The sequence below is a fragment of the Panthera pardus genome, unplaced genomic scaffold (assembly GCF_024362965.1).
Source record: "Panthera pardus isolate Hobbes unplaced genomic scaffold, ASM2436296v1 HiC_scaffold_3, whole genome shotgun sequence".
Lineage (NCBI taxonomy): Eukaryota > Metazoa > Chordata > Mammalia > Carnivora > Felidae > Panthera > Panthera pardus.
The window spans coordinates 24,424,995-24,639,708 of record NW_026526876.1 but is presented as its reverse complement, the minus strand read 5'-3'; the positions used below and the strand labels follow the sequence as shown (position 1 = coordinate 24,639,708).

At 48.9% G+C, this 214,714-nt stretch overlaps 5 protein-coding genes and 1 long non-coding RNA gene across 22 annotated transcripts; 4 read left to right on the top strand and 2 right to left on the bottom strand.

Moving 5' to 3' along the window:
- Nucleotides 1-1,082: 1,082 nt before the first annotated feature.
- AMZ2 (archaelysin family metallopeptidase 2) lies at nt 1,083-12,015 on the top strand. 5 transcript variants are annotated; one of them, XM_053892552.1, is made up of 9 exons: nt 1,083-1,168; nt 1,661-1,754; nt 2,283-2,372; nt 2,910-3,192; nt 3,982-4,155; nt 4,269-4,397; nt 7,783-7,946; nt 9,312-9,488; nt 10,435-12,015. In XM_053892552.1, the coding sequence occupies exons 4-9, from the start codon at nt 2,910-2,912 to the stop codon at nt 10,585-10,587; spliced, it is 1,080 nt and encodes a 359-aa protein (XP_053748527.1). In that variant the 5' UTR covers nt 1,083-1,168; nt 1,661-1,754; nt 2,283-2,372; the 3' UTR covers nt 10,588-12,015. The 5 variants fall into 5 exon arrangements, with proteins under 5 accessions (XP_053748527.1, XP_053748526.1, XP_053748529.1 ...); XM_053892551.1 differs by having other exon boundaries at nt 1,117-1,228; XM_053892554.1 differs by lacking the exon at nt 1,083-1,168 and adding an exon at nt 1,232-1,254.
- A 1,876-nt stretch (nt 12,016-13,891) lies between these two features.
- On the top strand, nt 13,892-121,600 carry ARSG (arylsulfatase G). Of its 4 annotated transcripts, none has more exons than XM_019466437.2 (12): nt 13,892-14,004; nt 53,225-53,967; nt 75,473-75,660; nt 78,772-78,819; nt 80,677-80,794; nt 83,087-83,224; nt 91,838-92,034; nt 92,826-92,906; nt 104,960-105,068; nt 112,449-112,569; nt 117,212-117,302; nt 120,637-121,600. In XM_019466437.2, the coding sequence occupies exons 2-12, from the start codon at nt 53,750-53,752 to the stop codon at nt 120,909-120,911; spliced, it is 1,584 nt and encodes a 527-aa protein (XP_019321982.2). In that variant the 5' UTR covers nt 13,892-14,004; nt 53,225-53,749; the 3' UTR covers nt 120,912-121,600. The 4 variants fall into 4 exon arrangements, with proteins under 4 accessions (XP_019321982.2, XP_019321981.2, XP_019321985.2 ...); XM_019466436.2 differs by having other exon boundaries at nt 83,051-83,224; XM_019466440.2 differs by lacking the exon at nt 120,637-121,600 and adding an exon at nt 120,101-120,623 and having other exon boundaries at nt 83,051-83,224.
- Nucleotides 18,745-37,513, bottom strand: SLC16A6 (solute carrier family 16 member 6). 4 transcript variants are annotated; one of them, XM_053893068.1, is made up of 6 exons: nt 37,391-37,510; nt 30,042-30,280; nt 27,147-27,290; nt 24,970-25,098; nt 21,975-22,784; nt 18,745-21,099 (listed from the first exon to the last, which is right to left on the bottom strand). In XM_053893068.1, exons 1-6 carry the CDS (start codon nt 37,438-37,440, stop codon nt 20,849-20,851), a joined length of 1,623 nt encoding a protein of 540 aa, XP_053749043.1. In that variant the 5' UTR covers nt 37,441-37,510; the 3' UTR covers nt 18,745-20,848. The 4 variants fall into 4 exon arrangements, with proteins under 4 accessions (XP_053749043.1, XP_019321987.1, XP_019321988.1 ...); XM_019466442.2 differs by lacking the exon at nt 37,391-37,510 and adding an exon at nt 37,060-37,294; XM_019466443.2 differs by lacking the exon at nt 37,391-37,510 and adding an exon at nt 29,495-29,571 and having other exon boundaries at nt 30,042-30,186.
- On the bottom strand, nt 121,513-153,266 carry WIPI1 (WD repeat domain, phosphoinositide interacting 1). Of its 3 annotated transcripts, XM_019466434.2 has the most exons (14): nt 153,088-153,266; nt 147,381-147,463; nt 145,847-146,016; nt 140,945-141,041; nt 131,538-131,635; nt 130,840-130,932; nt 130,072-130,142; nt 129,141-129,248; nt 127,749-127,913; nt 126,881-126,988; nt 125,837-125,955; nt 124,941-125,041; nt 124,451-124,566; nt 121,513-122,032 (listed from the first exon to the last, which is right to left on the bottom strand). In XM_019466434.2, the coding sequence occupies exons 1-14, from the start codon at nt 153,165-153,167 to the stop codon at nt 122,029-122,031; spliced, it is 1,413 nt and encodes a 470-aa protein (XP_019321979.1). In that variant the 5' UTR covers nt 153,168-153,266; the 3' UTR covers nt 121,513-122,028. The 3 variants fall into 3 exon arrangements, with proteins under 3 accessions (XP_019321979.1, XP_019321980.1, XP_019321977.1); XM_019466435.2 differs by lacking the exon at nt 124,451-124,566 and having other exon boundaries at nt 153,088-153,264; XM_019466432.2 differs by lacking the exon at nt 147,381-147,463 and having other exon boundaries at nt 153,088-153,262.
- Nucleotides 153,267-153,381: 115 nt separating this feature from the next.
- On the top strand, nt 153,382-163,701 carry LOC109277046 (uncharacterized). 3 transcript variants are annotated; one of them, XR_002084970.2, is made up of 3 exons: nt 153,382-153,737; nt 160,181-160,324; nt 162,026-163,701. It is a non-coding gene; the product is annotated as an uncharacterized LOC109277046 (long non-coding RNA). The 3 variants fall into 3 exon arrangements; XR_002084971.2 differs by having other exon boundaries at nt 160,181-160,392; XR_002084972.2 differs by lacking the exon at nt 160,181-160,324.
- Nucleotides 163,702-189,634: 25,933 nt separating this feature from the next.
- Nucleotides 189,635-209,259, top strand: PRKAR1A (protein kinase cAMP-dependent type I regulatory subunit alpha). 3 transcript variants are annotated; one of them, XM_019466430.2, is made up of 12 exons: nt 189,641-189,763; nt 190,041-190,175; nt 193,508-193,687; nt 198,879-199,049; nt 199,844-199,935; nt 200,137-200,198; nt 204,299-204,345; nt 205,005-205,163; nt 206,214-206,274; nt 207,399-207,520; nt 208,488-208,569; nt 208,894-209,259. In XM_019466430.2, the coding sequence occupies exons 3-12, from the start codon at nt 193,514-193,516 to the stop codon at nt 209,064-209,066; spliced, it is 1,143 nt and encodes a 380-aa protein (XP_019321975.1). In that variant the 5' UTR covers nt 189,641-189,763; nt 190,041-190,175; nt 193,508-193,513; the 3' UTR covers nt 209,067-209,259. The 3 variants fall into 3 exon arrangements, with proteins under 3 accessions (XP_019321976.1, XP_019321975.1, XP_053748286.1); XM_019466431.2 differs by lacking the exon at nt 190,041-190,175 and having other exon boundaries at nt 189,635-189,763; XM_053892311.1 differs by lacking the exon at nt 189,641-189,763 and having other exon boundaries at nt 190,025-190,175.
- The last annotated feature ends 5,455 nt before the right edge of the window (nt 209,260-214,714 follow it).

Sequence of the window (214,714 nt, the reverse complement as noted above, 5' to 3'; positions counted from 1 at the left end):
GGGTTCCTTGCAGGAAGCTGGTGTGTATATGGAGTGGAGAGCGTGGGGCGAACCTGGGGAAGAATCAACTGAGTTGGATCCGGAGGTGGGTGGGCTTGCTTGGACGCGCACACCCTTGAAGGGAGAGGGGATGGGGATTAGGTTGGCTTTTGTCCTTGGCAGCCCTAGGGGGCACTAGCCGGCCTGACCACCGACACCGGGACACAAAGGGGCTGTAGAGGGGTGGGCCAGGGGATCCTCTGCGTTCACATGCAACTTCCCAGGGCTGAAGGGGCTTCAGGGATCAGAGCTCCCTCCCGCCACCTTCCCGCAGGAGACCCCCTGAGGCCCAGAGAGGTCAGCCGGCCTACCCAAGACCACACAGCTAATTCAGTCCCAGCGCCCGCCCGCGCCTTTTTTCTACTTGTCTCCGGCACACGCCTTTGGGCCTTTTCAGCACCAGCGAAGCACCAAGCGAGGCATCCCTGGGTGGACAGAAACCCTGCCGGGGTCGCCCGGCCCCCGCCTCCGCGCCGCCCGCCACCTGCGATTCGCGGTCGCGGCCCGCGCGGAGGCCGTTGCCGGCGCCTCGGCCAAAGAAGGGAAAGTCCAGAGGGTGACGGCACCGGGGCGCGCGCCCAGGCTGTGCGTCAACCTGCGGCCACGGCTGACTTATTTTGGACCCGGTCGGTTACATCGGTCACGCCGAGGACGCTCCTCAAACCCGAGGTCCCCGGCACGCGCCACGCGGGCAACCGCGGCCGCGTGACACGATGTCCAGCGGGGCCCCCCCGCCCCAGCTGCCCCGGGGGCGGCCCTTGAGGGGCCATCGGGGGGCCGGGGGACAGAAGGCGACCGTGGGGACTGACTTCGACGCCTCGTGACCCCTCGCCGACCGCCCCCACTCGCAGAGAGGGGGACCGCGACCCCTCATCGGACGTGGGCTCCGCGTCTGCGAGACAGCCTCACGCTACGGGGCGTGGCGTGCGACGTGGGGGCGTGGCAGGGCGTGGCAGGGCGTGGAGCACGCGCGAAGGGGCGTGGCGCGGCGGAGCGGTGCGTGGTGCGATGGGCGGGGCGTGGCGCCGGGTTGGTTGGGGGGGGGCGGAAGGCGTGGCACGGCGAAGGGCGCGTCGTGCTGGCGCGCCGTAGCGGCCGAGGGAGGCGGTCGGTGTCTAGGCCCGGCCGGGTGAGGGTCGTGCGGTGGAAACGTCAGATCCGGGCCGTGGCCTCACGGGCTGGGATCCTGGTTGGAGGGGACGGGGGACGGTCGCGGTGGGTGGGAAGGGATGAGGCTGTGGGCGAGGCCGCCGCGGCGGAAGCAGGGGAAGACAGCGGGGGCGGGGGCGTCTCCTGGGAGCCAGGCCTGGCCTCTGCGGAGGCTTCCTCCGGGGCTGGCGGAAAGTCGAAGCGAGAGTCCCCGGGGGATCCCCCCACCCCACCCCGGCCAGCGACCTGGTTGCGGTCGCTTTGGGGCCCAGCCCAAGGTGCGGGTTGCTATAGCAACCAGCTGGGGTAACCAACTTGTCCAGGTTTGCGCAGGATGTGCTGGTTTTGGCACTCAGCACTGCAGGCCTCCAGCCCGCTGAAGCGATCCTATTCGGCCTCCCGCGGCTCCGGCCAGAGGAGACCTGGGAGGCCGGCGGAAGGCCGACCTTTCACACTGCCTTTTCAATATTAGGGTGAAGGCGCCCGGCACAGCACTTTCTCGGCCAGGCCCAAGCATGCCAGTCCTTGTAAGACAAAGACTTCAATGGGAGCCTTCCTCCTTAAAGGTAGGTAGAATACAGAAGGGCACATTTTGTTTGGTATCTTGGAACTTCAGCCCAGGTGTGGAGCAGCGAGGACGAGCGTCTGCACATATCGGAGCTTTGACGAGAGTGACCTCTGTTTGAGAATTTCTTCCACACTCTGGAACCCCAGGATTCTGGTGTCCAGCCAGAACGGACGTTAGCTGAAAATTTCCCATCAATTGTCAATCATTAAACTGTAAACATCCAGATAATTAGAAAATAATGGGGGCGCCTGGGTGGCTCAGTCGGTTAAGCATCCAACTTCGGTTCAGGGCATGATCTCACTCTCTGTGCGTTTGAGCCCGGCCTGGGGCTCTGTGCTGACAGCTCAGAGCCTGGAGTCTGCTTCAGATTCTGTGTCTCCCTCTCTCTGCCCGTCCCCTGTTCTCTCTCTCTCTCTCTCTCTCTCTCAAAAATAAAGATTTTTAAAAATTTTTTAAAAATAAAAGCAACTATGATAGGTTCCAGACAGCGAAGTTTAATTCTTTTTTCCTTTTCTAACTCAAAAAGCCTTGTGGTGAAGCAGCTGTTTGACACACTCAGAAGGAAGGATGACAGCTATACAGAGGAACACGATGTGAATGGAAGAGACCTGTCATTGTGAGTCTGGCTTTTGATTAGTCACCTGGTGTCTTCCCCAGGGTGACATGACTTTGAGGCAGTAAACTTCAGTGACTGCGATCTATTAGGAGCCTGCAGTTAAATTACAGAAATGGGCAGGATTTACATCAGTTCTCTTTTTTGTGTGGTCTGGAACATCTCTGACTCACCTTGGAAAGGCTGAGTATTTTTCATGTGGCCCTGATGACTCAGTTTGTAATATTGTTACCCAAATGACAGAAGGAAGTAGGCAATCAGGTCATTCTCTTATGGTTTTTATAACGGGAGCAGGTTCTTTAAGAGAAGAAGGGATGAATTTCATGATTTTTCTTTTCACTTTTTCAGATCCTCTTCCCAGGAAATTGATTGGAAATGGGAGGGCGGGGGGGGGAACCCGTTGTTTGGTATGAATTAAAAAAAAAGCAATCCGTTTTTCCATTCTAGGGAGAGATTATACATGCAGGTGGAGGGTAGGTAGATTAAAGTCACCTGTATGGATATGCATTGTATATTTGATTCCTTGTGTTTTTCTGGTAGATGGAAACAGTACGGCACTCTGAACATACGCTAAAAACAGCTCTCATCTCGGAGAACCCAAGGCTTGTGTCACAGTATGAGAAGTTAGATGCCGGGGAAAGGCGTTTGCTGAACGAAGCCTTCAAGCCAGACCATGATCTCTTCGGACCCATTACCTTGCATTCGCAATCGGATTGGATCATCTCCCATCCTGAGGCTCCCCAAGACTTTGAACAGTTTTTCAGTGATCCTTACAGAAAGGCACCGTCTCCCGACAAACGCAGTATTTATATACAGTGCATTGGTGTGCATTGGTAACAGGCTGGATTTGTTTGGTTTGCGATGGGGCTGTCGCCAGGGAGAGCCTGGGTTGCTAATATCATTTAAGTGGGCAGCTTTTATGATCTTTTTAAAAAAAAAAACTTTTTTTTAATGTTTATTTACTTTTTGAGAGAGAGAGGGGGGCAGAGGCAGAGAGAGAGGGAGACACAGAATCCGAAGGAGGCTCCAGGCTCTGAGCTGTCAGCACAGAGCCCAACGCGGGACCCGAACTCACGAACTGCAAGATCATGACCTGAGCCGAAGTCGGATGCTCAACCGACTGAGCCACCCAGGCGCCCCATGATCATTTCTGACATTCATCACAGTGGTGGAAGTGTTGTACCCAAATTGCCTTGAAAGAGGACATTTTGTTTCTTTCTAATTCATATTCACATCAATGAGTGATAGAGGTTTATTAAAGATTTAGAGTCCCATTTGCTTCTAATTTCAGATTTCTAATTAGAGACTGAGGTAAAGACTGAATGTTTTGGGGTGCCTGGGTGGCTCAGTCGGTTGAGCGTCCGACTTCGGCTCAGGTCGTGATCTCAGGGTCTGTGAGTTCGAGCCCTGTGTCGGGCTCTGTGCCGACAGCTCAGAGCCTGGAGCCCGTTTCGGATTCTGTGTCTCCCTCTCTCTCTGACCCTCCCGCATTCATGCTCTGTCTCTCTCTGTCTCAAAAAAATAAATAAAGGTTAAAAAAAAATTAAAAAAAAAAAGACTGAATGTTTTAATCATCTTCGAGTCTGACTTTACATGTTCTTCCACCTTACAGGCTCTCTAGGCAACACCAGAATTATCAGTGAAGAATATATTAAATGGCTCAAGGGTTACTGTGAAGCATTTTTCTACGGCTTAACAGTGAAACTCCTGGAACCAGTTCCTGTCTCTGCCACGAGGTGTTCCTTTAGAGTCAATGATAACACACAAAACCTACAAATTCACGCAGGTAAATTAAACAGTTTTACAATTTGAACTGAGTACAGGAGATCTATACATAGGTGTATATGGAGAGACATGTATGGATGTACGTATCTCACACACGCATCCCTTTTTAAATAGGGCACATCCTGAAGTTCTTAAAAAAGAAGAAACCTGAAGACGCCTTCTGTATTGTGGGAATAACGATGATTGATCTCTACCCAAGAGACTCCTGGAATTTTGTCTTTGGACAGGCCTCTCTGACAGATGGTACTCCTTTTTGACATTATTGGTAGAAATATCCTCAACTTGAGATTACTGGAAGATGTTGATAGAGGGAAAAAGTTCCAGCCAGTTATAATTTTGGTACTAAAGGCTGTATGGTATTTCTGGAGCATCATGCTGGTGTGGGAAATGTGCTGTGGATAGATTCTGATGACCTGGGTCCCTGCCCCGCTCAGCCATTCACTACCTATGTGACCTTGAGGCCAATAATACCGATTTTTTTTTAAGTTTATGTATTTATTTTGTGGGGGAAGGAGCAGAGGGAGAGAGAGAATCCGCAGTAGACCCCACACTGTCAGCATAGGGCCTGATGTGGGGCTTGAACTCAGGAACCGTGAGATCGTGACCTGAGCCAAAGTCGAGAGCCGGAGGCTTAACTGACTAAGCCACCCAGGCGCCCCTAACAATACCTATTTCGGAGAGCCCTTTTGCGATGGGTTACCTAACAGTGCTGATACATAAACAGTGTGGATACGTAAACTGTGTATATATGCCTGGCATATACATAAGGCGTTCAGCACAGCAGACAGTAGGTGTCCGAAACTGGGTAGCAAGGTGAATGAAGTCCAGTAAGGATGTTTGAACTGTCGTTAACGTAAGAGAAAGTCTTGCTGGTTGCTTTTCAATTCTTAGTTCTCTCATATAGACAGGAAACTATAGGCTGATGTACAGGTGTGTGCTTCTTGTCCTGTGTCTCATGACGTCTTGTTATTTTATTTTTGTAAAAAAGTCGACTCCAGGTTTTGATTTAAGATGTAGTCCCCTTGACTCATCAGGGCTTCTGCATGGTGATACTGGGGGTAGGAAAGGATCTGGAAGCAAATCCTATTTTTGCCTAATTTTTTTCTTCTTCCCGTCTGTCCACTTCTTTCCTCCGCACCCCTCCCTTTTTGCTGTCATCTCTCTACCTTCGTCCCCTAGGATCTGACAAGTTGGAGGGGGACAGTCCAATGCACTAAGGGGAGTGGTTGTCTGTTAGCAACGTGGCGGTGGGGAATAGGTACCTGGGACTGTCCCTATTCTGAGTTCCAGTTTGTGGACTGTCTAGGTGTTCTCGGTCTTTCACAAATGTTTCTTTGTTAGGTGTCTCCATCTCTGACACATTGATTGGGTCGGGGAGGGGGGGGACCCAGGGCACCACAGAACCTGTTCATCCCCCTTACTCCTTCATGGGGGTTTCTCCATTTACATTCCTATGGCGCCCTCTCCCCAGTCGGCATACTCTCCTGGAGACTCTGGTCACTGCTGTCTTTCTGACTTTTGTATGAGCTGTCTTTCTGTCAGAAGTAAATTTTTACGAGCTAAACTTTTATGTCCCCTTTTATTATTTACCTGACAGAGACAGAAACTTTAAAAATGTAAAACAATTTATCTGGACATTGCCAGCTGATGCATCTTATGCATTTCAAGAAGGCAGGAGGCATTTTCCCAAAATGTTTCTACTTTAACTACCCCCCCCCCGCCCTCCCTTTAAAAAAATTTTTTTTTAGTGTTTATTTATTGAGAGAAACAGAGCGCACGCGTGTGTATGAGTGGGGGAGGGGGCAGAGAGAGAGAGAGAGACACAACCCGGTAGGCTCCAGGCTCCAGGCTCCCAGCTGTCAGCACCAGAGCCTGACACAGGGCTCGAACTCACCAACAGGAGCCAGGAGCCGCCTGAACCACCCGGGCAGCCCACCCCCCACCCCCTTTTTAAGTAAGTTTCTTAACTGCTGCATGGCCTCAGAGAAGATACAGGGTTGCAGGACTGATGGGCCAGGCAGTGAGACAGTATCTTGCTACAAGTGACTGTTCTCTCCAAGTTTACGAAGATGGGGATTTTAAAACGGAGAAATATTTAATTACTAAAGAAAATAACCTTCCATTTGTAGGATTATCAGGAGGAATGTTCTCACTAGAGGTATTATAATGAAATATGCTCACACTTCCTTGGCAAGAGGACAGAGGAGGTCAGCCGTGACATGAATAGATTCAGTGTTTTCTTAACTTTCAGAATGTGCTCTTTCTCTCTCTCTCTCTCTCTCTCTCTCTCTCTCAATATCAAATACGAGGCGACATTTTCCAAGGGTGGGGTGAGGAGCATTCTCTTTGGATCAGGTTGGATTGGACAGACTTACTGTGAATTCATTTCTTTGACAAAAAAAAAAAAAAAAAAAAAATCCTTATTACTTTCAAGTAACACCTGAAAGAGACAAATAAAAGTGATCATGTCAACAAGTGCCGTCATAAAGCCATGCCCTTTAGAACGAGCTGTGCAGCAAAGCCTGTTCTCCACCTGTGCAGAGGTGGTTGCTACGAGCCTCAGGGTAACAGGAAGTCAGTTACAAGGGTGTTTATTCTGGTCACCCGACGGCAGCCACATAGTACAGTTGTGTTGTGAGCGAGGAAGGGCAGGAGGGAAGAGGGTCTGTCTGTAGGCGTGGTCTCAGGCATGGTCTCCAAGCATCAGGGCAGTCGCACGGCGGTTTTCCTCAGCCTGGTACCAGGGACATCCAGGAACTCTCCCCGACACACAGGACCTAGAGATCTGTTTATTGTGTTTTTTTTTTTTTTGTAAGTTTATTTATTTATTTATTTTGAGACAGAGACAGAGAGAGCACGAGCTGATAAGGGGCAGAGAGAGAAGGAGAGAGGATTCCAAGCAGGTTCCATGCTGTGAGCGCAGAGCCCGATGGGGGGCTCGATCCCACAAACCGTGAGATCGTGACCTGAGCCGAAACCAAGAGTCACACGGTTAACCGGCTGAGCCACCCAAGTGCCCACGTTTGTCGTGTTCTTAAAGAGTAAAGTTGGGGCGCCTGGGTGGCGCAGTCACTTAAGCGTCCGACCCTTGGTTTCGGCTCAGGTCGTGATGTCACAGCCTGTGAGATCGAGCCCCGCCTTGGGCTCTGTGCTGATGGCGTGGAGCCTGCTTGGGATTCCGTCTCTCCTCCTCTGCCTGCCCCTCCTCCGCGTGCTCTGTCTCTGTTGCTCTAAAAATAAATAAATTAACTTAAAAAAAAAATAAGAGTGAGGTCATGGGTGTGTGTTGTCCATTTTTCAACGTTCCTCTTGGAGTACTTGGTTTGGACTATTCTGGGGAAAAAAAAGACTTCTTCCGTGGGGAACAAAAACCTCTGGAACTCCCGATTTCTCGAGAATTTGGACCTCGAGCCCTTTGTGTTTTACAGGGCAGGGCAAATTGGACAGCAGCGGCAGACTTGGGTAGGGAAACCCGGGGCCAACGGCCACCTCTGTCTTGGCAAACCTCAAGCACATGAGACCGTGGGAACATGGGAGCGCAGACAAGACGCCCGGGCGGGCTCTCCTTGTTGGTTTGTCCTTCAGGAATCTTGCTCCCGTTCTCTTGCTGCTTGTCCTCCTTTTGTAGGTGTGGGGATATTCAGCTTTGCCAGGTATGGCAGTGATTTTTACAGCTCCCGCTACGAAGGCAGAGTGAGCAAGCTGCAGAAAGGATCCTCGAGTGACTATGCAGTTTTCGATAACTATTACACTCCTCAAGTGACCAGTGTTCTGCTGCTTCGTTCCTGTAAGGTGAGTTGTTGGAAAAAAAAAAAAAAAAAATCCAACAGGAGTATTTTTTAAAGAGCTCTTCCCCCCCCCATGTTTATTTATTTGTTTTTGAGAGAGAGACAGAGAGGCAGAGAGAGAGACAGAATCCCAGGCAGGCTCCACGCTGCCAGCACAGAGCCCGATGAGAGGCTCGAACTCACGAAACTGTTGAGATCGTGACTTGAGCCGAGATCAGGTCGGACGCTTAACCAACTGAGCCACGCAGGCGCCCCAAAGAGCTCTTAATTCCCTAAATTGTATGTCAGCAGTCCTTAAGGTAATATGATAAATGAATTTGTATCATTCGTATGCTTTTGATGGACATCGTGTTTGCCTGAAATTACCAATAAAAACAATTTAAATGGATACCTTGACAGTGACATTTACAGTATCTGTGCTGGAATTATGCCCTGTTAGTTATGTACAGCCTCAGTTATGTACAGCCCCACATCCTCACCACTAGTTCAATTCCAGAAGTCTGGTATGAGTAAGTAACTGACTCTTTGAAGTTGTGGTCATCAAGTAAAGCCGCTCTTGGAGGGCCTCTGCTGGCAGGTGTCTTGACAATGGCTTCCTCTTGGGCCCCAGGCTACCTTCTACTGAGGTTAGCTCCACTGACAGCTCCTGATTAATCTCCCCAACTCGTGCTCTTTGGAGAGCCTGTTTCCTGATTTTTCCCCCTTTCCTTAGCCAGAGACATAGGCATTTTCTGCAGCTGGGAAGTTCTGCCTTCATTCCTAGCCACCTCTTCAGGTTTGAGAGCTACACTGCCTGGAACAGTGTTTTCCGAGTGTGTACCCTGCATCAGCATCCGCTGGTGTGCTCGTTAATGTGGAGACGGGAGCCCCCTTCCTTCCAAACCTACGGACTCAGCGTCCCTGGGAGAAAGGACCCAGAATCTGAATCGTAACAAGTGTCCCACTTGCCTGGAGCATGGCTCTCAGGCTGGGATGATCTTGCCCCCCCGGGGACTTTTTGGCAAGGTCTAGAGACGTTTCTGGTTGGCCCAGTTGAGTAGAGGCTGTGGATGGTGCTAAGTGTCCTACAGCGCCCAGGACTGCTGTTCTCCCCACCCCCCCACACACACAAAGAATGATCCTACCCAATACATCAGGGGTCTCAAGGCTGGGCAACCCAGCTGCAGGTATACTTAAGAAATTAAGTCTAGGAAGGAAGGCAGTGTGAGTAGGGAAATGAAGGATTAAGTTTGGGGGCAGGTTGAAGTTTTGGTGATGATGGTAAGGGAGTTGCCTCCCCTACACTTGTTTCTTGGAAAAACAAAAAGAAGGAAGGGCTAACCCACTGATGACGGTGGCGCCATAAAGCTTTGATGTGAATGTCTTGCAGACTTTAACCCACGAGATCGGACACATATTTGGACTCCGACACTGCCAGTGGCTCGCATGCCTAATGCAGGGCTCCAACCACTTGGAAGAAGCCGACCGGCGCCCCCTCAACCTTTGCCCCATCTGTTTACGCAAGTTGCAGTGTGCCATTGGCTTCAACATAATAGAAAGATACAAAGTAAATGAGGGGAAGAACAAAAGGGGGAAGTGGTTATATAAGTAGCAAACTACCATTTTCTATTAGGCCCTTCTCTGGAACTATAATTTATCAGAGGAAATTAGTGCAAAGATAAGCAGGAAGCTGTGGTTACAAAAAAAGAAAACCCTGCAAAGAAATCTCATTAAAAACTGCCTGGCCCCGGAGAGCCTTACACTTGTCGTTGAGTGAGAAATGGTGAAGGAGGTAATCTGTACTTCCCATTCCCTAAGGCCAGGAGAGCTTGACTTGTTGCAGAACAGTAAACGTTGATGCGTGCGGCCGGGTTCGTTTCTGACAGCTACGGAAAATGCATAGAGATAGTTTCTCTTTCCAAATGTGGGACAGGGGTATGCAATTCACTGGGAGGAGAGGATGGGTTTCTTTACGAAGGAAGAGGGGAGGTACCGAATCTCAGGATGCGTGTGCGCATACGTGTGTCCACACGTGCCCACGAACGTGTCAGTGGCCATCGCGGGACTCCTGGTGGGTGGGACCCCGCGTGCAGGTGGCTTTACATACGTGCGTCCACCTGCGCCTCTGTGCACACTTGCAGACGTGCCCGCTTCCGCATCGGGTTAAAAGCACGCGCCCGGTGCCCCGTGGGACATCTGGCGAGCCGAGGAAAGCCTACCCCTGCCGCCCAGCAAAAACCCGTGAGGGGTGTCTTTCTCTCTGGTCTTCCCGCTCCCCCCCCCCCGGCACACTCTGACCATCACTCGTATTCCTAGCGTGTGCGTTGGAGGTAAACGCTCTTTCACCCAGTGTTGTTTCATGTGCACAAACATCTTTATCAAACGGAACATCTCCCTGGGGCAACTGAAGTCACTGATTGCGATAACGTGATTTTGAAGGCCGTGTTTTTCTCTAGCCTAAAACTGTCTTGCTCCGATTTGTTAAAATGTGCGTCTGGCTTGTGTTTTTCAAGGCGCTGGTGAGGTGGATCGAGGACGAGTCGGACAGCCCCGGAGTCAGTACGAAGCGCGGTCGTGAGGGAACCGTGGATTTACCGAAACCCGTGGACGCCTTTAAGGAATGGAAAGAGTGGATAATAAAATGCCTTGCTGTTGTCCAAAAATAAGGACCTTCACTTCACATAGGAGTAATTAAAATAAACATTTGCAGCCTCTGCTTTCATTTGGACGGAGTACTTCGTTAGAATACACTGTTTACCGATTCTGCCCGGTGTCAGGTAACAGGATGGAACCTTCTTGAAAGCACCTGAACTTTGAAATGAGGCTTATTTTTTTTAATGTTTATTTATTTTGAGAGAGAGAGAGACACTGTGTGCGAGTGGGGGAAAGGCAAGAAGAGAGAGAATCCCAAGCAGGCTGCATGCGGTCAGCGTAGAGCCCGACACGGGACTCGAAGTCACAAACCGTGAGATCATGAGGCAGACCTGAGCTGAGATCGAGAGCCGGACGCTGAAATGACTGAGCCACCCAGGCACCCCATTTTAGCATTGTGAATGATAGGAACTATAAACTCCTCTGTCTTGATAGCCTGGCCTGTGGTAGGGAGCACATCGTTTCCATTCTTCAAATATGCTTAGGTCTCGAGAGAGCCGGGACCAGCAGATAAGTAAGTAAATATTCCAAAAACTGCTGCCTGTGTCCTGAGAACGGATTTCCAAGGCACGTCATTTCCGGGGGCTGACACTTGGTTCGTTTCCTGGAGGAGGGACTCCCTCCTTTGCACCCAGGCCGGTCATCTGCTCTACTCGATCCCTTACCTGTGGCCTCTCCTTCCCAGACGGGGGCTGCCTGCTCTCCTTTTATTCTTTGCTGGTTGTCGGCTCGAGCCTCAAGGACGCAATGGCACACTTGGGTTTTCGGCAGCTTATCAAAGGTGACCTCCTGGGGCACCTGGCTGGCTCAGTTAGGCGGCTTGGTTTGGGCTCATGATCTCAACGTCTGTGGGCTGCAGCCCTGTGTCGGGCTCCTCGCTGACCGTGCAGAGCCTGCTTGGGATAGTCTCTCTCTCTGACCCTCCCCTGCTCGAATTCTCTCCCGCGCAAAATAAACATAAAATAGAATGTGACTTCTCACTAGTTACAAGTGAAGATAGTGGAACTTGTACTACAACAGACATAGGATTTGTGAGGGGTCTTGCGCATGATTTGCTACAACGGCCCTTAGGTTTGTGAGTGTTGCACTTTGCCTGTAGGCTCAGAGCAGGTGTCGGGTTGATTCCCACAATAGTGTCTCCCTCCCTTCTCTGCACTGGGAAGTGTTTACTTGAGTAGGGGGAGGCCGTGATGCGGTTACCTGTTGGCCCATGATGGCCTGCAGGGCTGGGGACGTCAGCTGGATTTCCTCAGTGGGGAACAGGTTGAAAACCACAGACTTGACACGTCTCCTCTGAGAGATCAATGTATCCTGGAAACCTAGAAATTACGGCAGATCATTTAACTGAATGCTGGTGAGGAGACTGCATTTCTCATGTTCCCATCTTAACCTCAAGGGTAAAACTTCTGGGTAATTAAACATTTTGATCTTTCGACCCTAAATTTTTTCGCTGTTATTCATTATAGTGTGATTTAAAGCACATTTTATAACTGCATCAATGGTTTTCCTGGCTACAATTCATTTTCTTTTTTTTTTTTTTTTTAATTTATTTTTGGGACAGAGAGAGACAGAGCATGAACGGGGGAGGGGCAGAGAGAGAGGGAGACACAGAATCAGAAACAGGCTCCAGGCTCCGAGCCATCAGCCCAGAGCCTGATGCGGGGCTCGAACTCACGGACGGCGAGATCGTGACCTGGCTGAAGTCGGACGCTCAACCGACTGCGCCACCCAGGCGCCCCCCTACAATTCATTTTCTTACGTGATTAAAGCTCATAAGGTCATTTAGAAAATGGTGATTTATGTTGAAACTAATTGGAGAGTGGGGCGCCTGGGTGGCTCAGTTGGTTAAGCACCGGACTTTGGCTCAAGTCATGATCTCATGGTTTGTGGCTTCGAGCCCCACTTCGGGCTCTGTGCTGACAGCTTGGAGCCTGGAGCCTGCTTCGGGTTCTGTCTCCCTCTCTCTGCCCCTCCCCTGCTCATGCTCTGCCTCTCTCTCTCTCTCTCTCTCTCTCTCTCTCAAGAATAAGACATTAAAAAAATTTTAAACTAATTGGAGAGAGAACGCTTGGTCATTCTAATATGAAAAGACAGTTAAAGGGAGTGTGGACTTTTACCGGTTGTTACAGGTTTTATTTCCTCCTTGAAAAATGTCCTATTGTCCGGTCTGTTCAGTTTTCCTCCGTTTACCTACAAGGTCGGGACGGGTTTAGTGCTGTAGGTCAGCAAGGATTACAAACCTACAAATTCAGATTTGGCTAGGTGTGTCAGTTAGGGGTTGCAGTTATTTGGAGAAGATATAAAATCCATTTGTACCTACCTTGCACTGACCAGGAAAAAAGGCTTCTAGTAAAGAATCCAATCATTCAGTCCTTTACAAGTTGGACAAATTTCATGTGACAGGGACTTATTCAGCGATCATCAATTAAGTGTATAGTATCACATTGTACTTAAAAAAAATTTTTTTTTAACGTTTGTTTATTTTTGAGACAGAGAGAGACAGAGCATGAACAGGGGAGGGGCAGAGAGAGAGGGAGACGCAGAATCGGAAACCGGCTCCAGGCTCTGAGCTGTCAGCACAGAGCCCGACGCGGGGCTCGAACTCACGGACCGCGAGAGATCGTGACCTGAGCCGAAGTCGGACGCCTAACCGACCAAGCCACCCAGGCGCTCCCGCATTGTACTTTTAGACGGTTTCCTAGCGTTAAATTAAAAAATAGAATTTGTTGACTGCAAGGAAATTGTACGTACTACGAATAAATCTTGTTTTGCGAAATGATTTTGCACTCAGTAACACAGAAATCCAGAGAGTTTGCTTTGCCAATCCCGAACGAACAAGGTAAGAGTAAAGAGAATGGATTTGTTCGCCGTCTAAACACAGTGCTAGAAATCAGTGCATCCGAAAAGCTGTTCACGTTGTCGCCTGAGTGACTAGCAGTCTCTCTGGTCAAGAGAAGGATTAAGTGTCGACAGGTTAGTCCGGAAAGCCTTGTAACGGTGACGGCTGGACAGAAGAACGTGGCCTCGTCCGGCCGGTCCTCTGGAGCCCGCGGGCCCCCGGGCTCGACCCGTGTCTCCTTTCCGCACCCCGGGGTGCCGCGCCAGGTGGCTGGGGGGCACAGGTGGTGGCCGCGGGCCGCGACGGCGCTGCACCCCCCGCCCCTCCCCCGAGGCGGCGCTGTCCCGTCCGCAACCCGAACGGCGGCGCCGTTCCACCCCGTAACCCCCCGGCGGCGCTGTCCGGTTCCCCGACCCGCGCGGCGCCCCGCCCCGCCCCGCCCCGCCGCCGCCGCGAGCTCGCGCGGCGCGTCCCCAACCCGCGCCCCCGGCCGTCCCCGCGCGCCCCCGGCCCGCAGCGAGGCCTCCTGGGAGTGGGGGCGCAGCAGCCGCGGGAAGGCCGGCGGATCGGCGCGGCGGGCGGCGGCGGAGCCGTGAGTGCGAGCGAGCGAGCGAGCGAGCGGGCTCGGGGGCGCGTGTGCGCGGCGGCGCCCGGAGGCCGCGTGGGCGCCCCTCGCGCGGTTCTGGGGACCAGCGAGAGCGGCACCGTCCAGTGCGCGTAGAGCGCGGGCCCCGGGTGTCACCTTGCCGTGCCTGGGAGGCACGTGAGCACGTGCACAAGGGGGCACGTGGACTGAGGTTGGAGCGCACAGTTTAGCCCAGTTGCAACCCGTCCTCGGTCTGAAAAAGAACATTCTCTTCTCGTCCTGGGTGGCCGCATCTCCGGCCCGGAGGCCACGCTGCACGTGCTCCCCGGCTCCGCGCGGCTCGGGGCTCGTGGCTGTAGATTCGGGCGGGTTTCTGCGCCAAGACGCACCTGCGAGGCGGCACCAGGAGGCACGAACGGGAAAGGCTGTTTCGGGGGAAGCGTCGCGCGGGTCTTCCGGGGTGTGAACACTGCTAAGGGCCTTCGCGTTCGGTGTTGACTGGCCCGCAGGTCTGGCTGTTCCCTTCCGTGGCATTGGTTTGGGTTTTGGTTGTTCACCCCCTCCCGTTACCAAGGGCCTGGTATGGCCTTTAAATGTGCTTTTATGCTTGGAATGCGGAATCGTCAAGTGTTAGTAATAACGTGCATGCTGCTCAGTTCACACGTGATGAAACAAGGCCGCGGTAGCTAAGTAAACTTGTGCACGGTAGCACCCGTGGCAAAGACAAAACGGGTCCAGATCTCCCTCATTTCGAATTGTGCTTTGTTTTGCCTCTGCCGCATGACCTCCTAAGAAGTAAAATACCACAAGCCAGAAACCTAACCGATTTTTTCCCCCAGATTGTTTATAGAAGGGGTTGTAAAAGATTAAACTTTCTTTCAACCCCTTTTCTATTTGAGTGGGGCCATCTGGGGTTGCTCAAAGTCAGAGAAATCAGTCCGAGCACTTTGTCTTAGCACCAAAAAAAAAAAGAGATTCGGTATCCAGAAAAGCCCTTGCTCCCGAGGAGGCATTTAAAAACAAAAACAAAAACAAAAAAAGTCATCATAAAAAAAAAAAAAGTCTACTGGAAAATAGGTTAAGTTAAAACAAAATCTGCTCCAGCAGTATTGTGAAAACTCAGGCTTCCATCGGCCTACCTGCCCTCCTGGTAATTTCTTCCCACTGTTTAGTCTCCGTTGGACCTACGTTTTTGCCCTTAAGCTGATTCACCCATGTAGAGCTCCCCCTGCTGGACCATTGGAGACTTAGCTCTTGGGCCACTAGGTTTGGATCCCAGGGCTTTCAGCGTCCCAGGGCCACCCAGCTTCTTTGCAGCGACACCAGACTGTCTTGAGCTGTAATTGTCAATAGGTGGCTTTTTTTTTCCCCCTTGAAAAAGCCAGTGGGGGAAAATGAAAGAAAGAAAAAGCCGATGCAAAAGGAAGAACTCATTTGTTCGCTCAACAGTATTTTGGGAGCCCCACCTACCACATGCCAAGCCCTACTCAACGCCTTGGGAATCGAGCAGTGCACAAAACACCTGCTACCGTCACGTACCAAGGGAGGAGACATAGTGAATGAGGGAAAACAAATACTTTTATAACTTTTTTTTCAGGGTAAAGAGTAGAAACAAGGACTGTGTTGGGTAGGATGGTCAGGAATGCCTCCGCAGGAAGACTTGGAAGAAACCAAACTGACGGGTGTGCCAGGGAAAGGGAACAATTGATGCTAAGGTAAGAGGCTGGTGTTTTCAAGGAACAGTTCGAAGGCCAGTTCTAGAGTGGCAGGAGCAAGGGAGGAAACAGTAGCAGCAGGCAGTGCATGAAGAACCCATTGTTAAGGATTTTAGGTTTTTATTTTTTATTTTATTTATTTTTAAAAAAATTTTTTAAATGTTTATTTTTGAGAGAGCATGAGAGAGAGAGAGACAGAGCGTGAGCAGGGGAGGGGCAGAGAGAGAGGGAGACACAGAATCTGAAACAGGCTCCAGGCTCCGAGCTGTCAGCACAGAGCCCGACGTGGGGCTTGAACTCACAAACCGTGAGATCGTGACCTGAGCCGAAGTCGGATGCTCAACCGACTGAGCCACCCAGGCGCCCAGGATTTTAGGTTTTTAAATGTGATCGTGTCTGATTTGTGCCTTGAAAGGATTATTGTGGGGCGCCTGGGTGACTCAGTCGGTGTGAGCGTCAGACTCTTGATTTTGGCTCAGGTCATGATCCCAGGGTCGTGGGATTGAGCCCCACATTGAGCTCAGTGCTGAGTGTGGGGCCTGCTTGGGATTCTATTTCTCTCTCTCTCTCTCTCTCCCCTGCTCTCCGTCCCTCCCCTGCCCCCTCCCTCCCTCCTTTCCTCTGCCCCACCCCCCACTCCCATGCACTCTCAAAAAAAAAAAAAAAAGTATCGTAAGGCTTCTATATGGAAATTTAAAGCAGGAAAATTAAAGCAAAAGTGGAATTGGGCAAACCAGCTAGATGATTATTGCAGTAATCCAGCTAAGATGCTGTTGGCTTAGATCAGGGGTCCTGGTAGAGTTGGCGAAAGCAGGTTCTGGCTATATTTAGAAAGTAAAGCCAATAGGATTTGGGGAGGAGCAGGTTTGGGGAGGAGGGTCGGGGGTTCCACTGAGGACATGTGAAGGTGCAAATGCCTGGTTGGTGTCAGGTGCTGTCACACAGGCGTGCGTGAGTCTGGACCTCAGCTGCAAAGGCAGATCTTAGAACAGGAGTTGTCGGTGTTGGGAAGGAACTTACGGCTTTGGTTGAATTCTAGGGGTGACGTTGCTAGGATAGTTGCCGGGCTTTTCTTGAGTTGCTGGAAAGGTCTATAAAGAATATAAATACGTGGCCACAACGTGTATCTTCTCTGCATAATATTCGCTGAACTCTATTTAAAAAGCCTTTACAGATAAAGTGTTCTGGGATATCACTTTTGCTCTCCAGTTTTCCCTCTAGGAAATCCGTAGTCACTGAAGTAATTTTGGTTCGGACGTGAGAGTTTCTCTTCCAGGAAAAGCCAAGTTGTCGGTTCTTGAACTCGTCACTTTTCTGGTTTTGCACCCTCAGGGAGTCCTTACAAAAGCCGAACACCAGGGGGAGCTAGTGTCCTTACTTATACAAAGGCTGGCCCACCTGTCGGGAGATTGTAGCCCTCATTTATTTGATTTATTTGATTAACATGTGCATGTATAACATGTACACCGAAAACGAGGACAGCTTCTCTTTTCTCCATGCAACTGCTGCTTATAGGATTGACCTTTTAGCACAGAACATGTCGGAATTGTCTTTAAATTGGTCGTTTCAAGCAATGCTCATAACCAAAGGCAATAGTATCTGAACTTTGAATCCCTATTAGTGAGTCTGATATCTGGGAGCTTTTTACAATAAGCATTCGTGATTATATCTGATTTAGGATATTTGAGAAAGAGTACAAAAATCTAAATGTAATGTAAATACCTCTGGGTGATTTGAATGGATAGCAGGCCATGGGAGCCCGGACTTAGGATCTATATTTTCCCTTCTGTTTCCGTATCACCAGGCATTAAGCCAGAGGAAAGGCAAATAAATGCACAAAGGCTACATGACACATTATGGAAGTACAAAACTGACACCTTTGTTTAAAGGTTTGGAGCCACTGTATCCATTAAGGATACATTCGTAAGGATACATCAGGGATGCATTTGTCTGAAAAGAGACGTGATCTTCATTCATTTTTACCTCTGAAATAATTTTACTTTTGGCGAGGGAAGTAGTCTTCATTTATACCGGACCGTTATTAAGTCGACAAGGTTAAAGCAGAATCTCCTTAATCCCAGGGAATGGAAACCTGTAATTAGCATGCTATCAGCTGTTTGATCTTTCCTGTCTTTGGCACCCGTGATCCAAAAGCCACTTTGACCACAGTGATCCTTTCCTGTCAGTCCCGACGTTCCTCTTCGCTGACCATTCCAGTGTTGCGGATGCGAATGGGGCAGGGGGTCAGAGACCACAGTCCACGGGGCCGAAATGCAGCCAGTCCACTGCCTGTTTTTCTTTCCAGATCACAGGCTAATAGGGTTGGTTTTTATGTTTTACACTTCTATGTGGTTGAGGAAAAAAATCGGAATAATACCTCATGATGTGTGAAAGTTTTATGAGATTCCAATTTCAGGATCCATGCATGAGTTTTTATTGAAGCAGGCACGCCCATTCTCGTACATAGTGTCTGTGCTGCTTTCACAGTACAAGCGCGGGGCTAAGTAGTTGTGACAGAACCCACCTGGCCCACACGGCCTTAAATATTTACTATCTGGCCCTTTGCAGAAAAAGTTTGCTGATCCCTGGCACGGACAGTATGCTGTTTACTTAGGATAGCTCTTAGGACTGTTCCGTAACTGGATATAGATAGTCTCAACTATTTATTACTTTCGATAGGCTTTGCTCCTACTCTGTGGTGACCGAGATATCATCTCATTTATATATTTTTCATTAAGAAGTAATCAAGTCCCACAAACACTTCTTGGAAATGTTTAAACGTCTCTAGCAGAGTTAAAAGATTCTGCAGAGGGGAGCCTGGGTGGCTCAGTGGGTTAAGCGGCCGACTTCGGCTCAGGTCACGATCTCGCGGTCCGCGAGTTCGAGCCCCGCGTCGGGCTCTGGGCTGACCGCTCGGAGCCTGGAGCCTGTTTCAGATTCTGTGTCTCCCTCTCTCTAACCCTCCCCCGTTCATGCTCTGTCTCAAAAATAAATAAACGTTAAAAAAAAAGAATTTAAAAGATTCCGCAGCAAAGTGAAAAAAATTATTTATTTGGAGTGAATCTTCCTTGAGTTTTTATGACTTTAATTGGATCACACAATGAATGCTGATGAGTCCATTAAAAAAGGAATCCGTCTCTTTAAATAAAAAAAAAAGCCATACATTTATTGCATATCTAGTAGAAGTACCAGAATGTCACAAATACAGAACAGATCAGCAATCCTGCTTTAATTTTCTCCAAAACATTTAAAACCTTGATTATTGACATACTGAAATTGGCATACATTGTTTTTCATGCAGTTAACAGAATGGCAGATTGCTCAGAAATCAGTTATAAATATTAAATTGTATTGAACATTCATAGTAAAAAATGTTGTAAAGTGCTAAAGTCATGTAAGCCCGCAAAACTGCCACAAAGCTCAAAGTCCTTCTCAAGCAGTGACAGAGATTTGCTTACATCCACCATTCCAGGTGCGTCTGTTTTCGACACTTTGTCATTTTTTTCCCCCACCCCCCCAAAGTTTTACAGATTGTCCTATTTCTATGGCTGATAAAATGCTATACAAAATGTAGCAGGTGGTGATGAACTACGCCACTTTCATTTCAGTGCAGAGAAATATTCAAGCTTGTGTGTACCTGTAACCAAACTAGGCTTGTTATATTTTTTCCCCCTGAGTTGTCATAAATTAACAGTAAAGATGAATCAAAGAGCAGTGAGGGACCATCACCTGCAGAGTGAGATTCATTACATGTAAGTAAGTAGCCCCCCTGTGACCCTCACACCTGCCCTCTTTACGGAAAAATGGTAACATGAGAAATTCTATACATGTAGTGTGATTCCAAAAACAAACAAACAGACAAACAAAAAAAAACCAAACCAACAATGACCAGTTGACCTGATAACTCTGGCAACTTAGAGCAATCAAGGTTTATATAAGATGTAAATGGCAACTTGTAACATACGATGGTAAAATACGATGTCTCTGCTACCCCATGTGAAATACCGAAATGCTTCAACAGTTAGCTGTTTAAAGGAAGAAAAAAAAATCAGAAATGCTTCCACAATTCAATGAAATAGAATTCCAATCAAAGGAGATCCTCAAGTATTCTTAGGTGATAAAACAAATTATTTTAAGAAGCTAAGGCGATTTGCTATTCATTATTTTTTTTCCCCTTTAACTAGCACATGTGGCCTTTAATCAAATTGAAGAATCATTATAACCTGGCCCTTTTATGAGAGTAACTTTCCAAGAGGTCTGAGGCATTTCAAGGATTTGCCAAAAGGAGGTAAAAATGATGCTTAGGTCTCAGATTTTACTTCTTTTGATTATTTTAATCATCCTAGAATAACTTAATAATAAATAGTGGATTAAATTAAAGATACTACAGTCACATATTTCGGAATACTTAAAAGCAACAGGAAACATATTTTTGAATGCCATTCTGTATATTCTGTGTTGAAATACTTCTGGTAATGACTGGCCATAGAAAGAAGTGGTAATCTTCACATTTATGAAGTTCAAGTTATATATCTATATTTTTTAGAATTTGTTAGCCGAACGTTTGGTCTTAAACTATACTTCATTCCCATGGAATAGTTGAAAAACTGAGAAACCATGATTTGTTAATGGAGACCTCCGTGTTTTCCAAGGGGTTTTAAACAGTGTGTTCCTATTTCTGAAAATGAGAAATTTGAAACGTGATTTAAGATTTTTTTTTTTTTTTTGGTGGCCAATTTCATTTCAGTGATCTGGGCTGATGGCATTTTATAAGATAGTTGTTTATCACATGTGAGAGCTCTTAAAACCACTCTGGCGATTCACGTCACTGTTTTAAACTTGGAATGTGAGCCAAAGGGTCCTTCTTTGTATCTCTTATTGCTACTGAAGACAACCAGATTGATGTGTGGAAATTGCTGGGTTGTTTTTGTTTTGGCTTAAGAAACAAGCAAAAAGGAAAACTTACAAGGGAAAAAAAGAAAAGGATGTTGGTCGTGTTCACATACACATTCCCTTTAAGATGTCGTTTGGAAAGTGCACAGAGCCGACAGCCCCCGTACCTCCCCGGGTCCCCCCCCGCCCACCGTCCGCCCACGTCCCGGCCAACAGGGTGGCTGGCGTTACTGCAAAGCATGTCATACTGGCTCCATGGTCACGTGAACTTTATGCTCATTTTTCCCAAGGTCCATTTCAAGAAAGTCTTCGGGTATGTCCTGTAAAGCTTTCCCACGAGGATTCTCGGCCTGGGCCTCGCCTGCAGGACGACGCTGGCATGGTCCCTTTTTACAAGGTCTCACAAGCGCGAGGCACCCAGCAGCCACAGACGTGCCGGCTGCACACGAGTAGAAAGCTCTACTGTAAATCTTACTCTGGTCCACCAGCAGACCTGAGAGAAAGCATTCGTATCTGTTAGCAACATGGCCACAAACCCTGTCTCACCCAGAAGCTTCTCAGTGGCTTAGCCTTCTGTGTTCTAGCTGGGTTTTCGAAAGAAAAAAGGGTGTTGAAGGTATGAGTCTTCCCTAGACTGGGGAGAAGGGAGAAGTCAGACAAACGCACAGCTGAGACGACTGGGTTGCTAGCATGTTCTTCACGGGCTAATCTGTCCTCATGGAGCATAAAACGCGGGACAGTTAGATGCATGCTTCTTGGAAAAGGAAACAGTGAGAAGAAAGAACTCTATTATTTTCACTTGAGTTCACTTTAGGGCTCTTTTAAGATGAGGCAAGATTTCTGTCCTAATAACTTTTGAGGACCTATTTCCGGGGCTAAGGTATGAAACACACCCAAGTCCTTCCGCCGGGAAATACCGTGTAGTGATCAATTAAGTATTTGCAGAGTGAGTTCTGTGCTCAGTTTCCTCACACCCTTCCTAAGAAGGGCAGGTGACTTACAGAAGTCCTTTTGTGCTGTGGTTCCAAAAGTCAGAGGGTAATGAATGAGGTTATACCGCGATGGGTACCCCTTTAGCATTTACAAGGCAAGATGGCAGCCAAAGGTTGGGGCAGCCTGGACTGCAGACGGAGCTTCTAATCCTGACTTGGTCACTCATTTACCATACGATTGTTGGCTTACATGCTTGGACCTTCAGTTTCCTCCTATTTAAGTCAAGAGAGCTGGCTCAGGTAACCTCTAATCCTGTCAGCTCTGAAATTCTATGGACCATATAAAAACCAGTAGGTTTTAAGACTCTCACAAGAAGCCAGCACAACCGATAAGGGGAGAGTAGACAAGGGTTCGGATTTCGTGTATGTAAATTACCTGCAAGAGGTGGTCCCGCCAGTCCTGATATGCTCTGAATGAAGACATAGGCTCCCGCCGCAGAAGACATCTTCTCGATCCCCACGACGTCGTCTTCGGCAAGCAGTGGAATGTGGGTACCCCCTACCGTTCCAACCATGAACCCAAAAAATATGCTGCATGACATCAGACCCCAGAATTCAGTAGCGAAAGTAAAGGCAAACAGAGACACAGTCAACAAGATGACGCAGATGAGCTCAATGTAGATCTTCCGGATGGGCTCTCTGTTGAAGATGCAGCCGGCCCCGATCCTTCCAAAAACTTCAGCAATCGCCATGGTGGACAGTAAGAAGGCAGCGCGGTCCTGTTCGATGCCTAGACTAATGGCCAAGGGAATGATGTACAAGGAAGGTGCGAAGAATCCCAGGGTTGCAAAAAGACCGAACAACGCATAACAGATGAAACTTGTGTCTTTCAAGATGGAGAAGTCCAGTAGAGGGGCTTTCTTATCGCTCCGCTTGGAGCTGGCCTTCACCAGCTGCGTATTGGCCTTCGGCCCCAGTTCTATGTTGGCGTGACTAGGCACATTTTTTGGTGAGGTAGTTAATTCTACTCCTGAGTCAATGGAATCTATTGAGGTGCGTGTTTTCTCATTTTCGAGCATACATTGCACTTCCTTCCGGTGTTCGTGTGCGGTTGCTTTCGGGGACCCCGGTCCTTTGATGATAATCGGTCTCAGCAACGCCCCGCAGACGACAATGTTCAGCTGCAGCAAGCCCACGAAGAGGAGACTGTATCTCCAGCCAATGTTGTCCTTCAGAGCCGTGATTGCTTGAGGAGGCGGGGGGCGAAGAAGAAAGAAAAATCGAAGGTCAGAAAACAGAGTCGAGGCCCAGGAGAAACTACCGAGCAGAAATAAGGGTTCCGGTCGAGTACTAACTTTGGTAAAAGTTAGGACTTGGCAGTTAGTACTTGGCAGGGTGAATGCGGTCCGCCTGTACCGTATCCTTCATTCTAGGCTTTGATGCTGTTCTGAACCAATCAGGGGGAGAAGTGCACAGGGATTATCAGATTCAAACCCAAACCTGTCAGCCTAGGTCCCCAGAAGAGCTTTGGAGGGTGTGTTTTGCCCGGTGGAGGCACGAGAAATGAAGTAAGCCGGTGACCTACTTCCAGGTTTTGGCGAACAGCAGCCTGCAGGCCAAGTCCAGCCTACTGCCTGTGTCTTTGATACTAAAGCCTGTCTGGAATGTGGCCCCGCTCATTGGCCGATGTGGTATATGGCTGCCTTTGTGCTGTAACCCACAAAGTGTGAGGGGTTCTGACAGATACTGCTAGTCTGCGAAAACCTTAAGTATTTACCGTCTGGCCTTTAAAAGACAGAATTTCCTACGTCTGAGCTACATCACTATGCATTCACTCATGCAGTCTTTGGTAGTCATGGATTAAGCAGAAAGATAAACGAAGCATCTAAGCTCACGGTGATCCCAGAATTTCACGATGACAGAGTTCTACAGTTTCTATTCTGCAGACTGTCGTTTACTGCGTGAATCCTGCTCCTTCCCGCCAGAAAAGCTGGGTCCCGGGCTGCTGACCAGGGGCAGGCTGCACACTGGAATGGGAGGTTGGGGGAGACGGCCGCAGGGGAGCCCCACAGCAACAACTGAATAATGCAGGCCCCCGCGACCTTAAAGTATCTTCGTAATCATCCCAGAAAGGCTAAATGATATTCATTAGAATTTCATGATATTCTAATTCTTTGAGAGCAGACAGGTACGAAGACATGGGAAGCTGGTTATCCAGAAGATAGGCTGAGCAAGGCAGCCCCACATTCCGTGGGGGGGGGGGGGGGTCCAGTTACTTTTATAGCCTGTTTTCACACCTCTCGTTCCTCCCATTAATGTGGGAAACTTCAAACTGCAAGATATTTTAGGCTTGGGTATTTTGAGAAGCTTTATGCTCATCTGGCGAAAGTGGGTGCAATATTCCTCCCTCCATTTACCTTTTTTTTTTTTAATATAAATGTTTATTTATTTTGAGAGAGAGAGAGAATATCTGAAGCGGGCTCTATGCCAATAGCACAGAGCCCGATGCGGGGCTCGAACTCACGAGCCATGATCTCATGACCTGAGCTAAAGTTGGATGCTTAACCGACTGAGCCACCCAGGCGCCCTTCCGTTTGACATTTCTTGGGTGCCTACCAGGTAGCAGGGATTTTCTAGGGAACAAAGCCAACCCAGATGCAGTTTCTACCCTCAGGTCATTCACAGACCACTGAGTCTCCCCACAACATTAAGTGGACAGAAAAGCAGAAAGAATGGCACCAGGGTGTGTGACTGCCCGCCCTTTGCTTAAATTCAACAATTGACATTTTCCCTGTCTCTCTGCCTTCCTATAGACCTATATGCACACACACATTTCATTTTTCTCAACCATGTGAAAAGCTTCAGTCACTAGGACATGTTACCCCTAAACACTCCTACATTAACTCCTTCGATCAAAGTATAATCACAGACACATTCTTCAAGGAAACGGCAGAGTAAGAAACGAATCTGGGTCTTCGAGGTTAACTGTCTGTTGCTGGTTAGAGTGAAATTTACCTGTGGACACTGAGACAGCAAGTAAACTAGGGAGAAAAATTTTGCCGCGAGATTACCTACACACAGATAATAAAGCTAACTTTATCAGCACATTTTAAATCCACACTGAATTTGGTTCTTTTGACAAAGGAAAGATAGTAGTATGACCAGTCTCAAATTATTAAATTAGTTATTTTGGAATGGATGTTTCCAGCCTTCCCACTGAATGGGCGTCTTAACACCTGTTGACCTATTTAGGTCAACTCGGATTAGTATTAGAGTGGAGGGATTCCTAAAACGGGATGAGGGAGGACAGATCCTCAAACTGCGCTGCAGGAAAGAAGGCAAATACGGGTAGAGTCAGCCGACTGTTGGCCAGAAGAGCAGAGGGGCTTCCCCAACCCGCATCCGTACATGGACCAAGAGGGTCTGCCTACCTGGGGCGAAAGCGAACATAGCGAAACATTCTCCCGTGGAAGCAATTGCAGTGACCATGGAGCGCCTTTTGTCAAAGTACTGGGATAGAATGGTGACAGTTGGTAGAAAGCTAAAGCAGAATCCCAAACCTGAAAGAGAGCCAGAAAGAAGAGTGAGCATCACATACGATTGATTACAGAAGGGTGCAAAGATCTGGGATTATTGTGTTTTTTAAATTTTTTTATTTTTTATGGAAAAAAAAATTTTTTTTTTAAATGTTTACTTACTATTGAGAGACAGAGAGACAGAGCATGAGCAGGGAAGGGGCAGAGAGAGGGGGAGTCACAGAATCCGAAGCAGGCTCCAGGCTCTGAGCTGTCAGTACAGAGCCCGACGCGGGGCTAGAACTCACAAACTCCGAGATCATGACCTGAGCCGAAGTTGGATGCTTAACCGACTGAGACACCCAGGTGCCCCTGTTTTTAATATTTAATTTAATGTATGTATGTACATACGTATTTTTAGGAATTACTTAGGTTTTTTTTTAATATTATGTGCCATGTCAAATAGACATTTTTGGTTTCCCCAAAGATTTTTGTGCCAGCAAATACTTTGGTCACGATGCATGACAATCTGAAAATAATACCAAAACAGTTAACCACCAGACAATCGAACCTCTTGGAAATCCAAACAATACATGTCCTAAATGATTACTGGGTAAATGAGGAAATAGAAGCTGCCATTATGAACTATTTGGTGAGGGAGGGGTGTTTATTGTATAAATCATAAGTTCTGGAAGCCAGTGAATTTCATTCTGGAAAAAGGTGCTGTAGTAAAAACTAAAGTAAGATAAAATAAAAGGTTTCAGGGGTGCCTGAGTGGCTCAGCCAGTTAAGCATACCATTCCTGGTTTCGGCTCAGGTCATGATCTCAGTAGTTCATGAGATAAAGCCCCAAGTCGGGCTCTGTGCTGGCAGTGCAGAGCCTACTTGGGATATTCTCTTTCTCTCTCTCAAAATAAACTTTAAAAAAAAAAAAAAAAAGGATTTCATTAGAGGTCTAGAAAAGTTGTAACAGTTCGGAGATGCCAGGAGTATAAAAACTGTTTCCTGTGTTTTTTTTCCCCCCTATTTTTCGGCATTAAAAGAATTTATATAATTCACAATGCACAGACCACTATTGAATATAGTTCTTATATAAGACTTGTATTTAAAAGAAATAAATGGGGGCGCCTGGGTGGCTCAGTCGGTTAAGCGTCCGACTTCAGCTCAGGTCATGATCTCGCGGTCCGTGAGTTCGAGCCTCGAGTCGGGCTCTGGGCTCATGGCTCAGAGCCTGGAGCCTGCTTCCGATTCTGTGTCTCCCTCTCTCTCTCCCCCTCCCCCGTTCATGCTCTGTCTCTGTCTCAAAAATAAATAAACGTTAACAAAAAAAATTAAAAGAAAGAAAGAAAGAAATGAGCTTTGATAGGTGCAGAAATATATGAAAAGTTGTGCAAATCTTAACTAAATACATATATCATCTGTTAAGCAATGTAGGGACTGCTTTTAATGTCTATTTTTGAGAGACAGAAGGAAAGACAGAGTGTGATCGGGGAGGGGGAGAGAGATGGGGAGACACAGAATCCGAAGCAGGCTCCAGGCTCTGAGCTGTCAGCACAGAGCCCGACGTGGGGCTCGAACTCGTGAACCGCGAGATCATGACCTGAGCTGAAGTCGGATGCTTAACCGACTGAACCCTCCCAGGCGCCCCTGTAGGCACTCCTTTGAGAGGGAAAAACGTTTCCTCAGACCCCAAGACAAAGTCGACCATGCTTGCTTCCTCCCCTACAGCCCAGAAGTCTCAGACTCCCACTTTGGAAATACCCGCTAAGGAAATTCCCATCTTACTTTGTGAAAATGATGTCTTTGGGCTGCAAACTAATGCAAAAGAGAAGTTGTCTTTCTCATTGGTAAATATTAAAAAAGAAAAAAAAAAACAAACAGTCAAAAACTCTTGGGCACTGAGAAGAGATTCCCGTATCCCCTGGAGTCTATCCAGCCCAGTTTAAAACCACCGATCTGGGGCACTATTAATTTTAAAGGAAAAAAAGAGAAAGAGAAAAAAAGATACATGTTGGGTTGGACCCCCTCCTTCCCCTTCCTTGTTTTTCAAACGGAGCATTTGGAGGACTCTGGAGCCCAGGAGCAGCACTTACCGGATATGATGCCGATTGAAATGTACATGTGGTACAGCTTCCTGGAAAAGGAGGCGGTCACCATTCCCGTGCTGACAAGCAGGCCCCCTGCCACCACCACGAGACGGTGCCCAAAACGAGTGCTCAGGACAGCAGAGAGGGGAGCTGCAGCGAAAGACCATAATGCGACATTTTAATTCCCAGAGGCGTGAACATTAGCCTTCTTAAGATTCCTTCTCAAGTCTTGAACGTGGAGAGATGATGTGCGATATATAATACACTTTACACGATGGTTATATTTGTTCAAACGGGACAGTACATTCTTTGGGCTTCTTAGCGAGAAAGAGTAATAGGATAAAACATATGGTTCTATTTTTAGATGAAAGCGACACAGGCTCTCCATGAGCACCTATAAAGTTAGGTATGCATGTCATGTGTGCTATTCTGTGACAAAAATGGGCTTTCCTATGATGGCTTGAATCGTCTTCGTTTTCTATATAGTCACTGCTTTGGATTCTTTTTTAGAAAGCTCCCTTTGGGGTCAGTTTCTAGCTCAGTTTCATTTGACTTTTCTGAAAATGATGTGAAAGTACAGTGAAGGCTCAGTTGAACACCCCATGAGGAGGCTAGCTAGGGGCTAGCGAATTCAGAGTGGCTGATGATCATTCACTCATTTGCTTAGGGTCTGTACTCCATATCCTGCAGAACAGTTCGGTCTGGCACATCAGTTTCCTAGTGGTATGTTATTTAGGCCAACACTGATACTCACTTGAATATACCAAGATAAGGGAACCATTGACAATTGGGTAAAAGAGTAATACAGAACATGCTGGATAGAGAAGCAAAAAACAAAACAAAAAGGACTAAATTTATTCCATTGGGGTGAGTCCATATATAACTCTTCTGTTAGTGGACTATAAACCAGTATTGAATAGAGCTCATAACGAAACCACTCTCATCGCTTTTAGGTGGCACATTGGTGCAAAGCATTAACTCGTATCGTAATAGCATTTAGAAGAATGATCTTCTGGTATAAGAGTATTAATGGGAAATTTCTTGTTGACTGTAGCATTGTTTTTGATTATAAAAGAGCTGAAAGTGAAGCTCTGACATCTTTTTATTTAGAATGCCAAAGCTAAAACTTTAGTTCGAATGCACTTACATTGTCTTGCTGAGTAAACTTTCCCAATTAAAAAAGTAAATGTCTTGGGGCACCTGAGTGGCTCAGTCAATTAAGCGTCCGACTTCGGCTCAGGTCGTGATCTCGCGGTTTGAGCCCCGCGGCGGGCTCTGTGCTGATAGCTCGGAGCCTGGAGCCTGCTTCAGATTCTGTGTCTCCCTCTCTCTGCCCTTTCCCCACTCGTGCTCAGTCTCTCTCTGTCTCTCAAAAATGAATAAAAAAACAATTTTTTTTTTTAAAGTAAATGTCTTCATACTCAGTTCAACTGGAACTGGAGAGCTCCTCTGTGACGCTCCCAGGACACTGTACGAGGAGTAGTAAGAAATTCTTTACTCGATAGGAAAGAACCATGGAGCTGCCTCTTTAAGACATTATGCGGCTGAAAACTAACTACATTTAAAGACAGAACAATTCAGAGATAATAGTTCCATTGTTAGGATATTAGGGTCAGGGAAGTGTAAGGTCAGCCCCATTAACTTTCTGAGGTGAGTTCAGTGGCCGTGTTTTCTTGGAAGCCCTTGCCGTGGCCCCTGATAGACGGACGGACCGTCCTGAGAATCAGGCCTGTAAGGGACCCAGAGACAAGTAGCACATTGAAAATTATACTCAAACATGGGAGTGCAAGCTGGTGCAGCCACTCTGGAAAACCGTATGGACCCAGCAATTGCACTGCTAGGCATTTATCCAAGGGATACAGGGGTGCTGTTTCGAAGGGACACATGCACCCCCATGTTTCTAGCAGCACTGTTGACAATAGCCAAAGGATGGAAAGAGCCCAAATGTCCATCAATGGATGAATGAATAAGATGTGGTATATATATACAATGGAGTATTACTCGACAGTCAAAAAGAATGAAATCTTGCATTTGGATGGAACTGGAGGGTATTATGCTAAGTGAAATTAGTCAGAGAAAGACAAAAATCATGACTTCACTCATATGAGGACTTTAAGATGAACATAAGGGAAGGGAAACAAAAATAATATAAAACAGGGAGGGGGACAAAACATAAGAGATTCTTATGTATGGAGAACAAACAGAGGGTTACTGGAGGGGTTGTGGGAGGGGGGATGGGCTAAATGGGTAACGGCCACTAAGGATTCTACTCCTGAAATCATTGTTGCACTAGATGCTAACTAATTTGGATGTAAACTTTAAAAAATAAAAAAATAAGAAAAGTATACTCAAACCCCATTTTCTCAGAGGCACTCTGGTTAGCCAGTGAAATCCTTTAGGGAAGCGGCTGTCTGCATTCAGAGTGTCCCTCCTGGATAAGATTTGTAATTTTACATTATTTCCTGATTGACATCCTCCTGCTCTTCACGCATCCACATTTACACGTCCCGACCTCTTTCCTAAGCATGCGTTTATGAGACCAGGGCTAGTATGGCAAGTCCTTTTGCTGTTGCTTCTTCAGAAAATGACTACATAGGACGGGGCTTTACTGCGGGCCTCAAAGTAATCTCTCGTATCCTAAGACTATGCATACAGTAGGTGCCTAGTGCATGTGTGTATAAACTGAAGGCCATCAGGGCAGGCAAACGGGGCTCTCTCCTTCAGTGCCTCTTGTTACTCGCCATCCCCAAGCCTCTGAAAACCCTATTACTGAACTGAGGCTAGAAAGGGCCCATGGGCCATCTGAGGAACGCGTTGCCAATATGGTGAGTGCATCATGTAGTTAAGCCAATGAAGAGCGGCACATGCTTCCATATCATTTAAACAGAAAGAGGTACCAACCTGTGAATGTTAAGACAAATACACATATTGATATGACCCACGAAATCCTGCTATTAGATTCATTAAAACTGTCCATTAAGTCATTGAAGAAGACGCCAAATGACTTGATGATGCCGTATGTGAAGACTTCAACGAAGAAAAAAGACACAGCCACCACCCAGCCCCATCCTCCGTCAGGCACTTGAGTATAAACATTGGCTCTGGAACAAAGCTGTGATGTCTTTTGGGTCATTCTTAATCTGAAATAAAAAGTAAAAAAAAAAAAAGAAGAACATCAGACCAGCCAATAGCATGAGGGTTGATGATTCTGCTACTCTTTAGCAAACATAACAGATAAGGACTACTTACCACATGTCTTAGGGTGATGAATATTTGAACAATGTGCGGTTACTATAAAGTCTCTGGATAACAATTACACACTTATTTAATTGTCACAGCTGGGAAGTCTTCCTTCCAGATTCTTTGGGAGCTCCGAAGACTTGTATTGTATACAGAGCCCCCAAAGAATCTGGAAGGAAGACTTCCCAGCTGTGATAATTAAATGGGGAAAAAACAAACAAAAGGGATCAGAACAGCGTAGTTAGAGGCACCCTGAAGGATACAGAATGGCCACCAGACCGAGTATTGATGCTGACCTTGAACTTGAAGACAAGTTAGGTGTAAAGGAAGCGTGGGTTGATCATAATGTTGATCAGAAATGAAGCCTAGGAAAAGGGAGGCTAAGAGGCAAACACTGTCAGTCCATCTAGCATCTTCCATAGGATAAATGTTTGTGGCATCCTATGTGTCTCTGGCTGATGCCCCCAGCCATTCAGATCGTCAGCTGCCTCTCCTTCTGATTATGATCTGGCATTTTCCATGCGGATGTACCTACACGAACAGAATGTAACCATCGTGAGTAAGTTCCTCAGAGTTAACCACTACTTGATGTATTAGCAATTGACATATACTCAGTAACCGAATAGAGCACTGAAAATTTGCAAGGCCTGGGCAGCCAGTGAACCTAGCCAAGTTACCCTGACCTCAATATGCTTTTGCAGGTGAACTGCCACAAACGTCAGAACAAACAGACCTGTGCCTGTAACGCCACCAGTAAGGGGAAACACTATACTTAACATTGGAGGGAGGGGAGTTGAACTTGCGTCTTCCCCTCTGGGAAGTGTGCTTTCAGAGCCTCTGCAGTTACGCGCGCTTTGAGACGGTGATGTGTTTCTAGCCCAACCCAGAATTACTATCTGTAATAATGAGTCCGTGGCCTTAGAGCTCTTGAATTTAAGAATTCTCTACAATCATACAGTTGTGTACAGGTTGAATTTTTAGAGGATGCACGGTGTCCTTCTCCTGGCCATTAGGTTGTCGTGTTCAAGTACTAAGGCAGGTTTTATTGATGTTGGAGGGCAGCTGAAAAATAACGGGACACAACCTCATCTCTCCGGCGGACTTGCCAATTTTTGGTATTGGGATCTAACCACATTCTGTTAACTCTCTAAATCATAAAAAGCAGCAAATCTGACCCAACTTAGTGTCCTTCATCCTATCGATGGTGCCATTCGCACTGTAGACTGAGACTCTAAAAGGACAGTATACTCACTCTTTGTCCTTCACTGTTAAATATTTGATTGAACAAAATAGGGCATAAGATGCTTAAAAAAGCTTATGCCCTCTGCAGCAAAGGCCTCTGCGTTTTGCTGTGTGTCAGTGCATCCTTTCTGAGAGCACATACAAAGGTGGGAAGGCCAGTTAAATGGATCAAGATGTAGGCTGGGCAGCGACAGAACAGCTTGGCATCAGCCTTCCCCAACAAGGAAAGCAGCTGATTGAAGACACAAGCCGGGAGCCCTCCCGCAAATGAGGTTTTCACAACACCCCTCCTTCATCAGACTTTCAAAATTCACTCCCAAGGTGAGGCAGCTGGGGCAGGGGTGTGAAAACACTACTAGACTGAAGGTCTAGAACCCCCCTCCCCCCCAAAAAAACCCCACAAAAAGTACTTCCCAGTAATAGGGTCCATCTAGTATTTGGTGTTTATCCCTAGAGAGAGGTGTTGGGGGAGAGGGAGAGGGAAGTGGTGGGAGCTCACAGCTTAGGTCCTCAGCTTCACCCCTTCCATTTCATCCCCCTACCAGGCTGTTAGTTTGGACTTTTCCTTGCGGAGCCCAAGACGCCTTTACTAGCCTAACTGGCTCCGTGTGTCCAGTACGATTAATCTCTTTGAAATGCTGCACTGTCATGACATTTTTCTGCTCAGCCTTTTTCAGTGGCTTTCCTCTTTCTGAGGGATAAAACCCATGGATTAGCCTGGCTTTCCATGCCTTCATCGTTGGACCCCACCCTATCTTTGTAGCCTTCTTGCTTCCCGTTCTAGGACTTGACTCAGGCTGTGGTCCAAATGGACTCCTCCCTGCCCGCTAGTCTCTAACCACCTTGCCCATGGCCAGGCCCTCTCCCCCGGCTCCGGGACTGGTTGCCCCCCACTTTTACAGATGGCACCTGTCAGACCCTGCTCCGTCAAATCTTCTCTCTTCCATAATGCGTCCTCTGACCAACTCAACCTAGGGGGTTCTCTTCTTGTGACAGGTATCACTTAGCAATGGGGTGTTGTTTGTGTTTACCTTATTTGCTCATGGAAATAATAGGCTCATGGAAAACAAACCCTGGGGCCTTTCTCTCTTTGTACCTCCTTCTGCCTTCCTGCCCCCAGACCTTTCACACAGCTTGTATTTATTTTTTTCAACAAAGTACCTAGGAGGGGCCAGACCCTATGCTAGGCATCAGGGATACTACGGTGAAAGACAGAGGGATGGTCTCTGTCTCCATGGACTTAAGTCCTTGTTGACGGTAATGATAGGAACCCTATGACTGAAATGCATAGTAAAACCACTTGGCCATGTCCTTCCAGAGTTCAGCACATTTCTGACAAGCAGTTAGACTAAGTGGCAATGAAGTCCAAGGACCTCTGGCATGACTGTTCTAACCCAGAAGGGTGCTCCTAAGATCTTAGGGCTCAGGACCAACCTGAATAAAAAGACTGGCATAAAATTGATAAAGGCAAAAAAAAAAAAAATTGATAAAGGCCCCCAAGACTGAATTTCTTTCTAGCCTAAAGCCTCCACAGGGTCAAGAGACAGTCTTTCTGTTGGACTGTATGTAGGACAAGATTGTAGTTTTGGTATGAAGATAAGATTACCTATCCATCGTCAGAAGACTCTGGTGATAGGTATCTATCTCACTCGTTCTTTGCATGTTATGATCTGTGGTTTGAACGTGCAAAATGGGTGCAATTTCCACCAACCGGTAGCCCGGAGTGGTGTTAGAATTATAGAATGTTAGGGAATTTAGAGCTCATTTGTCCGTCTCCTTGTAAAATCTTACTCATTTTTCTTTACAAAAGGTGGAATCTAGACCTAAGAGAAGGCACTTGACCGAAACTGTTCAGAATCAAATCTCCTGTCTCCCAGCGTCGTCCCGCCCTATCAGCCTAAGGGACAGCATTTTAAAGGCCTGGAAGGGGCTGTTTTAGGCAGAGATTGGGAAGAATTTCTTTCAATGATAAGAGCTCTCTTGACCTCCCTATGTAAAGTTCCATAAGCTGTGTCACCACTTAACTGTGTGACCTTGAGAAAGTCAAGTGCACCTCTCTGGGCCTGAGTTCCTCATTAGTCAAATGACAAGGTTGGACTGGAGAATCTTTAAGGTTCCATTCAGCTTTACCAGTTTATACTGTGGTACTCAGCACCGAGTTCTATGAATCACCTGATTCCCCCTGGGCAAACCTGGTGGTCCAGGGAAAGCCGGGAGCTAGGAGGAAGGTGCAAATGCTAGATGGTTCTTGCAGATGTGGGCGAAATGTAGTTGGACACCGCTCAGATCTGATCTTTGGCAGCTGGTTGGAAGACAGCAGACTTGACTCTATGTCTATGTTCAATTCCTTTGGTTTTTTTTTTTAAACTTTGCTTTATATCTTTGCTACTCTCCTGAAGCTAGATCCAAATAGAAGTTTCACCCGCACTGTTAGGGTTTTGGAGGACAGACGCTTTCTTAGTATTATTACTGGGGACATCATAAAGCAAAGATGACACCCCCAAACCCACTTCCTCCAAAGTGTATGCCTTTATCCTCCTAAAGCATCCCACGTCCTGTTATATTTATCGTTGGAGAGAAGACCACAATATAGAATAATCATAGAATAACCTGGTTTCTAGAACACACTGGATGAGAACTTCTGTGTTCTGCATGTAGGATCACATAGGGCAGGCACCTACAAGGGCAGCCAGCAGCTCTTTCCAGACCCAGTGCCCGGCAGCGCGTCTGGCACCTAGTATGTGCTCAATAAAAGCTCCTTCGACAAAGTAGGAGTCTTGCCCTACTGCCGAAGCGGTGCCCTGCTCTATCCCTATGAGACCCAAGTGAGGACGTCCCTGCTTGCAGAATAAATCCCTTCCTGGCCTCCTCTCCTTATGTCCATTCATTCCGCAGGCCAACCGGCTTAAAAGTGTCCACCTCCACAAGGCTAGAAACAAAGGCCTGAATTTTGAACTCAGTTACTTAGAATCCTCTATCAATTCCAGGATACCAAATACTGCCTCGGTCTTATGGCGATGCGAACTGATCTTACGGGAAGGGACGCTGGTTTACTGTGTGGGGGTCTAACAGGTGAGGCAAGCTGAGTGGGTGAATCACTCTGCTCCTTGATTTGTGTTGTCAGCAGGTAAACAGAGTGTTGTCCCGATCTTTCCCTGCCCTAAGAAGCTACGGTTCTAGGACAGCCTTTGAGCCGGACTTACTCTGAGTTAGACTTTCATCCTCCACTCTGGAGTCCTCTGGGGCCAAAGCCCACGCGTTTGTTGTCTGGAGGCCCTTGGGCATTATTTGTTGAACGTCTGTCTACCATTAACTGGCTGCACAATCTTGGGGAAATCACTTAATCCCCAAATTTCATCATCTGTAAAGTAGGGACTAGCCACAGCAGACTTGAGGGTCCCAACTGTAAAGTTCTATAATGAACGGGGCTTCCTGGCAGCTGAGCTGCCTGCTCCCTGATGTTTTCCCAAAGGAAGTACAATGACAAAACACGCTGGGCAGTTTGAAATATTTCCTATGAGCATTTGGTTGTCTTCACCTTAAATAAATGAGGATTCTGCCAAGGTGTGGAAGTCTGCTATACCTGGGAATTTCACTGTGATTTGATCTGTTGAGTAAAGGTTTGGTTTGGGGCCATCAAGAATGCAAAATACTGGATTATTATAGACCGTCAGAGCATCAGTCCAGGGTCAGTTTAGAGCAAAGTTCAAAATGCAGGCTTTGGATGGAACGGTGATGGCTGCTGGTTAAAGCCAAGCCTCCGCAAAAGCAGGGCTAGACTCTGTTCTTAAAGGCGTAGCCTGGAGAACAGCTTTTGACAAGCCGTTTCCCCCTTGCCGCCCCCCCCCCCCCCCCCCCCGGGGTCAAAACCAGTCTGCATTCAGGTAAAGTTCATCTGAATTCTCTACTAAAAAAGTCCCAAACCTAACCTGGAGGTCTGCCTCGGCAGCTTTGAATCACTGGATAAAACCAATTCACCCATTTTACAAGATCATGATGTTGAAATGTGAACCCCTAGTTTAAGTGTCCTCCTCAGGGGTTCCACTGAGAAAAAGTCCAGTTTTTGGAAACCACAGAAGGAAAACTCACAGTTAGTGGTACTCATTAAGGCAGAAGGCGCTTTTCCACTTGGCTGCATTGTTTATTTATGAACTGGAACTCTCTATCTTGGCTACCCTTCCCTTAATTATGAGAAGAGGTATTTCTTTATCCCTGGGGCAGGATGTATCGTTGACCCCCCCAAAATGCCGCATAATGGTGCTTGGGACATGGGAAGAAGCGTCACTCAGAAATCTCAGCAGAAACACATGGTATTTTTTTTGCAGAGAAGACACTCATGTTCATAGGATTTGCAAAACAGATTAACTGAGAAATCTCATTCTCGGGGTAGAAACCATCTCCTTCAAGAAGGAGCCCGCACGGAGTGTCTAACTGTGCAAACAAAACCAGCTTCCAGGTTGTCAAGTTGTAATGCTCCTTCCCCAGTTGGCTCCGGGGAGCTTAGTCTCTTAAGGCTAATGCCCCCCGCGTCTGGTGACATTTTACATGCCACCGAACAAACTTCTATCACCTGTCTGCTGGGGGGCACGGTGGGGATTTAATTTAAAAAAAAAAAAAAAAAAAAGAGTAAAAAAAGAAAAGGCAAAAAAAAAAAACAACAACCCCAGAAGGAAATAACCCATTTCCTCTGCAAAATCATCCTCCGCCACTACGGAACTGCTCAGCCACACGGGCGCTTTCCCGCGGCTGGCAGCCGCAACCGGGAACCTTGGAAGTTGAGCGGGACCAGCCGTCAGGCGCTGACAGCTCGGACGGTCAAGGTGTAGGACCCGCGCGCTCTGCCTTCCCAATGCGGGGTCACGTTGGCTGCCCCGGCAGTGTGTGTCGGCTTGGGGGGGGGGTGCGGGGGGGACAGGGATTCCCATTTGCCCTGGCGCTGCCTCAGTGGCCGGCCTGCGCGCGCGCGCGCGAGCCTGGGGAAGCTACCTCTGACATTTCGCTCCTGTGACGCGCGGGCAACTTCATGCGGAAAATCCACGCAGGGGTGAGCGGGCGCCCCCGACTCGCTCGATGGCCTGAAGCCCCCAATCCGGGACGGGGCGGGCACTCAAAACCAAGCCTGCCTCTAGCTGTTTTCCAGACCCCAACTGCCAGCCAGGGCCACGGACAGTCAACTCTCAGCTGCCCACACTGGCTTAGAGCGCGTCATCCTGGTGGCCCCGGGCATTCCCAACTGTCAGAGAATATTTTTCAGAATAACCTCTCCAAAATGTTAAGATGTTAAGTGGTCTCCTCCCGCCGTCCTGCCCACCCCACACACCACCAGCCCCCCCCCCCAAAAAAAAAAAAAGCTCCCAACACAGATTAAAAAAAAAACAAAAAACAACCCACCCCACAATCAAACTTTTAAACATGTAAAATAATAAAACCAACTCACCAAGTTAGAAGGGAAGAGAATAAACCCCAAAAGGCTCCCAATAAGGCGGAGGCTTGGCCTCCCCCTCCTTATAAGCCGCTCGGTAACATGAGAAAGGTTTAACCCTTTAGGGCGTGGGCCCGAGCCTACCGCAAACTGGCTCCGGCGGGTGAGCACCGGGCGCCCGGCCCGCAGCGCCCCGGCCCCGGCCCCGGCCCCCCACCCACGGCCGCGCCTCGGGCACCCCGGCCACACCCTCCCCCCGCCCCCCACCCCGGCCGCCTGCGCCCGGGCCCTGCGTGCGGCTGCCCGCGCCCCGGCCCCGCGTCGCTGCCTATCCCTTATCCTATACCGGCTGCAGCCGGTCTCCGCCGGCCTCGGGGGCGCGCCGCCGCCGACCATGTGCTGCGAGCGCCGAGCGCCGCCAAGGAGGGGGCCGGACTGGCGCGCGCGCGCCGGCCCACGTGGACCGGGGCCGCGCCGGGCGCGCGCCCGCCCCGGGCCCGGGCTGGGGGTCACGGAAGGTAACGGCGTCGCCGGCTGGTGCCAACGGCGGGGTCCCGCGGGGCCACCCCCGCCCCTGCCGCCGGGGTCCTTGGCACGCCGCCCCGCTCCCCCCACCCGACCCGGGCGCGGCCGTGCGCGCCTGCCCGACCGGACCCCGGCGCTTTGCTGCACCGCAAGCGGGGAGCGCGGGCGTGCTCGGGGCGCCTGCACCTCTCCTCCGGCACCCCCGGCCGGGCGCGCGCGCGCGGGGCCCCAGGGCCGCTTCCCTTCCCTCCGAGCGCCCCCCACCCCCCGAGCGCCCACCGCCGAGTACCCCCGGAGGATTTGGGGATTGGCTGGGGGCGATTGGGGGTGCGGGGGCTAAACCCGCGCGGCGCTCGCGGCTGCGGCGGCTCCGCGCCAGCCCCGAGCAGAACAGGTTCCTTCCAGTTTGGGTGTGAGCTGCGCGCGCGGCGCCGCGCACCCCGAGTTCCTCCTCCAGCGCCCACTTCCCCCAATTTCGTCAACTCGCGCACGGTTCTCCGGGGGGGGCGGGGGGGGGGGAGGGAGGGAGGGAGTGCCGCAGTGGGCCCCAGAGAGCTAGCGGCCCGGCTGCTACGAGTGCCTAGCTTTCCCCCTTTTGCAGCAGTAGCGGCGGCGGCGGCAGCAGCAGCAACAGCGCCAACAGCATCCGCGTTGCGCGAAAGGGATGTGAGCAGCCGGGCTGAGTCAGCATCCCCGGGTCGGGGCGCGCGCGCATCCTCCCGGCCAGGCGGCTGGCGACGTGCACACAGGTGCATGGCCGCCTAATCCGCTGGGAGCCCCCGGTACGGCAGGGACCCGGGCGTTTAGGGAGTACGTGCCCCTCATCCCGAAGTCCCCAACCCCAAGGTCACTGCGAACTCAGCAGATGATGCCCGGGAAACCAGTTATGGGGACAAAGCAGTGTGTCGTATCCCAGGCATTTCGGAGTGCGCGGGGGCGCCGACTTGGCTTCCTGGTCTCCACCTCACTTACCAGGGCTGATTGGAGACCTGCTCGGAAGCAAAGGCCTTATTCTCTGCATTTCCCTGCCGACTTTGGTACGGGCTGCTTCCTCCTTTGGGGTTCGAGAATGTGGTTCTGATGTCAGAAACTCAAGAGAGCCTACTTTGGGGGCGCGTGCACGCGGGGTCGCCACCGGGAGGAGTCAGAGATTTGAGTTTTCATAAAAATCCGTTTGCAGTGGGTGCCTCATTTCGCTCCTGGTTTGGGGATAGGGTCGACTGCGTTAAATGCCATTCTGTACTGGTACAAGGTCTGGCGTGGGGTAGGTGGGGAGCAGGTGTGTTCCTGTGAAGCGCCCTGTTTCGGCCAGTAATGCACAGCCAGGGGCAACTGATTCGCTTCGCAACCTTGTGGGAAAGTAACTTAACTTCTAGGGGCGTCAATTTCTCGAATCTATAAAATGGGGTCGGTAGTGGTATTCCCAGAATTGAAGGGTTTAATTTATGATTCCTGTGAAGTGTGGATCAAAGTGACTGACATACGGTGAGCCCTCAGCACCCGTTATTATTATTGTTATTATTTATGGCTTACCAAGTCTGATGGCTGACTCCACTATACCAAGCCATCTGTTTGTCGAGTTGTTTGAAGAATCCACACGTGATGATGTTCAAAACTGATTTTAATCACTAAAACGAACATTGTAATCACTAAAATGTAATGTCCTTACAGTGTATTAGGACCTGTCACTGTTTTTAGTATGGAATTGTCATATTCACTATGGCACAGCATCTACTGTATTGGGTCTTGGGAACCTATGGAGGTAGCCCATTATTTATTACCGAGTGGTTCTAATCAAGTCCAGAAAGTTCCCGGTGCTTCAGTTTCTTGATTTAAAACATTAGGCAATGGGATTCTCTCTCTCTCTCTCTGTCCATCCCCCACTCGCTTTGAGAGAGAGAGGGAGAGAGAGCATAAGTGAGGGAGGGACAGAGAGAGACATAGAGACGTAGGCTCGAACTCATGAGCCATGAGATCATGAGCTGAGCCAAAGTCAGACTCTTAACCAACTGGGCCACGCAGGTGCCCCTCAAAATAAATAAAATTTTAAAAATAGGTTAAAATATTAGGCAAATCATACCAAAAGCTCTAGTTATGAATGAATGACTGAGAAACTCACATCTGAGTATTTGACCAGAGTGAACGCACTGGCTGTTGGAGAGGCGTAACTACAATGATAACAATCACAACAACAATAATACATTACTATTATTTTACTAATATTAGTTAGACCTGTTGTTAATTTTTTCGTATGTTTGCTTTGTTCCCAGCACTGTATTAAGTGCCACACATGTGATCTAACTTTAACCCATCAGTAACATTCTGCAGTTGATCCTTACCATCCCCATTTTACAGATGAGGAAAGTTGAGGCACACAGCCCTGGAGGGATTCACCCGAGGTTTCACAATATAGGCACACACTGGCCCTTTTCTGCAACTAAAGCTCACCGAAGACGATATTTGCCACCTGCATTTGGGTAACAGAGAAGGGGAGCTGGAAACCCAATCTCTGCCCAGTCTTGCCAGCCACAAACCAATGACTTCTGCATGCCCTGGTTAGAGGCTGGCTTCACCTTGTTCCCTTTCCTAGTGAGACCAAGCGTGAAAACCCTTGCTTTTTTTTTCCCCCCTCACTCTTCCAGGGATAGCGAAGAGAGGGAAAGCACAGCATTGCCATGCTAATCAAACCCCCCCAAACAAAACTAACTCTGTTTGGTTCTAAATACAAACAAAAGAACCCTTGGAGTCTGGAGTACAGAACCAGAAAAATCAGGATATTAAGTTAAGGGTTCAGCTCCCCTTTTAGCCTCTTCTGTTGTGTCTGCCGTAAGCCAAGGAGCAGCAGAGCCCCCCCGGTCCTTCATTTACAGTGGGCAAGGCTGTGATGATACCCTTTAAAAAGTCCCTCAACATCTTCTGGGGGAAATAAATTGGCTCCTGAGCCTATCCTCTGTGCTCTCTCTTGCTAGCCATCTTGCTCCGGGTCATTTGCATGAGAACAGATTCCTTTGTGCAAAGTTGGCCAGCCTGTTCTCCGTCTACGTTCGTAGCCCTTCTACTCTTCACGTTGGGTTGCTAGGCAGATATGACCCTGGCTTGCAAATAAGCTCACTGCATTTACCAGCCCGTGAGAACTTAAACTTGGGTAAGGAGATTGAAAGGAATCTTGTCTGGAGCTCAGAGAGGATTCGAGGGGGCTTCTGTGGGAGGTCTTGGTCCCCCGTCCATGCACTGTCCTTCTTCCTGTCTCTGCACCACCACCCCATTATCTCACCCGAGGGCCTGTGCTGGCTTGGGGGGCGGGAACCCCCTGTGTAATCTGACTGAAGCAAATTCTTACTTTAAAACTTGACTGCTCCTCCAGACGGCAGAGAACCCCACGAACTTCCTTGGAGGAACTCCAGCTAGATGTGTTGGGTTCATCTGGTGGTTTGTGGGGCCTCCCCCCACCTCACATCTAATGGTTTGAAGGCGAGGCAGGGCCCTGCTAATGGGAATGTGGGCTCCTGAGGGGGTTTGAAGATCTGCCAAGGGGCCTGAGGCACGGACGGTTTTCCTGCAATCAGCTTCAGAACATGAGCTCTTTCCTAAAGCCCATTTGTGTGAGAACCCACTGTGGGGCAGGCCTGGTGCTCCGTTAGCCTTGCACGGCTGACTTCTCCTTCGTAACCAGAGCCAGGATCCCACTAGGGTGCACTTTTCCAGCTGAAAACGGCTCTGCGGTGAATATTGAAATACTGTGTCAGGGAGGCCTCTTTCGTCAAGTCAATATGTCCCATCCCCCAGTCCATCTCATAAAGATGCTTTTGCAGTAGTAATAACTTGTCCAAATGCACAATGTTTTTTCTTTGATTATAAATGATCACTTATAGGAGTAATTGTGATCATCATTCGACCCAAAAGGGATTTTTTTTTTTTTACACTTGAGGCATAAAACACAAAATTTCAATTTATACCCAAAGTCTGTGTTCAGAGACATAGGATAAGGTAATTAAGTACTTTTGAATCTATAAGTATATTGTGTTGATGTAGAATGAAAATACAGTTTTGAAAAAAAAAGGAAAAAAGAAATGATAGAAAGTTTCTGACCTCATGAGAAATGTTCTCATGTATTTTTTGTAATTTTTAAAGAAGTTTATTTATTTGGAGAGAGAGAGAGAAAGAGAGAGAATTCCAAGCAGGTCCATGCAGAGCCCGACGTGGGGCTCGAACTCGCGAAACTGTGAGATCACGACCTGAACCAAAATCAAGAGTCAGACACTTAACCCAGGCACCGAGGTGCCTCATCAACTCATGTAATTTTTAAATGAATGGTGATGGTTTTCAGATGACTCTGACGTTTATATTACACCGGATACAGTTAAAAAGAGTGGTTTAAAATAGTTTTACTGTAAAAGTCAACATTTACAGATACAACTGAAACAATATCTTTTGCAGCTACGATGAAACATTGGACGGAACTTAAAAACTGCACGAGGGTGGTGTGGACTGAAAGTGTGTGGGCCCCCTATGCCCCCCGCCCCCGCTAAATTCATAGATTGAAGCCCTAACTTCCAATGCGATAGTTTTTAGAGATGGGCCTTTGGGAAGAATTAGGTTTAGACGGGGACTTGACGGTGGGGCCTTCAAAGAGGGAGAGAGAAAGGCCTTGGGAGGACACGGAGAGAAGGCAGCTGTCTGCAAACCAGGAAGAGAGCCCTAACCCCACCTTGTTGGCGTCTTGATCCCAGACTTCCAGCCCCTAGAACTAGGAGAAAATGAATTTCTACGGTTTAAGCCACGCAGTCTGTGGTATTTTGTTATGGCGGCCCAAGCTGACTGATACGGAGGGGATTTATTGTTTTCTAAATTCTCTTAGAGGTTACCCAAGCAAAAGAATTTGCAGGCCCCTGAGTTATGATCTATGTTCGTAGGAGCACAGGGAGGATGTGGTCCCTGCCCTCATGGGTAAGTTCTCCCCGAAGAGACAGAACAAACCCGAGAGTCACCACAGCGAGCCCTGGGAGGCCAGGTAGGGGCTGTATAATTGAGAAGTACAAATGTAAAAATGCACGTGGGTGTGGGCTCTGGAGCCTGACCTTGAACCCCAGCTCTGTTCTCACTAGTGGTGTCACCTTGCTGGGGCAAATTACTTAACCCCAGTCTACTTCAGACTGCTTATCTGTGAAGGGGGATAACAGTACTCACTGCATAGGGCAGTCACGTTGCGGGGCTTAGTGCTGTGGAGCTAGGTTCACTGAGTTAACATGTGTAAGGGGCTTATTAGCAGCTTAGTGCTGTGCTTGGCTCACGACGGGTGTCCCTGACTCTTGGTGGGAGACCAGAGAGGCCTAGACCCAGGAAAGACCTTAGGAGGACTGGCAAGGGGGGAGGGAGGAGGAAGGATAAACAGCAGGAGGTACTGGGTTTGGGGATGGGAAGGTCACCTCCCCACCTTTGCCTCTGGTGATCTGGCCTCTATCAAGGCATTTAGTGCCTCGTTGATGATGTATCCCTGGGTGCGTCTCTTTAGCTCTGGAGTGAATTTTACTTGATTTCAACACTGATATTCATCCCTGGACTTCTCAGTCTTGATAGTTTACGGCTCCTATAGTTTTGTCATCCTCCCAAAACTCTCTCAAGCCTGTTGCAAGAGGTACTGAACCCAAAACAAAAAATCAGAATTGCCAGAGCAAAGTGATTTTCATCCCATTGCTTTCAGGAATAAATCTATGTCCTGTCAAAAGTTGAAGACACAGATGTGGGTCACGAAATCTAATCGGCCATGCTGGAAAGCGTGTAGGACCACTGGGTTTGGCCCCGATTAAATCAGGCTTTCTGTGCACATTTCTTTAGGGTGCCCCACCCATCATGTCGCTCAAGGCCAAGGAATAAAAACCTGCTTCTCCTGCTATGTTTCTGGCCTAAAGGGAGATGCTGGCTCTCCCCCCTTCTTGTCTAAACATGCTCAGCCTGTCCTGCTGCTCTCTGGAACAATACGCAGTGTTAAGCTTTGATTTTAACCCTTTCGGAGCAGTGCATCTGGTCATTTCCAGATGGCTAGGGGGTCGGGGACGGTGCATGGAAGCCGGAAGGCTGGTCTAGGCTGTGTTATGAACAGGGGGCCAGGAGGGGACCCTGGCCGTGGTTGTGGTCGGTGGAGGGTTCTGGCCCTCCTTAGGGGAGCCCACATGCTTAGCCGGGGTCCATGGTGGGACTGGGGACGGGGAGCGTCCATCCCACCTTCCCCCGGCCGCTGGCTCTCCATCCAGGCAGCCTCTGCTCATTACAGCCTACGCACGAGCCCTGATGAATGCAGTTGTTTCCTGGGCCACAGAACCACACCCCAGAGAATGTGGTCCCTCCTCTCCGAGTGTTTACTGTCTAGTTCAGAAGACAGGACACGTGTGATTGTTACCTAAAGCAGGATTTCAACAAGTGCGCTTTTATGAGGGAGGACCTCAGAGGAAGGGGAACTCAGAAAGGCCATGTGAGGTTAGGGAAGTGAAGAGACAGGGCTGAGGTCTGCGGGCGGGACAGAGCAGGCTTGGCCACAGTTGGATCCTGTGAGGTGCATTCATCCGGCCAGTATTGATCGAACTCCCTCCAGGAGTCCAGTACCAGGATCATGCGGTGCGTAAAATACATAGATATTCCTAGGGGCGCCTGGGTGGCGCAGTCGGTTAAGCGTCCGACTTCAGCCAGGTCACGATCTCGCGGTCCGTGAGTTCGAGCCCCGCGTCAGGCTCTGGGCTGATGGCTCGGAGCCTGGAGCCTGTTTCCGATTCTGTGTCTCCCTCTCTCTCTGACCCTCCCCCGTTCATGCTCTGTCTCTCTCTGTCCCAAAAATAAAAAAAAAACAAAAAAAACAAAACATAGATATTCCTGCCCTTGTGTGCCTTACAGTCTAGACCTATGCACAGACTTACGGCTTTTCTTGCTGGAGCCCCAAGCCGAGGGTCTGGGGCAAGTCATTCTTGTGGACGTTTCTGATTTTAACACGTAACTCGCACTTGCCAACCTGCAGTTGGCATCCAAGGGGAGATTTCCCTCGCATCCACTCTGCATCTCAGCTTGGCCTCATACTGTGTAAACTGTCTAAAACCAGATTGGCTGCTAGGTAGGGTGTTCCACAGACCGTGACGACGGTCACCAGAGTCTGCCCAGGCAGAGGGACCTAACTCATAGCCGAAGTGGCACAGACAACCAGCCGTGCAACTGTGTGACAAGGAACTGGAGTTTGGAGCTTTGAGTTCACAAACCAGACGGACTCTTCGCTTTTCCCTTTGGCGTGGCTTGTGACCGTGGTGTTTGTGGCTCCAGGATCTACCACCAGAGAATGCTGGCAAGTGGTTATGACAAAGACAGCCAATAGCTGCAGGGAGTCCGGATCTCACCATCGACACTCAGAATAGTTTTGCTTAATATTAATTTTAATAACGCTTTGGGCGTGTATAGTACTTTTTCAACATGTTCTCATATTTGTTACCTCTTTATCCTCAACACAACAGACAGAATAACGATAGCCAGTGTTTCTGAGCTGAGAGCAGGCACTTGTGTTTGATTGTTTCATCCCCCCATCATGTCTGAGGTGAAGAAAGTTTACTGTAGCTCTCTTTTTCAGGTAAGTGGGTAAACTGAGGCAAGGGGCAATTTTTTTTTTTTTTTTTTTTTTTTTATACTTATCCAAGATCACACAGCTAGGAAATGACAATTCTGAATCCTGGACACACGTTCTTCCGGAAACAGGTCACCACATGCCCCAAATCAATTTCCCAAAAGGCAAATTTGCCGAGTGACCGCTTCACTGGATTGAGCATTATCCCCCCCCCCCCCCCCCGGGTTTTGGCTTTTCCCTCTCCTTCCTGTGCCTCTTCCTTAGCCTCAGAGGTTCTCGGTTGGAGCTTAGCTGGAATCTGTATCAGTTGGCTTGGGCTGCATAATAAAACACCGCAGACTGGGAGTCTTAAACAGCAGAACTTTCTTTGTCACAGTTCTGGAGGCTGGGAAGTCTTTGATCAAGGTGCTGACCAATTGGATGCCTGGAGAGGGCTCTCTTCCTGGCTTGTAGAAGGCCACCTTCTTGCTGTGTCTTCACCTGTCAGAGAGAAAGACCAAGCTCTCTCTCTGGTCTCTTCTTAGTAGGACACTGGCCCCATCAGGAGGGCCCCACCCTCATGACCTCATCCAACCCTTATCACACTGGGGGGGGGGGTGTCAGGGCTTCAACATACCAGTTCTGGGAGGACACATTCCATCCATTACAGAATCTCACGTATTTCATCGTACAGGCAGAGCAAACCCAGGGAAAAGATAAATCTGCGGAAACACGAAAGCTGGCACATCCAAGTTGGTAGAAAATTCCCCATTCCCATGCAAAAGTGACACAGGGACACGTGAAAATTTGACAGGTGAAACCACTGGTCAGTTTTCGCGTGACAGGGAGAAAGCTGAGACGTAGGGGGTGGGCCTGCCCAAAAAAAGTCAAACCTGAATCAGATTTCGCCGTTGGGTCTAGAAGTCAGTTAACAGGGGCTTGGGGGACATTTTAAATCACGCCGGGGGGTGCAATCAGCCACGTCCAAAATTGAGAAAGTTTACAGGGCAAACAACTGAATTTTGTTTATAAATATATGGCAGGGAAGACAAAGGAGGAACTTATACATGAAAAGAGAAGAGACATGTGAACCAAATGCAATGTGTGATGGAGTTTGTTTGGATATTAGATTAGAATTAAAAAAAAATTATAAGTGTTTATATATATATATATATATATTTTATAAATAAAACATTGGTGAGACAGTGGATGACATTTAAACATTAATTGGAGTTCTGAGGATCCTAACAAATCATTGTTAATTTTAAAAAGTGGCTACTCATAGAATTGTGGTTCTATTTAAAAAGAATTCTTATCTTTTAGAGAAGCACATAGAAACAATATTGGAGGTGCCTGGGTGGCTCAGTCAGTTAAGCGTCCGACTCTTGGTTTCGGCTCGGGTCATGATCTCACGGTTCATGGGTTTGAGTCCCACATCAGGCTCTGCACTGGCAGCACAGAGCCTGTTTGGGATTCTCTCTCTCTCCCTCTATCTCTGCCCTACTCCCCCCACCCCCTCATGCTTTCTCTCTCTCTCTCTCAAAATAAATAAACTTCAAAAAAAGAAACCATGTTGGATGGAGTTACATGATATCTGACGTTTGTTTCAAAATAGTCTAGTGTATGTGAAGAACGAGAGAAAGGGAAATAGTAGGGGTGGGGTGGGGGGAACAGATGAGAACAGGCTGGCCGAGTGCTGATAACTGTCAAATCTAGATGCTGGGTAGGTGTGCACGAGTTTCTCAACTTTTGTATGTTTGACAACTTCCGTAAGGAAACGTTTAATAAATAATAAGTAAACGCTGCTTTGTGGAAAGCCCTTAAACGTTTAGCAAACAGGGAGTGCATTGAGGGAGTGGATTTCAGGTACTCGACCTTGGATCCTTTCTGTCTGACCGCATTTCTTGTGATATCAAGTGGAGGATAGAATTTTAGAGAAAGGATGTTATTCAGAGGCCCATCTACTTTCTCCGTTCTTCTGACATGTGTTCAAGGACCCAGATATAATTTCTGCAGGGCTACTGAGCTTTTAGAGGCATGGCATGAGGCCACCTCTGCTCTCCCAAATTGGCTCCTGCCACATGGCTTCCCTCTGTGACACTTCCAACAGGTGGTTCTAGCTAACGCTAGGCAGGATGTCATATGCCCCGTGCGGATGAGTGTCCTGGCGTTGTTGGGTCTGCAGAAGTAATACTCCCAACAGTAGGGTCTGACTTACTCCAGTTATAAGATTAAATAAGTATTGGGGATATAATGTACAGCTCGAGGACTACAGTTAACCCTGCTGTCTGGTATATTTGAAAGTTGCTGAGAAAATAGATCCTGAAGATTCTTATCATGAGGAAAAAAACATTTCTCTCTCTCTCTCTCTCTCTCTCTTTTCCTGTATCCGTATGAAATGATGGGTGTTAACTAAACTTGCTGTGGCAATCATTTCATAATTTAGAAGCCACATCATCGTGTGCCTACCTGAAACTTATGCAGTGCTGTATGTCAATTACATGTCGATAGAACTGAAAGAAAAAGAAACAGAAAAAAATTCCCTTTGCTTCTTCTGTTGAGCTAAGACAGAGACCCCCAGATACACTCTAAGAAAGCAATCTTTCTGATGTGGGGCAGCCCCGAACTGACACGTTAGGGCCTCAGGGCAAAGGAAGGGCCCCACGAGGGTGTTTAAAACCAATTTCTTTTTTTAATGTTTATTTATTTTTGAGAGTGAGACAGAGCGTGAGCAGGAGAAGGGCAGAGAGAGAGAGGGAGACACAGAATCCGAAGCAGGCTCCAGGCCCTGAGCTGTCAGCACAGAGCCCTACATAGGGCTCAAACTCATGGAACCATGAGATCACGACCTGAGCTGAAGTCAGACGCTTAACCGACCGAGCTGCTTAAGGTGCCCCTCCATGAGGATGTTTATTACACACAAACATTAAATAACCTGAATGACTGTTACCGAGGTAACTGGATTTTCCTGTCCACTTGGGCCTGGTTTTGGGGGAGGCAGAATTTAAGGAGGTGCTCAGTGTTAGAGTCCCATGGGCACAGGTGGGCCCCGAGATGTTGCTCCCCAGGCTCCGAGCCTGCCTTGCCTGAGCACTGTCTCTTACCTGGGCTCCCCTGGTCCAGCGGACTTCTGACTTCTCAGCTTCTTTTCTTACCTGCCACCCTGCAGCACGGTGGCTTCTTCTCAGCAGAGCAGGGGAGGAGTTCTGGTGTCCGTAAGTCAGAACTTAACGCTTCCCCCCGCTACTGTTTTTGCCGTGACTTCTTGGCTGCTGCTCACACGTGGCGGTCCTTGGCCTTCCTGGTTTCTCTGCCTGGCATTCCTTTCCGACACAACTTCCGAGAGCCGCACGGCTTCCTCCTCTACCTCCTGCAGAGAGAGCCTCACAGAAGGGTCACCTTCTCCACGAGGTTGTACCTGACCTCTTTAGCTTTGCGCCTGCTCTCGCCACACTCAGGAGCTGTGTCCTGCCTCGATGCTCTAGCCAGCACTTAGATTTTACTCGTTTCATTTCTTCCCCCTACAAGACAGTAAGTGGCATGAGGGCAGGGTTTGTTTTCGTGTGTGATCCTTTCTCTGCTGTACGCACAGTGCTGGGACTGAGACCCGTCACTCGGTCCATGTTTGCTGGATGGATGGCGAGGCATGGGGGAATCATTTCAGACTCCACGGGGGCAGCTGGTGCCCCAGGCCCCTCCTGGCCATCCCCCTGGGACTCTCGGCCCCAGCCAGCGCATGACCATGCTCTGATTTGGCAGGTAAAATAACAGTGCTCTACCGCCAGAGATCACACTGCCCCCACCCCCCCGCCCCCCCACCCCCCCACCCCCGGCGCCTTTGTCTTTTTTGGCCTCAGCTCATCAGAAGCTTTGTCTCTGGAAAACCAACAGAGCCCTCTGCCAGAAAGGTCTGCCCGACCTTCTTGTTATTTCAGCTGTTTTCAAGGCCCTCCAGCAGGCTGCTTGGCCACAGGGAGGCCCTCAGGGAGCCAGGTCAGGTGACGGACTTCCAGCCCTGACATTCAGACACCGCTACACCGCAAAGCCCATCTTCAGGTTGCCTCATTCCGTTCCATTCTCAGCCCTTCTGGCCGGCAGCTTGCCTGTGGTCATTTCACTGCTCACGAGCCCTGCTCGCTTTCCCCCAAGCGAGCCCGGAACTTGAAGGGAGGCCAGACTTTGCAGACCCAGAAGCCTTGCTTTACGGTGGGGGTCGTGGAGGAAAACACAAGTCCCTGCAAAGCCCATTGGCAACTCAAGTTCACTCTGTCGCTGCCTGAGGAACATTGAGGCGCGGGCAGTACTCATGCTTGTGCTCAGCAGGGGTCTATCCCAGTTTGTTCTGCTTGGATGGAGCAGGGGGGCCTTCCCTGTGGGGTCTGTTGAGGAAGGTGGTCAAGTTCCTTCCAGCCCAGTGGAAGAAGGACGGGATGCTCTATTTGCCGAAGACTCCCCTTTGCTTCCTTAGCCCATAGACATGCTCCTTGCCTGTGTCCACTCTCCCTTCGGAGAGGGGGGAGGGTGATGCATAAAGCAAGCTGGGGAAACAACCTCAGATCAGCTCGGAGCCCAAGGATGCTTCCCCCAAGTTCATCGAGGTATAACAGACAAATAAACCTTGTTCGGGTTTACCGTATACAGTGTGATGTTTTGATGTGCGGATACAGTCTGAAATGATTTCCAAAATCTAATAAACACATGCCTCACCTCACGCGGTTACGTACGTTTTAAATTTCTTGTGGTGAGACATTTAGGATCGACCCTCTTAGCGAATTTCAAGTATGCAACAGAGTATCATTACTCGTCATCGCTATGCTATGCACTGGATCCCCCAAAGCTGTTCACCTTGCGTCACTGAAAGTTTGTCCTCTTTGACCAGTATCGTCCTATTTATCCCTCTACCCCCATCCCAGCCCCTGGCAACCACCATTCTACCCTTTGCTTCTATGTGTTTGACTTTTCTACATTTCGAATAGAAGCGAGACCACGCGGTGTTTCTTTCGCAGTGTTTGTCTCGCTGCTGCCTGGCTTATCTCACTCCGCATAATGTCTCCCAGGTTTAGAAGTTGTTGCTTCTTTTCCACAAGACTTCTTTTTAAAGGCTGAATAATATTCCATTGCGTGTATATTACATATGCAGTACATTTTCTTTTGTCATCCACCCACAGACACTTAAGATTGTTTCCATATCTCGGCTGCTGTGAATAACGTTGCAGTAAACACAGGGTGCCTCTCTCCCTTCATGATAGTGATTTCATTTCTCTGGATATATACCCCAGAAGTGGGATTGCTGGGTCATACGGTCATTCTATTTTTAATTTTTTGAGGAAATGCCATCCTGTTTTCCATAATGTCAGCTTGGGTCTTTTTTTTTTTTTTTTGTAATGTTTTTATTTATTTTTGAGACAGAGACAGAGCATGAGCAGGGGAGGGGCAGAGAGAGAGAGACACAGAATCGGAAGCAGGCTCCAGGCTCTGAGCTGTCAGCACAGAGCCCGGCGTGGGCTCGAACTCACGAACTGTGAGATCATGACCTGAGCCGAAGTTGGACGCTTAACCGACTGAGCCACCCAGGCGCCCCTGTCGGCTTGGGTCTTAATCAAAGTCCATGGCCTCAGGTCCATTCTTTGAATCTCTGGTTTGCCTTTTCACTATAGTTTAAATAAATAAATAAATAAATGGGGAAAAGATTAAATATCTCCCTGGAGGTATGGGTGTGAAGGATAATGCAATGGTGTACTGGCTAAATTAGCTTATTTCCATTCAGTGAAATTTTTAACTACGAATGATTCTCTTTGGAAATCCTCAAAGGAATGTTTTATCATGGAACTGTTAAGAAAAACAATCTGTTTATTTATGTTCCCACCTTAATTTTAGCTTTTTTCTTAAGTGAATTTTTTTCCCCTGAAGTCCTTCGTGTTGGGTCATTCCAAAATGGATTACTGACGAAGAATGAGGCCACTCTAGAGTTCCAAGCTAAGTAGCTTTAAGAAGAAAAGCCTTCTATGATTGTTGCTCATGGTCAGAAGCCAGTAGAATGAGGCTGGGAATCAAGCAGCAGGTCAATAAGTGTTTGTTGGGCACCCTCCTTGTGCAAGAGCTCTTTCTTCTTCTAGAAAGGGAGAAGTCTTTGGGGCCTCAAGATCAACAAATATTGGTTGAATCTAATTGAGTTTGAAAGAATAACTCTCCTTTTGGAAAACAGAAGAATTCGCATTTCTGAACAATTGATTCATTGGCCTCCAGATGACCATGACTGTTTACTTACACTTTCCCTTTTATTTTGGTTAAGTATGTATCTTCCCAGCCTTTTGAGTTTATCTGGGTCTTCCAGAACTTACATATCTCCCACCCCGCCCCTCCCCGATCCACTTGGGTTGGCAGTTGGGGTGGCTGGCTGGCTCTGTACATTCTTTCCGCAAGGGCAGGGACACATAAGTGCGGATCACATCCACCATAACCTCAGCCCCGGTAGCATCTTTATGTTATTACAAATTGGTTCTCTAGCTCTAACACTCCCAGTGGCTTGGGTGTCCAACATGCTTTCATTCGGTCCAGAATTTCAAGTCCGTGCCTCCTTAGTAGCCTCATAAATTTAGGGCTTTCAAGTGAAAGAGGGGTGATACGGTTTTTATTCTATGGTTCCCATTTGCAAGTGGCAGTTGAAAATACAACCTTCAGTTCCTGTTTTTTCAAAGTTCAACCTGATATTTTGCTTTTGTGCTTGTCCGCTGAAGCCGAATTCTCTCCAGTAGGTTAAGCATCTCCAGTGAGGTTAGTTTTCTTCTTGGACAAGAATCATGATGGTTTTTGTTTTGTTTTGTTTTAGTTTTTTAACTTTACTTATTTATTTTGAGAGAGAGAAAGCACAAACAGAAGAGGGGCAGAGAGAAGGACAGACAGAATCCCAAGCAGGGCAGAGCCCGATGTGGGGCTCGAACTCATGAACCATGAAATCATGACCTGAGCCAAGATCAAGAGTTGGATGCTTAACTGACTGAGCCACCCAGGCACCCCAGGATGTTTTTATTTCTGAGCATCTTGTTACTCAAGGTGTGATTTAAGGGCTCGGAACACAGGCGTCCCCTGGGAGCTGTATTTGATAAGTTCTATAGCTGATTTGTGTGTACATCTAAGTGTGAGAAACCCTGATTGAGCATGTCTTTAGAGTTTCTTATTAAAAATTACACTGTCGAGATATAAAGGGACAATTTCCATTAAATTTGTTTCAAATGTTTTCCTGACATTTTATGGTGAAAGATTTCCACTAGCAAAATCGAAAGTTCTACTGTTAAGTACCCATATATTCTCCACCTAGATAACACCATTAATATCTTTATGTTTCTTTTTTTCTCAAATTAATTTCCATCAAGAATTATAAAATTCAGGGGCGCCTGGGTGGCTCAGTCGGTTAAGTGTCTGACTTTGGCTCAGGTCAGGATCTCCCCGTTCCTGAGTTCGAGCCCCGCATCAGGCTCTGAGCTGTCAGCACAGAGCCTGGAGCCTGTTTCAGATTCTGTGTCTCCCTCTCTGTCTCTGCCCCTCCCCTGCTCATGCACGAGTGCTCTCTCTCTCTCTCAAAAATAAATAAACATTAAAAAAAAAATTAAAAAAAAGAATTTTATAGAGCTATATTCGTTGACAGCATGACTCTTAGAAAGAATCATGTCTTGGAAACGAAGGTTTCACTCTTCTAGAATTTTCAGTGGGTTTGATAAGGTCATAATTAGTTTGGGAATTTCTTGGGAATCAGAGAAGCATGGTGGGGTGAGAGTGGGGGAGAAACTGGGCTTTGGCAGAGTTGGGTGCTAGTCTTTGCCCGTCCCAGGGCAGTGGACCTCAGTGTTCCCATCCATACGATGAATGGGTTGAGTGACACCAACCTTGTGATTATAGGTCCATTGCAAATATTATCATCATGATTTCTCAGGTGGAGAAACTGATGAACCAGTCGCATATTCGAATCAGAAGGAAAACATCTGTTGGCATGGAAAAGAGATTATTTCCTAAGCTACTGAGTAAAACACAGCTGCACTGGCAGTTTTAACGCTGTTTTCTTGTCAATTTTTGTTCTTTCAGGAAACCTGACAGAAACATGAAGCCCTCCACCATCTGGAACTGAGAAACCCATTCAAGGCTGACTGCGGCTTCTAGAACGTCCAGGTGTTCTGCAGATGTGAGAATTTATCCTGCTCTCACCAGCTGGAGTCTCGAACAGATGCAAAGCTTGTGCTGTGGCCCTCACGCCCCTGAGCACAGAGGGGTCGTTTTTTAAGTGGCCAAAGAGCCATCACCGACACGGGTATCTGATTGCCGCACGCGGCTGGTCGGCTGGTCGTCTCTCGGAGCTGCAGGGGGCAAACCAAATTCGAGGTTGCAAATTTCCTGACTGTCTTGGATTAGGATGCCCCGTGGGGGCCTCATTTCCTCAGCCCCAGCGTCCTTCTAGGCACCCCACCAACACGACCCCCACAACCAGTATCTCCTTGCAGACTCCACCACTGCTTCTCCAGAGACTCCCTGCACTTTAAGTGAGCAGAAGGAAGCTCTTGGAAAAATCCTTAGCTGTGGCCCACAGACAGTCATTGCCCTCCCCTGCCCACCATGGGCTGGCTTTTTCTAAAGGTTCTGTTCGTGGGGGTGACTTTCCTGGGATGTCTTTATCCTCTCGTGGATTTTTGCTGCAGCGGGGACACAAGAGGCCAGAAGCCGAATTTTGTGATCATTTTGGCAGATGACATGGGGTGGGGTGACCTGGGAGCAAACTGGGCAGAAACGAAGGACACTGCCAACCTTGATGAGATGGCCGCAGAAGGAATGAGGTGAGTCTTGAGCATGGCTGGCTCTTGCCGCGGGAGGGGGCAGCATAAAGCACTTGAGCAATCGATGGCTCCGTGTGGACTTAGCGAATTGATTGATTCATTTGGTTTGAAGCCAGTACGGCATCTGGAAGAAATCCATCCATTCATCTCTCTGATAACACTCAGGGTGTGTGGGGGGGAGGGGCAGGGGGCTGGGAGTACAGAGGTAAACAAGATACTTCTGGAGCCTGTATCTGGGGGAGGAGACAAGTTAAAAGGAGAGTAGGCATTGCGGTCTAGAACCTGAGCCTGCTTCAGGCAGTTTTGGAGTCTTCAGGGAGGGTGTGGAACCTAGCCTGGGGTCTCCAGAGAGAAGGTGACCTTTGAAGAGTGAGGAGTCGAGCACACGAAGTTAAGAGGACTTATCTGTGAGCAGATGGGACTTACTGGTACACATCTCAGAGAAACTTAACTCCAAGGGACCATAAAAGAGACGGGCATGTGCATCTTAGTGGGTTGGGATGTTCATAAGCTCCTTGCCTGCTTGGAAAGAGAACATGTATTTGAGCGTTCAGAGTTTTATTTTATTAAAAAATTTTTAATGTTTATTTTTGAGAGAGAGAGAGCACGAGAGAGACAGAGTGTGAGCAGGGGAGGGGCAGAGAGAGAGGGAGACACAGAAGCCAAAGCAGGCTCCAGGCTCTGAGCTGTCAGCACAGAGCCTGATGTGGGTCTGAACCCACAGACCTCGAGATCATGACCTGAGCCCAAAGTCGGATCTCGACAGACTGAGCCAACCAGGTGCCCAGGGCATTCCGACTGCGTGTTCATCTTGGGCTGACAACCATCGGACCGTCCAGCTCAGATCCCGCTTGTGCTACGTTAAACCCCTCTGTTCAGTTCAGTGGGAATCATTCCAGCTGACTGGTTAGAACAATGTGTGGGGCATCTGCACAGAATTTGAGCCACTTGCATCCTCGGGCCTGGAGCTTCCCCAGAGACACGGACCCTTGGGGTCCCTGCACCTGGTCTCACCCACTGCAGTCCATCCACCTCACCTCAGCCAAAGGGAAATTTCTAGAAACACTCCTCTGTTTCCAGTCCTTGGTAGGCATTTTGTGGCCCTAGGGATACAATCCAAGCTCTGGACAGCAGCTTCTAAGACCAGCCCGTCTTCCACACTGGCTTTCTGCGCGGCCCCTCTGTGCACCTGTTGCCTCCTTCTGTCTGGACCTTACCTGTGTGATTCCATCTTCCTGGTTTACTTTCCGCTTCCTCTGCTTAGTTAGTTTCGGCTCACCATCTGGATCCCCAGTGCCTCATGAGGTCCTGGAGAAAGCTTTCTTGGAGGCTGCATGGGTCCTCCGCCAGCTCCCTTGCTGCTCTCAGCGGTGATCGCCTACCTGTCTCACCCCCTGTGTTGGGTTGAATAACATGCTCCCCCCAATTCATGTTCACCTGGAACCTCAGCACAGGACCTCATTTGGAAACAGGGACTTGGCAGATGTAATTTATTGTGGGCCTTAATGACACCACCCTCCACTGAGGGTGGGTCCCAAATCCAATGACTTGTGTCCTTACAAGAAGAGGAGAGGACGCAGAGAGACACCCAGAAGAGGTGATGGGAAGACACGGGCAGGGGACAGCGTTGGGTCTGCAAGCCGAGAACTCCCGGGGCCACCGGCCACCACGAGAAGCCAGGTGGGGGCTCAGGACAGCTTCTCTTTGTGAGCCTCCATCTTGGTTTCAGACTTCCAGCCTCTTGAACCGTCACAGAACACATTCCCGTCATTTTCAGCCTCCGGTTTCTGGTAATTTGTGGCGGCCACAGGAAATTCAAACACGCCCCCCCCCCCACCGCCCCCCACTTCTAGCTCTGGCCTTCGGGAAGAAAAATGCCTTTTCTCTTCCTCCTCTCTGGTATTCCTAGCACAGAGCACAGTGCCCGGTACATCGTAGACAGTTTAGAAATAATTGTTCATCAATGAATGGGCTTTAGAAGTTCAAGCTACCAGGGCACCTGGGTGGCTCAATTGGTTAAGCATCTGACTTCGGCTCAGGTCATGATCTCAGGGTTCGTGGGTTCGAGCCCTGTGTTGGGCTTTGGGCTGACAGCTCAGAGCCTGGAGCCTGCTTTGGATTCTGTTTCCCTCTCTCTCTCTGCCCCTCCCCTGCTTGCTCTCTGTCTCTGTCTCTCTCCAAAAAAAAAAAAATTAAAAAAAAAAGTTCAGGGCACCTGGGTGGCTCAGTCAGTCAAGGATCCGACTTTGGCTCAGGTCATGATCTTGCGGTTCGTGGGTTCGAGCCCCTCATCAGGCTCTGTGCTGACATCTCGGAGCCTGGAGCCTGCTTCCGATTCTGTGTCTCCCTCCCTCTGCCCCTCCCCCACTTGTGTTCAATCTCTCTCTCAAAAAGTAAATAAACATTTATAAACTTAACAAAAAAAAGAAGTTCAAGATATCTTGAAACGTCACCCCAAATTTTGCGTGTTGGAATTTTTTTTTTTTCCTGGAGAGATTTAATCCATAGCATTTACCAGATTTCAAAGGGAACCAGATTGCCAAATCCTTAAGAGCTTCTGCTTTTAGTGGGTTTGTGGGGAAATATCTGGCCCCTTATTTACATCGAGATTTCTGAGGCCTCGGCATTCTCCTTATGAGCTGTCACTACAGGCGTGCTGTCCTCCTGAGCAGAAACCAGATGCAAACACAGCTCGGCGGGCTCTCCTATCTTTTTCCTCCCTTTATGAAAATACCCTCCCCACTTGAGCCTTGTGACAGGGGCCGAGCGGACGGCCCTCTGGCCCGACGTGGGCAGCTTTTCTCTCTGTGCCTTGTTGACAGGAAAGCAGGCTTCCTGTGAGGCCGCGGATTGATTCATCACTGGCTTCTCCCCCTGCCTACTCACGGCCAGTGGGGAACCATGACTTTCAGACAAGAAGCCCTATTGCCAAACAGCGTCTATGGGTGACTAGAGAAAGTCTCTTTTTTCCTTGGGGTATTGTTTCCTAGGACTCCCACAACAAATCACTATCAACTGTGTGGCTTAAAGCCACTCACATCTACTCTCTCACAGTTCAGAAGGCTAGAAGTCCTGAATCAAGGTGACGGCAGGGCTGGTTCCTTCTGGAAGCTCTGGGGGAGCATGGGTTCCATGCCTCCCTTCTCGCTTCTGGTGGCCGCAGGCGATCCTTGGCCACCTCGGTTTGTGGTTGCGTCACTCCTTTCCCTGCCTCCACTGTTCCGCGGCACTCTCCCCACGTGCCTGTCTATATCCCCCTCCTCTCATGAGGCCACCAGCCACTGGCTCTCAGGCCCATCCTAATCCAGTATGACCTCATCTCAACTTGATGACATCGGCAAAGGCCCTCTTTCCACATAAGGTCATATTCCCAAGTTCTAGATTGACATGAAATTTGTGTGTGTGGGGGGGGATGCTTTTCCACCCAGAGCAGTGAGCTCAACTGCTTATATTTTTATCTCTGCTCCTAACATAGCCTGTAATGTAGCAGGTTTTCGATAAAAGATTGTTGCTTTGAAGATTGAACATCCTGCTTAAGAAGTCGGGCTCTGGGGGCGCCTGGGTGGCTCAGCTGAGTGGGCGTCCAACTCTTGATTTTGGCTGCAGTCATGATCTCGCTGTTATAGGATCAGGATGGAACCCCGTGTTGGGCTCTGCACTGGGTGTGGAGACTGCTTGGGATTCTCTGACTCTCTCTGCCTCTCTCCCCTGCCTGTGCTCTCTCTCTCTCAAAAAAAAAAAAAAAAAAAAAAGGAAAGGAGAGGGGAGGGGAAGGGAAGGGAAGGGGTTAGCCTCTGGAGCCAGATGGCTTGGGTTCAAATCCCAACTCTACTGCTTTCTGTCTGCAGGACTCTGGACCCTCAGAGCTTTGCTTTCCTCTTCTGTTCATGGGGTGGCCACACCCGCCTCATAGGATGGTGTAGGGATTAAATTAAGTCATCCAGGTAGGCAATTAGCACTGAGCTTGGCATGCAATAGACATAGATAGATGTTAACTATGCTTATTTTTGGTATTGGGATTAGAAATAATATGCATTTGAATTGTCGATGTGAATTGGCTACCCTGCCTAGTGAACGGTCTAAATGATAAATCGTGGAAGGAGGAGTGGGTTCCAGAGACAAATAAGTCCCTGTTCATCTCGGTGTGGAACCGTATACACTGAGCCGACGTCTGTATTTGACTCAAACACAGCAGCTGTAGTAACAGCCAATGCAAGGCGCCAGGCTCTGCGCTTCACCCCATCTCATTCTGGCCACCACCTGATGTTTCTCTTCTTTCACAGGTGAGGAAGTCAAGGTCAAGCCACTTGCCCCCACTTGGCTGTCCTCTGGGGATCTGCTTGATTCTGTTCATTCCTAGACCACGTCCCCCAGGCAACACTTCAATGTCTCCGTAACATTTCCCTTCCAGCACACGCCAGTAGTGGGTTGTTGTGTTTTTTTTTTTTTTTCTTCCCACTTGGTTATGGTAGATGCGATTTGCCAAATTTGTGGACAGATGGGGTACCATTCACAACATAACTATGATGTCATCATTGCTACAGAATGGCAGGGTTCCCTGGTCGCAGAAAGGCAGAACTGGTAGTGCCTCAACTTTGCTTCCTTTGCAGATTTCCTAACTTCCATTTACGTAGAGGAAGATGAGGGACTGTGGCCTGAAACCCACCGTCGTAAGGTTTATAGAGGAACCATCTCGTTTATGGCAGCTCAGGTCAAAGAGCATCCTTGCCGCGTTATCGCATAGGGGGAAACTGAGGCCCGGAGAGAAGTGATGCGTGTTTTACTATTTTAGCCGCTTTCTAACATGTGGGCGGTGATTTGCTAGTTTGCAGACCCACCATGTTAAAAACAATGATAAATAATTTATTTGTGGGAAAGAAAAAGAAAAAGACCCAAAAATCAAAAAACGAAAGTCGTTTGCAACGAAAGCAGCAAACGTCTCTTTATCAGAGGACATTGCCGACTAGTGTTGAGTGACGGCCCATGTGTGCCCTGTGAGGCAGCTGGGCCCCCTGCACCTGTCAGTAGGTTCAGCAGACAATACCTTTTGCCCTTGACCTGGTGAGCTGGGCATTTCGTCACCGTCCCGTGCAAATCTGAGCCGAGCAGTACTGTTGAACGTTTGAAAGTCTAACGAGGATAAGATAACCCAAGGAAAATGTTGGAATTCAAGGAAATGTTGGAATTCAAATGAAAAGGCCAGGGACTTAGTAACCAGCTAAAATGTAAACCTTGCAAACAGCTAGACAAAGGGAGCCCGAGGCAACTTGCATTGCCTTGTGGGCTAGAGGAAGGAATCACTCACACTTTAAAAAGGAGATAAAAAAAAACGTATTTCATCGGCCTCTCCTCCAGCTTTTCTGGCAGAGAGTTAACTCTGAAAATAAGCTGAAGCGTTTAAATCAGTATGAGAACCCAGTGAATAACCTTGACCATGCAACACTAGCATGGTTCTCGCCTCACCGCAGGCCCGGGGAAGGCCAGCGCTGGCTTCACCTTGTGATGAGCCAGCAACTATTTCTTGATAATCCTGAGAGTGAGCGGTAACTCGCCTCCGTCTCCTGGCTGGTGACTTGATTCCAGCCCTGCCTTCGGGTGTCCAGACCCGGGTATGAGCACCTGCGCAGTCGTGACCTGTGCGTCTCTTGGGGGAAGTGGGCCCAGCCAGCAGAGCCCAGATAGTGGCCGCTCACTTGGCCGGTCTCCCGGGCTGGCTCAGAAGCGGGGTTGACAGAGCACGTACATACACTTATGCAAATCGACCTGCGGTCCGTTACTTTTGCGCCTTGATCTTTCCCCCGCCCGCTTCAGTCCATCTCTGCCCCCTGTCTCACCTGAGTCGAGTCATTGCTGCTGCTGAGTAAAGACAGTGGCTTAGCTAGGAGTCAAAGATCAATATTCACCACTGGAAGGTCAGGGGCTCCCAGGGGCTTCGGTCTGTTTCTAGAAAGGGCCTGGGTGAGGGATGAATTGATGTGTCAATTCAGTCAAAGGCCTCGTGTCATTTCTGTTCTCACACTGGCTTTTTGCAGACATTCATCATCCACGCTGTTATGTTTTGGGTCTTTCCCCGCCCCCCCCCCCCCCACTCCTCCCCGCCAACTATCCTGCTGCCTTTGGGGTTTTGCAGCAATCCCAGGGAAGCCGAGAGCCAGGCTGGCACTCACAGCTGCAGGGGATGGTAATGAGGTCTTCATGAGAGCTAGGGTAGAAAGAACATTCTGAGTGAGACTTCTATTAATAAGAGAAAGATTCCAACCCCACCGTGTAATCCCTTCCAGCTTTATCTCCACCCCCAAAACAGTCATTCAGACCCTGGGTTGAGGAAGAAAACCTCTTGTCCTATGACCTTCACCACGAACTTCGAGAAATTTGCTCAGCGACACGAGACAGACAATTTTATATCTTTGTCCTTGGGTAAGTAGGTCCAGTGGACGTAAAGTCGGGCAATGCCCACCTACCAACTGGGCCACGGTGAAGCCTACAGGAAAGGTCCTGCAGCGTTGGGCCCCGTGGCTTTAATAGATGGGGACACGTAGGAGCACCATCATCTAGGTAGCACTCAATCTTAGAGCAAACCAACTGAAATATTAACCAGTGTGGCCCTGGTGCCAACTGCGAGTTCAAAATTGCCTGTCCAGGGGCTGTTACCTTTTAAGTCTCCCGCCTACTTCGTTTGACAAGGACTCTCTGGTCAGAGCAGGTCATAGGACAAATGCTGCGCCCTAAGAGTCTTCCAGCCGGGGAGCGGGGGTAAGACAAGAAAAGCAGCCTTTAGAATGCAGAAGGTGACCGGGGGGTGAGGGGAGAAGGGGCACCTGGGTGGCTCAGTCAGTTAAGTGTCCAACACTTGGTTTCGGCTCAGGTCATGGTCTCCAGGTTCGTGAGTTCGAGCCCTGCATGGGGCTCTGTGCTGACAGTGCAGAGCCTGCTTAGGATTTTCTCTCTCCCTCTCCGTCTCTCTACCCGACCCTGCCCCCCCCCCCCCCCACCTCACAAAATAAATGAACTTAAAAAATTATTTTTAAAAAGTATTAGAATACAGAAAGGAAATGTACTGTGAGCAGGAACCCCACACCTCCCACCCCTTGTCCTGGGGCTTTAATAACCTAGATTGGATGGAACCGAATTGGACTCTTCTGGGATGGAATTAGCACCTTACTTATCCCTTGGTGACAATCAGGAATGAAAAAGGTCCATGCTGGGGCTTCTTGCCTTTTGGACGGTAGAGCCCAGAGCCAGAAGCATGTTAAAGATAGTCCTGCGGGGCTGCAGGAAGAGAGAGGCCATTTCTCCAGAGGGAAGCCACGAGGCACTGGAGAAAGGATCTCACTGTTGAGACCTTAAAGACGAGCAGGAATTAGCCGGATGAAGGGAGAGGAAAGCGTGTTGTAGGCAGAGGGGAAAACGTGAGCAAAGGCTCAGAACTGAAAAGTGCCCTTTCACTGGACAAATATTCCTAGAGGCTCCCTCAGGCCCTGTCCTCGGTGCTGGGAATGCATCCATGATCCAGACAACCAGAAGCCCTCGCTCTTCTGGGGCTGCCATTCCAGTGGCTGAATGTGGCTGGGAGCGTGAGGCTGGACCAACGGACGTGCCCACCAGCGAAAGGCCTCATACACGCGTTCTAGTGTTCAGACTTGGTCCTGGAGGCAGTGGGGGCCCTGAGGACTGAAGTCCTCAGCCTGCATTTGAGCTGGATTGCTCCAGCCTGCAGGGGAGTGGCCCACACTGGCAGCTGGGGAGGCAGGGGGCAGATTGCGGGAACCTCCAGAATGGCACGGCCCAGGGTCATGAGTATGGGGAGAAGTGTCCGATCCAGGAGGCGCGAGATGCTGGCTTGTGTGTGCATCTTGTCTCGTGCCTTGTGTGTGTCCTTCCTTGAGCACGCGTGCGGGCATATGCACAAGAAGAATGTGAAAAGGAAAGGGGGAAATTGCCAAGGATCATACCATGCTCGGCTGCTGGGAACCTGTTTTTGGAAAGAACAAGAATATGAGTGGATGGATGGAAGGAAGGAAGGAAGGATAGAAGGTAGGACGGAAGGAAGGATGGAGGGATGGAAAAGTAAACAAAACACACCAAGTTTACTCTTTGCTGCCACATTTGCTCATAGTTTACAAAGGGCCTGCATATCCATTACCCCAGTGACCCCACCTGATGACTTTCTGAGCGCTGACTGGTCGCTCTTCCCATTGAACAGAAGGTCACCTCCCGCCCCATCCCTCTACGTACAAATAATTTTTAAAACCTATTTCTGCCTCCAAGACTTTAAGTTATGAATGGAGCAAAGATAGCCTTTATTCCAGGTACAAAGCCATTTAGAGAGCGCAGAAGGCCTCATCGTCTCTCTTAAATTCCTCACAGATGAAGGCTGGACACGCTTAACTTCGCCATGTTCTGTCTCTCCGGGGCTTTCGTGGCCGTGTTTCCAGCCCTAACGTTTTCTGATTCTAATACGCGTAATTTATGCAATGGCAAGTTGCTTTGGCTTCTGTCTGGCTGTGTCTTAATTTGCGTTGATTTTCCCGTTAACAGGCTGCTGTATTGTCTGGCTCTGTATTTCCAGCTTTCCTTTACAATGTATTTTCAGACTTTAATTAGGACCCCTGTTGGTGAACTGGCCTGAGCCTGCCCAGATAGATTTGGGGAAAAACAAAAGAGGCTTTCCAAATAGCAAGACCATTTTATCGCTTATTAATTGGTCTCTGCCACGTGGAGACAGAGGCTGGCAGAGGGGAAAGGGACGTGCAGGTCAGTTCACTGGGCTGCAGGGACGTTGTTGGCTCTTTCAGGAGGCGAGGGTACGGTCAGGGCTCTAAAGACTTGGAAAGAGAGGAGATAAGATTGTTTCTGAGAGTTGAGCTGCGAGGAGAGAATTGAACCCTAACAAGCAGCAGCTTAAGGGATTTTTGTGAAAACTGGATGAATGTATTTTTTTCCAGCCAGGTGACCTCTTCCAGTTTTGTCTACTCACTCACCAGATGTTGCTGGAGCGGCTCCACGCCTCCAAGGCACCCCGCTTGGGGCCGGTCTTGCAGCTCTAACCCTGTCCTCACGGAACCTACGGTCTGGGGGAGGGGTGGCCTCGAAGTTCTGTTTGCCGTAGAAACGCGCGACAGCCGTTCCCACGAGGGTGGTGTTGCGTGCTCGAGGAGACACCATCCCCAGGACAGCTGTTAAGGACAGGCGGGCAGGGACAGCGTTTAGACGATGTGTTTCTGGCTCTGCCCACGTGTACTGGTCAGTGAGGCTATGTAACAAATATAATGGACTGGGTGGCTTAAACAGTAGGAATTATTTTTCACAGTCCTGGAGGCCGTGAATTCCGAGATCAGGTAGCCAGCGTGGTCGGGTTCTGCCGAGGACCCTCTTCCCGGCTGGGAGATGGCCACCTTCTCACTGTGTCTCACATGGAGGGGAGGGAGACCTCTGGGGTCTTCCTCGTCTTTATGAAGACACTGATCCTATCATAGAAGCTCTACCCTCCAGACCTCATCTAAACCCAGTTACCTCCCAAAGCCCTGACTTGCCAATACCACCCTATTAGAGGTTGGAGCCTCAGCACAAACGTTCAGTCCATAGCGCCAGGGAAGAAGACGATGGTGGGCAACAAAGCCCCCTTGCCTCCCAGACCCACTGACAAAGCTCAGTCTGAAGGATCTTTTCCATGGTCCATTGGAATTCTCTTAGCATTAATTAACTCCACACTCATCAAGACAAGCTTTGCATTCTGATTTCCCCTGTAATTCATGCCCAAGAAGAAAGCTTGTTGACCACGCTGACGCTTTGGTTCCTGAGCTGACCCCTGGCAGTCATTTGGGAGACAGGCGTTCTGATGTCTCTCTTAGGCTCACGTGGTTTGCATGGGTGTGAGTCAGGCTCCTGGGGCCGGCACCACCAGGGGTGAGTCTCGGGACGTCCGTAGCCCAAGACTAGTCACCTAGCTAAAGGTAATTCCCTCTGCGTTTACCTTACCAACCTCTGGATTGGCCCAGCTCCAGCCAGCCTTCTCTCAGATGGAAAGGGACTTCAAAGATCATGGGATTTTGGGTGGGCAGGCCCGGGTGGAAGTTCTAGCTCTGTCATTTCCCAAATATAGGGGTCTACAGTCTTCCGTACAGCACGGTGATTGGACAGGGCACGGTGCATCCCCCCTCAATGCTAGCCGTATGGTCTTGGGAAGCGACTTAAACTCTCTCTGCCTCACCTCCCTTATCTGTAAAACGGGGAATCCTAGTGATTTGAACTAATATACGTAATATGACTAGGGTGGCAGTCGCTTGATAAACGGCAGCTATTTTTATTACGATAAGACACACGTAAACAAAGTTAACGCCTATTTATACTTTAAGCCTCAGCACACACGTGGCTTCTTTTGAGACGCACTCGCTTCACCGGCACACATGTACGCCCTCCTTGTGTGCTTTCGGAACACCCTGTGCCTAGTGTTCACAGAGCTCTCTCGCACGCTGGGATTATCCACCTCCCTTCCTGAACTTTGGGCAACTGGAGGGCAGGGCTTCATGTTGCTCACTGGAATATTCTGGGCTCCTATCCTATTACACCCACACTGTGATAGCCAGGACTCTCTGGTCATAAGAGGCAGCAACACTGCTCAGCCGGCCCACGCACATAAGGGGCATAGCTTTCGCTCATCAACTTAACCTCTGCAGAGATTCTGTCTCGTGCTGGGCTTCTGAGCCAACGGGTAGATTCTTCCGGGCTCCTCCATATGATGGGAGATGTGGCTCTTGCCTCCGTTCTCATGGTTTGAGGTTCAAAGGGAACGAGAGAGCTATTCCTTACTGTCTGGTTCAGAAAGTTCCAGGTTGGATTCTGACTAGCCCTGCCTGGGTCATGGTCCTCGAGGATGAGGGACGAGAGGTGGTGTTACTCTGCTTAGCCCACGGCAGGGTCTTGTGCCCATGGTGGGGTGGGTGGGGTGTGGGGCACAGACGCTGTTAGACGAACGTCTACGTTCAGACACGAAAAGGCCGCAAGGAAGTTTCACGGGCTCCGGAAGTCAAAGTCCAGGCTCATCCTCCCGGGGGTGGGGTGGGGTGGGGGAGGCAAAATGGTGCCAGTGCTGGCTCGCGGAGGATAGGTGGGCATGTGGACGGGCAAGAGGACGGGGCAGGCTCTCTGGGCCGAGGCGCAGGAAGTCGAGGTGCCGGGTTGGAGAGGTGCGTGTGGGACTTGAGGCGGGGAGGGATGCCAGACGTCCCGGGGCTTCGTGGGGTGATGTGTTCACGTCCTCAGCGCGGCCATAACCAAGTGCGACAAACCGGACGGCTTTATTTATTTATTTATTTTTAATTTTTTTTAAGTTTATTTATTTTTGGGACAGAGAGAGACAGAGCATGAATGGGGGAGGGTCAGAGAGAGAAGGAGACACAGAATCTGAAACAGGCTCCAGGCTCCGAGCTGTCAGCACAGAGCCCGACGCGGGGCTCGAACTCACGGACCGCGAGATCATGACCTGAGCCGAAGTCGGGCGCTCAACCGACTGAGCCACCCAGGCACCCCTCTCTCCCCCTCTTATAAGGATACCAGTTACGTGAGGTTAAGGATTCACCCTAATCCAGCATGATCTCACCTTAACTAACTACATCTTCAGAGTAACCATCCAATGAGGTCACGTTCTGGGGCTCGGGGGTTAGAACTTCAACGTGCCTTTTTGGGGGACACGATTCAACCCACATCGGGCAGCGATGAGTCAGAAGCCTGAAGAAGTGGGTTGAGCCAGAGCATGGGGGGTTATGGTGGCCACACAGAAGGAAGTCACTGAAGACTTGGGGTCCGGGGACGGCATGACCCACTGGCATGTTAGCATGGGCTGGAGAGAGCGAGCCTGGCGTCTTGGAAGGTCACTGAAGTGGTTCGGACGAGGGACAACAGCCATATTGATCTTGGGTGGCATCGTTTGGAATGGGAGCTGCTGAAAGAGGGGGAGGTGGGAGACAGACTGGAAGGTGATGCCTCAGTTTCCAGCCGGGTTTACTGGGAGGGAGGCAGACGTGAGGTCTCGGAGAAAGGACTCTGAGCTTGGTTCTGTGCCCATCGAGGCCGAGGTGACGTGTGCCATAACCTGTGGCAGTGAGCCTGATGCCTGCATGGTGGCAACAGCAGCCAAGCGGCCTGGAATCCCGCCCATTGGTTCCCAGCTTCCGTGCTATCCTACCTGCCTGGGGCGCCCTCTGCCTCCCCATGTAGCGAATGAGGACACGAATTACCTTGACTACCACAAGTTTGCAAAAGCCTACTCTCCACCTGGAGCTCTGCTAGGTGGTTTGTGCACATCGTCCCACTGAATCCCTCAAATGAGCTGGGGAAGTAGGTGTGTTAGGCCCGTTTTGCAGAGGAAGATACTGAGGCCTAGATGCCGTTACCTGTCTAGTCTCACACCAGAGCGGTGGGGGGGAGGCTGGGATTGAACCCAGCTTCGTTTGTCCAAACAAACCCTTCCTATCACTCTCCCTCTGCCTCCCACAGCACTTTTCTTTGTACTTCTCAGATGGGGCCTGTCTTATTTTGTCTTCTTACCCACATGTCTTGACACTCTGAAGTGTGAGCTACTTGCTGGAAAGGGCTATGGGTTCCTCCCTGAGCTCCCCCAGCAAGCTCTGCTGTGGTTAGTGGAACCCCAGCGAGGCTCCTGGGCAGTTAGAGGTGACAATCCTGGCACCCTTGCCCAAGGACTGTCTCTATGTGCTCTCGGGGGAGTGCTTTCCCTGGAATGGTGCACACAGCTGGGGTAAGACTGCCCTGGGGCCTCCAGTTGCCCCGGGGCCCCACCGGGCTGCCCCTGGGGCCGAGAGGAACCTGATCTTGGAAAACTGGGGCCCGTTTGGCCCTTTCTGTGTGCTCCAGCTTCAGGCTGGGCAGCTCCGATGGAGGGCCTGCAGACCACGAAAATGACTTTGGATCTACTTAGACTTCGATGAGAGCCCGCGAGAGGGTTTCCAGCCAGGAATTAATGTTAGTCGATAAACAGGTTTTGAGATTACTTCAGCTGCCCCTTGGGGGAGAGTGGGGGAGGGAGAATTGAGGGCGGGAATGGAAGCGGGGAACAGGGTTCCCACATACAGCTGGACAGATTGTGCACTGCTCAACTCCGGACAGCAGTGTGAATGGCACCTCCTGGGGTTATACACCACGGTGGCCCTGGGGAAGACAATACAGACCATGGTAGTGGTCTGGGTGCAGGATGATAGAAGCCTGGACTAGGATGTTAGCAGGTAGGTGGAGAGAAATGGGTAGATTCTGGGTACGGTTGGAAGAAGGGTCTTTTCAAGAATGTGCTAGTACTTTGGCTGTGGAGGGGGAGGGGAAGAGAGGAATCGGGGTGAGGCGTTTGGACCAAGTGACTGAGTGGGAGGCGGTGCTGTTCACTGAGATAGGGGACACTGGAAGGGGAGAGTGGGTGTGCAGGCATGAATCTCGAGCAGAACCGGATAAACTTGCAGAGACTGGCAGACAAACCACTGCGTGGTACATGGGAGCGACGTCTGGGGCCCGAGGCCAGTGGGCCTTTCTCTTCTTGCTCTGGGAAGCCCAGTGGCCCGAGAGGGGACGGGGGTTCGAGACGCAACCGACGCTGCTGGGCGGGGCCAGCCGTGTGGGCGGGTGACCCGTGCGGCCACACGGGGGGCTCCGTGCTTTCGGAGGGCCCCTCGCTTGGTTGAAAGCTCTCTCGTTGCCGTCTTGAAATGCCTGGTCCATTTCCAACAAGGGCTCCCTCGTCTTCTTTTGCACAGGGCCCTGCAAACTGTGCAGCTGGTTCTGTTGTGGGAAAGAGCTGACACCCACAGGCTTGGGCCAGCCCGTACATTCAACCCAGAATGAGTCCCGGGGCAGCAGACGCTCTGGACCCAAAGCGCGTCGAGTGCCTGGGGTGTAGTGAGTGCTTTGGAAGCGTTTGCCGCGAGGGGTACGGATTATCACAAGGGGCGGTGAGGATGGTGAGCGGGGAGCGTCCTGCACCTTCCATCTCGGGGAGGAGGGCAGGATAGGCTGGGTAGAGATGATCGTTTGTCTTGGGAGCAAAAGCGTGATCTGCGAGGTGCAACCTGGTTTGGGATTCTAAGAGTGGGGGCTACCGACTGCCCCCCCAACACCCAGGACCTTTGTGGCCCCAGGATGTCTGGCAGGTGGGGATGCTTTGGAGGAGTCCCGGAGATGTGCACACAGGGGAGTTGCACATGCTTCCTCCTGGGCTCCCCGAGACAGACAGCCGCCTCGCCGTGGAGCTGGCCGTGCGTGTTGGGGCACAGACCTTCCGTGCCCTCGTTCTGTCGGATGAAGGCAGCCCGCAACCTGCTCCCCAGAGCAGCTGCAGGGCCGGGCCTGCACCTCTTCGGGCTCTCACGGCTCCCTCGTGATGTCCCTTCTGTGCCACTTGTTGCCTTGAAACACGGCGTTAGGGAATTACCCCATCTCCTGGGTGAACTCTGTGGGGCGGAGGCTGTGGGAACCAGCTGGTGTGGGCCAAGGGTGCCTGGAGCGGGGAAAACCCGGTGGAGAACTGTTCTTTCCAGAAGCACCAGTTCCCGGAACCATGGCTGTCACACGCGGCCTCCCGTTTCCAGGCAGGACTCGGGTGAGACCAGACGTTCAGGTGCCTGGTGTTTCTCTGGAAGGTTATCAGGACTGGAAACTCCCGGGCCAAACCCGAATCGATCGATCACGTCAGGGTTTTGTCATCTTTTCTCCAGAAGCTCCTCTGAGGCCCCGTTAGCAATTCTGTCAGCTGCATTTTGACACAGGTGTGCCTGTGCGCACATGCCTGCGTGAGCCATGCCAGTCTTCGGATGATGAAGCCTCAAAGCCTCGTCTTGTGCCAACACCCTGTGCCGCCTCCCTCACCCTGGGTCTGGGGGGGGGGGGGGCCGGGCACGTTTCCTTTCTGCGTGAGAAGCTCACTCCGTCTCCTCCACCCACTGTGGAGGGGGTGTCTCCCGGCCCCTTCCCTTTGGCTTTGCAGGCAAGCTCTGGAGTTCCTAGCGGGGACAGTGCGGTTAAACGGCACACGCATGGGGTTTGGAGTTGGACGGGCGTGAGTTGGAAGACCGCCCTTGGATACCTGGCTTCGTGGTGTAAGGCTGAGGGCAGGGGTGGAGCAGAGTGCCTGGGGACACGCTGTGTCTCTCCCGTGTCCCACTGCCTCAGTTTCCCCATCTGTAACGGGAGTCCTTACAATACACATCCTACAGGCTGCTGTGTTAGACAAGTTAACACACGTAAAGGGCCATGTCCACAGTTAGCGCTAAGTATGTGCTTATGACCGTCCCTAGTGAAGTAGAAATGACCTCATAAGGCTTTTGTTCAGAAAGTAAACTGTAAGGTCATCGAGGACGGAGACTGTACCTTTGCTTCCTTAGCACCTAACAGAGCTGCCCCGGCTTGCTGCTTGCCGGTATCTTGGGAATAAAAGGAAAGAAATGATAGATCACCACCTTGGTTTTGAATGAGTATTTTCTCCGGGAGCCTGGGTGGCCCAGTCAGTTAAGCGCCCGACTTCGGCTCAGGTCATGATCTCGCGGTTCGTGGGTTCGAGCCCCCATCGGGCTCTGGGCTGACAGCTCAGAGCCTGGAGCCTGTTTCAGATTCTGTGTCTGCCTCTCTCTCTGCCCCTCCCCCACTTTCTCTCTCTCTCTCTCTTTTTCTCTCTCTCAAAAATAAATAAAAGGTTAAATGAGTATTTTCTCATCCGAAGAACTACAGATCTGACAGCCAGCTTAAGGGGCCTTTTCTCCTACCTGAGACATTCTCTTCAGGCGTTTTCCTCTTAGTCTGTAAGATTTGGGTTTTGTTTTTTTTTTTTAATTGAAGTGAAATTCACATGACCTAAAATGAACCATTTTAAAGCGAACAATTCAGTGACAATTAGTACGTTTAAAAATTTTTTTTTAATGTTTTATTTATTTTTGAGACAGAGAGAGACAGAGCATGAGCAGGGGAGGGGCAGAGAGAGAGGGAGACACAGAATTGGAAGCAGGCTCCAGGCCCTGAGCTGTCAGCACAGAGCCCGACGTGGGGCTCGAACTCACGGACCACAAGGTCATGACCTGAGCTGAAGTTGGATGCTTAACCTACCGAGCCAGCCAGGCACCCCGATGTTTATTTATTTTTGAGAAAGAGAAAGAACAGGCAGAGGAGGGGCAGAGGAGGGAGACTAGAGGATCCAAAGCAGACTCCACGCCGACAGCAGAGAGGCTGACTCAGGGCTCGATCCCATGAACTGTGAGATTCCGACCTGAGCCCAAACTAAGAGTCGGACGCTTAACCTAGGGAACCACCAGACGCCCCTAGGCTTGAGTGTAATATTTTTTTAAAAGATGGAGAAAAAAGGAAAGAAACAAGAAAAGAGGAAACCACCATGTTGCTGGCGGGGTTGCAGACCTCACTGCTCTTTAGGGCCAGCACCTCTGCAAATGCCAAGGTCATGGCGAAGGGCAGGGTGTTCAGGGCCCTGCTGGCTGTACCCAGGCTGGGGGGTCGCTCCGGAGGGCGTCTCTGAGGGACGAGGGACGTGAAAACATTATAGACTCGTAAGGGCTTTCTCTTTAGTAGAGTTGGTCCTCGTAGGGGGGAGAGAGGCTGCAGGTGGAGTCCCTTTATTTACTTATTTTTAAATGTTTTATTTATTTTTAAGAGACAGGGCACGCAAGCAGGCAGGGGCAGAGAGAGAGGGGGACAGAGGATCCAAGCAGGCTCCGCGTCGACAGCAGAGAGCCTGATGCGGGGCTCAAACGCACAAACCTTGAGATCATGACCTGAAGTCATGACTCTTAGCCCACACTGACTGAGCCACCCAGGCGCCCCAGGTGGAGTCCCTTCTAAACCCTGTTTTAACCCTCTCTGCCCCAAGTCTTCTGACCGCATTGCTGGATCTGAGTGAGAGGCAGGGATTTGTACGCATTTCCCCATTTTCTTGCCCCAGGCTGGCCTCTGCGGGGGCACAGAAAACAAGGAACTGTCCCCAGGCTGGTCTAAGCCCCTGAGCAAGTACTGCCCCGGGCAGGAGGACTGCCTGGGCAAATGGCCGGTCCTGGTCTAGAGCTGCTGTCACTGGGTTTGGGGACCACCGCCGTCCAGGTCTGGGGTTATGGCGGAGACCTGAGGCTATAGTGCAGGTGGCAGGTGCTGACCCAGACTCTGGCGTGTGGGGGAGGAGTGTTTAAACGTGACTGCTCTCTGTGACCTCATCCCCTGCTTTCACATGGGTCCCCGATGTCACATCTCTTCGTGACACTTCGATGAGCAAACTCCACGTCAGCATGTTATCTTTAAAACTGTTGGGAAGGTGCCACTTTTGGTGACATCCCACCCCACCCCCCACTTCCCAGTAATGGTTAATTTGAGGTTTGGTTACATTTTCTATTTAAAAAAAAATTTTTTTTTTAACATATATTCATTTTTGAGAGAGAAAACAGAGCCTGAGTGGGAGAGGGGCAGAGAGAAAAGGAGACAAAGAATTCGAAGCAGGCTCCAGGCCCTGAGCTGTCAGCACAGAGCCCGACGCGGGGCTCGAACTCACGGGCCGTGAGATCATGACCTGAGCCGAAGTCAGTGCTCAACCGACTGAGCCACCCAGGGGCCCCAAGGTTGGGCTACATTTTCAATGAAGTTGTTGGGAAGGAAAGACCCTTCTCTTCCCCTCTCCTCCCCCCTCCCCGTTCTCCCTCCTCCCCTCCACCCTGTATTTGTGTGTTTTTTTTTTCAATATATGAAATTTATTGTCAAATTGGTTTCCATACAACACCCAGTGCTCATCCCAAAAGGCCCTCCACCCTGTATTTGTAGAGCCCAGCTTTAGGAGCCCGAGATAAGCGGTGAGCGACAGGCAAAGCCTTCCTCCCAGGGAGCTTGCATGGAGGGAAGTTGGCCCAGAAAGAAAGGACATAAAAATAAACCAGGTAATTCGGGTTGGGATCAGTGTTACCAACTATGCACTCAGGGTGCCTGATGAGAGGGCAGCGGAGGCCCCCTTGCGGGAAAACTGAACGGGGAGGATGGGCCACGCAAAGGTCTGGGTGAGCGTGCCAGGTGCAGGCCGACCTTGGGAAGGAGCTGGCAATCTGCAGATCCTAAAAAAGACCCAGAAGCCCCCTGTGCTGGCGCCCAAGGGAGGCAGGGAGGGAGAGGCCCGAAAGGTGGACGGAGAGGGAGCGGGCTTTCAGGGCACACCAGGCAATCGTTTTAGAGTATTAAGCAGTGGTCAGAGGAGCACTTTTAAAGGCCCCCCACCCCCCTCCTCCCGGCCCCTAGGTGAGGATGGGTCATATGTGGAGAGGAGGAGAGAGGCACTGAGCCCGGCTTTGCTCTGCTGACCTGGCGCCTGTGGGCCAGTCCCTTATCCACCCCAGGACCTTGGGCTTCGCTCTGCCCAGCATGGCTGAGCTCACCCGCCGGGCTCCCAGCAGCCTGGATGCACATGGTTCTGAGGTGCTTACCTGACCTTTAAGCCACCTGTCCTCCCTGCCCTCCCGGCCAGCCTGGCCACCCATCCTGTCACAGCTCTGCTCATTCTAGACTCCAGATTGTCATCCTTTTGAAACTTTTAATATTAAATATTAATATTAAGTCTTAATATCAAAAATCTTCAATATAAAGGAAAATGAAAAGGACAGTATACTCAATTGTTATCAGCATTTTGCCATTTTTATTTGTACTCGCTCTCCCTATAAAGAAGGTGGGGTTTTTTTTGAGTCATTCGAAGGGTGTAAATATTATGCTCTTTTATTATAAACACTATAGCATACATCTCTCAAGAATAAAAACATTCTTGGGCGCCTCAGTTAAGCATCTGACTTCAGCTCAGGTCATGATCTCATGGTTTGTGGATCAGAGCCCAGAGCCCCGCGTCGGGCTCTGTGCTGACAGCTCAGAGCCCGGAGCCTGCTTCGGATTCTGTGTCTGCCTCTCTCTCTACCCCTCCCCCACTCACGCTCTGTGTGTCTGTCTGTGTCTCTCTCTCAAAAAAAAGAATACCAGCATTCTTTTTTTTTTTTTTATTTTTTTTTAACGTTTATTTATTTTTGAGACAGAGAGAGACAGAGCATGAACGGGGGAGGGTCAGAGAGAGGGAGACACAGAATCCGAAACAGGCTCCAGGCTCTGAGCTGTCAACACAGAGCCCGACACGGGGCTCGAACTCACGGACCGCGAGATCATGACCTGAGCCGAAGTCAGCTGCTTAACCGACTGAGCCACCCAGGCACCCCAAGAATACCAGCATTCTTAATGTAATAAAAACTTTCTTTTTTTTTTTTAAGTTTATTTATTTTGAGAAAGAATGTACACGCGTGCATGCATGAGTCAGGGAGGGGCAGAGACATAGGGAGAGAGAAAGAATACCAAGCAGGCTCCTCCCTCTCCCTGTCAGCCCAGAGCCCCGACGTGGGGTTTGATCTCATGAAATGTGAGATTATGACGGGAGCCAAAATCAAGAGTCTGATGCTTAACCAACTGAGCTTAACCAAGTGGGCCCCTAAAATCTTTCTGAACGTAGTAAAAATATATTCTAAATGTAATAAAAATGTCTATTTTTGTATTATGTAATAGACAATGGAAGATTATTTAGCTGTGAAAGAAGGAAATCTGCCGTTTTGACAACGTGGGTGGACCTTGTAGACATTATGCTAGGTAAAAGGAGTGAGACAAAGACAAATATTATATGATCTCACTTATATGTGGAATCTAAAAAAAAAAAAAAAAAAAAAAAAGAAGTTCTAGATGCAGAGAACAGAGTGGTGGTTGCCAGGGGTAGGGGTGGGGGAAATGGGTGAAGGGGTCCAAAGGTGCAAAACTTCCAGTCATGAGATAAGTAAGCTCTAAGGCACGGAACTCACAGCACGGTGACTATAATTAACAACACTGTCTTGTGCGTCTGAAGGTTGATAAGAGAGCAGATCTTAAAAATTCTCATCACGCACACACACAAAGGGTAGCTATGTGTGAAGTGCGGTCTGTTCACCAGACTTATTGTGGGTATCGTTTCCCAGTAAATACATGTGTCAAATCATTATGTTGTACGCCTTCAGTGAATACAATGTTATATGCCAATACAACCGGAAGAAAAAAAAGAACAAAAACATTCCTCTACGTGGCTGTAATCCAGAAAATGGACAACGATCCCCCCCATGGCATCTTACAGGCAGCTCCTATCGAGTTTCCCTAATTAGCCCCCAAATGTGCTCTTGGCACGTTTGAACTGGAATCCAGCCAAGGGTCACGTATTACATTTGGGTTGTCTCTTTAGTGTCCTTTAGTGTAGAATATCCCCCACTATGCCACTTTTTGCTCGGATATTGACTTTTTGAAGAACTACACCAGTTGTGGTGGAATGTCGTAGAATGTTGTCAGATGGTTTGTTAAGATGATTTCCTTGTGGTGTCAGTTAATCTGTTCTGTCAGCTGTATTTCCTGTAACCTGGAAATTAGGTCCAGAGGCATGATGAGGTTCAGGTTCAATGCTCTTGATAATAATAATCAATAATCCTTGATGATATCAACTTCACATAATCCCGTCGGGAGACCCACGTGGCCAGTTGCGACATTAAGTTTAATCACGTTCCTTGAGGGCAAGAAAATGGCTAGACTTCTTTTATATTTCTCCACAATGTCTAAAAAAAAAGGCTGGGCATCCAGTAATGTGTAGTAGATGCAGCCGATTCTTGTCATTGGCAATAGTTACTCTATAAAGTCACCGTGAACGCTGGATCGCGGAATACCGAACCATTGCTTCTAGGGGATCTGCAGAGTTAGACTCCCGTGAGCCTCTGGTTACATTTTTGCCAACAGATCACTACAGAACCTTGTTTTGTCCTTGTGTGTTTCTGTTTAAAGACGTCTTGTGTACTGTGGTTTTTGATTCATTAACACGGAGCTCAGGGCAGACCGCACGGTAACTCGTTCCTGAATGAAGCTTGTCTAACACTTGTGTTTTCTCCATGAGGCACATCACAGCCTTTTGGCACTTGGAAGCGGTAGGCAGCCCTTCAGTCTTACTCTTGGGGACCATTTTACACAGCAAAATCACCAACAGAAAGCACAGAAATGCAAAAACTGTAGCACTCAATGGACGGTGGAAAGGAAGGCACTTGCTCGCAGTACGAGAGCCAAACCAAGGAGGCCGCCTTCTTCAACCTCAGCTAGGGATGTGCGTGTTGCAAGACACAAAGTTTCGGAGCACCTGGGAATGTCCACGGGTATTGATTTTAGAGATAAAAATTTTAGTGACTGGATGAATGCAAAATGTGGGATCAACAGGATCAACAGGATCCACTAAATATTCTGGATGAAGACAATTTGAGTTAGCTGTGTGACCTTGAATTAGTTGCACGACCCTTCTGACCTTCATTTTCCTAACCTGTCCCTTCACTGGGTGGTCTTGGAGCTCTTCCCAGCCCTGGGATCCTGGGAACTGGGTGGGAATCGAGTCTCTCTCGGTTTGGCTTTCTGGGGATGGAGGGACCCCATCCCCTTTCTTTCTGTGCAGGTTTGTGGATTTCCATGCAGCTGCCTCCACCTGCTCCCCCTCCAGGGCCTCCCTGCTCACCGGACGGCTCGGCCTTCGCAATGGAGTCACGCACAACTTTGCGGTCACTTCCGTGGGGGGTCTTCCGCTCAATGAGACCACCTTGGCTGAGGTGCTGCGGCAAGCTGGCTATGTCACTGGGATGATAGGTAACCCTGGAGCTCCGCAGCCGGGACCCCCACCTCCCATAGCACTTATGGGGTGCCCGCTTTGTGTTTGGGTAGCCCCAACGTGCCACTACCCTCTTCTGTTCATGTCTGCTTTGTTGATTTCCTGCTGTCAGTGTTAGGAAGGCTCTCAGCTATAAGTAACTGAAGAGACCTAACAGGGAACTAAAACCATCAATGGAGCTGTTTTCCTCCCATGGTAACAAGCTTAGAGGTGAGTGATTGCTTTCATTGGCTGGGCGGCTCAAGGAAACCATTTCTGTTTTTTCTGCTCTTTTTGTCCTGCCACTTGTTGCCTCTTGGTTGCAACAGAGCTGCTCAGTACCATTCACCATAATTTGGCCTCAAGGAAGGAGAAACAGACGGGAGGAGGTGCCAGCCTCCCGTGGCCTCCTGTATTCACTTCTTCTGAGAGAGCAAATCTGTTCTCAGACACTCCCCCTCCCTCCGGGCAGAAAAGCACTTAAATCTTCTCGGTGGATTTCTATGGCCACACCTTGCTGCAGGGAAGGCTGGGAAAACTGGGGTTAGGATTACAATGATCGACTTGGATTTGGGCACGGGTCTCCGATCCCCTGAGCAAAACCGAAGTTCTGTTAGCAGGACAAGTGGGGGCATGGGTGTAAGGTAGGCAAATGGCGGCATCTGCCACGCCATCCAGTGGCTTCCTTTCTTCTTAAATTTCTGTAGGCACCTCTTACTCAACATGTGCTACACGTAGCCAGGTAGTGAGCTAAGTTTTTCTTTGCATCAGGGTAGGGAGATCCCTTGTGAGATGATAATTTCCCCCAGGATGTACGTTAGAAGATTGACTTTCAGACGGTGGAGAGACCTGTTCAGTGTCGCCCACCCTGTCGCAGGAGGATCTAGACAGGTGTGTCTGCCCAGCCTCGCTCCGATGCTTTGCTCCACCTCTGGCCTTCCCTCCAGAGGCCAAGACAACGCAGCAGTCCCAACAGCACCCTTAGGCTGCCTGTGCTTGTTGTTCTGACTTTCCAAGAGCTGGGTCCACTGGGATTCCTGCCTCCCTTCTTACACGACGTGGCAAGGGAGGGTTTCCAACAAACAGGATGGCCGCGAGGGTCCCTGTGGGGGTGTTCTAGATGCCTGGAGCGCCCGTGTTAACCTGTAGGAGGCTCCGGTTTCTGGTGTCGGCCCCACCTTCTCCTCTGGATCGAGGAGCCCCACATACTTTTACAGAAGGTCAGACTGGAGCGTGGCATTCATTCATTGTCCCAGGCGGGCGAGCCCCAGGGGGAGGAGCTATAAGATCTCTCCTTTTCCATCCCTTCCTGCCGGTACGCCGGAGGTATAATTACCCTGAAGCTCCCACGAGGGGCTGAGTATCCTTATTGGCCCCATCACACGCATCCCTGTCGTGGTCACAGCCTGGAAGGGTTTGGCCCCTGGGACTCGGCTGGGCTGTACCTGAGCTGAGTTTGATGTGGCTTGCCTTTCCCTCTTCATGCCTTTGAACTCCCAGTGAGCCACTGATGGCACATGAACTCTCCCTTCCCCCTCCGATCTACCTTTGGCGTCTTAGAGACTGGATATTCGGCCACATTGTGTTGTGATTATGAGTTCCCTGTAAGCATGCTTGTGGGAGAAACAAAAAACCCACCGAAGCGATCTCAACACCGTGGGCACCACCCACGCTTTGCTTCTAACCTTGGTTTAGGGTCTTGTACAGATATCACTAGGTCCTCCTTTTAACCCCTTCCTCATATCTTATATTTCTTCTTTTAACGTTTTTTTAAATTTTTTTTTTAACGTTTATTTATTTTTGAGACAGAGAGAGAGCGAGCATGAATGGGGGAGGGTCAGAGAGAGGGAGACACAGAATCTGAAACAGGCTCCAGGCTCTGAGCTGTCAGCACAGAGCCCGACGCGGGGCTCGAACTCACGGACCGCGAGATCATGACCTGGGCCGAAGTCGGATGCTTAACCGACTGAGCCACCTTATTTTATAAGGTGCCCCTTATTTTATAGTTCTGTGTAATATATTTTATCTATTTATTAGAATTTTAATAATCTTAGAAACAGCTTAAACATTTTAATATAATTTTGCATTTCCACGTGATGCTTCATCCAAGCCTTCCACATGAGTGCTTAACCCACTTCCCCTCTATCTTCTGTTACATTTTTTTTTTTTTCAAACCTACAGAGCAGTTGCAAAAAGGGAATAATAGACACCCCTGTACCCTTTACCTAGATTCCCTGGTTATTACCTTTTGCTACATGCATTTGTCTCTAAAAGAGAGTTTGGTAGTATTTCATCGAGGCCTTGCAAAGTAACTTGCTTCAGCCACAGTCCTGCGGTTGTCTGTTTCTTTCTTTCCCTTGTGCATCATTCGGTGCCGCCGATGTTAAGATCTGTGTACCGTGTTCTCTGCCCCTTGCCCCGTGGCTGGTTTCCCTGCGATCCCTGCTTCTCAAAGCGGAATTAGCAGGTCAGAAAGCTCAAACGTGGTCAGAGTTTTTGCCACACATCACCCAGTCATTCTCCGCAAAGAAACGCGTTTACAGAGCGAGGCGCAGCCGTGAATTTTAACTTCCTCCTTTGCTGTCCAGGTGAGGGTCTCTTCACTGGGGCAGCAGCAGGCCGGGGTGGGGGGTGGGGAGGTGGTCCCTGTGCAGGCTCCGCGGGCTGCTGATGTCGGTCAGAGAGCATGATGAAACCAGGAGGGAACCAGGCATCTCCAAGTCTATCTGGAGCGCGCACCTGTCCTCCGAGCTTCGGCAGGGGCCCCAGCGCAGGAGGGTAGAGCAGGTCTAGTGGGCTACATGGGGTCGCTGTGGGCACTGAATGCTCTTAGAGGAGCAGAAGCTCAGCCTGCTGGCTTCTCTGGGCCCTTGGGAAAGGCTTGTCTTCCTTTTCACTCTGTGCTTTCCTGGGTAGAACCTGACTCATCCTGGCTCCCTCTCAGTCCCAGAGAGCGAGGCTTGGCTTTCACACAGCATTGACAGCCTCTCTTTGCTCGTCCTCAGGAAAGGACAGCACTGATGGGGAGCTGAGTATGTGATCAGCTCCCCAAAGGCGCCGGGAGCCCCCATGGGGATTCGTCTGAAAGTCTCTCTCTTGCTTTCCTACAGGCAAATGGCATCTCGGGCACCATGGATCTTACCACCCCAACTTCCGCGGTAAGAATTCTTTGGGGAATTTGTTACCTGGGAAACAGGAAGTAAAGATCTTGGTGTAAAAGGATTCCATTAACATTTAAGCCATCCTGCGCCTGGGGTACACCTCTCCCGAGTTAGGACGTCTTTATTCACAGGGTCACTTAGGTGCATTTGGGGGACCCAGGGCTCCCCTTGGTGTCATGCCCTTCTCGCGTGGCATCTTTCCTGGACACCCCCCTCTTTGGTGTCTGCTTGCCCTTTCTGGCCTTCCCATCGTGAGCCCATCTGTGGCCACGTCTCAGGGAACATTTGGCCCCGTGAGGTCCAGACATGTCCAGTGTCATAGCAAGTACAAATTGTCCCGAGGGTTCACAGAAGCAGATCATCAATCCAAACGGGAGATGCTCTCTCTTGCCTTCTTCCTGCAGCCGTTCACCGCCTCAGATTTCCGACGCTCGGGGCCTTGGAGAATAGGCCAAGATCGAGCTGCCTGAGCCAACGATCCTAAAGTCAGTGTGCTGACGGATAAGCTCTCTGAATGTCCAATTCACCGAATTTTCGATGGCTTTCCAAAGTTGTGGTTTTGCCTCTGCTCTCCCCCTCACCTGCCTCTTCCATTTCATATGAGAGTCCTCCTCGGACTTTCTCTTCAAGGCGGTTGATCATTACGTCAACTTCCGTGGCTTCTCCCCTGTCGCTACTTGGCATGCGCTTCTCTGCTACCCTGCTATTGGAGAAACAAATGGATGGCTTTCTCCTTGAACACGGTTCTCTATTTTGTAGACTTCTCCCCTCCTCCGCCCCAATGTCTCCCTCTATTTCCATGCAATGTTCTCTCCTAGACATGGGGGAACATGTGTGTCTGAAGATCTTTGCGTTTGGAGAATGGCTTTCAGAGAACCAGCCTGCAACCAGCCTTCAGCCTCGGGCTCCCGCTGGGAGAGCACCCTCTCCAACTCCCTCCGCCTCTCCGGTGCTCCGTCCTCCCCCTCTCTTCCCTTGTGCCTCATTTTCCAGTTGGGCTGCCATGGCATCTCCTACATGTGCTTTTTAAGAACGGCAGGTGAAGGAAGTGTGGACCTGGCTTTTCCACTTCCTAAAAATTAGTGCAGAACTTACTTTTCCCACTTGGTCTTTCTTCCTCCTTGACAAGTGAGGAGGTTGAACCAGATCAGGGTGTCGACACCTTGAGTGCATATTTCTGGAGTTCCTGTGATGAGGGATACTGAGAGTGGATCTTGCTCAGCAGGAAGTGGTGCCATCTTGGATTCGTGGAGTCTGCCATTGGGACTGAGAAGCGAGAGCACCTGCCATATACTTGTGTCCCTGGACCAGATAGTCTGGAAAGGCCTGCCGACTTGGGCATTCTGAGGTGCCTTGTTTCCTATCTCCACATTTACTCATATCGCCTCCTGCTTCTTGTATCTCTTCCCTGGTACCCTGTCCTCGTTCTCCATTCCCCGCATCCCAACCTCTTACAGTTTAATCTATATATCTTGCTTCCCCTTCAGTCTCTTGAGGGCAGTCTCTTTTATTCCTTGAAGTACCATGCATGTACTTGATTTTCATCAAATGCTTACTGAGTGTGTTCATAACTGCACTGGGACGGTAGGTGTTCAATAATTCTCTCCACTTCCTCCCACTCTGGGTTAACTCTAATCCCAAGATGTTTTGCAAATCTAGTCTTACAGCCAGAACCCAGCAAAGAGTTTTCTTTGCATACTACAAAGGGATATTAATCAAATCCTCTTTTAATTACATACTCCACAGCACTGCAGTATTAAATCATGGAAAATTAAATTTTTGTCCTGGGTGTAAGAATGCAGGCTCACAGCACAGAAGCCAAGTGGGGGTGCTCACCAATTGCTTCTCTTCCAGGTTTTGATTACTACTTTGGAATCCCATACAGCCACGACATGGGCTGCACCGACACCCCGGGCTACAACCACCCTCCTTGTCCAGCGTGTCCACGGGGGGACGGGGACGGACCGTCAAGGTAATCCGATCCAAGGAACAGAGAGTGGGCTCCAGAGCAAGGTGAAGTCCTAAGGGTGTAGTCCCTCAGGAGGGGGCGGGGAAGGGAAGCCTTAGCTGGCTCATGAATAACACAATAGTTAACATAATAATGGCCGTTTATTGAGAAATTGTCTCGGGCTCTGGAAGCCGTGGGACCACTGTGTGCGGTGGGTATTTATCCTGACCTTGCAAGTAAGGAAACCAGTGAAGGTACAGGGAAGGGCCCGCTTGCCCAGGTCACCCTGGAGCTGTAAGAGGCAGAGACACTGGTTCCCCATCTGGGTCCCTCTGAGTCTAGAGCCTACTTGCTGCACGAAGGGTGGTCGCTGGCCCAGCAGCGTGGCAGTCATCCCGGTGCTTGTTAGAAAAGCAGAATTTCAGACGCCCACCCCTCCATCCCAGGCCTCCCTTTTCACAAGACGCCAGGTGGCTTCGTGTGCACGTCGCAGGGGGAGAAGTGAAGTGCCATACGTCTCGTCGCTGCCCTCCTTACCAGCTGCGGCTCGGGGGGCACATCTGTGGTCACACTTGGTATGACACGTCAGCCGGGCCCCTTTAAATCCATGTTAAATCGAATAGAAAAGAAAAGGGGGGGGTGGCTTAGTGGGAGAGGGGGGAAGGGAGATATTTTAGCTGATGGTGGAGTTGCCACAAGGTCATAAAAACCTAAAACACGTGACACCAACGATGGGCGTTAGCATGAGGATGCCCGGTAGAGTCATAACCTTTTCCTCTTTTTCACAGACTGTGGCCCTTGACGACTATTGACCCCAGTCTCACCTTGTCCCCCAAGCTTTTGTAAGGGGGGGGCAGGGTTTGCATCAAAGTGTGATGAGGGATTTTCGTCTCTTTCCGATGCTTATCTGCACCATGGGGACAGAGTTCCTCCCGGAGATGGCTCTCGGTACCCTTTCTCTCTCCATGTTTCTCGGCTTCTCTCCTGGTCCCGTGGCGGCCAGGGCAGAGGGCCTCGGTGTTTATGGAGTTGCTCATAAGCCGCACAACGTGCAGAGTGCTAACCATTTGTTGTCTTGTTTGGCCTTTTCAGAGGGCAGGGGCGCGCTGCAGGTGAGGAGTTGGGGTCTGAGAGCTTAGGTGGGGGCGCCTGGGGCTTAGTCAACTAAGCTCCCGACTCTTGATTTCGGCTCAGGTCATGATCTCCCAGTTCATGAGTTTGAGCCCCTCGTCTGGCTCTGCACTGACAGGGCGGAGCCTGCTTGGGATTTTCTGTCTCTCCCTCTCTCTCTGCCCCTCCCCTGCTCCCTCTCTATCTCTTTCTCAAAAAATAAATAAATAAATAAATAAATAAATCAACTTAAAAAAAATAAAAAAGAATCGACAGGCGCCTGGGTGGCTCAGTTAGTTCAGCATCTGACTTCGGCTCAGGTCGTGATCTCGCGGTCCGTGAGTTCGAGCCCCACGTCGAGCTCCGTGCTGACGGCTCAGAGCCGGGAGCCTGCTTCGGATTCTGCATCTCCCTCTCTCTCTGCCCCTCCCCTGCTTGCACCTGTGTCTCTCTATCTCTCTCAAAAATAAATAAACATTAAAAGAAAAAAAGAATCTTGCTTTAAAAATTAAAAAAAGCTTAGGTGATTTGCCACGGTCACGGCCAGGGTCCTAATTCAGCCACATGTGTTGGGACATTCACATGCGAGGTTCATCTCCATCTATAAGACCAAGGGCTGAGGGTTTTGTTTTTTTTTTTTTCAGGAGATAAAACTGGTTTGACCCCCACTTTTTCCAATGGCTAAAGCTTCTCCCAATTCTCCTAACTTGGTTTGAAACTTTTAAGTTGTCCCTGGCCATCTGTGTTTTTGTTAGATGTCATGTCACACAGAGTCCCGATGGCCGACCTAGGAAAGCACCAAGCATTAGCACCCCATAGATGGAAGGCATCATTTAGGGAGGTCAGTGGAGAGAGCCAGGGATGGGGGCTATTCATTGGCTATGGGACTCTGCTTGAGTAATTTAGTTTGTTTGGATCTCAGTTTCTCTCCCGACAAAATGGGAGGAACGATTTCTGTAGCTCACAGAAGCCTTTGTGAGCTTTGCTGAGTGGCCAGGCCTGTCTGAGGAGCATAAACGTTGTTGGCGGAGAAGAGAAGGTGTTTTATTGGTTTTACCCTTGGAGGAAATGGCAGACTGGACAAATCATCTGGGGCCAGGTTATTAAGTGTTTTGTCTTTACATGTGTTGCTGCATAAAAGCATTTTGTTCTACACCACGGCTGTTTCAGTCGCGGAAATGAATGCTGTCTGTGGTTCCCGCACAGGACCCACGAGAGGGACTGTTACACGGACGTGGCCCTTCCTCTGTACGAAAACCTCAACATCGTGGAGCAGCCGGTGAACCTGAGCGGTCTTGCGCAGAAATATGCGGAGAAAGCTACCCAGTTCATCCAACACGCGAGGTAAGGAGTCCCCTGGTCCCCACGTGCTGTCCCCTGGCCTCAGCATTCCTCCCAGCCATGGTGGCATTCCCCTGCCCCACAAAGATGGATACATGCGTGTCCCCTGGACACGAAGCTGGAGAAGAGCCTCCCCTGGAGTCTCCAGGCCTGGGGTAGAAATTCCGCAGGGGTGTTCCCAGAGTTCCTAGGAACCCTCCCATCTCCCTGCTCAGATCACGCTCTGCTGTCCTCTCCTATAAGCTCTGGACGGGAGGGTCTGCCTCTGTATTCTGGGCGCTCAAGGCATTTGTTGATTCGTTAATTGACAGGGTGTATTAGCTTCTTGTTGCTGCTGTAACAAACGTTCCACCACCTTATTGGCTAAAACAACAGCAGTTTATTCTCCTGTAGACCTGGAGGCTGGACACCCAAAATGAGTCTCATGGGGCTAAAATCAAAGGTATCAACACGGCTGTTTCCTTCTGGAGATTCCAGGGGAGAAATGTTTCTTGTCTCTTCTGTCTTCCCCCCCCCTTTTTTTTTTAAGTTTACTTATTTATTTTGAGAGAGAGAAAAAGAGCATGCGCACGTGGGGGAGGGGCAGAGAGAGCGGGAAAGAGAGAATCCCAAGCGCTTACAGCGCAGAGCCCAGTGTGGGGCTTGATCTCACAAACCGTGAGACTGTGACCCGAGCCAAAATCAAGAGTCGGAGGCTTAACCCACCGAGCCACCCAGGCACCCCGCCTCTTCTGTCTTCTGGTGGCTGCTGGCATCCCTTGGCTTATGGCCACATGATTCTACTCTCCCCTTCTGTTGTCCCTTTGCCTTCTTGTCTTCTGTAGTCAAATCTCCCTCTGTCTCCCTCTTTTAAGGACACTTGTGATTATATTTAAGGTCTTCCATAATTATTGTGATTATATATAAGAATCTCCCTATCTCAAGATCCTTAATTCAGTGGCATCGCCACTCACAGTTTCCAGCGATGAGACCCTAGATACGTTCGGGGGCCGTTATTCAATATAATGCACATGGGTTGCAAATTCCAGCATCTAGGGGGCCCTGCTCGCTAACCGGACAGAGGGAAGCAGACTGAGTGTAAGGCTTCAGGGAGCGGTGAGCCCTTGAAAGCACAGGCGACACACAAGACACCTGGCCCTTGCGTGAAATCCCCTGATCCTTCAGTGTTAGAAATGACTCGTTAAAAATAACAAAGAGCAGAAACCGTGCCACGGCGTGCGCCCCGGCCCGGTGCAGATACACAGACGGTGGGTGGCAGGCACGTGCCCACACGGTCGCCCCCACCCCATCACTTCAGCCCTGCCCTGACCCTTCACAGCTGCCTTTTCTCTGGCCTCTCATGAGCCCCTGTGTGGGCGGCTCAACTTTCTCCCAAGACTGCAGACTCCTCCAGGGCAGTGGAACAGCTTCCAGCAGTTTCTCTCATATGCCCCACAGCCTTAACCTCAGAGGGCAAGAAATAACATGCCGGGTGCCTGTTTGCCTGTGCAGAATAAAAAACAGACTCCACCTGTGGAAAACAGATCACATCAGTCCTTGAACGTGCAAGGATGCCCCCAAGCCCTTGCTCAACCACAGATTTTTCTGGAGAGCAGGGCTACAGGCGGAGCAGAGGCAGCAATTTATTCTTGATAATAAAACCTACTTACGGCCTAAATCTGGAGGGCAGCCTATTGGGGCTTCAGGGATTGCATCTTATAAGTTATTCAGACCTTCCTGAGAAACACTGGCTTTATTTCAGATGGCTAATGTAAACGGGCAAAGCTCCTTCGCCCATCTGGAGGGTTGAACACGTCTGTGCTCCCTGGGGCTGCGAGATGGTTCAGCTCCCCGTGCCCTGTGACAGGTGGATGCTTCACGGCTGGAGGGGACAGTTCAGTCCTGCTTTTGCTGTGCTTTGGACAGCACAGGTGTCCGAGGAGGGGTGGCGGCCAGCTGGGGACTGCTGAATGCTCTCCAGGGGGCACGGGCTGTTCCTCCACCAGTCAGCTCCAGAACAGAAAATTCCACGAACAGTCTCCTTGTCGTACGAAGGAGGTGAAGAGTTTTGCTGGTTTATTAATCAGTTATTAAGTGAAAAGTCACATGAATCCCGTTGTCTTTTAACTTTACGGGAAACAATCCTGAGGCGTGCTGATTTCTTTAGGATCCGACTTGCCAATTCATCCATGACTTTTGGAGCATCAGCAAGAAAGGTCCCTAGATCTGTACTCCTCCTGTGTGACCCCTGCCCCCGGGGGCTGGGCCCCACTCTCCCCACCCGGACCTGTTTGTCAAAACCGCCAGGAGTCCCTAGGGTGGGATTTCCCGCTTCTTCTCGGCAGGAAGCCCACCTAGACTTCTTTGAAAGTTTTTACTTAGATCTTTAGTTGAATTTAAATTTGTTTATTTATTTATTTTGAGAGAGAGAGAGTGAGTGAGAGCAGGGGAGGGGCAGAGAGAGAGAGAGAGGGGGAGAGAGGGGGTCCCAAGCAGGCTCCACACTGTCAGCAGAGAGCGCGACGTGGGGCTCAAACTACTGAACCGCGAGATCACGCCCTGAGCCGAAATCAAGAGGCAGACGCTTAACCGGCTTCCCAGATCTTCAGTTGAATTTATTCCCTTGACCTGGCAGCATGCCCAAAGCTAACCCTTGATTTAGATGCTTTAGAGAGCAAGCAAAGCTCCTCATTAGCCAAAAAAAAAAGAGAGAGCAGATGTCATGGGCTCCTGGGTCACGGAGTTGCCAGTCTCCCACACCTCCCAGCCTCTGGGACTGAGAATACAGGGCCCAGCAAGGGGGGCGGTGCTGGGCCTCGGCGTGAACCAAAGCTTAGGATATTTGAAATCAGGGCACGTGGCCAACGTGGCGGGGCCTTCATCACTCAGAACTAGTCCCAGAGATACACAGGTGACAAATAAGCACCTCCGCCACCCCAACCCCACCTGCCTGGACTGGAGCCCAGGACCCCTGTCAAGGTCTCGATCCCCTCCTGTACTTGTCTCGAGCCCACCCCACACCTCTCTCCCCCTGCTGGTCTGCCCCTCACCTGCCCCTCACCCAGCAGCCACCTACCCCAACCTGTCACCGGCCTCAGGGCTCCAAGCTCGTGCCCGTCCCCCCGCCCCTTCGAGCCCCTCTCTCGTGTGCGAATGCTCCGATGAATACAGAGCGAGGGCAAGATGAGCTAGCCGATAGCTGGGCAGTGGGGCCTGGTGTCTTCCTCGCCTGCAGGGTCTCCCCAGTGCCGTTCCGCCTGCCTCCAGTGGCCACCTGCACCGCCCGCCTGTAGACCCCGTCCTGCAGGCCTCACCATCCCGGGGATCTCCTGCCTCACCCCAAAGGCGGCTTGGTTCTCCCCAGTTACACCGTCTTACAGCGCCCTGCGTATAGTCCTCCTCCGTCGCTCCTGCTAATCTGTAAATAATTACCTGATTAATTTTTCAGTTGCATTTTCCTCTCCTGTTTCCAATCAGATGTTAAGCTCCAAGGAGGTGGAAATCATATCTATCATGTTCCTTGCTCTATCTCAGTGCCTGGCGTCTAGTTGGAGCTTCATAAATATTCATCGAATGAGTGAATAATGAGTGAGGGACTTTATCTTGCCCTAAAGATGTGCCCGGTGTTGTGCTAGGGATACAGACAGGAATTAGATCTGTCCTTGCTTTTGAGTAGCTAGCTCCCAGGCTAGTGGGGAGACAGAATTGTGGAAAGCTGGCTTTAACACAGGTTGTGTCATCAGTGCCGATGAGTATGGTGAAGGAGGGGGGAAGAGAGGGGCCGGGAGCGGGAAGCCATCCAGGACCTGGGAGCAGAGGAGGCGTGTTGGTGGCATTTGAGCTGGATCTTAAGAATTGACTGTTTTTAGGCAAAATACTGGGGAGGTTACTGCCAGGAGAGGAATAGCATGACCAAGGCACGGGAGGGCAGAAGGTGAAGTGTGCGAGAAGCTGGCATATAGAGAAAGAGTCTCGAAGCAGGAAGGAGGGGAAGGCTGGAAGGGACCCAGGTTGGGACGGAGTCTGTATTCCCTATTGAGGTCCCGCGTGGAGTCCCAGAGCCCGGGAGGCGCAGGGGACAGGCAACTCCGTGACCCAGGAGCCCATGACATCTGCTCTCTCCTTTTTTGCCAGTAAAGAGCTTTGCTTGCTGTTTAAAATCAAGCCCCTGTGCTCTTCTGAAGTAGGGAACTGGGTTCAAGCGTGGGTGTGAGAATGCTGTCTGTGACGCTGAAGGTCAGAGAAAGGCGGAGAAGTGTGGGAGCAAGTCCAAGCCAAGGGAGACCTCTTGTCCGAGGCTGGAAACCAACCAGGCAGGTGCCTGCTCCTTCTGGCCCTCCGGCCGGGCGCCCACTGGGCACCTTTCATGGGACGTGGGGGCCCCTCACCTGCCACTTTCTATTTCAGATCAGATGGTTTTCTCTGGATTCGGCTGTCCTGGGTTGTTTTTTTGTTTTTTGTTTTCCAAGTTTATTTATTTATTTATTTATTTTGAGAGAGAGTGAGTGCGAGCAGGGGAGGGGCAGAGAGAGAGAGAGAGAGACAGAGACAGAGAGAGGCTCCAAGGTCAGCACAAAGCCCCACGTGGGGCTCAGTCCCACAACCTTGAGATCACAACCTGAACCGAAATCGAGCTGGACGGTTAACCGACTGAGCCACCCAGGCGCCCCTGGCTGTCCTGGGTTTTAATCTTCAGCACATCTCCACGCCGTGCCCTGTCCTCTCTCTCCTGGAATGTCCTGTCTGGCATCTTACTTTTTTTCTTTTTTTCTTCTCTGCTCACCACTCCACTCATTCTGCCACACAAATAATACGTGTTCCCTTTAGAAATCTCTGAAAACAGAGGCCAACAGATAGGGAACAGAAAAATCACCCTAAATGCCACCTCCCAGACATAACCCCTTTCGGTAGATTTGAGCAAGTTTTTCTAGCCTCATTCTGTGCTGAGGCATAGACACACACACACACACACACACACACACACATACATATTTTTAAACAAAAATGGAATCATACTGCTTTATAATCAACCTATTTCTTTACTGGAAAGCAACTGACCTTCTCCACTTTTTATTTTTAAGGCAGCACAGAGCCTGTGGAAGGGGTGGCTTGGGGGATAGACACCCCCAGGGAGCCAGTTTTGTGTGGTTTCGTTTCCTCCAAATGCTAACTTTCTGAATTCCAGCACGGCGTCAGGGTGCAGGGAAGGAGTTATATCCCTGGACACCATGCATCATGTGTTATTTGGAATTATCAATAAAAAGACTACCGTTTATTAAATGCTTACTACAGGCAGTTAATAATCACAGCTTTATCAGGGAGGTATAATCGTCCCTATTGTACAGACTACAGAGGTTAAGTTAACTGCCCAGGGTCCCACAGCCATGAAATAAAAATTCCAGGGATTTGGGTGTAGGTCTCAGAGCCTGTGCCTCCCATCTGTCTAGGCTGCCTTGTCTCCGAATTGCACATGTCTCTCAGCCACTGGCCCGGGGCGCTGACGGGACTTGGATCATGGGCAGGAGTCTGGGACATGATGACGGGAATGGGACAGGGTGGGCAGCGGGACCCTGCCCTCCACACCAGCCCATACGTGCGGTGAGCTGGTAAACGTGTAACAGCCAGCACTCGGGGGGGAAAAAAAAAGCCCTGATTTGGGACATTTGCCCATTTCTGTAGTATGAATACTCTCACGGTGACTAATTTCAGGCCACCAGAAGACGTCACTGAATGTGGAGTTGGTAAGAGATGTGCAGGAGGACACTGCCAGATGGTATTTCTGTCACACGGATACAACAGATCATCTCGACGTGGAATGTAGTAGAATGATCGGGATGTGATAAGTCATAAGAATGTATTGCCTTCGTTTTTCATATAATTTATTTGATCGTAAGTTTGTATCATTTAATTTTTAACGATGGCCATGTTTAACAACTGGCTTCAAAATTCCTGAAATTGGAGCCAGCTCCGTCCAGCGTGCCATTGCAACATGGTGGCTACCTGTTAGAGAAAGGCGCCCCCTCTGGGTGGGTGCAGATCTCTGCCGGGGCACACAGCTTGGCCGGTGGATTGTGGGCTGGAATTAGGTATCGATGCATTTTCTCAGCAGGACGTCCTGGTGCAGGACAAACCTATGCAACTGTACCTTATTGTCTGTGGGAGAGCAGTCAACAGACGTCAGTCAGCACTATCCAATGGAACCCTCCCCAAGGATAAAAAACGTTCTCTATCTGTGCATTTCAAGATGGTAGCCAACCAGCCACTTTTGGCTACTAAGCATTTGAGATACTTGGCTAGGGCAACGGAAACACTGAATTAAATATATTTTATATATATATATATATATATATATATATATATATATATGTAGTGGGAAATATGCTTATCATAGAATTTACCTTTCTAAGTATACAGTTCGGTGGCTTTATGTACATTTACACTGTCGTGCACCTGTCACCACGGCGCATGTCCAGAATTTTCTTCAGGATCCCAAACTGAAACTCTGTGCTCACTAAACACCAACTCCCTGTTTCCCCCATCCCTCCAAGTCCCTGGGACCCACCATTCTACTCTCTGTCTCTATGAAGTTCACTACTCTAGGGGCGCCTGGGTGGCGCAGTCGGTTAAGCGTCCGACTTCAGCCAGGTCACGATCTCGCGGTCCGTGAGTTCGAGCCCCGCGTCGGGCTCTGGGCTGATGGCTCGGAGCCTGGAGCCTGTTTCCGATTCTGTGTCTCCCTCTCTCTCTGCCCCTCCCCCGTTCATGCTCTGTCTCTCTCTGTCCCAAAAATAAATAAAAAATGTTAAAAAAAAAAAAAAATGAAGTTCACTACTCTAGCTAGCTTCTATAGATGGAATCATACAGTATTTTGCCCTTTGGCGATTGGCTTATTTCACTTCGCACTGTCTTCAAGGCTCATTTCTGTTGTAGCAGGTGAGACGTGGAATTCTTACAATTTTTTGTTCTTTTGCATTTAAATTCTAGTGAGTTAACACCCAGTGCAATATCGGTTTCAGGAGTAGAACTCAGTGATTCTTCACTGACAACATCCAGTACTCATCGCAACAAGTTGCCCTCCTTAGGACCCGTCACCCATCTAGCCCATCCCCCGCCCAGCGAATGCTTAATTTTATTTAACTTTCATTAACTGAATCCTAAACAGCCACATGTGACTCCCGTGACTGCCGCGTTGGACAGTGCCACCCTAGGAATGTTGCAGAGAAACTGTTGGTTGAAATGAAGAAGGAGAGGCCCCTGTCGTGGGACGTGTGTCCTGAGTTTTATGCCCAACAGAGAGCAGAGTACAGGCAAAGCGGGGCGTCCCCTGTCCCCTGCCAGGGGTCTGCTCCCCTCCCCCCCAGGGGTCCGGGATGCAGGGGGCTCCGCAGGGTGCAGTTTGAGGCAGAGCTGGGGGCATTGAGAGGACTTGATGAGGGGCGTTGTAAGTCAGGATCAGTAAAAAAAAAACAAGGAGCAACTTGAAAATCAAATCTCTGGGGGAGGGAGGGGCGCCTGGGTGGCTCAGTTAAGTGTCCGACTTTGGCTCAGGTCATGATCTCACAGTCCGTGAGTTCGAGCCCCGCGTCGGGCTCTGTTCTGACAGCTCGGAGCCTGGAGCCTGTTTCAGATTCTGTGTCTCCCTCTCTCTCCGACCCTCCCCCGTTCATGCTCTGTCTCTTTCTGTCTCAAAAATAAACGTTATAAAAAAAAAATCCCTGGGGGAGGGAGCTGGGGTAAAAAGAGCCATGCTTCTATCACGGCTCTGTATGAACTTGACTGAGCTCTCTCCTCGCCCTTACTGTGTCCCCTGGGAGACGCCCTCCCCCTGTAGGCAAGGTCTGTGGGAGGGGGCTCCGGGAAGGTCCCTGCTGCTTCAGGCAGGGGTGAGGCTGCGGTTGTGCAGCCGCCTGGATCCTGATCCTAGCCTGGGAATGGGGGTGGGAGACAGACAGGAAGCAGAGGCCACCCAGGTCCCTCCACGCCCAGGAGGGGGAATCTTCAGGGTGAGAATAGGGGCAGCCAGCGCCTGGGCCTGTAACGGATCCTTGATCTAGATGTTCCGCGGCGGTCATGTGCGTCCTTGGAATGGCCTGTGGTCAACCTGAGTCATCCATTCATCTCTTAGGGAAGGGCCAAGGCTGGGAATGGATGTGACGGCCGGGATCCTGCAAAAGAGCAGATACAATTTTAAAATATGTTTGCACTGGGTTTTAACGTGCAACAGTTAAGACCAAACGCTTTGCTGTCAGCCAGGTGCGAGTTTGAATCCAGACTCTACCACTTAGGACTTAGGGAACCTTGGACAAGCCCTGTCCCCCTAAGCCTCCGATGCTTCATCTGGGAAAGGGAACCTGAGGGTTAGTATGAGGGCGAATTTAGTCAGCACGAGTCACATTTCACAGGCTCTCAATAAGTGTTAAAGGGCAGTAACGATTATTACAATGACTCCCAGTTGTTGATCGGCTAACCGGATTATCTCCACATTCCCTTGGAACGTTGTGGAGCGATGGGTACTTCCTGAGCACCTGGGGCGGAAGGAGTTCTGGGGCTTTTCTCTGAGGCGAGGGAGAGCCACGGAGACCCTCAACAGGCCAGCAGAGCCTTCTGGAGAACTCCCTCTTGGCTTTCCCGTTTCAGTGCCAGCGGGAGGCCCTTCTTGCTGTACGTGGCCCTGGCTCATATGCATGTACCCTTATCCGGGACACGGCTCTCTGCAGACCGACGGGGCCGGAGGCCATATGGTGCAGCTCTCCGGGAGATGGACCGCCTGGTGGGCCAGATCAAGGACAAAGTCGACCGCACGGCAAGAGAAAACACATTCCTCTGGTTTACAGGTGAGGTAGTAACGACACAGCCAGCTCGCTGAGATCTACTCGATAACCCTACCCGCACCCCCCTCAAGAGCAGTCTGGGCTAAGTGATCCTCTCTCACAGGGCAGGAGGCTTGCTTTGAACTCGGCCTCCTGCTAGTGTTGGCCCGAGTGCTGAGCACCTGTCCACTGGGGCCTCCAAAGCTGAGCCCCTGGAAAAGTTTGTGCGGAGAGCAGGTGCCCTGCCGGCCTCTTCCGTATTGATTGAGGTCCCTCTGGGTGGCGCTCTCAACTTTTAATGAGTGACTTTGGCGTTGCTGGTGTGTGCAGTCCTCCGGCAGCTCAGGCGCATCGGGTCCCAGGTTGATGGGGGCAGCGGTTGAAAACACTGCTCTCAGGTCAGGCAGAGACCCGGTTTGAATCTGGAAAAGGCACTTTAACATCTCTAAGCGTGTTTTCTAAGTGAGCCTCCAATGGCATCTACTGCAAAGCGTGTTGTGAGGCGCTGGGTGCATCAGAGGCACCCAATGACATAGCTGTGGGTCTGAGGACCATCGTAAAACTTTATGAAAAGGCAAAAGCATCTGAGCCAAGAACCTCACCCTGGGGCTTAGCTTGGGGCAGGGAAAGCCCACCTCTCTGAAGGCCTCACATAACTGAATGGTTCTTTGAGGGCAGGGATCATAATTGTTTTTACGGGTCCTTCTCCTGCCCAGTCCCCTATGCTGCACAGGGGTATGGGACGAGGGAGGGAGAATTGGCAAGAGAGTCCAGAAGCCCGTTGATCTCTACGTGTTGCTTCTTTTGGTTTCCAGGAGACAACGGCCCGTGGGCTCAGAAGTGTGAGCTGGCCGGGAGCGTGGGTCCCTTCACTGGATCGTGGCAGACTCATCAAGGTAGGGGCTCTGCTGGGCTTGGTGCGTCCCACCGTGGGTGCCAGGCCGAGGCCGAGCTGTGTGGTTCTGTCTCTGGGAGGACCAGCTCACGTGCAGGCCTTCTGGCCATCGTTAGAATGTGCTGGCCGCAGACAGGTCGCTCGCCAGCCACCAGCTCCCAGGGAAGAAATAAACTGGGAAATAAGAGCGTTTTTGTTCAGGCTCGACCACCCCTTTCTCTCCTCCCCACCCCCACCCCTCACCCCTGGACTCCCTCAGGAGACCTGCCCTCAGTCCACGGACCTTCCAGCAAGCATACTTCATCTTGACTTTCATCCCATTGCCCTTGCAAACTTTGGCCTTCTCCTTCCTTTCTTTTCTTTCCTGTTTATCTTTTTTTTCAGTCATCCCTCCCTCCCTCCACCCATGAATTCATTTCATTCATTCAGGAAACATTCAGGGCCCAAATACGTTCTCGCTAAACCTTACATTGTTGAAAGGTAGGGAGTAACACCTCTATTTACAGATGAAGAGGGAGAGGGGCTCAGGGAGGCCGAATAACTTGCCCAAGGTCACAGCTTGTGAGGGTGGAGCCAGCCACCCAAGTCGAAGTTGGTGGTCTCCCCACCGCATAACGCATAACGCATAACGGCTGCCTCCCTCAGCCCCCAGCTCGGTGCACATGTGCTCTGGGAAGGTCTCCCCCTCCTCCCCGGGGACCTCACTTCCTAAGACAGCTGCAGTGCCGGGGACAATTCGGCAGTGAGGACCCCAGGCTTGGAAAATATGCCTGTCGACCCATCAGTTCCTCCTCTTAAAGGAATAATTAGCCAATGCACAATGATGTATGTGAGGGGGTGCTCGTTGCATAGGTTGTTTTTTTTTTTAAGTTTATTTATTATTGAGAGAGACAGAGAGTGCGTGCGAGAGTGGGGGAGGGGCAGAAAGAGAAGGGGACAGAGGGTCCAAAGAAGACTCTGTGCTGACAGCAGAGAGCCCCATGTGGGGCTCGAGCTCACAGACCGTAAGATCATGACCTGAGCTAAAGTTGGACGCTCAACCGACTGAGCCACCCGGGTGCCCCGCATAGGTTTTTTTTTTTTTTAAAAAGAGTTGGGCTTTACCTGAGTGTCCAGCAAGAGAGGGGTGCTTAAGGAAGATAGGCACATTTAAAGAAATACTAAGGAACCACTGAAATGATGCATATTATTGACCTGGAAACATTTACCTTAAATACTTTTCAGGGAGTGAAACAGGTTACGAAGGAGTATGCCAAGTATGATTTTATTATCTCAAAATAAGCATACCAATTCTCAAAAATCTTTTTAAAAAATGTTTATTTATTTATTTTGAGAGAGAGAGAGAGAGAGTGTGTGTGTGAGCAGGGGAGGGGCAGAGAGAGAGGAAGAGAGAGAATCCCAAGCAGGCCCTGTACTGTCAGCGCAGAGCCCAATGCGGGGCTTGAACTCACGAACTGGGAGATTATGACCTCAGCTGAAGTCAAGAGTCAGACGCTTAACCAACTGAGCCACCCAGGCTCCCCAGTTCTCAGAAAAACCTCGAGGTACCAAAAGTAATAAAAGATTAGGAGTAATTATCTCTAGGTAGGGGAGAGAGGGTTTAAGTGTGTGTGTGTGTGTGTCCTAAAAGATTAAAATAAGTTTTAAGAAAAGTGCTTGCATCCGAGGGGGTCGGGGGTGGGCTTGGGGAGATTGCCCCCTGGGCGAGAGTTCCCTGCTGTCCAGCTCCTGAGCTACGGCCTCCGGTGTCTCCAGGTCAGAGGACACAAACTGCTTTTCTTATTAGTCCGGCAGAATATTTGTAGTTACCTAGAAACTAGAACATTCGTGCATCTCGTGGCCAGTGGCGAGAAGGGAGTGCTGATCTTTCATTTTTGTTTGTCACCTTTAACCTGGTATCTGTCCGATCAGATCCCTCGAGAACTTCACCAGCGAGTAGCTGCCGGGACGGCAGCCGGGTCTCGTGCCCTGAGGATTGGAGCTATGGTACGAGGAGACCTGGGTGCCATCTCCCCGTTACCTGTCAGTGGCTGGTCTGCTTCATCTCTCAGGATGTTGTTTCTCTGCCTGCGTAGTGATGTCTTTGGCTGGTCTGGTTTAGGAAAGCTGTCTGGAGACACGGGCAGAGAAAGGTACCAGGACTGGAGGAGGATGTAAATGTGCTTGGTACTTGGTAACAATAGCCCTAGAGAGAAGCGGTGGGAGCTGGGAGTGGTTGCTGCGTCAGCTGATTGTGTCTCCTCCTCTCCGTACCTGGGAGACCCTCAGACCAGGTGACCAGCTTCAACGCTCACCTGGAAAGCGTGGAAGAGCCTGGAATCCGAACTCTCCAGGGTCCAAGTCCAGAAGGATGGAGACCTCGGGTGGGGTGGATAGGCTGTGTCACTAAGTGGCCCCTGCATAGATAGCTCTCTGTTCCCTGAGAAGATGGCCTCCGAGCTCTTATCTGAAGACCTGCCTTCTCTTGTCTCTCTCCCCTTTACGAGACCGTTTTGAAAGAGTGAATTAGGGTTAGCTGTGGGGAAGGGGCCCCTGCTCTTTGAGGGAAGTACTTTGCCCTGTGAGAAACACAGTTACCAGCTGGGCAAGTTCCACTTTTCCTTTCCGTCCTTGCTCCTACGGGCATTTGTTGAGCACCTATTACGTGCCAGGAAGTGTGCTCAGTGCTGGAGACGCAAAGATTCAACAAAGCCCCTGGCTTTAAGGAGTGACAGTCTAGAACAGTGTTTCTAAGATTTTAATGTGCCGAGTCCCCTGGGGGTCCCGCAGGTCCGACGCAGTAAGTCTGGGATGGCCGCGGAGAGGTTGCGTTTCTAACAGGCTCCTGGGCGATGCTGATGAGGCTGGTCCAGAGATCACACTCTGAGAACCACCGAGCTAGAATGTCCAGGTGGAGACTGCAGGAGTCTAGAACTTCCAGGTTAGATCAGTGGAACTTAACAGCGCAAATTCTAGGACCTCACCACCCCTCAGACTACTGACCCAGAAACTCTGGGGGTAGAGCCTGGCGATCCGCGTTTTCCCGGCGGTCCGTGCTTTACCGTGTCCTGCGGGCGATTTTTCTTTGATGCAGGTTAAAATTTGAGCCCCACCTATTGGGGGCTCCCCTGTCTCGCACACCAGACACACGAGCCACACTTCAAGGGCTCAGAAGCCACATGTGGCTGGTGGCCACCATATCGGGCAGTGTGAAAAGAGACCTTCTCCGTCACCGCAGGCAGTTCCGGGAGACAGTGCCGGGAGCCTGCACTTACGCAGGAGATTATAATTCTGGGTGAGAACTCCATGATCAAGGGGAGTGCAAGGACGTCGCACCCACACAGGAGGGTGGCTTCCCTCCCTCCTTCCCTCCTTCCACGAAGGCTTCCCCGAGTGGTTTCGGTTTTGAAGAATGAGTAGGCCACAGCTAGGGATTTGCAGGGTAGGGAGCTGGGAGCAGCCCGGGCAGGGGCGGGAGGACCACAGAGTAGGAGCCTGTGTGTGTGTGTCTGGGGCTTGTGGAAGCAGATGAAGTCGGGGGCGGCAAGGCTGAAGGGAGAGCCTGGGCCCAGCGGTCAAGGGTCTTTTGTTTGAGAACCATTTTGGCCTTCATTCTAAAGAAATGCGGAATTGTGGGAAGTTTTCACGAGTGAAGGCGACATTACTCAACTTTTTCAACTGAAGTGAAGGGCGCCTGGGTGGCTCAGTCAGTGGGGCGTCTGACTCTAGCTTTCAGCTCAGGCCATGACCTCTGGGCTCATGGGATCGAGGCCCGTGTCTGGCTCTGTGCTGACGGTGTGGGGCCTGCTTGGGATGCCCTCTCTCTTCCCCTCTTTCTGTCCCTTCAGCTCTCTCTCTCTCTTTCAAAATAAATATATAAACTTAAATAAATTGAAGTGAGATTCTGTAACATAAAATTAACCATTTTGATGTGTTTCTGATGTGTACAATTCAGTGGCAGTGAGCAAATTCGCAGCGATATGCCGTCATCACCTCTGCAGGGACCCCAGACACTTTCCTCCCCCCAGAGAAAGCCCCAGAGAAAACCCCATACGCTTGTAACGCTTGCCCCCCCCCCATCCCCCCGCCATCTCCTACTCTTTCCAGTACCTCGTTCAATTTTAAAAGACCCCCTCTTATGTCAGTGGGGCTGAGGGCAGAGAAGGGGGACAAGACTACACTCATTTCTGCTGAGCCCCAGGTGATAAGTGAGAAAAGCAAGTGACAGAATCCCCAGGAATATTCCGGCATTCAAAGAATGCCAGGATAGGAGCACATCTCAGCAATCTTCATTCCAACCACCCCGTTGGCCAAAGGAGGAAACTGAGGCGGAGCAGGGCGGAGGGCTTTCCGAGGCTGGCCATTGGTCAAGGGGGCCATGTCACTTGACCTCCACCAGCTCATTACTCAACCCGCATGATGGTTGTTACTCACGCTGTGTTATACCCGGCTAACTGCTCAGCCGTCTGGAAAATCCTAGGCTGCTTCTTTGGACCCCATGGTTGTCAAGGAAAATGTCTTCAGCCTCTGTAACAGTGTGAATCTTTCTAAATCCGCAGGAGGCAGAGTGGAGAGGTGGAGAGAGCTAATGGCTTTGGGAGCCCTGACGGGGCTCGAATCTCCACGCAACTTATGAATCGGTGCCCACCGGGCCGCTCCCCTGGACAACCCAGTTTCCTCCCCTGTAAGGGGGGGACTGTAGACCCAGCTCGCTAGATGGCTGGCAGGGTCAGCTGGGGTACTGCCCACGAGGCACCCAGCCTCATGAATGTCTCCTCCTAACCCCCATGATTCTTCAGTTCTTTGTTCCCAGCTGAAACAGACCTGGGGCGGGGGGTCCCCCGCAAAGAGAACAGGAAGGGGATGGGAAAATGGCCCTGAACAAGGTTTTCCTACCAAACACTGTGGGCAATTTAAGTAACATATGGATAACTTTCCAAGTGTTCTGAGACTCAGTCTTGGGAAACTTTGCTCGGAAGCTGGATTTCAGTCTTTGAGAGGACACTCTTCTTTGGGGGGGCGAGGCATACAAGTGCAGCTTACTGTGGTACCCGTGGGGCACAGCCCTTGACTTCGTGGTGGGGTGGGGGCCGGATGCCATCCTCCTCTTTTCTCAGGAAAGCCTGAAGGTGGACTTTGCATAGGGGTAAACATTTCCCCTTCCTCATTCTCCAAACCGACTTCCTGTCAGCTATTCCAGAACCTTCCTCCTCCTCTCTGCCCAGCACGCTGCTGGGCACTCTGGGAAGTCAGGCAGAGCCCTGAGTGCAAGGGGCGAGGCCAGGGGGCTCGGGTGGCGGCAGGGAGGCTGGGGGTCCCTCTGGGCCACCTGCTCCTCCTCATCCGGGTTCCTCTTCAGTGGGATGCCTGCACACCCCACTGTAAGGGGGCCAGTCTTGAGAGCAGATGAAGGAGAGAAGGCGGTCAATGTTTTCGCAACGGAGTAGGACAAACAGTACCCAGAGCCCGGCTTCTTTCTCCCCGCAGCCAGCCCGCTACGTCAGGCCACGCGCTGCCTTCCCCTGTTCCCGGGGCCCCAGGCCCCCCTCCTTGTCTTCCCTTTCCTTTCCTGGCTGAGCCGCCTTGCTCAGCTGATGGGATGAGGCAGCGTCTCCTGGAGCCATCTCTTCGCCCCGTGCAGGAGTGAGGATGCTCCTGTGGGCTTGGCCTGCGCCCTGCAGGGGCAAGGAGAAACTGAACCGGGGCTTGGGGGAAGCTGAGGGCAAAGCAGAGCGCCCCTACTTTCTCCCAAACAAAGAGGGCCTGCGGGGCGTGCCCCCTGGCTGATGCGGACCCCCCCTCCCCCGCCGGCCCGCCCCCCAGTGCTGTCCTGGTTCAGAGCCCCTGACCCTCCCTTCCCCACTGCAGACCTCTTTCCTACCCGGGACAGAACTCACACCTTGTTTGTCCCCTAACTGACTGCTCCTCTCTGTCTGGAAAATCTTTTCTTGTTTTATTTGAAGAGCAGAACTGTTCCTTCCTCCCCCTTGGTGATGAGGAAACATTCTGTTGAATTTGGCATCCTCAGCCTTCTAAGAGACCTTGGTTGTTTGTAATTTAATGCTATCAGGTTGTTGCGTAAGCTTTCCCACTGGGAAGCAGGCTCTGCGTCCTGGGCCTTCTGTGCAGTTTGGGGCAGGGGGTGGGGTGGAGAAAGGTCAGAGGTGGGGCTGGGTGAGGGAGAGAGGGACAAGGGATGTTGGCTGTGGGCCCGGGGGGGGGGGGGGGGGGGAGGCGGGCAGGGCCAGCTGGTGGGGGCGCAGTGGAAGTCAAATTGTGTCTCCTTCTGGGACATTGGCCACCCGGTTTGGAATGTCCCCATCACCACGCTCAAGGCCACCCCAGGCCAGCCAGAGTCCTCGGTCCAAACAGAGGCCCGTCTGCCCTGTGTTTCTAGAAAACTAGTATGCTACGGGTATCCTTGGCAAGGACGAGTATTTATATTTAGAAACGAAGCCTGCTTCTTTAGAAGGTTATAGAATGCACACTCCTCAGGACAGGCATGGTCTTCTACCCGGGTCACAAATACAGATGCCAGGCAGGTAATCTAAGAGAAGAAACGATTGTTTTTGTTAAGTCACGGGCAGTGTTAGGGAGTCCACAAACTGGAGAGAGGACCCTGTCTAATGACATTCAAAATTAGTTCAGAAAATACCGTTCGTGCCAAACCTCACTGTCAGAGGGCTGAACCCAGTGTGTGAGTCGCCAGCCTGCAACTTCTGCTGTTTTCTGTCCGTGGGTAGTTTCGGGTTGTTTGTTTTTGGTTTTTTGAGCCTTTTCGGATGGCTTTGGTTGGGCACTTCCGGCGGGCACTGTGCCAAAGGACCTTGCTCAGAACTTTATATACGTTATCTTACGTAACTTTTCCCACAACTGCATCAGATAATTACAATCATTTTTCCCCTTTATGGCTGAGGAGACGGAGTCTGAGGGAGGCTAAGAATTCTGCCCAAGGGGCGCCTGGGTGGCTCAGTCGATTGAGTGTCTGGCTCTTGATTTCTGCTCAGGTCACAATGATTCATGGGTTTGAGCCCTGCATTGGGCTCTGCACAGACAGCGTGGAACCTGCTTGGGATTCTCTCTCCCTCTCTCTCTGCCCCTCCCCTGCTCACTCGCACGTGCACACTCTCTCTCTCAAAAATAAACATTAAAAAAAAGGAAGGGGTGCCTGGGTGGCTCAGTCAGTTAAGCAGCCGACTTCGGGTCGGGTCGTGATCTCACAGCTTGTAGGTTCGAGCCCCGCGTCGGGCTCTGTGCTGACAGCTGGGAGCCTGGAGCCTGCTTCCGATTCTTTCCCTCTCTTCTGCCCCTCCCCCGCTCACGCTCTGTCCCTCTCTCTCTCTCTCTCCTTCACAAATAAATAAACGTTAAAAAAAGAATTAAAAAAAAAAGAATTCTGCCCAAGGCCACACGTGGAGAAGGGAACGCACCGGATGTAGGACAACACCTGCCTGACTCCAAAGACATCCTCCTACTTACCTTGCTAATACTTCTCAAACTCTGGTCCTCAGACCGTTGGCATCAGAATCACCTAGAGTCAGAGGCCCACCCTAGACTTATTAGGAATCTCTGGGGGTTCTTCTGGTGGTTCGGTTGTGCTGACAAGCTTGCGAAACTCGTCATTTGCGAGGCTGCCCTTTGGACTCAGGGAAGCACGGCCGCGGGTCCTTTCTGGGAAAGACCTCTGTTCCTCAGCGCGGCCTGCCCGGTCTCCGTGCATCATGGAATATGCCGCTTCACTTCCGCAGCTGGGGAAGAACGAGCAAGCAAATTCATGAATCATGGTTCTGTTTATATTTTGGTTGCTGAGGCTAAATATTTATTGCTTTAAGTAAGAGGTTCTGCCTTAATTAGAGTCATAACTAACCACAAGTGCACCAAAGTGTGTTCTTATGACCATAAGACATGCATTTCTCGACAGAAAGCCAAATGTAACCAACACTTTTAAGGTGCCGGTGCTGCTGATCAAAGTTTGAAGGTTTATCTAAACCGACAAATAGCTTTCGAAACAAAAAATAGCGCATAGAAGTTCAATTTATGGACCTACCTATTGTTCTTGCTTACTGTAAGTAACAGGTGCGCACTTAGGATCCTCTGGCATAAAGGTAAAAAGGTGTGGGCAATATAAAACTGAGGCTTAAAAAGCATAGAAGCCGCGTTTAATTTTGAAGCGCGTTGTGTCCACTTCCTGATTTCGCCCCTTGCCCTCCTTGCCCTTGTCCTAGATGGGTGCTCTCCCCATTAAGTCACCAGGAGAGCTTTAGAAGATACTGATGTCCAGGCCCCATCCCGGGCAAATCAAGTCATAATTTCTGGGAAAGGAACCTTGGCCTGGGTATATTTTAAAAGCTCCCCTAGTGATCCTAATATGCATTCAGGGATGAGAGGGGGCCACTGTCCTAGAAGGTTTAATGGGCCAGGGGCTGGCTGTGTAGTTAGACCTGGGTTCAAATCCTGGATCTGGCATTTGCTGGCTGTGTGACCTTTGGCAAATTACTTACCCTCTCTGAGCTTTGGTTTTCTTCATTTGAAAAACGGGGATAATAGTGCCTGGCTTGCAAGGTTGTCATTAGGATTAAATGAGATAATGCAGGGAAGCAGTTAGCCTTATGCTTGGGAGTACTTTAACGTGGTGCTTGGGGGGGGGGGTGCTCAGTAAATAGAAGATATTATTATTACTGTAATTATTGTGTTTAACTCAAATGGGTTTCCATTAGTGGGAGCAGGTATCACTGATGAGAACTAGGGGACCAGGGGCAGCCGTTCTGGGGCTCAGCCTTAGCTCTAACGGTATTAGATGTTTCTCATAATCAGACTCCACAACTCTGGGCACCCACGGGGGATGCTAGTGGGATCTTTTGAACTTTGTTCCCTTAGCGGTGCCAACGAGATACTGGCATTTGGGGCAAGACAATTCTACGCTGAGGGGGATTTAAGAAAAAGAAATGTTTTAATGTTTATTTTTGAGAGAGAAGGAGAGAGTGTGAGTGGGGGAGGGGCAGAGAGAGAGGGAGACACAGAATCTGAAACAGGCTCCAGGCTCTGAGCCATCAGCCCAGAGCCCGACGCGGGGCTCAAACCCACGAACCGTGAGATCATGGCCTGAGCCGAAGTTGGACGCTTACCCGACTGAGCCATCCAGGCGCCCCATTAAGAAAAAAAAAAAAGTTTTAATTGAAGTATAATGAACGTACGGTGTCCTATTAGTTTCAGGTGTACAATATAACGATTCCACAAGGCAGGGATGTATGTTTTATAATTGCTTACCCACACTCTGGACTCCTTTAAGATAAATTCCGCTAGAGTAGGAGGTCTGCGGGCCTGGCTGGAATATGTAATTGTGTCTTTCCCGTAGAGCCAGCAGCCATGGGACAGCCAGCAGTGGCTGGCCGCTCTTGATGACGCAGAAGGGGGGATCGCTTCTCAAGTGGCCACACAGAGGGCCTTCTCTAAGCCAACCTCTTTCTCTTACCCCCTGAATCTTTACGTGGGGACCGTCCACTCGGTTGACAGGCACACTTGTTATGACTGGCCGGATTTCTCCTGCTTCTCCGGCTTTGAACCCCCTGCTGAAATAAGGCGAACGTATTGAAATATTTGTTTCTCTGAAAAACGAATCAGGAAAACCAGTAGCCTGAAAAAGAGCGACAGAAGAGGCTGTGGCCAACAAGCAGAACCCCTGGTGGTGAAGACCAATTAGCAAATATATTAATTAGGAGCTGGTGTATTCTTCTGGAAACGTGCTGGAGGCGGAGACCAAACCCTGGTGCCCGCGGCCGCCGCAGGACAGGTGCTCAGCTCCTGCTTTCTGGTTGACCCGCAGGACTCTGGGCTTATTTCTTAGAACTGGACACTTCACTCTTCCTTAGCATCTGGCCTCAAAGGCTAAGCAAGTCTGTTGGAATTTTGTGCGGCGTGGATATGCACATAAGCAGGCTCCACAGTTCCACCCACCGATCCCCCAAACTTCCGTGCAAATGCCCCTCCCGGGGGTGGAATTATCTGCAGAGTCCTTAGCACGTGCGGTCGGTCGGTCGGGGATGCTTCCTCCCTGCTCTTTGGCCTTGAACTGCAGCATGAGTTATGCATTCCAGAGCCACGTGGGAGTGCGTTTCAGGCTTGTCGCAGTTCTGGATTCTCTGTTCCGTGTGTGTGAAAAATTGAGAGCGGGCTCTGTCCGTATTTACGGGAGAGGTGGCGCCCGATGCGGACAATGCGTTCGAGACATCTTGGGGCGGGCCGAAGAGCTTCCCCTTCAGCCTGCCGAACCCCACTTGGTCTCGAGAGCCCCACACCCCTAAGCATAAACAGCCCGTAGACGTGAGTTGTTTTGTGTTTGGTTTCTTACTTCAACACTTGGGGGACTCCAAAGCTGGCTATGAGAAAATCCCAAGAATGCGGAGCATTTCCGGTGTGGGGTGCTGGGCCAGGGACATCAAAGGTTCTGTTCGCCGAGGCGCGAGTGCAGAGACTTGGGTCTCGCAGCCCCCTCCCGCCCACCATCACTGCTCTCATATTCACGCCAGCCGAGCATGGGGAGGTTGCATGACCACAGTACGTGTGAGCCGCATACCGCGTTTGCCTTGGAAGGGCTTTCTACACGCTAACTTTGTGGAATCCTTGGCTCAGCTGGGATGAGGGTGGGGTGTGTGTGGGAGTGGTGGGGATGGTCATGGATAATTCAGTGCTCCATGCATTCAGGATGTTTCCATAAAGCATGACCTCATCTCCTCCAGCCCGCCGGTCATCATGATACTGGTGGTCACTTTTGACTCAGTGGTAACAAAAATCATTCCTTGAATCACCAAAGTGGAAATTCATAGATTGCACGTAGATGGTCCTTACCCCACCCATCCCCCCCCCAAGAGGCAAGAGGTCAGAGCTATTACTAACGCTGTCTCCACAACAAGGGAACGACTCATTCACTCAAGGAAAAACACAGCAAAGCAAACCAAAAGACAACAATAAAATCCTTTGCCAGATCAGTTGTTGGGCGTTGAGCAGATCACACAGCTGGGGGAGTTTCTGCCTTTCTCTCTTTTCAAATAATTGTATATATTTTTAAATGTTTATTTATTTTGAGAGAGAATGAGCAGGGTAGAGGGGCAGAGGGAGAGAGAGAGAATCCCAAGCAGCCTCCACACTCGCGTGATTCATGTGGGGCTCAATCCCATGAACTGTGAGATCGCGACCTGAGCCGAGACCAAGAGTCACCCGGGTGCCCCAAATAATTGTGTTTTGAAATCCTAAACGGTCACGTTATGGTCAGCAAGAAGACAAAGCCATTTTTATTCGACCTGTTTGTTAAACACCTGCTATGTCTTCAGTGCATAAGGCCGATAAGGTCTCATGGAGTGGAGATACACCCTCAGAAAGTCCATGAACAAACCAGACAGCCTGAAGTATTACAAGTCGTGAAGGGGGCGCCTGGGTGGCTCAGTCGGTTAAGCTTCCGCCTTTGCTCAGGTCATGATCTCACGGTTCGTGGGTTTGAGCCCCACATCGGGCTCTCTGCTGTCAGCGGGGAGCCTGCTTTGGATCCTCTGTCCCCCTCCCTCTGTCTCTTCCCCGCTCATGCACACGTGCGGGCGCTCTCTCTCTCTCAAAAATAAATAAACATTAAAATAAAAGGGTCATGAAGAAAATGAAGCAACGTGGTTCCCCAGAGAATGACAGAAGCAACCATTTACTTATGTTGAATCCGGTGAAATAAAATCAGGGAATGCAAGGTGTTGGCTAGAGGAATAAAAATAGCTGGTTATAAACGAAGTCATTCCTGGGAGCCTGGGTGGCGCAGTAGGCTGAGCGTCCGAGCCTTGGTTTCGGCTCAGGTCACGATCTCGCAGTTCGCGGGGTCAAGCCCTGCATCAGGCTCTGTGCCGTCGGCGTGGAGCCTGCTTGGGATTCTCTCTCTCCCTCCCTCTCTGCCCCTCCCCTGCTCGCTGTCTCCCTCAAAATAAACTTGAAACAGTAAATTACAAAACAAAAAAAGAAGCGATTCCTTTGCTGGAGTGATCAGAAACTCTCAGTGCTTTTTGAACAGTTGGAAAACCAACTACCTGCCTTGTCTCACAGGGGGAAGTGCAGCCAAGCAGACCACGTGGGAAGGTGGGCACCGGGTCCCGGCTCTGGCCTACTGGCCTGGCACCGTTCCCATCAACGTCACCAGCACTGCCTTGTTAAGGTATGAGACCCGAACTACCTTGAAATGTTGGGATTCGGGGCTAGAAAACCACGGACCGAGGCTCCAGCGGCTAGAAACCTGGAGAAGAGAGGCCTCATCGGCCACCTGCCTTGGCCGGGCGTTCCCAGATGCCTCCTACAGGTCTGATCGTAGCCACACGGATCTCCCCGTAGGCAATCCCACGTGCTGAGTTAGGGCCCACAGTGGCTCTTTGCAAGACATCCTCTGGGGATGATCTTGGTGACAAGAGGGGACTGGGCGGGCTCTGTGGCCTTTGATGCGGAGTCATGGCGGTGGCTCCTGGCATCAGTGCTCTACTAGCAGAGAGGTTAGCGGTAGCGTGTCCCTTTTTTGGCTTGGGCCCGGCAGACGGGAGGGAATAGACCGCGTAAGCCACAATTGTTCCATCCTTGGGGGTAGGGCAGGTGTCCTCAGGGTGACCGCGGGAAGCCAGCATATCGCCAGCAATCACACGGGCCCAAGAAAGGCACCTAGGTGTCCGCCTACCCTGCAGGGGAGGGAGAAGGAGGCGGCCCCACTGGGCTGGCGAGGAAAGAATGCACCTTTAGGTGAGGACATTCCTACCCGTGGCAAGGAAGCTTCTGCAGTGAGCTTGCTCCCTCTATTCGAAGATCCCACCCTCGCTCTTAGCTCCCTGTTGAGGCAGATCCACGAGGCCCCTTCCTGGGCACAGCACGAGGCTGCGGTGGCCCTTCCGAGAGCGATCCACGCAGCTGGGTAACCAAGACCCGTGATGGGAACGTGTCGCTCATCCAGATGGGGACTTCCTCTCTGTGGTTCTGTAGTCACTGGCAGGGGGGCGTGGCCGGGCGCTGCTCAGGGGCTCGGAGCTGTTGGTCTGGCCAGAGACTAATTTACGAACCAGTTCTGTAGCCCAGTGGGCCGTGGCCTCAAGAACACGGCCTCTCAGAGGAAGACAAGCTCCCTGGGCTCCTTCCCGCATCCCCAGACCCGGTGGGGAGCCGGGACAGCCGTGAAGGCCAGGGGAAAGGAGGGGTTAACAGCTCTGACGGCCAGGGCGGGTGGGTAGGCACCGTCCCTGGCAGCCTGCGGGCCCCCGCGACCCCACGCCAGCCCTGTGCCATCAGGGGGTGCGGGCAGGTGTGACAGCAGCGAGCGCTGGAGTCTGTGATGTCAGGCCGGCCGGGAAGAGGGCCAGATGCACTGCTTTTTATGGGGCTGACTTGGTGCAGTCAGGCCAAGTGTTCACAGGCTGGGCTGGCTGCGCACGCACGAATAACTCGGCAAACTCTCAAGTTCCGTCCCTGCACGCCGAGCACACGCTCCTCACGCGAGAAGGGCGTTTGCACCTGTGGTCAACCACAGCGCCATGATACCACGGCACCGTGGCGTTCGTGGCCTAAGGCCCCGGAGGAGACAACGGACTGAGGGAACCATTTGGTGACCCAAGAAAGCGAGTCTTGGTACAAGACCGCGTTTGCTCGAGAGCTCCTGGAATTCTACCAGGACAGCGCTGATCCGTTACATCGGCCCCTTCGGAGGATATTTTTTGGCGTTAAAGTAGTCTCAGTCGAAGCAGGAAAGTTCATCTCCATAGAATTCACCCTCTGGCTGTTTGCTCACATAAATCCACCTAAAGCAAACTTGGGTGGAGCGTCCTTACTGTCAGGCCAGGCCACCAGGCGTCTACTGTTGTTTTCCATGACTCCTTCAGGGTCGGCTCTGAGGAGAACAGCCTTCAGATCCATTTTCAAGAAACCGATGGTACTTCATGTCCTTGGAAACCCCACCAGGCACTCCCTCCTCCTCCAGAGTACTTACCCCTATTCTAGTACTTTATTCCTCAGAGGGACATAGATCTCCTTTCAGATCAGAGGTAAGTCCCCTGAGCCATAGAGCTAAGGCCAGAATACGTTACACCTCAGTTCTGGTGGCCCCGAGGAATTATGGGAAGAGAGTGGACAGGTTGATACAAGTACTCACATGAATGCAGAAAAGTGACAAATGCGTTGGGGGGGGGGGGGCAGTGGCGAGGGAGGAGGGGTCCACACGAATTCCATTTTCCATTTGGTTCCCTTTTAGAGATAATCACTGTTAATGTTCCAGCGTGCACCCGCGTAACGTAGCGAGGTCGAAGAATGGTCTCGTACATGTCCTGACCCCGAAGCCCAGTGACACAATTACAGAGTGAGGGAAATTCATTTATTCCACAAATATTTATTGTTGTGTCCAGCTGTGGGTCAAGCATTGCCCTAGGGACTGGGGGTGGAGTAGCGAGCAAATCAGACAGAAAGTTCCTGATGGTTAGGAGCTAACTTAGGAGGCCGGGGCTTTGGCGACACGTGTCGCAAGGGCCTGGTGGTTTGAACCTCAGCCTCTAATGCAGGTTAGCTCCACATTGGCACTGTTGACGTTCTGGGCAGGATCATTCTCTGTTGTGGGGGCCCGTCCTGTACATTGTAGGATATTGAATGGCATCCCTGGCCTCTACCCACTGAATGCCAGCGGCACCTTCACCCTGACCTGTGGCAACCGAAATGTTTCCAGGTGGGACCAGATGTGCCCTGGGAAGACACACTCATGCTGCTTGACGGCCGTGGCTTTTTTTTGTTTTTTAATTTTTTTTTTAACATTTATTTATTTTTGCGAGACAGAGTGCAAGTGGGGGAGGGGCAGAGAGAGGGGGAGACACCGAATCCGAAGCAGGCTCCAGGCTCTGAGGCTGTCAGAGTAGAGCCCGACACGGGGCTCGAACTCACAGACCGTGAGATCGTGACCTGAGCCGAAGTCGGATGCTTTACCGACTGAGCCAGCCCAGCACCCCTGAGAGCCACAGCTTTGATGTGATGTCTCATAGCCGTATGCAAAGACGGGAAGGTTATGCTCTGCATCTCTGAGCTGGGAGGCCACCGTCTCTATTCAGAGCAGAGAACCTCTCCTGCGATCACTGAGGCAACACGAGATGGCCACATCTCATTTGGGAAAACAGCTAAAGGTTCCGTTTAGCCTGGAGACCGGAGGGTCCCTGGGGGGTGGGGGGGCCGGGCGGCTCTCTTCAGATGCCTGAAACGCAGCCGGTTGTGTGGAGGGCTGATTCACCTGCCTCTGTACCGTCTTGAGGCACACGTCTCGGAAGTGGAAGTTACAAGAAGGCCATGTTCACATCAGTGCCCTGTGGTTCGGTGTCACCGCGAGAGCAAGATCTAGCCACGCATCTCCTTTCCAAGTCTCCCACTCTTTCCTGCATCCAGCGGTGGGCAGTGTAGGGGGAGAGAGGGAGGGGTCTTGTGTGGACCCCTCTCCCCTCCCGCTCCCAGCTATGCTCTGCTATGGAAAGGATATGCGTGCTTTGTGTCGGGCTCTTCTGATGCTCCGGGACCCCTGTGTCCCCTGAAAACAGTGCTCTTGGGTTCTTATACTGGCCTCTGAGAAGGACCGGAGTCGGGGGTCTGGGGGAAGCTGCAGCCCCTCAACGCTTCGCAGAGGGGCTTAGGCCAGGAAGGGGTAGGTACCGAGTTTTCCCTGGGGTCACAAGAGGGAATTACAACAGGAAGAAACTTACAACTAAGCGCTAAAAAGGCACTGCCCCTCCCCCACCTTTGCTCTTGATCCGGAGGAAGTTCTGTTCTCCCCTCCCTCTGTGTCCGGGCCCACGCACCCCCAATCCTTTCCTTGGCAACCTCCTTGCCACTTCCCGCTTCCCGCCCTCAGATCACACCGCCTTTTCCCAGCTATAATGTCCCCAGCTTCCAGGAAACACCTCCCTTCCCAGCCCTTCCCTCTGCCCCGGGATGCTCTCCCCCCAGGACAGCCCAGCACAGCGCCTGGGTTCCCATCGGCAGGCGTCCCGAGCCTGGGCTGTTGGGCCCAAGCAAGCTCCCAGCAGCCCTTCTGCTCCAGCCGGGCTCTCCTGCACCCTCCTCCCCATGGCCTGCTCTCCACGCCCGGGTCCCTGGGGTGACACCTTGCATGGGGACACAAATATGCACACTTCCTCTGAACAACCTTCGGTGCCGTGGGCTGGCTGAAGCCATGTTAAGAAAAGAAGAAACTATTTTCACATGGGCAACCGGCAAAGGTGTCCCCTGGCCCACTCTGATGGCAGCCTTTTGTGTCACTTCTCATAACCCCAGTGAAGTGGGGTTTTCCTCCCTCCAGAAGCCAAGGCCGACTGTCTCTTAGGCCAGGGAGGTGGAGGGCCGGGCCCAGGAGATTTTTTTTTTTTTTTAATATTTATTTATTTTGAGAGAGAGAGAAAGAGAGCACAAGCTGAGGAGGGGCAGAGAAAGAGGGAGACAGATGTTCCAAAGCGGGCTCCATGCTGTCAGCACAGAGCCCCACGCGGGGCTTGAACTCACGAACCATGAGATCATGACCTGAGCCAGAGTAAGACCAGCTGAGCCACCCAGGCTCAACCAGCTCAACCAGCTGAGCCACCCAGGCGCCCCGGGACACGTGAGATTTTTAATTTCTTCTAAAATCGGAAGGAGGGAAAAAAAGAACTTTTCAGTTGAAGACAATGGTTTAATATATATTATTTATATATGCATCTTTCTGTCAATACAGATGTGAAATATAATTTTTAGTATTTCGTACGGAAGCACGGGCCCACGAAGGCCCAAGTTCCCATATGTCCCACAAAAGTCAGAACGTGGTCCTGCCCAAAGCCCCCATCCCAAGTATCACCAGCCACAGAAACTTGGAAATGTAGATTTTTTTTTTTTTTTTTTTTTTTTTTTTTGGTCTCTTTCTTGAAGGTTTCAAAGACTGTCAGGACCAGTTTCTTAGGTGGGGTTTGAGGTTTGGAGCAGCTGGGGTCCCTTTGGTGGCCTCCCTAGGACCAATGTTGTCTCTAAGCTCAAGCTGAGTCTGCGGGCCCAGCCCCGGGATGGTATGGGGACTGTGTGTGCCCTCCTCTGGGCCTGACCTCGGGGGCTCGGCTTCCTCCATTACAGAAGGAAAGACTTTGGAACGGCCTGAGCTTGGCAGTAATTCTGGATTGGCCAGTCATCGGAGATGTTGGAGATTTTCTCGTGGGCCAAAGGTTTTCTCTGTGCTCTGGGCGGATGAAGTCCCTCTGAGGATCCTGACGAATGAATTCTGAGACGTTAGGGTTCCCTGAACATGAGACATTAGTGCTTTATTTCATTAGAATGTGAAGCCTCATGATACAGGGGAGAAAACCGAAGATGGAAAGAGAAAGCATGCCGTCCATTCCAGCCTGACACAGATCCTGTGTTTCCTGCTCGCTGGTGACCCATCTGCGGTGCCGGTGTCCTTTAGGGGTGCAGCTTCGAGAAAGCTCAAACAAACGGCCCCAGCCGCCGCCCCCTTTTCGGACTGCGTTGCTCCGCACTGCCCGGTCTGTAGCAGGATCCTTGGACTCCGGACAGGTTTCTGGACTGTGCCGTACTCTGGCCATGCTTACTGTGCACTCCTTGGCTTTGCCTGTGTGGGATGCCCAGCCCCTGGGACACGTATCTCGAGAGATAAGCCACTAGCTGTGTGGATCGTGAACACAGAAGGCAAACCAGAAACAGTCCGTGCCATCGTCCGGGGAGAGATTCTGTCCGGGATTCTAGGCGGAGCCTCATGGCGAGCCCCTTCTGCAGCCCCTCTTGGGCGGGCAGAGAGGCTTGTTCCCGGAACTCAGGGTGGTGGCAGTGGGGCAGGTGGCCCCTGAGGCCTCCCTCAGAGCGTGCCTGAAGTTTGGTGCTGTGCCCAGCCTCAGGCGAACCAGGGCCTCTATCCGGGGGAGTACTCCTCACCTTGGCCTGCCCGCCTGACTGCATCACATCCCGCTGACTCAGTTGGCCTGGCCCTCAGATAAACAGCTTTGTTGAAAGGACGGTCCATTTGTTTATGCTGGAGAGTTTTTTTCTGATGAAACACAGCAGGCTGGTGGGCGATGTGCCCCATAATAGAGTCAAGTTGCACCACGTGACTTAAAAACTCACATTAACAAAACCCACCAAAATGGTAACAGTGGCTGCCTTTGGGTGATGGACGATTTCTGCGTTGTTCTCTCTTTTATATTTCTGGGTGTTGTATTTTTTTTCCCCCACCGTAAACATTTATTACTATTTTGTAATGGGGAAGAAATCACTGAAATAAAGGGGGTGGAACGTTTCACATACCATGGCATTTTAATTAAAAAAAAATTGTTTTTTATATTTATTTTTGAGAAAGAGAGAGACAGAGTGTGAGCAGGGAAGGGGCAGAGAGAGGGAGAAACAGCCTCAGGCTGTGAGCTGTCAGCACAGAGCGCCTTGAGGGGCTTGAACCTATAAACCGTGAGATCATGACCCAAACCGAAGTCGGACCGTCAACCGACTGAGCCACCTAAGCGCCCCTTAATTTTTTTTTTAACGTTTAGTTTTTTTTTTTTAATTTTTTTTTTTAACGTTTATTTATTTTTGAGACAGAGAGAGACAGAGCATGAACAGGGGAGGGTCAGAGAGAGGGAGACACAGAATCCGAAGCAGGCTCCAGGCTCTGAGCTGTCAGCACAGAACCCGACGCGGGGCTCGAACCCACAAACCACGAGATCATGACCTGAGCCAGAGTCAGATGCTCAACTGACTGAGCCACCCAGGTGCCCCACCATGGCATGCTAATTTTTTTTTCCTAATATTTATTTTTGAGAGACAGCGCATGAGTGGGGGAGGGGCAGAGAGAGCGGGAGACACAGAATCCGACGCAGGCTCCAGGCTCTGAGCTGTCAGCACAGAGCCCGACTCGGGGCTCGAACTCACAAGCCGTGAGATCATGACCTGAACCAAAGTCAGATGATCAACCGGCTGAGCCACCCAGGTGCCCCACCATGGCATTTTAAACAAAGACTGAATATTTGTGACACAGAGACCCAGAGCAGGAATAATGCCGTGAACATTTCTCTAGCAGATACCTGTTACACATGGTTCCCTCTCAGCCAGTGGCTGTGGCCTAGCTGGTGACAGGTAGAGCCTCTTGGTTCTTAGATCCGTAGGGTAGCCCTTGTGAATAACGATGACACAAATACCGTCTTCTTCTACACGTCTCATCTATGTGTTTCATCCACGTGATACCCTGTGAGGTGGGCACTATAATGATCATGCCCATTTTAGAGAATGGAAAATGGAGGCATTGAGAAGACAGGTAGGTATAACTCTGGGATTTTGAGACCCAGTAACACTTGGCCACAGAGCCTGGGTGCTAAACCACAGTGCCATTCTGCCTTTTGGAGGAGCAGAAATCCAGGTGGGACCCGAAGGAAGGACCGGCAGGCAGAGGAGGCGGACCATATGGGAGGATGTCGGTGCTCAGTCTGGGCTGGTTTGGGTGGGCCTTGACCACAGCATGGGCCAGGGAGAGAGTCTGGGAGTAGCTGGGGCCAACGCCGTCTTGTTCTTCCTGCAGTGTGCTGGACATCTTCCCCACTGTGGTGGCCCTGGCGGGGGCCAGCCTACCCCAAGACCGGCACTTTGACGGCTTGGATGCCTCTTCCGTGCTTTTTGGCTGGTCGCAGACTGGGCACCGGGTAAGTGGAGGAGGTGTGCGCCCCCCACCGGCTCTACAGGGGCTTGGGCTGCTGCTTCTCATCCGGGGCCACCTTTGTGCGAAGAGAACCATCCTGGGAACGTGCATGCCAGCGGCCCCTCCCGATCTAGCTTAAGAACCCCCGACGGATTAATCCTTTGAGACAAAGCTGTCTTTCCACCCCTCTCCCCCTCTTCCCCTGTGATCAATCCAGCTTGTCAATCCAGACTTACATTGGACAGTCTGGCTTAGAGTGGGTGTGTATAGAGGTGCTTCTTGCCCGTAACATACGATTTTTTTCCGCAATGATTTGTCTGACACATCGTAGGCCCCTGGCACATTTTTGTTGGATGGGGTGGCTGACTAGCCAGAGTGACTTGGGTATTGTGGGACTCCCCGACTAGAATGGAACTTCCCGAAGGCAGGGATCTCCCCCAGAATTCTCAGTGCACCTAACTGGGCCAGCACCCAGCCAGCAGTAAATGTGCATTTGACGAAGAAATGAATGAACGTTCCCCCTGGCTCCTGGAAGGCCCGGCCTGTGGCCCTACAGCCCCTGCTCCAGCTTTGGGGTTCTGCTCCCCAGCACCCCAGGGTCCCCTCTTCATGTGCACTGAGGCATTCGTCGGCGGTGACAGCCAGGAAGTGCCGGCCCCGACGGCCTTTCCATGTCATTTCCGTGTGTTTTCCTTTCACCAAAAGGAAGAGGAAGTGGGAGGAGGGAACCCCAAGCCCCTCTGTGAGGCCCGGTGAGCACATGGCTTCTGAGTTAGGGACCCACACATCAAAGGGTCTATTTGTGTCTTCACCCGAGGTTCACATGGAGGTGACTCAAACGCGCTGCTCGGATGTGGCCCGGTGGTTTGTGACGCAGCCCCCGCCACGGAGCCCCGAGGGGGCCATCCGTGCTTCCGAGAGCGTTCCTGCAGTTTCTAGGGGTTGTCTGACGCTGCCTGAAATGCCCTCTGAGCAAGTACTGCTTCTCCCGGGACACCCAGCCTTCTAGAGCTGCGCAGGCTTCCAGGCTGAGCCCCACCGCTGGGGAGCTGCAAAGAGCAGGAAGATGGTTTCCGCCTCCGGACTGGACGTTCGCAGTGTGTGACCCCGGGGGTTATCGAAGACGTCAGTGGAGAGGTGCTCCTGAGTGTTTATCACCACGGCTACTAATAGAATCATTGGGGTCACCAGGAAGTGCTTCAAGGACTCCGGGCTCCTTGACGCGGCCGCTCCTGCCTGTGGAAGCCAGAACCTTCGCGCTCACTTCCGCTCTCAGAGGGGAGAGCGGTCCCTCTCTCTAGTTGCAGCCCTCTCTTCTGCAGAGTCATGCTCAGGGCCTAACAGTTACTGGCCTAGTGTCCGACAGGGTTGGTCCTGGCAGCGGGAGTAGAGGCAGGCCCCAACACTGGTTGGGGTTTTCGTGGGGACAGATGATGTGTGGTAAGGCGGCTGGAGTGGGGGCTGGCTTGCTCCCTGACCACACCGCAGGGCCCAGAAGGAAACAGCCACCACTTACTGCTTGCAGGAAGCTGCTGATAGTATCTTCTAGAGCAAAGGCCCTGGGGCGCTGGCACCTGCAGGCTACACCCAGCCTCCCAGAGCTCTGGATTCCCTGCAGAGGGCGTGAAGATGCTGTAGATAAGATTGTTTGGAGTTTGAGGGCAACCCAGGTAATTGTTGGCCCTGAATTGTTGGTCTTTTCTGCTCACCTGCTGAAAAGACTAGAGTAAAGCGTCCAGAATTTGCTGAACAGAGGGGAGGTCGGAGGCCGGGAGGTAGAGTGAGCACACGTACAGGTCTCCGCGTGTGATTTTTTAAAAATTTTTATTATTTTCTATTAAAACAATGTTTTCTTAACGTTTATTTATCATTGAGAGAGAGAAAGAGAGAGATAGCACAAGTCAGGGAGGGGCAGAGAGAGAGGGGGACACAGAATCGGAAGCAGGCTCCAGGCTCCGAGCTGTCAGCACAGAGCCCGACGCGGGGCTCGAACCCACGACCCGTGAGATCACGACCTGAGCCGGAGTCAGAGGCTTAACTGACGGAGCCACCCAGGCGCCACCGCGTGTAGTTTTTACTAAACACAATTTGGTTGTGTTCACACTCAGGTGTGTTCTGGGCGTGCAAGGATTCTAATGGCTTAGTTTAGAAAACCATTCCGGTTTCAAGAAGCTCAGAGTAACTCCTCAGATGCTCATCTCAAAACAATATGCAAATACAGCTCAGCCATTCGGTCCTTCCCTATTTTGCAAATGAAGTAACCGCCGGGGTAAAGAGCTGAAGCCACCTAAGGCTAAGGCGTAGCTCCTTGGCACCCCCCCACCTCGCACGCCCCCGGGCCCCGCGCGGACAGGTTTAAGGGCAAGTAATGGGTCTGCAGTTTTCCTACTGTGCGGTCTTTTCACTACCCGCTTCGAGGACGGGTGGGACGTGGGGTGGTGTTGAAAATGTGCAACAGAGGCCGTCAGGCTGCCCGCTCTTGCATCCTGCTGAGCCTTCTGCTTCTCATCTTGATGGGCCCGGGTCTGGGCACCGAGGGCAACCGCAAGGCGGGGGAGGGCGCCTCAGAGATCCTGCTTCGTGCTTGCCTGACTCCCTGGTGGAAGCTGGAGTTCGTCACGTTTCCACCAGTCAAGTCGTACCTCCGCCCCGGGTTGCCAACCGCCGAGGCCAAAAATTGCCCACAAAGAGGAAGGCGTCTTTAATGGCTCTTCACCTGCCAGTCCAGACTGGTCTGGGGCTGCTGTGGGTCAGAAAATGCGTGGCACCTCCCTGGAGGCCATACACCAGGGAGACCTGAGCAGGGGCTTGTCTCTGGAGCTCCGTCCGATCACTTCTCTTAGGGAGGCCCCTAGTGGTGAAAGATGCCATCCCCATCCGGAGTGGCTGCCCCCTTTTAGAGCTGGCTTTGCAGCCCCACCTGATGGGATTGGGGAGCCTTCCTTTTGTGTGTGTGTCGGGGGTGGGGGGGGAGCGTTACCACATAAGCACCAGCCTCTGGGGCCTAAGGGAGCCGCTCACCTGCTTCAAACAACAAAACAGAATGAAACAAAGCAAACAGGTAAGAAAGGCAACCAAGAAGGTGCAACATGTCTGCAGAAGATAAAAGTTATCTTTGAAGTGGGGACCCACCCTGGAGAGGACCTGTCTTAGGCTGTGATTCATGTATCAGTTTGCCAACCCTCTTCCTATGTGGGTGTAAACAACGCCGTGGCCAGTCTGCACAACAAAACCCACGCCCTCCTGTTTCTGAGAGGGAGCCATCCGGAAGTTTTGCTTCCTCTTCCTTTTGGATTTTGGAAGTTGCCTCTGGTAACGCTGCACAAATATCCTGGACGTAGCAGCCCACCCTTCTGGAGTGTCTGTCACCGAGACCCAAATACTGTCAACGATTTGAACCAGCGGACCGCGACTCTCATCTTCCGGAGGTCTGAGGACCTCCTTGATGGGCGGACAGTAGGTTTTCCAAGTCCCCCCACTTTCCGCCTCCGCCAGAAGGAAACCCAGTGGCCTCCCGCAGTGAGAGGCTTGGCTTCCTGCTGGGCGGGCAGAGGAGTGAGTTTTGAGTTACGACTTCTTTTCCTGTTTGGAAGGAGCCTGCTGTCATCATGCTGGCTGGGGACCTTGCAGGGACTGTCACGAGAGCCCAGCACGGAAGCTGCAGGTGCGGGAGGGACCCCGCCCTCGGTGGCATCCTCTGAGAGCCCGGAAAAACTTGGGGGGACAGCTGTTTACTGCTCCAACAGATGTTTCTCGCTCTCTTTTTTTTTAATAGCCCCATGGAAACTTTGAATCACATAAGCGTCTTTGCAGTGATATATATTGGTCATGATTCATACCAGGGCAGTCTCACGCATCCAGCACCAACCCACCAACCCACCAAGGACACTGGTTGTTTATTTTCTACCGAATCCTGCCCTTGGCACGCCTGAATTCGGTGTTTCCATTCTGTAGGGCGATTCTTTCATCGATGGCCCGATGACGGGGGATTTCCTCAGTCCGAGGAGGGCAGGATTGAGTCAGGGAGTGAGGACATCTGTGTTCGGAGGTTAGGCTGTGCCCAGTTCTGCAGAAATCACGCCGAGCTGTCCTCTCAAGGACATGCCAGCCTTGCTTGAGGGAGAGTTAGAACATTAACTGGATGCCAAGAAGCCGTGTTTCCAAGGAGCGCCCGCGTCAGAATCCCTGGGACTGTCTGTAAGCCGTGCAGATTCCCAGGCCCCATCTTGAACCTGAAGGGTGGGACACAGCCACCTGCGGCCCCGCCCTCAGGATGGTCCTGCGCCCGGTTTAGAGAACACGTACTGTGCTGCCTTGAAATTGTTCGATTTCGAACGAGGTTTCTCTCTTTCATTTTGCACCGGACCCTGCGAATTCTGCAGCTGGTACCGGGGGCCTAGGAGTCTGACCAGAGTTGCAGCCCATTCTGATTAATTAACTTGCCAAGGAGCTATTTCCTGCCCTCCCCCCCCCCCCCGCCCCCCCCAAGCATTGGCCGGCGTGGACTACAGGCCTGTGTCTGTCAGTGTTTGGGGCCGTGGTGGGTGGGATGGACCGGCCACCGTGACAGAGAAAGGAATGCCTTCCAGGAAGCATGGGGGGCATGGCTGACGGGTTAGGAAGCTCTCTCTGCTGCTCTCTCTCAGGTGCTGTTTCACCCCAACAGTGGGGCGGCTGGAGAGTATGGAGCCCTTCAGACCGTCCGCCTGGAACAACACAAGGCCTTCTATGTCACCGGTGAGTCAGGGGCACCCACCTGGATCCACCCTCAGGCCTCCAGGAATGAGTGTGGGCCGCCCTCCCTCAGGGAGCCCTCAGCACCCCCCTCCGCCCCCTCCCCCCCCACCACCCCAGGACAGGCCCTCTGCACCCACAAATACGAAAACGAGGTCTTTGTACTCTGCGCCCGAATTTCTAGCAAGCTCAGAGCTAGTCCGCACACTCACAAGAAGGACTCTCACTCCACTGTTAGGCTTTAAATGCCAGTTTGGCGGAATGTTAAATGGAAGCTTGGAGATATTTTAAGGTGTAATTTACTAGACAATAGACTGTTTCAGAGAATAGACTCTAGAGGTCTAGTTAGCAAACCGACAGAAGTCTCTCTGCTTCTTGATTCGCTCGGTGACTGTCTTAAATGTATATTTTAGAAATGTGATGCGGGGTCAGGATGGTTCTCAAAATCTTCCCAGGGGCTTCTGGCTGCGAACAGAATTCAGGCTCCTTCCATACCGGGTCGCTCGACTTTTCTGGTGTCGGTTCTCCAGGAGCAACCACCTTCTTCCTTGGCCTTCTCTCAAGATCTCTTTCAGCGTTTAGGGCCTCACATCAAATCCTAGTACCTCGGTCATAAAACTCCCTCTCATCTTCTCAGCTGGGTACGATCTGGAGAAACTTTGGTAATGATCACGTTCTGCCCTATATGCCAGCCATTGGGGTACATGTTTTATTTTCCCTACTAGTTTTTTTCTTTTTAATTTTTTTTGAATGTTTATTCAGTTTTGAGAGAGAGAGACAGAGCACGAGTGGGGCAGGGGCAGAGAGAGAGGGAGACACAGAATCCGAAGCAGGCTCCGGGCTCCGAGCTGTCAGCGCAGAGCCCGACTCGGGGCTCGAACTCAAGAACCGTGAGATCATAACCTGAGCCGAAGTCGCCCACTTAACTGACTGAGCCACCCAGGCACCCCTCCCTTACTAGTTTTGAGCTCTCTGAACCCAGAGCTTTGTAAGATCTTTTATTTTTGTTGTCTTTAAGTGCTGAGCACAGTTTCTCGTGTCCCGCAGGAACCCTAAAATTTTTCTCCGAGTGAATGAAAAACGAACAAACAAAAACATAAACAAAACAAAACCAGACCCGGGACCTGGTGTGGATTTCAATTTGATTCAGTTATTTAATGTGAGAGTGTTCCAAAGCATTATATAATAAAGAACAGAAATTATTTTCCCCGAGTATAAATACGTGATCCTGAAGAAAATGTGCCATAAAAACACAAGTTCGAGTTCAGAACTTGAGGGATATTAAAAATGCCACAAGACTCTTTTGATTCTCCAAAACCTAAAATGCAAACCAGTCAGATATTTGTTATGCTTTCGGATGGAAAATTTCTAGATTACAGTCCTTACATTACACTATCTCAGAGGTATGGCTTCTCCAGGCTGAGTTAATTTCAGAAGTCAAGACCCTGCCAAAAAAGCCCTTGGGACCACAGTGCTGGAATCCTAAATGTTACTATGAAGTAATCGGACCGTTTAAAACCATCACAATCAGACAAGAATTAGGATGCCCAGGGGAGGCCTCTTCTGAGGAGTCACCAGAGTCCCGGCAGAGTTAGCACGAGGATGAGGACGACAGACATGTCAACAGCTGGGGGCCCGGGGTGGAGAGTGTGACATGTTCTGATCCCTCCCTTCCCTTCCTCTTTGGAAAGTCTGCATCCTGGTTACTTAAAGCTGCTTTTGGATAAATGAGCTGTATTGACCTCTACCTACTACATTAGATTAGAGAAAGATTTGGAGGAGGTTTCTTCACAGATTTTGAGGCGTCCCCCCCTTCTGGCTCCCTCCTTCCCAGATTTCACCCATCGATTTTCTTCCGTTGTGGGAGTCCTGAGCTCTAATACCTTGATATTCCCCCGATGCCCCAAGCCAAAGAGAGGATAGTGTTCTTGGGCCCCAGCTGCACAGACTGGGCGGTGTCCCCAGGGGAATGAAACTCTTGAACACAGACCCAACCCATGGTGACCTCTGCCTTTCAATGATCAAATTATTTTGTTTCTGCCTGCCTCCGTGATTTTCTGGTGCCTTCAATTGTTGGGGTTTTTTTCCCCTAAATTTGTTGCCTAGAATTTGTAATTGTTACCCACGTGGGGTCCTATGCAAGCTATTTCATTATTCTGTGAAGTGGAAATCTTTAATTTTTATAAGGAGTCCATCCAAACCCTTGCTCGACTGACTGCAAACCTCATGTCCCGTGCCTTTGACTGGCAATGAAGAAAAGCCAAATTCTAGGCAAAGACAGTGACTCTCAACTTTCCGCTGGCCAACCCAAATGTCAACCACGAGAGGAAAACCATTAATGAAGGGCTGTGCGACTTGCCCATTCTTCTCTCCCTGTAAGAGGAACCACTGGAGAAATTTCTCTCACACCTCAGTGAGAAGGAGCAGTTGATAAGCTTCCACCTTCTGGTTTGGCTGCTAAGAAGCTCGGGGGCAAAGTAGGTGTTCAGGAATTCCTATATTTCTTAAAAAAGATATTTTTAACTATTTATTTTTGTGTATGAGAGAGAGAGAGTATGAGCAGGGGAGGGGCCAAGAGACGGGGTGACACAGAATGTGAAGCAGGTTCCAGGCTCTGAGCTGTCAGCACAGAGCCCGACACCGGGCTCGAACTCATGAACTGCGAGATCATGACCTGAGCGAAGTCAGACGCTTAACCGACTGACCAACCCCGGCACCCCGAGGGTTCCTGTATTTCTGATGGCCGTCCTTTGCCTTGACTCCTTTTGTTGACTCAGTTGCATTACGTTGATTTCTATCAGATGCCTGAACTACTTTTTGTATGGATAAGGAAAAGAACCTGAGTTGTGACAGCTAAGGATGCCGCTCTCCATTTTTGTTCCTGCTCTCCTGAGGCTGCCTCGACAGCCAGATTCTGATTTCAACAAGAATCTCAACTACAACCCAAAGTGAAATTACTCACCTTGCCTTCCCGCCCAGTCCACCAAACTGAGTATCTCTGGTATTCCAGAAATGAATTTTTGAGGAAAAAAAAAAAAAGAAAAAAAGAAAAAATCGAATTTACTCGCCAAGGGTGGAGACGGGAGATACTCGATTGGCTGCTGTGCGGGCCCTGAAGGCAAGTCCGGGAGAAGTTCCAGATCATTCTGGAAGGCAGGAGCATCCCTGGGATGAGCAGCAGGAACCCCAAGGCGCTTTCTTTGACGGGGAGAACAGTCATTCGAACATACGAGCCCTGCTCTGTTTGCCTTGATTTATAATCCATCACCTTCTCCTCTTTCTAGCACGGGGCCAAAGCTGGGTTTGATGGGGGTGTTTGCTGTCACCCTCTCTCTAGGCGGAGCCAAAGCCTGTGACGGGAAGGTCGGGCCCCCGCGGCTTCACGAGCCTCCCCTCATTTTTAACCTGGAAGAGGATGTTGCGGAAGCCGAGCCTCTAGAAGAAGGTGGTGCTGAGTACGAGCGCGTCTTGCCCGAGGTCAGACAGGTCCTGGCGGACGTGCTTGTGGACATTGCTGGTGACAAGACGTCCAGGGCGGATTACACGCGGGATCCTTCGGTGACCCCCTGCTGTGATCCCCACCGAAAGGCCTGCCGCTGTCACACCACCTGACCCACTTCCCCCCCACTGTCCTCCCTGCATGCCGCCTTGGGAGGGGGGTGGGGACGGCTGTGCCGAGCCGTAGGGAAAGGCACACAGGCTTTGGAGTCAGGCCGGGTTCAGGCCCCGTCACTGAACCCACAGCTTTCGAGCTCATTCTGAGGACCAAGGAGGCACTATATGCAAATGACTGCCACGTCACGTGACGCGGAACAGGCACTGGATGCACTTTAGTTTCCTTTCCTTTCTATGCACCCAGTTTTGCTGGTCGTTTTAGCATAGATTCATGCCAGCTGGGATCTAGGGCAGCACTTTTCCATCTTTAATACGCATACGTGTCACCTGGGATCCCTCGAGAGTGCAGATTCTGGCTCAGTAGTTGCCCGAGACGCTCCATTTCCGGGCAGCTCCTGGGGGAAATGCCCCGAGTAGCACAGGTGCAGACTAGACAAAGCTAGACGTTTCCGGGTCTCAGAGCAGGCGAGCCCACGGAGAAATCCGTGGCACTCCCTGTCTCCTCTCGCTCCCCCTTAAAGATCAAATGATGGTATTTTAAAGATTGTAAGCATTCCTTCTGCCTCCTAAAACCAGGAAGAAATGAACGTCTAAAACCTCAAAAACACATTGCCATGATTTTATTATAAGTGTCCTAAATGGGACTCCAAGGTAATAAATGATTCATTCCAATCACTGCAAAAATACTTTGCCCGGCTAAAAGCAGTCTCTCTATATGTCATATACAAGAAATACAATTCAAAGAGGTTTTCCTCTACGTACATTTTTACATGGCATACATTTAAAAAGGATGCCCTCGTTCATATAAAGTTCCGGCTATAGACCAACGTGGTTAGTGAGCATCGACGCGATGGCTGTAACAGATTTCATAGTCTCTCCCATGCCTGCTGGCAACCGGGGCGGAGGAGAGTTTGGTGAGCAGTGGACCGCGTCCCGTGGCTTAAGCGGGCGGCACCTGGGATTCCTGCCCCCCTTTCTGCGCACACAACTGTACTCCATTCTTCCACCTTCCTTGTTTTCTCCACAACCACCTGACAGGGGGTGTCCTGCTTTCTGAGGTGCGCTTCTCATCATGACTGCTTCGTTTTGCCCTTCTGACTTCCACGGCACAAGATTATCTACCAAAATCAAAACAGAACGGCCTTAACTCTTTCCGGGAAGAGACTGGTAGGCAGGCTGGGTTATCAACAGATCTGTGCCCACGCGGGGTCAGCAGGGGGAGGCTGGGCGCTGCGGATCCACGGACTGACCCTCACTCACGGCCACAGAAAATCCACCCATCTTAACTTCGGTATAGACGAGTATGGCACGGTTTCAAAAAAAAACTGACTACGTCTAAAATACGTGTGTGTATGTTTATATGGGTATTGCATGTTTTTTTAAAAGGCTCATCTTGTAAACACAGACTGTTAAGTCACTACTAAAGTCAGTAAATACCCTTGGTCCCAATTTGCTTACTCTTACTCACAAGAGCAGACTAGTGTCGGAAAATATGCAGACTTGTAAAGGTTGGTGTATTGCTGAAACAAAAGCTGCTTATCTTCCTGAATACAGCGTCTTTCTAAGGTACCAGAAACGATCAATTCTTTCCTTTCATTGTTTATGGAGCGAAGTAAGTCCCAAGGAGATAAGAGCGATCATATCCAGGGAAGTGCGAGTATACTTAGAAAACAAAAAAGACCCACTTGAGATGACCTGTGTTCCGAAGGCAAAGGCCCAGGGAGGGCCGCACGAGATTATCTGGGCAAGCCCATGTTCTTAGTTAACTGAAAGAGAAGTGATTTTAACCAAACGGAGACTCCAAGATCCTTTCACAATCCTGGAAGTTTTTAAGGGACGTGGGTAGAGATGCGAATTCTGGACAAGATACAGAATAAAGGCAGAGAGGGGAGTCCCCCAGGATCTCCTCTCCAGTTGGACATCGTTGCCAATGAGGGCGTGAGGTGGTCGTTGTCAAGAGGACATCCCAGTGGCACTCACGCCCCTGGTCCCCGTGCGGTGCGGTGAGGTGGAGAAGGCCGTCTGCTACGATGTCAGGAGCTCTCGGAAGCATGGCCCTCTCCTCCCCGTCTGCCTCTAGGCTGGAGGGCAGGCCTGGGGTCTGATGGGCTTCTTGACCCCTACCACCAGCTCTAGGGTCTAACAGGGGCCTCATTCAGTGATCAGTGGTCTCGCTGGCAGGAAGCCTTCCTCGAGTATAAATAAAAATCCCGGATGCAATTTAAACCAGGTTTCACTCATCTGATCCTTAAGAGGGAGACGGGACAGCCGGCTCATAGCCAGCTTCCTGGCAGTGTTTAGGTGAACAGGCCTCTTGATAGGTTCTAAGCACTCGTTTTTAAGCATCTCTCTCTTTTTTTTTTAAAGCTCAAGGCAAATGATCTGCACAGTGTACCTATTATTTCATGCAGGCTTTCTTTGGCAGGGGCCCATCTCCTCCATGCCAAGATCTGCAGTACCCCAATTCTGTAAGTACAAGAGCTTGTAGGGTTCACTTTGATTACTAATTAATAATCTAATAATCTTTTCGAGCAGTCACAGACTTTCACCAAAACCACTGAAATGGAACCTAATGAGGGAATGCTCCAAACCTGGACACAGTGGGACACATCTATTCCTACGGCATCTGATCTATTCTGGTTCCTAGAAGATACAGCTGCAGGGAAATGACCACCAGCCTTTGGGGAGGCGGGGGGGCAGAAGAACTCCCTTTATGGCTAGTTCGGGCATGAGAACCCAAAGGCAAAACCACTGGTTTATCAGGAGGCAGGAAGCCAACAGTTGTTTTTATCCTTAGAATTGGTATTTTTAAGAACCACCGCTCTCCACGCTTAACATATAAACTACTTGTTGGCAATGTGTTTGGCAATCCGCCGATTCAAAGCCCGGAACGTAGATTTCAAGCTGCAATCTGTAAAGCCTTTATGGGAAAGCACAAAGCCAGCCCTCTAATGATGCAAAGAGGGACCCAAAACAGTCTTTTTTTTTTTTTTTTTTTTTTTTAAGCTGACTGGGCTTATCAGATTGTCCCAAGGTTTATATAAGAAAGAAGCTAGACTTGCACCCCATCCTTTTGCAGATGGAACTTACACGGACATGAAAGGATCAGGAGCAAACATTCTATACTAAGACCTAACGGGCTCTGAGGCAAAGCCCAAGTGGCTGCTGTTCTCTGGCCCCAGCGGGGGTCACTCAGTTGACTCTCTTAAGTCCTGGCCCGCGCACCGCTCCCATCTCTAAAGGAGTTCAGGTTCGCCCTCTGTGCCATTCGCTAACCGCAGCTCACAAGCCCGCTCCGTGCGTTGCTCTCAATGGAAGCTTGAGGCCTCAGAAGCTAAGACCCTGGCGGCCACCCAGGGAGAGAATCCTCTCGCTCCGGACAGGGACGCTAGAAAAAGCCAAGCTCTGCACCCAGCCAGCCCTGAGGGCTCTCGCTACCGGAACAGCTGAAGCAGGGTGCAGGGAAACGCAGGGGAGCTCTCCCCCGGGGGCTCCCACCCTCCGCACGGCTGCTGGGAGCCTGGGGTCCGCCTCACCCGAGCCGGAGGAGGGTGAGGGTCCGGCTGGCTTGCAGAGAGCAGCGGCCCAGCCCCGTTAGAGCATCGTCGTTAGCAAAAAGGTGGCAGGATTCCACAAACCCATCCTTAGGGGCCTCAGGAAAACAGGAGTTGATGCAGGCGTGAATTCCTGCCTCGCGAGCAGCAGAGATAGTGCTAACGAAGCCAAGTTAAGGGTTCCAGGCCTCCGGACGTAGTGAGGCTGCCGAGACCCCCCCCCCCCCCCCCCCCGGATTAGTATCCGGTGTTATTCTAATGCTGCCGTGTTCAGCCCGACACCTGGTGGCCAGTCTACAGGGTCTGAAGCACACGGCACGGCACGCCGTCTGTGGCTTTCTGAACGGGAGCGAGGAGGTTAGCTGTTACAGGACTAGACCACCGGGAAAGTGACCTCGCCTCGTGCGCGAGGGGAAGGTTTCCCTCCCAGCACACAGACTGGGCCGCTCTTTTAGGGATTCCTACTGCTCACAGGGGGAAATTCATTCTCGTCGTCAAGGCATACTGGTCCCGTCGCAAACTCGTGTTCAGGAATAACCTCTCCTCGGAGGGCCCCGCCGTCCTCAGAATAACCTGGAAAGCGAGAATGAGACATGAGGGAAGCCCCCCGGCCTGTTGTGACGCTCTGACCCCGGGACAGGGCCTCCAGGGAAACCATGGAGGCCACCTTTGCCTTTCGAATGGAGAGACTGCTTCCGGTGAGTCAGAATCCCCACCACTTAGGGTCTCGAAGCCCCCGGATGGGCTGACCTCGCCCACCCTTCCACCCCGGGCCCCTCCAACATTCCACCTGTTTGCAATTCTCAAAGAGGCGAAGCCTCGACTCTACGTGTGAGGGAGACAGCCATTTTGGGCCGTGCCTGCCAGGTTTAGGGACCTGGGTTTAAAGGCTATTCTCAGGGCCGCACCTGGGGGGAAAGAAGTGGTTCGGGAAGAGTGCTCTGTTCACAGGTGACCATGAAGACAGAAGAGCTGCCGTCAGAAACGGCCCCCCCAGGGGCGCCTGGGTGGCTCAGTCGGTTGAGCGTCCGACTTCGGCTCAGGTCATGATCTCACAGTTCGTGAGTTCGAGCCCCGCGTCGGGCTCTGTGCTGACAGCCCAGAGCCTGGAGCCTGCTTCTGCTTCTGTGTCTCCCTCTCTCTCTGCCCCTAACCCACTCACATTCTGTCTCTGTCTCTCTCAAAAATAAATAAACATTAAAAAAAAAAAAAACAACTAGGAGTGAATAACTAACTGGGTCTTAGGGTGAATGTGTTTGCCTTTATGAGAAACTGCCAAACTGTTTCCCTAACTGGAATATTTAAAAAAAAAAAAAAAAAAAAAAAAAAGAAACGCCCCCCCCCAGCCAGGCCCCCACGGCCACTCACCTGGCACGGTAGAGGCAGAAGACGTGCTTGGTCTGGCCACGGTCGCTGCATAAGACTGAGGTAATGGAGGTCTGAGGTCATTTTCTTTGTTTTCTTCTGTTGTTCCTGAGCTAAGCAAGCTAATGGCAGCAATTAAGGGGAGGGGGAGAAAAGAAAAAAGAGCTCATCACATGTGCAGGAAACTTCCAGAAGGAAAAGTACTAGGAAGCTCAGGCTTGCCCGCTTGAGTTTAAAGTATGGACCTATTGGGGGCGCCTGGGGGGCTCAGTCGGGTAGGCGTCTGACTCTTGGTTTCGCATGATCTCACGGTTCGTGGGTCTGAGCCCCACATCGGGCTCTGTGCTGACAGCGTGGAGCCCGCTTGGGCTTCTCTGTCCCTTTCTTTCTGCTCCTCCCCGGCTCGTGTACTCGCCCTCTCTCTCTCAAAATAAATAAACTTTAAAAAAAAGACAGAGGACTGATGAGTACACTGCTGGGTCACATGACCTAAACAGCGACCTCGAACTGCTGGGGTCAATCATGCAACTTCACAACGACCCCTTTCGCTTGTACTGACTGAATGAAGATTGGCCCTTTGCTCTTTCTGGTACACTCTGGCCAGGACGCTAAGACTCGCTCACAAAGGGGGGCTCCGCGGGCCAAGGGGAGGGGGCGGTGGCAGCTCGTGGGGTCCTGTCACAGCAGGAAGAGGTCGCCTTGTCAAGAGGCCACAGATGTCAGGAGAACTTTTCAATTCCCTTTGGCCCACATTTTGGAGCTCCCAGTATGTACGAGGGAACGTATGAGGAGGAAAGGGCCGTATGAAGTCATTCTGCTTCTTCAAGTGCACATTACGCATCTCAGCAACTCTTCCAGAAGCCTACAGCGTGGCGAGGGTGCCTGACGTGGAGCCCAGCGAGGAGCGGGTGCCCACTAGAAGCGGGCCACCGAGAACACCAGCCAGGACGACAGACAAGCAGGGCACCGAAGCTTGTCGTTCTTGGCCACGTGACGGCTTTACACAACCAGCTCTTAAAGAGGCTTTCTGAAAACTAGTCTCTTCACCTGTGGGTCTTGATTAAGACACATTCTCCTCCGTCCTGAGGGTCCAAATTGTAGATGTAAAGGTGTCCATCGGAAGACGCGACCAGGAGTCTTGGCAGTTTCTGGATCCTAAGAGCCAAGTAAAATACGTGCTGTGACCTCAACAGAGGCAGGTAACCGGGTTGGCTTCAAATGACACAGCCTCCCCCACCCCATGGCCCCAGGCTCCTTCTCCTGCCTTCAGGAACCCTTTACCCGGCCCACTGGCCCCAGGTCCTGGGTTTCTGGCTATTTCTTGGCATTATGACCTAGTGATCCACCTCGAGGATTATTTCTCATCTTGGAAGACAACTGTGTGGACGAGACAAACGACGTGTGCGTCTGCTATTACTCTGAAAAGGTGCCACCGAGGAAATCAGCGGACCTGAGTGGGACATGGCCTCTGGCTTATGCGTGTTTCTGCCTTTAACCGTGACGGAAAGGACAAAGGACAAAATCGGCTGGCTCGTTTTAGAGGTTTTAAAAAACGTTCGCCTTCCTTAACAAACTCCTTCAAGCTCCTTGGATGAAACATCTGTCGACCCCACAGGCGTCGGAACCTACGGAGCCGGAGTCTTTTTACAGAGTTACTTAGAAGAACGGGAACTGTTTTCGAGACAGCGTCGGCAGAACCACAAGGTTCAAGTTCCCACGCTGGCTCGTGGCCGCCCCCCCCCCCCCCCCCCAGAACACACGTGACAACCAGAGAGGGCGGCGGCTGACGGCCACGGCCCTTCTTCGGGGCCTCCTTCCTTCTTTTTCTCCCGGCGCGTGTTCGGGGACCTGTGCGCTTTGGGCAAACCGAGCCGTAGAAGGTGGTGCCTGCGACAGCGGGTGGCGCCATACGTACGTGGAGAGGGTGCAGATGTTCCTCTGCCCAGAGAAGTGCAAGCGCCCGGTGGCAAAGGCCCTGTCCTGGTTCATCATGTCGGACACCTGGGCGGGGAGGTAGTTGGAAGCGGCCATGAACATCTTTCCCATGTAGCCAGTCCAGGTGGAGGGCTCCTCGGGTCGGCTGCGGGGACAAGGCACAGGAGGAGGGAGGTGGGCACCGGGCCAACGCTTGGCACAGCCCCGTGCTGTGAGCGGCGCTCACCGCAGCCGGAAGGCACTGTGCCCTTAGCATAATGTTCTGCCCACCTGGAACGGCTCGGGACATGCTATTCTGGCAATTCTGAAAGGGCATCGAGTGCTCGTTTGTCCTTCGGAAGGACCACTGCGAAGCTGTTAAGAGCTTCCCAATGCGACCGCTTCCCTACATTAAAAAAGTTGCAGGTGATGGTTCGTCTGGTCTCCGGACTCCTAAGAAGGGGGCCAGGCGAGGGCACGAGATGAGATCGCCGTGTGGACTCGGAAAACTAAGCTCCAGCCTGGCTCGGGCCCACGGAAGGACGCCGCGATCTCAGCGGCAGGGCCTCCCCGGCCAGACTGAGTGGGAAGCAAACCTCCGGGCAGGAGGCCCCGGGCGCTGTGTGATTACAGCCCTGAAGCCACCCTGGTCCCCGGTGAGCCGCGGCGGTAGGGAGAACTCGAGGGGACCCGGTGCACCCCCTGCGGTCCTCCAACGCCATCCCAGCGCGGCCGCCAGACGGAGGGGGCGGGCACCGGTCGCCGGGAGGTGACAACGGGTGGGGGCACACACCCGCCTCCGTGCTCGGCGCACCGGGCAGCGCCTCAGGGACCGGGCTGGCCGCGTGCTCCTGGGAGCACCTGCCGAGAGGCCCCTTGTCTACAGGCCCGGAGCTTGGTGGGGAGCGCGGGCTGGAGCTCAGAAGCACGGGGGTTTATTTCTCACTCTGTTACCACCCGGCTGGGGACAGTCACGGGCACTGAAAGTGGGCGCGATGGCAGTGGTTCGTCTGTTACTGTTTGGATAGCTGCTGCCGAATACTTATCGGTGCCCGTTGTGTGCCAGGCGCTACACCACACGCTTCAGGTCGAGGAACCCGCCGAACGCTCGCAACAAGCCCGAGACGCACCGCTGAGTACTTTGTACGAAAGCACAGAAAGCGGAAATCACCTGCCGGGGTCTCGGAGCGCGTGAAGGGGCAGAGGCGGGGCGTGACCTCGTGAGTTCCACCACCGAGGTTCTCCCGGCAGACACTCACCACTCCCGTGAGGCCAAGTAAAGCCGAGCGCGTGGCACTCATAAGGAGTCGCTCGTGCGGACAGCGGTGGCACAGGCGAGCCAGGGCCTGGCCTCTCCAGCCTGACGAGTGTTGTGCGTCCGGCAGTTACTCACCTGTTGGTGAGGTGCTCCAGCTTGAAGATGTGCACGGTCTCGGTGTTGCTCGAGGCGCAGAGGAACTGCGAGTCCATACTAAAAACTAGGGAGCTGATTGTCACGTACCTAGGAACACAGCGACGTATAGACAGACTACTGAGCCAGGAGCATGAGGGTGATCGCTTTATAGCTCAAAAACCAGCTTGGTAGGAGAACTGAATGTGTCCTGGAGAGTCTGGGTGTTCTAACGTCTCCTTGACATTGCATCAGGCACACTTAGAAACTAGCGTTGGGAGGACTGGTAAAGGGTCCCCGTCTCGGGAAGAAACAAGGCACCGCCCCTTTCTGGCATCTCGTTAGTTTTCCGGCTGTTCGGGCACCGATCGGGCTGCAAACGCTGCAGCCGATAGGATCCCGGCCCATTCACTTTACAAGCTGCTTCTGGATGGTGATTTGCTCGCCCTCTCATTTCTCCTTTGCAAGCTGCCCCGCACACCTGGGAAAAGGGCTCTGACGGCCGAAATCCTGTGTGAAAGCGGCAGCCGAGGGGGCGCCTGGGTGGCTCTGTCGATTAAGCGTCTGACTCTTGATTTCGGCTCAGGTCATGATCTCAGGGATCACAGGGTGGAGCCCTGTGTCGGGCCCTGTGCTGAGAGCGTGGAGCCTGCTTGGGATTCTCTCTCTCCCTCTTTCTCTGCCCCTCCCACATCTCAGAATAAACAAACAAACAAACAAACAAACAAGCAAACCCAGCAGCCATGCTGTCGGGTGCACGAAGCACCCAGCACGGCATCGAAGGCAGTTACCCGGGGAAGTACAGTTATATCTCCTCCGGGGGAGAAGGGGGCACAGAGCCACCCTCCGCACTTGCCCCGGCGGGCCGCCAGCCCTGCACTGCGGGCGGGACTCCGGTGGGTCCCGTAACACGGGCTTCACGGTGAACACAGACCTTTTCATTCCTCTCCGAAACTCGTAGAGCTTTCGCCCGTCGGGTACAGAGAACACCCGGATGACGGTGCCCTGAGAAAGCAAGCAGGTGGACATTTCGTACCATTGATGGCCTCGGACAGAGACGTCCCTTCAGAGGGGAGCTTGTTTTATTGGTGTGGAACACCTGTCTCTAAGGGGGAGGCACAAAGTGTTGAGCATAGGGGGGTTTTGTTTGTACGTTGCCAGAGAAGCAATTCTTGGCACGTTTGGGTCCCTTTTCCCTCCCCACCCTGTACCCCAAGGCTCTGTGTGTGTTTGCTCGAAATGCTCAGGCTTCCTAGAATATTGCCTGTCCCTGTCAAAAACCCCTTGTGCTTCGTGGCATTTGAAATTCAACTTGATCACCTTCCCTGACCATTCCAGTCAGAAGAGATCAATTTCTTCTGAAAGCACAACATTTTGTTGACACTGCTTATGAAATGCAGAATCTGTCTGCACCTAGGGATAACACGCACACACGTTTCTCAATAAGACCACCAGTTTCTGTGCCACATATCTCATATCCTGCCTAGCACAGGTCTTTGGTCTGTTGAATTAATAAACGTATTAGTCTACGCAGCGTGCGTGGGTCAGAGACTCCCCTCGGATATGGACTCCGAGTGGGTCCAGAGACCAGTCAGTCCTTGTCCCCAGTCTCATCTCTTCAGATCTTTGGTCCTGAGGGAGCCATCCAGTGGAGCCCTGACCTGAGAGCCCCCTGAACACGAGGTGCAGGGAGTGAACTCACTTTTTCAGATGCGCTCGCTAGTTTGGAGCCCGAGGCATTGAAGGTGATGGCGGCCAGCGTCCCCTCGTGGGCAGCAATCGTGCAGACAGTTTTCTGTTGGTAACAAGGGAAAATGGATATCGATGCTGGGGAAGATCCCTCTCCTCTCTCTTTTCTTCCCAAACACCCTCCCTCATTTGCTGGGCGCCCTGTCTCTCCCTTCCCACCGGCCATTTCCAGAGAAGCCGTTCATCCTTTCCGAGTGTATCTAGATTCTGCCTCCAGAGCCCTTCTGTCGCTACCCCTTGTCCCGCCCTCGGGATGACGGACAGCCAGCCGCATGCCCCACACGGGCGATGCGGCCGTGGCTGTCCTCGCACGCAGCTGTGGGTGACTTCCCGCAGCCATCGTCTCCGTGAAGCCTCGGAGAGCAGGGGACAGGGCATGTGAAACATCTGCACACTGTCACCGGCTGTGACATGGCACAGCGTGACACTTTCAGTCTGACAGTGGGCCGCCAGCTGGCGAGCAGTTTCTGCCACACCGTGGACGTCTCGCCGGGCCAGGCGTGCTGCCTCACGGTCACATTGACTGATGGCAGCGAGGGCAATATTACTGCCTTGTCCTCCACACCCCACCTCCGTGGCCAGGACAGACCCCCCCCCCCCCCGCCCCCCCAGGATGGCTTCTCCCTCCACACCTCGCCCCTGCCAGCTCACCAGGGAGTGTCCGTCGTAAAGCACAATCTCGCCTGTGGTCAGGCTTCCAGGATAGGCCACGTAAGAATTGGAATGGTTGATAGAGAGGGCACAGAGACCTGCAAAGAATGAACCGCGGATGAAACCCTGCCTGGAAAGGGCATCTGAAAACCGCGCGACTCCAGTGCCACCTACTGGCGAGGGGAGGAATAGCCTAGCCGATGTTGACTTTTGAGGTGGTTCTTCTAAACCTTCTAATTTACGCCCTTGAAGTTCACAGGGGAAGACCTCATGACCTCATGACCAGCCGTGTCTTCTCCCCAGGGAAGCAATACGAACTCAGAACACTGAAAATGCTCTTCTTGCCATTTCACCCCCCGGGCTCTGAAACCACATCCACTTCTCTTGCGTTACCCTCCAAGGCTGTAAGAGAAGTTACTCTTCACGGAAATAAATCTTCCTGCTATGAAAAGGCAGCATGTCGTAGCCTTCCTGCAGGCGATTACCTGCAGCTGGCCAGTCATGTCAAGATGGAGAACAGGAGGCGGAGGGTGGGGGGAAGGACCCATTTAGAAACTGCCCCCTATCTAAGCCAAACGTCCTGCCTTGAGAAGAGAGATGGGGGCCCCCAGAGGTGGAAGCTCATCTGAGGGAGGAGGGCCTTTCTTTTAAATGTTTATTTTGAAAGAGAGAGAGGGCAAGAGTGCGAGTGGGGGAGGGGCAAAGAGAGAGGGAGAGAGAGAATTCCAAGCAGGCTCAGCCTTGTCCATGGGGAGCCTAACTTGGGGCTCGACCCCACGAACCACAAGACCATGACCTGAGCTGAAATCAAGAACCAGACACCCAACCGGCTGACCGAGTCACCCAAGTGCCCTGAAAGAGGACATTTTGGATTGAAGATGCCCGGACAATATTCTGGAAGGGTAAACAGCCAATGACACCATTGAGCCGACCTAAGTTATTTTTGTTTATGAGGAGACTCAAGGCGTGGGGGGGGGGGGGGGGGGTGTAAATCTGAAAAGCGTTTAAGTAAAGGATTTTCACAACAATGGTCTGGATTAATAGTAGAAGTGTATGTTGACAGAAGTGAATTCAAAGAATTGTTAGAACCAAAAGCATTAGCAGCATAAGCTCTTCTCGATTAGGTAAGAGAGACATCTTTTTAAATACAAACTGCAACATCTTTGTGACAAGTCGGCATATGAAATGGGTTAATTACATAATAAAAACTTTAGGCTAAAATGTACCCAACCTAATCTGCTGGGGGGAAAAGCAGAGGAAAAAAAAATCCATCGTTGAGAAGCGAAACCCAGGTCCTCCCTCCTGCTCTCTGGCTTTGTTGAGGACATAGCCAGGGGTGTGCCCTTGGCCCTCGACATACAGAACCGTGGGAGGAAAGTGACGGGGCCCAGAGCCCTTACCTGTGTGCCCCGGCACCCTGCAACCCCTGCCTGTACACGATCACTCTCAGCCCCACCCTTAGGAAGGGACTCTCATGTCTCCCCAGTTCTGCCCGGGCGACAATGCCCCATCTCCTCCGGGCTCTTTGCCACGCAAGCGCAATTCCGAGAGCAGCTGGCAGGCAGAAGGCACTGTGATCTTGTGAAACTCGTGGAAAGGGAGGGAAGCGCATTGGGAGGTTGGGGCGGCCTGCGCGGTGGGTTCCCACAGGGCTGCTCAGCAGAAGGGATGGTTGAGAGACTGGATGTGGCAACAGGGGAAGGGCTTGAGGACCCCACCAAAGAGTTAAGATCTTACAAATGTGGTGGGTACGCGCTGGACGTTTCTGAGCACGATGTTTAAAAAAAAAAAAGCAGTGTTGAGGGGTGGAGGGGGGAGGGGGAAATGGGTGATGGGCACTGAGGAGGGCACTTGTTGGGATGAGCACTGGGTGTTGTGTTGTATGTAAGCGAAGAATCATGGGAATCTACCCCCAAAACCAAGAGCACACTGTAGACACAGTATGTTAGCCAACTTGGCAATAAATTTTATATATATACATATATATATATATACACATATATATATGTATATATATGTGTATATATATATATATGTATATATATAAAGGCAGTGTTAATCAAAACCACGATGAGATATCACCTCACACCCACTAGGATGGCTATAATCAAAAAGGCAGATAATTGGAACCCGCCTACACTGCTGCTGGGAAGGTAAGATAGGCATGGCTTTGGAAAACAGTCTGGCAGTCCTTAAAAAGGTTAAACATAGAGGTAACCTATAAGCCCCCAATTCTACTCCTAGGTATGTACCCCGGAGAAACAAAAACGTACAGCCACATAAAAACCTGTATACAAAGGTTCGTAGCAACATCGTAAGAGTCAAAGAGTGGAAACGGGGGCGCCTGGGTGGCTCAGTCAGTTAAGCATCTGACTCGATTTGGGCTCAGGTCATGATCTCACAGTTGTGAGATCGAGCCCCGTGTGGGGCTCTGTGCTGAGCACAGAGCCTGCTTAAGATTCTCTCCCTCTTCCTCAGCCCCTCCCCTGCTCCTGCCCTCTCTCTCTCTCTCCCCTCAAAAAAAAAAAAAAAAAAAAGGTGGAAACAATGTAAATGTCTATCAGCTAATGAATAGCGGTAAATAGTACCCTTATGATGGAATACTATTAGACAATAGAATGAATACATGCTCTATTTTTTTTAAAAAATTTTTTTAACGTTTATTTATTTTTGAGACAGAGAGAGACAGAGCATGAACAGGGGAGGGGCAGAGAGAGAGGGAGACACAGAATCTGAAACAGGCTCCAGGCTCTGAGCCATCAGCACAGAGCCCGACGCGGGGCTTGAACTCATGGACCGTGAGATCATGACCTGAGCCGAAGCCGGATGCCTAACCGACTGAGCCACCCAGGCGCCCCTGAATACATGCTCTAATATGTAAGTGAAAGAAGCGGGTCACAAAAGACCACATATTGTATTTCGATTCCACTTACGTGTAACAGCCAGAATAGATAAATCTAGACAGACATGAAGTAGATTAGGGTTATCTGGGCTGGGGATCCAGGGGGTGATGGCTTAAAAGGTATGGGGTTTCTTTCTGGGGTGAGGAAAAATGTTCTCAAATTGTGGTAGTGGTTATACTAAAAGCTATCGAATGGTGCACCATTTAAAGTGGGTGGATCACACGGCATGTGAATTAGGGCTCAACCTCGCTGCTAAGAAAAAAAAAAAAGCCAGCGTTTTAAGAATATCCGTTTGGCAGGGCTAGGCTGAGGACGGGCAGTCAAGACTCAGGCCTGCCATCTACTGTGTGGCCCCGGCTGAGTCATCGGAGGGCTTTGGAGGCCACCTGCTCATGTTTTGCGACCTGAGGGGGCTACAGCGATCTTCCCAGCTTTGACATTCTAAGACGCGAAGTCTGCATTTACTGACACCCTCTCCCTGAAGATATCAAGGCCCATCTTTGTGGCGGGGGAGAACGGGAGGTATTTGGGCAGAGAGCTTGGACAGATACTTTCAGTTGCCCTTTCGTGTTTTGGTGTCTTGTTTTGTTTTTTGTTAATTTAATTGACGTGCAATTGACATAGATGAGGTTATGTTAGTTTTACATGCACCACACAATGGTCGGTTATTTGTCCTGCATCGTGAAAGGATCACCGTGCTCAGTCTTGTTAACAGCTGCTACTGCACACAGTTATGAAAGTGTTTTTCTCGCGATGACAGCTTTGAAGATCTTTTACCAACTTTCAGCGATGCGGCCACCATGCTGTACGTGACATCCCCGTGACTTACTTACTTGACAGCTGCGACTTCGTACCTTTTCACCCCTCTGTCCATTTCACCCGCCTCCAGCTCTCACTCCCCATAATGCCCTCACGGCCCATCCGTTTTGTCCCAAATGGCAACAGTTCCTTTTTTCAAATGCCTGAATAGGGGCACCTGGGTGGCTCAGTCGGTTGAGCGTCCGACTTCAGCTCAGGTCACGATCTCACGGTTCGTGAGTTCGAGCCCCGCGTCGGGCTCTGGGCTGATGGCTCAGAGCCTGGAGCCTGCTTCTGATTCTGTGTCTCCCTCTCTCTCTGCCCCTCCCCCGTTCATGCTCTGTCTCTCTCTGTCTCAAAAATAAATAAACGTTAAAAAAAAATAAATGCCTGAATAACATTCCATTGCGCATATATATATGCATATATGCATATGCATATATATAGGTATGTATATATACATATATATGTGCAAATATTCTCTCTCTCTGTCACACACACACACACACACCCACACACACACATTTTCTCTATCCATTCACCCAATGGACATGGTTGTTTCCACGTCTTGGCTATTGTAAATAATGCTGCAATGAACACGGGTCTATAGGTGATCTTTTTTGGGTTAATGTTTTCTTTCTTTCTTTCTTTCTTTTTCTTTCTTTCTTTCTTTCTTTCTTTCTTTCTTTTTTCGCATAAATATCCAGAAGTGGAATTTCTGGGTCATAAGGTAGTTCTATTTTCAATTTTTTGAGGAGCCTCTGTACTACTTTCCGTGGTGGCTGCACCAGTTTGCATTCCCCCCAACGGTGCACGAGGGTTCTCTTTTCTCCACACCCTGCCAGCACTTTGTATCTCTGTCTTTTTGATAAAAGCCATTCTGACAGTGTGAGGTGAACTTCAGAGTTTGTTGTTGTTGTTGTTGTTGTTATTAAAATGCAAACATCCCAGAACGGAGGAAAAGCTTCAACTTCTTCAGCAAACATCGAACTTTCTGTACTGTCTAATAGAGAGTGAAGCGACCCTAGATTCTAACAGGGAAAGGATGATGCCACGGACGGGCATACTCTGACACATAACCACTCATCTGAGAGCTTCGCCTCTGGGCTCACATCTCTGCCAGTGCACTTCAATTTAGCCAAGGGACCCTGCACACCAACCTTTGCGGACTTAATGAAGGTCCCCAGAAATGCTTACTGTGAGTTCCTATGGTCCAGTTCTCAGCCAAATCCAATCAGCTATAAGAATGCATTTTTATTTCTTCTGAAGCCCCCCAGGGAGAGCATTAAGAGTTTGCTCCAGGCTTAGATATTACCTTCCTACCCGTCTTCTGTTTCCATCACAGATGTCACATAAAGCCCTCTTGAGGAAGGAAATAAGCTTTGTCTCTGATAACATTTTATAACAGAAAAGTCATAGTGTAAAAATATTTGCAAAGTCCAGAAAATAGAGAGCGAGAAAAAAAAATCACTCATTATTCTGAAACTCAGAGGCTTTGCACTATTCTCCATATTTGAGCATATTTTCTCCTAGTCTTTTTTCTATATAGGAATTAGGTGTTGGTGTGGCTTTTGGATTTATTTTAGAATGGATACACATTCTCATAAATCACTGGCAGCTGTAACTTCCCTGAAATTGTTGGGCTGTGATTCTTCTGCGGCTGGAAAAGAAGTGCCTGTTATCAGTGCAAGGACCAACAGGGTCCTCGGCTGGAATTGGAAGGAAGTCCTAGGATTCTAAATCATCCTCACCTGGGTATTTATAGTGCAAGTTAACAGTGATTTATACAGTGCGGTTCCCTCTGGGTTGATGACTGTCTCAGCATATGTTTTCCAGTTCTCAAAAATAGACAGAAATCTCTGTGTTTGCAAATGTTCTGGGTGACTGCAAACGGAGAGCCATCTACCCCATCCGTGTGACCCTTCTCAGAAAGAGCACTCGCTGGGGTATAAACCGCTACTTTGTTCTGTTATACGCACTGCTGTGTGGTATAGACTGCTCCCTCAGTACTCGTGGAAGGTCGTTAAGATCTGCAGTTGGCAGAATCTGGATGGAGATCTCCACCCTCACTGCTCAGCACACAGACCGCTGTGCTAGCAGGAAATTAACTCTGAGCCCCGACGGGCCAAACTCTTTAAAGGAAACAGCCTGCAATCTTTGACACAACAGGAATGGCCACAACACGAACACAGACAAAAGGAAGGAAATTTACAGCTGCACTGGATACTGAGTAGAAGCAAGGGTAGAGTTCTGTGTATGTCATTTATTTGGAGCTCACTAGTTTTCAATACACTCAGAATCCGTGCGCTCTGGCCAATTGGACCGGGGACTCTGTCTCCTTTGTGTACCCAATAAGGAGTTATCAAACCAAGAGCCGGAGTTCCTGTCTTATATTTTCATTTAGAGAATAAATAAATGAGGGAATGAGAAGCAAGGAGACTCCTGGTCACTGAATACTTTATATTCCTGGGTTGGACAGCTCAGAGTCTGCTGACTGTTCTTGAGCAAGAAACCGGGCACGTCACTGCGAGTGCAACTTTGACCGTGTCAGGCTGCCCTCCGGGCAGGGGCTGGAGTAGTGAGTGAGCCCGCCTGACCCGGAGAGCCCTCCGTGCCTTTGCTCTCGCTCGCTCGCTCCCTGCCCTCAGTTAATCTTCCCCAGAATGACTCTGCGGAGTAAATGTTATCATCCCCGTTTTACTGGAGCACAAAGGGGGCTCGGTGGAAGTTGAGATGCTAATTATAAATTTCAGCATTTGAAAAAAAGTCTTGGGCTATCTCTCCAAAGAACATCAAAAGTGTCATAAGGCATATTTTGGTCTTTCGACCCACCCCGTGCGTGGTCTTTCAGAAGGAAATGCTAACTCTGCCCTTGAATCCATTCATAACGTTTATCTGGGACAGAAAAAACACCTCCCACTGTTTCTAACTTTTCTCGAGATAAAATTATTCCTTTACAAATAACACCCGTTCTCTCTAACAGAAAACACAAAATGCCCACCCTTTCCAACCTTCTTTCCTCCCCGTTTAAACTGCAAAAAGTGAGGCAACCAAGGGCTTTTCTGAGCTGAGGAAAACAGCTACATTTGCTAAACATTAAGAGTAGATCGGGAGAAAGTGCTTTTCCTGGGAGGAGTGGGGCCAGTCCTGCAGGCAGGCCGAGCGTGTCCCCGCAGAAACACGTGAAACTGACCGCTGCTAACACACAGGCCCCTCCACTGGCGAGGGTGCTGGCTGTGCGAACCCCCGGCCTTTCCAGAGAAATGGAGAACCCAGGACGCCTGGGTGGTCTCTGCCCCCAATCTGTCAAGGTCAAGTTCAGGTCCACCCCCCCCCCCCCCCCCCCCCCCGCCATGTGTTCTGCTCAGATTCCGCAGCACCTCCCCTGCCCTATGGGAAGAGCACATCCTCCTTTGAACTGTCCGCACTGCAGGGTCCCGTGCTGGGTCCTCGCCCCGCAAGGTGCCAGAGCCCGTCTTGGGCTGTGTCACCCAGCACACGGTCTCCAGGGACCGGTGGGCTAGATCTGGGGTCCCTGCTGGGTGTGTGCATCTGTGCCTGGCGGCACCTACTGTGGCAGCAGGTGCACGGTGCCTCTGCAACACGTACGTTTTCCAAAGCAGCTCAGCCTCACGTTCCTAGAACAAAACACTGATGGCCCGTAGCTCCTTCACTTAAAGTCATCATCTCACAGAAATTTAGAGCGGCCAAAATGGCTTTGATCACTTATTTATTTAAAAAAATTTTTTTTTTCTGGGGCACCTGGGGGGCTCAGGCGGTTGAGCATCCAGCTTCAGCTCAGGTCATGATCTCACGGTGTGTGGGTTCGAGGCCCGCGTCGGGCTCTGTGCTGACAGCTCAGAAGCCTGGAGCCTGCTTCCGATCCTGTGTCTCCCTCGCTCTCTGCCCCTCCCCCACTCTCACTTTGTCTCACTCTGTCTCTCAAAAATCAGTAAATGTAAAAAAAAGTAAATAAAAAATTTAAAAAAATTTTTAATGCTTATTCAGTTTTGAGAGACAGAACAGAGTGTGAGCGGGGCGGGGCAGGGGGGGGGGAGAGGGCAGTGGGGAGAGGGAGATAGAATCCAAACCAGGCTCCAGGCTCCATCTGAGCTGTCATCACAAAGCCCAACGCAGGGCTCGAACTCATGTGCTGCGAGATCACGACCTGAGCCGAAGTCGGACGCTCAACCGACTGAGCCACCCAGGCACCCCTGATCACTTATTTTTTTTAAGGTTCATTTTTATGTATTTTGAGAGATAGAGAGCAAGTGGGGGAGGGGCAGAGAGAAAGGGAGACAGAATTCCCAAGGGGGCTCTGTGCTGACAGCACAGAGCCCGATGTGGGGCTTGATCTCATGAACCCTGAAATCATGACCTGAGCCAGTCAAGAGTCGATGCTCAACCAGCTGAGCCGCCCAGGCGCCCTGCTTTGATCTTTTAAAATCTCTTTTTTCACAGCTGAGATTTTAAAGCACTGAAGTTGGCAGCAAAGGGCCATCTGTATAATTGAGAAGGGGGGGCGGAGAAGAGGCATAGGAGATTTTACCGCATGGCAGCCTGTGGGCGGGTGGCTTTCACAAACACAACCTCTTGTAATTCTCAGCTGATCCTGCGAGATGGGCAGTACTATATCCCATGTTACAGATAAAAACAAACAAACAAACAAACTGAGGCCCAAAGAGCCTAGTGACTTGGGTTGGGCCATACCGATCTTGAAATTCAGAGAAAGTCAAAGAATTAGGAAACTGCTGTAAACTGAAGCGGTCACTTACTGAGAAACTAGAATATAATTTACAAATGTTAACCTGAATCACGGGACGCACAAATTATTCTAGTGTGACGACTCTCCACCCTCCTGCACAACGAAGGACTTCCTTCTCGTTTGCTTTTTTTTTTTTTAATGTTTATTTATGTTTGAGAGAGAGAGAGAGAGAGAGCATGAGTAGGGGAGGGGCAGAGAGAGAGGGAGACAGAGGATCCGAAGCAGGCTCTGCACTGACAGCACAGAGCCCGACGCGGGGCTCGAACTCACAAACCGCGAGATTATTATCTGAGCCCCAAGTTGCACGCTTGACAGACAGAGCCACCCGGGTGCCCCTCTTGTTGACTTCTAGCTTGGGGAAGTCATCTGCTCTTTCAATCTACCAAGACCAATCAGTTCCCATTCTTAACACGAGGAACTTACCAAACGGTATTATATCTGAAGAGTTTAGTTCAAAACCAGTATCTTAGCGCATCGCCCGAGTAGAGAGATTTCACCGTAACCTCATAAAACGCATTCCTCACAGCCTCTCTCCTACTCGTGCAGACACACCAAGTCAAGACCTGCTTCTGAGCATTACACCTGCTCTGCCCTGAACAACCACAGAAAATAATTAGGGGTAAACACCTTTTAGCATCAGATGCATGAAGCCTCCTACCCGTCTGCTTTAAATGCCTTGACACGTTCGCTGAGAGTGGGTCCCAGACGGAAGGGGTTTCTCGCAGGCTGCCGTGGTGGCCACGCCACTGTGCTGGAGGACGTGGGGCCCGATATGGTTGGAACCTGGCCCCACGAACGCAAAGCGCCGAGGTGAACACCACCAGGACTCAGACCCCACAAATGCTGCTTCGGGTTTTCAACTGAGGAGGGAATCCAGCCCGTGAAAGGAGCCGCGGGACATGGGGTTTGTGGGGGGGCCCCTCCCCGATTCTGGGACTCACCTGCTGGGTTGGCAGGAATATCCAGGATGGTCTTCAAGAGCTTCATGTCTTTGATGTTGTGGATGTAGATGGCCTCCTCCAGGCACACCAGCAGCCTCTGTAAGCACACAGACCCATCAGTCCACAGGGCCGTTCCTCGGAAAGAAGCCGACCGAGCCGAAATCGCTCATCTTTCGTGCGAGCCCTGACTTGATGCCAAGCCTCCTTCTAATGTTTATTTACTTATTGTTTGGCGTGCACGGGAGAGAGAGAGCAGAGGAGGGGCAGAGAGAGACGGAGACAGAGAATCCTGAGCAGGCTCTGTGCTGACCGGTACAGATGGCGGGGCTCGAACTCATGGACCGTGAGATCGTGACCTGAGCCTGAATCAAAGAGTCGGGCGCTTAACCGACCAAGCCACCCGGGAGCCCGAGTAAGGGAGGCAGGATCTTGAGGATCCATGTGAAGATTATGTTCCCGTCTACACACGTGCGCGCACGCACACACACACACACACACACACACACACACACGTGCGCGTGCACCTGAACAGAAGCATAAAATACAAGATCTTAAAAAATTTCTCATTTAGAGATTGAGGTTCTTTTGGGGGAGGGGTACTTTTCCCTCTCTTTAGCACAGGGATTCCCGGACACTTCCTGATCAGACTCCCTTTGCCATTTAGGACAATTTGGGGGTAATCTTTTTGGTCCCCGTTCCACCAAACAGGCTCCCTTTCGCGCTCATAACGAAGCCTCCCTCTTGTACAGACGTGGGTTTCTTTGCTCCCTCTGTATTGCTGATCGTAGGTATCATCCCCTCCGAAGAATCGCCAGCTCTACCTTCGTTCGACTCAAGTCTCCTCCAGACCCACTTCTGCGTACTCTCTCCAGCCCTCCTAAAGGGAATTGGAAAGCCCTTCCGCCCTCGTGTGTACCTCCTGTCCCAGGTGCCCCCCCGCCCTGTGCCCGGCTCCTTCCGCTGGGCCCCCCTTTCCAGTGCAGGGAGACCCTTCTCTTTTCAAATGAGGCTTTCCAGGCGTAGGGTTTCCTCCCGATGGCCATGCTCTCGACCGAGTGGAAACAGGCCACGGGGTGGACGTTGGGTACGTAAAGGGACGGAACCCGTAGCTCAGCACCAGTACAGACGTTGGGTGCCGGTGAGGGGCTGTTGGGAAGGAAGTTTTGGTGGGGTAGCTCTTGCCTCACTCTGAGCAGCTGCCCACGACCCCTACACACATCTGACTCGCCTTCCTCTAAGCTAGTGGTTCTCAGGCTCTGAGGAGGCATCCGAGCACCTGAGGGGCAAGGCCTGGCCTATCCCTGGAAATTCTGGTTTGGGAGGTTTCAAGCAAGTACCCCGGGTGATTCTGATGCACACCTAAGTCTGAGAACCACTGTTCTCAGGCCAGATCCTTTTATCCTAAAAGACAACACTTGGAGACAAAGGCCCCTAAAAATACTACAAAACCCCCCCAATAGACCCTGACAGGCTCTCCTCCAGGGAAAAGCCTGCCCTGTTTTCCCAGTAGGACTTCTCACAGCTCAGAAAAATGGGGCCCGTCACCTTTACCGGGCAGAAAAATAAAATGTAAACACCTTCCTCGATTTTCATTAAGGCTCTGTGGCCGCACAGAGGTCTGGGTGCCTAGGGGTAAAAAAATAATTCTAACAGGGCCTCAAAATTGTTGGCAGACATTAGCGTTTCTCTGTGAAATATACATTCCCTGATTCACCCTATCACTTCGCCTTTTGCCAGCACTTACTCTGGCTTGGACTACAGTACTCTATGCGTATGTTCTTAGGTTTCCGATACCCTCCTGTATCCCCACACCCAGGGCCCAGGATAGCGGGTCCGCGACATATGCCTCATGTAGAACAGCCTCTACATCCAGTTCATCCCACCCGTCCACATCTTTCCCACCAACTCTCACGGCACCAGATGCTCTGTGGTCCACTTGGCCAACTTCAGGTGACCCCTGCCAGCCACAGATAAGAATTAAATGGGAGGGAAACAGAGAGATAACAGCGAGGCGGAAAAAGGAGGCACCATATCCCAAGTTCATGTGCCAGCATGCTTCCGGGGTGAACGTGGCCCTAGAAACTGCTTTCTTTAGCAACCAGTGTTCAGTCCCAGGAGGACCCTGGGTGGGACTTCAGTCCTGCTCCTTCCTGGTCACTTTCGCGCTCATCGACTCTTTCAGGTTTTAGAAGTAACAGTTCCTTTTAGTGATTACAAAAATATTTCTAGGGGCGCCTGGGTGGCTTAGTCAGTTGAGCGTCTGACCAGCTCAGGTCACGATCTCACAGTTGGTGAGTTCGAGCCCCCATCGGGGTCACTGCTGTCAGCGCTCAGCCCGCTTCAGATCCTCTGTCCCCCTCTCTCTGCCCCTCCCCAGCTTGCGCTCTCCCCAACATAAATAAATATTAAAAAACATATATTTATAGTGTCTGCCCTTGAGCACCACAGATTTAGATGCAGCCTCAGAGGCTCCAATCCAGGGAATCTTCATCTGGACAACCAGGGCCTCTCGGAACAGATGGTCCGAGCACTGTCACAGTTTACAGATGGAAATATATCGGGGGTGTCGTCTTTATTCCACAAGACACATTTCCTCAATTAAGGACAAGGGGAATAACACCAACCGACAATGGAAAATACCACAATTACTAAATATTCTTCCTCTCTATATATTTAGAAGAAAATAGGGATTTTTCTCTCCCCGTAACTCCCTCCACAAAAAAGGATGGTTTCCTGTTGTTTTTAAAAAAGGAACTGCACCGCCCGAAGACCCGTTGGAAGGAGGGCCACGGCGGGCAGGATGTGCGACTCTCGCCCTGTTCGTTTCCGGCAGGGGGCGGCAGAGCCTGGGCATCACAAAACCATGGCCCCGCGGGGCACGGGGTGGGGGTGGGGTGGGGTGCTGCAGCAGGTGCCCACCCAAAAGTTGCTAAGACCCAAGCCTGTTCGTTTTAAGAAAAGCAAAGCCCAAACATGTTCCGCCAGACCTGTTTCAAACTATCTTCTTAGGAGAAGAAATGCTAAAGAAGAGAGAGGTGTAAGCAGGTTCCAGGGAACTTGGCCATTGGTGGCGGAGTGATGCTAGGTTCACTGGCATTCCAAAGAAGCTGAGGGAGGAGGCCCTCACTAGCCATGGGCATTCTACTGAGGACAGGGTGGCATCGAAAGGCTAGCAGACTCGGACACTTGAGTAATCCTTCATCTCATTTGCTAATGACAACGTCAGGGCGCAAGTAAGGGAGAAATCATAGAAATAAATACCGTACGTACTATGGGAGGGTTGTGATCTCTATAGGACTTTTGCTTAAGCAACCTTAAAAAGACAAGCAGGGGGCGCCTGGGTGGCTCAGTCGGTTGGGCGTCCGACTTCGGCTCAGGTCACGATCTCATGGCTCGTGAGTTCGAGCCCCGCGTAGGCTCTGTGCTGACAGCTCAGAGCTTGGAGCCTGTTTCGGATTCTGTGTCTCCCTCTCTCTCTCTGACCCTCCCCCGCTCATGCTCTGTCTCTCTCTGTCTCAAAAGTAAAAAATAAACGTTAAAAAAAAAAAAAAGACAATCAGGGGCCAAAAAAGGAGATTTAATTTTCATATACTGGCTATTACTGTATTCATGTGCTACCAATTCCAGGGAGAGCCCCTGGGCCAAGTGCTGGGCTAAAAGCCTTCAAGTCGAAAACTCTCCAACTGCCTTTCCCTCCCTGGCCAAGAGCCCGCGCTCAAAGAAATAATCTCTTCCTTCTCATAAACGGAAGAAAGCACTTTGTTTTCATCTGTTAGCTTTTAATAGTTTAGGTAAAAGGAAGAAAACCGTGTTCTTGATGAATGCAATGGCCTCCACCATCCTGGGGATACTGAATTGAGTAGAAAGATCTGCACGGTCACATAAAGAATCTATCTGTTTATTTATTTAATTAATAGGCACTCGGGAAACAGGTATTTGTTGAGCAATTTTTTTCTACCAGGCACTGTCTTTTCTACCAGGTCTATAGAAGTGAACAAAATGGATACAGTCCTGTCCCTTATAGGATTTAAAAATCTAATAATTTTTTAAATAAAGTTTATTTATTTTGAGAGAGAAAGAGAGAGAGAGATCGTCAACAGGGGAGGGGCAGAGGAGAGAGAGGGAGAGAGAGACAAATCCCAAACAGGCTCTGTATTGTCAGCCCCACGAACTGTGAGATCATGACCCGAGCCGGAAGCAAGAATCAGACACATAACCGACTGAGCCACTCAGGCGCCCATAAAATCTAATAACTTAAGAGAAACTCTGCTAATACCCCCAAATACTTATTTAACAAGAACTCCGATTTTTAAAGAGAATGTATGGTATATCTGAGATAAGAATAACCCTTCCTTTGACAAAGAAAAAACTACAAGGATGATCTGTAAGGGTGAGCTGGGAAAACCCAAGGAGAGACAAAGAGAAGGGTCAGTTTTCCAACTGCCTTCAGAGCTAGCCCAGGGGGGGCCACACTCATCCTCAGGGGTTTCATTCTGAGAGGCATTACTGCCGGTCTGCAACAGATGCCACCGTCCAGGGCCGTCCAGGGCCCAACCAAACCAGGGAGAGATGTTCTTCCGGGTTCAGTGCCCCTGCACTAGCTCACGGGACAGCGTCAGAGCCGGACTTCCGCCCAGCCTGCATCCAGTGGAAGAGGGTTCGCTCTGCCAGTGGCCAACGTTGGAGAAAGAACACGAGGCAGAAGGACCAGGGAGGACACATCCCTGAAACAGGTGCCTGGAGTGGGCTCGAGATGTCCCCATAATACTAGGCCTGAGTATTAAAATCCCTTTGGGCATCTGATGTTTGTTTTTAGAAAGACTCATCTTTAAAGACACTCATCTTCTCCTTTGGTGCCAATTAGCAGAAGCCTCGCAACCCTGGGCGGTTCCCCCCACTCACCTGCCGGTTCAGCCTTATGGACAAGATGTTGCTGGAATAGTTGTAATTACAGATCTCCGTGCCTTTCTTGAAGTGATAGACGTTCATCTGCCGCGGCTTTGTGTGACTGACCACCACGACCAGGCTGCTGGAGAAGAGGCGCTCCACGATGTAGACATCCGGGATTTCGTCTGGGAGGGAAAGGAGGCTGAGGTGACACAGATTTCGGCCTCCGGGCACCGAGCCCAGCTTACACCAGTCAGCCAGCGGCCTCTACGTCTCGCACGTAGATTAGCACACATTCGCAGTGACTGGTTTTTTCCCCTACAGTGAAGCTTTGCCTGTTTCCCAAGGGAGCGGTTCTGCAGCCCTTTCCAAGACCCGAAGAAAACGTTAGTGACCAGAAGGCACAGTCAGGTCTTCCAGAGATTTCCCCGGGTGCCTTCCATGGGGCAGAATCGTCTCTAGGGCACCAGTGTTTACTCTGGAAATTATATTGGGAGGTGTGGACAGTCTCGGCCCACCCTTTCTCCACGAGAGGTTTCCAAGGGTTGACTACTCTGGGGAATCCCTGCTTCTGGAATTCTGGTCTTTGTGGCCAGCAGGTGCCATGGGGACAGCCATGGTGGGGTGGGGGCAGTCACAGAATTACATCTGTGCCCCTCCCTGTCTTGCTCCCCTCCCTGGTCCTGTCTGGAATCCCTTTCCTGTTGAAGACAATCTGTGTGATGACCAGGGAAGGGGGTCTGTGCTCAGGAAGAAGGTCAGTCAGTAAGCCTCCTGAGCTCCCACAGGTAGAGACCTCAGTGGTTTTCTGAGAACATTCTTTCTCAGATGCATGCCTTCCTTGTGCTTAGGCAGGACCCACAGGGAATAACATAGGACAGATACAGAGCAAAGTATTCATGAAAATGGCATAATAAAAATAACATCTTACAAATACATTAGCGACCCAATGTGTTCATTTACCAAACCACCTTCTTTCCAGGAAATCCAAAGACTGCATATTCTTCTCCATTATGATGACACAAATTATTACTTACCCTGAGATATTAAGAGAACTAATTTTTGTTGTAATAATCACTAAGAGTACTCCAACATCTTCAATATGATCTATGCAAAGGGGATAGCGCTGCTTGGTTAAAACAAAGAAAACACTTCCATGACCGAATGAATGTTACCAACATTCTACAGTGCCAGTATGACAGCAAAAAAAAGAAAAAAGACAAACCCATAAGTGACCTTCTGATAGCACAATGATCAAAACTGATGACTGTGCATAAAAGTCTATGAAAAAGTTTAACGACAAGGTTTCAAACAAAGGATTTCTTAATATAAAAAGAAAAGGTTACCTAAGCTATTGCCAAATCTAAGTGCTTACTTGTGGTTTTACTTTTTAAGCCAAGTGGAGGCAATGATTTATATTTAAGTCTGAAAATGACTGACTCCTTCAGTTTGACAGTTACGGGAGAAAAATGCAGACAGCTCAGGAGCACCGCAGATTAAAGTCTAGAGGAAGGATTCGGTGTCCCCGGGATTTCACACACACACTTACTGCTTCCATGGACTTGGTCCAGTTGCTCCACAGAACTCAAAGAAAACAGCTTATAACCGGCTTTGGTTCCAATTGCTAGGGATCTGTGGAAGATAATACCACGTGGGAATGAGGTTCAGAGAGCTGAAACTCATCGAAGGAAAGTCAAACCTCCCAGGGACGGTGCTTTCCCAGCGAGGAAACAGGAAAGACGGAATACGTAAGAATACTCATCCTGCACTACTCCCAACACTATCAGGGGTCTTCTGGTTGTCTGAGAGGTACTTTGCCAAGAGGTCAATTTTTTATTTATTTTTGCTTAAAAAATAAACACACGGTCATAGTAGGCACAGTCATTAGTAGGTACAATTTGGTGGATGCTTCCTTTCATCATTTTCCATGAAAACACCGCAGATGCTTTTTACCAGTAGCTCTCATCCTTAAATGTACATTAAATTCACTTGGGAAGTTTTTAAAAAATACTGATGATTGTCTATCGTGGCTCCTCCAACACTGAGCTTTTTATTTAATTGGATTCTTTTCTTTTTTCCTTTTCTTCTCTCTTTTCCTTCCTTCCTTCCTTCCTTCCTTCCTTCCTTCCTTCCTTCCTTCCCTCCTTCCTCCCTCCCTCCCTCCCTTCCTTCTCTTTGTCTCTCTCTCTTTTTCTTTTTTTAGTTCAAGTACTCTAATGTGCAGCCAGGGTTGAAAACTCTGTTGTATACCACGTTCCACAAAGCTAGTATCACAACCAACCAACAAAACAAAAACTAAACACATCTGGAACGGTATGCGCTAAATAAATCTTGTTTTCTTAATTTTTCACTTTCGACCAATAGATACAGAAAGACCGTTTCCTTGGCCAGTTTCTTTGGCCACAGGATGAAAGCAAACGAGTCCATTTTGTTCGCAGCTGGGACCCCCTTCCAGATCCCTCCCGCTTTGCCCTCAACACCTCAGCGATGAGCAAAATCTCACACAGGGCACACTTAGAAAAAGCGCTCCGACCTGGAGCACCTCCACCCTGGGAAAATGGGATGTCAGAGCCGAAAGAGACCTTAAAATAGTCCTAAGTGGACTAAAAATTAGCCCAGCTTCCTCATTTGAAGCAGGTCTTTGAAAAGGTGAGATCCATTCTGCACAGGAAAGCATATACTAATATAAGCAGTTGACCGGGGCGAGCCTGATGGCCAAGGCTCTTGTTTCATCAGCCTAAAAATAAAAAAGAGGAGGTCATGTGGTTTTCCCTGGAATTGTTTTTTTTCTACCCAAACGTTTGTTGTTTCCCGGGACACAGGGAGAGGAGGCTGCGGTCAACTCTCAATCAGTGAGGTAGTTGCTTGGGTCCCGCAGTCCTCCACCTGCTGGGGGGCTGACCTGAGGGGCAGGACAGGTTCCGGAGCAGCGTCAATGATGACCAACGGCACCTGGAGAGGCGAGAGGCACGCCCCCGGCATCTTACAAGTTCACAACACGGCCACGTGCAGCAAGAGAGTGAAACTGGGCTACTGTCTTATACCGCATACAAGTATGAACTCAAAATGGATTAAAGACTTGAACGGAAAACCCGAAGCCATAAAGCTCCTAGAAGAAAACATAGGCAGCAAGCTCCTTGACAGGAGTCTTAGCAATGTTTTTTGGCTCTGACTCCAGAGGCAAGGGAAACAAAAGCAAAAACAAAAAGGTAGAAGTACATCAAACTAAAAAGCTTCTGCACAGCAAAGGAAACCATCAACAAAATGAAAAAACCCACTGAATGCGAGAAAATATTTGCAAATTATATATCCCTTAAGGGGTTAATATCCAAAATATATACTGTATATGGTATAATATAAAATAAGAAAATACATATTATCTTTGAGTATATGTAAAACAAATATATATAAGTATATGTAATAAATATGTAAAATATATACACAATAAATATATATAAACTAAATGTATATAAATATACATAATATAAATACATATAAATATATTTTATGTAAGTAAAATATAAAACAAATATATAAATATATAAAATAAATATGTAAATATATATGAAGTGCATATAAAATATTTTTAATATATTTTTATAAATATATTTTTATTTATAAAAATATATAAATATATAATACAGTAGATAATACTGCATTAACTTTGTAGGTATAAAGAAAATATATAATTCACGTAACTCAATAACAAAAAAAAAAACAACCTGGTTAAAAATGGAAAAGAATCTGAATTGACAGTTTTCTAAAGCAGCCGTGCAGATAACCAACAGATTCATCAAAAGACATTCGGTATCACCAATCATCAGGGAGATGCAAATCCAATCCACAATGAGATACCACCTTACACCTGTAAGAATGGCTGTTATCAAAAAGACAAGAAGTAGCAAGTGTCCGCGAGGATGTGTTGGAAAGGTGATCTTCGTGCACTATGGGTATGAATGCAAACTGGGGCAGCCACGCCAGAAAGCAGCGTGAAGATTCCTCAAAAAATTAAAAAGAGAACTACCCTATGATCCAGCAATTCCACTTGTGGGTATCTTTCAGAAGAAAAACTGAAAACACTAACTCGAAAAGATGTATGCGCCCGTATGTTCATTGCCGCGTTATTTACAACAGCCAAGATATGGAAACGACCCAAGTGCCCAGCAGTGGATGAACGGATAAAGAAGACACGGCATGCGTGCACACGTGCACACGGGCGTGTGCACACGCACACACACTCCGCTTCTCAGCCATAAAAAAGAACAAAATCTTGCCATTCGCGACAACGTGGATGAGAGCACTGTGCTAAGTGAAATGAGTCAGACAGAGAAAGACAAAAATCACATGATTTCACTTATACGTGGAGTCTAAGAAAGACAAAACAAAACAAAACCCAGACTCATAGTTACAGAGAATAGACTGGTGGTTGCCAGATGACAGGGTTTTTTTTTTGGGGGGGGAGTGGGGATATGAAATTGGTGAAGGAGATCAGGAAATACAAACTTCCAGTTATAAAATAAATACATCATGGGGACGAACGTGGAGCACAGGAAATACAGTAAGTAATATTGCATTAACTGTGTAGCTTGACAGATGGGTTAGTAGGCTTCTCGTGGAGATCATTTCCCAATGTATACAAATGTTGAATCACAATAGGTTGTACACTTGAAACAAATATAATGCTGCATGTGTCAATTGCACCTGCACTTTAAAAACCTCCTTTTTATTCTATGATTCAAAAAACTTTTTTGATATGCCCTGTAGTGATTACCGTCTTTAAACGTTCTTCACATGGACTTTTTCACATAACTATAGACAAGTTTAGCGGCAACTGAGGTTTCTAAAGCTTGTAAGTAAGGGAAAAATGTAATGAGAGTCTTGTGATATTAACCGAAAGATTTGGTAATTTAAAATAATTTTCAGGGATGCCTGGCTGGCTCAGTCGGTAGAGCGTGTGATCCTTGATCTCGGGATCGTGACTGCTAGCCCCACGTTGGGTGTAGAGATTGCTTAAAAATAAAGTCTTTAAAAAATAAAAATTAAAAAAAATTCAAACATAAGGCCTGCTCCCAGAAGAATTTTATACATGAAAAAATAGCAGTGTGGTTACTATTATGTTTTAAATGTTGAGCCATGGCCACAAAGGAGGCTGAATCAAGGAATCCAGACTAAAATCCTATTTTATCCATAAGGGCTTCCTGCAGGAAAAAAAATAAATAAATTCTCATCACCTCTCACAGGAATAGAGCTTGGGACAAATATGTGCCGCCAGTCAAATGAAAAAATGTACCCACAGTGCCTAGCACAGTGCCAAGCATGAAGTATGATCAAAGAAGACTCGTAAAGGTTAGTTGCACTACTGGACTGCAAACTCAGCCTGCACTTACAAAGAAAGACACACTGATACTCCTAAATGCATACGTAAGGGGCTTGACTTATTTTAAAATCCAATGTCATATCCTCTGTGGCTCAAAGCAACTGACTCTGACAAAAACTTTTATTTATAGGTGAGACAGAGCTGTCCAGCAAAGCCTTCATCCAAGAAAACAGAACTGACCATAGAGACGAAGGAAATTAACTTTCCAAGCACCCAACAGCTTTGAAAATAATATTCTTACCCAAGTGCCATAGAAAGCTGGGACTCACCCAGAGTAAAAACTAACCCCACTTAAAAAAAAAAAAAAATCTGATACACGATGTTTATAAAGCAGAACTTCGAACATTTACTGTGAACTAGCAAACTGACTCCTTTCCTTGTCCTGTGTTCGGTTGGGAAGGAAAACACTCTGGCATTTCAACAGCCATCCTCTCTTGCAAAATGCTTCTTACAAAATGTCAGAATTTTATCTACACCATCATTTCTGTAAACTGCGGGTCTCAACCCATGAGGAGATCTTAAAAACAGCTCATGAGTCACAAACAGCTTTAAAAGAAGGTATCACACTATATAGAAAGAGTAAACACTATTTAATGAATCACCTTTGGGAGACAGTCTATGTATGTGGGTATCGGGGGATGTTGTAACATGCATTTCTTATTGTGGACTGTGGTCAAAAAAGGCTTAAAAGTCACCCATCTAACCAAGCCGTCCAGCTACCCAATTACCCGATTACACATACTTTTTTTTTTTTTTTCCGAACAAAGGCATATTGTTTGGCATAGGGTGTTTTTAAACAGAAACACAAAGGGAATGGAAGCCAGAGTTACTTATGGTACAGGATGGCCTTAATTACACCAGTGAATGTTCAATATTAGCACAGCCCAGTCACAGGCGGCCAAAGCACAAGCCTGAAGCCCATTCCAAACAAGGAACACGACAGAAACTGGTACAGCAGGAAGTAGGAACCTGGAAAAGTAGTCATCCCTGCTTGATGCTCGGGGTGCACATTCCCAAGAGATTATTCCATATGGTCCCCAGGACTGGCATCTAACAATTCCACGCAAAGAGGTAAGGAAGCAGGCGTTCACTTGTAAAGGGCTGAATCTTTGAGAGGTCTGAAATACGGTTCAGCCTCTAACTCTCTGGCCAAAGTCCAAAAGTGCACATCGAAGTGAAACATTACAAGTGCACTCAAAAAGCAACAGGGTGGAGCTCGCGCTTCTCAGAGAAGTCAGCCGGGCCCGCGAAAGGGCTCGGGGACTCTGAGAAGAGGATTCTGCCTCGCCCTGGGGGCTGTGTGAACACAGTGAGAGGGGGTGGAAAGGCGAGATGCCCCGAGCTGGGCTGGGACGAGGGCTGGCCTGGCCGCACGGATAGGCTGCCTCTTTGTCCCAGGCCCTGCCCAGATGCCACGTTGAGATGCTCAAGGACAAATGGGAAAGTTTTTCCTGTACTCTCATCTTCCTGGGCCCCAACAACCTCGCCTAGGGTCAACTTGCAACTTCCCCCTCCTCGCCCATCTCCTTTGTTTTGGCCTCTGCCCCTCCTTCCGAGACCCCCACTCGGGGCACTAGCCTCTGCCCCCACTGGATCCGTAGCCTTCTTCAGCCCCACTGCGCCCGCGAACTCCCTCCCTTCGTGCTCGGCCGGCCGCTCCTGGCCCTCAGCCCACAGCGGGGGTGGGGGCGCTCGAACCCCCGCAGGGGGAGAGGGAGCCCACCCAGACCGTGCGGGCCGGGAGCCGCCCCTGCCGCGCTGCCGCGGCCCTCTGGAGGCGCAGGCCCGCGCCACTCCCGCTACAAGTGGCCGACAGGACAAGACCCCTGCTCGCGACTTCTGCCCCCCAGCGTCCCGCAGGGCAGGCGCCGCGGCTTACGTGCAGTCCTGGTTGAAAGAGAAGCAGCTGAGCGCCGCCTCGACCCCGCCCGGGGGGCCATCCGCGGCCTCGGCCTCCATCGGGGGCTCGACCCGGGGAAGCCGCAGCTCCGAGCCGGCGACAGCCACCTCAGCAGCCCGCTGGCGCCGGCTCCGCGGGCCGGGTCGCGGCCCCCCCTCCGCTCCTGGCCCCGCCCGGCCCTTCTTCGCTCCGCCCCGTCCCCGCTTCGCTCCGCCCCCACGCCCGGCCCAGATCCTCCGGCGCGTCCGAGCCAAACCCGGCAGCTGAGGGGGTGGGGTCCCCACCCTCGGCCGCCATTGGCTATGACTCCACGCCGCCGCGCCCCCTTGGCCAATTGACGACAGCTGTGGGCTGGACCGCCCTGGTAGCGACCCGCCCCCAGCTCAGCGACGCGGCTCTCCATTGGGCGAAGGAGGGTGACGCAAGGCTGCAGGCCACGTGGTAGTGTTTTCATTGCCAGAGGCTGCGAAGCGGAAGTCCGGAAGAACCAGTGCAACTGAGGCCCGACCTGGTGGCCACCTTCTGGCATCTGCCGTGGAGCTGCGGCTGAGGGGGCGGGCGGACGCGCTCCGTCCCACCCCACCCAAACCCCTGTCGCGTGTAGCTCTCCGTCTATTAAACTTACAGAGGTTAGTAGCGTGAGACGCCAAAGCCCCACCCTTTTACAGAGTCTTCAAACTGCTTTGAGAAAAGCCAGACAGATCGCATGTTACCTTCCCGGGTGCCCTGCTGTTGAGAACTCTTTCTACATGCCCAGCGCTGTGCTAACCGTGTATGTTATCTCTTAGAATTCCTATAAAACAAGAATATATACTTTCTGCCCAATTTTAATAAGGAGCAACTGAACAATTAAGTAATCTGTCTGAAGTAACAGAATAAATGGTAGAATGTGGATTTGTCTCAACTCAAGCTTCGTGCACCAAGAAATTCTCCTAGGGAATTTGGCAAAACCTATCTGATCTGTAATTGGAAAAAAAAAAAAAAAAGGAAGAAAATGTCTATAAGGTGGCGTGTTTGATGAAAGGGATGAGGTCTTGAAGATGGCACAATTCAAAACTCACATATTTGAGATAAATCCTGACAAGTCTCTCTTCCCAAGCTAAATTCACGTTGCCGTGTAGAATACCCAACACACTTTATAAATCAGTAGCTCTGCTGGCTTTGGATTTATATAATTCTTGATAAATTTTTAATTCATGCTTTTCAAGTTGAGATGGCATTTTAATTGTTATACCACAGTATTTCAAATTGGCATTATTAAAATGTATTTTGTGACAAAGCTATGTATACGTGTGTGTGTGTGTGCGTGCGTGCACACACACACACACACACACACACACACACACACACACACACACACTTTGGGAGCTTGGACCTATAATGGATGAGTGAAGCACATTATTTCATTTAAGCTTTTCTAGTTGCATATCCAGTTTGGGTTTTCCAAAATGCAAATGTAACAGTTTGTTCAGTTCACGCTATTATTCTTTCTCTCAACTGATGGTAAAATAGTTTAGCTGATAGATCCGCGGATGCTCTTCAGTCGATTGTGAGGTGTTGTAGAAACTATCGTAAGCGAAAAGAGCTTCTGTTTGGATGCTTTAAGTGCATCATCTTTGTAACCTCTAAGATCAGAAGTGCTTCTCACCACCCCCAGCTCAGGCATTTAGAAAACCAGGAATCTGGTAGGCTAGGTGCTCCGTTGTTTGGAAAATTCAATAAAGGACAGAATAAATTCGGTTTGTAAAGTGGAAGTTGTTATTCTCAACAGTTCGGACTTTATAGGCTAGAGTTGGGAGCTGGTGTTAGTGTTTGAGTAGGAGCGTTTCATGATAAAAGCCGTGTTTTAGGCAGATAAACTTGGCCAGGGTGTGCAGAACAGATTAGAAGGGGAAAAAGCCTCGGCCAATGTGAAATTCTAGGAGTAAAGGGATATGAGATGCGAACTATTGCATGGCAGCAAGGCTAGAAAGTTGAAGACAAACCCAAGTGAAATTTTTTTTTCTGTTGAAATATATTTGACATATAACATTGTGTAAAATGAAGGTGTATAGCATGTTGATTTGACATTCATGTATTGTAATATGATTGCCATTGTGGCTATAATTAGCACCACTAACATGTCACATGAAGAGCTATTTTGAGGCAATGCTGTCCCCTAGAAAGGTAACAAACCAAAGAAAGAAAGAAAGAAAAGGTAATGTCAACCACAGATGTGAACCCCATATGTAATTTAACATTTTCTAGAAGCCACATTTAAAAAGATAAAAAGAGATAAGTAAATTAATTTTAATAATATCTTTAACACAAGATGTCAAAAATCTCATTTTAATGGGTCGCCCATGTGAAACTATTAATGAGCTAGTTTATTTATTTTAATTAATTAATTTTAATCAGCTAGTTTAAAGTCCTATTTTTTTAGTGTAGGTATTTAAAATCCAATGTATCTTTTTCACTTAGAGCATATCTCAATTTAACCTAGCCACCTTTTAAGCGCTCATGCGGCTGGTAGCTATCTTATTGCCCAGTAAAGTTTGGGGAGAATAAACCACAGATCGTAGCTGATGGGGGAGGGGTGGTATAGCAGAGAAGAGGGAAACGTCCACGCTGATTCCGTAGTTAGGATCGCCGTTGGGAAAGTGGGAGCTCGTGGTGCTGCTTTCAGAAACCAGATATTTGGGCAGGTATTTAGGGAGCGAGGTGAACTGAATGCTCATTGGAATTCCAGTTCAAGCCTAGAGATGTACGTCCGGGAAAAAACTGATCATCTTTCCAGCCCCACCCTTCGTGAATGATCCCCCTTGTATGTTTCCTACTGAGTTAATAGTCCACCACCCACCACTACCCATGTGGAAATAACATTCCAGGGCTGCCTCATCTGGTTTTATTTTTTCCCAAGACGATACAGAAATCTGTATTTTTATATAAATAAATTTAACATAACTATTTATTTTATATAAACCTATATTTTATGTAAAACTTTAAAAGGTTGATGACCGATTCTTATTTTTAAAAAAACACTGTGAAGGCCAAATTAAATATACGAGCTGGCTGGATGTGGTTTGTGGAGGTCCAGTGTGTGACCTCTGTGTGAGGCATAATTCCCAGAAATTTACTGGCATAAACATCTAAAGAAAAGGCTGCAAATAGATTTGAAGGTGTTGGATTCCTTTAATATCAGGCTGATTTTTCTTTTTCTGAGTCCTAGTTCTAGGTTCCGTGGGAGAGGAAACTCCTGATTTATTTATTTTTTTTAAGTTTATTTATTTTGTGGGGGAGAGAGAGCATGCACGTGTGCACGTGAGCCAGAGAGGGGCAGAGAGAGAGGGAGGGACAGAGAGAGAGGGAGAGAGAATCCTAAGCAGGCTGGGCACACTGTCGGCACAGAGCTGGGCTCGGGGCTCGATCTCACAGACCGTGAGATCATGACCAGAGCAGAAAAAGAGTCGGACGCTTAACCGACTGAGCCACCCCGGCGCCCTGAGGACACTCCTGATTTAAACCCTGGGTTTATGGCATCCTAATCCTTCCACATTCTTGGAACAGAAATTTCAACACTACATAACAGGAGCCGAGGCTATCTGGAGGAAGAGGGGAATATGACACTTCACCGCAGGAAAAACAAGATTTCAGCTTTTTGCCTTTCTTCCAATTGAAATTTCCTAAATGTCTATCTTTTCTCAAACAAAATGTCCATTACTTCTGGGGAAACAGTAAGTCAGCAAAATCCGGAAGAATAAAGCTGAGCTTGGGAATCAAGTGTTCTTGGTAATATACAAAATTGCAGGCCACAATTCAGCTAATGGGGAGACTTCCTATTTGTTCAGCAATCAGGTTGTAATTTTAAAATGCTGATTAGGGAATGCATAGGGCATGAACAGGGGAAGTTGGAAATGGGACATCCTGTCTGATGCAACCCTCATGTCACCCAGTATGGTTGCCCATAACACCCAACTGGCTATAATTAGAGTAAGTACGAGGTGAGCAAATACCACTCCTGTCCACTTCTTCTTTTCATCAAATCCATTCTGTTTTTATAAGATCAAACCACAGGGAATAGCTCCTTTTCCTTTTCTGATGTGTCTCAGCACTCAGAACGTGAGCTGAGAAAGAGTAGAACCGGAATAGACAAGTGTATGGTAGTACTTGGAGAAAAGAATAAAGGAGAGAGATTCTGGGGACAGTGTAGAATAGGTAAGACTTGGGGGGGTAGAGAGAGGGAAGGGTGATGTGTCGCAGGCTCAGGGAGTCAGCCCTACCGATCTGGGGTAGAAGGTAAGGGGTTGAAATGTAGGGTAATTTCTGGGAGAGCAGGTGATCCCGTCAGATTGGCAAACAGGAAGTGTCCGGCCAGAGGTATGGCTAAACAGCAGGCACAGTTGGGCTTTTTTGTTACTAATCATAGGCACAATCTGTGTGGTAAAGCACGGCTGCCATGAGTGAACAGTTCCTATTATGTGCCTTTGCTCCCCAAATGGAACCATTATTTCTGGTTTTATCAGTTGAAAAGCCAACAGCCGTTCTAATAGTCCTTGACTTCCATATTTCCTCTCAAGAGCAAGGAACAAGGGTACTTCATTAAAGAGTGAACTGCAGTGTCTTTGACTGCATTCTCTTTCCCAGCTCTCTTATTTCTGCTTCCAGAATAATCTTCTGAGAACACTGAGGCAAAATTACAAGTTCTCCATAAATACTTGCTGATCGGCTGACGTTCACAAAGACAGTAGCTTTCTGTGTGTGCATTTGCAGACATAACTTGAGCTAACCATCTATTAGTCAAGACGATGCAGAGAGGAGGTTCATCATGGAGTTTTTGTTCACTGGGACATCTTAAGACCAGCCAGGATTGCAGAGAAGTGTTCATCAGGTCAACCAACTGCCCCAACTTAAGTTTTAGAGTATAAATATAGGTGATATCTGGAAATGGAAAGCAAAGCTTTATAGAAAGCTTGGCTTGAAACCTCATACCTCTTCTCATTTAATGTTTATTACCTGTCCTGTCCCAGGGATTTTTATCCCCATGGCACAACTGCGTAAACCAAGGTTGAGAGATGTTGGATAAGTTGCTCAAGGTCCTAGGGCTGTTTGCGATGGAGATATAGTTTGCCCTCGGTCCCTTCTACTGTATTTCCAGGTCACCCCGTGTTCCATGCTTCCTCTCAGACTGCTCAAAGCTGGGAACAGAACTGGCAGTGTAACCTGAACTCCATTCTCTAAGGAGACAGAGAGGCAAGGGTGGAGGGAAAGAGACAGGCTTATGCCAAGAGGGCCACGGGCCAAGTGTAAGAGGCAGGGCACCTTTTCAAGGGGGGCAAAGCTTTGCTTATGCTTGCCATGGGTATTACTAGAAGTATCTAAGAACCTCTTTTGCTCCGAGGTAAAGGGTTAGTTAACCTGCGCTCATGGGCGAGGGTGGCTAGTTCGTAAGTGGTGCTGTGGGACTCTGAGTTTCCTCCTGGCTAGAGAGAGAGTGTGAAGAATGGTAACCATTCCTTGGAATTCTTCACTTCTAGGGAAAAGGGGATTTCAAAGGCCATCGGTAAGAATCCCACGATTCTTGGTGAACAGTGCCATCTAGCGACCTGCTGTATTTAGTTCCAGCCCGGTAGGGCAACCTTGTAGGAAAGACTGGCTTCACGAGACACGGAGAGCTAATGACAAAACCGTGGAAGAGGAGTTCCAGGCTCTCCTGTGTTCTTCCAGAACTTCTTTCCTGTCTATACATGGAAGATACAGACACCTCACTCACCACTCTCTTGCAGAAGAAGTTTAGAAGGGGGTTGCCCATGCATTCATTTGACACATTTTTATTCAGTGCCTGTTATGCGCCCGCCATGGTTGCGGGTCCTGGGGATGCGCCATGGGGAAAATTAAGTAAAAATCCCTGCTTGTATGGGCACAGAGACCAGAGACAAGAAAAAACGGAATGGAGAGTATCTCAGATGGCCATGAGTGCCAAGGAGAAAAATAAAGCAGTTGGAAGGGATGTGGGAGGTGTTGGGGAGAGGAGGGCTTGATAAAGAGTAGGAAGGGAAGGCGTCGCTGGAAGGTTCCATTTGAACAAAGACCTGAAGGAGAGAAGGGAACATGAGGGGGAAAAGCATTCCTGGCAGGAGGAACATGGAGGAGGCAAGGGTGGATGGAGGAGAGAGAAGAGGGGCAGATACATAGGAAAAGAGGTCGGAATGGTCATGCTTGGGCATGTGGAGGAGGGACGAGAAGCCACTGGATATTTGGACTTATATTTGAACAGAATCACTTAGGCAGCTGTGCTGAAAACAAATTAAAGGTGTCTTGGGAGGGGCGCCTGGGCGGCTCAATCGCTTGAGCGTCCGAGTTCAGCTCAGATCATGATCTCACAGTTTGTGAGTTCGAGCCCTGCGTCGGGTTCTGTGCTGACAGCGCGGAGCCCGTTTCAGATCCTCTGTCCCCGCCCCTCTCTCTGCACCTTCCCTGTTCACTCTCTTTCTCTCAAAAATAAACAAAACATTAAACAAAAAGGTGCCCTGGGAGATTCACAGTTCCCTTTAGCACATTTAAAAACTCCACAAACCCCAGTTTATTGTTTATTTAACGTTGTTTAACGAGGACTTTCCAGGCTTACACAGATCTCTTTCTTCCCGCAACACCCACTACCTTCTTGCGGGACCCGAGAGACAAAAGTCAGCGCTGATAAGCAGACTGTGATGTTCCCGACAGTCATAAATGACGCGAGCCCAAAGCCAACAGAAAGCAGTGATTTTCCCAAGGCCACACCACAACTGCAAAGGAGCTACCGTTGAGTGACTAATTCTTTCTTATCAGTACCTTCCGCAGATTCGCTCCATTCCTCCGTTACGAAACCACGCCACTTCACGGCCACTGGCAATCCGGGCCCGATTCCTGTATCCCCTACCCTTCCCACCTTAGAGTCACTTAGCACAAACCCAAAACCCCACCAAAAAAACCCCTTCCTACAGCCACCGTGGTTCATTTGGTGTACGTTTTCCCTCGCTGCACCAAGTGAAGAAAATGAACATCGACTGGGTGAACCTGGCGATCTTGACCTACAGCTTTATCTATCTGCCCCTAGGATTTTGTAGATCAAAGTTTAAGAAGAGCCGGACAAAATAACGACTTCCTACCATCATATTCTTTGAGTCTAAGGCAGAGATACCGTGCCCCGCTAAAACGTCTTGCGTACCAAGTGGAACACAATGTCTGGTCCATGAAAGTGGTGAGAGACTATATTGCCAAATGTTTTTTGAAAATATGCTGGATGCTTCATAGCAATGAGGTTCTACGGTATGTGACCTTTGGTGTCTGGCTTCTTTTACTTAGCATAACGCTTCCAAGGCTCATCCAGGGTGTAGCCTGTATCAGTATTTCATTTCTTTTTACGGCTGAATAATATTCCGTTATATGTATTACCACAACTAATTTGTCCATTTGTCAGCGGGTGGACATTTGAGTTGTGTCCACCTCTTGGCTGTTGTGAACAGTGCTACTATGAACACGTGCGTGTGCGCGATTATTTGAGGACCTGTTTTCGATCGTCTTTCCGTTGTACCTGTGTTCAATATATCTTGGAATGGAATTCCGGATTATATATATATTTTTAAGTTTACTTGTTATTGAGAGAGAGAGCGCGCGCACGCAGGAGAGGGCAGAGAGAGGGGGAGAGAGAGAGAGAATCCCAAGCAGGCTCTGCACCATCAACACAGAGCCCGATGCAGGGCTCGAACCCACGAACCATGAGACCACGACCTGAGCTGAAGTCAGACACTGAACCGACTGAGCCACCCAGGTGCCCTGTATATTTTTTTCTATATATTTAACTTTTGAAGAACTGGCAAGACTGTTTTCCACGGAGGCTGAGCCATTTCACATTCCCATAGCAATGAACGAGGGCTCCGATTCACCATTTGTTACTTGCTGTTTTTATTTTTCACGATCGCCATAGCCATCCCCGTGGGTGTGAAAAACACTGAGATTTCATGCCATGTCTGCAAAGTTGCAAGCTCTTGGGACATCCGAGTAGTGTTGGGTCCCCCAGTGCTCACAATGAACCAAGGCCGTGCTGTATTTTCAAGGCTCCCACACCCATTCCGGGTCACGCTCTGGCAGGTGGGCAACAAAGCTTTGTATCGTATGGAAACTTGTTCAGCTTCAACACATACAGCTGAAATGTGAGTCCAGGGTGGGGCCAAGTCAGGGGAACAATCTGAGGCAGACCCTGGGCTGCCCTTTCTGGCTTGTTCTTTCCATTCTTTCTTTTTTTAATTTTTTTTTAATGTTTTTATTTACTTTTGAGACAGAGACAGACAGAGCGTGAGCAGGGGAGGGGCAGAAAGAGGGGGAGACACTGAATCCGAAGCAGGCTCCAGGCTCCGAGCTGTCAGCACAGAGCCCGACACGGGGCTCGAACCCACAAACCGTGAAATCATGACCTGAGCCGAAGTCGGACGCTTAACCGACTGAGCCACCCAAGGCGCCCCTGTTCTTTCCATTCTTATCGTTTATTCTCCTAGCTAAGACCCCTTGATGTTGGGACATGGTCTTCAGATACCCCAGGACATGATTACACCCCAGCTTCCGTTCAGCTGGGGCATCTCCATTCTGCAGGTTTCTTGTTAGGGTGAGAACAGTGCTAATCACGTAACCAAAGACGCAAAGGACAAGGTCCTTTGGGAACCAGAGCCCTTTGCTTCTTTAAACTGGGAAGATCCTGTGGGTGTTTCAGGGGCAGCTGATATCTGGGCATAGGGTACGTTATAAGGGATCGAGAGAGAGAGAGAGAGAGAGAGAGAGAGAGAGAGATCCAGGATCATTGGTGGCGAGGTAATAGTTGAGGCCATGAGAGGAGGTAAGATGTAAGGAAAAACGTGTCAGTTGGTGAAGAACTGGACTGAATGTCCTGGTATTCCTTTAATTTTAGGAACACTACCAGAAAGGAGGCTGGTGCTTGTGCTGAGCCGCCTTGAGCAGCTCCACGTCCCACATTGCTGATGAGTGAGAGCCTCTGTTATAAATGGAAACGTGAACCGGCAAGTGCTCACCGGCTAACGCTGAGCCCACCAGCTTATTTTGCTACCTATTATGTACGTGATCTGCGATTTTGCGTATGGATTGCAAATATGCGCGAGGAATAGGAAGCTGGCGTGTTTTCCAAAAACGAGACGGAGCGTTTTCGCTGCTGCGTGTCTCAACCGGGTATGGCTTCGACTTTTCATCATTTCTCTGAGGTCAGAAACAGCCTTTGGTGGGCTTCTATTTTTTTTTTTTTTTTTTATAGAAGTTTGGCTCCCGAGACTGTTTCAGAGCCTTTAGGAAAGATACCAAGTGGACGAGACATGTCTGAAAATTAATTTAAAGTGGCGATTTCCTAGGCCCTCCTTCTCCTCTTTCTCCGTAGGCATCTGTTCCCATATGTGGAGGTTTAAGTCAGCCTCTATCTACAGATGACCCTTGTCTGACCTCACTCTCTGGAATGCTCTGCCTGCCTCTGTCTTTCATGCCAGAGCACATCAACACTACCTTCTGCTGGCATTCCTGATAGGATCTCTTTCTCCCGAGCTCTTGAAAGAATCCTGCTTCAGCAACTCTAGAGAATGGTGGGAGAGTCGGTCTTTAAAAACAGATTTATCCCATAGCAAGGACAGGAATCACTTATTTTGCACCACTGTGTGCATTGACTCTTCTTTTCTCCCAATCCATGAACATAGTATAGATTCTTAGGTCCCCTTGACCCAGGAATGCAGTTTCCCATGCCTACATAGGCCAAGTCCTTCTGTTCTCAGAGAATCTAATTACATTAGCCTGTGTATTTTCTTTAAAACGGTTATCACAACCTAAAATTACCTTGTTTATTTGCTTACATATTCACTGTCTATCTCCTCTATCTGGAAAGTAAACTCCATGAGAGCAGGGTCTTTTTTTTTTTTTTTAAAGAAAAGTCTTTTTTAAATTATTTCTTTATTTTTAGAGAGAGAGAGAGAGAGTGCACATGAGCAAGGGAGAGAGGGAGAATCTAAAGCAGGCTCCACACTCAGTGTGGAGACCAACTCTCAGGTCTCCATCCCATGACCCCGGGATCCTGACCTGAGCCAAAAGCAAGAGTCAGACACTCAACCGACTGAGCCACTCAGGCGCCGTGAGAGCAGGGCCTTATGTGTCTTCTCCCAGCATCCAGAGCAATGCTTGTCCACATAATAGGTGCTCATGGAATATTTGCCAACTGACTGACTTACAGAATCAGTCGTTAAAACATCATACGAAAATTAGCTTTCCATTAACTCCTTCTAAGTGTCATTTCCTTGTCTCTCTTGAACGATGATATTGTCCAAATGGAGCTAGCATTGTGACCAAATACCAATTAACTATGTTAGTGGCTTTTGAGATTTGGGACCCCCTTTACACCCTTAAAAGTTGTTGAAGACCCAAAGAGCTAGTGTTCATGTGAGTCATATCTGTCATCATTCAGTGTGATAGAAATGAAAACTGAGAAGAGTTCAAAATATTTATCTACTAATTCATTAAAAATAATAAACCCATTATATGTTAACATTCATACCATATTTTTTTTTGTTTCTCAAATAAACAAAATAACAGGGACATGAGAGGCATTGTTTTACTTAAGAAAAAAATTTTTTAATGTTTATTTTATTTCTGAGAGAGAGAGACAGAGCATGCGTTGGGGAGGGGCAGAGAGAGAGGGACACCCAGAATCCGAAGCAGTCTCCAGCCTCCGGGCTGTCAGCACAGAGCCCGACGCGGGACTCGAACTCACAAACCTCGAGATCATGACTGAGCTGAAGTCGGACACTTAACCGACTGAGCCACCCAGGCACCCCAAGTATTGTTTTACATTAAAAAAAATCTTTTTAATGTCTGGCTTAGTAGAAGACAGCTGGATTCTCACATCTGCGTCCTCATTCAATCGGTGATGATATCACACATCACGTGGACTTGTAAGAGAATAGGAGTGAAAAAGGCAAACGGTATCTTAGTGTTCTTTTAAAAATAGTTTTGACTTTGCAGATGCCCCAAGAGATTCTTGGGTGGCCCCAGAGGTCTTCGAAGCACCCTTTGAGAATGAATGACTGACATTAACAGAGAGGAATACTTTTCTTTACCTTTGAACCACATCACCTTTAAACACTGTATTCGCCCTGTTATCTCCCTTTGCTTAGCTTACTATTAAAATGTTTATATTCCGGGACATCTGGGTGGCTCAGTCGGTTGAGTGCCCAACTTCGGCTCAGGTCACGATCTTACGGTTGGTGAGTTTGAGCCCCGTGTCAGGATCTGTGCTGACAGCTCGGAGCCTGGACCTGCTTCGGATTCTGTGTCTCCCTCTCTCTCTGCCCCTCCCCTGCTCACACACACACACACACTCTCTCTCTCTTTCAAAACAATAAACATTAAAAAAAATTAAAAAATAAAACGTTTATATTTCCCGAAACTGTATCATCGCCGTGGCGGCCAAGATGCATAGTGGGTGATGAGTGACGGAAAAGCAAACCAAAAGTTAATACTTTGTTACACTCAAGACACATCCACACACAAACAAGAACAACAATAATAAAAACATATACCTTTACTGAGCACAGACTCTGTGCTCCCTATTTTCCAAAGATTATCTCTATTTTTTATAATAACATTTGCAGGTAGGAATTATTAACCTCATTTCAAAGATAAAGAAATGGAAGCTCAGAAAACTTAAACAATCTGTCCAAGGTCACCAAGCTAATAAGTGACAGAGAAGAGATGGACATATTCAAGCCTCTTTTACCATCAAATGTAGGTGAACACAGTAGGGCGGCAAAAACCCAGCAACAGTGAGGAGTTCACGGTGAAAATTCACCTTGCAGGTTTGTACAAAAGAATCAAGGAATCAAACAATGCAGTTTAAAAAAAAATTTTTTTTAAGGTTTATTTATTTTTGAGAGAGAGAGAGAGAGTGAGCGCACAAGTGGGGGAGGGGCAGAGAGACACAGAAACAGAATCTGAAACAGGTTCCAGGTTCCAAGCTGACAGCACAGAGCCTGACGTGGGGCTCGAACCCATGAACAGTGAGATCGTGACCTGAGCCGAAGTTGGACGCTTAACTGACTGAGGCACCCGGGTGCCCCTGCGGTTTTTTTCTTTCAGTGATGTACAGCTGAAGAAGTTAATGCACCTTTTTGTGATTTGAAAGGAGTACATTTACAGCAAAAGATTGGAGAGCAATGAAATATGCCTCAACAGAGGACGGGTTACATCAATCATGGTACATTATAGACGGAATACTATGAAGTCATTAAACAGAGTGAGGCAGCCCTTTCCAAGTGTATGATATGTTGTTACGTGAAAACATAAGGGAAGCGCTGGTCTATTTCTGTTTTTAAAATGCGTGCAGTCTTGTGCCCGCGTAGCTGGTTTCTTCCGTGAACCTGATGGAGGGATGAACAGGAGATAGTTTACTTTTCTGTAATCAAACCCCCTTCAGATGTGGCATGGGTAGATCCCCTGACTTTTCAAGTCCTTCCGGAGAGTAGATGTCCCTCTCATAGCCAGTTCAAAACCGTCAAGCTTCTCTTTTCCTCTTCCCTGCCTTCTCCTCCCCGCCTCACCCCTGTTTTCTCCCGAGTTGGGGGCCAGGAGAGGGGATTAGTGAGAGAAGGGTGAAGTCTTCACCGGTGACATCCCAGGGCTTCTTTCTTGCCTAACACTTTCCCATTAGGGCACCTTAAAAAAATTTTTTTTTAATGTTTATTCATTGTTTTCTTGAGAGAGAGACAGAGCGTGAGCAGGGGAGGGGCAGAGAGAGAGAGAGAGAGAAGGAGACACAGATTCTGAAGCAGGCCCCAGGCTCTGAGCTGTCAGCACAGAGCCCAATGCGGGGCTTGAACTCACAAACTGCGAGATCATGACCTGAGCCGAAGTCGGACGCTTCACCGACTGAGCCCCCCAGGCGCCCCAGAGCAGCTCCTGAGATGTCTCCAAAAGCCTGTCTCTCTCATGGGTCCCGTGTGTGGGACCTCATGAGGGGCTCTCGTGGGACCCTCTACGTTGCCTGGCTCCTGACTTGGCTGATGCGCTCTTTGGCAGACCTCTGTGGCTCTTCTCAGCCCATCCACAGCCTCGTTCTTCTGTCACACTGGCAGGTGGCAGGTGGGGCCCTTCAAGGTGGCTCCAGCCTTGATAATCCCTCCGGCTTCTGTTACTCGGGTAACCCACGGCTGGGGTAGGGACTTCCCCACTGCTACCCTCTCTCCCCTAATCCTGCCTGTGGGAGGCAGGCAGTAGGCTCTGTGTTCATATCTTTTCCTCCCACATTCTAGGGGCCACAAGCCAAACTCCCAGGGACTTTCCTGCTGTCCCTGCTCAGGCAACTCTAGGGTGGGCCTGAGCCTTTACAGGGCAACAAACCTTCCAACCGGGGCCAGCTACATGATTTGCAGGACCCGGTGCAAAATGGAGACTCAAGGTCCCTTGTTCGAAAAAGTGGGAAAGGACGCTGATAAAATCACTAAAATATAAGGCTTTGTCCTAAAAATATTATTACTTATAAAATATAACAGGGGTAAGAAAGGTACTTGCGTGTCAACATAAACTTACAAATGGCAAAAAAATAACATTTCGATGCCAAAATTTTACGTAACGCAATAAATGATAAGCTGTTTATGTGATGTCTTGAGTGATCATTCAGTATTTCTGGCTCGTTTTTATACAAATTCATTTATTAGGTCACCGAAATTTATACTGTTAGCAATTTCATTTTTAATTGTGAAATTGAAAGCGATGTCAGTCACTCAGGGCAAATGCCAGGTTGTAAATGATTTTTCATTTTGAGGATTATTCTGCGGATGCAAGTTTCATGTTCTTGTACGACCTCCATGAGTTACAGGAGATGTCAGGGGAAACATTCAAAATGTCAGGTGCAGACTTACATTTGAACTTAAATTCAGGGGCGCCTGGCTGGCTCAGTTGTAAGAGCATGTGACTCCTGATCTCCAGGTTGTGAGTTCAAGCCCCATGTTGGGGTAGAGATTACTAAAAAAAAAATAAACTTAAAAAAATAAATTTAAATTCAGACTTACACAGAATTAATTAGTACGGAGAGCTAGAACCCTTGATTTAGCTACTGATCTGCCAATATACCAATCAACTGATCTTTCTTGGAAATGCATTGTCGGTTTCTGGAAAGATGGAGAGAACTGGAAGTGTTGATTTCCCACTCCCAAAGCCTTTGAAATTGGAGGAATGTGGTAGGGGGGAGCTTACTCTTTATTTGTATGGTTTGCCACTATTTGTCTTTTTATTTTTATTTTTTTTATAATTTTTTAATGTTTATTTTTGAGAGAGAGAGAGTGTGCACGCAGAAGGGGCAGAGAGAGAGAGAGAGAGACAGGCAGACAGAGGATCCAAATTGGGCTCTGAGCTTTCAGCACAGAGCCCGACACAGGGCTCGAACTCACAGACGGTGAGATCATGACCCGAGCTGAAGTCGGACGCTCAACCGACTGAGCCACCCAGGCACCCCGTTATATTCATTTTACAGTATACGTAGTTAGGTATGGTTTAGCATTCTTCAATTCAGCTGAAAAAATGTAAAGCCTGGAAAATTTCTAGATTTAGAGCATTGGGTCAGATGAACGCTGCTTTTTTTTCCTCAGCTATGTTTTTGGAAAGGTAGAGTCCGCTGTCATTTGGTGCTGTTTTTAAAATGATGAGGTGTGCTTCCTCAGGATTGAAGAGGTTACTTCCTGCGTTGGACATCCGTGCATGTACAGGAGGAGGTGAGGGCTGGGTGACTTGGACAGCGGGGTCCCAGGGGCCTGCTTGATCCCTGGCTGCCTGATGTCACGCATAGTGAGAAGGCTGACGGCCAGCGGGCGGGCAGGGCTGTCTCCGGTCGCATGATGAATGTTCAGCCGAGCAGGATGTCAGGTGGTTCAGCAGAATGTTCAACCTCCTGCAGCCCCCCATCCAGCCTCTCAGCCAGCTTATCAAATAAGAACCAAAGGACACCAACCTTCAAAATCAAAACACCCGAGTTTTCCTCTGTGCTTAAAGAAGTAAACAAAACATTTAAAAAAAGGTCTCAAAAAATTCCTACATCTAAATTAGATGTATTTCTTTTTTTTCTCATGTTCATTTATTTTTGAGAGGGAGAGAGAGAGAGAGAGAGGCAGAGAGAGAGGGAGAACAGAGAATCTAAAGCAGGCTGTCTGCGAAAAGCCTGACATGGGACTTGAACCCATGAACCGTGAGATCATGACCTGAGCTGAAGTCAGGTATTTAAGTGATGAACCACCCAGGTGCCCCAGACTAAATATTTTCTAATTTCCACTATGGTGATGTATATTTATATTTATATTTGTATTTTTATTTATATTTAAGGAATATTTCAAAATTTCTAAACATGTCAAGCTGTTGTTACTATCCTTCAAGTTGATTTCAAGTTTTGCAGAGAACATGGTGATGTGATGTGGAATTTTTGGGTCGCTTGATTTTGTTGACGCCCTACCTTTGCCGCCTAGTGCATGTGTGTGTGTGTGTGTGTGTGTGTGTGTGTGTGCGCGCGCGCGTGTGCGTGTGTCTCTTGGTCAATTCTGGCAAATGTTCTATAGTGTTTAAAAATAATGTCAGTGTAATAATTGTTGGGCGCAGAGCTCTCTCTCCAATATCGATTAAATCAAACTTTTCAGTGACATTGTTTAAATCTTGGATCTTCTTGATAATGGTTTGGGCCAATTTTGGATTATTTTTGTCATTTGATTTTGTACTTTTTATCTGCCTTGTTTGCCTACCCGTCTGTTTCTCTCATTGATTAATATTCATGACTGCCTACTTCACCCCCTTTTAACCTATTTTGATTTGGAAGTTTTATCTCTTAACTATGCTTTTAGACATTATAGCGTGTTTTTTGTAAAGCTTATTTTTTATGTATTTTAAATGTTTTTAATGTTTGTTTATTTTTGAGAAAGAGACAGAGTGCAAGTGGGGGAGGGGCAGAGAAAGAGAGGGAGACCCAGAATCCGAAGCAGGCTCCAGGCTCTGAGCTTTCAGCACAACGCAGGGCTCGAACCCACAGACCGTGAGATCATGACCTGAGCCGAAGTCCGACGCTTAACTGACTGAGCCACCCCGGCGCCCCTAAGCTTATTTTTAAAATTTTAATCCAGATGAAACAATCAAAGGCTACAAAATAACTTATAATGAGAAGGAACAGACCCATACCTCACATCTCCTCATCTTAAGCTCACACACCATGTGTATTTACTTCCAGTCTCTTTTCTTTTGGGTGCTCCTGAGTTCCGGATTCTTCAGTATATCTAAGTAACATGCCCTGTGTTGTTTATTCATTGGCAAATTTTAGACATTGCTTTTACTTGTCTTGGGGTGAGAGTGGAATCTTAAATCCCCTCTTCCTCCATAATATAGGAATATTAAAATCCTCCCTAGTCAGCTTTGTATGTGACACCAGTGGTCATACCATAAGCCTTTATTTCTTTTCCCATCATGCATAAAATCTCACAGACCATCAGGGGATATTAGATACCCTTCTATTCACCACTTCCTGCTCATTTAATTCTCTTCCTTTGTCTGCTGCATCTTTACTTTGGTGTTTTCTGACGTTGCTTCATAACGATCATGTAAATTTTGTTCTCATCAGGACCGAGACTTGGGGTGCCTGGGTGGCTTAGCTGCTTAGCATCCGGCTCTTGACTTTGGCTCAGGTCATGATCTCACGGTTCATGGGTTTAAGCCCCAAGTCAGGCTCTTGTGCTGACAGCCGTGGAGCCTCCTTGGGCTTCTCTCTTCCTCTCTCTCTGCCCCTCCCCTGCTCTCTCTCTCTCTCTCTCAAAAATAAATAAACTTAAAAAAATAAAAAGAACCAAGACCTACTGTACGACTACATTTCCTATTATTATTCAATTATGATCTTTATGTCATCTCATGGAGAACCATCCAATAACTTAGGGAAACAGAGAAGCTTGTCTTTGAGTCCTGGATAAAATTGAAAATCTCCTCTGAGACCCTGAGATTTCTAGCCTGTACTGCAAGTGGGTTTGGACCTCAAATGTACATTAGCTGAGTTGTCTGGGAACCTTGAACTGATGCATTAACATTTTTTTAACGAGTTTATTTTTAAGTAATCTCTACACCCAACGTGGGGCTCAAACTCACAATCCCAAGATCAAGAGTTGCACACTCTACTGACTGAGCCAACCAGGTGCCCCAATACATTGACATTTTAAAAAGTCCCAGGATAATGATATCTCTGGGGTACCCAGCAGAAGAAATGAGAAGCTCCCTGCAGGGACACTCTATAACTCAGGCCACAGAGGATTCCCACAGATAGCTCTATGCAGAAGATGAGCTCACAATACAATATTAGCACGCAAGAACTTTGGATGACATAGCAGTATGAAAAGGACTTTCATTTACATACGCTTACATAAGGGAAGACATTAAAGAGAAAATCAAAACTAAGGGTAAATAACCAAGACCCTAGAATTTTAAAAGACTGATATATTTTTAAAAGAATCAACTAACTTCCAAAAATGAAAAATAGGATCATTGAAATGACAAACCCGTAGGCTGGTTGTACAGACAGCATGTTAAATGCAGAAAAAGAGAACATTTGGGGAGTCGGGGTGGCTCGGTTGGTTAAGCGTCCGACTCCGGCTCAGGTCACGATCTCACGGTTCGTGGGTTCGAGCCCCACGTCGGGCTCTGTGCTGACAGCTCGGAGCCTGGAGCCTGCTTCGGATTCTGTGTCTCCCTCTCTCTCTGCCTCTCCCCCACTCACATTCTTTCTCTCTCTCTCTCTCTCTCTCTCAAAAATAAATAAAACATTAAAAAATGTTTTTAACATTAAAATGAAGTTATTAAAAATACACACACACACGCACACACTATGGGGTGATGTATATATAAACTAGCTTGATTGTGGTAATCATTACATAAGGTATACTTATATTAAAACATCACATCGGACACCTGAAGTGTGTGCAGTTTTTAAATGTCTAGGAAGACAGGTCAAGCTCCACACAGTTGGAGAGTCAGAGACCATGACTGATCCCACTGCCACAGAGAGTAACCCATGCCAAGTGACCTCCCGAACCAGCCCTGACGGAACAGGATATTATCCTTAGACCTCAGAGTGACTCCGTCTGCTTGGATTATGTTGGATTCGTACAGCAGGAGGTTTACTTTGTAAAAGAGAGAAGGCAAAGTTAAAAGAAGACACCTGTTACTTCCCCTGAGTTAAGCCCTCTAGAAATATTTCCCTTAAAGCGACCGCTTGTTATTTTGACACTTTGATCTTTTATTCTGGAGGCGGGACCTTCTAAACCTCCCTACTTCTCTCTCTTTCTCTCTCTCCGTTTGTAAAAATGGCGGTGATGCCTGTACCACAGAGGCAATGACTTCATTTTGCATCCACAGCTTTTGGACACTGCGTGAATAAAGGAGGAAACGTTCGATTATTCTTGCAAAGCCTAAAAGCGCTACGTTTTCATCGCTTAAAACATTGTGTTCGTGTCACTGATTCTAAAGATATACACTTTGAGCTCAACAATCGAGCCCTTCGGTCCATAACATATTTAGTGATTCAGTGAACCCTGGATTGATCAAAATGAAAGAAAAGATTCTTTCAGGAAACAGCCCACTTTGCAATCAATTTCGCATTAGTCAGACTGATGTCTGGGCTAGGCAGAGAAACCCCATGAGACTTTTTAAATGTCTGCCTGATTATGAAGTCTTGAAAGCTAATGGCTTTCCAGGGGACTGTTCTATGAAAATCATCAGGCTGAAGTCTGCTATAGTGCCAGGAGACACGAGCTCTCGATTAGGAAATTCTTCTTCTTCCTCTTCCTTTTTTCTCCCCCTCCTCCTCCTTCTCCTCCCCCTCCTCCTCCTCCCCTTTTCCTTTTAAATAAGCTCTTCCCCTCTCTCTTCCTAGTAGAAGAATATATTAAGCTCACTGTAGAAAGTAAGAACATAATGTGGCTGTACTTTTTCTCCAGAATCCAACTGGAGTTTGAAATCTGCCTCTGCTGCTGACTGCCTGTGACCTTGCAGAAGTCACTCATCTAATACACCTTAGCTACCTAAGGGTTAACGGGTATGCTAATACTGGTTACCCTCCAGAGCTGATGTGTGGCTTTCATAAGATGATCATGCACACAGTACGTGCCAGGCACGTGGTGAGACCTCACAACATGGCTTTATTAATAAAAGTCACAAAAACATAACTAACTAAAAACTGTCGGTAATGCCACTGCAGGGAGATAAACTGTACCTCCAGGTACAATTCTACGTTCTGGAGTTTTCCCATGAAGGTCACCAAATTAGTTCATCGATATTTATTTAGACCAACACTATGCTATGCAGTAAGAGGCATGTAGTTATAATTTAAGTCAACATTTTCTGACTTTCTCTTGTGCTAGTAATCTAATATTCATCCATTCATCATTGAAGCATTCAAATATATATTTTTTAGCACCTTTCATATGTGAGATACTGTTCTGGGTATTGGAGGCATTACAGTGATCAGAATGAAAACCTGGGCTCATGAAGCTTACATTCCTTTTTTGTTTGTTTTAATTTTTTGTTTTTTTAAGTAAACTCCACACCACACGTGGGGCTCGAACTCACAACCCCAAGATCAAGAGTTGCATGCTCTACTGAATGCACCAGCCAGGCGTCCCTGAAGCTTACGTTTCTGTGTGTGTGTGTGTGTGTGTGTGTGTGTGTGTATGTGTGTGTATTAGAGGAGAGAGAGAGAGGGAGACAGAATAAACAAACTAGTAAGATATATATAATATGTCATATAGTGATAAATACGGAGTAAGCGAGAATATGAGGGGTCAGGAGGCATTTGAGCACAGGTCTGAAGGAGGTGGGACAGCAAACCCCTAGGCTGTCTGGGAAGTCACTCTGTTCAGTGGAGGGAAGAATCACCCTGAGGCAGAGGTGAACTGGGCTTACTGGAGCACCAGTCGAGGACGTCAGTGTGGCTGTGGAAATGCACGAGCAGGATGGCAGAAGGGCTCAGATCAGAGGCTGACAGCAGCCAGCTCCCAGGGGCTGTGGGTCCTGGCAACCCTTCTCGGCCCCACGTGCAACCTCGTTGGCCTGTGATCGGCTTTGACCGAATTGCAAGAAGGACTGGCAGGTGTCCCTCCTCGGCAGAATCTTAGAGAGCCAGCATATGCTTCCCCAACATCTATTTCCTTCTGCCACAGTCTTCTACAAAGAGGTCACGTTTTAAAACCCGAGTCTTTTAAAACCCTGTGTGAAGACAGCAGGCGACCAAATTTCAGGCCATCTGGTGGAGATGTGTGGTGGGAGCGAGAGAGAAATGTTCACAAGGCTGCTTCTCCAGCCTGTTTCGGTCTTGAACTTGTAGTTGTGAAGAAGCACTTTACGTAATATTTTTTAAAGTCACAATTGTCCATATCAGTAAAACTAAGTGGGGAGAAACCCTTGCAGTAGCCTTGAGGGGGTCACTGCCTCCATTATGTCATTAGCTGTCCCACGGGTCTCCCGGCCAGGCTACTTTCTGCACTGATGCCAAAGTGGTGTTTCAACCTGCAAATTCATGATGTCCATTTCCTATTTAATGTCGTTCAGTGGAAAAGTACAAAAATATATGGCGAGTTTGAAGAGACCGAACATCAAAAATATCGACGGGGAATTCTTCATAACATTGTGCGATATTTTCTTGGTGGTAGGGTTGTGGATGATTTTAAATTTGTTTTGCATTTTTCCATATGAGAATTTTTTAAAAATATTTTTTAAATGTTTATTTATTTTGAGAGAGAGTGAGAGTACATGTGCCTGTGAGCCGGGGAGGGGCAGAGAGAGAGAGAGAGAGAGAGAGAGAGAGAGAGAAGAGAGCACCTGATGCGGGGTTCGATTCCACAAACCAAGAGATCATGGTCTGAGGCAAAATCAAGAGGCAGATGCTTAACTGACTAAGCCACTCAGGTGCCCCAAACTATGTGGATTTTTAAAGCATTCTTACTATTGGGACACCTGGGTGGCTCAGGTTAAGCGTCTGACTCATGGTTTCAGCTCAGGTGATGATCTCTCAGTTTGTGGGATCGAGTCCCACGTCGGGCTCTGCTTGAGATTTTTTTTCTTTCTGCTCCTCTTCCACCTGTGCTCGCTCTGTTCTCTCTCTTGGAAAAAAAAATCCACATAGTTCCCTCCCACCAAAAGCCCTTTACTGGCTCCCCTGTTTCTAGTGTGGTGGATTCAAGGTGGCCAAAGAACTTTGGTGCTCCTTCACTGAGAAGTCAGGTTCAATGCCCTTCCCTTTGTATCTATCTGGATGGGTTGAAGTCATTTGTTTGACCAAGACAGTGTGGCAGGAATAATGTTTGGGCCTTCAGGGTTAGGTCACAAGAAGCTGGTCAGCTTTTGTGTGGTGGTCTCACTTCACCCTCTGGGAGCTCTGGGCCATCACGGATGAAACCCAGCATCTCGAGACCTCCATGACGTAAGTACCCCCAGCCAACAGCCCCAGCGGGGTCCATTCATTTAGTCCTTCCCACCATGGCAGCAGACATGTGGGGGAAACCATATGAACCCTTGAGACCAGCCCATTCTCTGGCCGAACCATCCCAGTCGATACCGCGTGGAGCGGAAGAATCACCCAACTGAGTTCTGCTGAAAATTCCTGATCCACAAAGTCACGAGAGAAAATACAGTGATGGTTGCTTTAAATGTTGGGTTAATTTGTTAGGTGGTAATACCTGGGATTGTAGCAGACAAGGAAAGGCTTCTTAGCAGGACTAAGGTCCTCCCTGATCTGGCCCCGCCTACCTTTCCTTTCACTTCTTACCCTTCCCCTCCTACTGTGCTCTCCTGTGATCTCAGATTTCTTTTTTCTTTTAATGTTTATTTGTTCTCGAGGGGGGAAGGGGCAGAGAGAGAGGGAGACACAGAATCCAAAGCAGATTCCAGGCTCTGAGCAGTCAGCACAGAGCCCGATGCGGGGCTTGAACCCAGGAACCGCGAGATCTCGACCTGAGCTGAAATCAGATGCTTAGCTGACTGAGCCCCCCCCAGGCGCCCCATATCTCAGATTTCTTGTAGGTTCCTCAACCCACCATGGTCTTCACCCTCTGCGCCTTTGTCCCTGCCTGAGCTCCTTTTCCCTTTTTTAAAAAAGAGTTTTATTAAAGTACAGTTGCTACCAAAAATCCCCACAAAACTACACATGCTTTATATATACAATCTGATGGATTCGGACATCCACATATACCTGTGATGTTACCACCACAATCGAGGCAGTCAACATATCCATCACCTGCCAAAGCGTCCTCGTGGATGTGCGTGGAGGGTAAGCATGCTTAACTCACTATCTACCCTCTGAATACATCTTAAAGGGCACAGTACCATGTTGACTCCAGGCACGATGTTGTTTGTACACCAGATCTCTAGAACTTATCCCTTTTGCAGGATAGAAACTTTACACTCATCAAGCAAAATCTCCTCATGTCCCCCTCCTCCAGCCCTGGGGCAGCCACCACTCTATTCTCTGCTTCTAGGAGTTTAACCGTTTTAGATAGCTCACCTAAGTGGACTTTTACAAGCTAAGTGAAATAAGCCTATTTCAGAAGGACAGAGACCGTACGATGCCAGTTACCCGCTGGGCCTCGTTTCCCATTTATTCCGTTTACTGGGGCTGCTGGTGCTAATGTTGTACATTGTACCTGGTTCTCTTGTGTTCATCTACCCAGCACATTTGTTCGCTCTCTGTTCTGTTAGTGTGTATGTTAGTTTCCTGTTGCACCTGTAACAAGTTGCCACAACTTAGTGTCTTTTTTATTTTTATTTTTTAACGTTTATTTATTTTTGAGACAGAGAGAGATAGAGCATGAACGGGGTGGGTCAGAGAGAGAGGGAGATACAGAATCCGAAACAGGCTCCAGGCTCTGAGCTGTCAGCACCGAGCCCGAAGCGGGGCTCGAACTCACAAACCGCGAGATCGTGACCTGAGCTGAAGTCGGATGCTTAGCCGACTGAGCCACCCAGGCGCCCCACAAACTTAGCGTCTTAAAGCAACAAAAATTCATTAACGGGAGCTCTGGAGATCAGAAGTCTCAAGTGGGTCTCACTAGGTTGAAATCAAGGTGTTGGTAGGACTGGGTTCCTTTCTGGAGTCTCCAGGGAAGAATTTGCTTTCCCTCGTTTTTTGTTGTCTAGAGGCTACCCATTCCTTGACTCATGGCCGCCGTCCCCTTTCCCGGTCAGCAGTGGCTGGTTAGGTCTTTTCTCATATCACATTCCTTGGACACTGGCTCTACTGCTTCCCTTTTCCAGGTTTAAGGCCCCTCGTGATAACATTGGGGCCACCCAGATAATCTAGGATAATCTCCCTCTCCGAAGGTCGTCTGATTAGCAACCTAATTCCATCTTCAATGTTAATTACCCTTTGCCATGTAATATAACAAATCGTAGGTGATGGGGAGTGGCATGAGGGACATCTTTGGGGGCCATTGTTCCGCTGACTCTAGTCTGTGCCCTCTTAACAATACACTGTGACCTATGCGTGACTCTCCCAATGTATACCAGGAGCCTGCACAGAACGGGCTCTCGATAATGGGTATTTCAGGATACGGCGCTGTGAATAAGATGGGGGTTTTGTCTAGAAGGATCTGATACTTAAGAGCAGGGGTTGGCAAACCATGGTCCACCTGTTGTTTTTGTAGAGTTTATAAGCTAAGAATGACTTTTTTTTTTTTTTACATATTTAAGTGATTGAAAAAACAGTATCTTGTGAACTGTGAAAATCACTGAGATTCAATTTTAAGTGCCTATAAAGTTTTATGGAACACAGCCATGCCCATGCATTTATGCATTTATGCACGGTTTATAGCTGCTTTCGTGCTATGTCGATGAGGTTGAGTAGTTGCGACAGAGGCCGTATGTCTGCAAAGCCTAAAATAATTACTATCCGGCCCTCTTCAGAAAAAACATGGCAATCCCTGCTGTAGACCGGCACCGTCCAGGAGAACTTTGGTGATAAGGGAAATGTTCTCTATCTGTGCTGTCCCAAATGGGGGCCACCAGCCACATGTGGCACTTGAAATGAGGACTGATTTTTTTACCCTCTAATTATAACTGATACTGGTTTAAAGAGCCCCTGTGGCTAGTGGCTATTGCACCGGACGACTCAGCCCTAGGAGAGACCATTACGAAAATGCTAATGGTTTCACCATGTGCCGAGAACCGTGCTAAGAGAACGAGGACAGTGCCCTTCTCATTCCCATTTTACAGATGAGAAAACTGGGGCACAGGGAGATTAAGTGACTTGCCGAAGGTCACACAGCTGGTGAGTGGCAAAGGTGGAACCCAGGGAGGCGGACTCCAGACTTGTCCCTCCAACTGAGAGGCAATACCGCCTCGATGAGAGAAGTCGTGTACGTGCTGAATTCTAGCATATGGTAGAAGGTGATGGGTGCTACGGAATTCGTGAAAACGAGGCAGGGAAACGAATGAGGGAAGAACCTCTAACCAGGGAGGAAAGAGACATCTCTGTGGGCGACAAACTATCGAAGTTGGGCTTTGACCTTTGGGTGAGATTTTGACTGTTAGCTCTGTGCCTGGAAGCCAGAGGGGCCGATGACCTAAACACAGGTGTGGTGGGGGAGGGGGGGGGGGAGAGGGGAGGGGCCGGTAAGGAACCAGAGAGCCTTCCAGTTTGAAAACACTTGTCAGAGCTTCGCTAGCCCAGGGCCCCAAAAGCCTTCTTGACAGATGGGTGTATTTCCTCTTTTCTATCAATACCAACCGTGTGAATGACCTTGTCTCTCTTTTCGCCTTGTTGGGAAGCTTAGCATCAAACTTGAACTCAACTAAAGCCACAGTAGCAAAACCTTACAGCTTGAATATTTGTGTTTCGTTTTCCTGCCCCCCCCAGCTTGATTTCTGCTTGTTTATGTTTTTATTTCTGATTTTGCTCTTTATTCTTATATATGTTTTAACCTAATTTTATTATACAAGCATATATTTATTATAATGCTCCTTTAGTCCTTTTGAGAACGTGTCTGGGTTTACATAAGAAAGGAGTTTCTAGGGCTGCCTGGGCGGCCCAGTCTGTTAAGCATCTGACTGGGGCTCGGGTCATGATCTCATGGTTTGTGAGTTCAAGCCCCGCATCAGGTTCTGTGCTGACAGCACGGGGCCTGCTTCTGTCTCTCTCTGTCTCTGAAACATAAATAAATTAAAAAAAAAAAAAAAGAAAAAAGAAAGGCTCTAGTCAGGTGGGCATCTAGTGTAAGTGCAGGCAGGTAAGTCTGAAAAGATGAAAGGACAGTCTGAAAAGACAAGTTGATGTCAGGCCCTGGGCAGTCACAGCCAAGTGCAATCCCCATGCCCTTTCCTCCTGCAGCCTTGGCTGGTGTCCTCTCAGCACCTGCCTCCGTTCTTGGAAACCTGGCAATTGACCTTAATCCCGTCCCATGCTGTTGTCCCCTTGCTTCCTGGACTGGCCGATGTGCATTGGCATCTTCTTCGAGTGTTAACTCCCAGACATCCTTGCTTTCAGCCTTGCCGTTGGCATCAGAGAACACGCATCCTGTGCTCTCCGTAAAGCACGCCTGATCCGGCTCCTCTTTCCGGATCCTCAGTGGCTCTCAGGCGAAATCTCAAGGGCACTGGCGGGGCTCAGGGTTCTGGTTCACACCTCAGCTCTGCCTCTTCCTGCCCGTATGATGTGGGCAAGCTCCTTAGCTTCTCCGGGCCTCAGATTGCTCGTCTGTAGATGGGAAATGACAATGGCACCAGCACTGCCTTGTGCTGATGATGGGCTGAGTTGGCAGGTGTAAAACATGGCGACCGTTCTAGGCACAAGTAAACACTGTGTGTGTGTGTGTGTATGTGTGTGTGTGCGTGTGTGTGCGCTGGCCTTGTTGCCATGAGCTCTTCAGACGCCTCTTGCCAGTTCCCCTCGCACAGTTTCTGGTTCCTGTGACTTGCACTACTTGTGGTTTTCTAAATGCCATCCAGAATGTTCCCTTGTACCTCTGGATGTTTTGTCCATGTTTTCCCTGTCTGAAAAGCGTCCCTTTCCCCATCTTAGCCAACTCTTCCTCATTCTTCTTGTGTTAGCTTAGATGCCACTTCCTTCGGGAAGTCCTCCCTGCCTACTCTCCACCTGCCCTCCCCACTTGTATTTTTAAAAAAATTTTTTTTAAGTTTATTTATTTATTTCTTTTGAAGGAGAGCAAGCATGAGTAGGGGAAAGGCAGAGAGAGAGAGAGAGAGAGAGGGAATCGGAGGAATCTCCGTGCACTGTCAGCATGGAGCAAGATGTGGGGCTCGATCTCAAGAAACCTCAAGATCATGAACTGAGCTGAAATCAAGAGTCCACTGACTGAACCACCAGGGTGTCCCCTTTCCCCACTTGTATTTTTCTGCCTCTCCCCCCCTAAAACTGTGTTTGGCTCCCCACCTTGGAGGGACAATCACAGTTCCTGGCAGAGTAGGTACACAGGAAGCTGTTTTGGAATGCATGGATGACTCCCCCCGGTCAAATCAAGACACAGTATAGACCAAAGTGTGTGCAAGTTGGAAATAGGATGACGTAAATTGCCAGCCACAGAATTTCAAAGTTGGCATGAATCCTAACCCTTGTTCACACCGTGGCCACTTGGTGGCGCCACTTTAGCTGGTGGCCCTGAATACCTACCGGCCTTCCTCAGGATCAGTCTTCAACAACGAGTGCCTCAGGAATTTGTCCTTTGCGCAGAATGCTAACACCTTGTACTCCAGATCGAGGCTAAACAGCAAGTGTCTACCTTGAGGGGTGGTAGGAAAATGGGGGAGAGCAAAGGAATACTGAGTCAGGAGGTTCGACTCCATCAGGGGATGGGAAGAGAAGGGTCTCTGAGAACCTGGGCTCATGACCAGGAGGCCAGCTGCAAATCCAGAATGCCAGACTCAGTTCAGAGGGCCGGGATGTCATGGAGGCAGGAGAGAGGAAAAGGAGAAGTATGGTATAAAGTAGATGAGACCCATTCGACAAGAATTGGTGAGAAAACACTCAGAAATGGGGCACTGAATTCTATCCTGGAATCCCAAGTCTAGAAGCAGGCGGGGCTTGGACAGCAAGCCAAGTTTCAGTCCAGAAGGACCAGCCATAGGAGCTGCTTATTAAGGCTCACCAATACCCATCGTTAAGAGTACTGCATAGAGGATGTGCATTTCAAAGCGGAAAAGGCACGTAGGTTTTCTCAGTGCAGGTGCTAGAAATTCTTCTGTGCTTTTCTCCAGCTTACAGAGGAGAACTTTTGGTGTTGGTCCTCTACAGTGGAGATGACCACTGCACTGTACAATGATGAGTTATAAGTGATAGCCACTGACCCGAGCTTCAGGCGTGGCTGTATCAGGGTTGGTCACAGTGTGGCCAGCCAGCCCGGGGCTCTCCAGCCGGTCTGTAACTTTTGGCCGGGTGACCCCGGTCACTCCCTCACGGTCTTCCCTTCTTGGATGACACACAGACTGCGCATGAACTAGAAGGTTGCTTTGTAATTATCCCAATAGAAGTCTAGAGATTTTTTTTATACGGCTGTTTTCCAGAAACTCTTATCAGTCAGTGTTCTTATATGTTCATACCATGGCCACTGGGCAAAGAAACAAACCCTGGATGACCTAGTAGGAAAGGAATTTATTGAGTGGATACTGGGTAACACAGGACTTCTGGAAAGGCATGACAGCCGGGTTTGGGGAATGTGCCAGGTGGGGATAACACTGAAAATCACACTGCAGAAGTGGGCGGGTAAGGACACAATTGAGGGTTCGCTCCACAGGACGTGAGTGGAAAAGCAGTTAATGAAAACAACGCAGCCTTGACATTCTGTACAGTTTCCCTGTGCCTTTTGATTCCGGTGTCAAATGAACACTAAGCAACCTGACAGCTTTGTGATTATTTAGCCTCCGTTTTCTTGCTGGCTGGTCAACGCAAATGAATTCACATGGAGAAACAGCTCGAAGCATATTTCTTCCCTGACGGTGGGTGGGAGGTGGCTTGTTGGTTTCCGGTACCCCACCTGTGATGTGAATTGCCCCGACTTTTCCCTCCTCACGCCATCCCTTTGTGGCGTCTGTCTCCTTCTGGAAGCACCTGCTTCCCTCGGCTTCCGTGACCCCATTATCTCTCCTCTGGTTTCCTGCCCGCTTTCTAAATGTTCCTTCCAGATCCCCTTCTCCCCTTTATCTTGTCAGTCTTGGTCTTCCTTCTGCCACCTTCCTTCTTCCCTCTTCTTCTCCCAACGTCCACTCCCGTGGCTTTGTAATGAATCAGCTGGTGATTTGAAAGCCCTTGGGGTCTCTCCTGGATTTCCAACCAGCAGGCAACTGGCTAGCCTCTCACGGATGTCCCGAGGCCCCTCACGCTTGAGATATTCCCACCCAACCTCACCGCTTCTCCAGTGTTCTCTGAATCTGAATGGCAGCAGTAACATTTCATTGTCTGAGTCAGAAACCTAGGCATCATTCCCGGGTCCCCTCTCTTCAATACCCTCCACTTCAAACCCTCTTATTTCCTTAACATCTCTGGCATCTGCCCAGCGCTCCTCACCTGCGTCAAGACTTTTTAAATTTAAGCCATCACCATCCGTCACCTGGATCATTGCAACAGACTCCTAATAGGTGTCCTTGCTGCAGGCTCCCTCGCACCCCCTACTCCTGCCCTTGCTTCATTATAGGCCGAGTGATAAAGTGTATACTTGGCCATACCTCTTTACTGCATGTGACATTCAATGAATCCCCTGTGGCTCTGAGAAGAAAGTCCAAACTTCTAAAGCAGAGGTGGGCAAATGACGGCCTGTGGGTTGAATCAGTCTCACCACGTGCTTTCATGGTCATATGTGGTCACAGCTCACAAGCTGACAATAATTTTTACATTTTTAAATTGTTGGGGAAAAATCAGAAGAATGCGACATGTGAAAATGATGTGCATCATATCCAAAATAGACAAGAAAACCCTCCTAAAACTCAACAATGAGGAAGCAAACAATTGAATTTAAAAATGGGTAAAAGATCTTAACAGATGTACCTCACCAAAAAAGATATACAGATAGCAAATAAACATATAAAAAGATTTTCAGCATCATATGCTGTAAGAGAATTATAGATTAAAACAGCAATGAGGGGCGCTGGGGTGGCTCAGTCAGTGAAGCGTCTGACTCCTGATTGTGGCTCAGATCATGACCTCTCGGTTTGTGAGTTTGAGCCCCCCCATTGGGCTCTGCACTGACAGTGCAGAGCCTGCTTGGGATCCTCTGTCTTTCTCTCCGTCCCTCCCCCATGTTTGCGCTCCCTCTCTCACTCCCCTCTCTTTCAACATAAATAAACTTAAAAACAAAAACAAAGGGGCGCCTGGGTGGCTCAGTCGGTTGAGCATCCGACTTCAGCTCAGGTCACGATCTCACGGTTCGTGAGTTCGAGCCCCGCGTCAGACTCTGGGCTGATGGCTCAGAGCCTGGAGCCTGCTTCTGATTCTGTGTCTCCCTCTCTCTCTGCCCCTCCCCCGTTCATGCTCTGTCTCTCTCAGTCCCAAAAATAAATAAACGTTAAAAAAAATTAAAAAAAACAAAACCAAAACCAAAAACCAGCAATGAGGCACCACTACACACCCAATAGAATGCCTACCATCCAAACACTGACAACACCAAATGTTCGTGAGGGTGTAGAGGGTGTAGAGGAACTCTCGTTCATCACTGGTGGGAGTGCACAATGGTCCATCCACTTTGGAAGACAGTTCGATGGGTTCTTACAAAACTAAACGTACTCTTCCCATCTGATTCAGCAGTCGTGTTCCTTGGTGTCTCCCCAGATGAGTTGAAACATGTCCGCCTAAAAAGCTGCCCATGAATGTTTATGGCGGCTTTAGTCCTCATTGCCAAAACTTAGAAGCAACCAAGAGGTCCCTCGATAGGTGAACGGATAAGTAAACTGTGGTCCATTCGGACAAGGGGATATTATTCGGTGCTGAAAATAAGTGAGTTAGGAAGTCGTGAAAAGATCTTGAGGAACCTTAAATGCATAACATCAAGTGAAAGAAGCCCGTCTGAAAAGGACACCTGCTGTAGGGTTCCAACCGTATGACATTGCGGAAAAGGCAAAGCTTTGGAGATGGTAAAAAATCAGGGCTTGCCAGCAGCTCAGGGAAGGAAGGGAGGGATAAATAGAATACGTGGGCTTTTAGGGCAGTGAGACTATTCTATATGAAAATATTCTATAGGATACTGTAATAGCAGGTACCTCGCATTATACATTTGTCAAAACCCATAGAATATACAACACCAAGAGTGAACCTTGATGTAAACCATGGCCTGCAGTAACAACAGGGCATCAACAGTGACTCATCGGTTGTAGCCCACGTCCCACATTAATGCAAAATGTGAACAGGGGAAACCGTCCGGTGGGTGGGGGTGAGGCGGTGTCTGGGAATTCTCTGGACTTTCTGCTCAATTTTTGTGTGGACCTAAAACTGCGAAAAACAAATAAATAAATGAAGACCGTGGATTTGAAAATTAAATCAATTTCAGCGTGTCTCAAGTTTCATTGGAACACATTCACACCATTCATTTGCATGTTATCTATCTATGGCTGTCTTTGTGCTACAAAGGCCACGGTGAGAAGTTACTGTGGTGACCAGAGGACCGGAAAAGCCTAAAACAGTTACTGTCGCACCCTAACCAGGAAAGAACGTGCCGACCCCTGGTTTACGCCCTTCTGCATCAGGACACCACCTGTTCTTTAATCCCCAGCCTCACCCTGCTACCTCCCATCTTGTCCATCAGCAATCCGGAAAAGTATTTTCTCTAACAATCCACACTCTCTCTTGCCCGTCATTTCCCTCTGCCAGAAACACCAGGCAGGACTCAGGCAGAATTCCACGTGTCCCAGCACCTCTTTGGGAGGCAGCCTTTTCGGACCTCGCAAGCCTAAATTAGGGGTCCCTTTGGTACTCCTCACCCCCTCTTTCCCACAGTTCAGCCTTTCTATGTAGAGCGTCATGTTCTTACTGATCCCCTGAGACTGAGTTTTGGAGGGTGGGGCCGTGGCTCATTCTTTTCTGCATCCCTGCCGCCCAGTGCCTGCTCTGTGGATGCCCAGGGAACATTTTTAAAGAATTCTGAACTTGGCAATCATGCATGTCTGGGCTTCAGAATCTGTGAAATCAGATGGTAAATGTCATCTGCGTGCCTGTTTAGGCATATTTTCTGGGCAGAAAGTCCATTGTCTTCATAAGCTTCTCAAAAGGGGCCATGACCAAAAACAATTTTTTTTTCTAATTAGAAAAATTAGGATTTCCATAGGGAGCCTAGGTGGCTCAGTTAGTTGAATGTCCAACTCTTGATTTTGGCTCAGGTCTTGATCTCACAGTTTGTAGGTTCAAGCCCTGCATCGGGGTCTGTGCTGACAGCAAGGAGCCTGCTTGAGATTCTGTCTCTCCCTCCCTCTCTCTCTCTCTCTCTCTCAAAATAAATAAGTAAGCTTAAGAAAAAAAAGATTTCCTGGAAGAGGTATAGATACATGGTCAGTAAAATACCAGTAGGGATACATTAACAAGATTTGTTGACTTTGTTAGTTGGACAGAGTCAAAGAAGTTTCCTGATTTTTCTTAACACAGTCAAAAGGTCTTTGTGGGTGACAGGCCTACTGCAGTATTGTTTTTGTTTTTAAGTTTCTTTATTTATTTTGAGAGAGAAAGTGAGAGAGAGGCAGAGAAAGAGGGAGAGAGAGAATCCCAAGCAGGGGCTGCACTGTCCGCACAGAGGCCATAGTGGGCTCGATCTCTTGAGCCATGAGATCATGACCTGAGCCGAAACCAGGAATTGGACGTTCAACTGACTGAGCCATGAAGTGCCCCATCACTGCTATTTAAAAAAATTTTTTTTTTTAATGTTTATTTTTGAGAGAGACAGAGACAGAATGCAAGTGGGTTAGGGGCAGAGAGAGGGAGACACAGAATCTGAGCAGGCTGCAGGCTCTGAGCTGTCAGCACAGAGCCCGATGTGGGGCTCGAACTCACGAGCTGTGAGATCATGACCTGAGCCGAAGTCGGGCGCTCAACCGACTGAGCCACCCAGGCGCCCCATCACTGCTATTTTTTTAAAGCCTCATGTCCACGACCTATTGATATAAAGTTAGCATTAGTTAAAAAAAAAAATAGCATAGGCATAGGAGATCGATGTCCAGAGGAGGAATATTTAGAAAAGATTCATACAGATATCTGCTCTTGATTTGATTCATGCTTATGATGATTAATTTTGCATGTTAACTTGGTTAGTCCCCAGTACCCAGCTTTTGGTCACATGCAAGTCTGGATTCTGTGGAGGAGGTCATTTTTAGATGTGATTAACCTTTAAATCAGCAGACTTTGAGGAAATCAGATTACCTTCTATAATACCTTCAGTTGAAGGCATTACATGAAAAGATTGAGGTCCCTGAGGAAGGAGTTCAGCCTCCAGGCTGCCTTCCCGCTCAAGGCTGAAACATCAACCTTTCCCTAGGTTTCTATCCTGCTGGCATACCCTGGACACATTGGATTTGCCAGTCCCCCACAATTACCTGAGCCAAATCCTTAACATAAATCTCTGTCTATACCTGAGACAATTCTCCATCTCTCCTGTCGAACGTTGTGGGTTGAAATATACTCTTTTGGATGAAGACATGTTTTTGATGAAGAAGTTTTCACTTGGAAAGCTCTTGAGGATTAGACCCAGGATTTCTGGTTTTGTGGTTACTATTTTCAATTAACGCTCAAGATAAACACCCCTTCTCGGTTTAGATAAGCATTTGCTGGTGAGAAAAGTAGGAAGGGTGTTAGCATTTGAATGCTTGGTGGATCTGGGTTATGTTTGAAATCACAACCTGGGGTTCCACAGGAAGCATAAATACTCAGCAGTCTTGTGCCCTACAAATGGGTGGTGATAGTCTGGAAAGTTCTTGGAAATCTGAACTATGTTGGATCCATCCTTAGCCAAGGGAAACTGAATGGGGACACACACACCCTTACGCTTATGTAAGCATAAGAAACAGGAAGAAATGGGCCACCAAAACATTTCTTCCTTTCATGTATGGGCTCTCTTTATCCTACTTCTGCTTAGTAAATGCACTACTGTTATTTTTTTTTTTTATGTTTTATTTATTTTTGAGAGAGAGAGAGAGACAGAGCGTGAGCAGTGGGGAGGGGCAGAGAGAGAGGGAGACACAGAATCTAAAGCAGGCCCCAGGCTCCGAGCTGCCAGCACAGAGCCCAACCTGGGGCTCAGACTCACGAACCGTGAGATCATGACCTGAGCCAAAGTCAGACGCTTAACCAACTGAGCCACCCAGGCGCCCCTGCCCACTGTTATTTATTTTGCTTTTAAGTCGTTTGCTATCATTTCAGAAACACTGTAATAGCAATTAAGGGATTTTTTTTTTTTTAAGAGAAAAATTCTAGGTGCCTGGGTGGCTCAGTTGGTTGAGCATCTAATTCTTGATGGCAGTTCGGGTCATGACCCCAGGGTTGTGGGATTGAGCCCTGCATCGGGCTCTGCATTGAGTGTGGAGCCTGCTTAAGATTCTCTTCCTCTGCCCCTCTCCCCTCATGTGTGCTCTCTCTCTGTCTCTCTCTGTCTCTCACTAAAACAAAAAAACAAAGGGGCACCTGGGTTGCTCAGTCGGTGGAGCATCCAACTTCGGCTCAGGTCACGATCTCACGGTTCGTGAGTTCAAGCCCCGCGTCGGGCTCTGTGCTGACGGCTCGGAGACTGGAGCCTGCTTTGGATTCTGTGTCTCCCTCTCTCTCTGTTCCTCCCCTGCTCGCACAATGTCTCTCTTTCTCTCAAAAATAAAGAAAGATGAAGAAAAATTAAAAACAAAAATAAAAATAAAAAAAGGGAAAAATTCACCTATACCTTCACTGCCCTAGAAACTGATTTTGAGTTTTTCAGGGACACGGGCCAAAGGCAAGGCTGGCAGACCTTGGAATCAAGGGCAGAAGGCCTCTGGAGAAGGGACAGCCACACAGAAACTACAGCGGAACAAGTGTCACTTCCGAAATGCAATTTACAAGTTGTTACTCTCACAGCGGCGCGGAGGCACTGAAAGAGCATTTGCACCATTTGGAACCCGCGGATGCTGTTTGGTTTTTCAGAACAGCTGTCTCAGTGACCTCTCCCCGGGCTCAACTCTCCACTGGCCGCTTCCCTTTTTGTCTTTTAAAGCCCCAGCATATGAGGATTTGGCAGCTAGAACAAAGTTGAGCACCACTGACACAGGAAATGGTCCACGGCTGGACTGGCGCCTGAATGTAGCTGAATGGGGACACACACACCCGGCCCTGAGCAGAGAAGCTGTTGTCACTCAAAGCGCTGAGCTCCATGGCACTGGCTTGCTCGGCTCCCTGTTCTAAGTGTCTTGACTGTGTTAGGAAGGTAACAGTAATGGTGGGACACAGTACAACTCAGTCTTTTTTTCAGTTTTAAAAAAAAATGTTTATTTTTGAGAGAGAGACAGAGTACGAGCGGTGCGGGGCGGGGGGGGGGGGGGCAAAGAGAGAGGGAGACACAGAATCCGAAGCAGGCTCCAGACTCTGAGCTGTCAGCACAGAGCCCGATGCGGGGCTCGAACCCACCGAATGTGAGATCGTGACCGGAGCCAAAGTCGGACATCCAACCCACTGAGCCACCCAGGTGCCCCTATAACCCAGTCTTAACCTTGTAGTTTGGGTGGCTCTTCAGGAAGAGGAAGAGGTAGGAAGTCAACTGGCACTTAACTCACTGTATCCCACGCTGTGCTGGGCACTTTGTATATATTCTGCAAAGGAGAGTGAGTGGTTTACGATCGCTGCCTGGGTGTGGGCCACACTAGCTGTGTGGTCTTGGGCACATCACTGGACGCTTTGCCTCATTTTCCTTTGGTAACACTGGCAACCAGACCTACACCACTGGGTTACTATGAGGGTTAAGTTAATTATTGTGCGTGAAGCTCTTCGTGCCAGGAACATGTGTGCCATTATTAGCTTTATTAGTTCATTTTAACACAGCCCTGCTTATCCTTTTATGATCTAGGAAACCGAGGCTCATGGAGATTAAGTCAATTACCGGAGATGGCAGAGCCTGAAACCAAACTCAGATTTATCTGACTGCCGTGTTTTCTTCTCATAACATGACTGGGCCTGCTTGATGCTATCGAATTCCCTCTTCTGCTTGCCAGCTTCGGGTTCAGTGTATTAGCCCTTCTTTGTACCGACAGGGGTGAAATCCTATACGACTCAAGCTCTGTCTTTAATCCCCCATTTCACCCATCCCTGGCGGTCAACAAGCCAGGGAGTGGGCGGGAGGAGAAACTTTCCTTCTATTTTTCCCTCCTGTGGGCCTAATCTGCCCTTCTGATGGTGCCTGTGCTGCCTCTGGTTTTCCAAAAGCAAAAGTAACCGTAACTTAATAACAGAAATATCTTGACGAGCAGGACCCTTATCATAACCTGGCCGATTTAGGGGAGCAGATGGCCTCCCGGGGCAGTGCTGTCCAACAGAAATGTAATGTAAGCCGTATATGTCAGGAAAATTTTCCTAATAGCTACGTTTCACAAGTAAAAAGACAAAGATGAACTTAATTTAATAATATTTAACCTGAGGTCTCCAAAATATTACCCATGTCCACCTGGAATCAATATAAAAATTCGTAGTGAGATATTTCTATTTTCTTTGTGTTAAATCCACCTATGCGTTTGGCACCCACAGCCCTAGGGCTATATATACCGTGTGATTACAACACGTATCAGACCCAAGGATACGAGTCCTCCAAAGGCCTTCTTTATTCATGTAGCGACTTTAGATGTCTAAAACTGTCTCCCGCTCCCCCTTTCTTCCTTCTACCGACAGACGCTCTGATGGGGAAAAAAAAAATGGCCGAAGCAGTAAAGGAGCCGCCTTGTCTCCCCCTCGAATCCGAATCATCCTTGATGGGTGGTTTTGCAGGCAGTTGAGATTTCTCGTGTGGTCACAGAGGGTTTGCGCCTGTCTGCACCCTTTGTAACTTCTCCCCATGCCGGGTCAGGCGTCATGATGGAGGGGAGGGGGGGTGTGCGTTTCAGGGTCTAGATGCACCCTGACAAGTCCTTTTCAGTGTCTCGGGCCCACAGACCGGCTTGGCCTCCACTGACGACAGCACCCCCGGAGGGGAGAGCGGCCCGATCAGCCAAGCGGACGCTCGGCAGGGCTCGGATTTCCTGGACCGGATGGCGGGGCCGTGCCCGGAGGCCCGCGCGGTGCAGGCCAGGCACAGGATGCGCGGCCGGGCGTGCTCATCCTGGGCATCCGCCGCTGCCGCGGATCCGCCGCGGCCGCCGCCTCCTCCGGGGCCTGGAAACGGCAGGAATCTCCCCACCCCGGCCCCGCGTCCTCCCCCAGCAAGGGGCTGCGGGGCGGAGTCGCCCACCTGTCATCCGAGACGCCCCACGTGGGTCCGCCCGGGTTGGGGGTGGGGGCTGGAGGGAGGGAGAAAAGGCAGAGGCGGCGAGGGAGGCGGGAGTGAGAGTGGGGCGGAGTGAGGAGTGGAGGCGAGGGGCCGAGCAGAGAGGGGAGCTCCCCCGAGCCGCGCCGTCGACGAGCGGAGAGCAGAAGGAAGAATAAAGGGGACCTGTGGTATCCAGACAGGAACAGGTAAGGGGGGCAGGTGAACGGAAGGAGGGGAGCGTCGGGCTGGAGAGAGTGGGGAAAGGATAAGAGGCGGGTGGGAGGAAAGGGCTGCGAGTGGGGGACGAGGTTAGATTAGAAAGGAGAGCGGAAAAGAACGATTCTAGGGCGTGGAGGGGCCAGGGTCCTTCTAAGAGGGGCTGAAGACGAACCCGGGCCGCAGCGCCTTTAAGGTTGCCAAGGCGACGGCTCTGGCCAGAGCGAGGCGCATTGACGTCAGCAGTCGGGCGCTGATTGGTTGCAGCCGGGTCGTTTCCGGTGGAGCCGCCGCGGAGCCGCTACCGCAGAGTAGAGCGGGGCTGGGAGGGAAGCGCCCGGACAGCTCAGCCAGCCGCAGCCTCGCACCCGCTGTCCCGCGTCCGCCGCCGCCCGTCCCCAGGTGAGTGGGGTCGGCCAGGGGGCCCCGACGCGCCGAGCTTCGCGGCCCCGCCGCCCGTTTGGGGGCGCTGGACCGATCCAAGATGGCGTCACGGGGAGCGACCTGCAGGGGGATGGCCGCACCCCCTGCCCCTCCCCGGCCCCAGCGGGCGCCTCCCCGTAGGCCTCACGCCCCGGGCCGCGCCCCCGGCCCCGAGTCTGCGGCTCCGAGGCCCCCGGGTCGCCGGGACTGCTCCGGTGCGGGGCTCACCGGCCGCCCCGCCCGCGCGCGTTCCCCGCGCTCGGCGGCGCTGGGGCCCCCGGCCCTCCGCGGCCATCGCGCCCCTGCCGCCTCCGCACCCGCGCGCCGCGGCCTCCTCGCTCGCCCTCCCCCATTTCCTGAAGGACATCAGTTCGATTTTACTGGAATCCGCCATCGTTCCCCCTAGCATTGCTGGCTGATCTTGAGACTCGGCCCTTCTCGTTTTTCTTTCTAGGGCCTCCTTGTCCTCCTCTCCAGCGGTGGCTTTCTTTCCCCGGGAAAGCCTTCCGGGTGCTCCCCTCCTCCCCCCTGCTCCGTGATTTTAGCTTGGCTCCTGAATTTCATTTTGTCCCCTTTCACCTCCCCTTTTCTGATCTTCGTCCCCGTCCTTCCTCCGTCTTTTCGCCACCGTCGTGGCCTTCCGACTAGAGTAGGATGAAGGAAGGATAGGCCTCCCTTCTTCATTCTGTGGCCATGATTGTGGCATGAGTGAAGTGAAGGGCACTCTCCTGTCCTTCCTCTCGAAAATAAGTACATGGTCCCTATTAACCCCTGCAGCGCAGTGCAGGTGTAATGCCAAACAGCTACTTTGAGAGATTGTCAAGCGACTGGCCTTTCTAGCAGAGGAAAGAAAGAACACTTTCTCAAGATGACCCAAAGGAAGTGTTTCTGGCTGGTCTGAGGGTCTGCGGTCTGAATCAGCAAGTTTCCCAAAAGTGTGTTAAATATGCCCTCTCATGTAATCCTTTTGAAACTGAATTTTATCACAATTGAATTGACAAAAGAAAACTGAGTTTTCTTATGAGCAGGTACAATGCAGTGAAAGTTAAAAAGGAGTTAAATAATTTTGCGGGGGGAGGGGAGAAGCTAAATTGTTGGGCTCTTAGTTTTAAGAAGGAATACAGAGTATATCCGATTAAAAATACTAAGACAGTCAAGTTTGGATTAAGGGGTTCACATGGTGACCGCATTAATCTTGGGGCATTTTTGTTAATTTGCTCCCTCAGGAAGACCAGCCAGTGTGTTCTTTTTAAGACTTTGTTTCAAACAAAAGGTCAGTTTCACTTGTTAGACCCAGTTCTCTCATTTCTACCAGCCAGAGTCGTGATCTTTGAATGATTTCTCTGATCAGTTGAATACATGGATTGATATTCCTGAAACATGTCGGAATATTTTGGAGCATAAAAGATCTGATTTATCATTGTTCTTGGTGGCCTTTGGCATTATTTGAAATGTAGAAAATTCACTGAAGTGGATTATCAGTTCTTATGACGGTCTGACCTGGAAAAGTGGCTGGTATAAATCCAAAATTAAAGAACCTTTTTTTTTTTTTTTATTGTGTATTTCTGAAGTAGCGTGGTTCTTTTTCTGTGGCTTTTAATTTATGTGCTTGTCAGGGAGCTACAGACTTTCTCATGGTCTGTTAACTAGTCTGCTTGTGGGGTGCCTGGGTGGCTCAGTCGGTTGAGCGGTTGAGAGTCCGACTTCGGCTCAGGTCAGGATCTCACAGTCTGGGTTCGAGCCCCGCATCGGGCTCTGTGTTGACAGCTCAGAGCCTGGAGCCTGCTTTGGATTCTGTGTCTCCCTCTCTCTCTGCCCCTCCCCTGCTCATGCTCTGTCTCTCTCTGTCTCTCAAAAATGAATAAAGGTTAAAAAAAAATTAGTCTGCTTGTTATTGACCTTTATTTGTCAAAACAAAATGAATAACAGTGTAGCACTTTGGCTCTTAATCTGGGGTTTCTTTTTTTCTTTTAAATTTAGAGTTTCCTCTCTGGTTTCGTGTGCATTATATTTGGAAAAGACTGATGTGTATTGAATTCATCTGGGAGGGGGAGAGGACCTCAATTTTATTTTCTAATCTTAATGGCTTAATAATTAGGAGTTGGAAGGAAAATAACTTATGACTGTGTTGTTAAATTGGTAAGCTTTAAATTCCGGGGTAAAGTTAGCTGCTGTTATATTTCTACTTACTTTACTTTACATCCAGGTAGTTTGAATCCTCTAAAATTCATTAAATGCAGTTTATCTATTGATATCTTCATGTACACTTTTTAAAATGTTTTTATTTATTTTTGAGACAGAGACAGAGCATGAGCAAGGGAGGGGCAGAGAGAGAGGGAGACACAGAATCTGAAGCAGGCTCCAGGCTCTGAGCCGTCAGCACAGAGCCCGACGCCGGGCTCGAACTCACGCACCGTGAGATCATGACCTGAGCTGAAGTCGGACGCTCAACCAACTGAGCCACCCAGGCGCCCCTTTCATGTACATTTAAAGTTTAACCTGTTTTAGCATTTTTCTGCCCAGTCAAAGAAAATGTTTTGACATTTACCTGCCCAAATCTTATATGATTTATTTGGGAAGGTTCTTTGGTTTGTTTTTGCTTTTGTTTTTTTCTGTTAAGGCTGTTTTCTTTTACCAGTGTGTTTGTTATCACTTAGGGCCGGGATTTTATAAAAGAATCTGGAATAAAAGGTTGCTTTTAAAATTCGTCTGGAGATCATTTTGTGTTTTTAGAAATTTTGATTATGCTAGTGGTTGGCTAATCCGATCCTTTGCTCCAGGGGTTTGTTGAGCGACATTAGGACACTCGCCCAGGATAGGAGTCAGGTACAGGGAATGTCGGAAGTTCTTCATTGTGCTTCCTTGCTTTCACTTAGAGCGGACTTGTGTGCACTTGTAATTCTCTGTCCTGTTTGCCATTTACACACTTTCCCACATCATCGTGATTTCTTTGCAGGGGGAGAACTGAATGAAATTCCCTTAGGGTCCTGACTCCTCAGTGGCCCTCCTCCGCGGGGGATAGTGGCTGGTCCTTCCTTCCAGGAGCGCGGGTTCTTGCCTCTTGCTGTTGCTGCCTGCAGAACCCAGATCCCGCGCCAGGAACTAAATGAAACACTTCTTTGGAAGAATGCTATTTATTTCTTTACATATTTTCTTCGCGAACCCCCACCTCCCTGTTTAAAAAAAGAAAATCTCCGGAAAAAAAAAGCCCTTGTGATTCAGTTGCCTGATGAATTTCAGTCAAAGGCCAGATCGGCATGTGCTCTTTAGCAATCGTTTGCCCAAGCCTGTGTGTGTGTTTTCGCCCGCAGACAGCCATGGCCTCCGGCAGCACCGCCAGTGATGAGGAGCGCAGCCTCCGCGAGTGCGAGCTCTACGTCCAGAAGCACAACATCCAGGCGCTGCTCAAGGATTCCATCGTGCAGTTGTGCACTGCCCGGCCCGAGCGACCCATGGCATTCCTCAGAGAATACTTCGAGAGGCTGGAGAAGGTAAAAATACACGCGGGAGACCCGACGAGCCCGGCGACTGTTACACGTAATGCCGTCGAACGTGCCCAATTTGTACCACTTGGAAGAAAAGGAATTTGGACCAAACAAGAAATCCAAGCTAGAGTTTCACAAAAAGAAGTGCAGTTAAGGCATTTCTAGTAATTTTTAACTTCGTGATCGGTAGAATGCCTCAAAACAAACCTGCATGGCGAGTTTAGCTGGGTAACGGAGGGCTTCTGAACAGTAGTCCCTTGTAACCGTTTTAATTGACCCATAAACCTGATTAAAATAACTAGATACGGTTGATCAGAGGTAGCGGTTGTAGGACACGAGAAGTTCTACAGTGCTTGAAAGCAGCTAATGCTTCCGTTTCCTTCCACAAAACGAGTGAGCTTCGTAGGCCTTGTTTCACCTTTTAAAACTAATGTAATGAAGCATTTGAGTCTAGCTTCTGACAAAGCGGGGGATCGGAAGCAGAGGCGTCCGTTTCACTGTGGACTGTATCTCAGATGAGTCGGACTGTAGAGCAGAGACGCGAAGGGTGACGTGACCGGTGTCGGAATTTTCCTTTACTTACGGTTTTGGTCAGGACTTGTTTCCTCTTGAAAAAGAGCAGTTCAGTTTTTATTGTTTATCGTTCGTCCTCATTGCTGTGTCACTGTGACCTAAGGATATGCTAAGTGCTTTTCTAAGCCGAATGGTAATCAAGGACAGTGCTTCAGTTCACTTCCCTCAAGAAATGGTGAATGAGAAAGTCTGGAACGTTAAATGCTTTCCGTAGTTTGATTTGTTTCTGTAAATTGAGATAAGTTTACAGGGTTTTTTATACATACTGGAGCTTTGATGTGGTTTGAAATGATTATGAACCACTTGGGAGGCATTTCTTAGGTATGTGGTGATTAATTATATAATTGTATAATAGAAATATTTGTAATATATCCCATTTGTTTGGAAAATCTTTCAAGTGGCGTACCATATTAGTGAAGAATCTGTGTATACTAAGATTTTAAAAGTGTTTGGGTAGCTCGGTGATCAGACATTTTCTACTACTGTTTTGTTGAAAAGGTGTTTGTTAAAACTGGTGTTTAGTACCATGATTAAGAGAATTAACAACAAAAGAACAATTAACCGGTTCCCAGGAATGTGGCCTCGCTGTTTTAGAATTGTATTAGAAAGTCTCGTTTGCTCCGTTGTAAGCAATTTCCAAATCGTTCGTGAAATACTGTAGAGCCAGGCTGCCGTGGGTGTTCCCTGTTTTGAAATAAAGTGCGTTCCTGGAGATCTGGTTCTGAAATGGGTCACTGTAAGGTGATCCCTCTTCGCCTCAGACATCAATAGAAACCATCAGATGAGGGAATGAAGTGGGTGGGACATTAAGGGTGTGTCTTTTTATAGGGAACATGGAGCGTGTGGTCACTGCAGCGCCTGGCCTTACCCTCGCGCTGCCGAAGCCTCACCGACAGGGGAGGCGAGAAAGCGTCCTTAACGGAGTGTTTTGCAGATGGGATTTTTAGATTTAATGTGTATTAGCCTCTTTACCTCTTAACAAGAGTCCTGGCTGACACACTCCTTCCTGTAACTCAAGGGTCTTTATTTCACACGCGCACATTCCTTTAGCCAGGGTCCAGTGTAGACATCTGGGCTTTTAAGGAACTAGATTTTCAACTTTTCCACAGGTCGTTGTTCTGTACGTTAGGTGTTGGGTTTAGTATGTCTGGAAATACACAGTCACGTTCTTGTCACCTCCTTTCCTGTGTTAGCCAGGGGTCGTGTTTCTGGAACCTTGAGCTACTCAACGAGAAGTGTGCCCCAGACTCACAATTGGTCCATTGGAAAGCTTCTGCGTTTTCCTTCAGACTGTCCTCTGAAATTGAAGTCCGCACTTGTGCATGCATTTATTAGAACCTTGCCTGGCTGATAGGTCAGAGGAATTTTAATTGCCGTGACCACTGAGCGTCTCCTGTGTGCCAGGTTCTGCGTGAAGCACTTTGCACGCATACATACTCCTCATTTCAGATGTGAGAGGTAGGTGACTATCACCATGTTAAGAGGTAGCGGGTAAAACTAAGAAGCGGAGTGACGTGGCTGCGTACACGTGGCGTGGCAGTTAACTTCTACTGGGGCGGCATGCGACCCCCTCCTCCCCCACCCCGATCTCAGTGGCTTACTCCACATAAAGCCCCCGATTGCAGTGGCTGACTACAGAAGACCTTCTTTCACTGTCCTGGGCTCAGCCCCTCCTGTCTCCCTGGCTCCACAGGTTTCTTGTTCTGGAGCTGAGTGCGAGGAGCAGCCACGGTGTAGAGCGTGCCGTTGCTCAAGGCGAGAACCACCAGAAGCCCAAGCAGGGCAGACCATCGAAGTGGGCGCGGTATGGTGCGTCCACTCACATTCCAAGGCCACACCCCACGTCCATTTGCTTGGAAGTTTGTCTCCCCTGTGGGGAAGAGTGGAACGGCGAGGGGGGAGAGAGAACGAGTAATTGTTGGAAGCCTGTTAAGTAAGCGGCGAGGACACTGAGAACTTAAACTCGAGGACGAATGCCGGCAGCCATGAAGTAGATTAGGAGGGTTTTTTGGTGTGTTTTTTGGCTCCTTTTGGCTTTTGTTTTAATAAGTGGGAAAACCGAAGAGGGGAGAGGCTGGCAGCAGAATGACGACAGCAAGGAAAAGGATATAAAAATGTATCCTAATATGTACTAGGATTCGATCTCAGTAATGGCTGTGAGTCACCAGGATGAGGTTATATCTGATTGCTGTTTAAAGAGGATCCATGAAACGATGTTAAAAATCAAAATGCTTTTGGTCCTTAAAAATTATCTTAAAAATTCATTTAGATGTCGTTCCAAATGAGATGCCGTTTGTGTCATTTTTCGTGAAATTTTCGTGAAATGCCAATGACAGATTTTTGGAGGTAGAATTTGTGTTTTAATTTATGGCCTTCAGCTAAATTTGAGGAGACACGAGTTTTATAGTTCTTTGTTAGTATGAGGTGGGAAAACTTACTGGTTATTGGAATTACCAGAAGGAAAATGAAGTGGGTTTTCTGAAAAATGTGTTTAAAAAAAATTTTTTTTAAAACACTTATTTAGTTTTGAGAGACAGAGAGAGAGCACAAGCAGGGGAGGAGCAGGAGAGAGGGAGACACAGAATCCAAAGTAGGCTCCAGGCCCTGGGCTGTCAGCACAGAGCCCTACTCCAGGCTTGAACTCACAGACCGTGAGATCGTGACCTGAGCTGAAGTCAGCTGCTCAACCGACCGACCGCCCAGGCGCCCCTCTAAAAAATGTAGTTTTAAAGAAAATGGTTACATGTTTGCACATGGTTCAAAATTTTGCAAGTGCAAAAGGGTGTGACATAATAAAATATAATGAAATGCATGACATCTGTTTCCTATATAAATATATAATCTGACATAGTATAGAAGATATTTTATCTGAGTAAAATTGTACATTGTTCTATAATACTATATAAATACGTAGTAAAAAGTCCCATTCCATTGTCTTCTTGAGTGCAGCCAGTTTTCTATAGATAATATATGGGCATTTACCTACAAATTCATATATAAAAAAGCTTCCTGTTTTCCAGCAGGTGCATGGCATTCCATTGTATGGAAAAACTATAATTTATTTAACCATTGAGGACCATTTTGGTTGTTTCCACTGTTAGGCTATTACAAACTATTACAAATGATACAATGAGTTACTTAGTATATATGTTTTATCACATATATGTATATGTTGGAATAAATTCTTAGAAGGAGAATTTCTGGATTAGTTGGTCAAGAAGTAAATGCATTTGTAATTTAGTATAAAGCATAGTAAGATTGTTTTCATTGTATGTTTTTCTTACTGTGTTTTCTTCTAAGTTTGAAAATTAGAAAATCCAGAGAAATGAGAAAAATAAAGCCAAACCTTCTCTCCAGAAAAGAATAAAAATCAGGCATGATTCTCCTAATAGAAATTAACATCGTTAATACCTTGATGGTTATCACCCTAGGCTTTGTTGTGGCATATATAAGCTCTTTTATTTGTAGAAGCAGGGCTAAATACCATGTCAGAGAAAAAGTAGGCATCTCATTAATTTCTTTTATCAAAAATCTTTTTGAAATTATCAGTAAATGCGAATAAGTTCATTTAGAATTTGAAAAATGGTTTAGAAAAATAATGGAGAATGAATGAGTCAAGTGAATGAGAGCAATAGTAGAGAATATGTTCTTGGGGGTTTTTTTTTTTTCATTTTTATTTTATATCAAGTATAATAACTTTCTTTACTGCACAGTTAAGAGGCATTTCTTTTTAAGGCCCTGGATCTGAAAAGTAAGAATATTAAAGAGTTTATCTCAGTTTTTGTATGAATTGATGTAATGAGATTAAAAACAAGTGAACTTTTGGTTTTAATTTCGGTGTAATGAATAATAAATAATATAATAAAGGTATTAAAGAATATAAATAATAGAGATAATAAAGAATGCTTATAGCTCCTTTGAGAGAAATATTATTAGATCTGATCTTACTTAAATTCTTGGTTACCATCGCATCATTTCATAATTTGTTTATATCTGAGACTCCGGCCAGAATATGAATTCCATAGGCTTAGGACCCTTTCCTGTTGGTTTTGGTATTGTCTTTTCCTAGCATCGACTTGACATGGCAGATCCAGAGAATACTTAACTGAATTAAGGAAATAACCCAGTAACCTAGACATTGTTGTATCACTTTGCTGTGCCTGAGTGGTTATTTCTAGGTAACAATTCTTTTGGGGTGTGTGTGTGGTGGGGAATCTTCATGCTATCCGTAGCAGCATACGGAAACCTAATTCCCCAGGATTTTGTTTTGCAGTTTATTGCTGTTGTGTGCATTAGAAGACATTGTTGTCAATGTATTACCATAACCAGTATCTAATTTTTTATTTGCATGTTATGTGTCCTTGTACTAATGGCTTTCGTTTATTATTAAATATGGTGTCTATTATCATCTGAGGAAACAGTATAGCCCTTTCAGAGTATTTCTTTTCAAACTCGACTCCATTTTTTTTTTGCATTTGGAATGGCCTTTCCCCCCTTCACTTTCACATTGGTAATAGAGGAAGAGATTTTCAGTGATTGAGATTGGGTCACACTAGAGAGGATACGAGAAGACCAAATCGACATGCTGAAGGATCTCATTTTATAAACGTGTAATTTTTTTCAGGAGGAGGCCAAACAGATTCAGAATCTGCAGAAGGCGAGCGCCCGTGCGGATTCGAGGGAGGATGAGATCTCTCCTCCCCCACCCAACCCAGTGGTTAAGGGCCGGAGGCGACGAGGTGCCATCAGTGCTGAAGTCTACACGGAGGAAGACGCTGCGTCGTACGTTAGAAAGGTAGTTCTGCTGTCCGCACGATGGGGCACTGTTTCCGGGACCCATGTGGTCGTCCGCTCGCCGCCTGTGGTGATGCCTGCACCATTCTGAATAGTGAAACACAGGATGGGTTGTACTTCGTCCTGTACGGTTCTTGGGTCCCGGGGAACAGGTTACTGTACTAAACATGCCATTAGAGGAAATAACTAATAATGATTGTAAAACAGCGAACGGTTGTGTTTGGGGGATTTTCTTTTCCGGTTGCTTTGCAGTAGAAGAAGCGGGCAGTGTTTTTTCTCTTGAATCATGGTTTCTTTTTGACATCCCGTAACTCATGTCGTGAACCTTTTATCCTGGAAGCTTCCTTCCTCCTTTTGGCTCTTCCTTGGAGCCAGCCTGCCATTTTGAGTTCTGCTATTGGCCTGAAGGGGGAAGAGAGTTGTCCTGACGAGAGGCCTGTGAAGCTCATAGTACGTGGTCACGGTTTAAAAAATGACTAATTGTCATAAACTGCTTAGTTTTGCCTCAAAATAATGACCTTGCAAGGTGTTATGGTTTGTGACTTCAGTCGTTGACTGGAAACCAAGTAGGAGCCTTCAATATAGGCTTGGTTGTAGGAAAGGGGATTAGTCAGTCAATATTTATTGAGTGCTTTGTAGATCACAGATAGTACAAGCGTGTTGTGTTAAATAGTTAACTCAAAGCAGTCTTGTGTAAATACCATAGCGTATCTTGACGTTTAATTGAAAGGCACGTTCAGACATGATCTGGTTTTGGTTTATGGAATTGTCATTGGATCTTCTGTTCTTTTCCAGGTTATACCAAAAGATTATAAGACAATGGCTGCTTTAGCCAAAGCCATTGAAAAGAATGTGCTCTTTTCACATCTTGATGACAATGAGAGAAGGTAAGTTCGGGTTCTTGGTTATACTGTTTTTTCAGAACACCCGTGGTCCCAAACTAGTCTGCTCACCGCGGCAAGTTTTGATAATCTTTCCCCCGATGACGGTCCAGGCTGAAGATCTGGGAGCTTTAAGTCAAAGGGTGGTGTTTGGAATCCATAGAAGATGCACATGAGATGTGACTTGAGGCCTTGTGTGTCTTGCAGCGATATTTTCGATGCCATGTTTCCGGTTTCCTTTATTGCCGGAGAGACCGTGATTCAGCAAGGTAAGGGCTGCCGCTTCCGCGGCCTGCAGTGCTGTGGGCCTGCAGGATTTTGTTAATTGGAGTTCGTTTTCTTCTTTTCGGCCTGCCATTTTCCTTCTGTCCTACTGCGGGATTTTCCGATTTCTTTCTTTCTTTCTTTTTTTTTTTTTTTTTTTTTTAGTATCGTTGACACACAATGTTATATTGTTTTCAGGTGTACCATTTACTGATTTGACAGGTTTGTACATTAAGCTGTGCTCACCACGGCTGTAGTACCACCGGTCCCTTTATAGGACTATGACGGTGTCACTGACTGAATCCCCTAGGCTGTGCCTTTCTTCTCCGTGACTCACTCATTCTGTGACCGGAAGCCTGTCCCACTTCCCTTTGCCCATTTTGCCCTTCCCCCCTCCCCCTGGCAGCCTTCGGTTTGTTCTCTGTATTTATGGGTCTGATTCTGCTTTCCAGGTGTCTGTTCATTTGTGGGTGTGTGTGCTTTTTCTTTAAGATTCTACTTATGAGTGGAGTCATAGGATATTTGTCTTTCTCAATCTGACTTATTTTACTTAGAATAATGCCCTCTAGGTCCATCCATGTTGTTGCAAATGGCACGGTCTTCTGATTTTTTTTTTTTTTTATGGCTGTGTAATGTTCCATTATTTTCCTTATTCATTTACCTGTGGATGGACATTTAGGGTACTTCTATATCTTGGCTATTGTAAACAGTGCTGCGGTAAACATAGGGCTGCATAGATCTTTTCAAATTCGTGTGTTCATTTTTTTCGGGTAAATACCCAGTAGTGGAATTATTGGATCACTGGTATTTCTATTTTTCATTTTTTAAAATGGTTTAACGTATTCTGATAGCAGACTTAACGTGGACAGCACAGAAGATCAACAACGTTAAAAACATGTACTTGTGTGTAGGACAACTCAGTTAGAAAAGCATAGTGAATGGATCACATCTACTGTCTGATAAGAATGCTGCAAACACTATTTAGTTGTCATCAATATACTTGTTTTAAGAAAATCCAAAGGTTGGCATTGTCCAGAAAAACGTAACAGGTTTATTTATTATTGTTATATAAAGTTAAACTGCTGAAACGTGTTCACTGAGACATTTTGACTTGCATTAATGCTTTATGTCCCCACATTTATATTAAAAACTCACACACGGGTGCCTGGGTGGCTCAATCAGTTAGGCGTCCGACTTTGGCTCAGGTCATGATCTGGCGGGTCATGAGTTCAAGCCCCGCGTTGGGCTCTGTGCTGACAGCTCGGAGCCTGGAGCCTGCAGCCTGCTTTGGATTCTGTGTCTCCCTCTCTCTACCCCTCCCCCACTTGTACTCTCTGTCTCTGTCTCTCTCTCAAAAATAAATACTAAAAATTTTCTGTGCAAAATATTAATATGTTATTATATATTATATATAATTATAATATTAAATAATACTAATAAATACACATTTTAAAAGTTTTGCTGTGCAAAAACTTTTTTTTTTTTTTTTAAGTAAATTTATTTATTTTGAGAGAGAGAAAAGCCCAAGCAGGGTCTGCGCTAATAGCACAGAGCCTGATGGGGAGCTCAGTGTCAGGACCCTGGGATCATGACCTGAGCCAAGATCGAGAGAGTCAGATGCCTAACCGATTGAGTCACCCAGGGGCCCCTGCGAAAGCTTTTGATTTTGATGTAGTCCCTTGCCTACGGAAACATCTCTAGAAAAATGTTGCTGTGGCTGACGGGAGAGAAATACTGTTTTCTCTTACAGGATTTTTATGGTTTCAGGTCTCATATTTAGATCCTTAATCCATTTTGAGTTTATTTTTGTGTATTATGTTAGAAAGTGGCCCAGTTTCATTCTTTTGCACGTAGTGTCCAGTTTCCCCAGCACCATTTGTTGAAGAAATTGTCTTTTCCCCATTGTGTATTCTTGCTTCCTTTGTCGTAGATTAAGTGAGCATATACTTGTGTGTTTATTTCTAGGCTCTGTTCTGTTCCCTTGATCTGTGTGTCTCGTTTTGTGTTAGTACCATACTGTTTTGTTTACTGAACTTTGTAGTATATCTTGAAGTCTGTCTGGTATTGTGATACCTCCAGCTTTGTTTTTCTTAGGATTGCTTTGGTTATTTGGGGTCTTCTGTGCTGCCATACAAATTTTTAGTATTATTTCTTCTAGTTTTGTGAAAAATGCTGTTGATATTTTGATAGGGGTCATACTGAGCCTGTAGATTGCTTTAGGTAATATGGACATTTTAACAACATTAACTCTTTTAGTCCTGTGACCATGGAATAGCTTTCTGTTTGTCTTTGTCATCTTTCATTTCTGTCATTTGTGATTTACGGTTTTTAGAGTACAGATCTTTTACCTCTTTCGTTTATTCCTCGGTAGTTTATTCCTTTTTGGTGCACTTGTAAATGGTGTTACTTTTTAAATTTCTCTTCCTGCTACTTTGTTACTAGTGTATAAAAATGCTGTTGATTTCTGACTATTAATTTTGTATCCTGCCACTTGACTGAATTCATGAATTGCTTCTCGTAGTTTTTGGTTGGAGTCTTTAGGATTTTCTATGTATAGTGTTGTTTGTGTTGTTTGCAGATAGTGACAGTTGAAACTTCTTGCCAATATGGATGCCTCATTTCTTTTTTGCGCTGATTGCCGTGGCTAGGACTTCAGTTCTGTGTTAAATAAAAGTGGTGAGAGTGGACATCCTTGTCTTGTTCCTGAACAGAGAGGGAAAAGCTCTCAGTTTTTCACCTTTGATTCTGATGTTAGCTGTTTGTTTTTTGCATATGGCCTTTTGTTGTGTTGAAGTATGTTCCTTGTAAAGTTAATACCTATTCTCCTCTAACTATTTGAAAAAATAGAGGAGGAAAGCAAGCTTCCAGATACATGCTCCAAGGCCAGTATTACCCTGATGCCAAAACCAGACAGATACCACAGGAAAAGAAAACTATAGGCCAATATCACTGAGAACACAGATGCAAAAATCCTCAACAAAATATTCACATTCAGCAAGACATTGAAAGGATCATTCATCACAGGCAGGCAGGCTTTATTCTGGGGATGCAAGAATGGTTCGATATTTGTAAATCAATCAGTGTCCTACACCACCGCATCAACAAGACAGATGCTAAAAATCACATGATCCGCTCAACTGATCCTTTTTTTTTTTTTTAATTAAAATCCTTTGAACTTTGGAGTGCCTGGGTGGCTCAGTCGGTTAAGTGTCCGACTTCGGCTCAGGTCATGATCTCGCGGTCCGTGAGTTCGAGCCCCACGTCGGGCTCTGTGCTGACCGCTCAGAGCCTGGAGCCTGTTTCCGATTCTGTGTCTCCCTCTCTCTCTCTGACCCTCCCCCGTTCATGCTCTGTCTCTCTCTGTCTCAAAAATAAATAAACGTTAAAAAAAAAAGTCCTTTGAACTAAAAGGCACGCTTTCCCTAAAGGACTACTGTTTTCTCTAGTATCTGATTCAGTTTTGTTTATAGTAACTTTTGGAGGATATTGCATTTTAATTTTGAATGTTGTGTGAGATTTTAGAGCCATATATATTTCGTATATCCTTTATATTATTAACCACTTACAGAGTAAAATAAAGTAGGAAGCGGCAAAGCAGTTGCATTCTGAATCACATAGCACGTCTGTTTATAAGGTTCTCGGGCTTCTGATTCTTAGCTTTTTTGCCTTGTGTATTAACATGGATCTAACCTTGTGGGTATCCCCCTCCCCTGTTTTCTTTTATTGACTCTTGATATTTTCGTGGGTCTTCATAATCCTTGAGTTTTGCAGTGTAGTGATAGTCTGATATTTTGTTACTTACTCTGTTTGTTTTATTGTCATGATCATGTAGCGGGTACTGTCTTTGTACACATACAGCTTTTGTTTCGTTGTAAGTTATTTTTCAGAGCTGTTCTTTACCATGAGATGACTAAAAAATCGATCAGTTTTATGGCTTTAAAAATATATCATTGGACTTTTCTTCCTGAAAGGTTGTGTTAATTTACAACGCGCTTTCTTTGATGGCACCTCTGTAAAATAAATTTATTTTTACATTAATTTGATAGTTCTGATGTATGTTTCCTCAATTTGCATTATACACCTAACTTTTTGTACTCTGTTTTAGGTGATGAAGGGGATAACTTCTATGTGATTGATCAAGGAGAGATGGATGTAAGATTTAATAATAGAAATATGTTGATAGTCGTAAAGGTGAATGTGTCGATACTGATTACTTGTAAGAGTTTCTGAAGGGCTGTTAAAAGCCTCGTATGTCAAATTCCAGCAACATCTTTTGCCAGGTATTTTAAATGACACAGAGAAACTTTTTAACCTATCGAAAGGCAATTTCGTTCGCTAGACATTCAGTTTAAATCTCTTGCTGGAGTCCCCGGTTAAGGCGCGTGTGCGTACTGTGTGGTAAGGTAGATGTGAGGGAGACTGTCCGTCAGACCTGGGAGTTGGCGCTGAGACCAGGTACAGCTCTCTTGATCCTGTGAACCTTGTTTACAAGGGAAATGGGCATAATAACAGCACTGCTGTCGCAGGATCATTAGTTCAGTGCCGTCTGCAGGAGGCACGGCACTCTCGAAATGTACACGCGGTTGACGCTTCGCTTACCTCTGCCCTGATCCTCCCCGTGGGGAACGTTCTCATGTCGGGTAATTAAGCCCGTGAATCACAGACACTCGGGTTTGCGCTGCTGTGTGCTACAGACATCATGTATTCCGGTTTAGAAACCAAGTTCAGTATTCTGGCTCCTTGGAAGGTGTTTAATCCCAATGTGTTTGTGTGTGTAGGAAACAACCGGTCCTTTGTCATTTGCCTTTTAGGTCTATGTCAACAACGAATGGGCAACCAGCGTTGGGGAAGGAGGCAGCTTTGGGGAACTCGCTTTGATCTATGGAACGCCTAGAGCCGCCACTGTCAAAGCGAAGACGAATGTGAAACTGTGGGGTATCGACCGGGACAGCTACAGAAGAATCCTCATGGTGAGCCGGCACGGCTCTTGGAGTGCGACGTAGAATTCAGTCTGTGTCACGGGCGTTTGAGTCGTATCGCCAGGTCTTTTAGAACAAATGTCTGGCTGCAAATAACACGGGAGACACATGTGGTGCGTCTGTAGTGGTCAGCCCACGTTTGGGAACGTCCCCATTTGCACGTCACGTAGCTTGCCAGGTGCTGCTTCTGAGAGCACGAAGTGCCTTACGGCCGTTCGCCAGTAACCCGCTTCCCTAAACGGCAGGGGGGTTGTCGGTAGTGCAGACGTCCCCTCGTAAGACTGGAGGAAGAAACAAAATGATAAAACCATTGGAACGTTCTGCTCATGTAGAACCTTGTGACAGGTTTATAGAGTAGTTTCAGATGTTAAGTGCCAGCTGCTGGCCTTCGTCCTCTCGAATGGTTTCCTTAAATTTGTGCCGTGCCTGTCTGGCTATTTGACAGTCTGCAGTTGGACGTACTTCGAACACTTGCGGTGTTTGGGGGATGTGTGTGTGGAGATAGACGTCTACGCGCCTGTAAGGACGTTCCAGAGGACTGTGCTCCCCCCTCTCCTTCCTCCAGATGCTTGGCGTTTACCAGACCTCACAGATAAGACAGCTTGGTTAAGTCAGGGGCTGGGGGACTGTTTGCGGTAGAAGGTCTGCAAGCGGTAGCCGTTTTCTCTCCTTCGTTCTGTGGAAGACTGGGGTCGTGGGTCGTGGGCAAGAACCCTGGGCTGCAGATACGTTCAGCTCTAGTCACACATGTAACGTGGTAGCTTTCTTGGAGAATTGATGGTGCGTCTGGCCTTTCATTAATTGCTTGTCCTAGGCACCTTCTTTGGCCATATGCCTGGTCTGACTTTTAAGGGCGAGTTACTCAGCTGCTTATTAAGCTGAACCAGCGGCTTTGCCGTCTTCAACACGAAGCATCAAGAAGCATCAGCAAGCTTTGACTTTTTTTCTTTTTTAATGTTTACTTAACATTTAGTATTTATTCCGCAGCGTTATGTGATAATTACACATTTTTAAGATCACTTTTTTTTTTTTCATTTATAGGGAAGCACGCTGAGAAAGCGGAAGATGTATGAGGAGTTTCTTAGTAAAGTATCTATTTTAGGTGAGTTTTGGAAGATTGCACGGAGAATTGTTAAATTGAAGTGTTAGTGATACATGCTTATGTCATAAAAACTGCCCTGGTTATCAACTCACTTTTTTCTTTTCTTTTTTTTTTTTTTTTTTTTTGCTAACAGTAATGACAAACACAAAGTTGAAGTTTGACCAAGTTAGAAGTAATTTTACAGTGTATTTAATCTACTAATCTATGATACACCTCTTTACTAGTGGTGGACGTGGGAAAAACTTCCTGGAATTATGTGCTACTCATTCCTCTGGGAGAGACAGAAAGGCTAAAAGTGTCCTTCTTTGCTGATGGACATTGGCAGTCATTCCCCCTCTGATTTCTGTCTCTGTTGCTCCGTCGGTGAGTTGACTGGTTCAGGAGAGTCGAGCGTTTCCACGAATGCCTTTTCTCTGTAGAAAAATTAGGTGTCATTTTCTGATTTTCTCTGAAGAAGTGCTGGAAGTTTGTTGAAATTGAGTAAAGCAGGTTAACTGGACATAGTTGTATTTTGTTTCACGGCCTCACAGATGTTGTTACAACCTGCTCTGCCGGGGGCGGGGTGGGGGGGGGTGGTGATTCTTAGGGAATAGTCTTCTGCGTTTTGTTAGAGCGAGTTGACTTCTCCCCCCTCGTTTGTCCTTTGAGTGGGTTACATTTACTTAATGACTTGGGTTTCCGTTTGGCTTTGGGGAACTGTTGTCCGGTTCTCCTCGTGGGTTTCATAAATAAATTCAAGTTCGGGTTTAAAGAGGTAAGTTATTTCTGTGAACCTCTGGGATAGTACGGATGGTGACACTCTCTATGACTTTTGGGTCTTGATTCGCATGGACGGTGTTCTTCAGGAAGACTTAATGATTACATTTTTTATTCCTTTACCATTGGGTGCAGTTGATAAGTTAACCTGGCCACTGGACCACTGAAGTAAGGATCTAAGAGTTATCTGTAAGTAGGAGGAGGATCTTGGTGAGACTTGAGGTCATTGAAGAGAGGCGCCATGTTGAACCTGCAACACTACTAGAATGTTAAATGGGCATGGCGATGGGACTCATCGTTTTGACAGTTTTGACATTTTTAGCAGTGACAACTAGTGTAGAGAAATTCTTTCGATTCTCGCCTTTCAGAATCTCTGGACAAGTGGGAACGTCTCACAGTTGCTGATGCGTTGGAACCTGTTCAGTTTGAGGATGGGCAGAAGATTGTGGTGCAGGGTGAACCAGGGGACGAGTTCTTCATTATTTTAGAGGTAACGGAGCCTGTGTTTGATATTGGGGGGAAAAAGCAGTACACCATAAGAGAGAAGAGGGGCTCATTCTGATTTCTAGCTTCACTTTTTAGTAATACCTGATAGATTTTATTTAAAAATTATCTTTCACTTAGAAATGGTGTTGTGCCAGGCCACCGTATTTTAAATGAGTTGGAGTCCGTTCTGGAAGGGCTGTTCAGGAAGTAATGGCCAGATTCTGAGCTCCTCGATCTTTTATCACGCAAGCCAAGTGAAACTTAACCCATTTAGCGTAACAAACTGTTACGGGTCTGTACTGTCCTTGTTAAAATCGCGTGTCTGGACCATTTGGCAAATAAGGGTTAAAGGCAAGCGTGTAAAGGCTGAAAGCTACTATGTTTTGTATCTTCACAATTCATGGAAATGCATAGCAGATACTCCTGCCCGCCAACCAGAGCCTAAAGAGCAGCTTTTGTAGGAATGTGGCTCAGTAGATGCTAATTGCTAAAAGCCAGGAGTCGAGCGACTGTTTCTTTGGAAGGCCAGTTGGTAAGTGACTGAGGCTTTGTGAGCCGTGGGGTTTCTGTCGCAAAGACTCAGCGCTCGCACTTCGACCCTTAGCGCAAGAGTGCAGCGCAGAAGCGGCCAGAGACGGCGTGTAAATGCGTTGGTGTGTTCCTGTGACGTTTCGTTTATAAAAACAGGCGGCGAGCTCGGGTTGGGCCCCCCCGGCTGCGGTTTGCCAACCCGAGTCTCAGCCCTTTGGCTCCTGGGTGTGAGAAGGGGCTCCGGCAGGGCCGTGGGGCAGAAGGGGACTGGAGCTCACGTCGTGACTCTCTCGAGTCATCTTTTACGCGAACGGGAGGATTTGAAATCGCCGCCGCGTCTTTTTTTTATTTTTCTAGGACAAAGTAGCCCCGCTTGCATCTGCAGAGGGGCACCCTGGATTTGAAAGTATCTGTTTTGCCATTTGGTGGTTTTATTACAGGGCTCAGCTGCTGTGCTACAGCGTCGGTCAGAAAACGAAGAGTTTGTCGAAGTGGGAAGATTGGGGCCTTCTGACTATTTCGGTACGTGGCTGTCCTTCAAGTACGTAGTTCGAGTCCCCTCTCAGGGAGATAACGCGGAGAGGTCTCTCTTCGTTCTGTCTTTCTCCCGAATATTACTTTTTCACTGTAGTCTTTTTGGCTCTCCGAGAGAGGGAGATTGTGACCTTTACCCATCAGTAGTCCGGTCGCCGACGGTCTCCTGTCGGTCGTGTTTAAGTGCGGATGTCGTGGGGCCCGTGCCGGGCTTGAAGAGCGGTAGACGCGGCCTCCTCGTGTCTCGGAAGCGCCCCCGCGGGGGTGCTCCCGGGACGCCCGCCTCCCCTGACCCGTGTCCCCCCTTCGCAGGTGAGATCGCGCTCCTGATGAACCGTCCTCGCGCTGCCACGGTGGTCGCTCGCGGCCCTTTGAAGTGCGTGAAGCTGGACCGACCCAGATTTGAGCGCGTCCTCGGCCCGTGCTCGGATATCCTCAAGCGAAACATCCAGCAGTACAACAGTTTTGTGTCGCTGTCTGTCTGAGACCCGCCTCCCGTGCCTCCCTGTCGTCCTGTCCCCGGTCCGTGCCTCCCTCGCGCAGACGGCTTTCCCCCCTCCTGGCAGCACGGCGGCTTCTCGTCTGTTTGTATTCAAAGTCGCTTCTATCGCACCGTTTTTCATGTGGAGCGTTGACCGGATGCCCCGACGCAGTTAAATAAACAGAGTTCTGTGGAGACTCCGCTGTTACTGCTTTTCTCTCTGTGCAGTGGTAGTTGCTCAGCCCGGGCGGCCGCGTAGGGCAGGGGGGTGACAGCGCGAGGGGCTTCTGTCGCTCAGTGACACAACTTTCCGGTTACCGTAGGCATATTTTAGACTGTACTCATATGTGCTGTACTGCTCTATAGAATTAATGATTTCTCATTAAGTTCTGAGGATTAGGAAAAACAGACCTAGAAAAATCCTAGTATAGTAGAAAGACATCTGCCTGTACTTAAACTAGCTTAAGGGTGGGAAGACGCCCATTTTTGCTAAGGGTCGGATGGACGTGATCTGTTGAGTTCGTTCTTTCTTTTTTTTTCTTTTCATCAGAATTTTTGTCAAGCCCCTTCTCCTGGTCTTGTGTCCTATTGTTAGTGTTTCCCAGTTCTGCCATGTGTAGATGTGGCTATCTCTGCCTGCCTTTTGAGTTTGAAACCAGATCTAGGCTGCAAACACTGAGTTACGGATTAACTACGTCTGCCTCAGCTCAAAAATTCTGATTAGACCCGTATTTACCCAGCTAGTGCCAAATGCTGATCACCAGATGCCGAGTCGGGAATAAGGATTTGAGGCCTACGCTCTTGGTCGTTAACTTAGAGCTCTTGGCTAAATGTACACGGTTCAGTTGACTCCGGGATTCCCTCCTGTGTTCATTAAACACCGACTGCAGGAGACTGAGTTTGCTGGGGATAGAACACACGGGACGAATGTCCTAGCAGAAAAATGGAGGTGGTGTTGGTAAAGGGAGAGGTGCCAGGGGCACAGAGTTCAGTGCTGGGGACTCTGTGCCGCTAAATTCCCTGGGGCGGGAGGTTTGGGAAGAGTGTTCTACACGGGCTGGGGGGGCGGTGAGGCGTGTCTCTGTTCTTCCAGGTTGAGAAGTTCTGCTTTTCCATTTAGCATTTCTTTCCCTGGCAAACGTTCTTGATGTTTTACAGCAGACTTGTGTTTCGAGTCTTCACCTTATTTCAGTCTTTTCCAGCCTCAACATCCTTCTCTGTTCCATTATTCTATGTGCACCAGTGATAACCCAGTGGTTTATTTTTATTTTTGTTATTTTTTTTTAAACAAAATCTCACAGTTCTGTCATGTTAGGCGCTGTTGTTTTCATTGTGATTTATATGTAACGTACGGTTACGTTGGGGAGTGACTGCAAGCGTTTTTCCATCTGTGGGCAACTGGCTGTGATTATCAGTCCCGGGACTTCCAGCCCTTTCCTGGGGAATTTAAATTGGTCATGGCAGGTTTGGTTCATAGATTTGAACGGTTTTCAGGTTTTGTTAACTGAGTTTGGAGGATAAATCTGGGAAAGCGGTTTTATTTACATTTTAGTGTGATGGCCACCACATTACAAATTTTTGTGTTTTTCAAAATTACACTAAATGAAGGTTTTCTGATCTGTACTTTGTGTTTAGCTATCTTTTCTATTTAAAAATGAAAAATAAAAGTTCTGTTCTTGTTAGCTTAAAGCTTGATTTAATCTTTGTTTAAATGCCAAAACTGTACTTAACTGAATTCTTTAGAATGCCGTAAGTTTGCACAGTTTCGTATATGTATATAATCATGTTCACGTGTATTTGGATACATATAATGCCTTCTAAATGAGTTTTGCTCTTAAATCATTTGGCTTGCTGTTTACTCCGTTTTGTAGTTTTTAATCTAAGGAACTTTAAGTCTAAACTGAAAAGTTATCACATTTAAAGCTTTCTCTTTGTGCAATCTGAGTATATGTCAGAAATCACAACTGGCATAATTTGTCTTAGTTGATATTCAGGGCTTTAGAAGTCATTGTTTCCGGGCGTGGTTAAGTGAATTTAAGAGATTTATTGCTCTAGAAAGTACAGATGGCCAAAGGACCATTTTGTATTGTTTCCTGGTTTACTAGTCTGGTTATACTGTGTGTGCTAATATACTCTATTCTTTTTGTTATAGATTGTCTTAACGGTAGGTCAAGTAATAAAAAAAATGAAATAATTTACATTCTTAAATGAATCGGTTTTTCTTCCCCTTCTCCTTTCCTTGTTGTCTTCTTCCCTGTCTCCCCCAGAAACTTTGAAATCTGGTGGGCAAGAATGAAAATCAAGTGAATTACGGGATTAGTGTTTTGAAGGGATTATGTTTGTTTTCAACGTTTTCCAATTCAGTTTGTTAAAGAATGAGTCCGAAATCCTTACTCGAAGCGTAATTGAGTTGTTAGCCGACCTGTTCACTGAGCAATAGAAGGAAAAGGTTAACTCAAAAGCCGAAAGAGTTCCTTTTTATTTGAGACAAGAGTGGTTCTCTGCCCTTGGAACTTTCCCAGAGCTCATGGGATTCGTCATTTCTGTATCCGCATTCTCTGTGGCTTAAATTCAGTACGTGCATTTGGCTATTTAGGTATGCTTCTATATATTTTGCATTCATGGAGTCTTAATTCTGCTACTCCTCAGGTTTCTGAGACGATTCAGTTGTACTCATTAGCTTATTGGTATTAATGTCTTCACATCCAGTGAAGATGTGTCCTATTCCCGAACATTCTTTAATTTTGATTTGCCCTGAGTTAGTAGCCCCTTCCCTCAGCCCCCTGGAGGCGGAGCATGTAGAGTCACCACAGAAAATAACTGAAGAGAACTTCCTTGGATTGACTGAGCTGTTTCTGTTCTCATTCTTCTAGAACACTGGCTCGTGTGGAATTGTTTTTTGTCTTTTGCTGACTTAGATGCTGACATTTTAGAATTGGAGGAGCATGATGATCATTTTCTTTAAAAAATTTTTTTTAAATGTTTGTTTTTGAGACGGAGACAGAGCGTGAGTGGGGGAGGGGCAGAGGAGAGGGAGACACAGAATCTGAAACAGACTCCAGGCTCTGAGCTGTCAGCACAGAGCCTGATGCGGGGCTCGAACCCACGAGCCGTGAGATCATGACCTGAGCCGAAGTCGGACGCTCAACTGACTGAGCCACCCAGGCTTCCCCAGATGATCATTTTCTTAATCCTGCTTTATTGCTGGTCATGGATTAATAACGGAATCCTTTCTTGTATTTTTGTTAGGCCCCGGCACTGTGTTTCTAGACGGCTAAAACAGCACCGAAATGCAAAGGCCACATCGCCATTTAATGCTCCCCCTAAAGTGAGCTATCCTAACCACTACCAGTAAAAAGGGAACATCTTAAACCTCTCTCTTACCCTGTGGAACTTTCACATAGAGATCGGTATTGTTGTGTACATTTAAAGTTTAAATTTGTTAATGTAAGTTCAGAGCTGTGACTTCATCCCGAGTCAACCTAAAACCCAAACCACTAGCGAGTGTAATCTTTCTCGTTTTGTGCCAAGTTCTGCCAATTTAGCTTAAGTAGCTTTGTGATTCTCCCAAGTCGCCACTAGATGGAGAGCTTTTTTTTTTTTTTTTTTTTTTTTTTTTACCATCTTGGTTAATCTCAAATGAGTTACACAGTTGGTCCTTGTATATTCGTGGTGTTGTATTTGTGAATTCTGCAGATTTGCCTACCGGCTAAAATTTGTGACCCCCCCCCCCCCCCCCCCCCCCGCAAGTCGGTACACGGAGTACCTTCCCTGTCATTCGGGGACATGGGCGGAGGGGCAAAGACTTTGATTCTCCCAACATGCGGGTGCCCAGCTGAGCTTGAACAAAGGGATGCTCTGCCTTCTGGTTTCGGCTCTCACACTGTCATCACATGTCTGTTTCACGGTCTGTTTAGTGCTACTCTGGCAGTTTTGCGCTTTCTGTTGGTGACTGTACCATTTGAAATGGCCCCCAAGTGTAGTGCTGAAGTGCTAACTAGTGTTCCTAAGGGCGAGAAAGCCGTGATGTGTGTCTGGTGGGGAAAGGAAGTGTATTAAGCCGCTTCTTTCAGGCGTGAGTTGCAGTGCTGTTGGCCACAAGTTCGGTGTTGTAAACCGACAACGCATAGGGTGGTGTCTTCAACACACGAGTCAAGATTATGTATTGATTTGTTTACAAAAGTGTCGCCACTAGAGGCTGGGAATCTACCCCCCGTGTGTCCTCTGGGAGCGGATGATTCAGTCTCCACCAATTTGGCGTCTGCAGAGATTTTATAGACCGTAAAACTACCACGAATAAGAGAACCCACTGCACTTTCTCCGGTCTTCGAGCTCAGATTGTCTTCCCGGCTTTTGCGCAGGCTCAAACAAATGCCTTCCAACCCCTTCCTCTCCCAATTCATGTACTGTACAATGTCCTTTCACTTTTCAGTTCGTTGTCCATAGTAACGTGAAAAGTTTTTACAAAGAGGGGAGAATTTTTGTGTTAGGGGAAGTTGAACAGTGGCCCAGAATGGACGTGGTAGAAGAACCTGACCATCGTAAGAGAGGAGCCTTTTTGCTTTCTGGTATTTTTGACATTGATGCAGTCTTGTCCTCCGCATCAGTGAAAAAATAATGGAGCGTTGAAGCAAATAATTAGATCTCTCCGTACTCTACGTATTGTAGTCAAACCGACTGCTGTTACTCTCAGTTTGTAAAATGCACCAGAATTTATCACAGGCCATTCTCACACCAGCGCACTGTCCTCAACGTGGCTGGGTTTGACATGGGGCTGTGGCTTGCCTTCCGCAGGCTCTGCAGCTCGACATCCCAGACTGTTCTGTGCTATTCTTGGAACATCTTTGCCTGCATATTTTTTTCTGCCGTCCTGTGTGCGGTGACCTGGTCCCTCTACCCAAAGGAAACCCTGTGTTGAAGTAGGAGACAGTCCATCAAGTGGGAAGCCCTGAGCAGTAGTAGAGCCCTACCGTGATGGAAGTCTCTGGGGTGAAGGTTCTACGGAAGGGTTCATATTCTCCGGAAACAAACACGACTTCACAGACTGCCGTACCGTTGGGTTTTTGTGTCACAGTGGGAAGAACACCCGGGAGTTGGTTTAAATCATTCACTGGCGTGATATGAGTTAATCTCTCTGAGACCATTTTTTCCTGTATACATTGGAGGGTCAGGGGTTCCCCCTGTGTGTTCGGGAGTCTCAGAAACCTGTTTGTTGACTCTCCTAACCCAAGCTCAGCGAATGTCACAGAGACCCAGGTTTATGGGGACCAGCTGGGTCAGAAAGACCCGTGTCACTGTCCAGTGAGGAGGGCTTGGGTGACCTTTCTGGTTCCTGACCTGGGACCTGCTTCACTGGCAGCTTTCAAGTCCCCCCCCCCCCAGGCCCCCCCACCCCCCCTCACATTTCTAGAATTGGAATCTCTGGCCTCAGAGAAGTTGATGTGATCAAGGCAGCCATTTTTACTTGTGGACTGACTGATCACTCCCACAGGAGGACTACGTTCCTGTCACTTGGGTTTTCAGACCTGACTTAGGGCACGTGAGACAGAGCCTCCGGTCACAGGCCTCTCCGATGTGGGCGAGTCAGTAGGGAGAAAGCTGAGGGGACGCGACCCCTATCTACTCAACTTCTAAGGGAGGCTTCGAAAGTCA

Excerpts from the sequence above, each read along its gene's own strand:
- PRKAR1A (XM_019466431.2), top strand. The coding sequence starts at position 193,514 with ATGGCCTCCGGCAGCACCGCCAGTGATGAGGAGCGCAGCCTCCGCGAG. Across the intron at positions 193,688-198,878 it reads ACTTCGAGAGGCTGGAGAAG|GAGGAGGCCAAACAGATTCA; the intron begins GTAAAAATACAC and ends AATTTTTTTCAG. Across the intron at positions 207,521-208,487 it reads AGTTCTTCATTATTTTAGAG|GGCTCAGCTGCTGTGCTACA; the intron begins GTAACGGAGCCT and ends GTTTTATTACAG.
- SLC16A6 (XM_053893068.1), bottom strand. The coding sequence starts at position 37,440 with ATGGTCGGCGGCGGCGCGCCCCCGAGGCCGGCGGAGACCGGCTGCAGC. Across the intron at positions 30,281-37,390 it reads GCGGAGACCGGCTGCAGCCG|ATTAAGAATGACCCAAAAGA; the intron begins GTATAGGATAAG and ends TTTTTATTTCAG. Across the intron at positions 27,291-30,041 it reads ATTTGTCTTAACATTCACAG|CTCCCCTCTCTGCTGTCCTG; the intron begins GTTGGTACCTCT and ends CTTTCGCTGCAG.
- AMZ2 (XM_053892552.1), top strand. The coding sequence starts at position 2,910 with ATGGAAACAGTACGGCACTCTGAACATACGCTAAAAACAGCTCTCATC. Across the intron at positions 4,398-7,782 it reads ACAGGCCTCTCTGACAGATG|GTGTGGGGATATTCAGCTTT; the intron begins GTACTCCTTTTT and ends CTCCTTTTGTAG. Across the intron at positions 9,489-10,434 it reads ACATAATAGAAAGATACAAA|GCGCTGGTGAGGTGGATCGA; the intron begins GTAAATGAGGGG and ends GTGTTTTTCAAG.
- ARSG (XM_019466436.2), top strand. The coding sequence starts at position 53,750 with ATGGGCTGGCTTTTTCTAAAGGTTCTGTTCGTGGGGGTGACTTTCCTG. Across the intron at positions 92,907-104,959 it reads ATCGTGGCAGACTCATCAAG|GGGGAAGTGCAGCCAAGCAG; the intron begins GTAGGGGCTCTG and ends CTTGTCTCACAG. Across the intron at positions 105,069-112,448 it reads ACCAGCACTGCCTTGTTAAG|TGTGCTGGACATCTTCCCCA; the intron begins GTATGAGACCCG and ends TTCTTCCTGCAG.
- WIPI1 (XM_019466434.2), bottom strand. The coding sequence starts at position 153,167 with ATGGAGGCCGAGGCCGCGGATGGCCCCCCGGGCGGGGTCGAGGCGGCG. Across the intron at positions 126,989-127,748 it reads AACATCTGCACCCTCTCCAC|GATCCAGAAACTGCCAAGAC; the intron begins GTACGTATGGCG and ends CTTGGCTCTTAG. Across the intron at positions 124,567-124,940 it reads ACGAGAATGAATTTCCCCCT|GCCCCTAAGGATGGGTTTGT; the intron begins GTGAGCAGTAGG and ends TGTTTTCCTGAG.